The sequence below is a fragment of the Brassica napus genome, chromosome C9 (assembly GCF_020379485.1).
Source record: "Brassica napus cultivar Da-Ae chromosome C9, Da-Ae, whole genome shotgun sequence".
NCBI classification, from domain to species: Eukaryota; Viridiplantae; Streptophyta; class Magnoliopsida; order Brassicales; family Brassicaceae; genus Brassica; species Brassica napus.
Window position 1 is genome coordinate 61,952,802 of NC_063452.1, and position 227,258 is coordinate 62,180,059.

General features: G+C 35.6%; 41 protein-coding genes, 3 non-coding genes and 1 pseudogene across 65 annotated transcripts; 26 read left to right on the plus strand and 19 right to left on the minus strand.

The window, feature by feature from the left end:
- The first annotated feature begins 9,581 nt into the window (after positions 1-9,581).
- LOC106449592 (putative two-component response regulator ARR21) lies at positions 9,582-16,796 on the plus strand. The gene is made up of 9 exons (XM_013891330.3): positions 9,582-10,633; positions 11,423-11,602; positions 11,691-12,146; positions 12,254-12,330; positions 12,514-13,695; positions 13,796-13,909; positions 14,083-14,166; positions 14,274-14,321; positions 14,432-16,796. Exons 1-9 carry the CDS (start codon positions 10,510-10,512, stop codon positions 14,483-14,485), a joined length of 2,319 nt encoding a protein of 772 aa, XP_013746784.1. The 5' UTR covers positions 9,582-10,509; the 3' UTR covers positions 14,486-16,796.
- On the minus strand, positions 16,568-18,190 carry LOC106446086 (BAG family molecular chaperone regulator 3). Its single transcript, XM_013887761.3, has 3 exons — positions 17,723-18,190; positions 17,225-17,628; positions 16,568-17,133 (listed from the first exon to the last, which is right to left on the minus strand). The coding sequence occupies exons 1-3, from the start codon at positions 17,925-17,927 to the stop codon at positions 16,822-16,824; spliced, it is 921 nt and encodes a 306-aa protein (XP_013743215.1). The 5' UTR covers positions 17,928-18,190; the 3' UTR covers positions 16,568-16,821.
- A 1,744-nt stretch (positions 18,191-19,934) lies between these two features.
- On the plus strand, positions 19,935-22,324 carry LOC106419475 (protein IQ-DOMAIN 24-like). The gene is made up of 2 exons (XM_013860269.3): positions 19,935-20,954; positions 21,380-22,324. The coding sequence occupies exons 1-2, from the start codon at positions 20,568-20,570 to the stop codon at positions 22,055-22,057; spliced, it is 1,065 nt and encodes a 354-aa protein (XP_013715723.2). The 5' UTR covers positions 19,935-20,567; the 3' UTR covers positions 22,058-22,324.
- Positions 22,142-23,882, minus strand: LOC106419136 (RHOMBOID-like protein 3). Its single transcript, XM_048767189.1, is given in 6 exon segments — positions 22,142-22,527; positions 22,620-22,708; positions 22,711-22,731; positions 22,982-23,145; positions 23,257-23,420; positions 23,495-23,882. Coding segments are annotated over 6 exon segments (888 nt in total). The 5' UTR covers positions 23,830-23,882; the 3' UTR covers positions 22,142-22,412.
- A 5,230-nt stretch (positions 23,883-29,112) lies between these two features.
- On the minus strand, positions 29,113-30,908 carry LOC125575644 (RHOMBOID-like protein 3). Its single transcript, XM_048767188.1, has 5 exons — positions 30,532-30,908; positions 30,291-30,454; positions 29,857-30,020; positions 29,514-29,764; positions 29,113-29,423 (listed from the first exon to the last, which is right to left on the minus strand). Exons 1-5 carry the CDS (start codon positions 30,858-30,860, stop codon positions 29,309-29,311), a joined length of 1,023 nt encoding a protein of 340 aa, XP_048623145.1. The 5' UTR covers positions 30,861-30,908; the 3' UTR covers positions 29,113-29,308.
- Positions 30,909-31,102: 194 nt separating this feature from the next.
- On the plus strand, positions 31,103-34,008 carry LOC106446084 (E3 ubiquitin-protein ligase XBAT33). Its single transcript, XM_013887759.3, has 9 exons — positions 31,103-31,448; positions 31,534-31,593; positions 31,759-31,830; positions 32,104-32,273; positions 32,368-32,528; positions 32,647-32,705; positions 32,792-32,838; positions 32,917-33,060; positions 33,131-34,008. Exons 1-9 carry the CDS (start codon positions 31,272-31,274, stop codon positions 33,783-33,785), a joined length of 1,545 nt encoding a protein of 514 aa, XP_013743213.1. The 5' UTR covers positions 31,103-31,271; the 3' UTR covers positions 33,786-34,008.
- Positions 34,009-35,003: 995 nt separating this feature from the next.
- LOC106350451 (leucine-rich repeat receptor protein kinase EMS1-like) lies at positions 35,004-39,524 on the plus strand. Its single transcript, XM_048767187.1, has one exon. It carries the CDS (start codon positions 35,727-35,729, stop codon positions 39,420-39,422), a length of 3,696 nt encoding a protein of 1,231 aa, XP_048623144.1. The 5' UTR covers positions 35,004-35,726; the 3' UTR covers positions 39,423-39,524.
- Positions 39,525-43,519: 3,995 nt separating this feature from the next.
- LOC106448292 (glutathione S-transferase T3-like) lies at positions 43,520-44,521 on the plus strand. The gene is made up of 3 exons (XM_013890196.1): positions 43,520-43,714; positions 43,808-44,205; positions 44,485-44,521. The coding sequence occupies exons 1-3, from the start codon at positions 43,520-43,522 to the stop codon at positions 44,519-44,521; spliced, it is 630 nt and encodes a 209-aa protein (XP_013745650.1).
- Positions 44,522-45,539: 1,018 nt separating this feature from the next.
- Positions 45,540-46,755, plus strand: LOC106448291. Its single transcript, XM_048768196.1, has 3 exons — positions 45,540-46,143; positions 46,315-46,551; positions 46,721-46,755. Exons 1-3 carry the CDS (start codon positions 45,540-45,542, stop codon positions 46,753-46,755), a joined length of 876 nt encoding a protein of 291 aa, XP_048624153.1.
- A 379-nt stretch (positions 46,756-47,134) lies between these two features.
- On the plus strand, positions 47,135-56,230 carry LOC106448290 (ribonucleoside-diphosphate reductase large subunit). Of its 5 annotated transcripts, none has more exons than XM_048767192.1 (15): positions 47,135-47,307; positions 47,411-47,618; positions 47,772-47,833; positions 47,952-48,039; positions 48,147-48,410; positions 48,758-48,965; positions 49,055-49,143; positions 49,229-49,399; positions 53,620-53,712; positions 53,809-53,961; positions 54,054-54,415; positions 54,498-54,617; positions 54,682-55,094; positions 55,173-55,320; positions 55,415-56,230. In XM_048767192.1, the coding sequence occupies exons 2-11, from the start codon at positions 47,544-47,546 to the stop codon at positions 54,216-54,218; spliced, it is 1,368 nt and encodes a 455-aa protein (XP_048623149.1). In that variant the 5' UTR covers positions 47,135-47,307; positions 47,411-47,543; the 3' UTR covers positions 54,219-54,415; positions 54,498-54,617; positions 54,682-55,094; positions 55,173-55,320; positions 55,415-56,230. The 5 variants fall into 5 exon arrangements, with proteins under 5 accessions (XP_048623149.1, XP_048623147.1, XP_048623148.1 ...); XM_048767190.1 differs by having other exon boundaries at positions 54,689-55,094; XM_048767191.1 differs by having other exon boundaries at positions 54,689-55,094; positions 55,210-55,320.
- A 13,997-nt stretch (positions 56,231-70,227) lies between these two features.
- On the plus strand, positions 70,228-75,598 carry LOC106348127 (protein MEI2-like 4). 3 transcript variants are annotated; one of them, XM_022688784.2, is made up of 14 exons: positions 70,228-70,492; positions 71,039-71,113; positions 71,228-71,426; positions 71,551-71,933; positions 72,051-72,209; positions 72,324-72,440; positions 72,536-72,681; positions 72,825-72,907; positions 73,002-73,400; positions 73,677-74,319; positions 74,470-74,554; positions 74,638-74,706; positions 74,782-74,961; positions 75,093-75,598. In XM_022688784.2, exons 2-14 carry the CDS (start codon positions 71,057-71,059, stop codon positions 75,228-75,230), a joined length of 2,658 nt encoding a protein of 885 aa, XP_022544505.2. In that variant the 5' UTR covers positions 70,228-70,492; positions 71,039-71,056; the 3' UTR covers positions 75,231-75,598. The 3 variants fall into 3 exon arrangements, with proteins under 3 accessions (XP_022544505.2, XP_013643247.2, XP_048623152.1); XM_013787793.3 differs by having other exon boundaries at positions 70,249-70,492; positions 71,225-71,426; XM_048767195.1 differs by having other exon boundaries at positions 70,255-70,492; positions 71,045-71,113; positions 71,225-71,426.
- Positions 75,599-76,562: 964 nt separating this feature from the next.
- On the plus strand, positions 76,563-80,221 carry LOC106446081 (protein BONZAI 2). 2 transcript variants are annotated; one of them, XM_048767197.1, is made up of 15 exons: positions 76,563-76,858; positions 76,962-77,009; positions 77,131-77,279; positions 77,363-77,411; positions 77,492-77,548; positions 77,932-78,123; positions 78,204-78,326; positions 78,411-78,472; positions 78,554-78,656; positions 78,738-78,852; positions 78,922-78,998; positions 79,068-79,205; positions 79,286-79,450; positions 79,534-79,744; positions 79,842-80,221. In XM_048767197.1, the coding sequence occupies exons 1-15, from the start codon at positions 76,709-76,711 to the stop codon at positions 79,952-79,954; spliced, it is 1,752 nt and encodes a 583-aa protein (XP_048623154.1). In that variant the 5' UTR covers positions 76,563-76,708; the 3' UTR covers positions 79,955-80,221. The 2 variants fall into 2 exon arrangements, with proteins under 2 accessions (XP_048623154.1, XP_048623153.1); XM_048767196.1 differs by having other exon boundaries at positions 76,565-76,858; positions 78,204-78,338.
- Positions 80,222-80,538: 317 nt separating this feature from the next.
- Positions 80,539-82,870, plus strand: LOC106351924 (ethylene-responsive transcription factor ERF115-like). Its single transcript, XM_013791640.3, has 2 exons — positions 80,539-81,784; positions 82,101-82,870. Exons 1-2 carry the CDS (start codon positions 81,556-81,558, stop codon positions 82,631-82,633), a joined length of 762 nt encoding a protein of 253 aa, XP_013647094.2. The 5' UTR covers positions 80,539-81,555; the 3' UTR covers positions 82,634-82,870.
- Positions 82,871-86,546: 3,676 nt separating this feature from the next.
- TRNAY-GUA lies at positions 86,547-86,632 on the minus strand. The gene is given in 2 exon segments: positions 86,547-86,582; positions 86,596-86,632. It is a non-coding gene; the product is annotated as a tRNA-Tyr (tRNA).
- Positions 86,633-91,333: 4,701 nt separating this feature from the next.
- Positions 91,334-93,688, plus strand: LOC106350450 (annotated as a pseudogene).
- A 638-nt stretch (positions 93,689-94,326) lies between these two features.
- LOC106446080 lies at positions 94,327-95,213 on the plus strand. Its single transcript, XM_013887755.2, has 2 exons — positions 94,327-94,489; positions 94,578-95,213. Exons 1-2 carry the CDS (start codon positions 94,472-94,474, stop codon positions 95,046-95,048), a joined length of 489 nt encoding a protein of 162 aa, XP_013743209.1. The 5' UTR covers positions 94,327-94,471; the 3' UTR covers positions 95,049-95,213.
- Positions 95,214-95,396: 183 nt separating this feature from the next.
- LOC106446079 (glutamyl-tRNA(Gln) amidotransferase subunit A-like) lies at positions 95,397-98,726 on the minus strand. Of its 4 annotated transcripts, none has more exons than XM_013887752.3 (12): positions 98,409-98,726; positions 98,128-98,232; positions 97,724-97,948; positions 97,559-97,641; positions 97,376-97,476; positions 97,161-97,284; positions 96,892-97,046; positions 96,661-96,797; positions 96,418-96,588; positions 96,118-96,342; positions 95,796-96,032; positions 95,397-95,712 (listed from the first exon to the last, which is right to left on the minus strand). In XM_013887752.3, exons 1-12 carry the CDS (start codon positions 98,574-98,576, stop codon positions 95,569-95,571), a joined length of 1,875 nt encoding a protein of 624 aa, XP_013743206.1. In that variant the 5' UTR covers positions 98,577-98,726; the 3' UTR covers positions 95,397-95,568. The 4 variants fall into 4 exon arrangements, with proteins under 4 accessions (XP_013743206.1, XP_013743205.1, XP_013743207.1 ...); XM_013887751.3 differs by having other exon boundaries at positions 98,128-98,227; positions 98,329-98,724; XM_013887753.3 differs by having other exon boundaries at positions 98,329-98,559.
- Positions 98,727-108,151: 9,425 nt separating this feature from the next.
- LOC106446077 (inositol polyphosphate multikinase alpha) lies at positions 108,152-110,071 on the plus strand. Of its 3 annotated transcripts, none has more exons than XM_013887749.3 (2): positions 108,152-108,320; positions 109,028-110,071. In XM_013887749.3, the coding sequence occupies exon 2, from the start codon at positions 109,049-109,051 to the stop codon at positions 109,898-109,900; it is 852 nt and encodes a 283-aa protein (XP_013743203.1). In that variant the 5' UTR covers positions 108,152-108,320; positions 109,028-109,048; the 3' UTR covers positions 109,901-110,071. The 3 variants fall into 3 exon arrangements, with proteins under 3 accessions (XP_013743203.1, XP_013743204.1, XP_022565819.1); XM_013887750.3 differs by having other exon boundaries at positions 108,206-108,379; XM_022710098.2 differs by having other exon boundaries at positions 108,256-108,720.
- A 199-nt stretch (positions 110,072-110,270) lies between these two features.
- Positions 110,271-113,778, plus strand: LOC106446076. Of its 3 annotated transcripts, none has more exons than XM_022710097.2 (13): positions 110,271-110,397; positions 110,470-110,653; positions 110,721-110,844; positions 110,924-111,057; positions 111,138-111,282; positions 111,464-111,642; positions 111,808-112,048; positions 112,131-112,229; positions 112,307-112,452; positions 112,580-112,690; positions 112,773-112,861; positions 112,945-113,482; positions 113,568-113,778. In XM_022710097.2, the coding sequence occupies exons 3-12, from the start codon at positions 110,793-110,795 to the stop codon at positions 113,471-113,473; spliced, it is 1,725 nt and encodes a 574-aa protein (XP_022565818.1). In that variant the 5' UTR covers positions 110,271-110,397; positions 110,470-110,653; positions 110,721-110,792; the 3' UTR covers positions 113,474-113,482; positions 113,568-113,778. The 3 variants fall into 3 exon arrangements, with proteins under 3 accessions (XP_022565818.1, XP_013743202.1, XP_048623158.1); XM_013887748.3 differs by having other exon boundaries at positions 110,543-110,653; XM_048767201.1 differs by lacking the exon at positions 110,470-110,653.
- Positions 113,660-118,911, minus strand: LOC106350449 (respiratory burst oxidase homolog protein A-like). 2 transcript variants are annotated; one of them, XM_048767200.1, is made up of 12 exons: positions 117,149-118,904; positions 116,751-116,907; positions 116,575-116,623; positions 116,383-116,496; positions 115,843-116,268; positions 115,386-115,769; positions 115,209-115,304; positions 115,017-115,132; positions 114,811-114,913; positions 114,647-114,720; positions 114,013-114,566; positions 113,660-113,928 (listed from the first exon to the last, which is right to left on the minus strand). In XM_048767200.1, exons 1-12 carry the CDS (start codon positions 117,690-117,692, stop codon positions 113,819-113,821), a joined length of 2,727 nt encoding a protein of 908 aa, XP_048623157.1. In that variant the 5' UTR covers positions 117,693-118,904; the 3' UTR covers positions 113,660-113,818. The 2 variants fall into 2 exon arrangements, with proteins under 2 accessions (XP_048623157.1, XP_048623156.1); XM_048767199.1 differs by having other exon boundaries at positions 114,647-114,913; positions 117,149-118,911.
- Positions 118,912-119,600: 689 nt separating this feature from the next.
- On the plus strand, positions 119,601-121,582 carry LOC106449588 (pectinesterase PPME1). Its single transcript, XM_013891327.3, has 5 exons — positions 119,601-119,872; positions 119,965-120,240; positions 120,335-120,541; positions 120,627-120,865; positions 121,179-121,582. Exons 1-5 carry the CDS (start codon positions 119,669-119,671, stop codon positions 121,348-121,350), a joined length of 1,098 nt encoding a protein of 365 aa, XP_013746781.1. The 5' UTR covers positions 119,601-119,668; the 3' UTR covers positions 121,351-121,582.
- Positions 121,583-123,477: 1,895 nt separating this feature from the next.
- LOC106449587 (probable pectinesterase 49) lies at positions 123,478-125,760 on the plus strand. The gene is made up of 5 exons (XM_048767202.1): positions 123,478-123,788; positions 124,031-124,309; positions 124,403-124,606; positions 124,702-124,940; positions 125,570-125,760. The coding sequence occupies exons 1-5, from the start codon at positions 123,585-123,587 to the stop codon at positions 125,727-125,729; spliced, it is 1,086 nt and encodes a 361-aa protein (XP_048623159.1). The 5' UTR covers positions 123,478-123,584; the 3' UTR covers positions 125,730-125,760.
- Positions 125,761-130,294: 4,534 nt separating this feature from the next.
- On the plus strand, positions 130,295-130,858 carry LOC106441946. The gene has a single exon (XM_013883692.1). It carries the CDS (start codon positions 130,295-130,297, stop codon positions 130,856-130,858), a length of 564 nt encoding a protein of 187 aa, XP_013739146.1.
- A 2,382-nt stretch (positions 130,859-133,240) lies between these two features.
- On the plus strand, positions 133,241-134,984 carry LOC106443701 (probable pectinesterase 49). The gene is made up of 5 exons (XM_013885248.3): positions 133,241-133,514; positions 133,757-134,035; positions 134,129-134,332; positions 134,428-134,666; positions 134,794-134,984. Exons 1-5 carry the CDS (start codon positions 133,311-133,313, stop codon positions 134,951-134,953), a joined length of 1,086 nt encoding a protein of 361 aa, XP_013740702.2. The 5' UTR covers positions 133,241-133,310; the 3' UTR covers positions 134,954-134,984.
- A 3,830-nt stretch (positions 134,985-138,814) lies between these two features.
- On the plus strand, positions 138,815-140,944 carry LOC106446075 (glutamate dehydrogenase 2). Its single transcript, XM_013887747.3, has 6 exons — positions 138,815-139,253; positions 139,337-139,633; positions 139,707-139,823; positions 140,087-140,337; positions 140,419-140,494; positions 140,558-140,944. Exons 1-6 carry the CDS (start codon positions 138,861-138,863, stop codon positions 140,828-140,830), a joined length of 1,407 nt encoding a protein of 468 aa, XP_013743201.1. The 5' UTR covers positions 138,815-138,860; the 3' UTR covers positions 140,831-140,944.
- A 266-nt stretch (positions 140,945-141,210) lies between these two features.
- Positions 141,211-142,464, minus strand: LOC106449585 (cyclin-U4-2-like). The gene is made up of 2 exons (XM_013891324.3): positions 141,654-142,464; positions 141,211-141,560 (listed from the first exon to the last, which is right to left on the minus strand). The coding sequence occupies exons 1-2, from the start codon at positions 142,019-142,021 to the stop codon at positions 141,278-141,280; spliced, it is 651 nt and encodes a 216-aa protein (XP_013746778.1). The 5' UTR covers positions 142,022-142,464; the 3' UTR covers positions 141,211-141,277.
- A 2,040-nt stretch (positions 142,465-144,504) lies between these two features.
- Positions 144,505-145,489, minus strand: LOC106438378 (peptide methionine sulfoxide reductase A2). Its single transcript, XM_048767203.1, has 2 exons — positions 145,052-145,489; positions 144,505-144,967 (listed from the first exon to the last, which is right to left on the minus strand). Exons 1-2 carry the CDS (start codon positions 145,412-145,414, stop codon positions 144,716-144,718), a joined length of 615 nt encoding a protein of 204 aa, XP_048623160.1. The 5' UTR covers positions 145,415-145,489; the 3' UTR covers positions 144,505-144,715.
- A 793-nt stretch (positions 145,490-146,282) lies between these two features.
- On the minus strand, positions 146,283-147,357 carry LOC106446074 (peptide methionine sulfoxide reductase A3). The gene is made up of 2 exons (XM_013887746.3): positions 146,895-147,357; positions 146,283-146,670 (listed from the first exon to the last, which is right to left on the minus strand). The coding sequence occupies exons 1-2, from the start codon at positions 147,249-147,251 to the stop codon at positions 146,419-146,421; spliced, it is 609 nt and encodes a 202-aa protein (XP_013743200.1). The 5' UTR covers positions 147,252-147,357; the 3' UTR covers positions 146,283-146,418.
- A 1,540-nt stretch (positions 147,358-148,897) lies between these two features.
- Positions 148,898-150,236, minus strand: LOC106449584 (mavicyanin-like). The gene is made up of 2 exons (XM_013891323.3): positions 149,679-150,236; positions 148,898-149,401 (listed from the first exon to the last, which is right to left on the minus strand). The coding sequence occupies exons 1-2, from the start codon at positions 149,851-149,853 to the stop codon at positions 148,989-148,991; spliced, it is 588 nt and encodes a 195-aa protein (XP_013746777.1). The 5' UTR covers positions 149,854-150,236; the 3' UTR covers positions 148,898-148,988.
- A 1,433-nt stretch (positions 150,237-151,669) lies between these two features.
- On the plus strand, positions 151,670-155,256 carry LOC106443698 (flavanone 3-dioxygenase 3). 2 transcript variants are annotated; one of them, XM_022709837.2, is made up of 4 exons: positions 151,670-152,239; positions 152,626-152,873; positions 154,253-154,568; positions 154,741-155,256. In XM_022709837.2, exons 1-4 carry the CDS (start codon positions 151,994-151,996, stop codon positions 155,014-155,016), a joined length of 1,086 nt encoding a protein of 361 aa, XP_022565558.2. In that variant the 5' UTR covers positions 151,670-151,993; the 3' UTR covers positions 155,017-155,256. The 2 variants fall into 2 exon arrangements, with proteins under 2 accessions (XP_022565558.2, XP_013740697.1); XM_013885243.3 differs by lacking the exon at positions 151,670-152,239 and adding an exon at positions 152,395-152,533.
- Positions 155,257-156,424: 1,168 nt separating this feature from the next.
- LOC106438377 (zinc finger CCCH domain-containing protein 54) lies at positions 156,425-157,455 on the plus strand. The gene has a single exon (XM_013879507.3). It carries the CDS (start codon positions 156,534-156,536, stop codon positions 157,272-157,274), a length of 741 nt encoding a protein of 246 aa, XP_013734961.1. The 5' UTR covers positions 156,425-156,533; the 3' UTR covers positions 157,275-157,455.
- A 758-nt stretch (positions 157,456-158,213) lies between these two features.
- LOC106449582 (oleosin-B2) lies at positions 158,214-159,993 on the minus strand. Its single transcript, XM_013891320.3, has 2 exons — positions 159,004-159,993; positions 158,214-158,638 (listed from the first exon to the last, which is right to left on the minus strand). The coding sequence occupies exons 1-2, from the start codon at positions 159,258-159,260 to the stop codon at positions 158,380-158,382; spliced, it is 516 nt and encodes a 171-aa protein (XP_013746774.1). The 5' UTR covers positions 159,261-159,993; the 3' UTR covers positions 158,214-158,379.
- A 1,846-nt stretch (positions 159,994-161,839) lies between these two features.
- Positions 161,840-162,890, minus strand: LOC106448287 (oleosin-B2-like). The gene is made up of 2 exons (XM_022709591.2): positions 162,523-162,890; positions 161,840-162,364 (listed from the first exon to the last, which is right to left on the minus strand). Exons 1-2 carry the CDS (start codon positions 162,843-162,845, stop codon positions 162,127-162,129), a joined length of 561 nt encoding a protein of 186 aa, XP_022565312.2. The 5' UTR covers positions 162,846-162,890; the 3' UTR covers positions 161,840-162,126.
- A 2,815-nt stretch (positions 162,891-165,705) lies between these two features.
- Positions 165,706-167,282, minus strand: LOC106449581 (oleosin-B3). 5 transcript variants are annotated; one of them, XM_022709021.2, is made up of 2 exons: positions 166,432-167,256; positions 165,756-166,341 (listed from the first exon to the last, which is right to left on the minus strand). In XM_022709021.2, the coding sequence occupies exons 1-2, from the start codon at positions 167,219-167,221 to the stop codon at positions 165,947-165,949; spliced, it is 1,185 nt and encodes a 394-aa protein (XP_022564742.1). In that variant the 5' UTR covers positions 167,222-167,256; the 3' UTR covers positions 165,756-165,946. The 5 variants fall into 5 exon arrangements, with proteins under 5 accessions (NP_001303026.1, XP_022564742.1, XP_013746773.1 ...); XM_013891319.3 differs by having other exon boundaries at positions 166,468-167,255; XM_022709020.2 differs by having other exon boundaries at positions 166,414-167,255.
- A 474-nt stretch (positions 167,283-167,756) lies between these two features.
- Positions 167,757-172,309, minus strand: LOC106449579 (serine-rich 25 kDa antigen protein-like). Its single transcript, XM_013891317.3, has 2 exons — positions 171,971-172,309; positions 167,757-171,647 (listed from the first exon to the last, which is right to left on the minus strand). The coding sequence occupies exons 1-2, from the start codon at positions 172,225-172,227 to the stop codon at positions 170,867-170,869; spliced, it is 1,038 nt and encodes a 345-aa protein (XP_013746771.1). The 5' UTR covers positions 172,228-172,309; the 3' UTR covers positions 167,757-170,866.
- Positions 172,310-173,572: 1,263 nt separating this feature from the next.
- LOC106449578 (oleosin-B2-like) lies at positions 173,573-174,566 on the minus strand. The gene is made up of 2 exons (XM_013891316.3): positions 174,276-174,566; positions 173,573-173,902 (listed from the first exon to the last, which is right to left on the minus strand). Exons 1-2 carry the CDS (start codon positions 174,512-174,514, stop codon positions 173,815-173,817), a joined length of 327 nt encoding a protein of 108 aa, XP_013746770.2. The 5' UTR covers positions 174,515-174,566; the 3' UTR covers positions 173,573-173,814.
- Positions 174,567-177,526: 2,960 nt separating this feature from the next.
- Positions 177,527-178,147, plus strand: LOC106446070 (ethylene-responsive transcription factor ERF106-like). The gene has a single exon (NM_001316282.1). The coding sequence runs from the start codon at positions 177,527-177,529 to the stop codon at positions 178,145-178,147; it is 621 nt and encodes a 206-aa protein (NP_001303211.1).
- A 1,539-nt stretch (positions 178,148-179,686) lies between these two features.
- Positions 179,687-182,173, minus strand: LOC106446069 (WD repeat-containing protein WRAP73-like). Its single transcript, XM_013887740.3, has 6 exons — positions 181,917-182,173; positions 180,908-181,396; positions 180,595-180,816; positions 180,445-180,517; positions 180,222-180,329; positions 179,687-180,134 (listed from the first exon to the last, which is right to left on the minus strand). The coding sequence occupies exons 1-6, from the start codon at positions 182,031-182,033 to the stop codon at positions 179,767-179,769; spliced, it is 1,377 nt and encodes a 458-aa protein (XP_013743194.2). The 5' UTR covers positions 182,034-182,173; the 3' UTR covers positions 179,687-179,766.
- Positions 182,174-183,088: 915 nt separating this feature from the next.
- LOC106449577 (putative kinase-like protein TMKL1) lies at positions 183,089-185,722 on the minus strand. The gene is made up of 2 exons (XM_013891315.3): positions 184,687-185,722; positions 183,089-184,071 (listed from the first exon to the last, which is right to left on the minus strand). Exons 1-2 carry the CDS (start codon positions 185,171-185,173, stop codon positions 183,491-183,493), a joined length of 1,068 nt encoding a protein of 355 aa, XP_013746769.1. The 5' UTR covers positions 185,174-185,722; the 3' UTR covers positions 183,089-183,490.
- Positions 185,723-190,528: 4,806 nt separating this feature from the next.
- TRNAL-CAA lies at positions 190,529-190,612 on the plus strand. The gene has a single exon. It is a non-coding gene; the product is annotated as a tRNA-Leu (tRNA).
- A 7,430-nt stretch (positions 190,613-198,042) lies between these two features.
- Positions 198,043-200,676, plus strand: LOC106448285 (F-box protein At5g07670-like). Of its 2 annotated transcripts, none has more exons than XM_048767205.1 (3): positions 198,043-198,394; positions 198,502-200,126; positions 200,205-200,676. In XM_048767205.1, the coding sequence occupies exons 2-3, from the start codon at positions 199,003-199,005 to the stop codon at positions 200,215-200,217; spliced, it is 1,137 nt and encodes a 378-aa protein (XP_048623162.1). In that variant the 5' UTR covers positions 198,043-198,394; positions 198,502-199,002; the 3' UTR covers positions 200,218-200,676. The 2 variants fall into 2 exon arrangements, with proteins under 2 accessions (XP_048623162.1, XP_048623161.1); XM_048767204.1 differs by having other exon boundaries at positions 198,081-198,394; positions 200,195-200,676.
- Positions 200,677-200,891: 215 nt separating this feature from the next.
- On the minus strand, positions 200,892-200,964 carry TRNAA-AGC. Its single transcript has one exon. It is a non-coding gene; the product is annotated as a tRNA-Ala (tRNA).
- An 8,672-nt stretch (positions 200,965-209,636) lies between these two features.
- LOC106448284 lies at positions 209,637-210,882 on the plus strand. The gene is made up of 2 exons (XM_013890192.1): positions 209,637-210,416; positions 210,526-210,882. The coding sequence occupies exons 1-2, from the start codon at positions 209,637-209,639 to the stop codon at positions 210,880-210,882; spliced, it is 1,137 nt and encodes a 378-aa protein (XP_013745646.1).
- A 1,703-nt stretch (positions 210,883-212,585) lies between these two features.
- Positions 212,586-216,649, minus strand: LOC106448283. Its single transcript, XM_013890191.2, has 9 exons — positions 215,738-216,649; positions 214,533-215,085; positions 214,274-214,440; positions 214,063-214,179; positions 213,961-213,999; positions 213,417-213,700; positions 213,242-213,326; positions 212,742-213,173; positions 212,586-212,660 (listed from the first exon to the last, which is right to left on the minus strand). Exons 1-9 carry the CDS (start codon positions 216,647-216,649, stop codon positions 212,586-212,588), a joined length of 2,664 nt encoding a protein of 887 aa, XP_013745645.2.
- A 97-nt stretch (positions 216,650-216,746) lies between these two features.
- Positions 216,747-218,482, plus strand: LOC106449576 (NAC domain-containing protein 79). The gene is made up of 3 exons (XM_013891314.3): positions 216,747-217,532; positions 217,631-217,908; positions 217,989-218,482. The coding sequence occupies exons 1-3, from the start codon at positions 217,343-217,345 to the stop codon at positions 218,370-218,372; spliced, it is 852 nt and encodes a 283-aa protein (XP_013746768.1). The 5' UTR covers positions 216,747-217,342; the 3' UTR covers positions 218,373-218,482.
- The last annotated feature ends 8,776 nt before the right edge of the window (positions 218,483-227,258 follow it).

A 227,258-nucleotide genomic window follows, 5' to 3' on the forward strand; every position in this document is an offset into this window, starting at 1 on the left:
ACACAAAAATATTTTTTCTTTCCTTAAATAAAAACAACGGAACTACCTAATATGATTAACATATATATGGCAATTAATGATTATGAATAATACATATTTGATAATAAAATTATATCCTTCCCCTTTTTTGTTTAATTTTATATTACTAAAATAAATTAAACAATCACATTAAGTATATAATAAAAAAAATAGATTTTTTCTTATATGTTACATTTTGAAACTTTTAAAACGACTATAAATTGCTAAAAGTAGTAAAAGTTCCACATTAAAAATTTTGTGATCAATGATTTAATTTTTTTTTTGTTCAAGCAAAATATAAATGATCATAAATCATATGAATATGAAATTTCATTAATAGATATTCATATCATATATATAATAATATTATCTAAATTAAACTATATACTACATAAAAATATAAAAATATGCTAGTTTCAAAATTTTCCGTGAAAATTATTGAGATCTTAATATTTTAATTTTAAAATTTGTATTTTAAAAATCTCATATTAAATTTTTTGTGATTAACAATTTAAATTTTTGTTACAGCAAATATAAAAATGTTAATAAAATCATATGAGTACGAAGTGTCAATGATAAATATTTATATTAAAATATACTAACAAAATAAATAAAATGATTGTTTTGATTTATATACCAAAAAGGCAAAAACATGATTGTAAATTAACAAAATGTATTGGTTTTGATTTATGTGTTTACGTATATACATTTATGTATACAAATTATTTTTTAAATATGTGGTTTTCAATATGTTATTTGATCCTAACAATCTCAGAAGTACATTTTTTCAAATCTAAGTGATTTTTAATGTTGGAAGCACTATATATATATATATATATTATTTCATTCAGATTAAATAATTTAGTTTTGATTTTTATTCCTAAAAAGCATTTAGTGGAATATCATGACAAGATTTCAATCACCTATTTTTGAGTTTGTCTGAAGAATGAGAGACTTGATCATTCGTGTAATATTTTTTTATCTCTAATACCCTATTTGACTATTATAATTGTAAGAATGAGAGATTTAAACTATTTATTATAAGTTTTATAGTTTATCATTTAATAAACTAAACATTTCTTAGTTTATACACAGTATACAATACTAGAATGGTAAAGTATTATATTCCCTCTGTTTCTGAATAAGTGTCACTTTGACACTTTTTACACATACTAAGAAAGTAGCGGAAATATATGTAAGTTGTTATTAATTACATCTTTCTGACCAATAGTATTTGGGATAAATAAAATTATTTATAAAAATAATGCATTTTGTAATTAATTTTCACCTGAAAGTAAGTATAATTTGCATTAGAATTGTAAAGTGACGCTTTTTGTGTAACAAGAAAAAAGCTAGAATGACACTTATTATGAAACAGAGAGAGTATATTTTTACCGGTGTACTTTTAAGTAACTAAACCTCAAAAGCGTAGGTTAATAAAATAAGTAATTTGTTTTGTTGTTCTAAAATTAGATGATTTTTATACCGAACTGATGAATACATTTTTATATTTCGAGTCTGCATTTATATTCTGTAAGAGCTTGATATATTAGATTTTAATACTAACCTGTGAATAGAGTTTGCCGATGGTTTTCTTCAAAATTTTGATTCTTAGATATGTATCTGGAGTGGAACTAATTTTTACAGATGTCCATATTTTTAAATTGACAATTATGTAATTCACTGAATTTATAAAAGAAGTTAAAAAAAAATCATATCAATGAAACAGAAGCGCGAAGCGAAAGCACAATTTTATAGAGGTAGAAAATTAAATCACTTATGAAGAGTCAATAGTAAACAAATCGAGAGCATAAAACCTAATCTCCTTTCGTCATTTTACAATCGATGTTGCATGTGTGGTTTTGGTGATTTGTGCCATACGCAAAATTTAATTCCTTTTTGTGCATATTAAATATGAAGTCTTAAAAATAATTAAAATGAGTTGTAATACGTTAACTATTCAACAACGATTATACATTTAAGAGGCTAACATTTGTATTGGTCATTTTACAACGATAAAAATCGCAGTGTTGCAAAATGTTAAAACCATTTAATGAACAAACATTATTATAAAAAACTCACTCCGCGCATGCGCGCAGATTATCATATAGTGGTATAGTAAACCAGTTTAAGAAAACTAGGGTCTTCACCCTTGATTGTAGTATTTTATTAAAATTAAATGTATCTCATTTGAGAAAATTGATAGTAAATCTTCTAAGAGTATTTCCAACCTATAATACTATTATAATGTCATTATTACACTATTTTAATGTAATTTCAACATTAAAAACTTTTTCATCTCTAATCCAACTCCAAAACACTAATTTAGTATGATTTTCACACTAAACTTTTCCAATCTAACATTAAAATTACATCATTTTAGTTTAACACTATAATTTCACATCAAATTTGGTGTAAAAATATAATGTCACATTAAAATAGTGTAACTTTTAATGCTGGGTCGAAAAGGTTATGCTAAAACTAAAATAGTGTGAAAGTTACACTAAAATAGTGTTTAGGAATTAAGCTGGAGATGACCTGAGACGACTGCATCATGGGACTTTCAAAAAACAGTATCTCGCAAAACGAATAATTTTCTTATCAAAATATTTTATTTTTACATTTTTCTAGAGATTTCTAATATGATGCCCTAAATGCTGGGGGGGGGGGGGGGGGGGGGGGGGGGATTTACTGTAAAAATACGATTTATCAAAAGACTCACACCTACCGACAACAACACAAGAATCGTCCGTTACAAAGTTCATCAAGGAACGGACTGTTCGAAAAAGATTGATCTTTATATCCTAGCCGTTTCATTGTTTTAATGAAACCACCAGCAGTCATCAGGAAAAGCTATCTTGGGCTTTGTGAGGCCCATCGCAATTTAGATAACAATGCCGATTGGTGATTGATCAAAATCAGATACGTAATTTAAGTTGGCTTTTTCTTGGTTATAAAAAAAATAATAGATTCTTGGTGTTAAAGAACCGAACGTGTCATCCTTTTAATGCTGAGAAGAAGCTATGTAAAAACAAATCTAAATTGTCAACTACATAATATCAATTTTGGATGTATAGAAACAGCAGAACCAATTTAACGTAACGTTTTCTTTAGTATACAAGATTCCATCCTCGAGCATATCGATTTGGTCTTTTGTAATAGTCCGCCATGTTCTTTGTCTGCCAATTGCCAAACACCTAAAACATGCAATTCTCTATTTACCGTGTACGTGCAACAAATCCTTTTTTTTTATAAGAGATTGAGAAATTGTAATAACTTTTATAATTGACTGAAATTAAACAAAAACATCAGTAAAACTAAAATTCTTTCAAATTTTTAGTTTGGTATATCTTTCTAATTTTATAATGGTTGTATTTTTTTTTTTATTTTTTTTTTATTTGTCTTTGATATCAAATATAACATAATCGATATATGAGTCCAAATACAATAAGAAAGACAACTATTTCAGAATATTTGGAAAGATTTGGTTTTAATAAGTTTTATATGATTTTAGCTATATAATAAATTTAGTATGATTTTAATTAAAATACTATAGATTCTCATCTAAAACTATGAAATTCAGATCTTTATATTTTACCTAAAAGTTTACCAAATTTAAAATACAACAAATCTCATATATTTTATTATTAAAATATTTCTAAGAACAAGAAGTTTTAAAAATATATTTTAAAATTGACTGAAATTAAACAAAAACATCAGTAAAACTAAAATTCTTTCAAATTTTTAGTTTGGTATATCTTTCTAATTTTATAATGGTTGTATTTTTTGTTATTTGTCTTTGATATCAAATATAACATAATCGATATATGAGTCCAAATACATTAAGAAAGACAACTATTTCAGAATATTTGGAAAGATTTGGTTTTAATAAGTTTTATATGATTTTAGCTATATAATAATTTTAGTATGATTTTAATTAAAATACTATAGATTCTCATCTAAAACTATGAAATTCAAATCTTTATATTTTACCTAAAAGTTTACCAAATTTAAAATACAACAAATCTCATATATTTTACTATTAAAATATTTCTAAGAACAAGAAGTTTAAAAAATATATTTTACAATTACAAGTTTAAGAACACTAGATTTTAATTTTATACTTTTAAAAATGTTTAATAATTGTATCCTACCCATAATTATGTAGCAAAAATTTCTAATTACACCTAATTTTATAGTGTTTAAGGTTATTTGGCTCAAATTTACCTTATATTTGTCATGTTAAAATATTGTTTATATCTAAATAATGTTTGATATTTTACTATTTATCGTATTAAAGTATTGTTTATAGCTAAATAATAAATATTAGGTAATAATCTGTGCCATCCGCGGAATAAAATAATTGATTAGATTATTTATTTTACGTTGTAATAAGAGATTTTTCGTATAGTTATTTCAAAGGATGTGCATTCAAATTTTCATTCGGATTCAGTTGATCTATTCGGATTTTGATTTTTAGAATTAGAAATTTAAATATGATTCAGATATTTACAAACTTTGGTTTGAATTTGGATTGGATTTGGTTCAAATCATTGCAGGTTTGGTTCGGGTTCGAGTTCGGGTACCTATTTTAATTATGTATTTTTTTAACAAAAATTCAAAGATACTTAATCTTCAAAATTCGAAAATAAAAATAATATATAAATCTACATAAAAATAGTTCAATTTTAATATTTAGATGGAGAAAAAATATATTCAGTATTTTGAACATATTTGGTTATTTTAGATATTTTCATATTAGTGAAAATCTTATAGATATAAAGTTTAAAATAACTAATATATTTAAGTATATAATTGTGTTTTAGATATTTTTGGTATCCAAAATATTTCAGTTTGGATCGGATTCGGGTCTGGTTATCCGTATATTAAACTTTAGATCCATTTGAGTACGTAATCAGTTTTAGTTTGTGTTTAATATTACTTTCAAATCAAGTTTGGTTCGGTTCTTTGGATCCAAATATTTTACTCAGACTTACTTTTTTCTACAAATATAAAAATAAAAATAAATGTAAAACTAATATGTTAGGCTTATTTTACATACGTAATTATTGGACCATACTTTAAGAATACCAATAAAAATGGTTGGACGTCGTGTCAATATTGTTGGACTTGTTAAAAAATTTGATGTAGTCTATAACTAATAATGTGTAATTTCTTATAATTATTTTGGCAAATATGATAAAATTACGATACAATCAAGTGAAATGAGTTAGAGTTGCGTCAAAAATAATGTGCCGGTACATGAATTATGTTTTTCATTCGATTTTGCAAATTTTCTTTTCTTATAAAGCCTTTATGATTTTAGATTTTTTCTAACAATCTGATTGTGTTTCCTATTAATAGTTTGATATGAAAACTCTATAAAGAAAAAAAAAATTGGCTAAACTAAAGATCCAACTTTGTGTGTGGTATTTTTCACCCTAGTTTACTTAATTTATAACCAATCAGTATTATTTGTTGCTTTTGTATGTATAAAACTCAACTATGGCCAAGTTCAACAAGATACGAAACTATCAATTTTGAAAAACATTTTCATTCCGGTATTTTAGTTGATGTGAATCTTAATGATTTTGTAATTTATTTATTTTAACAATGATTTTATTCAATACTTGCCCGTAGAGAACTTCAATTCACTAATACAAAAGTTAAAAATACGAAAACTAAAAATGAACTGATTAAAAAAAATTAGTGTGTGAACACATTAAAATTGTCTGCGATAAAATTGAGAAAATTAGTGTGTGAACACATTAATTGCTAAATGACTGTGAGACTAATATGTAAGCATTCTAAAGTTAAAATGATTGTGAAGATGAAACTTGTCAATGTGTGTGAACACATTTTTTGCAAATGTTTTTTTTCTCCCTCCGTTTTTTAATATAAGTCGTTTTAGAATTATACGCATAGATTAAGAAAATCATTAATTTTTTTATATTTTCTAAATAAAAACATCATTAATTATTTACCTAACCACAAATCAACCAATAATAAAGTAGAAAGTATATTATCATTCGTCATATAACATTAAGTGTTAATAAATTTTACATAGAAAACCGAAAACGTCATATATAATTTGAAACATAATTTTTTTCTAAAACTACTTATATTAAAAAAAGAGAAGAAGTAATATATAAAGGATATGTATTATTGGTTTCGTCCTAAGTCAACCTCTTAACATCCGTACCTCGGTACTATACGGTACGGTTAAAAATACCCAAACATAAACCTTTCATATCTAATCCTTAAATTAAATGCATGGCAATAACTGAGATAACCCTTAACATTTAAGATCATTGTCCGCTTTGGTTATAATATAAACTGTGAAAAGAATGTTTATGGATAAAAATGTATATAATTAGAGTTTAACCTGCTGCACGTACGTGCATATTTTTTTTTTCATTTTATAAATGTATAATTTTGACATCATTATAAACATTTTTTAAAAATATATAACGAATATTTAGTGTTATATATTGTATAATTATATAGTTTTATTGATTAGGCTTCTTATTAGTCATGAGTTTGTTTTATACATTTTACTTTCTTATTAATATATTTTCGAGTTCATCATAATAAATTCAAAATCTAAAATAATCAAATACATAATCTCCTTTGATATAACTTTTTAATTTCTATAGCTTGTATACAATACATTTGAAAATTTATTTAGCTATACTATAGATGGATATTTGTTTATGATAATTTATATATTCATGTTGTGTTTAAGAAAATATACTTGAATATTTATCGTTTTTGTATTTTGCAAAATTTTATAAGTAAATACATTGTTATGTTTAAATTATATATACTCTATTAGTTTAGTAAATTGTATACATAATAGTACTTGTCATATTATTTTAGTAAATTTTATTAATATAAGATATTTTTGAATGTTATTGTATTAATTTTTCTAATCTTTATTATTAAATAATATTTCAAAATATTATACTATTTTTGATTCTTACAACCCAATTTTTTTTTTGTTACCATTCAAAAAATTATATTTTAGCATCTACGATTTTATCATTTACAAAATTTGGAATATTATCATTTTCAGTTTTTAACATTTATTTTTCAAATTGTATACTTGGTCAAGAAAATTTAGAAAATTACACAACTATTTTTGAGTTTGGAAGATTATATGATTTTTGAATTGTTTTTGTTACTAAATTAAATTATTAATTTATAAAAATATATTTAAATTTTTGGAAAGATTTTTTAATATTTTTCTCTACAGATTTTCTTGTAATTAAAATAAATATTAAATTAATAATTAAAATTAATTTCTCATTATTATCTTTAATTAATTATTAAAATTTCAAATTTGTATAGTAACATATTTGTAAATAATACATGAACTAAAAATGTTATTTATGTACTATTATATTTTGAATATAATCATTTTAGATAAAATTTGCTTTAAGTTTCAAATAAACAAAAAATACAATATATAGTTGTAAATAAAAGTTTAACATATGTTAATAATTTTAATTTTTGCATAAAATATTGCATAATTTACGAATTCAACCCGTTTTAATGATGAACGATAATTTATTTAAATAAAATCATGTTTAAAAATAGGTTAAGCTACCAATTTAATATATATTTTTATATTTAGTTCGTAGAGCACCTCCATTTTAATATACTATAGATTATAATGATAAATGTATAAAATAACATATTTTCTTTATTTTATAATAATTTTTTGATTAACATTAATTATAATAATATAATATTACTAATTACAAAATTAATTAATGTATTATTTTATAAAAAAAATATTTGGTAGGATTTTGTTAGATTTTTTCTTAACAAATTTTGTTATCACTAAAAATAAAAATCAATTTTATTGTTAAAATGATCATTATTAATATTTTTATTTATTATTAAGATTTAATATAAATTATCAAATATGTTACATTAAATAATTACTTAAATGATTTTATGACTTGTCAACGGTAGATAAAAGGTATCATCTTAAATTAATATATTAAATAAAAAGTATAAAAGGTTTAGAGCCAACCCGATAAAATTTCGATCATTCTCTTATCATTCTTGTGCAGTTGTCAACATTCGCATTGCCCAACAAAAAATGTTCAAAACTCAACACATGTTTATGCTGATTTTTCAGCGGCAGTTTAAGCTGATTGTTTTTAATTATATCAGTAATTACTTAATATGAATACTTCAATTTTCGTCTAATTACCTTTTTGATGAAAAAACATTTTCGCATTACTATTAATTATTAAACCATGTCTACTGTGTACTTTAGTTTTCCATAATATAATAACCATCAATTTCCACTTATTTCTCCTCTTAATTACAAATCACTTGTGTCTTAATTAACTACAAAGTATTGGAGCCTTAATAAATTGGAATCATTAAACAGAAAATCTAATGTCTTGCATGCAGCCTCCTAGTTGTTACATACGTGTCAATGTAATATTAGATTCTGTTTCCTTAACCGACGCTTTTTCACGTACGTACGTTCACACTAAAAGGAGGACATTTTGACGAGTAGACGTTAACAAAAACTGACTAGATTTTGACTTTTGAGAAAAGTTAAAGAGAAAAACATACATCGCTAGCAAATAAAAATTAAGAATTATATTTTATCGAACTTTTTTTTTTAGATATTTTGCTGATAAAGTGTTCCAAAGGAAGTTGACAAAAAGCTTCAAAGGAATTTTTTGAGTTTTAACAGGTAGCAGTAACTATTTTTATACACGAAAGAAAATATAATAATTATAATAAACTAATAAAATGATTCTTTAAAATAAAAAGGCTAAACAATCTATAATTATTATTAAGTTGTAAAATATAATAAAAGACATCATCATTATTTAAATATTAAATATTTAAATGGCAAATTAGGATCCATTTTTTAATTTGTTAGTCTGAATTGGCTATCAATCTTTTCTCAGACACACTAAATTAATATGTTGATGATAAAAAAAAAAGTAAAATTAGCTGATGGGTTTTCAATTATTTCACTGATGTGATTATTTGATGATAAATCTAAATTTCAGACTCAATATGTTTAATATTTTTATATAAAATGTTTAGTATTTATTTATATTTCTATATCAAATTCATTTTCTCAATCTCGAGATTCCCTGCAAGACAATTCCAACAGTTCTCCTTTTGCATGAGTTATTAAGAATCAACAAGTCGTGCATGTGATCCCGTTGAAAAAAAAAAACAAGTCGTGCATGTATAACTCTAAGTAATTCTGTTGCCCGGAGAACATTGAACAAGCGCTAAATCTATCATCTAATCGAAAAATAGAGTTCTTTTTTTTTTTTTGTGCACTCTCGAAAAATAGAGTTCTATATCCAAATAACTATTCTAGATACTTTCACCCAAACAAAAAATTTAGATACATTATTTAAATGTAAATATAACATGCTAGATCATTAAATCAAATGATTTCTTCATCTTTTGATACAGCTTATAAATTGTTACAAAACAGAACTGTGATTCACAAAGCAGGATCCCAAGTCACGCAATTTATTTGTATATATGGAAATTGTAAGATTTTTGATACTCTGTGTATGAGTCACCATGAATGGCACGAAAACCACCATGCAGCATTTTACAGTCATGGTTTCAAGATTCGCTAAGTCTATAGTTTATAGTCACCATGAATGGCACGAAAACTAAGTTTATAGTTTCATCCAACAAATAAAACCGTTTATCATTTTTTCATAGTTCAAGATAATGTAATTTTTACCGGGCCTCGTGGCCTAGTGGTAAAGGAACCTCGGCTGAGGTGCCCGCCATCACGAGTTCGAGCCCCGGCCACAGCGGATTTAACATGGTTTCCGTTTGGCTTCCAGGACCTTCCTCGCCAGTTCCAGTTGGACGCGGTGGGATAGTCGGACTAAGGTCCGGATACCTAAAAAAAAAAAAAAAAAAAGATAATGTAATTTTGATGGGATATTTTAATTACATCCAATACAAAAGATTTCTACAAATCAACGTTAATCTTATTAACATTTTTTGCATTATACATAAATATTCTAGAATTTTCCATTTATAGCACAAATCAAACAAAGATGTAAAAAATCTGCTTAAAAATCAATCTTAAAACAGAAATAAAAATCACTAGAAAATAATAACAATTACATATATTTGATAGAACTAAAATATATATATTGCTAGATTGCATTAATTGTTTCTTACTTTGGTCTAGATTTTATACATTAATTAGCACACTGTATTTCTAACCAATGGTATCTTTTGATATATCTCTTTTATAGATTTTATTTTCTTACCTTTCAATATAATGATAAAATCTTAAATTTACATTATTTTTTGTTGCTACAATAAAATTACATATGCACCACTACAACACTGCCAAATGTTACATTTGCGTGTCTACTTAATACACCTTTAAATATCGAGCTTTCTGTAGCCTAAAGAGTTGATACAAACGTGAAAACACACAAAAAAGTTACAAAGACTAGCAGAATGGCTTTTGCACAAGTTTTCTACAACCAAAGCTCTGTCTTGAGAATCAATGTTATGGTTGTGGATGATGATCCTGTTTTCCTTCAAATCATGTCACGCAGGCTTGAAAATTTAAAATACAGAGGTAAGATCTTATTATCAAATACAATATTTTATTAATTTCTCCGTAACTTCATTGATATTTGAGCAGGATAAACCAATTAGCTGATTACAAAGTTACAAACAATAGTAATTTTTTGTAGCCCTTTCAGAATTTATATTTCAGTGAAATTTTACAATTATTTTTCTAAATCATTAGGATTTGAATATCAATTACATGCACACATCTAAAAATTCGATTGAGTTATTCTTATTTTTGATGATTTTACAACTAATGGGTTTGGTGATACGAAAACTTCAGCGAATATACTATGTAATTTTGTAAGAAGAATATAAGACAAAGTTGATGTAGAAAATAATAACTTATCGTTGAATGAGAAATGATATGTCATAGTGTTAGTGTACGACATGAACTTTTCTCGAAGGTGAAAATTAATTGATGGTCTTCAAATCGGCTTTCTTATAAAGTTCATCCAGTTAGCCTTTGAAATAAATGCATAGACATTTAAATGAAAATGTTGTGATTTTAAAGAATGTGTTTGGCTCATGCTATGAGCATTCTCAAAAGTTTTAAATTATTTCACAACTAAAGTGTGGAAAATATTCAGCAAAAAAAGTTAAATTGGGGGAAAATATTTAGTAGAAATATAATAGGTTGAATTAGGGGAAACAAACAAATAAATTAAAATATATACATACCTCAATTTTGCCCACTTTATTTTCTTTTTGAAAAAGGTTAAAACAATTTAAAAGTAAACAATCTTTCGTACTTGCGATATTTTTTACAATTGTTTTTTCTTGGTAAATGCTTTAGATCCATCCACTATGGAGATCACGGTTATAGCTGTTAAAGATTCGAGAGAAGCATTGTCTACTCTTAAAATCGAAAGAAACAATATCGATCTCATAGTCACAGATTATTACATGCCTGACATGAACGGTCTACAACTCAAAAAACAGATCACTCAAGAATTTGGCAATTTACCGGTCATAGGTAAGTGTTTTTGCAACTTACATAAGATTATAATATATATAATATTTTTTTGCTATAACTTTGATCTTTACATTTTCTTATATGAAAGTTATGTCATCGGACACCAATAAAGAACACGAGAGTTTAACGTGTGGAGCGATGGGTTTCATTCAAAAACCCATCAACGCAACTGAATTAACCAAGATTTACCAACTTGCTTTAACATGTAAGCGGAATGGTAAGTCCACCTTATGGACCGAGAACAACCACAATGACACAGATGTTAGCATCTCTCAGCAAATCCAGTTGGTTCCTGAGCAAGACAATCTCATGATGACCAAGAAGAAGAAGTTCTCACCTAGACCGGATGCAAGATCCATGAACAGTTCAAATGGAACTTGTGTTAGTACTGATGCTTCACGGAAAAATAAAAAAAGAAAAGCAAACGGTGGTTCTGGTGATGATTTTGAGTCTTTGTCGCAGCCCTCCATGAAGAGTAAGATTACGTGGACGGATGATCTTCATGATCTTTTCTTACAAGCTATCCGACACATCGGTCTTGACAGTAAGTCTTTTGATTTTTTTTTAAAAAACATTTTTATATATAATTATACAGTTCATGTCTTGAAATTTTCTATGTTTGTTTACTAATTTAACTTAAATCTTCGACAGAGGCTGTGCCAAAGAAAATCTTAGAGTTCATGAACGTATCATACTTGACAAGAGAAAACGTAGCCAGTCATTTACAGGTTTGATCACATCCTTTTCAAAAATGTTATTTGGTTTTATGTTTTAAACGATTTTTATTTTTTCAAAACCAATAGTTTATGTGAGTCAAAAATAACAGTTCCATGTTTAATAAATATTAAATACCAAACCGTAGATTGTGTATCATTCCTCTTTTAACTAACTAAAAGTTGTTTACTACGCAGAAATATCGACAATTCTTGAGGAAAGTCGCGGAAAGAAGTTCTTTGTGTTCAAACATGTTGCCGAGTAATGGCATAGACTCGATATATCCATATCCTCACACCAGAGAGCCGTACTACAACAACTACACTTCTTCTTCTTCTTCTTGGTACGGCACAAGTCTCAACAATAGATCATTCTATTCCAAACCCGGACACGGTCTTGGACAGTCTAGACTCTTATCCAACACATCTGATCCCGTCTGCTTCAGTCAGATGCCTCACAGCTACATGAACCAGTCATCCACCTATGATACACACCGTATTGGATCAAACTTGACGCTGCCCATCCAGAGCAACCTCAATTACTCATCCCAAAATGAAGGAAGAAGAAGCTTTCTTGAACCAACGGCAAACAAAACTAGCCAAACATCTCAAGCTCTCGGGTTTGAACAGCATGGATTATCAGCTATTAATGGTAGTGGTTTCAACAATAACACGTTGATCAGCTATGGAAGTTTAACTCCTAATCAACTAGGAACTAACAGCTATAAAGGTTCAATTTCTACTCAACAAGGAATGACCAATGGAAGCCTGGCTCTTAATCAACCAGGAATGAGCGCCTATGGAAGTTCAACTTCTACTCAACCAGGCATGAGCAGCCATATAAGTTTGACTCCTAATCAACCAGGAAGGAACAGCTATGGAAGTTTAACTGCTCCTCAACCAAGAATGAGTACCCATGAAAGCTTATCTCCTAATCAACAAGGAATAAGCAGTTATGAAAATTTAACTTCTAATCAGCTAGGAATAAACAGCCATGGAGGCTTATCTCATGATCAACCACGTATGAGCAGCTATGAAAATTTAACTTCTAATAATCTAGGATTGAGCAGCCATGGATTTTTAACTCCTAATCAACCAGGACTTAAAAGTTATGGAAGTGCAATTCATAGCGTAGGACTAAACAGCTTTGAAGGTTTAACTACTCATCAACCAGGATCTAGCAACTTCTCGTATGGGTTGCAATCATTCTTAAACAATGAGAACACTGCATATGAGCCTCAACCTCATCCACATGCCCAAGCAGCTGCACAGAAAAATATTGAAATTCCTCAACAGGAGAATCTCAGCTTGTTTGATGAACTTGGCAATATTAATGAGCTTCTTTGCGACATAAGTAACTTTGAACTGGATCACAACAAGGTATACATCTTCACTACCCTATTTTTTTTTAACAATGTATATATACATGAAGTATATATATGTTGTGAGATTTTGTTTGTCTGAAATGTGATGCGTGCAGCAACAAGAAGCGGTTTCTACCAACCAATTTGAGCTTCCCGCAAATGTTTCGACTGAAATGAATCAATTTTTCTCTCTTGAAGATGATGACTGGACCTTTGTGAACACAAACCAGGTACTAAATATTATTAGAAAATTTTAGCAGTTACAATATTGGATTTGAAGCAACGTCTTATCAAATATTATATATATTATCAAATCTTTAAGAATCTACAGTGGGAAATTTTATAGCTAGATTTCTCCATTATAATGTCTTAGCGTACTTATTTAGTTGGCTTTGTTGTGAAGGGACATTCTAATGGAGAAACAACAAACAATGTTGCTCCGGAGACGAATTCTCAAACTTTCAACATGAGCACTAATCATAATCAGGTACCTCCAATTTGCAGCATTCTAAAATGTTTCCATGTAACTATGATACTAAATATCAACGAGATGATTTATTAAATATACTATGAAACCTGGAATCTATTTGGTAGGAACAAGATGCTCAAGATTTTGTCGACTGGTCGTTCTTGAATCCGGAGGTAAAACAATATAACCTTAGCAAAAGCTGAAAGAGATTATTTTTCAAGTTTAAATTGTAGTTTATGCGTCATGTGATATAATATTATTCGTTAACCTTTTTTATAAATAGGACTTGGCTAATGAGTACGACTTCATGGACTCTTTGTTCAATGGCATGAACTGAAAAGGGTTCGATGATCCAAGATGTTAGCGAGGGAGAAGAAATTAAACCGGCAATGCATAGTAGTTTATATGCAAATATATATAAAAAGATTAAGCGAACTATAGATGTTTATGGTTTTGGTTTTCTAGTATTTTATAAATGTTGGATATTATGTTATTTTCTTCTTCAGCAAGTGTTGGATATTATATTATGTCTGAAAACTTTTCAATATACAGTGAAACTTCTATAAATTAATAATATTGGGACTACAAAAAAACTATAATTTTTTTATTAATTTATAGAAATATTAATTTATCGGTATAGTAATTGAACCAAAAATTTAATTTGAGACTATAAAATTATATTATTTTATAAAGATTTTTAGTGTATATTAATTTATAAAGTATCAATTTAAAGAGGTTATACTAATACTATATGATTAGAGATGTCATGTGTTTGCGTTATAAGTTAATATATATACTCACAATAATATGTTCTAAATTGAACAGTACAAACAGATTTTCCCCTGCACATAGAATATTATCTTTTGAATTACTAAAAAGTTAATATATCATTTAACTAATATTTTATCCCCTCAACGCTCAAATTAATTCCACATTATTCATCTACTTCTTTTCAGTTTTATGCTCTACTTTCTACTTAACACTAATAAACTACCTTAAGCCGTAGATTGCAAAACTGAAGCAAAAACAATATAGAGTCCTTGTTTTTTACTCCAACTCTTTAAGAAAAGCGACTGGTTGTAGAAAGCAAAATCTAAAAGTAATATTTCCATTTTCATCACTCACCCAAAAATAGGTGTCGAGGAAACATTCAGAGCCATAGCAAATCTTTGTGATAGAACGCAGAAAGTTTTTAGCATTGGATGCCAATCATGTCACAATAAATTATTTGATGTATCTTATAATTTTTTTTTACGCTGATTTATTATGACATTACATTTATGAGAAAGATTACATAGACGATTCGACAACTGACAATACTACCTGCCTTATGAAGATCTACGCGGCTACGCCTAACTGTATCATCTGAGTCGTTCTATAATTAATCTACTAATTCTTATTGGTTACATAAAGGCTTAATCATATACAAAGATCTTAAAGTTTTGTAAATACTGATAACTTGGCTTTTTAAAATAGTAATATGATTAACTAAATCCTAAATCATTTCCTTAATGAACTTTATTGTACTTTGCCTTTTCTAATGTCGATAGACTATTGGATTAGGTATTTGGTAATTATAAAGATTCCCCTTTCTCTGCCCCCGAACGACTTTGTAGCCTTAACAGGAAGCAATGAATATGATTTTGGTCACCAGAAGTTACCGATTCCACAAGAAACCATATTCAATGTTATGATTAGCATGTGTTACCAACATGCCTTCTTTGTTTTCTGTTCTCTCCTACGTCTCATTGTTTTGATTTATGGGTTTGACTATATATTTGATGCATATGAAGAGGAACAAACAAACAAAACATTTATAAAATATCAAAATTATGAATTGTCAACTATCTTCAAAAATTAAAATGGTACAATTTTTTCGTAATATAAATACAATTTTTTCGTAATATAAATTGTAGAGAGAGTTGCCTAATCAAATAGTACATGTTTTTTTTGTAATTGTAGGTAGTTGAATTTGATGGTATATAATATGATTAAATTAAATATTTATAATGATGTAACTTGCGATAGTTTTTTCGATAAAAATAGTCTTTATAGGACTTGAAACATATCATTTGAGAAGATACAATGTCGATATCGTGATACAATGTTGGTGTTAACTTTTGTTTTCGTCAACGTTGGTGTTAACTAAAATAGAGAAAAATATACAACTTGAATAAGATAAATCGTTCATTGGACCTCTTTTAGCAAGAGCTGGTAGATTGAAATCACGGTTTACATGTGCAAAAGAGGCTCTCTCGAACTTTGGTGCCCGTTAACTCATGAAGAACACGATTGCAATTGTGATTAACAATGCTTTAAAGGTGGGGAAAAAAAACCTAAGTATCTAACCTGCTCTTATTCTCTGAGATGTTGGATCATAAGATCTACCTAAAAGAAACATTCATATATATAAGCAATATTTTCATAAAAACTTTTATTGTATTAGTAAAGAAAATCCAAATCTTTAGGTATTACAATGATGGGATTATGATGATGATGAAACTATATTTGTTGAAACTCCCCTTGTTATTTGTGAATTGACTTCAAGGGAAGACCAACAAAAAATATTCTAAACAAACCCAAAAAAAAAAATTTGCCAAGATCAATCACAAATCACAAGAAATCGGAGAAAAAAACACATATTTATCGTGTATGTATGATAGTGTTTATAGCTTAATCGAAGAACTCCCATTTGAATCTTGGAGGGACCGGTTTAACCGGTTCAACCGCCTTAGCCGCCGATGTGGAGTCAAACATTTTCTCCCAATCATTAGTTACAACCGCCGGAGTACCTGATGAGGACGCGCCCGAGTCCCTCCTAGGCTCCTCCTCCTCTTCATCAACAAACGATAACAAATCGCGTTGCTGATAGTGCGTTTGCGTCTGCGGTTTGTGGCGGACCGACTTGTTAATGTCGACTTTTTTGGTCGAGTTTTTGACTTTTAAGACATCAAGTGTTTCAACGTACGTCTGAACTCTTTTCACCTTTGTAATAAAAATCCAAATCGAGTCAAAATCACATATTAAATGAAACCAATAAAAAATTAGAGATTAGTAGGTTAAAAACTTCGATTACCTGCATCTTCCTCTTTAGCTTCACATCTCCATCAGCAGTTATGGCGTCAAGTCTCAGCAATTGATTCATCAACATCTCAATCAGATTCACAAGACTCTTCTCTTCAACCTTCCCTCCTTTATTAATCACCGTCTCAAACGCCGACACCTGTCCGGCGAGCCTGTCGACTTCGAGACCAATGTCGGCGATTGATTTCATAGCTTTTTCAACGACGGCGTTTCTCCTCTTCTCGAGGAGACGTTTCTCCTGAGCCATCGGATCTTCTTTAAGAACAAGCTTTGACCGATCTTTAACTCCACATAGATCAAGAAACATCTTCGAGTCTCTCTCCTTGTCTTTGTACAGAATCTTCATGTCTTCGTGGTGAAGTCCGGTCTGACCGGACAACACCTTCTTCAACTCTCCTGCAACAACATCAAAACCAAACCAAACCAATCCAATTCAATTAAAAGAACACTAAACACCTTTTTGTCTGAATCTTGATTTTTTTGGTTTTACCGAAGCTAGATTGGGAGTTGATGTTGATCTCGTGGTAAACCGACAAGTATTTGACCCGGACGCGAATGACACGTGGCGCATCGGAGGTTTGATCCGTCCGCCTTTGCACAACCATTCCTCCAGGTCGGGACTCCCACTCATTGCCGCTAACTCCGCCGCCTCCGACGCTGAGGGACGGCGTCGTTCCTGTATTCATTTTCATCATCTCTTTTTTAATATTCTTTGCTTCTAACTCGTCTCTGACCGGACAGGGATCACCACATGTTATAAAAGAATCCAACTCAGAGAGAGAGAGAGAAAGAGTTGCAATGAATATGATTTCTGAACACGATCGATGGGGAAGAAGAAGAATAAAGAAACGTCTGAACAAAGGGAAGTAAATACATTTTTTTTCCCTTGCAAGTCTTTATTTTTTAAATAAAAATCAATAAATTCATATAAATAATAGAGTGACAGCTCATGGTATTGTTGTTATGTCTCATCATCAGTTATCACACAAATTATATAATATTTACATATGATTCCCGCATTTTTTTTTTGGAATTATTAATTTATGTATGTTCTGTATCAGTTTGGTTGTCTCTATTCCAAATACAGATAATCCATCCGCGTCAATGTCAACGGTAAAATATCAAAAGATACTGTTACCTAAAATAAAAATAAAAACTGTTTTTATCACCGTATTGGGGGGGCAAGTCCAATAATGTGAGTCATGTGACTAGTGTCATCTCTTATCTTTTGTGATAAGAAAACAAACTTTGTAGCGACAAATGGCAAGTTCCAATAACCAAACCATCTGTACTGTAGTGGTTACCAACAAGCACTGTAACAAGAGTCACTGCCACATGCGTTTCTTTGTCAGATTCAGAAACAACAGCTTACGGACAAAGACACTGACCCTAAAACAGTTGCTAAACAGGCCCAGCCCAATAATTTGCTTTCCATTTGTTACTTCCATGGCCCCCGTTATTGGGGCTCTTTTTTTTTGTTTTTTAACTACTTATTAGAACTCTTTACAGGGATAAAATTTTATACCGCGTCCCTTTTACATAAATTGTTTTACTGGTATATGGTTGTTAAATTAATAAAGAGTAAAAAATATATAACAGTATTAAGTATTAACTCATACTAATCTCTTTTTTTATTGAACACCTTATAATATATGTTTGTAACTATCACAATTTTATGGTTCGTCAGTTTCCAAATTTAGGAATAACTTTTGAGGGGGTGGGGGTGGGGGTGTTGAAAAATAAGCAGGAGTTTTGTTAATGTTTTTATGGGGTTTTTCCAAAAGGATAAATGATTCACAATGTTTTAAATTTTATTTATAAATCAATAATTTATTTAATATATACATATAAAAGTAACTCACACACCGTCACACGCTTTGTTATTTCCCCATCTTTTAGTTTATATCATGCAAAACCTATGAAGTAACTACACCAAGATCATAGAAAGAATCATTCCACTTCATGATCTAGTTATTCTCAAAGCTCATAACTATATATAAATATAGAATGAATCCACCCGTCTAAAATTATAAAACATAAGAAAACGAATACTTCTACAATATCTAAACAAAATGGAATTTCTCAAATCCTTTACAACTATTATCTTTGTAATGTTTCTGGCCATGAGCGCTCTAGAGACCGTACCTATGGTTCGATCTCAACAATGCCTAGACAATTTGAGCAATATGCAGGTGTGTGCGCCGCTGGTTCTGCCTGGTGCAGTCAATCCAGCCCCGAATTCAAATTGCTGCATCGCTCTCCAAGCAACTAACAAAGATTGTATATGTAACGCCCTTCGAGCAGCCACCACATTTACCACTACTTGCAACCTCCCCTCTTTAGATTGTGGTAAGACATGATCGATAAATTCCCTTTTTGTTAAAAAGATAAAAATATTTTTAGATTATTCTATTTAAACATAATTTGAACGAAATGATAGATTTGTAGTTATGGTCAATTAATTAGCCAGTGTGGTGTTTATCTTTACCTCCCCTCTTTAGATCGTGGTAAGACATGATCAATAAATTCCCTCTTTGTTAAAAAATAAAAGATTTTTAGATTATTCTATTTAAACATAATTTGAACGAAATGATAGATTTGTAATATGGTCAATTAATTAGTCAGTGTGGTGTTTATCTTTTGTCGTTAGATTTGTGTGGACTGAGTTTATGAACTGTGCAGGTATAACCATATGAGTGGTTTCAGCAACGGTCAGTTCCGAGGATTTGGGGAGTTTGGTCTGCAAAAGACAACGAGAATAAAATAAAAGTATTAAAATAACGAGAAAGTGTGTGTGTTTTTTTTTAATTTGGTCTGTTGTTCGGTTGGTTCAATAACCCATCTATTAATATCGTTTTCATATTTATTATGGTACTATTTTAAAATAATTGCATCATCATAGACTTGCTTTTATAATAGGCGTGGGTATTGTTACATAATGCAATCAAGGCAAAACTCAATTCAAATTCTAGTTTCAAATTTCAAACCTACAAGAGATTCATAAAGTAATCATAATTGACAAAACAAAGAATGATTAAATCAAATCTCTTTGGTTTGAGCCAAACCAGAGACTTGGTCTGGCGTGGACCGGAGCCTTTGACTTCAATTGACGCTTGGTCAACATATTTGCCTTATTATGACTCGTGTAACCAACGCGCATAAAATTCTGCGCGTGAAAGCTTAATCTATATATCGCATTACACGCTCGCTGTACTTTCTCCACTCCCACTTGTCTCTGCTTCTAACTCTTTAATACTTTTGTCCGAACAAATAACTCAACCGGAGAACAAATTTAGCAAAAAACCATCGGGTGATTTTCCGGTGATGAAGTAACTATGGGTTTCTTCGGTCGACTGTTCGGTAGTAAGAAGAAGCAGGAGAAGTCATCTCTGACAAATAACAACAGAAGAAAATGGAGCTTCACCGCCAGATCCTCAAATCCCGCGACGGCTTTATCGGCGTCGTCTTCTCATCCAAGCAAGAGACGCTCCGATGAAGGAATCTTGGACGCCAACCAGCATGCAATAGCCGTCGCAGCTGCCACCGCTGCTGTAGCTGAGGCGGCACTAGCAGCTGCTCATGCGGCGGCGGAGGTCGTGAGGCTTACCGGAAGAGGTAGTGGTAGAACCTCGTCGGTAAATCAAACTAATCGGAATAACCGCCGGTGGGGTCAGGAGTATGCAGCGGCGATAAAGATTCAATCAGCTTTCCGTGGCTACTTGGTTAGTTTAACTTTCCCTTAATTAATAATCTTCAAATTAAATTCGAAACTTTTAATTTTAATTGAGTGTGGAATAGCTGTATGATATTGATATAAATAATTACTGAAAATCATAAAGGATAATCTCAATTTGTATTTTTGTAAATGGTCCCGGATATGTACTTTGAAAAAAGACAAAATGTATATGAAACTTGTTAGAAGCAGATACGATTCTCTACCGACACTAATGTTATCTAGTACGACGCGTAGTTTAAAGACACTCTAATCTATTGCTTCAAAAACGTATTAGGTGTGTAACCATCTAGAAGAAATGAAAGTAGTTGGGGAACTAAAAAGTAGATTTAATATTCCTTTGTAGTTTTGAGTTAGGTGTGTAGATTGTGTATGTAACAAAAACGTTATTTATTTTATTTTATTTTATTTTAGGCGAGGAGGGCGCTGAGAGCATTGAAAGCGTTAGTGAAGCTCCAAGCGTTAGTTAAAGGGCATATAGTGAGGAAACAAACGGCTGATATGCTGCGTCGGATGCAAACGCTGGTTAGGCTCCAAGCTCGAGCTCGAGCATCGCGTTCTTCCCACGTTTCAGAGTCACTCTCAGAGGCTGAATACATCAAGCTCATTGCAATGGACCATCACCATAACCATCGTTCTCAGATGGGTTCGAGCCGTTGGAACGCACCGTTGTACAATGAAGACAATGACAAGATCCTAGAAGTCGACACTTGGAAGCCTCACTTCCCTTCTTATCATAAGGAGTCACCAAGGAAAAGAGGATCGCTTGTGGTACCGACAAGTGTGGAGAACAGTCCACAAGTAAGGTCTAGACCAGGAAGCAGCAGCGGTGGCGGTTCAAGGAGAAGAACGCCGTTTACGCCAACGAGAAGCGAGTACGAGTACTACTCTGGGTATCACCCTAACTACATGGCTAACACTGAGTCATACAGAGCAAAAGTCCGGTCACAAAGTGCACCTAGACAGAGGCTTCGAGAGTTCTCTTCAGAGAGTGGCTACAAAAGGTCAGTTCAGGGGCAGTATTACTACTACACAGCGGCTGCTGAGCGATCGTTTGATCAGCGTTCGGATTATGGAGGGGTTTATTTCTGATCAGTTAGGTCGAAACCAAAGTGAGTTCTTCATTTCCCAATGCTGATCCTGTTTTGTTTTAATATAGTTGAAAAGATTATAAGAAAAACTGAGTGGAATGTGTGTAAAGTAGATTTTGAGATACAAGTGTAGACAGTGATCAATCACTGTTGTGTATTTTCTTTTGACTAGATGCTACGGTACAGATCTCGTACCAACAGGGGTCCACATTTGTCTGATTAAAAAAAATACTTCAATAATTTGCAGTGATGTCAAGTCACAACTTAAGAGTTATGAGTTGACTGATATAAACAATTTATTTTTCCCGGTAAAAGAAAGAATAGTCACACAAACACACACAACCTCCTGAATAGCATCAAACGCTATCACAACTCCATCGTGAAGTGGGTATACAGCTCAGGTAACGACACCAGTGGCAGTGATCATTCCCATCTTCTCCTTTGAATAGCAGCACCAGTGCCACCACGAACCTGCCAAAAAATTCCCCAAAAGACATTCGCATAATTACGTTACATTAGAGGGATTTAACATTGAAATGACCAAGTGATCGATTAAGCTGTACCCGGCGATCAATAGAGCTAGAGACAGGAGCCACAGTATGTACTGGTAAGGCTTGTACTTGGATGTGAGACGTCTGCCTTGTGGCATATGCGCTGTCTTTCTAACCACTTGATCTGGGGACGAGTCATGAGAAGGAAACCGAGGAAAAAACCAGTTAAGAATCCACCGACATGAGCAAAGTTATCAACGTAAGGTAGACTCCCAATGCCCAGGTTTATCACAATGACAACACAAAAGCGTCAAGAATGCCGCAATCTAACTTGTCCACCACACACAAAAGAAACAAAAAAAAAAAGGTCTCACTATACCTAGAGGGTCAAGAAGTATCAGTTTATAGAGAGCTCTTATGATTGAGAGATAAACCTTGTTAGAGTATATGGTCCAGTTGGTGAGAAGTTCAGAAAGCATAGAGCCAAGAAGGCCAAAAAGGGCACCAGAAGCTCCAACAGAGATATCGTTTCTGATAAACAACGAAGACAGTATGCTTCCTCCCATTCCTGACATTATGTATATGACCCCAATCCTAACTCCCAAATGTTCCAAGACCTGTAATTAAACTCGGAGAATCGGCTCCTTTGACCAAAACTTGCTCTAGTTAAATGGGTTGTTGACAAAAAAAATAAAATAACAAAGCATACCGAAACCAAACTGCTGCTCAAGGCGAGTACCCATGAATACAATGCTTAGCATATTAATAGCAAGATGAATAACACCGGCATGTAACCATATACATGTAAGGAGACGCCAAGCTTGATGCTTTTCCACAACTCTGTACCAGTCAAGTGATCCTAACTTCTCCAATCTATTATTAAAATCATACACACAATTCAAATGATTCGGTAATATATAGTAAGTGAGGATGGATGGAACGTATACGTTAGAGAAGATGGGCCGAAGAGAGGATTGTCCCGGAGATGCTCGAAGGAGAATCTCCCGAGGAACCTGGCGACACAGTGCTTAGAATGCTGAGGGCAGTTGTTGACGGACATAGTAGCGAAGAAGACTATCACGTTAGCCACAACGAACATCGGAATCAGCCACGACGTCCACTGCGGCGACAACTCGTCGTCGTCGCCAAATTCAGCGTACACCAACGGTGGTACCACCGGCCTAGGCGATGGTCCTAATCCGTCTTGCTCACCGCCTCTGCTTCCGATCCCTTGATGATGCTTCGCCGGCATTTGGTTCTCCATATCATCTACTACACTCATTACTGATCTCTCCCTAGTTGTGTTTGAGGTTTTGCTAATATAAAGCGGTAAGAAATAGTTTTTAAAACGACATTTGAGAGTCGGCGAGAAAGTGGGCTTATATTAATCAGTTACGCGTGTAGCATGCTGTGTAACATAAGTTTTAAGCTAGATCAGGCTGTAATAAAACGTGGGTTGATTGGGACAAGTGAAGTGAAAGTGGACGTCAACGAAGCATAATGGGAAAGTCATGTTATGTTTCAGCCTGCATCTTCCTTGCCTTTCGTTTTGAAATAATATGAAATATTTCTAGTTGATGCTTATTTTGTTTATATATGTTGCCTTTTATTCATGGGTTATTTCTTAGGAGAATATATCTGCATAGTAACGTACTGACTACTGCGAAAAGGTTCACATCAGGCTACACAAAGAAGTCACAAATACAATCGTTGAAACCTTTTTTTTTTTCGTTGAAACTTGTTCGATCAGCAATTTTGTTAGATCATACGGTACAGATCTCGTACCAACAGGACACGTCAATGGATAGGAGTCAACATTTGTCTGATAAATAACTTCAATTATTCATAGTGATGTCAAGTCACGACGTGGGAATCACAACTTAAGAGCTATGAGTTGATTTCTAGTTTCTCAATATAAGAACTCTTCTTATTAATCTCTCGAGGAAACTCTCTCAAAACCTCAAGCTCTCAAAACACATAAACTCACACGTTATGCAACATACTTGCATCTCCTTATATATCACTATAATTATCCTAAACTCATTAGGATAAACATAACTTAAATATTTCCTAATCTCTCTAGATAACTATAACTCAATAGTTTTAGGAAACTTGCTTCTCAAGCTATTTCAAGCTTATCCAACATTCTCCCTCCTAAGCTTGAAATCTTCTTGTGACAACTCTTGCATTCTAATGAGGTCTCTCATTTCTTTGAACTTGATTCGTCCCAACGCTTTTGTTAGTATGTCCGCCTTTTGTTCGTTACCCGGTACATGCTCAACTTCTATGAGCTCTCTCTCAACACATTCTCTTATAAAATGATACCTAGAGTGTATGTGCTTACTTCTTCCATGAAAGACTGGATTTTTTGTCAAAGCGATTGCAGACTGATTGTCTATCCTGATTGTGACCTTCTCTCGAGCTTGGCCGGTTACTTCACTCAAAAGATCACGCAGCCAGATCGCCTGTCTCGCAGCCTCTGTACCCGCCATGAACTCAGCCTCACAGCTTGATAGAGCGACAGTGTCTTGCTTTTGCGAGCACCACGTTATGGGACTCTTTCCTAAGTAAAAGATGTGTCCAGTTGTGCTTCTCCCATCATCTGGATCAACATTATAGCTGCTGTCACTATAACCAATCAGCCTTGGTACCTTCTGTGATCGCTCGAACAATAAACCGTAACTTGTGCTTCCTTGTAGATATCGTAAGCATTGTTTTAATGCAACGCCGTGTGACACTCTCGGGCTATGCATATAGCGACTCAACACTCCAACGCAGAAGGATAAGTCAGGTCTCGTGTGGAGTAGATACCTTAAGCAGCCGATGTTCCTTCTGTAGTTTGTCGCATCGATCTCCTGCTCTTCCTCCGCTTTCGAAGGTTAAGGCCGAGCTCCATGGGTGTTTGAGTCAAGTTGCACTTTTCCATTCCTGCATTCTCGAGTATCTTCTTAGCATATTGATTCTGATTAAGTGTGATCCCTCGATCATCTTGAACCACTTCTATACCAAGATAGTATGTTAATCTCCCAAGATCACTCATATCGAATTTGCTTGCCATGTTCTTCTTGAACTCGTTTATCAGCTTCTTGCTTGTTCCAGTCACGAACAAGTCATCCACATAGACAGCTACAACAAGAAGCTCGCCTTTTATAGTCTTTCGATATACTGAAGGTTCTTTAGTACACTTACTGAACTCAAGCTCCATGAGTATCTGGTTAAGTTTGTTGTTCCAAGCTCTCGGCGCTTGCCTTAATCCATACAACGCTTTGTTGAGCCTGTATACCTTCTTCTCATATCCTTTTCTTTCAAAGCCTTCTGGTTGACTCACATATACGGTCTCTTTCAGTTCTCCATGCAAGAAGGCAGTTTTAACGTCGAGATGATGGATCTCCCATCCTTTATTTGCAGCCAAACTAATGAGTAGTCTTATCGTCTCAAGTCTTGCGACTGGCGCGAATACCTCCTCGAAGTCGACTCCATATTGTTGCACATAGCCCTTTGCAACCAATCTGGCTTTGAACTTGTTGATGCTTCCATCGGCATTGCACTTGATTTTAAAAACCCATTTTAATCCTATAGCTTTTGCACCAAACGGAAGATCAACGAGCTCCCATGTTTTATTCTTCTTAATGGACTCTATCTCATCCTCACAGGCTCTTATCCATTCCGTCGAGTGCCTTGCTTCTTCGAACGTCCTTGGTTCATTGTTCACATAAAACAATACTTCGTCTGCAAGTTCTTCGGCTAGTAGGACATAGTCGTCTAGGTATTTTGGTTGATGAGTCTGTCTCTCGGATCTTCTAAGATACTGCGGTTGATCTTCAGCTTCGCTAGTGTTCTGTTTAGGAACAGAGCTACTCGGAACAGAGACCTCCTCTGTTTCTATACCATTCTCGATGGCCTTCAAAGGCGTGTTGTCTACGTCTTCCTCATCACACGACTCAAACCTTCCCCCTGCAACCACAAAGCTTTCTTTCTCTTGTTTATCTTCTTTACTCCAGCTCCACCCTTTATCTTCGTCGAATACAACGTCTCGACTCACAATAACTCTCCGTGTGTTTGGATTATATAAGCGGTATGCTTTTGATCCAGGCTCCGTACCGAGATGAACCAGCATAAGAGAACGATCATCAAGTTTCTTTAGTTGTGTTCCCTCTATCTTTGCGTAACCTACGCATCCAAAAACTCGCAGATGGCTTATATTAGGCCTTTTACTTCGTAACATCTCGTATGGAGTTTGATCATTCAATGCTCTTGGAGCCACATGGTTGATTAGGTATGTAGAGTGCCTTATCGCTTCTCCCCAAAGATAGTTAGGCATCGACATGTGCTTCAATAAGCTCCTCGCCATCTCCATCAAGGTTCGATTCCTTCGCTCGACCACACCGTTCTGTTGAGGTGTATAGGGTGCAGTGAGATGTCGCCTTATCCCCGCACCATCACAGAAGCTATCAAACTCATGATTCACAAATTCTCCTCCTCTATCTGTTCTGAAGGTTTGTATCCTCTCACCTGTTTCCTTTTCAACTAGACTTTTCAATCTCTTAAACTTGCTGAAGGCGTCACTCTTCTGTTTTAGTAGCATGGACCACATATACCTCGTATGATCGTCAATGACTACAAATATATATCGATTTCCTCCTTGTGTCATTGGCGTTATAGGGCCACAAAGATCTCCATGAAGCAACTCCAATGCTTTTGTTGCTCTGAACGAAGTGGCTTTTGGGAAAGTTTGTCTTGCGTGTTTCCCAAGTAGGCAAGATCCACATACTTTCTTCTCGATGAAGCCTTTCGGTAATCCTAGTGCGAGCTCCTTTTGCATCATGTTCCGTATAGTCTCTGAATTTACATGCCCCAGTCGTTCATGCCATTTATTTGTTTCATGTTCCATGCTTAGATAGAGACAAGACCCGTTCTTCAAACCCATATGCACCTTGTATAGCCTATTCCTCGACCTTTTGGCTGTAACCAGTAGCTTTCCATACTGATCGTGCATCGTTAGTAGCTCTCCCTTAAGCCTTATGTCGCAACCAGCCTCTGTTGCTTGCCCTAAACTTATGATGTTACTTCTTAGATCCGGGATAAAATAAACGTCACTCATCTGTCTAGGATCTCCATTCATATCGGTGAAAGAGATTGTGCCTTTGCCTTTGATATCTATTCGGGAGTCATCTCCAAAGCGTACCTTTCCGGAGATTGTTTTGTCAATCTTTGAAAAATTCCTTACATCTCCAGTCATGTGATTTGACGCTCCATTATCAAGATACCAAACGTTTGCTCCTTTCTCATTAGTCTCGTATTTCTCGGGCAACACCTTTTTCTCATTCAGAAAAACGATCTCGTGCATCCTAAGCTCGTCGGCCTCTTGTGTATCAGTGTTATCAGCTTCTTGAGCTTCTTGTAGCTTTAACAAGAGCTCTGGACATTGAGCAACAAAGTGACCAACCTTATCACATCTGAAGCAGGTTATGTGTGACGCATCTCTAACTACTTCTCTTCCTCCATTATAGTTTCTTCCTCCATTGTAACGACCACGGCCTCTGCCTCTATGATAAGAGCGTCCTCCACGACCTCTTCCCCTATATGAATCATTGTAATCACGATTTCCTTCAGAACCATATCGAGAAGTATAGTCACCTTGGGGTCTAGCTGATTGGCTTGCTTGTTGTTCATTATTCGCATACAACAATTTTCCTTTGTCGTCCTCTTCTATACTCTCTTCGCAAATACGTTCTTCATAGGCTTTTAAGCGGCCAAAGATGTCCTCAAAGCTTGTTTTATTTAAATCAAGAACCTGCTCCAAAGAGGCAACAATTTGTATATACTTCTTGCGAGGTAGGCTTGAAAGAAACTTTTTGACGATCTTGGCTTCTTCGATTGTTGTTCCTAAAGCAGCGGATTTAGATGCCAATTCTGATAGTTTTCCTCCAAAATCATCAATACTCTCTGTCTCCTTCATCCTTAGTCGATCAAACTCAGACATTAACGTTTGAAGTCTAGCTTCTTTCACACGTTCTGCTCCTACATGTCTAGTTTTAATAGCTTCCCACACTTGTTTTGCTGTGTCAAACTCGCCTACCTGCAGTACGAGGCTCTCCGGTATTGATTGGAACAACAGGGCCATCGCTAAGTTATTCTTCTCAGTGTCCGGGGTCTCTGTCTCCACAACTTCCCAAGCTTTATGCACTTTAAGTGCTATTTTCATCCTTACAGCCCACACGGTATAGTTAGATGAATTAAGCATAGGACATTGTATCGAAGTTCCTCCTTCTTTAGGTTTCCCTGTCGCCACAACTATATCTCCCATGATCGAATTGCTCTGATACCAAATCTAGTTTCTCAATATAAGAACTCTTCTTATTAATCTCTTGAGGAAACTCTCTCAAAACCTCAAGCTCTCAAAACACATAAACTCACACGTTATGCAACATACTTGCATCTCCTTATATATCACTATAATTATCCTAAACTCATTAGGATAAACATAACTTAAATATTTCCTAATCTCTCTAGATAACTATAACTCAATAGTTTTAGGAAACTTGCTTCTCAAGCTATTTCAAGCTTATCCAACATGATTGATATATATAACCTTTTTTCTACTAAACAAATTATTTTTTCTTCACGTTTTCTCGGTAAAAGATAGTCACACACACACAAGCAATCAAACAATCTCCTGAACTACTAGCAAAGGAGATAATAAAAGTACCTATATAATGTATACATGCATTTACAAAGGTAAAACACATGTTGCTTTCATATCAGACGTCATCACAACTCCATCTTGAGGTGGGAATACAACGCAGGTAGCGACACCAGCGGCAGTGATCATTCCCGTCTTCTCCTTTGAATAGCAACACCAGAGCCATCACGAACCTGCAAAAAAAAAAAAAAAAAAACCACAAAACATTCGAATAACTTTGCTACATTAGGGGAGACTTAACAATGGGGGAATGCAAACTGTACCCGAGGACCAATAGAGCCAGAGACAAGAGCCACAATAGGTATTGGTAAGGCTTGTATTTGGAAGTCAGACGTCTGCCTTGTGGCATATTCTCTCTTGCTAACCACTTGAACTGTGGACGAGCCAGGAGCACGAACCCAAGGAGAAACCCCGTTAGAAACCCACCCACGTGAGCAAAGTTATCAACGTGAGGTAGGATCCCAATGGCCAGGTTTATCGCAATGACAAACAAAAGCGTCAACAGTGCCGCAATCTTACTTGTCCACACACAAAAGAAACAAAAAAAAAGTGTCATTAACACAAAATCACAAAGTCTAGAGGCACATGTAGTACTGAGAGATAAACCTTGTTAGAGTAGATAGTCCAGTTGGTGAGAAGTTCAGAAAGCATTGAGCCAAGAAGTCCAAAAAGAGCGCCAGAAGCTCCAACAGAGATACTGTTTCTGACAAAGAGAGAAGACAATATGCTTCCTCCAATTCCTGATAATAGGTATATAACTCCAATCCTAACTGCAAAGACACAACCCCAATATTTCAAGATTTGTTTGATACCATCAATAAAATTACAGAACTTGATAAAAAAAAATTACGGGTATTTTACACGTATTTTAATTATAAATCCGAGAAGAACCAATAACCGAAAATTTATAATTACCTATTGAGTCTAAATGTATAGGACCCGGATCTCCGAACCCGACCGAAGATCCGAAGGCCCAGGCCTAAGATTGATGACTACACTTGACAATAAACTTGTGTTAAAGTAATCAAAGGATAGCATACCGAAACCGAATTGCTGCTCAAGGCGTATACCGATGAACACAAGGCTTAGCATATTAGCAGCAAGATGAATGACACCGGCGTGTAACCATATACACGTCAAGAGACGCCAACCTTGATGCTTCTCCACAACTCTGTCCCACTCGAGTGATCCCAACTTCTCCAACCTAACCAAAAACCACAAACACAATTCAAATCTCAAAATCCGATTTAGAATCAACCAAAAACGAGAGAGAGTCTCTACGTGCGAGAAGAGGGGCCGAAGAGAGGATTGCCACGGAGAGGCTCGAAGGAGAGCCTCCCGAGGAACTCGGCGACGCAGCGGCGGTTAGGACCGTGAGAATGCGCGGGGCAGTTGTTGACGAACATCGTAACGACGAAGACTGCCACGTTGGCGACGACGAACATCGGAACAAGCCACGACGTCCACTGCGGCGAAGCGTCGCCGCCTAAATCAGAATACACCAGCGGCGGGGGACCGAATCCGGTCCGGTCGCCGCCTTTGCTTCCGATCCCTCTGTGATGAGGCTTCGCCGACATTCGGTTCTCCAGATCATCATCTCCAATGGCCATCACTCTCTCTCTCTCTGTAATTTAATTATTGTTTTTGTTGTGATCGAAGGCGCGGTAAAGAAAACTTATTTGAGAGTCGGTGAGAAAGTGGGTTCCTATTAGCCAATCATATGATCACACGTGTAATCGTATTTGTTTACGGAATTAAATAAGATTAGGTTGTAAGGAAAAGCCACGTGGAGCGAGTGGGGCGAGTGAAAGGGGTAAAATAGGAAAGTCAGGTTGAGTTTCAGTTTCATCTTCCTTTGTCTTTCTTTCTTTTGTCTCATACGGACAAAAAAAACTTAGAGAGAGATCGCGTGCTGTTTCAGTATCACATCTAATCCAAGGATTAGCGTTTCCACGACGGTTGACCTAATTCATGGTTGAATTAGAGAGCGACAGAGAGAAGAGAAGATAGAGTTAGCTAAGATGGGAAACTCGTTTGGTTGTTCAGCGTCAGGAGAGAGGTTGGTATCAGCGGCGAGAGATGGTGATTACGTGGAAGCGAAGATGCTGCTCGATTGCAATCCTTGCCTCGCCAAGTACTCTACCTTCGGCGGTCTCAATTCTCCGTTGCATTTCGCCGCCGCTAAAGGCCACAACGAGGTCTCCTTTTTCCTTTTCCTTAGCAATCCTAATTAACTGTTTCACAATTTACGATCTTTTTTGTTTATATTTTGTCTATGGTTAGATCGTGGGGTTGTTGCTTGAGAAAGGAGCTGATGTGAACTCCAGAAACTATTGCGGCCAGGTATGTGTATTATTAATTTACCTCTGTATGCAACGATCCGAATTTAATTTGGGGATGTGTATTATTATAGTAGTAACTTGTTAAATCTTTTGGTTAAGTTTGAGCTAAATAAAGTAATAAAAAAACATTTCGACTTCGTTTTGTGTTAAATGAATCTTGTTTCAGACGGCACTGATGCAAGCTTGTAGATACGGACACTGGGAAGTTGTGCAAACTCTTCTTCTCTTTCGTTGCAATGTGAGTTTTGTCTCTCTCAATCATCACTACTTGAACCCAGAAACTAGTTTAAGTTTAATTGTTGTTTTAAAGTAAAAATTTTGTTTCTAAATAAGCCTAGTATATTATCTAATTTATTTTTCTATTGGTTAGAAATATTGTTAGTTGGATATGTAATGATGTTTTTATTTTGGAAATATGCAAAATTAAATGTTACAATTAAAATGAAACGGAGGGAGTATTTTTTTTCTTATTCTTTCTCTTTTTAACATGTTGTCTTTTGTGTTTGTCAAGGTTACAAGAGCTGATTATTTAGCTGGAAGAACAGCGCTTCATTTCGCTGCTGTGAACGGTCACGCCAGGTGTATTAGACTGGTTTTGGCTGACTTTGTACCTAGCGAGCAACTAAACCCTCTTCCTGAGTCTGGTGTGGTGGTCACACCTAGGAAAAAATCCGAACAAAGGTTCTTTTTTTTTTTTTGGAAAAAAAAAACATCTTCTGTTCTGTGTGTTGTAAGGGTTTGATTGAGTTCTGACCAGATTTGTCGTCTGCCGCAGTGCGTTGTCTAAATTTGTGAATAAGGCGGCTGACGGTGGAATCACAGCTCTTCACATGGCTGCCTTAAACGGATTGTTTGACTGCGTGCAGCTTTTGCTTGATCTCGAAGCTAATGTCTCCGCTGTGACTTTTCATTATGGAACATCGATGGATATGATTGGTATCAGCATCTCTCTCTCTATCCACCACTCCCCCAAGAATGACCTAAACATTATTTTTAAATTCTTCTCTCAAGATGATGATGATCTTGTGGTCTTATTACTTATATCGTTTTTCAGGAGCAGGAAGCACTCCTTTGCACTATGCCGCTTGTGGTGGGAATCTTAAATGTTGTCAGGTAAGAAACACCACTTAAGTCTATTCTTTTCTTTCCTCTGTTGTTGGATACAAACATTTGTGAGAATCTCCCTTCTTCTGTGTTAGATTCTCCTTGCAAGAGGTGCAAGAAAGATGACATTGAACTGCAATGGGTAATGTTATTCCTCCTCTACAGTCTCTTTAAACACACAGAATGTAAAACTTTCGTTTTTCAATAAAATGTTTTGTAGGTGGCTACCAATTGACATAGCAAGGATGTGGAGTCGTCATTGGTTAGAACCTTTGCTTTCACCAAACTCTGATGTCATCATTCCACTCTTCCCTCGTTCCAGCTACTTATCATTGCCTCTTCTTAGTATACTCAACATCGCAAGGTAAAACACCAAACCTTCATCAGACTTTTATAACCCCAAAGAGTATGGCCTCCTAACCATTCCCTTGCAGAGAGTTTGGGTTGCAGTCAACAAGCATCTCAGATGAAGTTGATATCTGCGCGGTTTGCCTGGAGAGAACATGCACTGTTGCTGCTGAAGGTTGTGACCATCAGCTATGTGTGAGATGCGCGTTATATCTTTGCTCATCGAGCAATGTTCCCTCGGTGACAGTTGATCCTCCCGGTTCGATTCCTTGTCCTCTTTGCAGACACGGAATAGTATCTTTCAAACGGCTCCCAAGCTCATTAACCAAAGAACTTAAGTTACCTATGTCGCTTGGCTTCTGCGCGCCGTGTATGCTCCACACGGGAGACGCAAGAGATCAGTCCTCACCGACAACAGAACAGCAGCAGCGTAGTAGCAAGTCTCGAGCAGCCTCGGTTTCGTCTGATATGTTCTGTCCGGTGACGTGTAGTCCATTCCCTTCAGTCAACATTCCTATGTGCACGTGCAGCGATGGAACGTGTCCAGACTTCGAGACGCATGGAGCAGAGAGAGATAGTGAAGAACACGACGAGTCTTCTCCTCCTCCTAGGGTGGCGACTGAGCAGGAGAAGGTGGATGAAGGGCAGAGACTTGGGAAGACAACAACTTGCTCGAGTATGTTTTGGGGAAGAAGAAGCTGTAGCAGAGAGAACCAATGCAACTCAGAGATCAATGCCTGATCACAAACATTTCTATGTACAGCGAGTGAGAAAGAGAGGATTGATGTATTATTTGTTTCTTTTTAATTGAGGTGAGCCATACAGTCTTTCTTGTATTTGTTTCTACTTTTGAGAGGGTTCAGATATAAATTATGGTGGAAGATTTGTAATTATCATCATAGTGATGGGGTCATTTGCAAAATGTTTGTACTTGCTTATTGTAATGGATCTCTTGTTTGTAGCATGTGTTGAAGCATTCAGACCTCAGTAGAAGTCAAAACAAATCTAAAGTAATAATTATTTCAAAAGATAATATCTCTCCTCTTCTCTATAGCTCTTCTGGTTCTAATGAGAAAATCTGACAACACAAGTACATGCATTTTCTTCCGCAGCTTTGCTATTAATACTGTATTGGAATTTAATTATTTAGTGGATTGAAAAGAAAAAGAAGAAGAATCAAATGAAGTTTTTTTTTTTTTTGTAACATGAATCAAATGAAGTTATCAGTCAATTAATTGGACTCAAAGTGGTTTGGTTCAGATACGCCAATTCCGAAAAACATTCCCATTTTCGGCTTTGCTACACCCAATAACCTTTCATATGCCTAGCTCGTCTGCATCAGTTAAAAATATCAATTCTTGTAAGTTTTTATCATGGCATGGAGCCCATCTATTGTATTAGCAGCTGTTTATTCCTGACCATATGATTATGACCTGTGTAAGTTTGTAACTGTAATTGATCATATTCATAATCTGTACAAAACATCATTTATTTCAAGGTTGACGTTAATCATCAAGACAACAGTTCTATAGTATGTTTTTTAGTTCCAAAATGCTAAATAACTTCTAAAATCACCTTTAAGTTTTAGGTTTGTTAAAGGTTCCTACACATTTACTATGCAGATGGCTAAATCAAGTACTCTTTTAAAATTTTTTTAAAAATATAATACTTGTGTTATATTGCAAGGTAGAAATGGATATGATATGTGTTTAGAAGATGGAAACAGATCCCTAAGACCATCCTTAAGGGTAAAGCTTGTAACATTCCCAAAAAGGAAAGAAGTCATGTGGGGGAACTCTGTTCTTCTACCCTTTCTATAATTTGTTTGGAACTTATATAGGGGACCAGACCCATGTCCTAGGTTTTTTAAAAATTTTTTTGTTAATTAACCCCTTCTTCACTGTTATTTACCTTCAAAGATCCGAAACAAAACTTATTTTAAAAATAATTTAAAAACCTGCAAAATAAGTGGGTTTATTTTGACTGTTATATGTTGACTGAACTGTTTTGTTTTGTTTTCTAACAAAAGTAACCGAAAGACCAAAAGTGCAATTTTTTCAAATTATTAACTCATTGCAACAATTCCCAAAGAAAATTATTAACTTTATATATAACTGAACTTAATGCAACAGTACTTCTCAAAGAAAAAAAAAGTTGTTAACTGCATATAGTGAACTTGAGATATTTATCACTACATAGCTGGGGTTACTTAAAAGCCTTATCAGACAGAGATCACATTAATTAAAAACCAACACCAGCTTTCGACAAAAAATACAGGAAAGCCATTAAATTTTTGAGATTTACAATTTCACCCCATGTTCGTAGACCAAACCCGTCAGCTTTATCATAGTACTACAGTTGTTATGATTTCTGAAGATTCTAGCCGTACTCTATTGACCCATCATGCCTTTCATCATCTTTTTATTCATATATATACTCACGCAAATAAACACAGAAGAAGAAGAACTATCAAAAAAATCAAAATTAAAAAGATTAATAATTACGAACTTTAAAAATAATAATGGTCTAAGGTCACGTGAGTTTCGTGCATTACTAGTCTCTTCTTTAATCTCTCTTCATCTTTCTCGCGCCTAAAAGCTTCTCTCTCTTTAATGGCGTTTTAATTAAAAACTGGATCTTTCTCTCTAAAGGTAGCTCCTTTCCTTTCCTTCTTCTTCTCTCATGGCGTTTCTCAGAGCTTTCTCCCTCCTGTTTCTGCTCTTCATCTCTGTTTCCTCTGCCGCAACCTCAGAAAGGAGCTCCCTTTTGTCCTTCAAAGCCTCCCTCGAGACCTCTCCGTCTCTTCTCACCTCATGGAACCGTTCGTCTCCCTCCCCCTGCAGCTGGGTCGGCGTCACTTGCCGTTTCGGGAAAGTGAACTCTCTCTCTCTCCCTTCAATGTCTCTAAAAGGAAACCTACCTCCTTCCCTCTTCTCCTCCCTCCCTTTCCTCACCGACCTAGACCTCTCCGACAACTCCCTCTCCGGCCTCATCCCTCCTCAGCTAGGCCGCCTGAAACACCTCCAAACCCTCTCCCTCTCCGGAAACTCCCTCACCGGCCCCCTCCCGAGTCGACTCGTCGGGAGCTTGCCTCGCCTCCTCTACCTCGACCTGAGCGACAACCGCCTCTCCGGCCCTCTCCCTCCCTCCTTCCTCCTCAGCTTCCCGTCTCTGTCCTCCCTCGACGTCTCCAACAACTCTCTCTCCGGCCTTATCCCTCCGGAGATCGGGAAGTTGAGCAACCTCTCCGACCTCTACATGGGAGAGAACAAACTCTCCGGCCTCATCCCGCCGCAGATCGGTGACCTCTCCTCCCTCAAGAACTTCATCGCTCCGTCTTGCCTCTTCAAAGGACCGTTGCCAAACGAAATCTCGAACCTCAAGAAGTTAGCAAAGCTCGACCTTTCTTACAACCCACTCAACTGTCCCATCCCCAAATCAATCGGAGAGTTACATAACCTCACAATGCTGAACCTCGTCTCAACCGAGCTCAACGGTTTGATCCCTAGGGAGATTGGTGAGTGTAAGTCTCTCAAAACGTTGATGCTTTCCTTCAACGACCTCTCTGGGGGTTTGCCTTTGGAGCTATCAGAGATTCCTTTGCTGTCGTTCTCCGCTGAGAAGAATCGCCTCTCTGGTCGGTTGCCTTCTTGGATCGGTAAATGGAAAGAAATCGAGTCGCTTCTGCTTTCTAGCAACCGGTTCTCAGGAGAGATCCCTCATGAGATTCAGTTTTGTCCAGTGCTGAAGCATCTTAGTTTAGCTAACAACTTGCTAACCGGTTTGATTCCTAGAGAGCTTTGCGGTTCAGGCGCGTTAGAGGATATTGACCTCTCTGTCAACTTCCTCTCCGGAGGCATAGAGGAAGTGTTCGTTGGATGTGCTAATCTTCAACAGCTGGCTCTTACCAACAACGAGATCAACGGTTCGATACCTGAGTATCTTTCTAACCTGATGGCGCTTGACTTGGATTCAAACAACTTCACTGGAGAGATCCCTGTGAGTCTCTGGAACTCGACGAACTTAATGGAGTTTTCAGCTTCTTACAACCGTCTAGGAGGGTATCTACCTCCAGAGATAGGCAATGCAGTGTCCTTAAAGAGGCTTGTGCTCAGTGATAACCAGCTCAGAGGTGTGATCCCAAGAGAGGTTGGGAAGCTGACTTCTTTATCGTTCTTAAACCTGAATTCAAACGAGCTTCGAGGGGAGATACCAACCGAGCTCGGAGACTGTACTTCTCTGACTACATTGGACCTCGGCAAAAACAATCTCCAAGGAGAGATTCCAGTAAAGATCACTGCTCTTGCTCAGCTTCAGTGTCTTGTCCTCTCTCACAACAACCTCTCCGGCTCCATTCCTTCGAAGCCTTCCGCTTACTTCCACCAGACGGAGATGCCTGATCTGAGCTTTCTCCAGCACCGTGGGATATTCGATCTCTCCCATAACGGACTCACCGGTCCTATACCTGAAGAGCTTGGCGGCTGTGTAGTAGTAGTTGAGATTTTACTAAGCAACAATCGTCTCTCTGGAGAGATCCCATCTTCGCTCTCACGTCTAACCAACTTGACAAATCTTGATCTCTCTGGAAACAGCCTCACCGGGTCCATTCCTCAAGAGTTAGGCCACTCTCCTAAGCTCCAGGGACTCAACTTGGCGAGTAATCACCTCAATGGGCCTATACCGAAGAGTTTCGGCCTTTTGGGTAGCTTGGTGAAGCTGAACTTGAGCAAGAACAAGCTTGATGGTTCTCTTCCCGCTTCTCTTGGGAACTTGAAAGAGCTGACGCACATGGACTTGAGCTTTAACAAGCTAAGCGGCGAGCTTCCTTCAGAACTCTCTAAAATGCTCAACTTAGTGGGAATCTATATTCAGCAGAATAGGTTCTCAGGCTCTGTAGAAACACTCTTCTGCAGCTCACTGGCGTGGAAGGTTGAGACGGTGAACTTCAGCGTTAACTTGTTAACAGGAAGCTTGCCGAGATCGTTGGGGAACTTGTCGTACTTGACTAACTTGGATCTGCACCAGAATCACTTCACAGGAGAGATACCTTCAGAGCTTGGGAGTCTCATGCAGTTAGAGCTCCTTGACGTGTCTGAGAACAACATCTCCGGAGATATACCAACGCAGATATGTGGATTGGCTATTCTACGGTTCTTGAATTTGGCTAAGAACAGGTTACAAGGAGAAGTACCGAGCGAAGGTGTTTGTAATGATCCTTCCAAGGCAATGTTCTCTGGAAACAAAGCGTTGTGTGGGAGTGTGATTGGTTTCGATTGCAAGAGTGATGAGAAGACTTTGTTAAGTGCTTGGGGACTCTCAGGGATTGTGATAGGGAGCATGATCATTGTCCTTGCAGCTGTCTTCTCTCTGCGGAGATATGTTACGAGAAGGAGAGTGAACGATCCAGAGGAAAGCTTCGTCGATGATCAGAACCTCTACTTCTTGAGCGGAAGCAGATCGAGAGAGCCGCTAAGCATCAACGTGGCTATGTTCGAGCAGCCGCTTCTCAAGGTGAGCTTAGCAGACATCGTGGAAGGAACCGACCGTTTCTGCAAGAAGAACATCATAGGAGACGGCGGGTTCGGGACGGTTTACAAAGCGTGTTTGCACGGAGGGAAGACAGTAGCGGTGAAGAAGCTGAGCGATGCCAAGACTCAGGGGAACAGAGAGTTCATGGCGGAGATGGAGACTCTAGGGAAAGTGAAGCATCCTAATCTTGTCTCTTTGATTGGTTACTGCTCCTTCAGCGAAGAGAAGCTTCTTGTGTACGAGTACATGGTGAACGGGAGCTTGGACCATTGGTTGAGGAACCAGACAGGGATCCTGGACGTGCTGGACTGGTCCAAACGGTTGAAGATCGCTGTGGGAGCTGCGAGGGGGTTAGCTTTCTTGCACCACGGTTTCATCCCTCACATCATCCACAGAGACATCAAGGCGAGCAACATTCTTCTAGACAGCGAGTTTGAGCCCAAGGTTGCGGATTTCGGGTTGGCGAGGCTGATCAGCGCGTGTGAGACTCACGTGAGTACCATCATCGCGGGCACGTTCGGGTACATTCCACCGGAGTATGGTCAGAGCGCACGAGCCACGACCAAGGGAGATGTGTACAGCTTTGGGGTGATTTTGCTTGAGCTGGTGACGGGGAAAGAGCCAACGGGTCCTGACTTTAAAGAGAGCGAAGGAGGGAACTTGGTTGGTTGGGTTGTTCAGAAGATCAACAGAGGGAGAGCTGTGGATGTTTTGGACCCTCTGGTTGTGACAGCGGGTTTCAAACAGTCTATGCTACGTGTGCTTCAGATCGCTGTGCATTGTATTGCTGCGACGCCTGCTAGTCGTCCGAGTATGCTAGATGTCCTGAAGTCTCTCAAGGAGATATAGTTAGACTTTATGTTTGCTTGTTGTATAAGTAACTACATCATGTGTGATGATGATGCTAATGTTAACCTTGTTAAGTTTATAAAATCATGGAACTGACAGAAATACCCTTTTGTTTTCACAACTATATTATATGATTGAGAGAAAGAAAATCAATGTGTAAGAGAAATGTGAAAAGAAAACAAAAGTTGGAGTGTAGCTGTTTGATGTCAAGTCAATATCACGCAAACACAGTTTGGTCAGTAAATAAACAGTAGTAATGAAAACAGAGGAGAGATCTTTTAACCCAAACTTGTAGCTTTGTAATTAAAGTCACTCACACTTGTTTTATTATCTAGCTGTGATGAGTACACATACAAGTTTACAGAACTTGCTAAAGCTCAAATACGCCAAAATGGATTCATTTTACCTCATCGTCTCTCTAGTGTAGATCTTCACCGTTGGTCGTTTCAGTCGGCTGGGTTTACGTGTTATATGGGCCAGACCCACTTAATGTGAGACATCACGGGTCTTTAAATCCACGCCATAGCTATAACAAAATCAAAGTGTAATAAATACTTAAGATTTAATTGTTTCTTGCTAGATGAATAAAATTATTGGATTAGTGTTTAAGTAGAGTCAGTATACCGACGAAAATATGTATAGAGATTACGGCACTATAGTTTAGAATACCGCATGGAGTTATGTACGATGTGAATATAACTCAATGCATTAAAAGCATAATTGTAAACACTGTTTAATGATTATTATATCATTCGTTAACACTTTAACTATGTCGGTTGCAGAGCCGGGCTTATGGGTATGATTTCGAAACATTTGGACCCCCTTTTTTAAAAAAACCTTTTGTATATATAGGTATATTTATATTATTAAATAGTGTTAAATATATTAAGTAAGCAATAGTTTATATAATAATAAAATTGTTAATGTATTCTATGTTATATAATATGTAAAATTGTAATAATATAATTAAAATAATTATATATCTATGTTAGTAAACTTCAAACTTTATATTTTAAAGAAATTTACATTAATTTTTACTAAAAATCACTAAAAATATCTTTAATTTTGAATAGGGCCCCACACCTCTAGGATCGGCTCTGGTCGGTTGGCTGTTTCCAAATTGATTTCTCTCCATATTTATAGTCTTTCAACTTCCATGGATAAGTTGATTAGTAGTAGTAAATATTCGTCGCATTGTATACATGCATGCGTATGATTTTCACCGTGTTTGATGTGTCATGTGATATGACCCATATCATAAGGCGTGCAAGGAAAATTTTGCTACTATGCTTACTTGTGTAGAAAATTACAAAATCATTAAATAATTTTGAGTTGGGTAACTTTGGCATGTGACCAACGGAAGAATATAGTACGAATTGCTACTTATGTTTACAAGATAAGATACCTACCATATGAATAGACTAGTCTTGAGTATTTTGAAAAATTAAAATATTCATATCTCATTATGTACATTAATACATGAATAAATGTTCAAAACTCGATTTATATCTGAAATATAATGACAACTATTAATTAGATATCATAGCTCTGGTAATCTTTGATTTAAAGTAGCATCAGAAGACAGCCTAGCCTAAGTATCGTTAATACACCACAAAATCGTCTGTTAGTGCTGGTTGATAGCTTGATGCTATAACTGGGACCACCGGTTTGGAATTTATAGTTCCACCCCAAAAAAAAAAAGAATTTGTATGAGGACCGGTTAGGTTAGGTTGGGTTTGATGTTAGTTTAATACCTATCGATTGATCCAACGGCTTGGGATCAAAAAGGTGCATTGAGATTAAAGAGTAGAGGATCGGAGCAGTCGAAGGTTTTGTTTTACTTAGCTTTTCTCCGGGTAATTTAATAGAATTGTCGAGACCTAAATCTAGTGTTATTGGATTGGATATTTGGTAAATAGAATTTAAATCCATCGAAAACTCCTGTTATTCAATATTGTTTAGATTTAGTTATAATTCAGTTATGGTGAATTTTAATGGAATTTAATGTATCTTTTTAACTAAAACAAATCCTACCTTTTTTATCAATATTTTGAAGGAAACGAGACTTGGATATCTTTTCCATCGAAGTACTTGCATACTTAAATTTTAATACTTATTCTAATTACTCAATTCAATAACACCCCCGAAATCGTATTTCACCTGATTTTGTTTTTTTTTTGTTTTTTTAGCAAAGATTTTATTTTATTTGTTATATTACAGATAATCATGATTCTTAAAAAGTTTTAGTTTTTTTTTAATTATTAATTAAGATAAAATCAACTGGGCCGGTCCGTTGTGGTCCATTAATAAGTTGACAAAAACATTAAGATAAGATTTTTCTCCTTTTTCCCAGTGAAATCGTATTTTACTTGATTTTTATTTATTTGTTATATATTGCAGATAATCATGATTCTTAGACCATCCGCAGCGGCGGATCTTGCGCGGTTCGTGGGCTCGGGATCATAGGCCCGTTGTATTAAAATAAAAGAGAAAATGGGTTTAAACCCGTGAACCGGCTCTTCCGCGTGAGCCCGTATGATATGGGTTCATGACACGCGTCGACGAGGGAGAGGCTACGCGAGCTCGCGTGTTGAGTGAGAAAAAAAGGTTTCGCGTTGGATATTTCATTTTCCCTTCTCTCTTCGTTACCTAGGGTTTCTCCGTCTCTGAGGCGATTCTCTGTGCGACTCGATACCCGTCGATTTTGTCGATCAAATCACCGTCGGAATCACTCGTAGAAGATCTGAGGTGAGTCTCCACCACTCCGACGGTTTGATTGATTCGATCTGGGGTCGAGAGCTTTCTAGGTTAAGGGAAATCGATTTGGGGGTTTCGTCTTAGGGTTACAAATCGAAAAGGGGGTTTTGATTTCTTGGTTAAAATCGACATGGTTGTTCGTTTTAGGGTTCATTTATCTAGGATTTTAATTCGATTTGGGGGTTTCGTATTAGGGTTCCAAATCCAGAAGGGGGATTCGATTTCTTGGTTAAAATCGACAAGCTTGTTCGTTCTAGGGTTCAATTAACTACGATTTCAGTTCGATTTTGGGATTTCTAGTTAGGGTTAGAAATCGATATTCTGCTTTTGATATTCCGAGTCTTGTGTTCTAATATTTTTTTTTTTTGATTGTAGATGGATCCCGCAACAGAGATAAGAGAGACTAAGAGAAAAAAGGAGTACATCAATATGCTCGCAAACGTGGCTGATTCAGAAACAGGGATTCCGACGAGGTGTCCCTGTGGTGGGAGAATAATTCACGAGGTTCGTGGGAAGGACGACTACGACACTCTTCCTGGGAAGAGGTTCTTCATCTGCAAGAACTACGAGGTAATACACCACTTGTTCTCCTTATATTTTTGTCATTTTGTTTCTTTGTTGATACGAGTATTAACCGAGAATGTGATTGTTTTTTTTGGTTGTTACCAAGGCTGATGGGTTGCATTATCGTCAGCCTTGGGTCATTGGCGTGGAGGAGCATATCGAACGCCTCACTAGGCGTGTGGAGGAGGTGGAGGTGCTGATCAAGTTTGTGCCGGAGGTGAATTATAAGATTCAGAGACTCGAGGTAGCATGAGTTCTGGACTTTTGCTTTTTATTTAGTTATAATTTTCTAAAAAATTTTAACACTTACTAACACTATCTGATTGTCATTTCCTTGTACATGGAGAGGTTCAAGCCCTCACTCGGGAGGTAGATAGCTTCACTGGGCAGTTTTATAACCTGTTTGTGCAGGTGGCGGACTTGGAGAAGCTCTGCTTCGACTGAGAGAAAAGGTAACGCTGAACCTCCTTAACCACACTTGAAGTAGAACTGAAGTAGGTTGAGTAATGAATGTTTTAGGTTGCTGTAGTAGGTTAGAGTAGCAGTTGCGTAATGAATGTTTTAATATGGTTGAGTTGAGTAATTAATAAATTTTAATAACTGATTTGATGTTTATTGGATGGTCTCTGTGAAGTAGTAGTTGTGCAGTTAAGTGTAATCAATTTTAGGTGTTTAATTCTTTGTACTTTCAAACCAAAAAACTAGTTTAAAAACATAGGAAATCGACATCTGAAAAACACAAACCAAAAACTTAAAACTTAAAACTTAAAACCAAAATGGATCATTTTCCCTTAAACTCTCCCGGGTTTGTGAACCTTCTTACTTCTCAGAGCTGTCCCCCAATAGATTTAGGACGTTCTGAGGTTCCAAAAGCTCTGGAAAGGCGGAAGTGGAGCACGAAAGAAGACTTGGTGCTGATCAGTGCTTGGTTGAACACCAGCAAGGATCCAATCATTAGCAATGAGCAGAAGGTGGCCCATTTTTGGAAGCGCATAGAGGAGTATGTGAACGCAAGCCCTCTGCTCGTTGGCTCCCTCCCTAGGTAGTGGAGTCAATGTAAGCAGGGGTGGGGAAGGGTAAACGAACAAGTCTGCAAGTTTGTGGGTTGTCATGAAGCTGCTTTGAAGCAGCATGCGAGTGGTGAAAATGAGAATGATGTCATGAAGGTGGCCCATGAAATCTTTTCTAATGACTACAATGCAAAGTTCTCCCTTGAACATTGTTGGAGGGAGCTCCGTTTTGATCAAAAATGGAGATCACACACTTCCTCGCGTGATGGTGCAAAGGAGAAAAGGAAGGAGCCAGGAGAGGAGGTAGCTGGCGAGGAAGAAGTCAGGCCTCTGGGTGTGAAGGCTAGCAAAGTAGCCAAACGGAAGAAGCACGTCAATGAAGCCGCCTTTGATCAGATTGAGAGCATTTTAGCGGAGAAAAAGAACATCTCCCGCCAGAAACTCCTTGATAGGTTACTAGTAAAGAATTCATATACACTTTCTGATCAAGAAATGGCTCTAAAAAACAAACTCATATCTGAAATGCTTTAACTTGGTGAGTGGAATTAATTTTATGAGTTTAATCTTCTTAAAACTTTTTTTAATTAGTTAATGAGTTTGTCTTTCTAGAATTAGTTAATGACTTTGCCTTGCTTTCTTTTGTCTTGCTTTGTATATGCTTTCTTTTGTCTTGCTTTGTATATGTTTTAATAAAGTAAACTGATAAAGTGTGTATATGCTTTTCATTGCAGGTCACGGGTTCCTGGAGGAGGATGTGTGTGGACGTAGATGGTTGTAGGTCTCGCTTGCTTTATGTATGATGGTAATGTTATTGCTTGTACTAGTAGGTTATGTCACGGGAGAGTGTAGTATTTTGTCAGTTTCTACACTCAGTTTAGGACCTTCGGATATTATGGGTGTATGTACCCTTCGGATATGTATGATAGTCACGGGTGTATGTACCCAAGACTTGTCTTTTCTACTCACGGGTGGTATGTACCCGAGCTACTTGCTTTATGTCTCTCAATATATAAAAACTATGTCTTTAAGTTGTTTCAAGCATTTTTCTTATCAGTTTCATTTGATAAAACTGTTACCAATATCCATCTTCTTTCTATTACCACTAGAATCTTATTAGGATCACCACACATCACAAGAATCACCACGAGATTCACCACAACAATCACCAATCACCACGCCAATCACCACGAGAATCACCACAACAATCAACACAGCAGGTTGATTGATCTCACCAGGATCACCACACTTGATTCATTCATCTTACCATCGAGCTCCACACTTGGTTCCATTCATCTCAACCTATACTTTTCATCAACCATAGAGGTAAGTAACAAACAAAATTATATGTTTAATAATAGATGAAAAAACTTAAGAAAAAGAGAATAATAAGTTTAAAAATACTTTAAAAATTATAAAGATGATATAGATATCATCTTAGACGGAACAAAAAAATAATCTTGTCAAATATGAAACCCTACTGCATAAAAAAAATATTGATAAGGATAAATTAGAAAAAAATTTAAGAAAAAGAGAATAATAAGTTTAAAATTATTTTAAAAATTATAAACATATCATCTTAGACGAAAAAAAATAATCTTGTCAAATATGAAACCCTAATGAAGAAAAAAAAATAAGAAAAAAAGAATTGTAAGGTTAAAAATGATAGACATACCATATAGAAGAGAAAAAAAATGAAATTATAAGTTTAATGAAAATAAAAACTGATTTATAACTCCCTCCCTATTGCTTTTTGTAGGAATAAAAAAATCAAAAAATATCATCAACAATGTCTTCATCATCAAGTGATGAAGCAGATGAAGTTTTTGATGAATTCGTCGATGAAGTTGTTGATAATTTCATCGACACAGTAATTGATGGTCACCCCAACAAGTCCAAAAGACGGGCTTATATCGAAAGAGCTCGGGAACAAGGACACAATCAGCTGGGGAACGATTATTTCAATGATAATCCTACATACCCACCGGAAATGTTTAGGAGGCGTTTTCGAATGAACAAATCATTGTTCCTTCGCATTGTGGAACGTATAAGTAATGAAGTTCCATACTTTCAGCAAAGAAGAGATGCTGCCAGAAGGAACGGGCTATCTCCACTTCAAAAGTGTACGGCAGCGATACGTATGCTCGCATATGGTCAGTCAGGAGATACATATGACGAATATCTCCGACTTGGTGATAGTACAACACGTTTATGTTTGGCAAATTTCACTGATGCAATAATGCTATTGTTTGGAGATGAATACCTACGAAGCCCTACAGCCGAGGATCTTCAACGATTAATCGATGTTGGAGAGGTACGGGGGTTTCCGGGAATGATAGGCAGCATCGACTGTATGCATTGGGAGTGGAAAAACTGCCCAACGGCTTGGAAAGGTCAGTTCACACGGGGTTCAGGAAAGCCGACAATTGTCTTAGAAGCCGTGGCATCACAAGATCTTTGGATATGACACGCATTTTTTGGCTTACCAGGTACACTCAACGATATCAATGTTCTTGATCGGTCACCTGTTTTTGATGACATCTTACATGGTCGAGCGCCTAAAGTTAAGTTCAAGGTCAACAACCACACTTATCGTATGGCCTACTATCTTACTGACGGAATTGATCCAAACTGGTCAACATTTATCCAATCCATCCCACTTTCTCAAGGTCCTAAAGTCGAGAAATTTGCACAAAAGCAAGAATCCGCCAGAAAAGATGTCGAACGGGCTTTTGGAGTATTACAGTCGAGGTTTGCAATTGTTAAAAACCCAGCTCTACAATGGGACAAGGAAAAGATAGGTAAGATAATGAGAACTTGTGTCATATTGTACAATATGATAGTAGAGAACGAACGACACAGATACGCTCAAATAAATACTTCTGAGTTCGAATCAAGAGAGTCAAGCAGAAGTTCAAAGGTGACAAGCAGAGAAAGTATTCAAGCTGGTGATATGTTAGGCATGCGCAGAGAAGTTCGAGATCAAGAGAAGCATGCTCGTTTGAAAGCTGATTTAATGGAAAATATTTGGCAAAAGTTTGGTGATGAAGATGAATAAGCTTTGTATATTTTTCAATTTTTTAATTTATGTAATCTACTCTTTTAATGTATTGAATAAATAGTTTTCACAAATTTAATAATAATTTTAATATTTTATTCATGTATTCTGAATAATTTGAATTTTAAAAAAAAAATATTATTATTTTAGTCTTATGAACTCTTTCTTCTGCTTCAGATTCACTAATGCAGAAAAAGACAAATACAGGTTCATAATTATTTATGCACCCACCAAAAAATATTAAAAAAAATCATGTGAACCCCAAAAGGGTTCATCAATGCTCATGCTCTTAAATAATGTAGGTTGTCGTAATCACATTATATATAACAAACATAACCAATAATTTTATCAGAGATAGATTCTGTAAGAAACCTGGCAGAGAAGCTCGTGAACTGAAGAGAAGAAAAGAAGTGACATTGAGTCGGTGATTCTTTCCGATCGAATTGCGATCATCTTTTTTTATATTTCTAGCAAGATGCCAGAACGTGCTAAAGCTTTGGTAAGAAAATTAAATTAATCCTTTTATATATATATATATATATATATATCATTGGTATTGTGTTTCTCTGAGCTAAAACAAGGGTTTTATCTGTCTCCAAAAGAATATGCACGTAGTGAAGCGCGATGGATGGGTGGAAACTCTTCACTTGGATAAGATTACTGCGCGACTTAAGAAACTTAGCTATGGGCTTAGCAGTTACCGCTGTGACATTCTCCTGGTAGCTCGTGAAGTTTATGCCCGTGTCTATGACGGAATCACCACGAGTCAAGTTGACGAGTTGGCTGCTGAGACTGCTGCTTCCATGGCTTGTAACCATCCTGATTATGCCTCCGTATATATATATATATATATATATATATATAAATTCTAGTCATTCCTTAAGACAGTTATAATTCTTGCCCTGATACATGCATAATAATTGTAATGTTTTTTTTCTTCTTGTTTTGTCTTTTTATTTTCAGCTGGCTGCAAGGATTGCTGTCTCAAATCTCCAGAAGAACACACAGAAATCATTTTCTGAGACGTAAGTGTCCAGCTTTTGAATTTTATTTTTATTTTATTTTTGTTTGGGTTTAGGGTGTATCATTTTTTTTGATAATGTTTAGGGTGTATCATTGATTTGAGTTTTTATGTTTTTTCAGGGTTGCGTACATGTACAATTATGTCAATGAGGGATCGGGACTGAATGCTTCTCTAATAGCTGAGAATGTATTTTCGATAGTTTCGGAGGTACACACTAATAAGCTCTCTCGTCTGTGTAAGGGGTCGGTCGATAGAATGTATTTATTTTATCTTGTATAATATTACTGAATTGTTCTTTCCTTTCAATCTCTCAGAATGCTAAACGTCTGGACAGGGAGATGGTATATGATCGTGATTTTGAATATGATTACTTTGAATTTAAGACGCTTGAGAGATTGTACCTCTTGAAAGTCCAAGGGAAAGTCGTTGAAAGGCCTCAGCACATGTTGATGAGGGTTGCTGTTGGCATCCATCTGGGAGATATTGATTCTGCAATCAAAACTTACCATTTGATGTCTAAGAGATTGTTCACTCATGCATCTCCTGCTCTCTTAAACGCAGGCTCGCCAAGGCCTCAAGTAATTAAATAACTATATAGAGCTTTATTGTATTAGACACAAAGTGTCCTACATCGGATGTTGGAAGGGATCTTTAGTAACATATAAGATAGATGGGCCACTCCACTTATCACCGATTGGTTTTAGGTTGGAAGCCCATCTAGCTTAACATGGTATAGCCCATCTAGCTTAACATGGTATCAGAGCCCGATCCACGCAGTCCAACCCGATCCACATCGATCTGGCCCAAAGTTGGCCCATCGATCCTTGCCCGAGCATTCCGAGATTGACGCTCAAAGAGCCATCATCTCGAGGGGGCGTATTAGACACAATTTTTTAGCTCATCTTCTTCTAATTGAATTGTGCAGTTGAGCAGCTGCTTTCTTACCTGCATGAAAGATGATAGCATCGAGGGCATATACGATACAGTCAAAGAGTGTGCTGTTCTACGCAAGTCTGCAGGCAGTATCGGTGTTTCTGTTCATAACATCCGTGGCACAAAGGGAATCTCTTATGGTATTGGTAAAATGCTGGATGTTTTCAAAGCTACTACTCGTTTTCTTGATCAAGGAGGAGGTAAAAGAGGAATTTGTACATCTTTAGCTTTCCTACTGTTGTAGTGAGTCATCTTAAGTCTTATCTCTCATGTATATTGTTTGCACTAGGTGAAGGAGGAGGCGTTACAGTATACCTGGAGCCATGGCATGCTGATATCTCTGAGTTTCTAGATCATCTTTGGAAGAGCCACGGAAAGGTACCAAGATATTTGTTGACCATGTTATCCTCAGATGTGGTTTGCCTGCTAACAACGTCCATATACAATTTTTTTTCAATGGCAGGAGAAGCACAGGGCTAGAGACTTGTTTTATGCTCTCTGGGTTCCTGATCTTTTCATGGAGAGAGCCCTTGGGGATGAGCAGTGGTCACTGTTTTGTCCTAATGAAGCTCCAGGTTTAGCAGATTGCTGGGGACCGGAATTTGAGAGACTGTACACAAAGTATGAAAGAGAGTTGAGTCCCCCCTGTTTCATTTGCTATCTTATGTAACATGATTTCTTATTGTTTTTTTTTTTTGAATTGAATGTTAAATTTAACTCAAAAAAAAAAAATTTTACATCAATTGTTTTCGATGGTTTTAAGAAAGACAACCAATCTACTAATAATAGCAATCTCAATTAATTCAAAAGGTTGTGAATTCCACTTATGTTGAAAGGTTATGTCTTTTCAACAATTAAAAGTTGTGTCTTTTTATTTAAAAATAATTATTTATATTTAAAGAATGTGACTATTTATATTGAAAAGTTGTGACTTTTCATATAAGTATTATTACAAAAAGACACAACCTTTTAATTCAAAAGATGTGACTCTTCAAACAAAATTTTGAAAATTTATAAATAGTCCAATGTCCATGCCTTCTCAAAGCATAATTTTCACTAATCAAATAAAATGGTGAAGAAAAACAAACAATTAATAATAGCAAACTCAAACAATGTTGAAAAATTGTGTGTTTTATAAGAATTTTATTTCTTGTTAAAAATTGTGTATTTTCATTATATATTAAGATATGTCCTTTTATTATTTGTTTGAAGAGTTGTGTATTAGTTAGTATTTAAATTAAAAATATGTAATTATTTAAATGAAAAAAATGTGACTATTCATATATGTATCATTTCAAAATAACTACCTTTAAATTGAAAAGATGCGACTATTTAAATTAAAAAATTGTGACTATTCATATAAGTATCATTTCAAAATAACCACTTTTAAACTGGAAAAATGTTACTATTCATCTATATGAAAGTTGCATCTCTTAATTTTTATATGAAAAGTTGTATTTATTAGTATTGAGATGAAAAATTATGTCTTTTCGTTTTTATTTTGCTCATATCTATTTATTAATATTTCATAAATATTTGCAATTTTTTTATTTGTAAAAATCAGTGTATTGATTAATGTGAAAATTTGAATCTCTTAAGTTTTATACGTAAAAGTTGTATCGCTTAAATGTTTTACATGAAAAACCCAAACAATGTTGAAAAGTTGTGTATTTTTATAAAATTTTATTTCTTGTTAAAGTTGTGTATTTTCGTTATTTGTTTCAAGAGTTGTGCATTAGTTAGAATTTAATTGTAAAATATGTAATTATTCAAATGAAAAGTTGTGACTATTCATACTTCTATCATTTCAAAATAATTACATTTAAAATTGAAAAGATGTGACTATTTAAATTGAAAAGTTGTGACTATTCATAAAAGTATCATTTCAAAATAACCACCTTTAAATTGAAAGATGTGACTATTCATATATATGAATAAAGTAAAAACAAAAAGACATAAATTTTCATTTCAATACTAATAAAAATAACTTTTCATAAAAAAAAAACTTAAGAGATACAATTTTCATATTAACAATGATTAAAAATGATAAATATTTACGTGGTGTCATCAACGAAGAGGTACAAATGTGTTGTGATTTAAGAGATATGAACGCATCATAATCTAAAAGGTATTGAGCGTGTTGTGATCCAAGAGGTACAAACATATCATGATCCAAGGAGTATGAATGTTTTGTGACTGAAAGGATGTGAATGTATTTTGACCGAAAATATACAAAAAGGTCGTGAACGAAAGGCTGCCAATGATCATAAACTAAAAAGTGTGAATGGATCTTGACCGGAAGGATGTGAAATTAATCTTGACTGAAAGGGTAGGAACAGATCTTGACCGTGACCAAAAGGGTGCAAATGGGTTATGACCGAAAGGGTGCAAATGATCGTAACCGAAAGGTTGCGAATGGATCGTGACCGAAAAATTGCAAACAGTTCGTGACCAAAGGGTGCAAATGGTCGTGATCGAAAGGTTGTGAATGGGTTACGACCGAAAAAGTGTAAACGGGTCATGACCAAAAAAAGGTGTGAACGAATCGTAACCAAATGGGTGTGAACGATTTGTTACCGAAAGAGTGTGAATGGATCTTGACTAAAAGAGTGTGAACGAGTCGTAACCAAAGGTGTGTCACTGTCAATGGATCATGACCAAAGAGGTAAGAATGGATCGTTACTGAAAATGTGTGAACGAAACATCACCGAGAGAATGGTAAAGGTCAACCATGATGTTGGTGATATAAGAGTATGATCTTTTTTGGCCAACATTAAAAGTCTATTTAAAACAACTACAAATATTAATGAAGTATTAATATATAGATGAGTAAAGCAAAAACAAAAAAGACATAAATTTTCATCTCAATACTAATAAATACAAAAAAAATTCATATAAGATAACTTAAAATATTAACACTGATTAAAAAATATATATATTTATATAGTGTCATCAAAAGAGATGTATAAATGTGTTGTAATCTAAGAGATATGAACGCGTCATAATCTAAAATGTACGAACATGCTATGATCCAAGAGGTACAAACGTATCATGATCCAAAGGGTGTGAAAGTGTTGAGACTGAAAGGGTGTAAATATATTATGACCAAAAATGTACAAAAGGATCGTGACCGAAAGACTGTGAACTGTCATAAACGAAAGGGTGCAAACGGTTCTTGACCGAAAGGATGTGAAGTTAATCATGACCGAAAGGATGCGAATGGATCTTGACCATGACAAAAAGGGTACAAATGAGTTATGACCGAAAGCGTGCAAATGGGTTATGATCGAAAGGGTGCAAATGGTAGTGTTTGAAAGATTGCAAATGGCCGTGACCGAAAGGTTGCAAACGGGTCGTGACCAAAAATTACAAATGGGTCGTGACCAAAGGGTGCAAATGGTCGTGACCGAAAGATTGCGAATGGGTAGTGAAAAAAAGTGCAAACATGTCGTGACTAAAAAGAGTAAACGGATCGTAACCGTATGAGTGTTAACGGATCGTAACTGAAAGAACGTGAATGGATCGTGAATGAAAGGGTGCAAACGAGTCGTATCCAAATTAAAGGAGTGCCAATGAATTATGACCGAAGAGGTAAGAATGGATCGTGACTGAAAAAGTGCGAACGAGACATCACTGAGAGAATGTTAAAGGTCAACCATGGTGCTGGTGATATAAGAGTATGACCTTTTCTCGAAAACATAAAAAGTCTATCCAAATTAGAATATACCATTTTTATTAATATTTCTTAGATTTTGCATGTTTTTACCCATCCGAAAACTTTTTTGTCTTATGGTTAACCATGGTGCAAGTGATATAAGAGTATGACCTTTTCTCGACAACATAGAAAGTCTATCCAAATTAGAATATGTCATTTTCTTAATATTTTTTAGATTTTGGCTGTTTTTACCCATCCAGAAACTTTTTTGTCTTATGGATCTCAATTTCAATTTACACCATTTCGTTCACGCCATTTACACTTTTTTGGTCATGACACATTCATATCTTCGGTCAAGTCACATTCGTCCACCCCTTGGAACAAGTTCATACCTCTTGAATGACATCATGTTTGTATCCTTTAGTTTAGGACGTGTTCGTACGTCTTAGGTTATGAGTCGTTCGTACTTTTTCGTTTATGACACAACCGTCTAACGTAAACGATACATTTTTTTTATTTAAAAAGATTTTTTGTTTAATAAGAGATTTTATTTATTTATTATAAATTGATATAATTTAAAATTTTAGAGTAAATTACCTAAAATAATAAAAAAATGTATAATTTTATTAGTATTGATGTATTTGTATTTTAGTTGTAATTTAAAATTATAGAATATATATTTTTTAATATTATGTATAAATAAATATAAACACATATATTCTACGTTTTGACATGAGATTTTTTTTTGAAACTAAAATTATTTTTTTATATAATATATAAATTATAATATGATATATTTATTTATAAAAAATGAGTTCCCACGCGATATCGCGTGGGTTCCTTACCTAGTTTAAATAAAAACTCAACTATCTTCTTCTATACTTCAAAATCTCATTTCAACCTCCAAAGCCTCCATGATTCAACTACTCTATGGTACCGAACCAAAATCTCATCCCTTCTTCATACTTCTTATCCCCTCTTCTTCGAATCACCGTGAAGATATTTCTCATGTTTTTATCCAATCTTCGTATCATTACTTGAGCTGGAGTTGGAGTCTCTCCATGTCTTCTTCTGTTCCTCTTCCTCCAGATCATATGTACCGCTGACTGTAACATATATCTCAACTGTAACATATATCTCTCACGATTTCTTATTGTTATCTCAATACCATAACAGTTATGTTTGTCCATGTCTTTTAGGGAAAGGCAAAGAAGGTCGTTAAGGCGCAGGAGCTTTGGAATGAAATCGTGACATGCCAGCTAGAAACAGGAATGCCATACATGCTTTTCAAGGTAAGTAACATATATATATATATATATATGATTCTGTACATATATATGTTATTAGCCATAAATATAGCCAACTGGTTCTTAATGTTTCTATTTTAGGACTCATGCAACAGAAAAAGCAATCAGCAAAATCTTGGTACCATAAACTCCTCCTCCGGCTTATGCAGTGGAGTTATTCAATACAGCAGTCCAACAGAAACAGCTGTGTGCAATCTTGCATCCATTGTTTTGCCCAGATTTGTTAGGGATAAAGTGAGTTATAAGAAAATTGTTTTTTTGCGGGTTCTCTAAGTTTCCTTTTTATTATTACGCTCTCTTACTAACATTCTTCTTGCTCACAACAGGATGTTCCAATGGACTCTCATCCCTCTGAGCTTGCCGGCAGCCTAGGCTCAAAGAATCGTTACTTTGATTTTCACAGCTTAGCCAAGGTCGGACAGATGCTAACACCTTCCTATTTGCTTCATTTGACCTTAAAATCAGATTCTCAACGGATCTTTCTGATGTGAATTTATCGTTGTTACTTTTGTGTGGCCAGGTAACTGCTAGTCATGTTACTAATGATCTCGATAGGATAATAGACGCAAATTACTATCCTCTAGAGAGTGCAAAAACTTCGAACATGCGTCATAGGCCTATTGGTATTGGTGTACAAGGTCTTGCAGACGTCTTTATCCTCCTTGGAATGCCATTTGATTCTCCGGAGGTAGACACTCCTCTGCCTGATGATCAACGTTTTTTGTTATATCTGTTCTGTTCCTAAGCACAGTTTTTAATTTGTTACTCAGGCCCTACAACTGAATACGGATATATTTGAAACCATATACTACCATGCTCTCAAAGCATCTTCAGAGCTTTCTGCAAGAGATGGCGCGTATGAGACATATAAAGGAAGTCCCATGAGCAAGGTATGTATGCATGTCATCCTGTAACTATTTTACTTAAACTTCATAATGATCTAATTGTGGGTAGCGTGTAGGGGATTCTTCAACCTGACATGTGGAATGTGACTCCATCAGACCGTTGGGACTGGGATTTTCTTAGGGATATGATATTAAAGAATGGAGTGAGGAACTCTCTTTTGGTATCATTGACTGGGAACAACAAAGGTTTGGAGCCTTGTGCATCAAACATCATCAATCACGGAGGGTCAAGGTTTGTATATTATTAAATCATTATGACATTGGTACATTTTTGTAACTGTTTTACTCATTTTGTCTGTGGCTTTTGTTCAGTGGTGAATTCACAATCGTGAATAGGCATCTTCTTCACGATTTAACTAATATGGGAATTTGGTCTCAGAGAATGAAAAAGGTTTTCACTAGTGAGAATGGTTCTATAGGAAATATCCCAGAGATACCTGATGATCTGAAAGCAATTTACAGGTATAATAATGCTTAATTTTTTTTGTCATATTGCTAAAGTCTGAGATTTCACTTCGTTCATCCTGAAATTCAATTCAGAACTGCTTGGGAAGTTAAAAAAAGAACTTTGGTCAAGATGGCTGCTGGTCGTGGAGGCTATGTAGATCAAAGTCAAAGCTTTAACATTCACTTGAATGAACCGAGCCGCCTCAATGTCACTGACTTGCACTTCTACACTTGGTTTCAGGTTTGATTTTTTAATTTAATTTCAAAATAGTAGTATATTGTCTTTCATTTTTTTCTTTTTATCTCACTGTGTTATTGTGAATTTGTACCAAGAGGGTTTAAAAGTCGGGATGCAGCACCTGCTATTACGTGCTACAAAGACACATGGGCTTTCGCTTACCTAGTCTGTCGGTGTTAAATATTTGGTTACATTTTCCCGAAAGTTTTTTATTATATTTTTAGGATCGGAGCGGGCTACGCCCCGTTTTTTTTTGTTTTAGTTTAAATCAAAATTATATATTTTATATGTTATCTTGATATATATAAATATTATAATTTATTGTAAAAATATAAGTAGCTACATAATTATAAAATTTTCTGTCTTCCAAATTTCAAAATTTTAATATCCAAATTTTTTGATATTTTTGTTATTGGAAATTTTGTATAAGGTGATGAGCAAAATGAAAAAAAAAATTGATTAAATTTTAGCTATATGTTTGATTGATTGGATTGTAGAAATGTTTCATTTCACTTAAATTTTTTATTGTTTTTATTTCCAATTATTCTCTTATTAATTCTTTTTATCTCACTGTGCTATTGTGAATTTGTACCAATAGGGTTTAAAAGTCGGGATGCAGCACCTGCTATTACGTGCTACAAAGACACATGGGCTTTCGCTTACCTAGTCTGTCGGTGTTAAATATTTGGTTACATTTTCCCGAAAGTTTTTTTATTATATTTTTAGGATCGGAGCGGGCTACGCCCCGTTTTTTTTGTTTTAGTTTAAATCAAAATTATATATTTTATATGTTATCTTGATATATATAAATATTATAATTTATTGTAAAAATATAAGTAGCTACATAATTATAAAATTTTATGTCTTACAAATTTCAAAATTTTAATATCCAATTTTTTTGATATTTTTGTTATTGGAAATTTTGTATAAGGTGATGAGCAAAATGAAAAAAAAAAAATTGATTAAATTTTAGCTATATGTTTGATTGATTGGATTGTAGAAATGTTTCATTTCACTTAGATTTTTTATTGTTTTCATTTCCAATTATTCTCTTAGTAATTTAATGGACCCCCCCCCCCCCCCCTCCCTTTTAAATCTACAACACTTTTAAAATATATTTTTTTCTTAAATCACTGGTTTAACATTAAAATACTTTTCAACATTAAAAAACTTTAAAATATGTCACTAAAATATAAAACTACAAACTACAAACTAAATTCTTACAACAAAAAGTTTCTGCACTTACAACTCAATTAATCAGATTCATGATTTAAATATTCGTTTATATTATTCATATAATTTTTGATGTAAATTTTTTGTTAAATGTACAACTAATTAAAGTTTTGTTTTTGTTTTAGAACCACTGTATTCACAACTTTCGCAGGTGCTTTTTCAATAATATGTTTTGATGTAGGCCATGTTCGTTTACGTGTCGCGCGACCTGCGACCTGCGACTAAGATTACGTTTGTTTACGTGTCGTGCGACTTGCGACTTGCGACTTGCGACTTGCGACCTGCGACTAAACATGCGACCTGCAACTAAAACTATGTTCGTTTACGTGTCGCGCGACCTGCGATCTGCGACCTGCGACCAGTCGCACGATCAAAATTTTCTTAATTTTTAGTCGCTGTTTTTTCGGGCGACTTAAATGGAAACCCGCGACTGGTCGCGCGATCAGTCGCGCGACATCAAAACGAACAACAACCTGCGACTTGCGACTTGCGACCTGCGACCTGCGACCTGCGACTTGCGACCTGCGACCAATCGCAGGTCGCATGTTACGCGACATCAAAACGAACAACAACCTGCGACCTGCGATCAGTCGCATGTCGCAGGTCGCAGGTCGCGCGACATGTAAACGAACACGGCCGTAATTGCACCATCTATACTTATACATATATATATATATATAGGTATATATAACCAATCTTGACAATGATCATAATCGTATTGTTATCTAAGAATTGATCGTTGATTAAAATAGTTATTACCAAATTAAACAATTTTTTTATTGTGTTATTTATTATATTATAGTTGTAACGTCACATGATAGTGCAAATTCATGATATGTAACTGAGGTTTTTTTCTTAGAACAAAACAACATAGACAACCAATATAAGCTATTTAAATATGTGTAGATTGAGGTTTCACTTAAGTTCATTGTTTTCACTTTCTTTCCCACGTCTTACCTTCGAAACAAATATGACTGACTATGTGGATGACAATCCCAGTGATCTATGGTTGTGCATAGATGGAAAGAGCTCATGCGGCTTAGACTTGTTCATGTGTATAAACCCACTTTAGAAGTTATATGATGTGATTACAGTTGTTTTAGAAGTAAGTGCAGATATAATTTTTTGCGCATCGTTAGAAGTTTGTTTACAGAAACTAAGATGCATTTGAATTTATGATCTTGGTGTTAGTTTCAGAATAATCTTTTATGTAAAAATAAACTACTACTATGCCGGAGTAAAAGCTACAACAGAGGACCTTACTGCTTTTCAATTAGTACTTATAAAAAGTTTTGTGAACTTTTCATTCTTTGGCCAACATTTATATATGTAGCATTCCCCCTTGTGTTTTCAATGCGTGCAGCTTTGCTGGTGCACAGAAACTCCATAATCTGTGAAACATTGAGGTAACGAACTGAGAATGAAATATTTTATAGATAAATACATCAGGAAAGCTAAATTTGAGTATGTTAGGACATAGGGGTTTACCTCTGGCACCGTTACATGTTTTATTTTGTGGACACCCCCATACTTTGCTGAGCTTGAGGAGCAATTGATGTCACTCCCACACAACCTGCAAATGAAAATAGTGTTTGAAAAAATGTGTGCGAGTAAAGTAATAAGGACATCTTATCATTCTAGGTTCTTATTCATGGAGGTAGCTCTGGCCCCTTTCATTGTCAAAGTAGAAAGGAGTCGCATAGGTTGGATTAAGGAATACTTAGATCCCTATGATGTTCAGATGAACAGTTTGTAGATGGGGTCTGTACCTTTGGCTTAATGCTTGTGGCAAGAATGACCTTAGGCTCCACATCCGCCTGCTCTAATTTCTAGTGGAGTAGGCTAGCTTGCCCGTCAAACACACAGAGACAAACCGTTGTATCCCTGCATAATTTTCTGCAATTGAAAGTTGTTCTTATGAGGCTAACTTTACCTATGATGGATGGCTGCAACTATAATAATGCTGTTTATTTGCTGTAATATATTCAATACGGCTTGCTAAGACCATGAGCTAACATATTTTTCTCAAATTATGAAAACAAATTTAGTCAGTTCAAGTTTAATTTGTTGGGTTTTGCAAGGTGGTGTATTGAATCTGAAATTTAAAGTGATTTGATTTTTGTGAGTTTTTAGATGATTTTAGGTGAAGATTATAATTTGGTGCGATTTTTGTTAAACAACTCTAGAATCTCATCTAAAACTATGAGATTTAGATTTTTATTTTTATACCTTATAGAAATCCCTCTCAAACACCCTTAAAAAATTTAAAGCACTCTAAAATCTCCAAGCTAATATATATATATTTATTTATTTTATTTTTAGCTCTAGATTTATTTTGAAAATGTAAAGCATGATTATTTTATAAAAAAGCTTTAGAAAAAAAATGATTGTTATAGAACCTTTACGGCTCTTTCAAATCAACCTCGGTCTATTAACTTCACTTCTCACTTCAAAGTCTAGAGAATATTATGAGCATATTCAAATACAATATTAGTTTACAACTCCCAAAATAAAAAAAATTACATAAACATAAATCTCCAATCTTTTTTTAAAAGATTATCTTGTAATTTATATTTTAGCATATACCAGTGTATCTATCTATACTATACTATTAAAACTAAAATACACTTATAAATTAATCCTTAGCTTTTCAATTTAGTTACATCTCAAAGTCACTGAAATAATAAATTTACTTATCTTTTAGGATTCTTGTCTTTTAGAGTTTAATGAATGCATTTTCTTAAAATAAAGTACAACAAATTATGTACTATTTCTTTTTAACGCTGATTTATTCTGATATTACAATTATGATATGAGAAAGATTACATAGACGATTCGATAACCGACAATACTACCTGCTTTTTGAGAACCTACACCTAACTGCATTACTTGAGCTGTCCTATGAAGATCCACGCCTCACTAGATTTACTTGCACCATGTTGAAGATCTCTTGTAAGCATTTCTTCTGTAGTCTGCATGATTGTTAAATAAATCGCTCTTTTCGGGACTTGAAACCTGAATTTCCTATAATCTGCAAGAAATTGCATAGTCTGGGATTCGAACCCCATACCTGGATGTGGAAGCCTTTAAACCTTGACCAGTAGGCAACGGTGTTTCTTCTTATTTAAAGAATAATTCCTATAATCAAGCTAAACAATAAATTACACTTAATCAATACCAAAAATGTAACAAGATGTTCAATGTTGTGGGCTGGTTATTTTTCATTTTGGTATATTAACTATGTCTAAAAAAACATGGAAAGTGTTATAAAAAAAAGATAATATAAAACACACAAAATTGTAAATAATATATATTCAATTTTTGATTGTATAACTCAAATATAACCATCGACAACAATTTTATTTTACCAAAATATTTGATCCATAAAAAATATATTTACACGAAGACACGAGTTATATTTTAAAAATATGGGTGCAACAGTGGATAGATCAAAAAATAAAATAAAATTATTCACTATGAATTATAATTTATGGGTTTAGAAATATATTAAAAAAATATTTAATACATATAAATTTTATAAGTATATATTACCATTTATATAAGATAAATATTTTTTTAAACGTAAAAAAGAATAGCCGAGCGGATGCGCAGATCAAGTTCTAGTATGCAATAAAAACTCTATAAATTAATAAATATAATAAATTAATAAATTTTGTATGACCAATTCAAATATGATGCAAAATTATAAGATCGTAATTTTTTAGAACATACTGTACAAATATATAGTTTCATTAAAATTAAAATTAATAATTTATATATAAAAAGTTTATATAAGTGTAAATAATAATTTGTATTATTTGTTTTATATTCACAGTAGATTTTATTTCTTTTTCGTAAGAGTTCACAAAAGCTTTATCTCACACCGTTGATCTTTTAAGCAAGTTTTTAATTTTAGTACATCTTTAGGCTGGTTTACATGCAGTGTTGGGCCGGACAATTGATGGCCCAGAAACAAAAAGAAAAAGGAAATTTGGCCCATTATCGTTTTGGAGTGTTTAAAAAATACAAGGACAATAATCGAACTCGGCACCTGGAAGTATGAGAAGACGGATTGTAGACAGTAGAGCGAAAGACTATTTTCTATTGGGAAACTTTTACGTATTCTTGGTAACAATATCCCTTTCGATTGGAAAAAGCACCATGTAGTATCTTGAATGTGATTGATTGTTCACCAATTATTTGAAAACTGCATTATCTTTATCAATTTTTATAGACGAGACCCTGATGAACTGTCTACTTCAATGGTCCCAGTGGGATAAACTTGTCAAAAAACACATTTTCATAACAAAAGAGAAACATAGGTGTTTGATTACAGATAAAAGTTCCAATTTCAAATATTCCTTTGAAAACTATATACAACAAAGCTCCGCACACCTAATCTCTAAGACAAATCATCCTAGTTGTAGCCGACTTCATCAGTGTTGCTGCGTACACGAGTAAAACTGCCTGGCCTGTACAGAACCTTCTGATCTCCACGCACCACGCCACTCATATCGAGAACTTGACAAGACTCCTCCTCCTCCTTTTTTGCAACTGCATCGGATTGGTTCTGGATACTGGGACTCACAGTGGGTTGCGTCGTCAAAGGAAGTAACGGGATATCCTCAGTAACGGGTTCAGGTTTCTCGATCAGAGCCAAGATGATGTCACGATTCGACCTCATGTACGTCTTGAGCAAACAAAACGAGAAACACGTAGAGTGAATGAACTTTTTATAGGGATGACCTCTTGGTGACGTAGCCGTCGCATATCGCGATGGCATCTTCCACGTCATATAGCAGGTCAACTATGACCAAGAAGAGGAAGAAAGTGATGGATGCGTACATCAGATGGCGATCGTTGTGAATCTTTACAGTCGATCCAAGCCACTCAAATGCACAATAGGAGGGCATCATACGGTATAGACTGACACCATCGGTTCTGAAATAGCTGGAGCATCTCCTTCGGCCTCAACGTTCTTGGTAGCGGTAACATAAGAGAGACTGGACAAGGATACAGCATCTCCACATCCATGCAACGCTAGTATCTAACGAGGATATATACTCTGAGCTGTTGAAGAGAAAGAACGTCGCCAGAATCATACCAGCCCCGAACAAGCGTCATAGGTCGAACCATAGAGTTGCAGAGGAGCGACACACGTAGGGCGATATTGGTGATCAAGAACCAGAGACCGTTTCGGATTCCCAAGACTAACCACGAGAGCGCGTTGAAGACGAGGGAGATGAGCCACGAGAGAGCGTTGAAGACGGCCGAGATGAACCACGAGCCATCGCCATGGCTTGAAATCGAATATTCGCGAGTGTCACATCCCGGTTCTTCCAAACCGGAATGGTTTTGTTTTTCTTGATTATTAACTTGATTTATACCAAAGCCCATTAGTTTTTATCTTTCTTTTCTGGTCCTTGTAGTAAACCTTAAGATTTCCTCTTCTTTTCCTATAAAAATGAGCCTCCTCCTTCTCTTATCTCCCATTAGAAATCAGAGTGAAGCCTTGCAGAGTTCCAGAGAGATCTGAAAACCCTAGCCGTCAAGGTTTCTCTTTTCTCCTCTCTCGTTCTCTCTCGCTTGCGTCTCTCTCTCTCTCTCTCTCTCTCTCCTTGGTGTTCGCCGTTTGCTGAAGGCTGGAGCCAAGCCGTTGGAGATCCCCGATGAACCGATCCAATTCTATGTCCAGATCTCTCCTTGTCTTCTTTCTAGATCTTATCGCTGGTGAGGTAAGGAACCCTAGTTCTCGTTTCCTCCATCTCTTTGTTCTCTTTTATCTTGGATCTCTCATCCCGGATTCTTTGGTGGTAGCACCAGTCCTTTTTGTTGTAGATCTGGTTCGTGAAAAGCCATAAGCTTCAGATCTGGTTCTACTCTCTTTTCCATTCTCAGATCTAAGGTCAAGGTGAGGGCTTGTTGCAATCTCTATCTCCTTCTATTATTATCTCATCATGGTAGAAGTGTCTAGGTTGATCATTCATCCTTATTTGTTACTTTCTATAGATCTACTAATATAAATGACTATACATATGATATATATAAATATCTTGATGCTTGATGTGTGAAAAACATAGATCTATTGCTAAGGTTGTTAAAATATGGTTGAATGATGTTTGAGGATTGAATGTGATGATTGTATTGATTGGGGTTATTATTATAAGAGGATGATATCTTTATAATTGGGAGATGTAAATGAGTAAGAGAAAGGCTTTAAGGCCTATGTGTGCCGGTGTAACGTGGTGGAATGACATATATGTATGTTTCGGGCGTTACATCGTTTCTTATTGGGTTATGTGGCAATCATTTGAGTTGGCATGATTCATCGCCGAAGCGGGCATGCGGCGTGCCTGTAAATGAAGTAACATAGAAGTGTGATGTCGTGGAGACAACGTGGAACGTATGAACATGGTGGCGGATCAAGCGAGAACCAATGTCGGTAACTTGATTGCGTGAAGGCGTGAGACAGCGTGATGTCCTGGAGACAACGCAACATGAAAGTTCTCGCGCGACAACATGAGGAACGCGGGTACTGATTTAGGTGGTGTGGTCTCATTGTTGGCACCGCCGGGGTTTATCCTCATTTCTTGTTGATTGCTTTTGCCTTATTGGATGTTTAAGTTAGATACTTATGCTATGTTGTGTGATGATTATTGGTGATTGATTTCGAAGCTCCTAGAGCTTCGCTCACTAAGCTTTTGTCGAAATGCTCACCCCTCCTTCTTCCCTTTTCATTTCAGGTTCGGCTCATATTAGTGGGTTTTTGTCAAAGACATCCTGGGATCCTAAAGACACATTGTTTCGGCCTTGTGGCTGGAGACAAGTGTCATGATATCGCTGACCATTTCCGCTATGCTGGGTCGGGGTGTCACAGCGAGAGCTCTTGAAAGGTTGAATCTTGGAGCTTGTATCTTCGAAAGAGTTAGTTAGTTAATCTTCCTGGATTATGTTAATTAATAACACTCTTATTTATAGAGTGCCAGAGTTTTTCCGCCAGTGAACTTAAGCCACGTCATCATCTCTTTCGTTTGAGAAAATTCTCAGATGCTCTTAATTTACGTGGGACTTAAAAAAGGTTTTAATAACTAAAGAGATATAATGAAACTAAAGAGATATAATGAAACAGGCCAACTGGCCTGTTTTGATCAAAAAAAAAAAACTAAAGAGATATAATGAAACAGGCCAACTGGCCCATCTTCATAGAAGCGTTCGTATCAGAGTTTCAGCTGTTTCATTTTTTTTTTCAACAGTTTCATAATCACTCACATGTCAGTTAACTTTTTCTTGTTCATTCTTTTTAAAATAATATATATATATATATATTTCATCTACCTTAAATAAAATGGACACATGGAAAAAGTACACCTCCAATGTATCGGGGATATAGAGAAATCTAGGTTATATCATTTTCGGAGTTTTACGTTGTTGTGCAACTCATTACAAAGAGAGTAGAAAAATAGGATATAAACTCTAGCTACTAAGAACAATAAACATACTAGAGGACAAAGAGTAAAGGTTGAGGGAGAGAACCCTAAACAGCTTTGGAGTGATCTTGCTTGAGCTGGTGACTGCAAAAGAGCCAACGGGTCCAGACTTTAAAGAGAGTGAAGGAGGGAACTTGGTTAGTTGGGTTGTTCAGAAGATTAACAAAGGGTAAGCTGTGGATGTTCTTGGTCCTCTTGTTCTAACAGAGTCTTTCAAACAGACTATGCTTCTTGTGCTTCAGATTGCTGTTCACTGTATTGCTGCGGCGCTTGCCAGTCGTCCGAGTATGTTAGATGTCCTGAAGTCTCTCAAGGAGATATAGGTAGACTTTATGTTTCCTTGTTGTATAAGTAACTACATCATGTGTGATGATGATGCTAATGTTAACCTTGTTAAGTTTATAAAATCATCGAACTGACAGAAATGCCTCTCTGCTTTCACAACTACAGTATAACCTTTTTAAATTAATATTCTATAAATTAATATACACTAAAAATATCTATAAAATTTTATAGTCTCAAATCGAATTTTTGGTTCAATTAGTATATCGATAAATTAATATCTCTATAAATTAATAAAAATTATAGTTTTGGTGTAGTTCCAACATTATTAATTTATAGAAGTTTCACTGTATATATCATTGAGATAAAGAAAATAACTTTGCAAGAGAAAATGAAAAGAAAACAAAAGTTGGAGTGTAGCTGTTTGATGTCAAGTCGATATCACGAAACACAGTTTGGTCAGTAAATAAACAGTAGTAATGAAAACAGAGGAGAGATCTTTTAGCCCAAACTTGTAGCTTTGTAATTAAAGTCACTCACACTTGTTTTATTATCTAGCTGTGATGAGTACACATACGAGTTTACAAAACTTGCTAAAACTCAAATACGCCAAAATGGATTCATATTACTCATTCTCTCTGGTGTAGATCTTCACCGTTGTCGTTTCAGTCGGCTGGGTTTACGTGTGTTACATGGGCCAGACCCACTTAACGTGAGACATCATGGGTCTTTAAATCCAGGCCATAGTTATAACAAAATCAAAGTGTATCTTCTATATTAAAAACAGAATTCACTACATCTATTCATTTTTTTTAAAAATTCACTACATCTATTCATTTGTGATTTTTTTTAAAAAATAGACCTAATGTACCTATTCCTACAAAGTCATGTTACATTTAATCTCTAATCTAATCATTTAAATTTTGGACCTACCAGAAATTTTTATTGGGCTATCAATAATTGAATTTAAACAATAGATAATCAATTAGATTTATAGATAATATAAATTAAATGGATATAATTTAATGTTGTAATATTATACCTCCATATGTTAAATATTTAAATATTTATCGATGTTAACTTTTAAAATTATAAAGATTTTTTAAAAATAACAAAAATCATATTATCTAAAAATGATTAATCTTTGTTACGTTAAACCAATGAAAACAAATTTTAAACTATATAGTTTATTTTAAAAATTAAACAAAAACTAAATGTTTGATTATTTACTCGATAATATAAATCTATGAAGCGAAAAGTTTAATTTTTAAAAAACTTTCTAAATTTGTAAATGTTACAATATCTTTGAATATGATAATAAAACAATATTTTACTAATTTTTATATATATAATTACGATTTTAATAATAAAATAATAATCCGAAAATATATATATAGAAGAAGATACAAATACATGTGAAGGTTTGAAACAATTTATTCAATGAAAAAATATACCGTAAACTTATTATATTTTAAAAATTGATAGACACATATATATATTATAATATATACCAATTTATAATTGAAAATAAAATATTTATATAAAAAATAAATGAAAACAAAAAATCTGCGCGGTTGCGCGGATCGAGATCTAGTTAAATACTTAAGATTTAATTGTTTCTTGCTAGATGAATAAAATTATGTAGAGATTACGGGACTATATAGTACTCCCTCTGTATCAGTTTAACTGGTGTTTAAGAATTTTGATTTTATTTCAAAATAAGTGATGTTCTCACAATTCTAGGTAAAATTTAATGTCATTTGAAAGTTTAGATCAATTATAAAATATTACATCTTTTTCTTATTGGTTGAATTAGTTTTATTTAATGATATTTTATGTAACCAAAATCAATTACATAAAAATTTGTATTTTCTTAATATTTGTGCAAAAATTTTAAACACCTTTTAAAATGATACAAAGGGAGTATACGAGACCGCATGGAGTTATGGACGATGTGATTAAATCAGTGCATTAAAAGCATTATTGTAAACACTACTTAATGATTATTATAGCATTCGTTTACACTTTAACTATGTCGGTTAGCTGTTTCCAAATTGATTTCTCTCCTCCATATTATAGTCTTTCAACTTCCACGGAAAAGTTGAATAGTAGTAGTAAATATTCGTCGCATTGTATACATGCATGCGTATGATTTTCACCGTGTTTGATGTGTCATGTGATTATGATATGACCCATATCATAAGGCGTGCAAGGAAAATTTTGCTACTATGCTTACTTGTGTAGAAAATTACAAAATCATTAAATAATTTTTGGGTAACTTTGGCATGTGACCAACGGAAGAATATAAGTACGCATTGCTACTTATGTTTGCAAGATACCCTAGTACCGTATGAATAGACTACTAGTCTTGAGTATTTTGAAAAATTAAAATTATTCATCTCATTATGTACATTAATACATGAATAAATGTTCAAAACTCGATTTATATCTGAAATATAGGGGTGTTCAATCCGGACATCAGTTCGGTTTCGGTTCGGTTTTTTCGGTTTTTCGGTATTTCGGTTAGTAAAATACAACTACCATTCTAAATCCATATTTACTTCGGTTCGGTTCGGTTTATATACTGCTGATTTTTGGTTTATTCGGTTTTATACCAAAACATAATTATTTAGTTTGAGATCGTATTATATAAATTTTAGAGTCATATTGTCATCGCAGTCATTTATTAAAAATATATTATATTTTCAAATAAAAGAACAAAAAATAAAAACGCTTATACCTTCAAATAAATAATCAAATCTAGAATTAAAATCAAAGCTCGAAATTTTGAAAATAAAAATAAAAAACAAAAGAGAAGTATGAAAGAAAATGTTTCTATTCTTCCATATTTAGTGTTCATCAAAATCATGCTTCGTCGAGTGAAACTCTGTTCGTTTATAAATAAGAAAAAAAGTGTGAAGAATTTTTTTCTAGTTATTACCTATCAAATTTATAATCTCCACTTCAATTTAATCAATGATAAAAGAAAACAAAATGATTAAAAGAAGAAGACTAAGAAAATAAAAATTCTCAGTTACGATGAATTGTTATTTAATTATTTTTAAGTGTTTTTCAAATTATGATTATTTATTACTCTAAAAATATGGTAATAATTATTAACAAAAGAATAACTTATATAACAAATATAATTTTCATGTGACGTTATAAAATATGTACATATGTATATATTTACATGTTTTTACTTTTGATCGGTTTTGTTCCGTTTATTCGGTTTAATCGGTTATAAACCAAACCATATCCAAATCCTACGGTTTTTATAAAATCATATCCATTCGGTTTATATGGTATATACCACAACCATACCATATTGTCTATTTCGGTTCGGTATGGTTCGGTTTTACCATATTGGAAATATAATGACAACTTCTAATTAAATATCATAGCTCTGGTAATCTTTGGTTTAAAGTAACATCAGATGACAGCCTAGTCTAAGTATCATTAATACACCACAAGATGGTCGGTTAGTGATGGTTGATAGCTTGATGCTATAACTGGAACCACCGGTTTGGAATTTATATGAGGACCGGTCAGGTTAGGTTGGGTTTGATATTAGTTTAATACCTACCGATTGATCCAACGGCTTGGAATCGAAAGGTGCATAGAGATTAAAGAGTAGAGGATCGGAGCAGTCGAAGGTTTTGTGTGTGATGCTATTTTCGCTGACGTCAACCATCAAATGACTGACACGTGGAGACATAGAGAATAGCGTTACGAATAAATGCTTTTCTTGATTGTTAAAACAAAACTGTAAATGCTTTTCTTGTTAGAAAAAAAATAAAAAAATGCCTTGTCTAATCCTTCACGCCGCGTCTAGCGCCATTAAACAACGTTCGCTTTATCTATCTTTCAGCTAAGCAACTTAAAAGAGCTTGGCTCATCTACTTGTGTGTTTTTGTATACACTTTTGGATTAATTTTTATTTCTATTATTAAAAAAGGGTTTTCTGCAAAAAAACCCTCAATGTGATTTTTTTTTGTAAATTACTCCGCGAACTCAAAAACCCACGGGTCAATCATCCAAGTGCCAGTCAAACCGCAATATAACCCTCGGCCATATTTATGTGTATTTGACTGTGTATAATTTTAACATTTTTTCAATACTAGGTCGTTTTGGCGCTAATTTTTTAATGAAAAAAATTTGTTGAACCCCACCTTCATTGTGCATTTACGCAAGCTCCCATGTCCGAGAAAAACAAGGTCATTTCGTTTTAGAAATCTATATAATTGCGTTTGTTAAGTAAACAAATATATTTGTTGGCCGAGATGGTTATATAGCATGCACATGGTATTTAAGGTTCAAATTTCAAACCACGAGTTCAACAAATTTTTTTCATTAAAAAATTAGCGCCAAAACGATCTAGTATTGAAAAAATGTTAAAATTATACACAGTCAAATACACATAAATATGGCCGAGGGTTATATTGCGGTTTGACTGGCACTTGGAGGGTTGACCCGTGGGTTTTTGAGTTCGCGGATTAATTTGCAAAAAAAACTACATTGAAGGTTTTTTTTGCAGAAAACCCTTAAAAAAAGTAGAACATGTATGTAACTGAATTGAGATTCTGCAACAGATTTAGGATTAGAACATTAGGTGTACTTTTTTTTTTCTGAAGAGAGATCATTAGGTGTACTTTATTTCCTTATATCCGGATTTAGAGTATATATAAAAATAGAAACGAGCAAGGAGGAGGAGGAGGAGGAGGATTAATGAGCAATAAAGATAATTACTAGGTTTGTTTGATTCGGTGTATCATACGTGTAAAACCGAAGAATGAGAAAAAGAACGTGAAGACTGTAATGTTAACATCAAGGGGTGGGCGTTCGGGTATCCGTTCGGGTTCGGTTCGGATCTAATCGGGTTTCGGGTTTTCGGGTTTATAGATTTCAGCTCCATTCGGGTATTTCTAAATTTTGGTTCGGGTTTGGTTCGGATCTTTGCGGGTTCGGTTCGGATTCGGATAACCCATTTAAATTATTTTTAAAATTTTAATATTCATTATATGATTAAAATTTCTCAAAATCTATAAATCAAAATAATATATTACATATAAATTTGTATAATATATGTCAAAATACCTAAAATTAACATATAAATTGGTTTGATTTAAATATTTGGATAGAAAATCAATAGATATTTCAAGCATTTTGGTTTTGTGAATATATTTTAGCTATTTTAGACATTTACTTTTGACTATTTATGTATATTTTCAAGTATTTTAGATAACTTTAAAGTATCTTATATATTTTGGATGTTTTTAATATATATTAAATCTAAAAATAAGTAATATATTTAGGTATATAAATCTATTTCGGTTATATTCGGGTACTCGAGATAGTTCGGTTCGGATCGGGTTCGGTTTCGGTTATTTAGATACCAAAATTTTGAACCCGTTCGGATATTTAATTGGTTCGGATTTGGTACTACTTTTTTGGATCGGGTTCGGTTCGGTTCTTTGGATCCGAGTTTTTTGCCCAGCCCTAGTTAACAAGCAAAGAAATAAAAAATAAAAAGATAACATATTTGTAACATTTGGTAGAAACCAAACAAAAACGTTATCCGCAATGCTTATCCTTTTTTTTTGAAAAAATCTGGTGTTTTTTATCGTTCCATTTGTTTTTGGGCTCACGCAAAGATGTGTACATTCAACGCTGAAGTTTATCCACAAACACTTGGTGTAAGAATCTAATTTCATGATTTTTTATTTTATTTTACCATAAACGATGACTTTAGATAAACTCAAACGAGTCAATTGAATATTTAATTTCGTTTTTTTTAGGAAGAGCCATAATTGGCCGACGCGGGATCGGTAAATGTAAATCAGTAAAAAAAATAATAATTAATTAAACATCGAAAGGAAGGGAAATAAAAAAAAAAAAAATCTAATCAAAGGGGAGAGAGAGAGAGAGAGAGAGAGATATAAGGGTGATACAGTAACGCTAGATCCATGGCAGAAACAGCGTAGCAAAATCCTTTTCTCTCTTCTTCTTCTTTTTGTCTTCTTCCTCATCCATCCATCCATTCTTCTCTTATTATTCTCCTAATAACCGAAAACTAATCTCTCTCTCTCTCTCTCTCTCTTCCCCGGAATCAAAGGCTCAGGGGATCGGAGTATCGCCGGAATTATACAATTACGGTTGCTTCCTTGTTGAGAGTAAGGAGAATTTCAACTCACCGATTCACTTTTTTTTCTTGTTGTTTTCCTTGGAATTTTATATATAATATAATTCTCTGCTGATAATGATTAGATACAAATAAACAAATCGAAACATCTCTCTCTCTCTCTCTCTATAGCTTTATCTTTCGAGAGAAGCATAATTGCGATGTTAATTGTTGGGTTAGGGTTTTTTTGTTATTGATTGCAATTTTTTTTTTGAATTTGGTATGGAGTTGGTTGCTTCTCTCTCTCTCTCTCTCTGCTTTGAATAATCATTTATTATTATCCATCTGCAAAATTGTACTCTTAATTGCGTTTTTAAATACCCAAATTTTGAGTCCTTTTGGGATTTGAGATTGTACTTGATCTCGAATGTAAAAGGTCTGGGGTCCCTTTGTGTTTTGTTCCATTCCTCTAGGTGGCAAAAAAACTATAGAGAGACATGTGCAGTTTTGTTTCTCTCTGTTTGCAAAAAAAAGTTATTTAAAAAAAAAAAAAAAGAGTCTGATCTCTCTCATTCTTTGGATATTTTGTTGTTGTCAGCTAGCTCTCTCTTGTACAATGCCATCTGATTTATCGGAACCAAGAGGTGGAGGAGACACTCGCACCATTCCCGAGGTACTAACTCTTTCGTTCTAGTGCTTTTTTCTTAAGTTTTTGTGATTTAATTTGCAATGTAAGGTCTCTCAAGTTATGTTGCAACCTCCTCTAATGCTTTTTTTTATTTAGCAGAAACAGTTTGGGTTCATGAAAACCAATCCAGTGCCTGAAGGCGGCGGCGGCGGCGGCGGGGATATAAGTTCTAATCTACCGCAACAATCAAGCTTCTCTGTTCCATCTGCTATCCCTAATGGAAGAACAGCTCCAAGTGATTCTCACTGGGAGAGCAGTCTCTTTTCCAGCTCTTTCTCTGAAATCTTCAGTAGAAAATGTAAAGCTTCTGATTCATTTCTTCTTACAAATAGTTTTAGCTGTTTTATTGGTTCCTATACTTTCACTGACTGCTTTTGATCTTTTTTTTTTTTTTTTTGTGATTTGTGTTTCTGGTTTTGCAGTAAGGCTACCAAGAAGTGATAATTTGTCCTTTATGCCTGCATACCCCGAGGAAGAACCTTCTCAGTCTTTAGAAGAGATGGAGGCCCAAACCATTGGAAACCTTCTTCCAGACGAGGACGATTTTTTTGCAGGAGTGGTCGGCCATAAGTCTCGTGCCAATGGAGGAGACGATTTGGATGATTGCGACCTATTCAGCAGTGTTGGTGGCATGGAACTAGATGGGGATGTTTTTTCTTCTGTGGGTCAAAGAGCCGGCAAGAGAGGAGGCAGCTATGTTTTCGGTGTTGGTGAGCCCCCTCGAGGAGAGGTTTCATCCAGAATGCTTTTTGTTACGAATATGGATAGCATCATTGAAGATTACGAGCTCAGGGCCCTCTTTAAGGTACGTATTTTCACCTGTCTTTCTGATTGCATAATCCTAATTTATGGCACAAGATGTTGTTTTTGAAATGTTGGAGGTGTCTTCGCTTCTCATTGATGATGATGTTTACTTGTTTAGCAATATGGAGATGTCCGGGCTCTTCATACGGCTGGCAAGAATCGTGGCTTTATCCTGGTATCATACTATGATATAAGGGCTGCTCAGAATGCGATGAGAGCACTCCACGGTAGGCTCTTAAGGGGAAGGAAGCTTGACATTCATTACCATATCCCAAAGGTTCTGTTCGTTCCAATCCCCCTTGTTTATGTGATTGTGATTTTTTTCTTTGTGTTTTCACTGTCATATCTGCAGACAAATATCTTACATATTACTCCTTTCTTTCTATATCAGGAAAATTCTGGAAAAGTGAACACCAGCGAAGGAGCTCTGTTGGTTAATAATCTGGATTCTTCTGTATCCAATGAAGAGTTTTACAGAATTGTTAGTTCATACGGAGAAATCAGAGAGGTTCTCACTGGCTCTCGACTTGTACTTGCGTTGTGATATATGACTACTATGTGACTTTGTGATTTTGATATTTATTCTATTGCTGTTGTTTGCAGGTTCGTAGAACGATGCCTGAGAACTCACAGATATACATAGAGTTCTTTGATGTTCGAGCCGCAGAGGCCGCTCTCCGAGCACTAAATGGGCTTGAGATTGCTGGGAGGCAGCTCAAACTTGCGCCATCCTTTCCAGAGGGAACAAGGTGATTATCAATAATTCTTCCTTCCTTAATTTTTCTATGTGGCTGTTAACTGCTGCAGTAACAACTTAATTTGACTCTTTTGCTGCTAAATAAGAACGCCACTTGTGTTGATGATATGTTGACTCATCATACTTTTTTTTCAGTTTCACGCCACAGTTTGCTGCAGATGATGCTGAAGAAGGTCTACATAAAATGGCTTTTAATAATCTTTCATCAGCACAGATAGGTATAATAGTGAAGACGGGCTATGGTTTTCCGTTTCTGAACGATTTGACATAGTGTCACAACTCATACCTATCCTTTAACTTTCTGTGTTTCAGGAAGACATTACCCAGGAATATTAGCTTCAACCTCCATTAATGGTGGATCTATGCGCATGATGCATAATTCTGTTGGTTCACCTGTGAACTCCTTCACTGAACGTCATCAGAGTCGAGATATTCCTATTGGAATGCCAACATCGACAAGAATCATCTCCACTAGCAAGCCTGTTGGTCCTCAGGAGTCTGGAAATCCTTTATATAGTTCGACGGGGATCCAAAGCATGCCAAACCTCCATCCTCATTCTCTTCATGAGTACCTTGACAACTTTGCAAGTGGTAGTCCATATAAATCCTCTACCACATTCTCTGAAATGGTCAGTGATGGCCAGAAAGCAAATGAAGGCTTTATGATGAACAATGTTCGTGGAGTTGGCGTAGATGGGTTTAATGGAGGTGGTAAGTACATGTTTTAATTGGTTTTCTGCCTTGATACATTTGCCTAAGGTTAGGGATTGTGGGTTGCTGACGACTGTTAATTTAAGAAAAATAGTTAACAGTAGGATAATAAAGCTCCTCATGTCAGCTAGCTTAATATATTGTTCGGTTTAATACTGGGGTGTGAAAAAACTGCATATTAAATTTTTGACGTTCTGAATTACTGAGAAGTTGGATATGGAAGATTGTGATTAAGTTTTTCTATAAGTTTCCTCTTTTTTTTTTCTTTTCTTGTAGTAATAGGATCGCCGGCAAATGGAGGATCCCATCGTGCGAATCCCAACTTGTGGAGCAGCTCTAACCCGTCAAATGGCATGATGTGGCCTAACTCACCGTCTCGCGTCAACGGCATTACTTCTCAGCGCATCCCACCTGTTACTGGATTCTCAAGAGCATCTCCTTTAATGGTGAACATGGCCTCATCCCCTGTGCACCACCACATTGGATCTGCCCCGGTTTTAAACTCGCCTTTTTGGGATAGAAGACAGACCTATGTAGCTGAACCTCCAGAGTCATCTGGATTTCACTTTGGTTCTCACGGCAGCATGGGTTATCCTGGCTCTTCTCCGTCACATGCAATGGAAATGGCTTCTCATAAGGTTTTTTCTCATGCTGGTGGGAATCGCATGGATGCCAATTCCAGCAATGCTGTGCCGCGATCATCGCGACAGGTGCCCCACTTCTTGTCTGGAAGGAACCCGATGCTCGCAGTGCCAGGCTCATTTGACTTGCCTAATGAACGATACAGAAACCTCTCTCAGAGAAGAAGCGAGTTTAGTTCTAGTAATGCTGAGAAGAAACTGTTTGAGCTTGATGTTGATCGCATATTACGCGGGGAGGACAGCAGAACTACATTGATGATCAAAAACATTCCTAACAAGTGAGTTAATTCGCTTTTTTTTATTTATTACCCAATTGCAATTCGTTTCTGGTCTGAGTTGGATTCGCAGTTAGGTCATTTTATCCTGTTTCATCTTTGATATATTGATTCACTTTTTTCTTTCCTTTTTTGGTTCTGTAATGGTTTTAGGTATACTTCTAAGATGCTTCTAGCTGCCATTGATGAGTACTGTAAAGGAACATATGACTTCCTTTATTTGCCTATTGATTTCAAGGTATACATTGCCTTTACCTTCTTCTTGTCTAATATAGCCTATTATGGTATTTTCAATATAATGAACCTGTCTTCTCTTTGCAGAACAAATGCAATGTGGGATATGCTTTCATCAACCTCACCGAACCTGAAAATATTGTCCCGTTTTACAAGGTACATAGATTGATTTGCGACCATACCAAATCTGTTTAGAATAAGGATTCGTTACAAAGTTTAAATCTCTGACAGGCATTCAACGGTAAGAAGTGGGAAAAATTCAACAGCGAGAAGGTGGCATATCTTGCATATGGTCGGATCCAGGGAAAATCAGCTCTTATTGCTCATTTCCAGAACTCAAGTTTGATGAACGAAGACAAACGTTGCAGGCCTATTCTCTTTCACACCGCCGGTCCAAATGCTGGTGATCAGGTACCAAAGATATAAGACCTATCTCTTGTTACGTAGCATAGAATGCGGTTGTCCGTGTTTCCTTTTGGACCATAAGCAGTCATATGGATTTGTTACTGAGTCATTTGTATCGATGATGTGCGACTGTGCAGGAACCATTTCCAATGGGTACGAACATCAGGTCAAGACCAGGGAAGCATCGAACAAGTAGCATCGAGAACTACAACAACAACTTTAGCAGCAGCTCAGAAAACAGAGAAGAGCCTCCAAATGGGACGGACTCGTTCTAACCGATGAGGCAGAGACAGTTTTCATGTCATAAGCCAGACTAACCTTTTAGACGTCTTCTTCTATCAGAGAAACCCCAATAGGTAAAAACACCCCATAGCTCTGTAAATCTTTGGGGGTGGTACATTTACCTGGAGAGAAAAAAATTCATTTTGAAGTGGAGAAAGTTATTGGACTTTGGTTTTATAAACTTGTTTTCGAGACAAGTTTTGTTGTATCATTAAACACCCAAAGAGAAATCTTGCTGGCTTTTTTTTTGTGGAACTTTTTGGTTTTATTGTTTTGGGTTGTGTCTACAAGGACCATTCTTTGTACTTTTGCTTAGAAAATGTAGCGACAACCTAGTACAATGTGTTCAGTTTCTTTGCCAGCGTTTTGGGAGCATATCATTTTATGTGTAAAACCCTTGAGGGCTAAGTTTCTGGCAAATGCTTTCCTATTCTTGGTTTCTAGTGTTAACTCTATTACATGGACCATCTTGACACGGTCAGTTGTGGAAGCTTATTCCTAGCCGATTTGGTATGCGAATACCAGAACCAAACTGAATTAGAAAATCGATTCAAACACCGGTTATCTAAATTGAAGGGCTTCAGAAGTTCGCACATCATCTCATTTGGGATATATCTGGCCCACTAAAACCTAAATTATACGACCCATCATCCCACATTACAGAAACAGAAACAGAAACAATTGGGTTTTGTCTGCAATCAATTAAGTTTTTTTTTTCTTCTTCTTTCTACTATACTATTTTAGTTTGAAAAAGGTACCTTAGTTTATGCTTTTGAAAAAGGTTTGTTTGCCTTTCCGGTGGCAAAAGCGTTTAATTGGTCATTACGTAAAAATCATGTCTTATTATTTGTTCACGTCCCTCTAAAAGTTGCGTTTTTATTTAACTTTTTTAAATTCCAGCCACACCGAACAATAAGTTATGACATCGTAAAATTCATATTCCTTGATAAGAAAATGCTTATTCCCCCCATAGAATAGAACTAATAACAAAATTATCTTGTAAACGTCGGCTTATATATCCGATAATTAAAAAAAAAATATAGGACCATTTTTCGAGGTGTCAAAATCCACTGTAGTAAATAAACTCACGTGACGGTTGCAATCTAACTTATATCTTACAGTCAATTTAATACGCCTAGTTTTAATTTCTGTAATTATAGAAAAAAATAATTAAAGACGTTAATAATGCTCATGTTGTCCATAATTTCGCAATAATGATAGGCTGTATTTGTCAATAATACTAATAATTAATAATAATTAAAAAAAGGAAAGAAGGGGTGGGGGCAGTAAATGAATAGAGTCAAGACTGAAGACAGATCTCTCTCTCTGTCCACTTGGAAAAACACACAAGTGGGTCCCCCACCTCTTCCCCCCTCTTTCCAGATATTTGTTCTCTTCCCTCTTCCTCCTCCTCCTCAAATCTCCTTCTGTGAACTTCGCCGTCATATTGTTGATCCAGCTTTTGAGAGTTATGGGAAGCTGCTGGTCCGATGGTGGTGGTGGAATGGTCGGCGTTGGTGGAACTACTTCCTCCGCCGCCGGCTGCTACGCTTCTCCTAACGACGCCGTTGACTACTACCTTAAATCTCGCGGCTTCAATGGCCTCTTCTCTCAGATCGAGGTCCCTTTTTTTTTTTTTTTTTTTTTTTCCTTCTTCCCTTTGAACCAAGATTTTTGAATTCTCACAAGTTCTCTCAACTTTCATCTTCTTGCTCTCGTCGCAGTTATCCTTCTCCGCTTCCGATTTGCGAGACCGCGACGTCATTTCAAAGGTGTTCGTTCTACTTTTCACAAAACGTTCTCTTAGATTGATGTTTTGTAATAAAAATGTATCAAAAAGGATCTTTCTTGAAACATTATTACATATACTTTTGTGGGTTGTGTGATATGCAGAGCGATGCAGTGGTGGTTGTTTATACAAAAGGAAGAGACGGAGCACTTGCTGAACTCTTCCGCAGTGAAGTTGTTTTGAATTCTCTGAATCCTAAATGGATCAAGAAGCTTACACTCTCTTATCAGTTCGAGGCTGTGCAGACATTGCTGTAAGTCAGCTTTAATAAACCACTTAAGGAGACGAGATAAAGTTCCCCCACTTTAATGACCTTTCTTCTTCTTCTGCGAGCAGGTTTCGTGTGTATGATATTGACACTCAGTTCCAAAACTCAAGAGAGGAGGTACATTCAGTGAATCTCGTTGTGCTCTCATGTTCTACTTGAAAAGTGTTACAATGTATGATTGAGAAGTTTCATTTCAGATGCTGAACCTCGATGAACAGCAGTTTCTCGGCGAGGCAAAGTGTGCATTGTCTGAGGTATCTATCTATCTATCTATGAACTTTATTTTATTTGTTTTAGTTTAGGTTAGGATGCCCCTTCGAGAGATATGATGGCTCTTATCGCCCATCTCTAACCGGATCCCAGTTTTTGGACCAATAATGTCAGTAGGTGGATTGGCCCAAGTCCCTTATCTATCTATCCACTGCTGAACCTTCTTTTATTTGTTTTAGTTTAGGTTAGGATGATGCCCATTGGCTCTTTCTTATCGCCCATCTAGTAGATCCCACTTTAGGACCGCAGTAATTGGATTGGCCCAAGTCCTTTATATATTAATTTAGGTGGATCTTTTCCTCGTGCTTACCTTGGTATAGATTAAATATTGATTCATTTGGTATATGTACTCTGATAAACTATGCAGGTCATCACCAAATCAAACAGGACGATTGCCTTAGAACTTATGCGTAAAGAAGGTGCCGCTGCTGCACAGACCAGACCACAAAGCCATGGAAAGCTTATCATCCATGCTGAGGAGTCTCTAGCTTCTAAGACCACAACAGAGATAGTTCTTAGGTGCTTGAATTTGGAATCAAAGGATAACTTCTCTAAAAGTGTAAGAGCCAATACTCTTTTCACCAGAACTCACTTCAGACATACAACATATAACATGTGTGTTTTTCTTCACTGTGGCAGGACCCTTTTTTGGTGATATCTAAGATGGTAGAACACGGAGCTCCAGTCCCAGTCTCTAAAACCGAAGTCTTGAAGAATGATCCCAATCCGATTTGGAAACCAGTCTTTCTTAGTGTTCAACAAGTGGGTAGTAAGGTAAGTTTTCTTATATTTTACCTTGTCTGAACATGAAGGTGTAATCAGTTCTCCTTCTGTTAATCATGGCAGGACACCCCACTGGTAATAGAGTGCTTAGACTTCAATGGCAATGGCAACCACAGTCTTATAGGGTAATCACCACAAACTATTATTGATTCTTTCTTAGTCTTAGGGATAAGAAGATAGAGATGATTCTTGTTTGGTTTTGCCAGAAAAGTTCAGAAGTCACTTGCAGACTTAGAAAAGCTTCATGTGAGTGGCCAGGGAATCAATCTGTTCTTACCTACCGGTGTTGGACATAAACATGAAGACAAGGTATGGTTCGGTTCCTTCAAGTTCAAGACAATAAACAAGAGCTTGAATATACAATCTTAGTCCCGTTTGGCATTGTTTCAGGCGTTAAAGAGTCAGATTTTCGTTGACAAGTTTACTGAAACCGTTCAGCATACGTTCCTAGAATACTTGGCTTCTGGTTTTGAGTTGAACTTCATGGTTGCAATTGATTTCACAGGTAATGAGTTTACACTGTGGCAAAAAGGATAGTTTCCCTCTTAAGACTAATCCTTTTGTCTCTCATTAGCTTCAAATGGAAACCCTCGCCTACCAGATTCCTTGCATTACATTGATCCTACAGGAAGATTAAATGCCTACCAGAGAGTAAGGACTACTCTCTCCTTAACTTATTGTGACTGTGTGTGAGTGTGATCCTTCTTTGTTTGTATTCAGGCAATAGTTGAAGTGGGAGAAGTGTTGCAGTTCTATGACAGTGACAAACGGTTTCCAGCATGGGGCTTTGGAGCTCGTCCTATAGACATTCCAGTGTCTCATTGCTTTAACCTCAACGGAAGCAGTACTTACTGCGAGGTCTGGTGGAACAGATCTGACTCAAACTCAACATTTACATGAACTAATAACTTAGTAACAAATTCAAATGTTTTTATCAGGTAGATGGGATACAAGGTATCATGAATGCATACAATGGTGCACTCTTCAACGTCTCTTTTGCGGGGCCTACTCTCTTTGGCCCCGTGATCAACGCTGCTGCGACGATAGCAAGCGAGTCACTCGCTCAGAACGCACGAAGATACTACGTCTTGTTGATAATCACTGTGAGTTTATGTTCTTTTTCTATGTTAAAAAAAAAAGACAATGGAAACTGAAGTATTGTGTTTTTTTTTTTGTATTATAATAGGATGGAGTTATAACAGATCTTCAAGAAACTAGAGATGCATTGGTCAGTGCATCAGATCTCCCGTTATCGATCCTCATCGTTGGAGTTGGAGGAGCTGACTATAAAGAAATGGAGGTACTAGATGGAGACAAAGGAGAGAGGCTAGAAAGCTCGAGCGGTCGGGTAGCGTCACGTGATATAGTCCAGTTCGTTGCATTAAGAGACATACAATGTTAGTCTTCCTTGTGTGTTCTTGATATGTGTTTGGGCTTTAGAAAGATAGGCGCAGCAGTTTTGGTTGACCAATGTCTTTGTGTATGTGAGTGCAGATGGAGAGGTGTCAGTGGTAGAAGCGCTTCTAGCGGAATTGCCTTCACAGTTTTTGGCCTACATGAAAAACCGTAATATCACTCCCACCACAAGCACTAGCTCTGCTTGTTGATTGCATTCTCAACACCTCTTCTGTACATACACAGCTCTAAACGCTGTCGTTTTCTTTTATTAATATATTTATTTGTCTGGAATTTTTTCCATTTCCAGTATGCCAAGTCAAATTTTATATACTTCTTGTTTGTTTTCTCTTTTTATTTATTTCAGAATACAGATGATTTTTTTTATTTGATATTATTTGTCAAACTACCACCAGTTGGGTTCGGGCATATTCAAATCAATTACTGTACAGCGGTCAATATATTTCAGTTGTTGACTTTGTTGTTTTGTTGTTAGGATCTAGGTGCTGACTTTTCGAAGCCGAACTAGCTTGAAACATTGATCGTTGAAATAAAAATAACTTTGGGAAATTGAATGTAACTAGGGCAAACACGTAAACACCATTTTAAGAAAATAGATATATTTTGAACAAACAAAAAAAAAATAGATATATAAATACCCATCTACTATATTTATCAAATAATTTCTATCTTAAATTAAATATTTAAAAGGCTACCTATGAATATATATATATATATATATATATATATTATGAATCGAAATTTCAAAAATTTATGGTTTAAATATATATATGCATATAAAAACTTTGTGCTGATCACTGGATTCAAACCTTTTTCCTAGCTATATATGGAGTGTACAGTACTGAATTATTTCAAGATATAGATGAAACTTGAAAGCATCTTCCGACATCTGTAAGTAGAAAGAGATCTACTCCAAAACAACATGGTCAATTCACACGTTTTCTCTTGAGTTAGTGATCAGTGTTTACACATCTCTTGGATATATAACTAATTTTGTTTTTTCGATCTCTATCCAAATATTTCCCAAGAAAGAAACAACCAGATACCACTTCACGAAAAAAAAAAATCACACGTACAATGTTCTTATTCTTATAATGAAAAGAAATATATTATCATATAATGTTCTTATTCCTTCAATTTTTCAGAGTATCGGTTTATGTTTCTTTGTATTTTAAAAAACCATCGAAAAATGTTCTGGTTGTTGTGTTTTCTTCGATTCCATACATGTGTTCCCGAAAAGAAACCAGCAACGAATATGTAACATTCATGCATTTCCCTTCTTTATTGTTTTTTAATATCATATGGGATCTTTGTATAGCGTTCAATTTCAAGTTCTTCTGTTAGATCGCTTTATTAGTAATCTTTATAATATCCATTCCATAACTTGTTCAAATTTACACATAACTTATTAGTAAAAAGGCCTTTTCACGCGTCTCTACAGTTTTAATAACAAAAACTCTCATATAAGTGAAATGATTTTTACGTGTCTCGAAAATTATCATACCTAAGAAAATAAACAAGTTAAAAAGGAAAATACAAAACTTCAATTTGACGTTTTGTTATTCGCTTATTCGTCTACGTTCACATAGACAAAAATGCTTCTATAAAACCTTCAAAATTGCTCACTCCAAAACCCTAACTATAATCTCTCTCCAACTCATCTTCGTCTTCTTTGTTTCTAACGTTCAAAGCGTACTCAATTTGAAACAATACAAAACCTGAAACCCTAAGATCTAATACAAATCCAAACCTCCTAATAAAAAAATAAGTGATTCAAGAGATTTAAAAAAAGATGATGCCCTTTGGAGCAGGTGAATCGGATGAAAGGAAAGAAGCCGATGATGAGGAGAACATATTTCCTTTCTTATCAGCCCGATCCCAATACGACACACGTGCCATGGTCTCAGCCTTGACTCAAGTCATTGGAAACCAAAGCAGCACTCATGATAGTAATCAACAACCCCCTGTAGAGTATAATCAACAAGATCCTATCCAACATGTTCCTCCTACTCAAGATCAAGGTATATAGAAAGACTATATATGTGCGCACATCTGAATTTTCTAGCATGTTTATTGCAAATAACATCTAGTATATGTTGATATATGTAAATATAATTAACATGAGCAGATGTATGGTTGACAAAAAAAATTAACATGAGGCGATCGATGGTTATATCTTTTTTTTGGAATAATTATCGATGGATATATCTTCTGGACGACGAGTGTATTCATCTTATTATCCCAATTTACTTGTAGTGTTGGTAATAAACATATATATGAGAAGTCTACCAAACTTATATATGTTAATATCTTATGTCGCTTGTTGGTTGTATGAAGGAAACTTGAGGAAGAGGCATTATAGAGGGGTAAGGCAACGGCCATGGGGAAAATGGGCTGCCGAAATTCGGGATCCACAAAAGGCAGCTCGAGTGTGGCTCGGGACATTTGAGACCGCTGAAGCTGCGGCCTTAGCTTATGATGAAGCAGCTCTTAAGTTCAAAGGAAGCAAAGCCAAGCTCAATTTCCCTGAGAGAGCTCAACTAGCAAGTAACACTAGTACCATTACCGGTCTACCAAACTATCACTCTTCTAATAATCAAATGTATTACTCAAATCCGCAGACCAATCCACAAACCATGCCATATTATAACCAATACTACTATAACCAATATCTTCAGCAAGGAGGAAACAGTAACGATGCATTAAGCTATAGTTTGGCCGGTGGGGAAACTGGAGGTTCAATGTATAATCATCAGTCAATATCTAATACAACTTCTTCATCTTCTGGTGGATCTTCAAGGCAACAACAAGAACAAGATTACGCCAGATTTTGGCATTTTGGGGATTCTTCTCCCAGTTCAGGTTTTTGAGATTCTCATAAAAGTAATAAGGGATTTCGAGCGACTTGTTGAGAAGATCATATGTTCCTTGAGTGTTTTCTATTTTCGTTATGCATGTGTGTTGTTTCTGATCATTTTGTTTATTTCTTCTTTCAAGAATTTTCTTGGGGTTCTTTGTTAACAATCCTTGGATTTGGATTTAGTTTCATACTATAATAAATTCGCTGATTCAAAAGTGACATCCTTAATTATTGGATTAGTCTCAAATAAGCACATGCATACGTACAAATTATTCATTGATTTGAATCTCAGTTCTGACGTTAATGGATATATCTATCGTGTATAAGGTAGGTGTTCAAAGCAATATAAAATCAACGATAAAAATCTTCAGTTTACAGGATGTCATATCACATGATAAATGCTAAAAAAATTGGTTCGCTGTGAAGCCCTTGTATATATCGGATCAGGTTATAAAGAATCACGCTTATTAACAATACCGTCCAGTACTGTAGTTTGAATGTTCTATCGGAACTACATCTACATTGATATCATTTTAAAATGATTGTTCGGGTCCCAAAAGTACTTGGTTTTTCTATCAAAACCAGTATAACACTTTTTAGTTACAATTTTTAAAGCAAAGATATATACTTGGATTTGAAGTAACAGGTATGAAAACTTGACCAAAACAGATTCCCTAAGGGTTTGTTCAACTCCTTGAATTTGTCAATCCAAAGAGGTTGAGGTTGATTCCTCTTGACCCATGTTTTCATATCTTTTTACTGATTTCTAAATTTTCCGTTTCAAAATAAATGATGTTTTGAAGAGTTTTTGATATTTCAAATACATAATATATTAATTCTTTTTGTTAGCAACTTAAACAAATTTGTATAGACTCTGCAAACCAAAATGATAGTTTCGCATCTATATGGACAACAAACGACAGTTGATTTCTTGCGCTGCGTGCTAGACTGCTCGCCCTTAAATTCTGTGTTCGTGGTATATGAATGAGCTATGAGTTGTTGAAACCCCTCTTCAAAATAACTTGCAAAGGCTAACCATTTTTCTAGTTCCAAAACTTTTTTTATATTAATTTTAGTTTTATTGAAAAAATTGTATGACCAACAATGTTTTAGATTTTTTTTGATGATTGCCTAAACTAATTTTGCTTATATTTTTAATGCTCATTTTTAGAAAATATGTCTAAACTTTTGTGTTTCTACTTTCTACTAAAACATCATCTATTTTAAAATAGAGAAAAAATATTTTTTTTATAACTAAAAAAGTTAAACCGGATCTATTAAAGACACATATTTAACCTTTGAGTGGGAGGTGCAGCCCACAAATGGATCTTTTCCCAGGTATTCAAATAGGCCGTAAACAATGAGTCCATATCCGCGTGGCCACATGTGAAACTAATAATTTCGCAACAGAAGAAAATCGATCTTTGACCTGGACCAATAGGACAACTCTTCTTCTGGTGAAAACCGGCGGACCACCGCGTCATTAGAGAAAAAGTATTTCTTTCATGTTTTATTAAAATTCTAACAAACATGAATATGTGTTATTTACGGTATACGATATACAAAATTTGTAATGCAGATTCATAAAAACTGATTACAAATATGATGAACATCACCACGTCATTAGAGAAAAAGTATTTCTTTCATGTTTTATTAAAATTCTAACAAACATGAATATGTGTTATTTACGGTATACGATATACAAAATTTGTAATGCAGATTATTCTTAAAAACTGATTACAAATATGATGAAAATAACTAATTTTAGAGGAATTATACCATTTCGAGTTAGATTCAACGAATATATGTTTCAGAAATTAAAGAAATCATATCGTTTTGAAATTCAGAGACTCATATTTCATATCATCATGCCAATTGAAATGATGGTTACGATGATAATGAATACTTTCCGACCAACGACGCGTTGTCTCCTCTTTCTTTTGTCCTTTTTTCATTTACCTTTCTTTAATTTGATTTATTGTGATTCTTCATTTACATATTACCGTAAATGGTTAGTGCTTAAAACCTATTGGTGTATGAATGTCGGCCGCCGACAAAAATCTGTACTTGAAGACATTCGTGGAACTTCAAACGTTATATTATTTCTTGCATTAATATATATTACCACGCGCGTTGTCACGAACGCGAAGCCGAGTCTACTCCGGCCCTAAACACGTACTACATACAACCGTTCTCTACTGTTCCACTCCGGTAGATGACTATTGACTTAATAAAATATACTCCTTATATTTCAAAATACATCAAATTTTAGGGTGGGGCGCAACTATTAAAAAACTTGTTTTTTTATCTTAAAAAATATCATTAAAATATAAATTAAAAATTATTTAACCAATCACAAAACACAATACAAAATATGATTGGTTACACAGTTTTTGATAAAGTTAAAAGTTACATTGAAATATGAAAACATCATCTATTTTGAAACATAAAAAAACTCCCTAAAACATCATTTATTTTGAAACGGAGAAAATATAAAGGTAGCAACAACATACACTAGTAAAAATATTGTAAATAGTCATAGAATGGCCACAAACCATCTCCAACTCATTTCTATTTTTATCTCTATTTTTTTTTTCTAAAATAGAAAACTTCTATTAAAGAGCTGAATTTTCTCAAATGTATACTTATATAATAGAATTCCTCTATTTATAAGGAAAATTATAGAGATATAATATTTTTACCTCTAAATATAGAGACAAAAAGTAAATTGTCTTTATATTTTCTTCTAAAATAAAAGAACTCTATTATAGAAGCATACATTAGACCAATTTCACCTCTATAATAGATCTATAATAGAGATTTCTATTTTAATATAAAATATAGAAACATATACATTGGAGATGGCTATTTTAATATAAAATATAGAAACATATACATTGGAGATGGTCTTATAAAAAAATGCTTAATTTTTCCTTAGCCAAAGAGATTTTTTGTATAACACCAAATGTTTGGTGGTTATGAGAAATTTTCTAACTAGTGGTAGTTAGTTATCTACACATAGAAACCCTATATCCTATTTTAACAAAAATATTGTAACATAATACAAAGTTCACATGGCAAGTTCTTTCTCAAAAAAAAGTTCACATGGCAAGTGATCGACAATCAAACATAATACAATATTGACAACTAATACTCAAATTCTTTGATGTGAATCTCACAGATATCGACCGTTGCTTACAAAACAATTCAAATTATTAAACATATGATACAATTAAATCTCTCCCGACAGTCAGAATATAAGAGAAGATCAATAACGTAACTAGAAATGTATGTTGACGTTAACGGAAAATGTGGGTGGCCGCGCACGCACGCCGGTCTGGCACCGCCCTTTCAACTTTTGCGGCCTTCTAAGCTCTCACGAATCTCAACCACTTTCATCCCTTTCCTTCATTTTCAAACTTATCGGCCCAAAGACGTATGCATGCATACTCGATCGACTATACCAAAATGAAAATAAAAAGAGAGGTATGTATCAGTGTATATATGTATGTTTTGCTTGTTTCTACGGTCCGGGACTCTTCAAATTGCACCGACTGACACTCTTTGTATATACATAGAAGCCCATTACAGTTTCCCACTTATTCTGGCCCATTTTAGATCAATTCAAATTCTTTTAAAAACCACAATGCTTCAATTTTTTACTCCTTGATCCATGACCATGTATTGAAAACTTAATAACGAATAAACTGATTAAATTGTTTCGACTTCACGGTGTCGGTGAGGATCTTGCGAAGCTCGTCGGTGAAACCATGCACCTTGTGTTGAAAGAGAACATGTAGAGAATAATAACTTTTGGTTTGTCTGTACTCTGTAAACGGGTTTCATTGACATATTACTATAACAGCTCATATTGACGTATAAAGTGCAATTAACTTGAAAAAAGGGAAAATTGATTAAAAAAATCCGACCTGCCGGAATCGAACCAGCGACCTAAAGATTTGCTGTCACAGACTACAGTCTTCCGCTCTACCAACTGAGCTAAGGTCGGTTGTTGTTTGAAGCGCAACATAATTATAAATAAACGAACAATACTGATTGACTTGATAACTAGTTTACAAACCGGAGAAGAAAACCAGCAAGCGAGTAGCTACCAAATAATCAACCACCTAAAATTTTAAAATATTACTAGATCTCGATCCGTGCAACCGCGCGGATTTTTGTTTTTATTTATTTTTATATAAACATTTTGTTTTCAATTCTAAATTGATATATATTATAATATATATGTGTTTATCAATTTTTAAAACATAATAAGTTTACAGCATATTTTTTCCATTAAATAAATTGTTTCAAACTTTCACATGTATTTGTATCTTCTTATATATATATATATATATATATTTTCGCATTATTATTTCATTATTAAAGACGTAACTATATCTACTAATAATAGCAATCTCAATTAATTCAAAAGGTTGTGAATTCCACTTATGTTGAAAGGTTATGTCTTTTCAACAATTAAAAGTTGTGTCTTTTTATTTAAAAATAATTATTTATATTTAAAGAATGTGACCATTTATATTGAAAAGTTGTGACTTTTCATATAAGTATTATTACAAAAAGACACAACCTTTTAATTCAAAAGATGTGACTCTTCAAACAAAATTTTGAAAATCTATAAATAGTCCAATGTCCATGCCTTCTCAAAGCATAATTTTCACTAATCAAATAAAATGGTGAAGAAAAAAAAACAATTAATAATAGCAAACTCAAACAACGTTGAAAAATTGTGTGTTTTATAAGAATTTTATTTCTTGTTAAAAATTGTGTATTTTCATTATATATTAAGATATGTCCTTTTATTATTTGTTTGAAGAGTTGTGTATTAGTTAGTATTTAAATTAAAAATATGTAATTATTTAAATGAAAAAATTGTGACTATTCATATATGTATCATTTCAAAATAACTACCTTTAAATTGAAAAGATGCGACTATTTAAATTGAAAAATTGTGACTATTCATATAAGTATCATTTCAAAATAACCACTTTTAAACTGGAAAAATGTTACTATTCATCTATATGAAAGTTGCATCTCTTAATTTTTATATGAAAAATTGTATTTATTAGTATTGAGATGAAAAATTATGTCTTTTCGTTTTTATTTTGCTCATATCTATTTATTAATATTTCATAAATATTTGCAATTTTTTTATTTGTAAAAATCAGTGTATTGATTAATGTGAAAATTTGAATCTCTTAAGTTTTATACGTAAAAGTTGTATCGCTTAAATGTTTTACATGAAAAACCCAAACAATGTTGAAAAGTTGTGTATTTTTATAAAATTTTATTTCTTGTTAAAGTTGTGTATTTTCGTTATTTGTTTCAAGAGTTGTGCATTAGTTAGAATTTAATTGTAAAATATGTAATTATTCAAATGAAAAGTTGTGACTATTCATACTTCTATCATTTCAAAATAATTACATTTAAAATTGAAAAGATGTGACTATTTAAATTGAAAAGTTGTGGCTATTCATAAAAGTATCATTTCAAAATAACCACCTTTAAATTGAAAGATGTGACTATTCATATATATGAATAAAGTAAAAACAAAAAGACATAAATTTTCATTTCAATACTAATAAAAATAACTTTTCATAAAAAAAAACTTAAGAGATACAATTTTCATATTAACAATGATTAAAAAATGATAAATATTTACGTGGTGTCATCAACGAAGAGGTACAAATGTGTTGTGATTTAAGAGATATGAACGCATCATAATCTAAAAGGTATTGAGCGTGTTGTGATCCAAGAGGTACAAACATATCATGATCCAAGGAGTATGAATGTTTTGTGACTGAAAGGATGTGAATGTATTTTGACCGAAAATATACAAAAAGGTCGTGAACGAAAGGCTGCCAATGATCATAAACTAAAAAGTGTGAATGGATCTTGACCGAAAGGATGTGAAATTAATCTTGACTGAAAGGGTAGGAACAGATCTTGACCGTGACCAAAAGGGTGCAAATGGGTTATCACCGAAAGGGTGCAAATGATCGTAACCGAAAGGTTGCGAATGGATCGTGACCGAAAAATTGCAAACAGGTCGTGACCAAAGGGTGCAAATGGTCATGATCGAAAGGTTGTGAATGGGTTACGACCGAAAAAGTGTAAACGGGTCATGACCAAAAAAGGGTGTGAACGGATCGTAACCAAATGGGTGTGAACGATTTGTTACCGAAAGAGTGTGAATGGATCTTGACTAAAAGAGTGTGAACGAGTCGTAACCAAAGGTGTGTCACTGTCAATGGATCATGACCAAAGAGGTAAGAATGGATCGTTACTGAAAATGTGTGAACGAAACATCACCGAGAGAATGGTAAAGGTTAACCATGATGTTGGTGATATAAGAGTATGATCTTTTTTGGCCAACATTAAAAGTCTATTTAAAACAACTACAAATATTAATGAAGTATTAATATATAGATGAGTAAAGCAAAAACAAAAAAGACATAAATTTTCATCTCAATACTAATAAATACAAAAAAAATTCATATAAGATAACTTAAAATATTAACACTGATTAAAAAATATATATATTTATATAGTGTCATCAACAGAGATGTATAAATGTGTTGTAATCTAAGAGATATGAACGCGTCATAATCTAAAATGTACGAACATGCTATGATCCAAGAGGTACAAACGTATCATGATCCAAAGGGTGTGAAAGTGTTGAGACTGAAAGGGTGTGAATATATTATGACCAAAAATGTACAAAAGGATCGTGGCCGAAAGGCTGTGAACTGTCATAAACGAAAGGGTGCAAACGGTTCTTGACCGAAAGGATGTGAAGTTAATCATGACCGAAAGGATGCGAATGGATCTTGACCATGACAAAAAGGGTACAAATGAGTTATGACCGAAAGCGTGCAAATGGGTTATGATCGAAAGGGTGCAAATGGTAGTGTTTGAAAGATTGCAAATGGCCGTGACCGAAAGGTTGCAAACGGGTCGTGACCAAAAATTACAAATGGGTCGTGGCCAAAGGGTGCAAATGGTCGTGACCGAAAGATTGCGAATGGGTAGTGAAAAAAAGTGCAAACATGTCGTGACTAAAAGGAGTAAACGGATCGTAACCGTATGAGTGTTAACGGATCGTAACTGAAAGAACGTGAATGGATCGTGAATGAAAGGGTGCAAACGAGTCGTATCCAAATTAAAGGAGTGCCAATGAATTATGACCGAAGAGGTAAGAATGGATCGTGACTGGAAAAGTGCGAACGAGACATCACTGAGAGAATGTTAAAGGTCAACCATGGTGCTGGTGATATAAGAGTATGACCTTTTCTCGAAAACATAAAAAGTCTATCCAAATTAGAATATACCATTTTTATTAATATTTCTTAGATTTTGCATGTTTTTACTCATCCGAAAACTTTTTTGTCTTATGGTTAACCATGGTGCAAGTGATATAAGAGTATGACCTTTTCTCGACAACATAGAAAGTCTATCCAAATTAGAATATGTCATTTTCTTAATATTTTTTGATTTTGGCTGTTTTTACCCATCCAGAAACTTTTTTGTCTTATGGATCTCAATTTCAATTTACACCATTTCGTTCACGCCATTTACACTTTTTTGGTCATGACACATTCATATCTTCGGTCAAGTCACATTCGTCCACCCCTTGGAACAAGTTCATACCTCTTGAATGACATCATGTTTGTATCCTTTAGTTTAGGACGTGTTCGTACGTCTTAGGTTATGAGTCGTTCGTACTTTTTCGTTTATGACACAACCGTCTAACGTAAACGATACATTTTTTTTATTTAAAAAGATTTTTTGTTTAATAAGAGATTTTATTTATTTATTATAAATTGATATAATTTAAAATTTTAGAGTAAATTACCTAAAATAATAAAAAAATGTATAATTTTATTAGTATTGATGTATTTGTATTTTAGTTGTAATTTAAAATTATAGAATATATATTTTTTAATATTATGTATAAATAAATATAAACACATATATTCTACGTTTTGACATGAGATTTTTTTTTTGAAACTAAAATTATTTTTTTATATAATATATAAATTATAATATGATATATTTATTTATAAAAAATGAGTTCCCACGCGATATCGCGTGGGTTCCTTACCTAGTATATATATAAAGATTACTAAAATATTATTTTATTGTCATATTCAAAGATATTGTAACATTTCACAAATTTAGAAAGTTTTTTAAAAATTAAACTTTTCGCTTTATAGATTTATAATATCGAGTAAATAATTAAACATTTAGTTTTTGTTTAATTTTTAAAATAAACTATATAGTTTAAAATTTGTTTTCATTGGTTTAAGCCGGTAAAGATTAATCATTGTTAGATAATGTGATTTTTGTTATTTAAAAAAAAATCTTTATAATTTTAAAAGTTAACATCGACAAATATTTAAATAATTAACATATGAAGGTATATTATTACAACATTAAATTATATCTATTTAATTTATACTATTTATAAATCCAATTGATAATCTATTGTTTAAATCCAATTATTGATAGTCCAATAAAAATTTCTGATGACCCAAAATTTAAATGATAAAATTAGAAATTAAATGTAACATGACTTTCTATGAATATATCCATTAGGTCCATTTTAAAAAAAATCACACATGAATCAAAGTTGTGACTTCTGTTTTAATATATAAGATGATTTTCTATGAATAGATTCATTAAGTCTATTTTAAAAAAAAATCACATATAAATCAAAGTTGTGATTTTTTTTTAATATATAAGATGACTTTTTCTATGATAAATTCATTAGGTCTTTATTTTAAAAAATCACACGTAAATCAAAGTTGTGACTTATGTTTTAATATATAAAAATTTGTCCTCTCTCTCATCCTACTGTTGTAAATTTCTAGATCCGTCTCATGCGCTACAAGTCAAAATTTACGGTCAATTGACGTATCGGTTCGACTCCAAAACTGGGACACGCACACGGTCTCAATTTGACTGAATCGCACGTGCCGTGCTAGGATTGCACGTGGAAGCAAAGAGATAGAGAGAGAGATTGGGTGGGAACTGTTAACGTCGTCACTTGCGGTCAACACATGACGCCGGATTCTCCTTCACCGGCCGTCGCTTAAAGCCACAGCCCTTTTAATCCAAAACTCACTCACCGGAGTCAAAGTGAATACCTTTTCTTCTGGGTTTCCTGATTTGAATCTGAAAATATCGTCTTAGACGGGAAGACCGTCTTAGCCTTACGAGAGAGCAACGACGAGAGAGAGGTGAGGATCCGCAGCTTATTCGATTTCTTCGACAACTCCACTCTCGGCTTCTTAGACTACGCCCAGATCGAAAAGGGCCTCGCTTCCCTCCAGATCCCTCCCGAGTACAAGTACGCCAGAGACCTCTTCAGAGTCTGCGACGCCAACAGAGACGGCCGCGTCGATTACCACGAGTTCCGCCGCTACATCGACGCCAAGGAGCTCGAGCTTTACAGAATCTTCCAAGCCATCGACGTCGCTCACCACGGCTGCATTTTGCCCGAGGAGCTCTGGGAGGCCCTCGTCAAAGCCGGTACGTAGATAAAGTTCCAACCTTTATGGTATATATGGATGACATGTCACGTAAAGTGCCAACCTTTATGGTATATATTGATGTCATGTCACGTAAAGTTCCAACCTTTATGGTATATATGGATGACATGTCACATAAAGTTCCAACCTTTATGGTATATGGATGGTCATGTCATGTAAAGTTCAAACCTTTATTGATTTTGGATTTGCTATTGGTTGGTAGGCATTGAGATGGACGACGAGGAGCTCGCGCGCTTCGTGGAGCATGTTGATAAGGACAACAACGGAACGATAACGTTCGAGGAGTGGAGGGACTTTCTTTTACTATACCCTCACGAAGCCACCATTGAGAACATATACCATCACTGGGAGAGAGTGTGCTTGATAGACATTGGGGAGGTAGCTGTTATCCCGGACGGTATAAGCCAACACGTCAAAGGAAGCAGATTACTTCTCGCAGGAGGACTAGCCGGAGCCGTTTCCAGAACCGCGACCGCGCCTCTGGACCGCCTCAAAGTCGTTCTGCAGGTCCAGAGGGGGCACGCGGGTGTCCTCCCGACCGTTAGGAAGATATGGAGGGAAGATAAGTTAACAGGTTTCTTCAGAGGCAATGGTTTAAACGTCATGAAGGTAACTCCCGAGAGCGCCATTAAGTTCTGCGCTTACGAGATGCTGAAGCCTTTGATTGGGGGAGAGGGAGGAGGTGATGTTGGGCGAGCGGGAGGCTTTTGGCCGGGGGAATGGCTGGCGCGGTGGCTCAGACCGCGATTTACCCTATGGATTTGGTGAAGACGAGGCTGCAGACTTGTGTGAAGGCGCCGGAGCTGTGGAAGCTCACTAAGGATATATGGGTGAGAGAGGGGCCTCGGGCGTTCTACAAGGGTCTCTTTCCTTCTCTTCTTGGGATTGTACCTTATGCGGGCATCGACTTAGCTGCTTATGAAACGTTAAAGGACTTGTCTAGGACGTACATTCTTCATGACACCGGTTAGATCACATCAAACCCTTATTGTTTAATGATAATTACTGAAATGGGTTCAAATTTGTGCAGAGCCGGGTCCGTTGATACAGCTGAGCTGTGGGATGACATCAGGAGCTCTTGGTGCATCGTGTGTTTACCCGTTACAGGTTGTGAGAACAAGGTAAAACAAGAGTTTTGTGTTTTCTTTTTCTTGCTTGTCTGTGATTGTAGAAACGAGTTTGATTTATTTCTGTTTGTTAGAATGCAAGCGGATAGTTCAGAGACGACGATGAAGCAAGAGTTTATAAAAACGATGAGAGGGGAAGGTGTGAGAGGATTCTACAGAGGACTTTTACCGAATCTTCTCAAAGTGGTTCCAGTGGCTAGCATTACGTATATTGTTTATGAAGCTATGAAGAAAAATATGGCTCTTGATTAAAAAGCCAAATACGAAAAAATTTCTCGGAGTTAGTCTTTCTTTTTTGTTGTTCGCAAAAGATCTTTTTGTGGACTCTTGAGGTTTACTTAGAGCATGATTATTATTGCTAAAGTTAGTCTAAGAGTTTTTTAAAATTTTTTTTGTCCGAAAAAAATGATTAAAAAAAAATTAATGACGGACCGCCACATATGAGTGGAGCTCGTGAACAATACATAAAACCAACAAAAATGGATCTTTATCTGGTTACTTTAGAAACTTTGGGATAAAGATGGGCTTGGATTATGTGAGAGATAACAGAAACAAGCCGTTACTGTGATATGTCTGCTGGTAGTTGATGTGTTCATGATCAAGACTCATGTCAGTGTCACATCTTCACAAACGGATCTTCAATTGAGTAAAATTACGGTTCTATTTAAACTTCTGGTTAGGTTCGGTTCATTTTCAAGCAAATGTTAGTTTGGGCGGCTGTAAATTTGCTCTTATCCTAACAAGCAAATGTTACTTTGGGCGGCTGTAGATTTGCTCTTATCCTAACAATCTTTATATTAATCTTATGTTTATTAAATCTCAAACACGTATTAATCTTATGATTATTAAAATATTATGAAGGGAAAATCCCAAAATGATAAAGGAGTCTGATGGGACGTGGATCTTCAAGAGACTTCCACGATTAGACTGCATGTTCTTACATGCAGACACGTGTATTTGTAACCTTCTACATTTATCTTCTCAGCTCCACTCCAGATGTCTCTATATTCCTTTATATTACACAATCTTAACACTCCAAGTATCATCCGAAACAAGTACTGAACAAGAACTAAATCAAAGACGCATCTTGGTCGTTTATTCAGCTTGATCTCACTTACTTAACAGATCCATCTCCGAGAACCAGCTATGGCGGTCCGATCAACAGTAAGTACTTAATACTTGTTGACATCAAATATTTGTAATGTACTCATCAAGATTCATTTGGCCTTACGGTTGTCATTTGATGTTGAAGGGTACTCACTTGAAAAGCATGGTGCAAAGGCTAAGGACTTACGCTACAGCGACTACACCAAAACCCAAAGCTTACTCCCCAACGGCAGAGCACGGTGGTCAGAGACCAGCAACCACGACTACGGCGACAAAAGGTGATTTCATGCCTGTATATGTCTCCATAGGGATGATTTCACTGTCGGTGTCGTTCGGCCTCTACACTGCGTATCTCCACCTCCACGAAAACCCGAGCGTTCGTGTCAACAAGAAGACGAGAGAGACTGTTCCCGAGGTTGAAGATCCGGATAGAGTTATAAATGAAGCGGACAGGTTGGCTAATAGGTCGTGGTTTAGGAAACTCGCTCACGTCCTAGACTTTGACAAACAGGATGTCATTCCTGACCCAATTAGAAAAGACCATTTCGCTCATAAGCCTCGTGCCGTGACGCTAAAGGATGTTGGCGTTGATCCAAAGATGTCTGCTGCTAACTGATGTATTGTCTTCCGGTCCATGAACTTAATAGTTAATTCACGTCTGAATAAAGCTGGTTTTTTTGTTTTGAATGGGTCTACTAATGTTTTATCCTGTTTTGCATCAATGTATTTTGTGGCACTGAACAGTATGTAAATTACCTAATAAAAGTTTCTCTAGTCAGCATCGCTGAATAAACATAACACGCAAGGAAGAAAAAAACGTTAGAACATAGCTCAAGCATCCCCTTATAGCAAGTTCCTACTTAGACCATGATAAATTTCGGGTTCTTAGATGGTCATTTCATTACCAAAGAAAAGAAACGAATACACCACTGCGTTGGCTTGGTAACCCATTGGGACAGAAAAATAATTCTCTTCCTCGAAATCGGGAAAGATGTAATTTTACCCCTTCTTCATTCTTGGACAATATGTTAACCACAACTTCGTAACATATTTTAAACTTCGTACTAACAAAACACATAAACATTGAGCTGATTATTATCCTAACATAACAAAAAGCTAGGGAAAAATAAAAACACTCATTCGTGTATGTGTAACCTTCGGGGAGGGATTATAGCTCTAGGCGGATTTGGTATGGAGTCATCCGGTCCAAGATCATCGACAGGCGGTCGTCTTTTATGGGCATCGGTAACCGATTGGTATGCCATACCCAATGCCAAAGCCTACCACACCCAAAAAGAAATATTTTTTATAAGAATTCTTAGAATTTCAATTCAGAAAACGGCATATAATAAGATTAACTTACGATGTGATCACGTTCAGGAGGAGCATAGATTCCAGCATTAATCGTTGTCCTCCTACGACAACTCTTGGTCGGTGGTGGTTCCGATATGTTCTTGAAACCTGTCGGAATCACTAGAACTGGCAAACCAACAAGGTTTCCCATGCAGACTTTCTCCCAATCCGTCACGTTTCCAATAAACGCATCTACTATAAAGCTCTTCTCCACTTCTCTAATCAACTTACCACGAGCTCTCTGCGCCTAAACCAATAAACCAGAGATATAATAAACCGGACATAACCATGCAAAGACCGACATGTAAACCAAAAATAAAAATGGGTAAAACCTGAATGTAATCAACGGCTGTAACTACACGAGCACGGCGTAACTCAACCGGCCACTGATCCTGAGCTTCGTAGAGATCCTCTTGACCTGTTCTTTGCCATTCATCAAAATGAGCTAACATGTCTACGTCCATTGTGAAGTTCAATATCCCTTGAACAGAATCCACTGTATAGTTTAGTTCAAAAGGAACCATATTGACACCTTTCGACCCAAGAACTTCCACAACCTGCATATGTCACATGTTGAATTAACACCAAAATGGTTATTCTAAATGCATACATCATTTAACTATTTTGTTTACCTTCATATCAGCATCTTTTGTATACCCAACAGTGAGTTTCGTGATATCTACTGAGAAGGGATCTACAAACGCAATCTCTCTTGATGAGAGATCATCGGGATCTTTCCCTTTTATAGCGTCAAGAACTACAGCACAATCTGCTGCTGTTCTACAGAAAGGTCCAAGCTTATCCTGTGCCAAGAGGAGTTGCATTTACTAATGTTACTCAAGAAGCGAGTTAAGGCCGATGCTAGTTTGCCATACCAGACTCTCGGATAAGCTCATCACTCCGGTTCTACCAACGCTCCCAAATGTGGGACGAAATGCTGTTACGCCACACCTAGCTGCAGGGTATGTCATTGAGCCTGCTGTCTCCGAGCCTATCGCAAACGGAACCATACCTGAACAAAATTTAAATGGGAAAGAAACTGGTTATATTCCAGTTATGGTCAAATAGAAACGTAATCTTGATTCATTTTCTATAAAAAAAATAACCAGCTGATGTGGAAGCAGCAGGTCCAGCTGATGAACCGGTAGAGAACTCCTCAATATTCCACGGGTTCCTAGTCCGTCCCCCGAACCAGATGTCATCATAAGCTAGAGAACCCGTTACAAGCTTTGCTACTAAAACTGCACCTGAAGCTTTTAATCTAAACAAACAAACAAAAAAAAAAACAAAAAAACGTCCTGACGATGTTGTCAAGTGAGCTCCATTCACACACCAAAAAAAAAAAAAAAGTGTGGACGTGGTGAATTTTTTTTACCTTCTGTAAACCCATGCTTCAATATCAAGAACTTGGTCTTTAAAAGAAGTTGAACCCCACGTAGTTTTGTACCCCGGGACCGCAACTATATCCTTCAAACCATATGGAATCCCGTGAAGAGGTCCTATAACGCACAAAGAAAATATTAATCAGAAGCTTGAAACGTTAAATATTTAACAATCCATCAAACAAATCTACCAATGAGGAAAACATACCGAGATAAGTTCCCTGAGAGAGCAAATCATCAGCTTCTTTGGCTTGTTTGTATGCTAATTCTTCAGTATAAGTAACGACCGATTCAAGAACATGATTATACCTTCAAGAATCCCCCACTTACAACATCAGAACAGATAAAACTTCCCTAAAAAACACTCAGCGCAGAACAGAAGCTCCCATACCGTTTTAACCGCTTGAGATAAATACGTACAAGTTCCTTGGAAGTAACTTGTTTGGTCTTTATAAGTTCTCCGAGTTCAAGAACCTGCCAAGAAGCATTCTCTAATCATACAGAAACTATCCATCTACTATAACAGCAACAATATAAAAAAAGGCAGATGACTTACGCTCATGAATGCAATATCTTCTTCATTTTCAGGGAGTCGTACTCCAGATAGTGAAGGATAGTTGAATCTTTTGGCTTGTGCTCGTGGAACTTCTCTGTTCCAAGACGCATTAAACACCAGAGGGGATGGATTTTCCAAACCGCCATTCTTAGTAGCCACGAGTTTCCGGTTGGTCCGGTATATAGGAAGGTTCATTTCAGTGGCCCCATTTGCAATCTCCTGAATCTGTATATAACCCCAAAACAATCAATGTTTTTACTCGGAAGTATGGTTTATACCAAAATCAAAGTGTTGAGTTTGAATCATTATTACAAAAAATTGGTCTTGGTTTCTATTAAATATTCCTAAGTGGATTTGTATAATTTATTTATTGTGAGGAAGACTAAGAAGTAACAAGGCACTACCTTAGTTTCATTGAAGAATCCAGAATCAATCAACTCAAACATGCTTTGTAAACACTTAGCTTCCATTGTCTTATCTGGTAATTCAGTTTGAGTTATGTTACTGTCCTGATCAAAAAACATTATATAAATGACATCAGCTCATTAAAAGATGCAGGACAAATTTGAAAAGTCAAAATCAGATTTTTTTTTTTTTTTTTTAACCTCGGTGAAGTTGTAATCCTACGGCGGGGAACACTCACTTTCCTGTCTAAAATTTTCCACAGTTGCTTACAGTTTCTCACCATTGAAACAGAGGACTCACATGAAGGATTTGCAACCGTGAGAGAGACCGTTAAACCTAGTAGGAGGAGGAGAAGCGGCGCACATGTACGAGTACGAGGTGGTGAGCCACGCGTCAGTAAGCAAGGTCGTATGGTTGGATCACACGTGGTGATCTGTGGTGCTACCATCGTGTCGGCTTGTGAATCGTGGTTGATAACGGTGACGGAGCCGGTGCGGAACTCACGTCCTTGAAATTTAGAACGGTGAAGCGATCATGATCAACCTGTGTGAAGCAAATAGTGGGTCTAATTAATTTCTCGGTTTGTTATAAAAGTAATGGGAAAGTCTATCTTTATTCATGAGATACAAGTTTCTTATATAGGAAATTATACCGTCATAGATAAATAGAAAGATTACAAATTATAATCTCTTGATTATGAGCCATCCACAATCTGGTTCATAACACTCTGCCTTAGATGACATAACCATTTAGAGCTTGTAATGTGCTTTAATGTTGCCTCATTAAAACCTTACCAGGAAACCCAATCGGGACAAAACCATAGTGAAGAAAAAAGAGTACAACACACATTACTCCCTCTGATTTGGACATTACTGAAGGTCTCTTGGACCTCTCCAATTTTCTGCAATCCGTGAGTGATGAAGATCTTGGGCAAAATATGCTTCGTCCTCGAACATGATAGTTGGTTTTTTTTTACCATCGGCCATGCCACAATCTGATCGAACATATTGAGTCATCGACCTCAAATACACACACGAAATCTTGGATGATGTTGCTGTGATATGCGTGTACCACCATGTGTACCATCAACAAAACCAAATAACCCTCTTTGGGCTGGTTAGTATAAAATAAACCAAAATCAAAGGTTTCTTCATCGTCCTTCTTTATGGACCAATCAGATCAGTGTCTAAAACAAGATTTCTGCATCGTCCATCTCAGGACTAAATGGACTTCTTTATCGTCCACCTTTGGACTGAATGGATCAGTGTCCAAAACAAGTTATCTCACGCCCATGTACTAGATAATGGGTAAGATTGGTCCATATTAAATCTCTTGAGTACCTTTTTCTGTATATACTATTTGATGTACAAGGATTTCATTGTTAATGTACTCAAGCTGTAATCCCAAACAAAACTTTGTTTTCCAAGATCTTTCATCTCAAACTCTTTCTTGAGATATTCAACTGTTTGAGAAATTGTATCCAGAGGTTCCTAGGATATTCAGATCATATACTTTGATGATTATCAATATTGTTCTCGAGAACTTGCTGTACTTTCAGCTCAATACCCTCTAGTACTTTCATTATCCAGTGGACCATATAAATATGCAGTCACTACATCAACTTACTGCAAGTCTAATTTTCTCTCTTATATAGCCAAACTTATGAGAAATCTAAAAGTAGTTGCAACCACCACATGGGAGTATGTCTCCTCATAATCTATTACTGGTATTTGTGAGAATCCTTGTGCAACATCAGCTTTATATCTCACGATTTCTATTCCTCACAAGACCCATTTATATCCACTGGTTTTAACATCATATGGCGTCTTAATCATATGGCCAAATACGCCTTTCTTCCTTAAACTATTTAACCCCACGTTTCCATTCAATCCAATCTGTTCTACGAGTGCACACTCTTATATTGACGTGGGTTCATGATCCTCGCTTATATTCATAAATTCAAGTGCTACCTTGTATGCAAATAAAGCATCTTATGTCGACATTCCTTATTGGTTCCATTATGTTCCAGGCATGATATAATCGATTGAGATTCATTATTATCAGGACCTTTAATAATTTGCAGCTTGGCGTCCCAAGCTACATTGTTTGGTACCTGTACCTTAGAGCCGGCCAGTCTTATCTCCATGTCTGGGATGGTTTCCTTAGTAACCTCGGATTTGGATTTTGATTATCATTCTCTGCACCATTCTTTTGTTTCCGATGATTCTTATCTTTTGGAACCTATTTGGTCTACCACGTTTCATACGTTGTCTAGACTCTGTATCAACTTGACTGTGTCTCTTCTTGGACATCAAATTCGTTGGTGCTTTACAAGCTGGTTTATATATGACTCAATCATTCTTTTTCGGATCAGCAAATGTGTCTGGCATTTGATTAGCTAGCTTTGCAAATGTATAATCTTTGGACGTCTATTTCACATTCTTTAGTCCGAGGATCTTGCCAAGACATTGATGGTTGATTCCATTCTATTTCTTTTACCATTCTTTTACCAGCTTTATTATTTTTTTCTCCTTCTGGTCTTAAAATAATCTGTGTACCTGGCCTCAAATATAATCACCCATAGTTGGTTCAAAGTACTTTATTATTGTGGGAGAATCATATCCAATATATATCATCATCCTCCTTTTGAGGTTCCATCTTAATTCTCTGTGGTGGAGCAATTAGTACATAGACATCACATCCAAATGTCTTATGATGGGGTATGTTTGGCTTTTGACCAGTTAATAATTGTGATAGGGGATATCTATACTCACTAAATGGCCTGATGTATATTAACTTAGGTGCATGTAAATTTTGTCTGGTCCAAGCTATGAATGAGAGTTTTGACCTCATAAGTTATCGTCTATCAATCAGCTATTTGCGTTTTAAAAGATTTCGGCCAAGACGTTCTTGGTATGGACATGTATCACAGAATTGTCCACACTTACCCCCATAGACATACCATAATCATTTAAACGCTTGGGACATGTATTCACCAGTATTATCTAGACATATAGTCTTTATTTATGAAAAAGGGGCTCGTATCCGTTTTACTGGTGATGTCCTAATGAGTTTCTCTTGTGTACATGCTACACACGTGAGATTCTTTGGGATAACTCTTCTTATCTTTTAATGTATGCCTTTTGAATATCAATTTTTGCATCATATTTGGACCATGATGGCCAATCCGGTCGTGCCATAAAGTGTATATTTTCACAGGCTTTTAGCCTCTATCATACTGATCTATGCATAGTCTAGGTCAGTAGAGAATGCATGTATAGTTTTTAGGACTTATTATGGCCTTGAGCGATTTTATACATATATCTGAAGGAACTCTTTGTTTCCTTCGCCCAATGTTTCAATATGGAAACCATTCATTCTTATATCTTTAAAATTCAATAGGCTCCTCTTGCTCTTAGAGCTGGGTGAATATAAGGCATCACTGATTTCTAGATGCATACCCTTAGGCAATAATATATTAGCCTAGCCATAGTCTTCTTTCAGACTGGCGACACCTACTTTAGTACTTATATTGGCATTTTTCAGTGTACTCATATAGAAAAATCATTCATTCATTTAATCTAAGCAGAAAATGTAATAGAAATAAATTCAAGGAGATAAAAATCAGAGAAAACATACAAGCAAAGCAATCACACAAGTTTGATGTCGAAATCAGATTATCAACTTGATTCTTTTAGGCAATCATAAGTCTCATATTCCATAAGATCATCTTGATCATGTTCGAAATTATTTTCACCATCTTTATAGACCAAGTGGGTTTCAGGATTCTTCCCTTTCAGACTCTCTTTGATAGAGGTCACAAAAATGTTTGGGAGTCCTTCGTATCTTAGCCCAATGGTTCCCCATTCCACATCTATGGCACACTGATTTGGTCGAGCTTTGTGATTTAAAAGATATACCATGGCCACTGCCTTGACCATGGCTCAAATTGGGTTGATACCCACGGCCTCTGCCATAGTGATTCCCGTGGCCAAATGTGTTATAGTGGCCATGGCCACGTCCTTTCCACTCTCCACGGACATAACCGTGTGGTCTATCATTCTGAACGTGGTTACCTTTTTTTTTTCTGCGGCTTTATTGGTATCAGGTAATGGGGTTAATCCAGGAGGTCTCAATTCACTGTTTCTCATCAGTAATCTATTATTTTGGCCAGCTAGCAATAAACTCATCCACAGACTTATAGTCCTGGATTCTGGGATTCCTCCAATCAAATATGTCCTTTGGTAATAACACCGTTCTTTGGTGATCATATCTCGATTTTTAACTCTTTCCAAAGGTCTAGAGGATTCTCTATAGTCAGATACTGATCTTTGAGACTCTTAATAAGATGATGGCTAATAATTAATATTGCCCTGTATCAATCTTTCTCATTGGCATTATTGCCTTCTATGATACATTCACCAAGTCTTTTTGACTTTAGGATAATCTTTGTACCCAATGCCCACCGTAAATAATTATCTTCAGAGAGATTTAGGGCAGCAAAATCCAGGTTGATTTTCGACATCTCAAATCAGATTAATATAACATATCATACAGATTATTTAGGGTTTCTATTTAAAAAGATTAGATTACAAAACTATCAATCCTAGCAGATGATATTAAACCTCAAGAATCATGCAATCAGATCATTCGTATTTTAAACAAGTAAACCTCAATCAATCTATCAACCTATCGAATTATATAAGCAAAGCAAGCTAGCAACCTATCGGATTCAATCAATATTTTAACAGGCTGGTCGGTTTAAACAATTTTAAATCAGATGAACAATTAACCAAGCTGGATGAGAAAATAAATCTATCAATTTAACGGTCAAACAATTCTAGCAACATAGCATCCTATTCAATCAGATTTAAAACCTCAATGATCAAAACCAAAAACAGTTTTGATTTCAAAATATTCGATTGGGGTTTTAACATGTGATTTGATAATTATAGTATAATTGATTCTGATACTTATATTATTTAGGGTTTATAGATATAGGGTTAGGGTTTATCGGATTTTAACTTGTAAAAATCGATTTGGGGTTTTAATCATGTAGGAAGATGATTTAGGGTTTGGGGTATTGAACTTTTAGAGCTTCGATTTACTCAATTAGGATTTTTGATCTATTACCCTATGGTTTTGATTCATAAAGATTAGGGTTTTAGGGTTTCATTCTTTATCAATCAATCCATGTTCGATTATGGGTTATTAGGTTTTGAATTACCTTTTAACCTTAGATTATTGTTGAATCAGACCACCAAAGGAGTTGAGCCGCGAGCTGGATACGAACGGGACGCGAGCTGGAATGGATCAAGTCGCTTCTATCGGGTCGCAGACGTCCTTTGTTGCTTGATCGGGAACGCCTTGATCGTCGGATGCGAGCTGTCTGATGCTGTCGCGAACGAGGAAGAGGTCGCGTGCTGGAGCTGCTCTCGGGTCGCGAACGTCTGAGCTAGGATCAGGAACGCCTTGAACTGAAGCTGATCGGGGACGCGAGCTGGAACAAATGCGGGAACAAGAGACGCGATCGGGGTTTAGGGTTCGTCGGATCGCCGGCTAGGGTTAGGGTTTTAGGGTTTTTCGATTTGGGTATTAGCTTAGGGATTTAGAGTTTCGTGCTGATAACGTGTTATAAAAATAATAGAAAAGTCTATCTTTATTCATAACATAGAGGTTCCTTATATAGGAGATTACACCGTCATAGATAAATGGAAAGATTACAAATCATAAACTCTTGGTTACGAGCTATCCACAGTAGTTTTTGTAACTAATTTCCATTACACAGTAAATGGATATTAAAATAAAATTATTAGCATATTATGCGTATATCACAGAATGTTCTTTCTAAGTTATTGTATATTGACAAGGTTAAATATCTATGGAATATCGGGAGAATGTTAGGCGTATATATGTTCTCAATACAGTGTTCCAACCCAAAAGACACCAGATAGAGTTGCATCTTTCATTTTGTATTTCCTAATGACTACTATAAGCATCTTCTTGAAAGATAAATGGAGCTGATGAGGTTTAAGATTCTTTCAGTTTTTTTTTGAAAGAATCTTAAACCTCATCAACTTCATTTATCTTTCAAGAAGACGCTTATAGTAGTCGTTTAGCTTTACAATTCTATAGTTAATGTGTGTGCTAGAACATCTGAACATATATCCATAACTTTTGATCCCAAAAAAAAGAACATATATATCTATAACGTACATAACGAATCTCATGATAATCAGGGCTTTGCTACGTAAGCATTAGTTAGTCGGTGATTAGTCTATATAGTCGGCTAAACCGGGTTGTTTATGATATTGTCCAATGTCCACACTCATAAATTTCCGATGCATGGCATGTTTTTTCTCTGTCAAATTCAATAATTTTGGCTTTATCGACATCTCCGCCACATGTGGTTTACTTTCTTTTTTTTTCTTTTGCCAATTTTGTTTCCTAAGTTTAATGATTGCTTTGATTTCTCATTAAAACACTCGATATTAAGAGATTGTGTTTCATTTACGACTTTTTTTTGGTATCTAAGAAGAGAAATAATGTAGTATAGGTGCATCAGACGTGTTGAGAAAGGTCAAAACGAGTTGATATTCCTTGAACGGGTCCAACCTAACCTTTAATTTTTGAAGTACAGTTATCTTGTTATTTATATCGTTTAAGGCAAAGTTTACTTAAGCAACGTAATATTTTCTGTCTAAACAATCCACTGCAATTTTCAAATATAATTCTGGGTATATATATATATATATATATATATTTTCTTTTTGAAATGAAATCTGTGTATATATATATGCTCTATATTTTGTAGATGCAATATATATTAACATATGCAATTAATTAAGTGCCAAGTGTAAAATTTTTAATATCTTGTTTGAATGTCACTAATCAATTTAAAATTGAAGTTATCATTCATGGCAATTCTCTCGAATGATTTTAAAATATGTTTTTCAACCAAAAGAGCATAAAAGTAGAAAATGACCAATTTTTGTATTAAAAAGGTCAAATGCCGTTTTATCTTTACTTTATAGATATACTAGATTTTAACCCGCACGTCCGTGCGGATAATTTTTTATTTTATAAATATATTTGATATTATTACAAATGTTTTAAATATACAAATTTCATTTTATTATTATATATTGTGTAACTCATAATTTATTTTATATTTCTTATTCGACATTATTAACATATAGTGATTTGTTTCATACATTTTACTTTGTTATTTACTAATATATTTTCGAGTTAGGTCCAATAAAATAACAATATAAAATAATCAAATAGATTATCTCCTTTAAAATACGTTTTTTTAATTTATACATTTTTCTATAATACATTTTAAAATTTTATTTATTTATATTATAGAAAAGAAATATGTTTAAGATAATTTATATTTACATGTTGTGTTTAAAAAATGTACTTTAACATATATTATTTTAGTATTTAGCGTGATTTATAAGGAAAAACACTATTTTGTTTAAATAATATAGCCCTATTATTTTAGTAGATTTTATATATAGTAGCATATAACACATTATTTTAGTAAATTTTTTTGATATATGATATTTTGGATGTTATGATATTGAGTTTTTCTTTTATTTTTAATTAAGATTTCAAAATATTAGATTTCTTTAATTTTTACAACATATATAGTTTTCTTTTTCTTGGTGCATTTCAAAAAGTTATTCTTTATTATCTATGATTTTATCTTTTGTAAAATTTGAAATATATCATTTTGTGTTTGAATATTTATTTTTAAAATTTTATATTTTGTCAAGAAAATTTTAAAAATTACACAACTATTTTTCAGTTTGGAAGATTACATGAATTTTGAATTTGTTTTTGTTACTACATTACTACACTATCATATAAAAAATTATTTGAATTTTGGTAATATTTTCTATTTTTTTGTCAACATATTTCTTTATAATTAAAATAAAAAATATAATTAAAATTTGATTTGTCATTAATATTTTAAATGAATTTCTAAAATTTAATAGTTTTCTAATAACATATTTTTTAAATAGTATATGAACTAAAGGTTATTATATACTATTATATTTTTATATAAAATTTTTAAACAATATATTGTTGAGAGTTTAAAAATAAATAAAAAGATAATATATAGTTGTAGATATTAAAGTTTAACATATTTTAATTTATTTATTTTTGTATAAAAATCTTATATAGTTTACAAATTTTAACCCACTTTAATGATGAGTGATAATTTATTTAGATGATTTTTTAAATTGTTTTTGTTAATTTACCTATTTAATAGAATTTTTTCATATTTAATTCATATAGCACTTCTATTTTTATATAACACAGAATATAATTATAGAATTTATAAATAATAGTATATAATTTTTATTTTCTTGTTTTATAGTAAAAGTTTAGTAACATTGATTTATAACAATATTATATTACTAATTACAAAATTAATTAATATGTTATTGTATAAAAATATTTAAAATTTTTAGTAAGTTAGAGCAAATTAACATATTGCACGAAAATAAGGTGTAAAAAGAGATCATATCTAATCTATCTACTTACGAAAAGAGGAACCAAACACATACATATTCTTTGTGTGATGATATTATGTCGATGAGAAACTTATAAATCTACTTAGAGCAAGTATCATCTTTAGTAAAAGAGGTCCAAATCAAAGTTATTGTATTGCTAATATAATTGTATATATACAGTCGGTCTATATTAACATAATACATATAACGTAATTCGTTTGTTATACTTATAATAGAGTACATCCATAATTAAATTAAATCGTGTTAATATATTGGTTTACTTTTAATAGATTTTAATGTTGGTTTAATGGAAATTGTCCGGTTCCATTTGTAATAGCAGTGTGTTATATAATAATTAGATTGTAACAATCTTGAAATAGTCCATAAATTAAGCAGCTTTCTAACAAACTTGAAACATTTCAAAACTTAAATGACAACATTAATGGTAGATAAATTTAGGACTCTATTTTAATAGAGTAGATAAATATAAATAACAAAGAATTAAAAAAATTATAATATGTTTTTAATTCAAAATTTCAAAACTTTTTTCCAAACATTTTTTTTCAATTGTTTTCAAAATTTTATTTTAAAATCCAAAAATTCTTTTAGAAACTATTATTAGAATTCTTATTTTAAATTTTGAAGTATTTTATTTATTTAAAAAATCCTAAATGTCACCCTAAAACCATCTCCATCTTTACTCCATAATTTAATAAAAAACTAGAGTGGAAAATGAAGTATGAACAAAACGTAAAAGATCACTCTCCATGGAGTGATTTTTTATTGTTTGTTCTTGCTTCATTTCCCACTCTATTTTTGGAGTAAATTATGTAGTAGGAATAAAGATATCCTAAAACCAGTGTTTTTAAAACCAGACCGGAAGCTGAACCGAAAATATTTTGGATCACGGTTCAATATGGTTCGACCGGGTCAAACCTGGTTCAATAATATGGTTTAATATTTTTTTAGTATGTAAATGTAAAAGTAATATTAGTAAACATGATGCATAGTTAAAATATAAATCAATTTTGAACATAAGATATTATAAATATAAATTAGTTTCTTGTTTATATGGATGATTTATAGATTTTTGATAGTTTTAGTGATTTTTATTGGTTTAATAACTTTGAAATATAATTCGGCTATATGGCCGGTTCATGGTCGAACCAATTACTAGACCAATCCGGCTATATAACCGGTTCATGGTCGACCCCGGTCCAACCATCGGGTCGGTCCGTTTTTAAAAACAGTGCCTAAAACTCTACTTTCAAATATAACTCTAAATCTAAATTAGTTAATCATAACAATATACATGTCTATTTAATTATTTATAAAACATTTTAGTAATTTTGACCAGTTTCATTTATAATAAAAACGTCTTAAAGGTAATCCAGATTTTATCTTTTTTTTTTTTTTTTGAATTAATGTTGTTTATTATTTTCCAATTTTAAAGTACGACACATGTCGTAGATAAACACCAACCGTGTTGAGTTTTCGACCTCCACATCCAACTTATTAAAAAAATAAAAATAAAAGAGCCAATAAGAATTAATGTAATTATTAAATTAATGTATATATATATATATTCATCCAGCTAGATCGCTTCGGTGCCTCGAAAAAGAAACAAACAGCGACGAGGCTCTCTCATCTGCGAATCGTAATCCTTGGTATCGTCTTCCTCATCATCGTTCCTCCGTCACGATTTGTTTTTTCTAAATTTTGTTCGGTAAAAATCTTTACTTGGTTTAACCACAAATGTTCTTCCCTTACTGTTTTTACTTAAATCCATAAAGTTTGTTTGCGTTTGCGTTAGGATCCTACCTTTTTGCTAAAAGTTCTTAGCTTTTTCTGCGTTTTTAGCAATAGATCCCCCGAAAAGTAACTTTTTAATTGATAGCTGGATTCGTGGAATTTTATTATTTAGGTTCTTTTTTTTTTGTTTCCTTCACTTTATTTTCTCTTGTTCTTCAAGCGTTGATGGATTTTTTTCTCGTTTTTATTATTTAATTTTTATAAAATGAGAAGAGAATTGAAGAAGCCGAATCTTATTCATCGATGGGACTTGTGGTATTGATTCAGAATCTCAGTTAGAATATTTCAGCTCTGCAATTACTATGATGTGATGGATTCTCATTTATGTGTGTGTGATGGTGTTTTTATAGCTCAATTAGTAACCTTTATTAGCTGCGATTATTGCTAATTTCGAAAGAATGTGATTGATTCGCAAAGCTGTAACCTTTCCTAAGTTTCTGAGCAAAGAATGTGAATGTTTGCCTGTGATGGACTCATTGACTCTTTCTGAACCTTTATTGTCTGATTGAAAACTGAAGTTACTGATCTCATTATGTGTTCTTGGATATTTTATAATCTTTAGGTTTCATCATACTCTGTCAAGATGCATCTGAAGGCCCCTGAACACCAGGTTGCAGGACACATTGCTAAAGATGGGAAGCCCGGTCCCCTTGTCGACGACAAGGGCAGGTTCTTCAAGCCCCTCCAGGGGGATTCTCGTGGCGAAATCGAGGTGAAGTTCTACGAATCTTTCTCCTCAAACACAGAGATTCCAGATCACATCCGTAGATACTTCCCTGTCTATCACGGCACTCAAGCTGTCGAAGGCTCTGATGGAGCAGCCATGATTGTCCTGGAGAATCTTCTCTCCCAGTACTCTAAGCCATCGGTGATGGATGTCAAGATGGGCTCAAGAACATGGTACCCTGAAGCATCCGAAGAATACATCCAAAAATGCTTAAGGAAAGACGCTAGGAGCACCACGGTCTCCTCCGGTTTCAGGATCTCTGGCTTCGAGGTGTATGACCACAAAGAGCTGAGTTTCTGGAAGCCAGACAGGAAGCTTCTGAACGGGATCAAAGTCGACGGCGTGAGGTTGGCTCTTCGGAAGTTTGTATCATCCAACACACTCTCTGACACAAGTTCGAAGCCCGACTCTGCTTTTGCGTCAAGCGTCTACGGAGGTTCCAACGGGGTCTTGACGCAGCTGCTGGAGCTCAAGACCTGGTTTGAGAACCAGACGTTTTACCATTTCAACTCGTGTTCGATTCTGATAATCTATGAGAACGAATCCATACACGATGATGGTGCTCGAGCACAAGTGAAGCTGGTGGATTTCGCTCATGTTCATGATGGTAACGGCGTCATTGACCATAACTTCTTGGGTGGGCTCTGCTCTTTCATCAACTTCGTTCGTGATATTCTTCAGAGCTCAGATGAGTCTACAGATAACTGAAGAGTGTGCATACGTGCCACTGAAGGGTATTAGATTTAAAGGTTTTTTTTTATATATATTATTACTTTTGGGTTGGCTGATTCATTTTTGGATTTGTAATACCATGTCTCCCTCGAATATTCTTGGTTATCTAAAGAGTATACATACATTAGTACTACTCTTTTATCTTCAGTTCATATATTCTAAGTTTTCAACTTCGGAGTAATACCACAGCGAGAATAAAGTTTTGGGGCCAAAAGAGAATTAGTTATGTCTAATTGGAAATAATTGTTATTTTGAAGAGTTTGTAGGGCAACCCCAAATATTCCGGGAAGTATAGGGACTGAAATGTAAAATGATCGTCTTTCTTTTAATTCACTCTGCTTTCACTTTTCAAATTCCCTTCTCGGCGCGAATCGCTCGTGGGAGGAGACGAAGATTGACTGAGAATGGTGCTAGTATGCTTCGTCTTGGATCTGCGCAACATCTCGCCGTCCCTGATCGGAGATCTAAAGCAGGTATCTCTATCGCTATGATTCTTTCCACTGTCAGTAGAATTTCTGTTCGTTGATCGCTCAAATCTATTGTAGATCGAATTCGATTCTCGTATTCGTGTATGAACCTCGAAATCGATTGTTTCTTCTCGAATTGCGAATTTTGTAGTCGTTTCTGAATCTCGCCAATCTACACGCCGTTTCGTCTCCGGTAGATTCTCTCGCTGATCGGATTGGTTTGTGTTATATCCAGAAGGATCCGATTTCTGGAAACGATCAGGTTAAACTCTCTTTCTTATCGATCGTTGATTGTGTGTGGTTTGTTTACGTTTCGATGGATCTAGCAGTTGAAAGTTGCGTACACTCCCAGTGGAAACTTCTGCCTTCGCGACTTCCATCACGCTGTTAACAGCTTGCCTATGGATGCGTTTGTACCTGAGATCGATGAATCGGGAGCCATATCTTGCAGAGGTGTCTCTTCACTTCCTCTCTTTACTTATCGATTACACTGTATAGCTTCCTGAGAGTCATAGTGATGAATTGTTCATAGATCTTAAGCTATCGAGTGTTCTGTGTGATCGAGCTATGTACTCGTGGGGAGGTAGAGACATCATGAGGAAAGTTATCGTACTGAGTTCATGCTTCCCTGAAGATATGGATTCTGAAGCGAGGAACACTCTTATGGTTAGCCGAATACTATATTTGTTAGTGCTTTATCTATAGCTTGTTTTCTCAGTTCTAAGTCTTTTTTTTTTTTGCTTCAGGATGCAGCAGATAAATGTGTGTCGGTTGAGTTTCTTTTGCTTGACAAGAGAGCAAGTCATCTGAGCTATACGCAGGAGAAGACTAATAGATTCCTCAGATGTCTCTCGGATCTTGACAATTGTTCATTTCAGACTTGCATCCCAGGTAGGTTCCAAATAACTAGCTGCTTCTCATTTACTTTTTCTGGAGTCGTTTTCCTTTGGAGCCTTGAGATTTTCACAGACTAGTTTAATCATTTAAATCTGTTATCTGTAATCATGAGGCAACACAAGGATAGTTCAAACATTTCTGGAGATAGGATGCTGATCCATTTAATGAATTTCAGATGGAAAATCACTTCGTGGCCTTGAAAATAAATGGCTCCAGGATCTAAAGGATGACAGTGGAGAATCACTGCAGGTCCAATTTATCTTCAAACGTAACCTTGTTGGCTCAGTGAACAAGATCGTCTGCAATCTAAGTGCAGCCACAAATCAGATTGTCGACGGATTTAAACCTTGTCAAGTACTGAGCCAACTGAGCTATTTCCTAAATTTGAATATTTTATCTCTCAATAAGCTTGCACTTAGCATTCTTAGGCGGATATTGGATATCTTCATATTATATATATCACTTCAGCTTAATGATTTGTCCACTACAGTTTGTCATCCTCTTTGTTGCTTTTTACAGACATGCAGGTGTCATGGAATCCCAGTACGAGATTCAGTGGAAATCACAACAGAGAAGCTGCAATGCTCTGTGACCAATCATGATCTTGGAAAGTATGATGTTATTGAAAGTTCTGTGAAAGTTGGTGAGAGAACTGTTCTGTTTTTGCCTTCAGTAGATAGCCTCCAGAAACTTCACCCAATCTCTTCCCAGATTGATTTCACAGTAATTGAGAGGACTAATCTAACTTCTATTAATGAAGGTAACGCTTTTTAGCTCTCATCTTTTGACTACGTTTCATTCCTCCACAATAGAGAACTTGATTCAACTGTACTTTGACATAGGCATAATTATTGGGAGGCCTTACATTGTAAACCCTTCAACTTGTCATGAAGCGGAAGATTCTTCAGAAGAGATGGATCAACCAGATCTGAACACTCAGAGTAAGCAGACTGTTTCCTTAAAGAAACCCACATTGCAGTATTGCCTCATAGCTTTTCCTAAGCAGCTAGAAATGCAGTTTTTCAGGGACTATGTGGTGCATTATACTCAATGGACCAAGGCTTGGTTTGTTCTTCGGACTGTAATCTGGACACCAGGCAAGTCGTGGAATTTCATTGTTATTACATTCTTCAACCGTCAGAAAACGGTCCAATGCTTCTGAGGGTAAATATTCATTACCTTGATAAAATTACAGTAGCATTCTGACTAATACTCTCCTTGTGATATAACAAATTTGTGTCATGACCTGAATTTGTTTAGTTTCTTAGTTTAACAAGAAATCTGTTTGCAGAGATTGGCAGGGTCAGAGGAAGTCCTTCCTACTTCCTCCAGTGTCAGTCAGTTTGCTGGATCCTCTATTCCTAGAGAAGTCGAGATTTCTGTCAAAGGCGCTTTGTTAGAGGTCGCTTTCATTACAATCTGTTGATAGTCATATATAGTTGTGTAATTCCTAACTTTTCTTTTCTTTTCTGCTACTTGAGCAGATTGAATCAAAAGACTACAATCCTCTGACTCACAACAGAGGCTTCCACCAAAAACTGAACCTCATTGTGAAAGAAAGTCTTCAATTTGGGTGATTGTTCTCTTCCTTTATCTCATTTTCAATGCTAACCTCCCATCTGTTACAATTCTCTTAAGTTTTGTTGTTTGTGGCAGTTCACTACATTCAAACTTGGACGACGCAACATGCGAAGTGAGCTCAGCTGTTTCAGATCCTGTAGTTTCAATGGCACAGACATTCCAATGCATAACAAATCCACACAGAGAAGAAGAAACGCGTCAGGAAATTCAGATAACTGATGAAGAAGACAAAGCAACAGCTTCCATTACTAAAGAATGGGAACAACTAGTAGTCACTGAGGTTCGCATGAAGTCTCCTTCTCCGGTTTTGACTACACCCAAACCAAATACAAACCGCCCATTTCTGTCGCCTAACAACAAGCAGGCGGATATGAAAACGTCTATGATATTGGAAAGACTTGAAGCTCCGAGAAAGATGAGAGGGAAAGTTGGATCACCAAGCGTAGTTGTCACAAGTAGTCAAACTTCACCGGATGTCTCAGTCTTGTCTCAGAAGAAGCCTCTGATTCCTTTTCAGACTAGTCAGGTTTCAAACCACCAGACTACTTCATCAAGCCAGCTCATGAAACCCAGCTTTCAGAGGCTGAAACGAAAGCATAAGTGAGCTTTCATGGTAAGACTCTGCCTCCTCTCAGTACAGATGATTGTGAAAGTTAAACAAAAGAGTTCTAATACATTTTGCGTTTGCGTTGAGACAGCGTATAGGAGAGGAGGAACAAGTCAATATCCTATCTCGAAGAGACTTGAACTTCGGAGAAAAGGTAATAATGTTCTGCATTTGCGTTGAATGATACAAACATGATTAGTTTGTACAAGAACCAAAACTGTATTAAATCACAGTATCTGTACAATTTCTATACAAAGTTCTTCAACCATGAATCCAATAACTCAATAAGCTTGTTCAAGTCTCTTAGAGCCTTATAACTATATATATCTTATAACTTTAGTTTTAGAAGTTTTCTTTATGGAAACAGAACTTGGTGGAAGTATTATGAGAAAAATCCAGTGCTAAGTGTCGTAGCTCTCTCACTAATCCAGCTGCTCCGCAGTAAAACACACCTGTCAAAACAGATCAAACAGATTCATATATTTTGGACTGACTTCATATGCATCAGTGTATGAGTGTGGTTGTATGAAACTCACCGACTCTAGTCTTGGGATGCTTCACGGCGATCCTTTTGTAAACGCTTCTCCAGTTCGGCCTAGCGAAATGGGACATGACACGTGTACCAGACACAACGTCCACTCCGTGCTTAGCGTGGTGCAGCGACTGGAGCATCGTGATCAGTGCAGACCTCGCGTCTCCTTCCTCGTAGACGCTGGTGCAGTAATTATGCAGCTCAATGACCTTGTTTCGGTCTGTTAAGGCCACTTCGTCCATCACGTTCTTGAACCAGTCAAAAGATCCTTGCTCTCTTGTGACCCAGTAGAAGTATGCTCTCTTGGTTCTAAACGTCTCACTTCTTCTCGCTGGGGAAAGAGGAGGTGTGACCATGCTGTGAATCGGTGACTGTCTTCGGTTACTGTTTCGTCCTTCTTCTATGTCTCCATTGCCTTTTATGTTATTGATAATGTCCTTGACAATACTTATCATTGGAGTAGCTCCGATTCCTAGACCCACGAGTAGAACAACTTCGAAATTCTTGTAGTCTTGTGCTGGTGCTCCATATGGGCCGTCAATTAGGATTCTTGGAAAACTAAAGAGATCACAGTTTCAGAGTTAAGTCATTTTGAGATCATCTTATGTAACTGATGGATATATATTGATAAGACTTACTCAGGGATGTTATCCAGGAGCCTCGGGTCAGCTATGTTCGGTCTGTTTTCATCAGGAAGGCGTGGATTACACACCTGAGGATCATATTCCATACGAATGAAACACATAATTAGACCCAATTGAACTCTTGTGTTTACGTTTAGTGGAGAAATGGAGTTGAGTACCTCAGAGAATAGTTGTCTTAATTGCTTTGTCCAGTCTCCTAGAACCCTGACGTGGACACTGAGGTACTCGTCACCTGGAGCCGAGGTAATTGAGAATGGATGCCTGTTTATATGCAAACCACTTTTCAGTGTGCTTCTATATATATATATATATATATATATGTCTCTCAGTCTCAGATAATAATATGACTAATTTTTATTAATACCATTCTAATGAAGAAACTTCAGAACAGTTGAGGTACATGTATTGTCCGCTTTTGTATCTGAAGTTGCTTGGTCTTGACATTTGAAGCGACAAGACATTCCCTGGTAAAACAGCAACCTGTTGAAGAACTTAAGGTAATGAATATGTATGTTCCTGTATATAACAATGGAGAAATGTTTATAATAGATTATACCTTTAGTATGGAAACAGCCTCGATGCCTGACCTGAACGCACGAATCAGCCTTTCAGACAAGTAAAGAACCACTGGCACCATCAAATACATCCATGTCTAATAGACCACATGAAAACCAAAATCAGTTTGCATCAGTTACAACTTTGTACAGAGCCTAGTAATTAATAAGTCACCAACCGTTTTCTTGGACCATTCCTTGATTAGGTAAACATAGTATCCGTGAACAATGAGCAGCGAGTAGACGATAACAAACAAGTGGTGAGAGTACCAGAAGGCGTTGAAGCCGGTTATTTTCTTCAGTGGTCCAGGAAGCTTGAGCTTATTGCGTCTGAACCATGGTGTAGCCAATGTGAAAGCTATAGTCATTAGTATAACCATTGCAATCCCTGTAACTCCTTCCACGGACTGCACAAAGTCCATATATCTCTTTGTCTGTACCCCAAAATACTTAACCATTGGCTCATACGTCTCTTCATTTGCAGCAATCAGCCGGGGGAAATCACACGCTAAGTGAGATATGGCATGGATTGCTACTCCAACTGAAATTCCTATTGCTATAACCTATGTAACATTCAATCATAAGCTTTCATATTATAATTAATCTGAAACTATTTTTTAACTATTCTAACATTACCTTGTGAAAATTGAGGCTATCATCAAAGGGAACAACAGCACTTAACATGGTTTTGGTCCGGAGCCAAGTGATGGTGTTCCTACAAACTGGTAACAAAACCAAAGCCATGTTTAGTTTAAGGGTCTCTGCAGCTCCTTTGGCTGCACAAACACAAACTCCCATAACTTGGTAAGCGGATCTCTTCTTATACTGCATGAACTTCCACGCGAACAGCCCGGACATAACACCTATCCATAGAGCCATCACCCACACTCTCTTCCAATTATCCAACACGAGATACTTCACCCCTCTATAAACACGCTCCCCGAGATTCCTACTTTGTGATACTCTGAGGTTATGACTTAGCATCTTGCTCAGGTTCTTAGTCTCCCCATCTCTTATATCCTCCATTGGAGCTTGCAGCAGTAGCACCTCGAGATTGTCTATCTGTTTGGCATTTAAGCGACTCCAAACACATCAAAAAAAACACTCACAAACTAGACATTTTTTCTAACTAAATAAGAGAAATAAAACGAACCTCATTCACAAAACTTCACATACCATGATGTACCCGTAATGATAGGGATCTAATGTCTCCATAATCAAAGCAGCATATTCATCCGCTTGTCTCCGAATATTCTCCAGTTCGTTTGCAGAGGCACTTAGACTTATAATCTGTACATGATGAGGAAAACAAAAAATACTTATGAAGATCACATAAAGCATCATCACTATAAAAAATAAAGATTCTACCTCTTTTACTTCGGCTTCATTTAACTTTCCATCGACATCTCTATCCACCCTGCAATTCATACCACATTTCAGATATGGTTTCTTATAACCCGGGTATCCGGCGGATGGATGTCCAACCGACTAATCCCCTGGAGACCTGACGGATATATAAAAGAATGGTTTCAAGAAAACATTACATAGCAAAGAAAAGTCGTAGCCTCGAGTCAAAATCCTGATCAGTAATCTGCTTCCAAAACTCTTGAAGCTGATTCTTGTTTATAGAATCTCCATTCACATTTTCCCTCCTTCTCAAAGCATCGAACAATGCCAAAGCAAAGTCCGTTGAATTAATCCCTGCATTGAAACTTCAACTTAGAAAGAGTTTTTTTTTTGATATACCACAGTGTCCGGCGACTAAGGTCAATCCACTATTCTTTGGGTTCCAAAAATGTAATGTTAAATTATCTGGTGGCCAATGGGGATCAAACTGCGGGTTCACCATATTTGGGATTATCTCTCAAGTGCATCTAGCCCAAGACCCGTTGGTTAAAAGAGTTCCATGATTAAAAAGTTTGAAACTTGGCTTCTGCTTTACCTATACATTCACCGAACTTCGAACGGTGTAGTAACCCGTAGGTGTTCTCGGTGATATCATGGAACCGTTTCTCAACTCCAGGCCAGCCCGCGACGCCATCGGTCTTGGTGATGAACTTGAGACCCTTGAGCGCTTGCTCTGCTCTAGACTTCGAGCGCCGGAACTTAGCCAAAGGCGGACGCGGAGGCTTTCTCGCCGAGGAAGAAGAGACGGAGGAGGAAGCAACTCGTTTCAGTTCGGTCGAAAACGATGACGCTACGCGTTTCAGGACAGAGTTGCTCTTCCCCGGACGGCCTTGTCTCAGAAGCGATCCGGTGCCTCCTATATGGTCAGGCGACTTCAAGCTGTACACGGAGACGTAGTCGTCGTGGATGTCTAGAGAGATCTCCACGTAAGGTTGATCTTCCTCGTGATATCTGCTCGTTGACGCCGTGTTCTTGATAGTCGCCGACGACTGTCCTCTGTACGGTGACTGGTCGCTGTAGGGCTTCTCTGTGCCTCTTGGGTAGTAGTGTCTCGCGTCTTCGAACCCTAGCTTTTGCATTTCACTTCGATCGCCTCAAATCTTTCTTCAACCTCTGGCTTTGTGCACCGGAAAGAAGATGAAATGAGAGAACAGAGAGGTTTGAATAAACGAACTTTTAAATTATTTAATATTAAATTATTTCTCATTTAATTTAATTTAATAATACGGAATACCAAAAGCATACACTAACTTTTAGCCGGTGTTATTCAATACACTAACTACTTTGAATCTTTACTAATTCATATATTTTCAAATTAGCATGAAAGTGGACTTTAATATTTTATTTATTATTTGACAACAAAATATATTTTATTTTATTATAATTTTATTTTGTTATGTTGGAGTTGGTTAGAAGCAGGCCTGGTATTTTACTCGGACCCGAAGACCCGACTCGAAACCAACCCAAAAAATTCCGACCCAATCCGAAACCAACCCGATCTTTTTATCTTATTGGGTCTTGTTGTGAAAGACCCGCATATCTTGGACCCGACCCGATCCGACTCGAATCCGAGATTCGAGTGGGGTACCCGAAAACCCGAAACTTCTAGTATATATTAGGTGTACATGGGTATTTTAGTTTATTTTTGGTATAATGCGTATTTTTTTAAGTTTCAAATCTTAGTTTTTGGGTATGGTTTTGGGTTTCAGATAAAAATTTAGATTTTCAAAAATATAATTCGGATAATCTGATAAAATTTTGGATATTTTTCATGTACTTGGATCAGATTTTAGATAAAGTTTCTCATTTTTAGAGTATTTAAATATTTTTAGATATTTTCTATATGTTTTGGGTTTGATCCGACATGACCCTAACCGAACCCGATCCGTAACCGAACCGAATCCAAATTGACAACCTCTAATTATCCTATTGGATCAAACTATCTAAGATCCGATCCGATCCGGACCCGATAAGGTCTGAACTGACCCCTAAACAAAAGTTCCAAATTATCTATGAGTTTGGTCAAAACTCCCGCCCACTACCGGGCCACGTCCAATATGAGATGAGACTTATTATAAGTTATGGTCAGCATATTCAAAATCTGATGTGCTCTATCTGTCGTCATATACTATATAACTCACGTTACATTTACCAAACATCGATATATAAACATTTTTTAAACATAATTCATCAATAGGACATTTAAATTAATGATCCAACCCACCGGTTTAATTAACATAGCATTTTCTATTCACCGACCAGCTGCAATTTATTTACACAAAAAAAAAAACCAGTTGCAATTTGTTTTAGTTGCAAGAGCATTATTATTGGGAGGTTTTTAGGGCGAGATTTTTAACGGAATATAAAAAACCGTCTCTTAACTTTTAACTAAAAAAACTAAGAACCGGCTCTTAAATAAGAGTTTTAAAAGAAAATTTTTAGTTTTTTTAGTTAAAAGTTAAAAGACGGGTTCTTATATTCCGGTAAGAACCTCGCCTTAAGAACCTCTCAATAATCATGTTCTAAGAGAATATATGTCATAGAATATTGAATTTGACTTTTAAAAATAAATTAAAAATTATTAATAAGTTACGCAGAAGATTTATCACGTAATTACTTCTTTGGTAGTATGGTAGTATGAAAGCTTTATGAAGAAGCAAATAATACAGTCCATAGGAATTATTTAAATTTCTATATTTGGGATCAATCATAAGATAAAAAAACACGTTCAAAAATAGCCTCAAACAGATGAGGAAGTAATGATTGGTTATCCTAACATAAGATAAACCAATAATACATAAAAATATTAGCCTCAGCTTTGAAGAAGTAAATATATTCCGAAAAAGGTCACAAAGAAAAAGTTAAGAGAAACTATAGGGAGAAATAAAAATGGATAACCACATATAATAATAGCAAACAGAATGAAACTCTTAACATTATCCGATTCCTGTAACACTATATATGCCCATGGCCATCTTCTCGTTAAATCATTCACAAAAAAAAAAAAAAAAATTTTCTTTTTAAATTTTTTAAAAAAAAAAAAAAAAAAAAAACAATGGGATACACAAACGTGTCCATATTATTAGCCCTGGTGGTGGTGTTTGTTACACCGATGGTGTTGGCAGATGATGCAACACCAATTCCAGAGGCCAAAGTCCAAGTGGAGCAATGGTTCGAAGCCAACGTAGCGCCTTTGCCTGCGCGTAAAGGTTTAGATCCTGCTCTCGTAGCTGCTGAGGCTGAGCCACGTACCATCACCGTATGAAACAAACCTAACATTTGCCCCTAAAAACAATAACCAAACCTTGTAAAACTATTTAATTACAAAATTTTGAAATAATGTAATCGCAGGTGGATCCAAAAGGAGGTGAATTCAAAACACTAATGGACGCAATAAAGAGCGTTCCTGCAGAGAACACAAAGCGTGTGATCATCAAGATAGCTCCTGGCGAATACAGAGAGAAGGTCACCATCGACAGAAACAAACCCTTCATTACATTGATGGGAGATCCCAAGGCCATGCCGGTTATTACTTTCGATGGTACTGCTGCCAAGTATGGCACCGTAGATAGCGCCTCACTCATTATCTTATCCGATTATTTCATGGCTGTCAACATCATCGTTAAGGTATATATTTATACTACAACTTATGCTAATGGTACTAGTCAAAATGTAGATACCAATCAACAAACGCTTACATATTTTTTTTTTGCATACTTAGAATACAGCGCCGGCACCGGATGGTAAAGCGAAGGGAGCACAAGCCTTATCTATGAGAATCTCCGGGAACAAGGCTGCTTTCTACAACTGTAAATTCTACGGATTCCAAGACACAATCTGTGACGATACCGGAAACCATTTCTTCAAGGATTGTTACGTCGAAGGGACATTCGATTTCATCTTCGGAAGTGGGACCTCTCTTTACTTGGTACGTACAATAATACATTTTATGATGTCGTCTTTGTCATTCGTAATATATGAAGTCTGACATCTCTTATACGTACCTAATTAAGGGTACGCAATTGCACGTGGTGGGAGATGGCATTAGAGTGATAACAGCGCATGCGGGAAAGAGCAAAGAAGAGAAGAGCGGATACTCTTTCGTGCATTGCAAGGTGACTGGAGTTGGTGAAGGAATCTATTTGGGTAGGGCATGGATGAGCCACCCTAAGGTTGTCTACGCCTACACCGAGATGACCAGCGTCGTCAACCCAGCCGGATGGCAAGAAAACAAGATAGCCGCACATGACAAGTAAGTCCAATATGCTCATGTCACATTAAAAAATTGTGATGAGACCCAAACAGTCCGAACACATGGCCGGTTTTGGGAATAACTAAGTGAAACATATACTTTGGGTTCCAAATTTTTTTGAGTTAATATATATATATATATATATATATATATATATATATATATATATAAACATAGGTTCATAAATTACCTTTTTACAAAATCTTTACTGAATTGCTTAAGGTCTTCAGAGTCGGCTCTTACTTGGGCCATTATGGTTTTTATACATGCCGCACCGGATCGATATCTAAGATGGATTTATTTTTGTTGACAGGACCGTGTTCTATGGAGAGTACAAGTGCCAAGGAGAAGGATCACAGACAGAGAAGAGAGTTCCATTCACACAAAAGATTGACCCTATTGTAGCTAACCGTTTCCTTACCCTCGGCTACATTGAAGGATCCAAGTGGCTTCTCCCACCTCCCGCTGTTTCGGCTTCGATATGAATCTAGTTTAAAACTAAAAACTATACGTATATACTTATTCACCGAGAGTATGTAAATCGGTGTACTTTTCCTATTTGAGTTGATAATCTTTTTCCAAGAGTCCTCTCTTCTTAGATGAGACTTGCGTAATTTTGGTTTCGCTACGATAATTCATAACCCTTGTATCTTGTCCTAGGGGTCCCAATGCCCCTTAATTTATATAATTATTATATATATTATTACTGTGATTGAAGATCGCCTATTATTTCGTGTTGGGAATTTAAAGTTTGATTTTATACTTTATATATATTCGTAAGACATTAATCTTATTTCACGTTCGTAGAATTGTATGCATACACCATCGTTATTACGAACGTGCGGTCTTACAGAGACCAAAAATCATATACTCAAACTCGCACAAATCTCCAAACAAATCGGGTATTCTTATTTCGTACCACATGACTACATGAGACGTCTATAGTAAACAATATATTTATGTTACACTCCATCAAAGAGGATTTGATAAACTCATATATATATATATATATATATATATAATGTATTAATATAGTATATAGAATAAAAAAATATTGTATTTTAAGAGAAAATCATTTTCATGAAATATATGTTTAATCTGGGATATTATGGATCTATAGAAAGGTTAGACTAATCCATAAAAAATGTGAAATTAAAGATAAACTCTCTTCAGATATGTAAATAAGCTGAAAACAGAGACATATTTGTATAGATATCCAAAAAGAATGGACTGACTTAATTTTGCGCAGAATCTGAAATAGCATATCAAACCGTTTCTTTACGTACCACTAGCAAAATATCTATTGATTAAATATACAATAAACAATAAGGCACTTTTGATAACGGGTAAAAACTTTTTTGGGTTCTTGATTTATTTTATTTTATTTTATTTTTAAAATAAACCAATCGCAAACCGTCACGTGTCTGTAGAATCCGCAAACAGTACAACAAATCCCTGCAAACAGTACAACAAACCCCTGTGAAACGTTTTTTATTTAGTGACATTAAAACACGATTTTTACAAAAAAAATAGTGGAGTCTACGCGTAAAAACTCTCCTCCCACCACCAATAATCATACTATTGATTAAATAGAAACCTCTATATGACATCCTCCATAAATTGATTTACACGTACAGATATACATTTCAAATTCCTCGTAAGTCGTAACAATGAACGTATATATATATATATATATGTAATTGACTAACCGGTAATTTCTACTCATGTTTAAAAACTTAAACAATTAACCACTACAACGACAAACACATGATATTATTATTTATGATGAAAGAGTTGTCGGAGTTCTGATGGCACGATGCTAGCAAAATCTAGTTTATAAACCCTTTTGTAAACTCCTTTCATATATATGATATTCACTCAAAAAAAAAAAAAGTTCTGATGGCATGGTATATACCAATGATTTTCTGACATATTTACTTTTTCATTTTTACCTTTTTGATGATAAAATAACTTTGTGTTTTCTTTTATTTGGGTTTCGCCAACAAATTAATGCATCTTTAATTTGTAAGGGTTTTATCTGATTTGTCATTTGGATTTGTGTTTTTAACCAATCTAATATGAGATATCGACCCGACCCAGATTCTAAACTGGAATCTAAACCAATAACCGAAGCCTAGATTTATTTAGACCGGCTGTAGGAAAGACTCCATGAAGTCAGATGCTTTCATGAACGTAAGGCTTGAGGTTTCTTAAACAATGCAGTTTCAGCAGTTATACAGAATTCATTTATTTTTTTGACAACATACATAATTCATTTAAATGAAATAATTTATTAATTGTATAACATGATTTTTTTCTTCTTATCATTGACCTTTAAATCTTGATTAGTTATAACCGAAACTATATACACGTTAATTATGTGAAGAATATACAAATAAATATATATTTTTTTTACAAAAGGCTACTTGATTTCCACATGAATCGCATACCAAGTGCGGTGAGAAAATACTATTTATGAAAATCAAATGTTAAAAATACTAAATGAGTACAAACCACAAGCGAGAATAGTAAAAAAGAGAGATATTACCGGTCATAGACGATCCCAAAGGCATATAAAAGTCCTTCCAAGGCTTCTTCATCTCTTCCATTTTCAATAAAACTAGTTTTATAAAACTAGTAATAACACTTTTTCTTTTTACTTATATATATTATATATTTTCCTTTTATCTTAAAAATAAATAAAAAATAAAAATAAGAGATGGGTTACATTTTTCTGACCATGATTGCATTTCTCGTTATTTTTGCCTTACCGGCGGTTGTAGCCGACGATACAACTCCGATTCCAGAAGACAAAGCCCAAGTCGAGGCATGGTTCAAGGCCAACGTTCAACCCTATTCAGCGAGACGAGGCACACTTGACCCCGTGCTGGATGCAGCTGAAGCATCGCCACAGATCATCAACGTAAGATTTTATTCCTCTTGAATAGGTTTACGGCTTTTCAGTTCTTTTGTTTTTGAAATATAAAACCTGACCAAAATAGGATATCATTTGGTTCGGTTTGACACGCTGTCTTAGGTCGGTTTTGTGTCGTCTCTTTTGGTACGGTTTTAGCATGTTCATATCAATTCAACTGAATTAATTAGACACACAACACCATGCATATTATAAATTTCAACGGAGGATAATATAAAAATTCAATGCAGGTGAATCAAGAAGGAGGCGGCGATTTTAAGACAATTAATGAAGCGATCAAGAGCATTCCGATAGGGAACACAAAGCGTGTGATCATCAAGTTGGCTCCTGGTGTATACCATGAGAAAGTCACAGTCGACGTAGGTCGACCATTCGTTACATTGATGGGTAAACCTGGTGCAGAAACGAACTTGACTTTCGACGGGACGGCCTCTAAATTCGGAACCATGGAGAGTGCGACGCTTATCATCTGGGCCAAATATTTTGTGGCAGCCAACTTACACGTTAAAGTACGAATATTTAGGTTCATTAGTAAATTATATTATATATATATATTAATATTAATCTAATGCATATATATGAGTTTTTTTCTATGTATATAGAATACTGCTCCAATGCCGAAAGCAGGAACACAAGGACAAGCGCTCGCTATGAGGATTAACGGCGATAAAGCGGCTTTCTACAACTGCAGATTCTATGGTTTTCAAGACACTCTTTGTGATGATATAGGCAACCATTTCTTCAAGGACTGTTACATCGAGGGAACCTATGATTTTATCTTCGGAAGAGGAGCTTCCTTGTACTTGGTACAAACACGCCTTTACTTATTAGTTTGATCTTATTTAACTCATATATACTATGATTAACATTTACACTAACAGATTTTTCTTAATATTTATAGAACACGCAATTGCACGCTGTTGGAGATGGATTAAGAGTGATCACAGCACACAATCGACAGAGTGAAAACCAGCAGAATGGCTATTCATTCGTGCATTGCAAGATTACTGGAGTTGGAACGGGGATCTATTTGGGTAGGGCATGGATGAGCCACCCTAAGGTCGTTTATGCCTACACTGAGATGTCCAGTGTCGTCAACCCAACCGGATGGCAAGAGAACAGGAACCGTGAGAATGACAAGTAAGTTCATTTTGTATTATCTATAGGATTATATTTAGAGAAAAAGACAATAGTACTAAATCAAGTTTTTGTTCCCAAACTACCACTCAAGGTCAAAAGTCACAAAAATACCACTTAATGTTTTATCAAAAGTCACAAACTTAGGGTTTAGAGTTAAAGAATGGGGTTTAGGATTTAGGGTTTAGGGTTTAGAGTTTAGGGTTTAGGGTTTAGAGTTTCGGGTTTAGGGTTTAGGGTTTAGAGTTTAGGGTTTAGAGTTTAGAGTTTAAGGTTTAGGGTTTAGGGTTTAGGGTTTAGAGTTTAGGGTTTAGGGTTTAGAGTTTAGGTTTAGGGTTTAGGGTTTAGAGTTTAGGGTTTAGGGTTTAGAGTTGAGAAATGAGGTTTTGGGGATAAGATTTCAAATTTTGAAAAATTAAAAATTTAAAATTTTCAAAGGATAAACTTAGAAATGTGCTATTTTGGTCATTTTAGTTTTTGAGTGCTATTTTTGTGATATAAACTTAGAAATGTGCTATTTCGGAAATTTGTCTTTATATTTATTGTGCAGTGTTAGAAATTTAATAGAAAGCTATAAAGGACCAACTTTAGTGATGAGACAAGATAAAACTTTTTGGTATTATGAATGATAGGACGGTGTTCTATGGAGAATACATGTGCACGGGACCAGGATCACACAAAGAGAAAAGAGTGGCCCACACACAAGACATCGACAAAAACGAAGCTAACGGTTTCCTTACCCTCGGCTACATCAAAGGCTCCTTGTGGCTCCTCCCTCCTCCCGCTTACTAAACCACACCCATCTCATAACTATTATTCTTTACTTTTTGGCTGAAAATACATGTGTATAAATGAATGTCTTACGTTATTTCTTCTTGAATTTATTTTGAAAAGTCCTCTCTTTCTGTATGTAAAGGAAGAGTAGAGACTTGTGTAATTTTTGTTACATTATAATAAAATACGTCAAGCTTCATAACTGAGAGCGCTGAACAATTTAACACATACTCCTTATGTTTTATATTTGTTTGATTAGGGCACCGGCAATGGTGGACCTGGAGAGCTCGATTTCCAATGTTAAATTTTAATTATTTTATTAGTTTTTTTTTCGTTTAATTAAAAAAAAAATTAAAAACGGATCAATCGTGGGCCGCCACGTATCGTGGGGCCCACGACACAGTAACGAAAAGCACCTAGGATCAATTCTTATGTTAGGATTTTTCGGATTGATCCTTACAAAATTTGTACCCCACACCAATATTTAAATATTTCTTTTTTTATGGATTCGAGCTAAGGATTTTTTGTTGCACATGCTCTTATAAGTGTCGTTTTACTATTCTAATGCAAATATTAAATAAAATTTTCAGTTTTTACCCTTAGTTTTAAATCATTAATTAAAAATCAAACAAAACAATGTATTAAATATGGACAAAACAGAAAATTACTAATTTTCTTAACCAGTGTGAAATAAACGATTCTTATTATGAAATTGAGAGAGTATTGATTAACAAATCAATTTTTTAAAAATAGAGTTCATCGGACTGTAACCTATCTATATTACATGTCTGAATGGTAATGTGATCTACATGCGATATTGATTCGAGAGTTTTTTTATTCGAGAGATATAAATATGATAATTTTGGTGTGATCCCAAAAGCTTTCTAGGCCCAATGACTAATCACTAAGATGCCGATAGAAATCTGGACGGCTAAGAGGAATCGAACCTAGGGCGGAAACTCCACCTGAACATAGATTAGTGATCGTAGTGCCGTTTGATTATGTTTTATCTCATTGTTTACCAGAAAAAAAAATATAAGTTAGTGTGAATGACTAATGATTACTACAAATTAAAATTTCTTATTTGTATAAATATGACGGACATGAGTCGCAAATATATATGTATCATCCAAAAAAAAGAATATAGTTGTGATTGTATGTCGCCTATAGCGACTAGTGAGAAACATAGTTACGCTGGGTTCAGTTCAGGTGGAATTTTTTTAAATCATTTTTTATTATTTCCCTCTCATCACTGTTTATCAAAGGTAAAACCTTTTTGTTTTTTTTTTTGTTTCTGTTTCCTGCATTTCTAGTGATGAAAGACTTGTAGATTTGCATATTGAATATCAATGTTTTCAGTTTTATTTGTCCTGTGTTTATGGTCATCCTATACCTAAGCATAGACATTTATTATGGGAAAAATTACAAAGGATTGCTACTTCTCGTTTGGGTCCATGGATGTTGTGTGGTGATTGTAATGAGATTACTAAACCTGAAGAAAAGAAGGGAGGTCGTATAAATGCATTATCAAGCTTCCAGAGTTTTAACATTATGCTACATATTTGTGATATGAAGGATTTGAAGCACATAGGGAATCAGTTCAGTTGGGTTGGCCGTAGAAGACATGATATTATTGAATGTTGTTTGGACAGAGTAATGGTAAATTCCTCTTGGTTGAATCAGTATCCTCATTCATTTAATGAGTACTTAGAGATTGCTGAATCAGATCATAGACCCATGATTGTTACAATCGACTACAAACAGAGAAGAAAGAAGGGTTTCTTTTGTTATGATAAAAGATTGTTTGATGATCCGAATTTTATTGACACAGTTTCTAATGCCTGAGATCAAACAGAATTTATTAGAGGATGGAATCAAAAGCTTGGTCACTGTCGTGGAGAGATAGTTAGGTGGAAAAGGAGGCATCAAACTAATTCAGCCATTCGCATTAAGGAGATCAGAGGTGTACTGGATCAAGCAATGACAGATAGCTCTGTTTCTATTGAATACATTCATGAACTCCGAGGAAATCTTAATAAAGCATATCGAGAAGAAGAAGAATATTGGAAGCTGAAAAGTAGGAATAGATGGTTAAATCTGGGAGATCGTAACACACCATTCTATCATGGTCTTACAAAGATGAAGAAAAGCAAAAATAAAATCTGTAAAATACGAGATATGAATGGGGTTGTTCATACTCAGGAGGAGACCATTGCAAAGGTTGCTGAGGATTATTTTCAGAATATGTTTTCCTCTAATCCTACAACTTCTTTGGATGATGTTTTGCCTAATATTCAGCCTAAGGTAACAATGGAAATGAATGATAGACTGATTGCTCCAGTTACTGATAAAGAAATAAAAGAGGCATTGGATTTAATTGGTTTGGACAGAGCACCTGGTCCTGATGGATTTACTGCTGCGTTTTATCATCAATTTTGGGACTCAATAGGGATGGATGTTTGCAAAATGATAAAGAGTTTCTTTGAGACAGGAGTCATGGAGACAGGGATTAATCACACTAACATTTGTTTAATCCCGAAATTCTCAGAGGCTGCTACAGTGGGAGATTACCGTCCTATAAGTCTTTGTACGGTGGCTTATAAGTTAATATCAAAAGTGTTGGGCTTGCGTCTACAGAAGTGCTTGGAAGTGGTTATCTCTGAATCACAAGCTGCATTTGTTCCTGGTAGGCAGATATCAGATAATATCTTGGTGGCTCACGAATTAATTAGTGCTTTGAAATAAAAAAAAGGATTGCTCTGAGCAGTATATGGCTATTAAGACAGATATTAGCAAAACTTATGATCGTGTTGAATGGAAATTTCTTGAGAATATTTTGAGAAAACTTGGGTTTCATCCGATTTGTATTTCATGGATTATGACGTGTGTAACATCTGTAAGCTATTCTGTCTTGATAAATGGAGCTCCGTTTGGTGAGATAAAGCCTACTAGAGGTATCAGACAAGGTGATACGTTATCCCCATACTTATTTCTACTCTGTGCTGAAGCTCTAAGCCAAATGATTGATCAAGCTCAGGAAGGTGATAAATTTCAAGGAATGAAGTTAGCTCGACGTTGTCCAAAGGTTTCTCACTTGTTATTTGCTGATGATTCACTCTTTTTTTGTCGAGCTAATCAGAACAACGCAACATGCATGGCATAAATTTTAGATTCATATGAAAGAGTATCTGGCCAAAAGGTAAATTTGGAGAAATCTTCGATAATATTTGGTATGAGAGTGGATCAGCAGAGGAGGTCACAAATTCAACAGATTCTGAATATTAATGTTGTGGGTGGAGGAGGAAAATATCTAGGTCTTCCGGAACAATTTGGAAAAAGTAAAGTAAAAGATTTTGAAGGCATTGTTTCTCATATCAAATCTGTGACATCTCAATGGTATAATCAATCACTTTCGCAGGCAGGTAAGGAAGTGTTGATTAAATCGGTTTTGCAGGCTAAACCAGTATACCCTATGAGCTGTTTTCTTCTTCCTAAGACTACTTGTGATGAAATCAATGCAATTCTATCAGAATTTTGGTGGGGAAAGGGTGAGGAACGAAGGAAGATCTCTTGGATTTCTTGGAAAAGGCTATGTTTACCCAAAAAAAGAAGGAGGTATGGGTTTTCGAGATTTATATAGTTTTAACAAGGCTTTACTTGCAAAGCAAGCATGGCGGATTTGGCATAATCCAAATTCCCTTTTGAGTAGAATTTATAAGGGAAGATATCATCATTCGTCGACTTTCATTCAGTCGTCGAATACTACGCAAGCCTCTTATGGCTGGAAATCAATTCAAGTAGGAAAGGAACTACTTCGAAAAGGACTTCGCACTATGATTGGTGATGGAAGCAAGACCAATGTTTGGATGGATCACTGGATACCGGTTATCCCGCCTAGACGTGCAGTACAAGTTTCATACAATCGAAACATGAAAGTGGAAGAGTTTATTGATCGGGACACATCAACATGGAATCTTCAGAAACTGCAACTCTATCTACAGCCCATTGATGTGGAACAAGTGGTAAAGATCAAGCTATCACGATTTGCTCCAGAAGACCAGTTAATATGGCCTTTTACAAAAGATATGAAGTATACGGTAAAGTCGGGTTATTGGGCTGCTACTCATTATTATTATGAGGGTGAAGAGATCTTAAGACCTGCAGGCTCTTTAGAAATAAAAAGGAAAATTTGGAAGTTGAACATTTTGCCAAAGATAAAACAGTTTCTATGGAGAGTGATATCAGGTGCTTTAGCTACTTATACAAATCTGTGTACTCGTGGGATTAATATTGATCCTACATGTCAGAGATGTTGTATAGAAGAGGAATCCATTAATCATGTTCTTTTCCTTTGTCCTCATGCCACAGCTATATGGAGATGTTCAGGTATAATCCCAGTTCAACTTTTTTCAAATAACTTGGAAGATAATGTTCGACTTTTGTTTAGTATAATGGAGTCTTTACCGGATGTGGAGCAAAATAAATTATTGGTCTTCTGGATTCTGTGGATGATTTGGAAGTCAAGAAATGAATTCATTTTCAACAAAAGAAATGTTCATCCCACTGAAGATATTAGAAGAGCAATGGATTCGAATATTGAATGGTATAGAAATGTCACTCAAACTGGTCAGCAAAGGAGAGGTAATGGTATTAGATCAGCGAAATGGGAACCGCCCCCGGCTAACTGGGTAAAATGCAATTTCGATTATAGCTCACGATCTGACAGTATGGAGGAAGGTATTGGATGGATAGTAAGAGATCATAATGGAGTGTTCTTGGGAGCCGGAAATGCTAAAATTGGGAAAGTTCAATCATCTCTTATAGGTGAGGCCATGAGCTTTATTTTTGCTTTACAACAAATATGGGCTCGTGGCTGGAGAAGAGTGTGGTTTGAAGGTGATAATCAGGAACTTTGTCTTATCATTAATCAAGTTAAAGAACATATTGATCTGGGGAATTACTTGTGCGACATAAGGCATTGGATGACTTTGTTACCTGAATGTTCATTGGAGTATGTAAACCGAGAGAAGAATCAAGCTGCAGATGCTATGTCAAGACATAGTAGGGATCATAGTAGTTTATATCAATTCTTTGATTTTCCTCCTGTTTGGTTGATTCAGTACTTGTACTCACCTTTTACAGTTTAGTTAATAAAGTTATTGTGGTTAAAAAAAAAAAAAAGAATCGCACACCAAGTGCGGTGAGAAAATACTATTTATGAAAATTAAATGTTAAAAATACTAAACGAGTACAAACCACAAGCGAGAATAGTAAAAAAGAGAGATATTACCGGTCATAGACGATATCCCAAAGGCATATAAAAGTCCTTCCAAGGCTTCATCTCTTCCAATTTCAATAAAAACTAGTTTTATAAAACTAGTAACTAGATTTTGACCCGCGCTTCAAAAGCGCGGGTTTTTTTTCCAAGTAATAATAATGTTTGATATGAATTATTATTTTAGTTTTGATGTTTCGAAGTATATTATTAAGTTACAAAATTATAAAATTTATAAAATATTTTATTTTAGAATTTATACGTACATTCTTATGTTACAACGTCATCATTGCATTTTGTGTGTTTTTTGTAAGAGTTATATGTTACAACGTCATCATTACATTTTGTGTGTTTTTTGTAAGAGTTATATTTGTTGAGTTGATGAGACAAAAATTTTACTTGGCAGATTTTGAGCTAATCTAATAGTATATAATTGTAGAATTTTTAATAGTTTTAGCAATGTTTTCATACGTGACCCAAACCTACAGTCTCAGAAGTAAATCATGTGATTCATATATAATCTGGTATGAATTTTGTTAAAACCTTATATATAAAAATCTGATAAAACTCGGTGAAAACGTAAAAATCTATCATTGACCCACTATCCAATATTGGTTGATCCGATAAAATCCCATATAAATTGACTCGTATTATGAGTCTCTTTGTTTAACCTATTTTAGCTAACTGTTAACAATTTATTTTTATCAAACAAAATACATTAATTTTATTTATAAATATTCTGACTTACAATATTTTTAAACTATAAATCAAAATTTATTATTTCATCTTTAATATTTTGAAATTTTATATTTTAAAAGTAAAGTATATTATAAATATATGAATATGTGTTATGATGTATGTATAATTATTTTAAAATAGATCACAAATGATATATATATATATCATGTACAACCGTTTACACACGTTGAAAACCAGAATATAGAACTTACATTAATTCTTACAAAACTGTAATAAATTATATTCATATTTTAGATTATAAGATACTGTATAACAATATAAGTATGTGTTGTCAAGAAAAAAACTTATATAATCAGCGATATGGACAACAGTTTAACCATGTATATAATTTTAAGGGAATATATATATATATATATATATATATATATAATTTTAGTAAATTTAATTACGTAAGAAATGAATGTATGAGTATCAATAAGGTGATACAATTCAGAATATTTTTCTTAGCTAAAATATCTTCAAAATCTATTCTAATATATAGCATTTATGATCGATATAAATTTGAATATTTATATTCTTAATGTTGGTAGGATATATTTATTAACAGTAAATAGGTACGTTTGGTAAGTTGCTAGACAGAAGAATAAATGTGTACATCTCGTCTAAATTTTAAAATGTTTTGCGAGAACCATATCAACATGATACAAAATTAATTTGGTAGATTAATTGTAAAAAACCTAATAGTCACGAAAATATATGTTTTTGTATTTATTTATATACTTTATTTTAAATTAAAATTCATTTGGAAGAATTTAATAATTTGTGAGAACCATTAATTATATCATATAATATTTCATGAATCTGACAATATATAGATTTATTAAGTTAAAAAAATTATAGTTTTGAGATTACATATAATCTATATAGGGTTTAGGTGTTTTTGGTATTGGATTTAGTTTTTATTTAAAACTTAAGAAGATGGTGAGATAAAAATAATAATGAAAACAGTGTTCAGTTATCTATTCATGTAGCCTACAAAAATACAAAGTGGACAAAAATATTGATTTAATTCTTATAGTCCAAAATGAATCTTGAGTTAGTTGTGGACCTTGTGGCATGTATCAAAAGTAATAATAGTCTATGTGCTCTATAACACTAATGGTTTTTATGTGAATAAGTCAAATTTGAATAAGAGTATTGACGTCATATATGTTGCATTCTCCATTGTCCATTGTCCATAGTTAAAGAGAATCATTAAAAACACGTTAGGCAAACATTTGACATTGCAGGAGCATTTCCATATTTTCGTGTATTATAAGGTCTACCAAATAAAATATAGATGTGGTTAGGATCTGATATCAACCTGTATTAAAAATGTGGGCCTAATAAATAATAAGTTGTGATTAAATTATTGTTAGAGAAATATATGGTAATATATTGTTAGTATAAATTTAAGGTAAGACCAAAATATTAGTAATCTAATGAAAGAGTCCAAACAACTTGTATAAGTAGATTTTTTCAGAATGATTCTCTTTTAATAGAATAGATAACACTTTTTCTTTTTACTTATATATATTATATATTTTCCTTTTATCTTAAAAATAAATAAAAAATAAAAATAAGAGATGGGTTACATTTTTCTGACCATGATTGCATTTCTCGTTATTTTTGCCTTACCGGCGGTTGTAGCCGACGATACAACTCCGATTCCAGAAGACAAAGCCCAAGTCGAGGCATGGTTCAAGGCCAACGTTCAACCCTATTCAGCGAGACGAGGCACACTTGACCCCGTGCTGGATGCAGCTGAAGCATCGCCACAGATCATCAACGTAAGATTTTATTCCTCTTGAATAGGTTTACGGCTTTTCAGTTCTTTTGTTTTTGAAATATAAAACCTGACCAAAATAGGATATCATTTGGTTCGGTTTGACACGCTGTCTTAGGTCGGTTTTGTGTCGTCTCTTTTGGTACGGTTTTAGCATGTTCATATCAATTCAACTGAATTAATTAGACACACAACACCATGCATATTATAAATTTCAACGGAGGATAATATAAAAATTCAATGCAGGTGAATCAAGAAGGAGGCGGCGATTTTAAGACAATTAATGAAGCGATCAAGAGCATTCCGATAGGGAACACAAAGCGTGTGATCATCAAGTTGGCTCCTGGTGTATACCATGAGAAAGTCACAGTCGACGTAGGTCGACCATTCGTTACATTGATGGGTAAACCTGGTGCAGAAACGAACTTGACTTTCGACGGGACGGCCTCTAAATTCGGAACCATGGAGAGTGCGACGCTTATCATCTGGGCCAAATATTTTGTGGCAGCCAACTTACACGTTAAAGTACGAATATTTAGGTTCATTAGTAAATTATATTATATATATATATTAATATTAATCTAATGCATATATATGAGTTTTTTTCTATGTATATAGAATACTGCTCCAATGCCGAAAGCAGGAACACAAGGACAAGCGCTCGCTATGAGGATTAACGGCGATAAAGCGGCTTTCTACAACTGCAGATTCTATGGTTTTCAAGACACTCTTTGTGATGATATAGGCAACCATTTCTTCAAGGACTGTTACATCGAGGGAACCTATGATTTTATCTTCGGAAGAGGAGCTTCCTTGTACTTGGTACAAACACGCCTTTACTTATTAGTTTGATCTTATTTAACTCATATATACTATGATTAACATTTACACTAACAGATTTTTCTTAATACTTATAGAACACGCAATTGCACGCTGTTGGAGATGGATTAAGAGTGATCACAGCACACAATCGACAGAGTGAAAACCAGCAGAATGGCTATTCATTCGTGCATTGCAAGATTACTGGAGTTGGAACGGGGATCTATTTGGGTAGGGCATGGATGAGCCACCCTAAGGTCGTTTATGCCTACACTGAGATGTCCAGTGTCGTCAACCCAACCGGATGGCAAGAGAACAGGAACCGTGAGAATGACAAGTAAGTTCATTTTGTATTATCTATAGGATTATATTTATTGTGCAGTGTTAGAAATTTAATAGAAAGCTATAAAGGACCAACTTTAGTGATAAGACAAGATAAAACTTTTTGGTATTATGAATGATAGGACGGTGTTCTATGGAGAATACATGTGCACGGGACCAGGATCACACAAAGAGAAAAGAGTGGCCCACACACAAGACATCGACAAAAACGAAGCTAACGGTTTCCTTACCCTCGGCTACATCAAAGGCTCCTTGTGGCTCCTCCCTCCTCCCGCTTACTAAACCACACCCATCTCATAACTATTATTCTTTACTTTTTGGCTGAAAATACATGTGTATAAATGAATGTCTTACGCTATTTCTTCTTGAATTTATTTTGAAAAGTCCTCTCTTTCTGTATGTAAAGGAAGAGTAGAGACTTGTGTAATTTTTGTTACATTATAATAAAATACGTCAAGCTTCATAACTGAGAGCGCTGAACAATTTAACACATACTCCTTATGTTTTATATTAGTGTCATTTTAGGTTTTCCAATTTGTTTCATAGTGTCGTTTTACTATTCGAATGCAAATATTAAATAAAATTTTCAGTTTTTACCCTTAGTGTTAAATCATTAATTAAAAATCAAACAAAACAATGTATTAAATATGAACAAAACAGAAAATTACTAATTTTCTTGACCAGTGTGAAATAAACGATTCTTATTATGAAATTGAGAGAATATTGATTAACAAATCAATTTTTTTAAAAATAGGGTTCGTCGAACCGTAACCTATCTATATTACATGTCTGAATGGTAATGTGATCTACATGCGATATTGATTCAGAGAGTTTTTTTATTCGAGAGATACAAGGATGATAATTTTGGTGTGATCCCAAAAGCTTTTTATGCCCAATGACTAATCACTAAAATGCCGATAAAAATCTGGATGACCAAGAGGAATCGAACCTAGGACGGAAGCTCCAGCTGAACATAGATTAGTGATCGTAGTGCCGTTTGATTATGTTTTATCTCATTGTTTACCAGAAAAAAATATAAGTTAGTGTGAATGAATAATGATTACTACAAATTAAAATTATAATTATAATTTTTTATTTGTATAAATATGACGGACATGAGTCGCAGATATATATGTATCATCCAAAAAAAAGAATATGGTTGTGATTGTATGTCGCCTATAGCGAGTAGCGAGAAACATAGTTACGCTGGGTTCAGTTCAGGTGGAATTTTTTTTAATCATTTTTTATTATTTCCTTCTCATCACTGTTTATCAAAGGTAAAACCCTTTTGTTTTTATTTCTCATGATTATTGTTGAGAAAATGAGTTGCGCTCATTTCAACTTTTTATTTTGTTTTACTGTTTATCACTAACTTTTCCGTAGGCAATAATGCATAGAAGAAATCACTTGGTAGAAGAGAAATCCAAAAATACTAATCAAACAAATAAAATTAGGAAAATTTGGACTCATAACTATAACGGGCCATGATATTAAGCTTCTACCCACATCAACACTTAGGCTACAATACAATGTATATATTTGTGTATAATAGCCAAAATACCCCACCATGCGCGTGGAAAACTGTAGGCCCCACCGGATCTTTCGTTTTGCCTAACCCCTGAAAACTGAAATGTTTAGAAGTTTTATAAAAACAACACCCCGACAAAAACGAAATCTTTAGAGAGTGTCCAAGTTTGTGTGGCTTTTAGAGGAAAAGGGGTTCTCTATCGTGAGTCGGTGTGGTATAGAGCGAGTAAAAGGATATCAGAAGCTAGGGTTTGCGAGGCGGTTGTAATTGGTGTTGGGAGGCGCGATTGAAGAGGGTTAACGGAAGGAATCGAGGTACGAACTTAAATCGGCAATTTGCAATCTATCATAATCATTAATTTAGCCTATCTTTTTCCGCCAAACCAATCGTGTTAACGGTATTTAAATCGACCATTTCCACTATATTGCAGATCTGTGAAGAAGTTCTGAACGGCGGCTGAGTAGAAAGGTAAATTTACAGCATTGTTGTATGCGATTAAGTTTTTAAAGGCAATCTGTTATATGTCGTGTTTCGCGTGTTTGTTTATGTGCTTTGGTGTCTGCAAATCATTTCTAGGTTTGGTTGGGGTGTTGGAAGACAATTACAAAAAACTATACTATGTTAGACAAAGAATAGTATGATGTGGTAAGGTGACATGTATGTATGGTTAAGCGATTGTGTCGCATGCGATTTAGTTTAGCGATTCTGTTGCATGCGATTATGTTTTTAAACGATATCTGTTATATGTCGAGGTTCGCATGTTGGGATATGTCGTTGGTGTCTGCAAATCGTTTCTGCGTTTGGTAGTGGTATTGAAAGACAATTACTATAACTATACTATGTTAGATAAATAATAGTATGATGAGGTATGGTGTCATGTATGGCTGGTTAAGCGTTTTCTGTGTTATTGACTTCAATATGTGTCTATTTGGTTTGCAACAACACTATAACTACCTGCATGTATGTCGAAGTTGGGCTTGTTATTATCTTAGGGCGCCAGAATAATTAATATATTTTGTTCTGTTCGTATAGTAGGTCTGATGTTGTGTATTTGCATGGAAAGAATGGAAGAGTTAGGTTTGCCAGAGCGCTTGTTTCTGACCGGATATGAACCTACGGGGCGAAAAAGAATTAATAATTATTTCAATTTGTGGTGGATTGAGGTCGTAAAAGCAGCACTTTCAGATTCTCAACAGAAGATGTTGGCGGAATCTCAGTTTAGACAACTCATGCTAATGGGGTCGCATACATTTTCAGTTATGTTTGCACACCAGATGTTGTCCCGTCAGTTGGTTACCCGGAAGTTGTATAAGCTGTGGTGGTTGTTCTGCTTATACATATATCATCGATCCATTTCATTACCTAGAAACCTCAGAATGGAAGTGGAGGTGTCTCCACTTTCTACCTGTTATCACAATTTCCCTGACTATACTATATAGCGTATAGTCTGGTAAACTTGTAATCCGAAAACGTTAAATGTTTTACATACTCTATATCCCGCAACAATACACTGACCCATTCCCTTGTGATAGTTAGACTTCACTTCTTATCATTTGTTCTTTTTTTCCATATATCCTTCTTCGATGTTATCACCTACAAACCTCAGCCGGTGAAATACAGGTGTGTTCCCTTGTATGCATGTTCCCAAAATGTTCCAGACTATTCTGCACATCGTATGGTCTAGTCATATTGTAAACTACAATTGGGTCGGTAAGACAACGTATTTTGTGTCCGCGTTTCTCAAATACATCACCCTCTTCCAAGGAACAGGCTTTACCATGTTATATGTATAAGCAGAACCTAAGCAGTTTGTTGCGAAATCGGGAGCACTAGTCGCGTATTTAAAATGCAGTATCGTTAGTTGCCGGCTTGCAACTCATTAGTGATGTTTTGAATAATTAAGTGCGTGGTTAGGATATAAAAGTGACAGACAATTCTATTATAGGTTTGGTACAACTCATTTACGCACATGCTCTTTTTCCTTTCCTCTCCGTGGACACGCACACACGCTTGAAAGGTCAAGTCCATCACTTTTTGCCCAAACATGTCCCTTCCTTGAGCCGTTACTGTAGCATGGCTATATTATCTAATTGTTTCCCAATTATGAATATACACCAAATTTTCCCATAAAATTATGTCTCAGCCTCAACTTTTCTAGAAGTCCCATGTACGCAACAAGTTTTAGATGTTTTTCTTTTCAATGTAAAGAAAATATTTTTCACTTCTTGGTTGAAAACCCAAACATTATAAATAGTTTTTCGCAGTGTAAATTGAATTCTTATGGCAAAAATTAAAGCCGCAATCTTTTTATTGTTGACTCGTTTTTGGTCACATGTTTTAGATGTTATATTAAACTTCCTTTTATGTTTATGTGGATTCTTAACATAGATATATATATTTTGCCTTTAAAACATATCTAAATTTTGTCATTTTCTTTAATTAGTTATTTTCAAATATATTTTTTTTGGGAAAATTTGACTGAGATCTTGGATATATGTTTGACTTAGAAAAGACAAAAAGAAAATAGGCAAGAAAGAAAAGGCTAAAAAAAGAAAAAAAGAAAGCCAAATAAGATAGATAAGGGACAAAAAAGTCATTTTCAAGGATAAGAGAGTTTCTCTCTGGTTCGTCGTCGTCTCCGTCTGACGTCAAAAATATCCAATGCCTCAGATTCAAAATCATCACGCTCTCTCTCTCTCTCTCTTCCCCTACAAATACACTTCCTTGCCTTCTCCTTCCTCCTCCCATCAACTATCAAATCAAAGTGATTCCAATCCCCTTTTCGATCACTTTGATTCGATAAGTTGCGTTATCTTCTCCATTTCAGCAGCCATGAACGCTCTAGCCGCGACGAACAGGAACTTCCGCCACGCGTCGCGGATCCTCGGCTTGGATTCGAAGATCGAGAGGAGTCTCATGATCCCCTTCAGAGAAATCAAGGTCGAGTGCACCATCCCCAAAGACGACGGCACCCTCGTCTCCTTCATCGGATTCAGGGTCCAGCACGACAATGCTCGTGGGCCCATGAAAGGAGGCATCAGATACCATCCCGAGGTTGATCTCTTTTTTACGATCTAGGGATTGGGAATTTTCTAAAGTTTTGATTTTTTACTTTTTTTTTTTTTTTTGTTTGGAAGGTTGATCCGGATGAAGTGAACGCGTTAGCTCAGCTGATGACGTGGAAGACAGCTGTCGCTGACATTCCGTACGGTGGAGCTAAAGGCGGGATCGGGTGCAACCCTCGTGACTTGAGCTTGAGCGAGCTCGAGCGTCTGACACGTGTCTTTACGCAGAAGATCCATGATCTTATTGGGATTCACACCGATGTTCCTGCTCCTGATATGGGAACCAACGCTCAGACCATGGCTTGGATTCTTGATGAGTACTCCAAGTTTCATGGGCATTCCCCTGCTGTTGTCACCGGAAAGCCCATTGTAAGAAGGAAAGGCTCTTTGAATTATGATTGTGATTGCCAGCTTTTGATTGTTTGATTCACTTTGGTGTTAGGATCTTGGTGGTTCTCTTGGTAGGGAAGCTGCTACAGGACGTGGTGTGGTCTACGCTACTGAAGCTCTTCTTGCTGAGTACGGCAAATCCATTCAGGGATTGACATTTGTTGTTCAGGTAAACTCTAATCTCACGTCTAAAAGAGTAGGGCCGGGGTCCTGAAGGCAAAACCTGATGAAACATTCGTCTATGCTCCCCCAAATTTTTGTAAAATAAATTACATTGACATTGCTCCTCGAATTTATTTATAAAAATCCCAAATTTGTTTTTTAAATTTTTTTAATTGAAATCTTTACTAAATCGTCTCCTATGTCCCGGTAGGAGAGCCTTAGTGTTGTATTAGAGAGTTGAGAGGTTTGGTTTGGTGTGTGTGATGACAGGGTTTTGGGAACGTTGGAACATGGGCAGCTAAGCTGATCCACGAGAAAGGTGGGAAAGTGGTTGCGGTGAGCGACATTACAGGTGCGGTGAGAAACCCTGAAGGCATCGACATCAACGCTCTTCTGAAACACAAGGACGCAACCGGAAGTCTCAAGGATTTCAGCGGTGGAGACGCTATGGACTCGGAGGAGCTGCTGCTCCATGAGTGTGATGTTCTCATTCCTTGTGCTCTCGGTGGTGTCCTCAACAAGTATGAACAACAACTCTCTCTCTCTCAGTAAATCCATAAGAGATACAACTCTTTCTGATTCTTTTATTTTTTTTTGGTTAGGGAGAATGCTGGAGATGTCAAGGCAAAGTTCATTATAGAGGCAGCAAACCATCCAACTGATCCAGATGCTGATGAGGTTAGCATGATAACAACACTGTCATCTATTGAAATCTAATCTGTGTGTTTGATTATTTGGCAGATTCTGTCGAAGAAAGGAGTGATTATACTTCCAGATATATACGCAAACGCAGGAGGAGTGACGGTGAGTTACTTTGAGTGGGTGCAGAACATTCAAGGGTTCATGTGGGAAGAGGAGAAAGTGAACCTGGAGCTGCAAAAGTACATGACTCGAGCCTTTCACAACATCAAGTCTATGTGCCATACTCATTCTTGCAACCTCCGTATGGGAGCTTTCACCCTTGGAGTTAACCGAGTCGCTCGAGCCACCCAGTTGCGTGGTTGGGAAGCTTAATTCTATGGGATTTCCCCATATATACTCTGAAAAAGCATCGAGGTTCCGAAATGGAAAAAAAAACAAATCAATTGAATTTAACAGGTTGAATAAAAAATATTATTTTGATTTTTCCTTTCCTGTGCACAATATATAAACTATTAACTAAATATTTAAAACTGCAAAAATACATTCACTTTTTGTGTATTTATACTGTATACTCTTCCAAAAACAAAAAAAACACACCCAAATTTTCTTGCTCTTGAAACTTAAATTTCAAGTTTCTGAAATGTGAAAAATCAGTAAATATAAGGGTCAAGGAATTTCAAAAATCGGTTACACCTTGTATTTCCATGAAATTTTGTAACAGCCAAAAGAGTTTTAAGGAAATCAATTTAAAGTTGTCAAAAATGTTGTAAAATATCCTTCAACACAAGGTTACATAATATCACAAAATGATCTAATGTATCAAACAGCTGTTGTGAGTTGGTTATTCTGATGAATAGATAGTGAATCTTCGTCATACAAACTGATCTGAAGACTCTTGAGAGTCAAGAAAGAAGGCTCTAAAAGCGGAGAGTACATGTTCCTCATATCCATCTCTCTCTGTAGTGAAGAACAATAGTTGTTGTAAGTAGACAACGTCACATTTAACTGGAATCCAATTCCAAATAAGAAATCCAGCTCTAACAAGTTCATCTCCTCTGTGGTTATTCCTCCAATTTTTGCATAATATGCGTTATTGTAGCACCTAAAGTTTATCAAATTCAAATAATGCTTTAGAAAAGTGATTACCGTAGACCATAGTCACCATACAAAGATAGTATACACTGAGAAAACTTACAAGTCATCCATGAATTTGGCAGAGACCAAGACGCTCGTAATGATGAGCCTATGGACATTAAAGGAGTCAATAGGCACAAAAGGCTGCTTTTGTATGAACCGGTCCAAATATATATACGCGACTATGTAACACGAGTCGCTACAGTTTGCGTACTTGAAGATCCTCTCCATATAGCTTCTGACCGATATAGAAGGTTTGGTCAATGCACTGAAAGCTGAGATCCTCTGGTGCTCCCATAACGGACGGCTCAGATCATCGTTCATCTCTGAAACCCTTTGTAGGAGAGATGACATCGCCGTTATAACATTTGGCATGGTCTCAGCCATTGGTTCTTGTTCTTGAATCATCTTCTCAATGTGATCATCCATTGGGGAGAGACGTGTATACTTTTATTTATTTATATGGATTGTTTTTTTTTGTTGGGTATCCTCTTTTGCCTGTCGGTTTGGGTGTTTATATAGAATAAATTAAATTACGATGTATATATATAGACATGTGTATCTATGTATAAATGCTTGGTTTTACATTAGTCATGCTAATTGGGTTCTCACTCACTACAAAACAAACCAAAATTATTTCTTTTGGCCAATGGTTTTGTTGTTAATTTTGCAAATCTATCTTAGTGCCAACCATTAAATTTGGACTATTTTGGCTGGCACATTGGAGACACAATGTTTGATTTAGATTAATAGTCATTTGGTAAGTAATATACAACTAATTTAAGCTCATAAGGAGGAATATATACTTTTATATAAAACTGAAAACAGAAGATTGAAAGAAAGCAAAGGCATGTTAGGTTGGATTTCAACGCTTATGAGTTTCGTCGGTGACTTGGTGAGAACTGCAATGAGAACTTCAATAAGTTCTAAGAAAAAGGGAATAAATAGTATTATCATAACGAATGATCAAACATAATTTCTTTATCTAAAGTTATTGACCATGGGTTATAACCACTAATTTTTGTTTTTGTTTTAGTCAACGTAAGCATTATTTTTAATAAAAATGGGAAGATATTGCTAACTTGAGAGATGTGGTTTTCATTAGGATAAAATTGGTTAACCACCAACTAATGCTCCCTTAACTTTGTTCTGACTTTCCCTTTTCTTGTAAACTCTACCAATGCGTATCTTTAAACTAAAATTATCATCCAGCTTTCAGATAAGATAGTGATGTCATTAAACTTATAAGGTTCAGGTTGATGTATGTAGCCGAAAACTAAGGCTACTTGAGACAGATAAACCTTAACCAACTACTAGCAGGGATAATACTCGAAACTTTAGTTTATGTTGTCAAAAGTCACAAACACATCAACATGCAGATATCCAAGTGTACATTAAAAAGACTTGCCCAATATAAAGGTGTTAATATTACCAAATATCATGCTGTTATATTTAGAGCCAATGAAGCAACATCATGCATGTGGCGACTGAGTGTCGAGTCTGGATCAAGGTGCGAAACACGTTAAAGAGGTAATGAGCAACACGTTGTGAATATTCACTGTATCTTGTGTCTTATATCAATTCCTTCCTGTTTTTTTTTTGTTCTTTTTATAAATTAATTGAATATCTTATAATTTGGATCCGATGCTTATACTGCTTTGTTTATTTTTCTCATTAATATTATAATTTTATGATTATATATCACGTCTAATGTTAATTACATTAAAACATGGAACGGTTTCTCATTGTTTTTCCCATCAGTTGTAAATTCATATCAATTTAGCAAATCATTATTTCTCAATATTAGGTGAACACGCGTTACCCGTTACTGGTTTTCGTATACGTGTTTCTATTGTTTCGGTAAGAAAAAAGTAGCATGTCTTCATGATGAATATAAATTTTCATAACAGCTGTCAAGAAAAAAAAAACAAAATCTTAAATTGACTTTCCAGTAATTTGGTTGACAATATGTATCTAAATTGGAAATTTTATAAATTTAAAAAGGAGAAAACATTAACATAAATCACGTTCAACTTCTCAAAAAAATACATTGAAGACAATAATATATTCATCGAAAATATAGCCAAAATAACTTGATGAGTTTTGGTTAGAAGTTGACAAAAAAAATGGAAAAGTGATTTAATTTAGAAGATTTGGAAATTAAACCAAGTGACAGTAGTTATCTTTTAATATTTATCTTGTTAGTCAGATATCAAATATCCTTTTGAGTTTTGAAAATATCTGAATATATGATGTCATATGGTTACTTATAAACGTCATAAGTGGTAAGTACATCTAGATTGTTAAGAACTTTGTATTAAAATTCGAAAATTTTATTTAAATAACTATATAAGAAAAAAAGTTTGAAAATGATTTATTCTTGTGAAAATTAAAGAAGTACAATGATTCAATGAAAACATAACATTAACTACGAAATTAACTCTCTGGCTTCTCATAACAGATGATAGTGGTAACAGCAGGCTCTGGCACCAGACTATCAGAGAGTTTGAACTATTTACGTTACAATTCAAGTAGTGTGAATAGAATATCCGTTTTTCATTCTTTTGCAGCCTTTTCTTCTTCCAACCCATATCTCAAAAAGCGTTACATACAGCTGATAGAACAGAGGCCGGCCAATGGATGGCTGTGTCCTATGAAAATTACCACAGATTAAAGCCAGTTTACAAGAAATAAAAAAATTACCTCAGAAACATCGTAAAACTTTATAAATTTGGACATGTTGGTTATAACACATCATGAATGGAAAAGTGGTATGTATGATGTTGCAACAATCTTTCCATAGTGTTTAATTAGGGGCAGATCCATGCACAGCTTCAAGGTTTCGAGGCCATCCATCCGTTCAAGAAAATTAGAGAATCGTAACACACAAATATAACTACATAAGCAAGAGGTTTAGGTTCTAATGATGGTACTTACTAATTATTCAAACATACATCAGTTCAAAGTTGAGAAACTAAGACAAGTTACACAGTTGAGATGATCCCACACATGCATCTTTACTACTAACTGAGACTTACAAATTAACACACACACACACATACAAACAGATACATATTCTCTGAGAGTCCTCTGTTTTGGGGGAAGAGGGACAAAGGCTTTTCCTCAGCCAAAGCAGCTGATAGGGTCTTTGCAGCTCTTTGCAGGGGACTGTGCATGGCCACTCTTCTCACCTTTGGAGAGGTAATGCTGATGGTATTCTTCAGCTTTGTAGAATTTCTTTGCCGGTAATATCTCACTCACAATCTTCTTCTCCAGTTTCTTCTGTTGGTTCTCAAGAGACTCGCGTGCTAGTTTCTCTTGCTCGGGCGTGTAGAAGTATATACCTGAACGATATTGAGCTCCCACAAGTTTTCCCTAAGACAAGAACGCAAAGTTGCATTACCGTACAAGCCAAAACATTCAGAATAGCAAAAAAAAAAACAAGAAAAGTTTGGTTACCTGACGATTCAAGGTGGTGGGATCATGCCTAGACCAGAACAAATCAAGAAGAGTCTCATAGGTGCACTCATTAGGATCATACTGAACCCTTACAACCTCTGCATGGTTCGTTGTGTTGGTGCAGACATCCTTGTAAGAAGGATTGTGAGAGATACCCTGAGTGTACCCAACCTCAGTCTCTGTCACGCCAGGGATCCTCTGGTAAGCAAGCTCCACCCCCCAGAAGCAACCGGCGGCGAACTCAGCAAACTGGTTTCCCGGCGCCGGTACATCGTTGTCAGGTTCCTGAGCTAACGGAGAAGGAACAATGGCAGGTGTATCTACTAGTTGAGGCTCTTCTTGAGCTGTAGAAGAAGAACCCATTTTGATAGATAGGTGTGAGAGAGACCTGTTCGGTGATGTGTTTAAAAGTGTTAAAGTGCGTGTGATGGTGAAGCATCTAAGATGGTTTATATATAAAGAAAGCAGTAAAGAGATGACCCACCTACCAAAACGCTAAATAGCGTAACAAATCAGCGGCACACAATAAAAATACATTCAATATGGGAATAGGTTGGTGAATTTTGTTACTTACAAGATGCATACAGCCATGATTCTTAGCAAGGTTAATTTTGTTGTTTAAAAGATGTATACAACCATGATTCTTTACAAGGTGAGTTTTGTTATTTAGAACTATTCTCCAACTTGAGCAGGCCTCGTGGTCCCGTGGTAGTGGATGGGTCTTGGATGCAAACACATTCTGGGTTCGATCTTTCTGCTGCGGAAATTAAGTCACATTGTTTTGTTCACTACGGCTGCAAATATGTCCGTATGAACACCTGGGAGAGGCTTGTCGTGGTATGCAGCTCTCACCCGGAGGTTAGGTCTATGTATTTAATAGATTCGAGTTTAACTATTTTTTTGGTTACGGAAAAAAAAACTATTCTCCAACTCATTTTAGTTTTTACATCTATAATAGCATCTAGAATCAAACGCTAATTCAACTCATCTATATGATAACTATTAGAAAAAATAGCAATTTCTATTTTCTTTTACCCTTAACAGCAATCTCTGTTTTTTAACTCAATATTTGGAAAATGTTACTTTTAAAAAAAAATATTGGAGTATTTTAGAGAAAAATAGCTAATACATTACAAATGGTCTTGCAAGATGTATACAACCATGCACAAATTGACAATAAGAAACCAAGTGTCCTACCATTAGCCCGTGGCTATATCCATTGGAATTTTTCTTTTGTCCATAAGATTCTCTTATTCATTCAATAATTTGAGAAACATCAACAAATAATCGTACAAACGGTAAATTATGCGTTACATAGCTTTTACACAAAAGTTCATAACATCCTCAGAAGCAGAGGAGCTCAGGTTTTAGCCGTAACAGCGGATTGGGTCGGTGCAGCCTTTGGCACAGGACTGCCCCATGCCGTACCTTCCACCCTTGGACAGATACTGCTGCTGCTGCTCCTCGGCTCTGTAGAATTTCTTAGCAGGCAAGATCTCAGTCATGATCTTCGTCTCCATTCGCTGCTGGTGACGTTCTAGTGACTCCCGGGCTAGTTTCTCCTGCTCTGGTGTGTAGAAGTAGATCCCGGATCGGTATCTGGTTCCCACATCATTTCCCTGACTCACACAGTTTAAGCCATAAGCCAAAGTAATTGACTGTAGCATAACAATAAGCTATCTATAAAACAGAGTACTTAAACATTCCTAATGCAAACCATCTCAATTTCAGAACACAAGAACCAAAAAGTCTGAACCTTTACAACTTCAACCAATCTCCAACAGGTCAAAGTTTGACTTTTGGGACCAAGTTAAGAGAAACCCACCAAGAGCGTACAACGTACCTGGCGATTCAAGGTGGTGGGATCATGCCTGGACCAGAACAAGTCAAGGAGAGACTCAAAGGTGCAGCCTTTGGGATCGTACTGAACCCTGACGACCTCGGCGTGTCTCGTGGTTTCGGAACAGACGTCCTCGTACGAAGGATTGTGGGTGATCCCTTGTGTGTATCCAACCTCTGTCTGAGTCACCCCCGGGAGCCTCTGAAACGCCAGCTCCACGCCCCAGAAGCATCCGGCGGCGAATTGGGCAAAGTGATTTCCCGGCGCCGGAGAGTCATCGTCAGATCCTTGAGCGATCGGAGACGGATCCGTACTCGTTTGCCCGCCTGATCCTAAACCGAACCTGTTGAGTATGTTCATGGAGAATTTTCTAGAGAGAGAGGAGGAAGATGAGACGCGAGAAAGAATATAGACAGCGAAACGGAACACGAGTCTTCTTGTGTGAGGCGCGTTTGCGTTTTAGTGGTGGTCACGATTAGAATTGGCGAGTTGCTCGTTAAACCGAACCAAATAAAGTTGAACCAAAAAAATTTAAGTCGAAATCAAACCAATTTTTCTATTGTATTTATCCAAATAGAAAATAAGGTGGGGGTATTGGATTTAGAAATTTGATAGAATTTGAAGGAATTATGGTTTCCATTAAATTCTAGTGTTATTCAATTGTGTATTTTATCAATTCTTTTAAATTCTTGTGTTATTCAATTGCATATTTTATCAATTCATTTAAATTCTAGTGTTATTCAATATTTGTTAGATTTAATAGGAATGTCATTTGAAAAGAATTTAATGGAAAATGTAATGTAAAATGCAAATGATCAATTCTTTGCTTTTATGAAGGGATTTGTTATTTTTAGAACCAATTTGACCCCACGGTAACCCACTACGTCTTTAGAAGACATATCACCTACACCAGCCCAATTTCATGTCTCTCCTCTTCCAAAACTGGAACCGAAAAACTGAAATAGAATCAAACCAAATTATTCGAAACCAAAATCGGACCGCCTCAAATATCTGAATGGTTTCTATATTTCTATATCTGAATAACCGAATCGGAAACGTAACCGAACCGAAAACCGAACGGTACCCGAATATCCGGAAAAACAAGTTTCAACACTTTGATATAAAATAAAATGTCATCAGTTTCACTCAACCCGAATGTCCATGGCTAGTTCACCCAAAAAGATTCCTTTAGTAAAAAAAATCTATCTACAAAAAGTAAAATTTTCCAAAGTGTTTTATTTTGGTAAAAAAATATCTAAGAGTTAACTACTAGTTGTGTATTTTTTTGTTATCATTCATAGCGTTAGTATTACCAATTGAATTCCATCAAATTAATTTACATTCACTTAAATTCTATGGCAAAAGGTAAACATAAGAATTAGACAATTGCATTAAAATCTCATAAAATCATTTAAAATACTGCAAAAGTTATTACATGTGAATTCTTTCAAATTCTTGAATTCAATACCACCCCCTAAGTATTTAAAAATGAAAATAAAATTGTGGAAGGTTTAAAAGATTCTACACCGAAGTCTGAGTTTCAATTCTGGCGCAAAGAGTACAGTGAGAAATGAATTTCACATGACGGTTCAGGGTAATGAAGTTAGACGTGAATCCTCGTAAGGCAGGTAAAATTGTTGGTTGTAATATCGTCTATCGTCTATGTAATGTTGTCACAAAAATAAACCTCAAGAAAGAAAACGACCAAAATAGTTCTTTTTTATATTTTGAAAATTTTAATTTTTAGTTTTAATTTTTTTAAATTTGAAACCCTAAACCCAAAACCACACCATTAACTTTAAACCCTATGTCTAGATTAATTAACCCTAGGATAAAAATGTATTTTTATTCTTTAACAAAAGTTATTTTGGTCATTTTCTTCATTGAGTGCTATTTTGTGACAAAAACTTAAAAAAAAATGTAATCCAATTAGTATTAAAATAAAATGAAAATAAAATTAATGTGTAAAGTATATGTAATCCAATTAGTATTTTTTTAATCCAAAATTACACCAAACCAAAGTAACTAAACCAAAGTTTCACATAATCGAACCAATACATATATGCGTGCATGCATTGTATACTGAAAACTCTTATTTTAGTTGTTACTCGATATATAAGTCCATAACAATGGAAAAGCAAAAACCATCAGATATACAAAAGTCCCTATACTAACCCTCCCACCGTAGCCACCAACGCGGGCAGCCGAGCTAGCAACGCCGGTCGCAGGGTTATTCTTCTTAGAAGACGGTTGAAGAATTCCTACGGGAGCAGCTCCGGGAGCTCCCACAGGGGCCAGAGATGGGCCATTGCCTTCGACATTGACTTGTAGCCTCATACCAGCGAAGCAATGAAGCCGGTTACCGCAGAGAAAGAACCTGTCTCCCGGTTTGGACAGAGCTACGGTCGTGTTCCCATTTGTGAAAGTACGGATCGGGTCTGTAGAGTTGCATCTTTGGAAGTTGTCTTTTGCCACTTCGTAGACACTATGCGTCGATGAGTATTGGAACACTTGCAGTGATAGATAGATTCAAGCAATTATAATTAGACTTAATGCATTTTCATAAGTGTAAATCAATTACGTAGCAATCATGAAATGTGAAAAAAAAACAAATTATAAAGTATAATGTGAAAAACAGATTGGTGAAAAATATTAATAACTAAAGTAATTAATTAGGGGATTTGTGAAACAAAATCATAGTTAATTTTGAATCTTGATAATGTGAAATGGTTAACTAATGACTACGTGTTTTGAGACGGTCGATGGATGCGAGTATTTGATACTTACTTAGAACATCACCAACAGAGAATCTCTTGCCTAAAGTCCAGGATTCAAGATCGGAGCTTATGTCCCAACCAGAGGTGTCTCCCACAAAGTATGTCGTTGCATTGCATCTTGTTATCACTGAAATCCCAATTATACAGAGATAGAAAAGAAATAGCATCGTCGACGTCTTCCCCATAACTCACGCAACCTTATGTTTTTCAATAAGTTGAGTTTTTGTTTTCCTGTATTGTTATTCTTTTATAGATGCATATATGTGTGACTGTAAATATATGTGTGTATAGGGGTATAAGTAATACTATAAGGCTGCTCATAGGTGGATAACCTAATATCACAACCACCATAACATATCTATGATCTGCTTTGTTACCTGGCCTTTGCATTTTATTTTCTTAACGATGTTTTCGTGTTTCATAATTCATAGGATGTCTGTGTTGTTAGGTAAATTCCACAACCCTAAATTGCTAAATCTAGATCTTTATGATGGCATCGGACAAGTAGTTCAAATTGAACATGCCAAAAACAGCTATGCTAAATATAATACAATTAAAAACGAAAAAAAATTCAACTAGTGGTCTTAAACAAAAAGAGTAAAATACATTATTATCACAGGTTAAGTATAATATATGTATGTTTATTAATTATTATGCACCATTGCTCATCTTCTGGAAACACTCTCTTGGGATTGGAATTTGTATTGAATTGGGGTGTTGAACTTCTCGACTAATCGGGAGTGTTTCTCTTAACCAAACACACCTAACATGCATCCAGAGAATTTCCAAGTAACTCCTTTTTAATGCATAAAATGAAAACAAAACTATTGATTTTTAGTATAAAAATTATAAGGAAATTGCCAAAAATACTATATTCATAATACCACTTTTTATGTTTAATTTAACTAGTTTTATCATCACTTTTAAAGAGGAAAAAATACATTATAATTCTAGGGTCAACTCATCTAAATAAATTATTTTAAAATATTTAGGATTTTAATAAATATTTTAAAATAAGATGTTGTATGATTTTTGGAATGTGAAGTTTAGCATTCTAATAAATATATAAATAATTATTTTAAATTTTTAAAAAAAAAAAATAAAATAGCTTCCAAAATAATTTTCGAATTTCAAAAGAAAATTTGAAAAAAGAATTCAAATTTTTATTTTAATTATAAAAGGTTTGAATTGAAAAAGTATAATTTTTATTATTTATTTAAATAATTATTTTTTATATATAAAGAGAGCAAGGATATAAAAATATTTTGTATGAACAAAATATTTCTAAAAATGTCTGTTTAATAATGGTAAACATTAATAATGATATTAACAAAATGGTAAACATAAAAATTCTCCAAAATTATAATACAGTCAAGGTTTTTACAACAGCTACGAGAAAGCAATTGTTTTGTCCTAAAATATAATTTCTAAATTTATAATATGATAACCAACTTTTTGTATTTGCAAGTTTTATCTACCGATTGTGAAGTTATAGAAGTTGATGAGTATACAAACTTCTAAACTTCCTAAAATAATATTTTACTAGAATCACTCTATAAAGTTTATTTTCTTTTGATACTAGCGAGTTGTCTTTTTTTTTTTGTAACACTACTAGCTAGGTGACTAACGTGTTATTATGTAACGTTAGCTAATTGTTCTAAGTAACTGTTTTAAATTACTTTTCTATCATGGTCTTTTGATGTCAGTGACATCAGACATACTTTTTGTCCTAAACTTTATAGATAAGGTTAATTAACTAGAAAAGGTGAAATTTCCCACTGCATGAAGGAACCGGTGCAATACAATACATTTCACCTAGACCTCGCACAAGGCCATATAACTATGATAAAATCATGTTTTGCACCCACAGTTTCTCACGTTCATTCCCTTTTATATTATTATTTTTTTATTAATCTGGGCTATCCCAGATCTACGAAAGGGCCCAGACTAATCTCTAAGAGAAAGTGCAGCCCATGAAAAAACTTTTTTTCTTTCCGGGTATTTAAATGGACCGAAAGCAATATAGCCAATATCCATCTTAGGTGTCAAGGAATAATGTAACTTAGTTTCGCATAGCAGGTGGATCGAACTTGAAACGTGTTGGTGTCCCAAACGCTTCTCCTTACCACTTGACCACAAGCTCCCGGACCCCTTTTATATTTTACTTATTAATAATGCACATATAGAATCAAAATTCTACCTTACCATTACTCATCTGACGGCTACCAAACCATATATATATAGAGGAGTCATTCGTACTTCCATTTATAGTTTTCCATATCATATTAACAAACTGTTTCCCAACACTGAATTTAAAACTCAACAATGGAGAATGAGAAAGGTGAGAGTTCAAGTATATTCAAAATGGGTAATTCTGCACAGGAGAGGAGTTTACCGTATGTGCCAGATTGTTACGCTGTCCCACCTTCCTACGAGCCACGTGATGCGCTCGATTCAAATTTTGAAATCGTACCAACGATCGATATTTCTCGCTTGAAAGGCAGCGATGATGAGCGTCGTGGGGTTATTCAAGAGCTAAGTTCAGCATGTCAGCTTTTCGGGTTTTTTCAAGTACGCTATATATTTTCATATAATATATGCAAAGTCGTAGAATTTTGAGTTTTTTGTCCCGAAACAAATTGTCATAAACAAATTATTATTCTGTGGAAATATCTTGGTCAGATATTTTCGTGTTGTTTTATAAGATATATTCCATCCAGTGGATGCTGGCTAACTAAGATTTTAAAACCACGTCATATTGTCAGCTCTCTTATAGTCGGTCGAAATATCTACTCTCTTAGTCATTGCAAAAATAAATATCAGCTGTCATATGCCGGGGCAAATCCGGTTTAAACGGATTTTTTGGTAAATTTTCTCTGAAATCAAGATTTCTCTGTTCTCCTCCCAAACTGATTCATTTTTTTCCGTCTTATTCTTTGTTCGTTTAATATACTTAGATAGTGAACCATGGAATCAACCAGAACATACTAGACGATGCATTGGAGGTTGCGCACGGCTTCTTCGAGCTGCCGGCGAAGGAGAAAAAGAAGTTTATGTCGAACGATGTGTATGCACCGGTTCGGTACACTACGAGTATCAAGGACGGTTTGGACAAGATTCAGTTCTGGAGGATATTTCTGAAGCACTATGCACATCCACTTCACCGTTGGATTCACCTCTGGCCTCAAAACCCACCCGAATACAGGTTTTATTTAATACTACATCATTTTGATAATTTTCCATCATTTTCGTATAAATATCCGTCATAGTAATCACACTTCCCCTCATTTTTGGAACTATTTTGCTATGTTTTTCTTCTTTTCGGTAGTGTATTAGACTATTGATTGAGAAATTGTATAAACGTACATAATTCTACAAATCCATTTTTACCAAAAAAGACATTTCTTATTACCGTTTTGTTTTACGTTATTTTTCTTTCTCAGACCGACCGTGACTATCACATAGGTAGCATATGAATTTCTTTTGTTGATTAGACTAATATTATTAGACTATTGATTGAGAAATTGTATAAACGTGCATAATTATACAAATTCATCTTTGCCAAAAAAAAAGACATTTCTTATTTACCGTTTTGTTTTACGTTTTTTCTTTTCAGAGCGACCTTGTCTATTACATAGGTGTTGGAACTCGTTTTGACAAAGTGGTGTGGACCAATTTTCCGATGGGTTTTTCGACGGAGACGTCTGTCGAAAGAACCGGAACTTGGGCACAATGCAATCGTCACTGTGAACACTATGAGTTAGTGTATTTGGTTGTCAAAATCAGAGTTGTGTTGAATGAGAAATGGAAATCCAAAGTGAGTGACTTGCAAAACTTATAAAGTTTTAAATTTGGTTAAATATAAAATATTTAGCAAATTAGATCACTTTGGATATATGGGTTGGAATTTGAATTTAAATTTGTTAATTGGACATTATGTCAATCAACTTATTTAGTTATTCTTATTCATGATAATTTGTATATTTATATATAAAATTATAAACCCAAGCAAAGTACAATAAAGGTTGTTGAATTGGTCAAAATCAAGACATTACTTTGCAAAGCTAACTTACAAGAATCTTGGAAATCAATGCCATTACTACAATTGATTCGTACGTTGGCTGACTCCTTAGATTGCATAACGTGCACTTCCTTTTGATTATAAAAGGAGAGCACTTGTGTAGAAAGCAACACACCCGAGACAATTATTATTATTTTTTCTTCTTTCTCTTTGATATTTTTTTTGAGTATGAGATTATACACAAAACTAGTTTCGCCAGACTTCTGATAGAGTGACGCAAATCAGAAGATTTTTTGCATTTGTATCTTGGGACTCATTACGTTATCGAACCGTCGCACTACGGGACGTATTTTGAGTTAAGGAAAGAGATAATATTTCGCCTCTGCAGTTGTATCATCATTTTCTTAATATTTGGTATAATTTTTATCAAATTTATTCTTTACAATATTCAGTTCTCCGTCGTTTATATAATACGGTCTGATCAATAGGTACCTTATGTTTTCTTTTTAGTTGATTGGCCATCGTATCTAGCATATGTGTGTATTTACGATTTCGTATTTTAGGGAAAAAATGGGAAAGTTTTGCGAAGAAGTGAGGAGTCTATCTCTCGAGATAATGGGAGCGATAACGGAGAGCCTAGGACTAGGAAGAGACTACCTGTCGTCCCGGATGGACAAAAACGGCATGCAAGTCATGGCCGTCAACTGTTATCCACCGTGTCCGGACCCTACGACGGCTCTAGGCCTGCCGCCGCATTCAGACTACAGTTGCATTACCATCCTTCTACAAAACTTAACCGGTCTCGAGATCTTTCATCTGTCGGCTCACGGTGGCTCTGGCCGCTGGGTTCTTGTACCAGAAGTCAAAGGTGTACTCAAGGTACGTTCCAACGACATCGGTTAATATCTAAACCGATGGACACTACGTTAATTATACCGACAACCGGGCTCATGTGTTTCAATTATTTCGGTTTAGACCGAAAGCTATTTATTTATTTTTGATTGTTTTTGTTAATAAACAGGACTCTGTTTTTGTATTGCTTTATTATTAGGTCCATATCGGTGACCATGTGGAAGTGCTAAGCAATGGATTATACAAGAGCGTCATTCACAAAGCTACTTTAAATGAAGAGAAGACGAGAATCTCCCTCGCGAGCTTGCATAGTTTGGGTATGGACGATAAAATGAGTGTACCGTACCAGTTGGTTAACAATGAAAACCCGGCTCGGTACAGAGAGAGCAGCTTTAACGATTTTCTTGCTTTTCTTGTCAAGAATGACATCTCTCAAGGGGAAAGGTTCATTGACACTCTTAGAATCAAGGACTGATCGAGTTAAAAAAAAAAAAGGACTGATCGAGTTATAGCACGTTGGTCAAGTGTAACAGGAAGAAAGACTAGTTTGGTTTGCTACGCGATCTATATAACACAGTTCATGTCCTCGTTCCTTTAGCCTGTGTGATAACGTGGACATTATAGAGATCAGAGGCATGCAATATATATATATGTGTGTGTTAAATTGTAATGCCATAAATGCTGTTTTAATGAAATCGAAGCATTTCCTTCCCTATTCCCAAACTCACTGATACCGAAATATATACAAGCATCTAATTGTATCTCTCTGTCGAACATATTTAAAGATTAGAGAATCAATTGATTTTGAACAGAATGATTTTACATGAAAATTTGATTTTCATACTTTTGTGATAGTTTGGAATCAATAAAAAAAAGAAAATTAATAATGTAAAATCATGAAACGATTGCAAGAGTTTAAAAACTGACGACGCTGCATGTATTTGACCTTTTTCGAAAATACAAATAGTACATCTTACCAAACAAAAGAGGCTAGCTGACATATACTAGTTTTAATTGCTTAGAACAAACCGTCGGTTTATAGAATCTACAGTTTAAAACAATTAAAGTGAATATTCAGAAGAAGAAAAAAACAATTAATTAAAGTGACTTTATTAATTAGGAAAAATAAATTAAGCTACATTTTGGTGGAACAAGCTAATTTATGTGGTATTATCTCCTACTTAAATGTGATTTCTTTGACAAACGACTGTAAAATATAAATATTGGAAAACCTCTAACAAATTATTTCTCAACCTACCAAGTTTACAAAACAGAAACGGCTGTCGAGGATATAAAGGATGTCTCTCAACACCTGTGCCAGATGGTGCTCCTCTCCTCTTTATTATCATAAGCTCATCTGATTATCATTTACACGTGTGCCTTCACATGCAATTTTAACCACTCGTGTGTTTTCTAATGTTTTTCACTCTTTACCATGTATACTGATTACTTATTAGTATTACTCACGGTTCAACAACACCAAAATCAAAACACCATTGCCAAATATTTTAAATTATATTCGATGTCATCTTAACGTTGATCAGCGTTTCTCAAAAAGAAAGAAAAACGTTGATCGAGAGTAGTATATGACGGCATAATTTTTAGACGTATTTGAAAAGATTATCGAAATCGTTTCTTTAACCCTCTTCCGTTGCCGACTGGGCGTTAAGAAATTCTTCCACAGTATATATGTTCATGTCACAAAAATTAACTGTAACGTTAATATATGGGTTTGGCGTTTTTCATATCAAAAACTTTACAGAGGGTTAAGTTCAAAAAAAAAAAAAAAACTTTACAGAGGGTAAAACCATTAAAAATATTCTCATTATTTCGGTTTTCCATCTATAAAATCCCGTTTCAGTTTCCTAAATTTTAAATGTTATTCCTAAGATGAAATCTCTATAGTTCTTTTTCTTCATTTCGAAATTAATATGTATTAGTCCCCCCCCCCCCCCCCCCAAAAAAAAATTCTTCGATCACTGTAAAGAGAAAATGTTGAAGAGTGTAAATCCGATGACATTCTACGGCATCGGGGAGCAGCAGTTTCCTACTTTAGGGTACATCGTAAGCAAACCTGGCAATGCAGGAGCCTACGAGATCGACCCTCCTCTCCCGACCGTGAACGATGTCATCTACAGTTCAGATGAGTTCCGCATGTACGCTTACAAGATCAAACGTTGTCCTCGGACTCGTAGCCACGACTGGACGGAGTGTCCATACGCTCATCGTGGCGAGAAAGCCACACGCCGTGACCCTCGCCGTTACAGTTACTGCGCCGTTGCATGTCCGGCTTTCCGAAACGGTGCATGTCACCGTGGCGACACCTGCGAGTTCGCACACGGTGTGTTTGAGTACTGGCTCCACCCGGCGCGTTACCGGACGCGCGCATGCAACGCCGGAAACATGTGCCAGAGGAAAGTGTGTTTCTTTGCCCATGCGCCGGAGCAGCTCCGGCAATCTGAGGGAAAACATAGGTGCAGGTATGCGTATAGACCGGTAAGGACGACGGTGGCCAGAGGCAGAAACGGCGATGGTGTGGGGATAAGAGAAGACGGTGAAGACTTTGACACGTGGCAGTCTCCGGTGAAAAGCGGGGAAAGTGAGTTAGATATAAACGAGGAGAGGCTGTTGAAGTGTTGGAGTGGGATGAGCATTGTGGATGATCATTATGATCCGTCCGATTTGGATTTGAATTTGTCACATATTGATTGGATCTCAGCGTTGGTCGATTAAATGTATAAAAGACCAATGAATAAAGTCGATTTTATAATCTAGACGAAGACCAAAACGAGGGATGAGAGATCTTGACATCATGACATGACATGAATATGGTATAAATCCAGTTGTAATGATTACTTGTAATGTCGCAAAAAGAGTTATTTCTCCAAGCATGTAAACTGATTCTTGATCTTCTTTACTTTGTGTCTTATTAGAGCTCAAGAAATTATCCATATATATATAGGACAAGACTTGCGGTGAATTCTCTAATTCACTTTAACCTTCTAAACCAATTAAAATGCCATGGAGGATTAAGTAAAAAAAAATTAGAAAAAAAAAGAAAAACAGTTGAAAAAATAAAAGGCGTCGGCTTCTTCTTCTTCTTCATCCCCACATAAAAGATACAAAGATTTGTCAAGCTTTGAGTCTCTTATTATGTGCTTTCAAATACATTCTACACCCTAAATCCAAATCATATACCCTAAACCCAAACTGTAAACCCTAAACCCAAACCCAAACCCAAACTGTAAACCCTAAACCCAAACTCAATTGTAAACTCTAAACCCAAACCTAATACATCTAAATAAAGTTTAGAGTTTACGATTTGAGTTTAGGATTTAGGGTTTAGAAATTGATGTATATTATTGTTTATCTATCTCATAAGAGAACATGATTTGATTGGATTTCGAGAAGATAAAGTCGAAATTAGATTTGAAAGCACATAATTGGAGATTTAAACTTGACAAATAAAGCTTCATATCTTCTCTGTGAGGATGAAGAAGAAAGAAGCAGGGGCAATAGAGATCACTTTCTCTTCTTTGACAGCGAAGTCTTTTTATATTTTTTTCACATATTTTTCTTGTTTTTTTTTAATTTTATTTCATTTTTAACTAATCCTACGTGACACTTTAATTGGTGTAAAAAGTTGAAGTGAATTTAAGAATTCACTGCAGGGAGAGAACTCAAGTTTTGTTCATATATATATATGTAGCCACATATTTTTCATCATTACATAGAACGTATTAATAAGAAGACTTTTTCCTTTTAATTTGATAAAATCTATAATTGATACACAATTAGTATATATGCTATATGTTTGGACAAGCTCGGCTAATTTCCCTTATCCTGGGGGTGCCGCGGGTGCAGGCGCCGCGGGTGCAGGTGCAGCTCCTCCTGCCGCAGGTGCCGCTCCACCCCCTGGTATACCATTGAGTAGATTTTTTAACCATCCTGGGATATTTCCGGACGATTGAGATCCTTTATTTCCAAATGTTCCAGAAAATGGTTTTCCTCCCCATGATCCTCCAAATCCACCTGAAAACTTAAACAGTTTCAATGGTGTTTGGGCTAACCGTGCCAACGAACTTCCTTCCGCTGTCCTATAAATCACACACAGAGGTTGCCAGTGAAAAGACAGCTAATCATTTAACTTTAATAAAAAAAAAGTGTCGTAGCAACAATAAGGTTCAATTAATTCAAAAAGTAAATTTGTGGTAGTATGTAAAAAGGAACCTTAGACGCAAGAAGAAAGATAATTGAACAAAATTTTAAATTTCGATTTGTTTTAGATGTGGGCAGCTAGTCGAACCCTGAGAAATCAAAATCATCACGAGCTACAATCACATTCAAAGGTGTGGTTTCTAATTATTTGTTTAATCTGATACCGAAAGCCTTGGCCAAAGGCTACTACGTCACGAATAAGCAAAATCTCGAGTTAATTTCAAAAGAATTTTCTTAATATTACTTGATGAGTCCCATGATGAGACTAATGGCGGTGATTCCGAGGGTGGCACCGGCCGTGACCCCAGAGGCTAGGAGAGTAGTGGCTATAGTGGCGGGAACAAGAATTGGACTGAATATGAGGAAAAACGGTGTGGATACAACTAATGCCACGGCTGAACCGGAGAGTGTTAGACCCGCAAAGACAAATAAGACTACGGAAGTCACGGAAGCAACAACAACCTTGATAACATCCAACAATGGGCTGAGAAAAGAGAACATTTTGTGAAAAATGTTGGATTTGGATGACTGGTGGTGGTGGAGGGAAGAAACGGATTTTATGGAGTTGTGTAGTCTACATGTACAACGACGTGAGTAAGTAAGAGATCTACGTTACATTACGTCACGTCACATTCTCTTCTTTTGTGTGTGTGCGCGCGCGCGTAGGCGTAGGTTGTCATGTTTTTAGCCTTCTTTTCTTTCTTGTCAAAGCTCAAACGTTACTTGTCATGTTTACGGTTAGAACACCCTAAAGGGCCTAAACCAAGTCCTTCGGAAGATAGATTCGAGGATGCAGTTTCTTGCAATAGTTCGAGATAATTGCGATCTAACCACGGATTTTAATTCAGCCATATTGAGTGTTTACCGAAAACACGAGACAAACAGTTTCGTTTTAGAAATTTTCTGATGTCCAAACACTTTACTAAGAATACTTTTAGGTGCTGTAGCTTTATATTTTTTGCTGTAAAATTTAATCCGTAGATTTATTTGCTGTAGCTTTCCTTGCTGTAGATTTCTAAAGCACTATTTTTTTACTCTGGAAATAAAGTTTTCTACAGCCATATTTTGATTTTGTAGAGATTTTTTTGATAACATTTCTAAACTAAGAAAGATTCTAACTTTATTGAAATGAAAGATAGCTCATTGAGCTTTATTGTGAAACTAGAAAAAGGGAAAAACTTTAGTTTTGTCACCAAAAACACAAGAAGTTAAATAGATATTTCATTAAGTGAAGGAGAGGCTGCTACAATGGCAACCAAGGTTCCATTCATCAAAACACATAACAACATATATATATAAATCTAGAAACCCTAGTTACATGGATTACAAAAGCCTCTAATGATTCATAAACTTGGACTTTAGTTTGGGCTTCAATATTTTTTTTAGTGAGTTTTTTTAAGGAAAGCAAAGCTCGATTGATTAACATATATAGCTGTAGATTAAATTTTGGCTGTACAGAGCATCTACAGCCCCAACCAATCATTAATAAGATATTCTCTCCAAAAAATTGTCAGATTTGGAAACGATTCATGTAAAACTTACAGATGATCCTTAAAAAGCAAAATAGCTAATTTGCCGCCTCAAAAGATTACATGAAACCGTCATAAACTTACCCATATACACCCTTTTTTTTCAATCTTCCCTCACTCTCAGCCAACAAGACCAACCGATTTTTAGATGAACGAATTTTCTACCCAAAGAAACCTATTAGAAGTTTGCAATATAGAAATCCACCAACAAAGCTTTATTCTTCTTCTTTTTCGTCTCCTCAACGCAGGGGCGCCCTAAACAAAAAAAAAGTTGGAGGCCTATTTAATTGTAAATCCATTTTTTTTTGCACTGACATATTAATAATGGACTGACTAATTTATTTTGATGTTGGTATATTCTTTTTTACTTTACAAAACAATGAAATCCAAAATTAATTATAAAAATTTATAATAAAAAATTTTAAAAGTAGGAGCCTCTAAAAATGGGGGTCCAAAGCCCATGCTTTAGTTAGTTGTGCCAAGGGGCACCCTTTCCTCGACGGCCTCAAGTAAACTGTAATACAAATCGTAAAGTCTTTTCAAAACGAATGCAATTAAATGTTACCAAATCATATATATATACTCCATAAAGTAAAGTTTACTTTAAACACAGATTATAAAAATGTGTTATAAATTTTTTTTAAAAAATTAAATTTATAAAATTATTTTTTACATTGTTCCTGTAAGTAGGTCTGGGACGGATCGGGTATCCGGACAATTTTAAGATATCCGGATCCGGATCCTTGTCCGGCGGATTCATAATTTTACTATCCTTATCCGGATCCGGAGTTCTCGGATATCTGGGTGTCGGATATCTTTCTAAAAATTGTAATATCCGGCGGATATCCGGATCCGGATTTGGATCCTTAAAATAAATAAAAATTAATATTAATATATATAAAATATTAACAATAATTTAAAATAAAAATATATATAATGTTTTAATTATTTCTATGTATAGTATTACAAAATTTACATAATATTTATATATACTATTATAAAAATGAAAATATATTAAATAAAATTAGTTTTTATATATAGATATTACTATTTTTGAAATAGTTTTTAATAAAACTTACGGATTCGGATATCCGGACTGAAAAATCAAGATATCCGGATCAGGATCCGACTTTGACAGATCCAACATTTTACTATCCGGATCCGAATTCGGCCCCTCCGAATATCCAGATTTTCGGATCGGATCCCGGATCGAATCCGGATCTCGGATTAAAGTCCCAGGTCTACCTGTAAGGCCTTATTTTGTAAAAGATATCCCTATTGGGGAAGAGAGTGAATAAAAAAAATATGTTATGTACCATTTTACCTTTTGACATCTATTTTTCTCAAGACAATTTTTTTTTTCTTAATTGGGATGAAATGCTAATGAATATATTCTTCAAACATTTGTGTATAATCTTATATAATTCAGTATAAGATAGTAATGTTTTTTTAAATTTAGATTATGAGAATTTTTCACATGTCTCACTGTACGTTTTTGAACGAGTGTTACTTTACCTTTTTATATATTTCTTTTAATTTTGAAAAATAAACTGATGAATTTGCATCTTTAAGTATAAATTATTACAAACTTTATTATACTAGTTTAAAATCTATGTAGCGCAGGGACAATGCATAGTTAACATTATTTTCCTAATCAACTATGCATGAGTCTTTTATAGTTATAAGCAAATTAAACATTATTACATAGAAAACTATATTGTATAAAAGATAGTAAAAAGGCTATTTTCTTTTTAGTTTCCGAATCATAAATTCTTAAGTTAATTATTACACAATTTTTATGTGCTACATATTGGAACAGCATGAACCAACGTTCTTTGTTAGGTCGGTGCAGGTGCAGCTGCGGGTGCAGCTCCATCCGCGGGCGCAGCTGCTGGTGCTGCTTCAGCCGCAGGTGCTGCTCCACCTGAAGACATACCACGCAACTTTTTAATGAGTCCCAGAATTTTTTTGAGCATTGCCAGACGTGAACCGCCGCCACCCCCAAGTCTTGCTTTAATTCTATTTATTATAATTCTTCTTATCGGTGATTCGGCCAATGTAACTCCTCCTGCCGTCCTATCACACATCACATAAATGTATATATGTCAGATGCTAATTATATACTTGAAACTTTGTACCATATTCTTATTAGTTACGTTGACATGTTTTCAAATAATATATAAGCAAAAAGCTCTAGTGATCTCAAATTCTCAATAGAATATGTCTAATATTACCTAACGAGCCCCGTGATGAGACCTATGCCGGTCAGTCCGAGGGTGGTACCCGCCATGAGCCCACTGGCTAGGAGGGTAGTGGCAATAGTGGCAGGTACGAGAATTGGACTAAATATGATGAAAAGTGGTGTGGATACGATTAATGCCACGGCTGAACCACCGAGTGTCACACAAGAAAACGCTAAGCAGACTAAGGAGGTCACGGAAGCTATAATAAGCTTTATAACGTTCAGCAATGGGAAGATAAAAGAGAACATTCTGAAAAAACGGCTAAATATCGATGCCTGAGAATGAGATTCGTGTTGAACGAGTTCTTCGCTCATATTCTCAGATTGGATGGTTGTTCATTGGTAGAGGTGGGAAGAGATGGATTTTATATATGAAGCTGTACATGCAAAACAGTGGGTGCAATTGCAAATAGAGATCTACGTTACATAACGTCACGTCATGTTCCATTTTTATGTGTGTAGTAGTCGTCACGTTTTTTGAGCCTCCATTTGTTTCTGGTACGAGCTCAAACACGACAAACTGACATTTTGAGATTTTTTTTTTTTTTGAAACACAAACTTTCATTAACTTCAAATTCAAGGACTACAAAGCCAAGAGGGAATTAAACATCCTCTTGAAGAAAATTCATAAACTACACTAGTAAATAGAACCAAGCAAGATAAATCTTCATATGAAGTTGACAGCGAATTCAATACTAAGCTTGAATGCGTCGATAAAGCTTTCACGACAAAGTCGGACCGCTGAGAATTAGTCACAAGTGACGTTGAGAGACAGCCCTCACCAACGAGTAAAACCGAAGTAGTCTCGATTGCACCTTCAGGCCCCGTACAGACCGCTCCACAAGGTAACAAACCGGTGAGTAAACTGAAACTAAAGCTCGGAAAAGAATCCGAGAAATTTTCTCCATTCATAGAAAGGAGACATGGTAATAAATTACTCTCCACGACAGAGGAGGAAAGTGAGAGTTGTGCGCCGACAACATGACCTCACTAGCTTTCGATGGCTCAGAGCTGGACGCCGGAGTGGATTCCCACCTACATCGGACGCCAAATTTACAAATAGATGGCTCAAAGCTGGACGCCGGAGTGGATTCCCACCTACATCGGACGCCAGATTTAACAACAGTTGTGAGATAAGGTATGTTTGCGGTGGTTGATGGCATGGATCTTCAGGCGGAGGCCAGACATGGGGGATGGAAAGGATGGAGCGGGGGAGAGAGATGTTGCTAGAGGATGATTGTCTTCTCGACCTTTTAAGGAACAGATTTGGTCGCCGGAGTGGAGTTCCACCTACATCGGTCGCCGTATTCGCCGGATTGACATAAATTGTCGAGAGAGGAACATGTGCAGTGACTCTAGACCCAACTCTGGTGAAATTCAAACCATCCAACAAGACAACAAAAACTTCAAGAGTCCTCAGCTTGAGTAAAGTTGAAACGAGGAGGTTGACGAAATCACACGCATAAGCCAACAAGGAGTGAGACACCGAGAGAACCAGAAGGTTCTTCAGATCTACCAAAACGAGCTCAAACACGACAAACTGGCATTTTGAGATTTACAATTAAAAATGTTCTTAAAGAATCTCTAACTATTAAAGAAAATGAGAAAGAATAAAAATCAACTTTTTAAACAATCTTTAGAAACTTATGAAAAGTTATGGTAACGACTCACCTCATCTCTAAACTAATATCTAATTATATAATTAAATTATTTTTGACCAAAATATAAATTTATTATTATTATTGTTATTATTATTATTATAAGGTGGTATACCCAATAGAATTTATTTTAGATTAGATCCCAAACTTTTTTTTTGAATAAAATAGACCATAAACTTTGTGGAAATCATTGAATACTCAATAAACATATATCTTACTCTCTTATTTTTGATCAACAAACTTCAAACATATATCTTACTAAAATATGTATTTTGGAAAGAACCTCAAAAAATTGAGTATAGACATATTCCAATACATAATAAATAGAATGCAAACAAAAAATTGATCGGTTATTCATTTCCAAACAAACATATTATTTTCATAGCAAATTATGTGTTCCCTTTGTTTAATTTTAATAGGTGTTTAAGATTAATGCACATAGATTAAGAACTTGTAAAGTTCCATACAATTTATCTTAATTACACAAAAGATAGAACTAAATTACCCAATAAAAAATGTAGTATTATCAATTATGTAATTGGTCACAAATCTCAAACAACATTAAATTTTTATCTAGATTAATAAGAACATCACTTATTTTACAAAAAAAAATCATTAAACATCAAATAAATTAAAATAGAGGGAGTATTATATATAAATGCATGTTTCATTGTAAAACTCATATATATCTTAGCTATATATGTGTGTATTTTGTATTGGGTCCGTATATCGGCCACTCATGATTAGTATGTGTGATATTTAATATTGTGTTAGATACACGAGACAAATTTAACCTAAGATGAATGTGATGTTAAAAATAAAAGTTCTAAAATATGCTCTATATATAAATTTGCGTAAAATGATCCCCTAAAGCCAATGCTTTAAATTTTCTTAAACAAGCACGGCTCGGGTTCATGTTGCTAAAGTTTCACCAAACCAGTCGAGGGTTAGAGAACCATCATCAGTCATTCCCATCATGGTTTTATATGTTGAAATCCTAAATATATAGTAGCTCTAGTTTTGTTTTAAGAGTGTTATCTTATCAAATTCAAACTAGAATAATTTGATTAGACGATAATGTTCTTACAATCTCCGAATTCGTTATTTGTACCTTCCAACCAGGGCTAGTTCTTGGCTAAAACCCATGAATTTTGATGTTTTAGACGCCAAAACGTATTAATTTAGAGGACATTAATTTTCAATATTAATTATGGTGTCGTTGTTAATTATGTTTCAATTGTTCAATACGTGCCCGGTTCTAACTATGTTAAGGGTACATAAATATTTTTGATCTAAGCACCATATATGATGGGTGGGGCCTGATTCAAACTATAGCACAAGACGTAAACGATTATCATCCATATGACTCCTCTTGTTGGGGCTTTATCTCCCTAGATTGGATATCTGCCGGCTTTGTATCCTTTGATTGTATCCCACCTTTGTATTAGACCTTGATGTTTTATCAATGAAAGTTCAGTGTGAAAAAAAAATTAAACCGGGTCCTTTCAAGAAGAATTGAAATAACTGTTACCACATTATACTATTTTTATATCTTCACTATACATTGTATCATAATAGTCTTTTTGTCTTATCATATAATCAGTTTTAACCATTACATGCATATTATAAACATAAAAGTTTTTTAAAGTTTTTTTTTTCTTATAATGCCATACAATTCATAACTATAATAGACATCATATGCTAAACATTGGAATAGGTCCACCAATGTCTTTTATTCTTCCATGAATTTACTTTTACTCATATGTGTTTACCACCACTCCCATGTGAACTTCCATCTGAACTGCTGCCATCTGAACTGCTGCCATCTGAACTGCTGCCATCTGAACTTTCACTTGTACTACTTGCATCCATAGCTTGACCTCTATAATGGAATTCTTTTTTATTCTTGGATAGACTATTTTTACCCATAGAAGAGCCCTCACCCCCGTGTTTACCTTCACTTCCGTGTTTGCCTCCACTTCCGTGCTTACCTCCACCCATAGCCGAACCTCCACCTTCATGTCTACCTCCGCTTCCGTGTTTACCTCCACCCATAGACGCACCTCCACTTTCATGTTTACCTCCGCTTCCGTGTTTACCTCCACCCATAGGCGAACCTCCACTTTCATGTTTACCTCCGCTTCCGTGTTTACCTACACTTTCATGTTTACCTCCACCCATAGACGCACCTCCACTTTCATGTTTACCTCCGCTTCCGTGTTTACCTCCACCCATAGGCGAACCTCCACTTTCATGTTTACCTCCGCTTCCGTGTTTACCTCCACCCATAGGCGAACCTCCGCTTCCATGCTTACCTCCGTGTTTACCTTCATCCATTGACGAACCTTCACTTCCATGTTTACCTCCCTTTCCGTGTGTACTCTCACCCTTTCCGTGTTTACTCTCGCCCTTTCCGTGTTTACTCTCGCCCTTTCCGTGTTTATCTTCATCCGTAGTCGTATCTTCACCCTTTGATTTACCTTTACCCTTGGAAGAATCTTCACTTTTACCTTTAGATTTTTCTTCCTGTTTAGCTTTGATCTTATTCTTAACTTTGCCTATCGTATCCTTAATTTTGTCCTTAATATTACTTGGTTTAATACTCACCGGTATAATATTACTTGGTTTAATACTCTCTGGTATAATATTACTTGGTTTAATACTCTCCGGTATAACATTACTTGGTTTAATACTCTCTGGTATGCCCAACAGAGATAGGGATGGCGAAGCTGCCGGAGCCGCCGCAACTTTTTTACTGCCGAGCCCTGCGGCTAGGACAGTAGTGGCTGCAATAGCAGGTAAGAGAATCGGACTGAATATGATGAAAAGAGGGGTAGATACGGCTAATGCCACGGCTGAACCACTGAGTGTTACACCGGCGAAGCCTAAATAGACTACGGACGCAACGGAAGCAACAACCATCTTGATAACCTCAAACATTGGGAGGAGGAAAGGGAACAAATTGAAAAAAGAAAACATACTTCCCTGTGTCTGATCAGTCTGAGCTGTTTCGTTTTGAATTTCGTTTCTCATATTTTCTGATGGTTTGGTGATGGGAAGAGAGAGGGCTTTTTATGAAGGAGTTGTGTGGTCTACGACGTGCACGGTACACATGCATGCTCCATGCAAAACGATGGGAGTATATATGGAGATCTACGTTACGTCAAGTCACATTTGCTTCTTCATCTATTTGTCATGTTTTTGGGACCTTCTTTTCTTTCTTGTAGAATCTTAACTGTTTTCTTTCATTCCATTGTTTTATGAAATATCAACGCGTGAAGAAAGATCTTTCTTTCACTTCATTTCATATATTTGCTTCTTTCTTTTTTTGTCACGAACTGTGAGTAAATTGATTACTTGATTAAAAATTTAAAATACAGTTGGTGAAGCCGATGAAATCGTTGATATTACGCTTACCTTAGAATAGTATCAGTAACTATATATGCTACCTCACAATAGTAATTAGTAACATTTGTTTACTAATTTATAAATTCTAAAGTTTTTGTTAATTGTTAGTTATATTATAGACCTTGTGTTTGACTGCAAGGCTAACTACAATATATAAAAGGGGTTGTAAAGCGGATTTTTAGAGTGATTAGAGCATGTTTATTGCAAGTTTCTTAGGTTTGGATTTTTAGAATAATATAAGATACATTTTCTTATTTTTTAACTAAAAAAGTTAAGAGACTTTTCTTAAATAAGATATATAAGAGACGTTTCTTAGTTTTTTTAGTTAAAGGCTAAGAGACCGTATCTTATATAACGCTAAGAACTCCAACCTAAGAGAACTGCAATAAACATGCTCATAAAAGAATTGTGCATAGCAACGGATTTTCTCGGGTTCTCTGCTACTACTAACAACCGAATAGAATTAGATGAATATATCAAATTCCTCATGAAATATTTCACACTCTTAGACAATGATTCTTTAGAACGTCGTCATTAGTGGAGGAGTTTCTCCCAAGAGTCTCTATTCTCTAACCATTATTTTAGTATTATTGATATATAACATAATTAAAATTTAAAGAAGAAAGGTTATTAGACTATTCTTTGAACAAATATCATAAAAGTCGCTCAACTTTTGTTGACAATCTCTCATATGAAATACGCTTTTCATTTTTTCTCTTTCCTTCTCATTATCTCTCTCTATCTTTTTCTCTTAATTATGAAAGGCTATATAAAATACTTTCCCTAATGGCGCTTTTAAAAGATCCTGAAAATCTCCAAAGAGGTTTGGTCACCAAGTCGTTGCAATCCGAAATAAACATCTCTCTTATAAGTTATAAGGTTCAAACGCAAGCGTAAAATTGCGGCCCATAAATACGCTTCAGTTTCGGTGGCAAGAGCCGAAGTTTTTTTTTTCTTTTTTTGATAACCAGGAATAGTGGTGGCATTTGGGCTCTCCCGCAACCAAATGACCCGCCCCGTCGCGGGTTTCAGTTTCATTCGAGTCTCTGCGGGTCGTACCGCGGCGGGCTGCGGTCTCTAAAACCTATGACCAATCCCGACCAGCCCTATAGCAGCGGGTATGCGGGTCGGCCCGCGGGCCAGCAATCTTCATCAAGGCTTGGGACATGTAACCTGCAAGAAAGAGGGACGAGAGTTAAGACCGGGAAAACGTAAATCTATCCCCAACAGTCAATTTTTTACATTATCAAGTTTTTCAGAACCATCAAGTTATAAACATAGGTTACGTTTGTTATAAGGACTTATAATTCAGCATATATTAATCAAAATAGATAGTGTCACCTGTAAGAAGAAGAGTTAAGCATTAGTGATATATTATCAAGTTGGTGAAAATCATCAAGCTACAAGCATTACACGTTTGTTACAAGCAATCAAGCATTGGTTACTAAAGGGAATTCAAACCACATTACTACCTATTAAACGTTGGAACAAAGTCTTACCTCAAGTCCTGAAGCAACCAGAAGGCAGAAGGGAATAATGTCAGTCTCCCTCTGCTTCTACAACATCACTCCATCAAACAAGTATCGACTCATGAATTCATGATCATGCATGAAAAATAAAACAAGTGTAAGCGATATTTAATAAAAAAGAAGAGCAGTCTGTTATCAAACAAGATAACAAGAGTGCTTGAACCGTGTTATCAACAAGAATCAAAACAGAACAATACTTAAGAAACAACAAAGCCATCTAATACAGAAACAAAAGAAGAACGACACAATATATATCAATACCGAAACAAAAACAGAACAATACAGAAACAACCAAGAGTAAAGTTGTGTTGAATTTTTTAATTAATAACTAGCAACCGAGAGTAAGCAGAACAAAAAGAGAACAACGCTTATACAACCAAGCCATCTAATACATAAACAAAACAGAACAACACAATATATATATATATATATCATTACACTGTTAGGAAAAAATACTTTCGCAGAGAGACATAATCCAACTAAGAAGATTCACAGAACACATTCGCAGGGAGAGAGACAGAACAAGGAAGAAGATTACTTACCTTCATTATGAAGGGACGAGCTAAATACCTATGAAGAAGATTACTTACCTTTGAAAGGACGAACAGAAATCTAAAATCGTGTAAACAGAGAGGCACGAGCTACATACCTCAGGACATGCAAGTCGATCTACTGTATAGAGGAGAAGAAGAAGATGCTCTGTCGTTGTCGATCACTCGATCGAAGAAGAAGAAACAAAGAGAGCAAGAATCGCTATCGTCATCACCTGTTCACCGTTTATCTCTGTTATCTCGGCTAATCACCAAAGAGACAAACGAGAAAAGTGTAGCGGGCCTCAATGTTTTCCCGCATCCCGCTTTGGGCCCGTCCCGCTTCGGCCCAGTACCATCGCGGTCCTGTCCCGCGAGACTCGCAACTAAACGGGCCACAATATCTTTACCCAATCCCGCCCCGCAATGGGCATTTCCGGGCCAGGCCTGCGGGCATGCCCCTGAATTGCCATCTCTAACCAGGAAACGTTTGGACCTTCCGCCTAAATAATCTCTCCAGACCCGAAATCCGACCGGTGCTAATACCATTTATGGCGTACAGCATCCCTTTCACGGTGGATCAAATTCAGGAATGCAACATCAGTGGCGAATAGTGGGGTTTGAACCTGGGTTTAGAGGTGTCACTAAGAGTATTTTACCAGCAGAGCTAGATGAATTCCATTGTTCATTCATACAAAACACATATTTATTCAGATTTAAGGGGTGTCATGTGACACCCCATCTCTTAACGTGGGTCCGTTACTGTGTAACAGCACCAACGCTTGCGCTTAAACCAGCTGTGTTGCCACATTCGTGGTTAAAGAGCCGAATTTTTCCATGGTTTCATTGTGACAAGAGCGCAATGTTAATGTCTCATACTAGAAAGAGAGGCGTTCAAGATAAATGGCAATGAAAAATGCAAGAAGATTGGTTATTGGAAGTCGTACATTAAATTAGTATCAGATTCATTTTTAAAAAGGAAGTCTTAGGTATATACCGATGATTTGGTTATCGCATTGGTCGATATACTTTAACGTCAGTTATAATGATATCCACATCAATTTAATAAATTTACAAAGAAAATTATGTACACTGTTTATCATTTCTTTGTAACAAGTCGTACATTCATAGAAATGATTATGAAACATGTAGTGTAGGATAAATTAGGAATAATTTATGGAACCCAATACTTTAATTTCAAACTACTCCATTCAGCTATACCATGCCGGTGGTTTATTCTCTCCGGCCGGTTTATTTTTTGGTTTTCCAATCGGTTTGTTTGCTGCCTCTTCAGCCGGTTTATTTTCAGTCCCTCCGGTCGGTTTATCTGCTGGTTTATCTGTTGGTCCTCCAGCAGGGTTATCTTTTGGTTTATCTGCTGGTCCTCCAGCTGGTTTATTTCCTGGCTTATCTGTTGGTCCACCAACGGGTTTATCTTTTGGTTTATTTGATACCTCTCCAGCTGGTTTACTTTCTGGCTTAGTTGTTGGTCCACCAGCAGGTTTATCTTTTGGTTTATTTGATGCCTCTCCAGCCGGTTTACTTTCTCGCTTATCTGTTGGTCCTCCAGCGGGTTTATCTTTTCGTTTATTTGATGCCTCTCTAGATGGTTTACTTTCTGGCTTATCTGTTGGTTCACCAGCGGGTTTATCTTTTGGTTTATTTGATGCCTCTTCAGCCGGTTTATTTTCTGGCTTATCTGTTGGTCCTCCAGCGGGTTTATCTGCTGGCTTACTTCCTGGCTTATCCGTCGGTCCTCCAGCGGGTTTATCTTTTGGTTTATTTACTGGTCCTCCAGCTGGTTTACTTTCTGGCTTATCTGTTTCTCCTCCATCCGATTTACCTCCTGGGTTATCGGCTGCTCCTCCAGTCGGATTATCTTTTGGTTTATCTGTTGCTCCTTCAGCTGGTTTATCTGTCGGTTTAGCTGCTTCTGTGGGTGGAGCTCCTGCTGGAGGTGGATTATTCTTCGGGTGTACTCCCATTCTATGCCTGCATAACACTCACACAAATGTATATATGTCAAGCTATTTTAAAACTTTTTTGTATACATTCACAGTTTTTAAAGTACGCTTGATAAAAAAAACTGAACATATTGACTGACTGAAATTTAAAACTTTACGTAGGAATTGAGTTTAGGTTCTTGGTTTTTGATTTATATTACAGCTAGTTTTTGTAACGAGTATGACCATCCATAAATAACTAATAAACAGAACCGAATCAATCATAAACCTAGATGTGCTGATGTATGATGGGGGAAAAGATATGTTGATGAGCATATTAAAAAGGAAAAAAGTGTTTTGTTAAGATTTTACTTAAGGAGCCAGACTATAAGAGCAGCCGCCGTCACTCCAAATAATGCACCGGCCGAGAGATTGGTGGCTAAGAGAGTGGAAGCTATAGTTGCTGGTACGAGAACCGGACTGAATATTACGAAAAGAGGTGTGGCTACGATTAATCCCACGACTGAGCCGGCTAGGGTTATGCCCGCCAAAGCGAACAAGACTGCTGTTACAACGACAGCACTAGTAACTTGGAAAACCTGAAAAATTTGGATGAGAGAAGAGAGCATTTTTGGATATAGAATTAAATCTGAAATTTGGTTTGAATGGGTACTATTTATTTGTTTTGATGTGTTTTGGTGATGGCCAGGAGAAAGAAGGTTTTATGAAGGACTTGTGAGATGTTTGTGTACACGTACACATTCATGCTTCCATGCAAAATTATGCGAGTAAATGGAGATCTATGTTTCGTCACGCCACATCTGCTTCGTCATATATTGTGTGGGTTGTCATGATCTTGGTATTTTATCTTTCTTGTAAGAGCTTACCGTTCGCGAGATTATACGAGCAAGGCTTCTTATTATGTCGAACTCGAGACCCGAGAGCTGCCTCCGCTACAAATTCTCACTTCAACCATTTGGCTTAAGGACTTTGAAACAAATTGTTCATAAAATTTACAGATTACGTATCATTCTTCTTAAAACTTCTCTTTGGTTAGTTCTTGCATAAATTTTGTAACTATATAGATTAAAAAGTCTTTTTTTTTTTTGTCAACTGAAATGCATTAATATATCTAAACCAAGAGTCTAAAACACTCGTATGTAAAGTCTGATTTGAATCCTCTTGGTTTAGATATATTAAAAAGTCTAAAACACTCGTATGTAAAGTCTGATTTGGCAATAGAATTGGCGCTTAAACAAACAAACAAAATTATGAAATAATAAAGCGAGGAGGAAGGCTTTCTCATTAACTAGACACACGCAATTACGTACCAAGCTACTACATGATTAAGTTTTCCTTAATTCTGATTACTTTTTATTTATTTTACATGATGAAAAGATTAACGTTGTTGGTGGAGCCGATCTGCCGATTAAATCACTATGCAGGCGTCCGAACAACTACATCTATGCTTGTCACGATGTAGCCAGTAAGGTGTAAAAAGCATTTCATCTCCGATGTCGTATTTTTGTAACATAACAGCTACAAATTAAACGTGATGGAGCTAGATTCCAAGAGGCAAATACATGTCAAATTTTAGTTTTGAAACCAAAAAAAAAAATTGGAGCATCTCATGATGAAGATGATTTTTCAAATATTTATCCATATAATATTGGTATTTTAGTATAGTTTTATCATGATATTTTATTTTACATTATAAATGAAGATAAACAGTGACAAGAATCAGCTTATGTTACTTCAAATAAATGGAGAAGCTCTTAACATCAAATAAAAACTCAATTTTTGTTTATGGTACGATTATCGTCAGGTTATATAGCATGCAGAAAACAAAATCAGAAATCGATAGTTGCAAATGATGAACTTTAAGGTTTATCTTTTAAAACAAAATGGTAGAAATAACATTAGTTTCAAAGTCGAATAATTCATTGAATCAATAATGTAACTTGAATATAATCATCTATGGTAATCTCAGTGATATCACTTAATTCTTTAATATATACAACATGATCGAGTACATTTATTATAATTTCGTAACACGATATACATTTGAAAAATGGTATATGAAACATTAGTTTCATCCGCGCGTAATCAGTATTACGTTAAAGACACTGGATAATTTTAGGTTTTATTTAAGGAACCCCAGCAATTCTCATTAAATTCCTCCATAGATTATCTCATACTACGAAAGCCTACTCCGTTTATCCTCCAGACACTGGATCAGAATCTGGAGCCCCCGGGGCCAATCCCGGAATTTTTGGCGTTCCTTTCCCCTTCTTCCTAAGACGCCTGCACACACGATTATATATTTAAAATTAGAAATAAATTATTTTATGTTCAGAAACTAATATAGCGAAATCAGCCTCCTGAACACTCGACACTAATCGTCTAATGTGTTTTAGAATAGTTAATCTTAAGTGTGTCATCAACGCAGGTTTGTTAATTACTTGGTAAGCCGGAAGATGGTGACGCATTATATATTTGTAGCTACGAAACTATGTACCTGAATCTTCGTTGATGTAAATAATTATATTTATAGCCAAGCATATGTATTAAATTTACATATTTCCATGTAGATTCATATGCATAATGCCTCAGTCATTATAAATAGACCACATTTTTCGAGTGGCTTTCAATTAACGGTTTTGTTTAATTTAATTACTTGAAGAGTTTCCAGAAGATGCGGAGAGCCACCATTCCTAAGCCCCCGGAGGTCGTGAAACCCGTAGTTAACAAAGTGGTGGCTATAGTTGCTGGCACGAGAATCGGACTGAATAGGATAAAAAGCGGCGTGCTTAAAGCTAGTCCCACTGCTGAGCCGCCAAGGGTTATACCAGCGAATGCCAATAGAGCTAATGCCTCAACGCCGGTGAAAACCCCCTGAATAATCTGAAAGAACATTTTTAGGATGAAATGCTAAAATCTCAATAGCTGAGAATTTGTGACTGGGGTTTGTTGGGGGAAAGAGGGTTTTATGAAGAAGTCTACGTGCACGGTACGGTACACATTCATGCTTCCATGCGAAAACGAAGTCAGTACTAAAGGGACATCTACGTTATGTCACGCTAAGTTTGTTTTAATCTGTTTGTGTCATCATGTTTATTTGGCCCTTAAATATCCGTAATTAAATAAAAATATATATACAATAAATTAATATACTAATTCATACATATATTGTGGTTTCATGTTTCAGTGATTCATTTTATGGAAGACTAGAATTGGAGTCTTCTAGTTGATAGGTCCTAAAAATTACCATGAATTTTGGTCCAAATCTACAGTTGTTCAAAACAATATTTCATTCCGATGTCGAATTCCTAACATAGCATCTAAAAAACGTGAAGGAACCAGTTAACAAGGGGAAAGAGATACATGCCAAACAATAAAGTAGTGTTAGACTTCATTTACATAGTTGTAAGCATTTCAGAGATCGGTAGTTGCAGATAAACTTGTAGGGTTTTTTTTTTTGACATCACTTATAGGTTTATCACTTGACTGTCTACGGCATTGACCACGTATGCCCCCATCGTCTTATCTTTAAGAGATCATAGAAACAAGATTAGTTTCAAATTCGCATGGTTAAATTATATAACTTGCAAATAATATCATCTATGGTAATCATCTATTAGCAAAAAAAAAAAAAATGAGTACTTGCAAATATCTCTTTTATTAGCAAAAAATATACTCCCCTATGTTCCTAAAAGATCCATATTCTAGTTTTTTCACACATTTTAATAAAACACATTAAATTTGCATAATTTTTTGTGTTTATCTTCTTTCCACAATTTTAAGCCAATAAAAAATCAATTAGTGCAATTAAGATTTTTGAAGTTTACAATTAGTTAATAAAACATGCATTAAAAATGTAAAAAATGAATTTTTTAGAAACAAAATTTTTCTCTAGAATATTTATCTTTAAGGAACGGAGGGAGTATATAGTAATCTATGATAATCTCAGTGATATCACTTCATTCATTAAAACAAACCAACACAAATGAGTACATTTATAATGATTCCGTAATAGCATGAATGTGATGGTATTTGAAACGTTTAGTTGCATCTGCGCGAAATTTGTATTATTGTCATTTTTTTAAATCTTATTGTCATGTTATATATGCAAACTATTAACTAACTTACTGATTGTGGTATATATCTCTCTCAAAAAAAAAAAAGATTAAGAATACACTATGCTAGGAACCACCACACAAAACAACTTAAAAAGTATTAGGAACGCGATAACCATATTCATTTTGAAGATACAATTAATTAACATGCCAATGACAACCAAACAAAAACTTATCAATAATCAGCAATAATGGATGGTGGCGCCAATATATATATAAATTATCAAAATACGCACATAGGGCATCCAAATTAATCATACTATATGCTATTTATAATAAATAAGAAAAAGAGGGTGGATTAGGTTTAATTATGTGGAGCCTCCGAAATTAATAAAAATATCTAAAAATCAAGTTGCTTCAAATCATTCCCCACCAGGAGAGGCCTACCAGGAAAACAACTTGATTGAGCTGTCTTTCCTCTTTGAAAATGTATCCATTATGAAGCTTTTAAGCACTGTTTTCTTTATATGTTTGATTCATTTTCATTCAGGTAACAGTGCAATCTCAAATACTTCATGATCGCGAAAATATCAGTATTTTTAGAATTTCATATTTCTAGAAAAAACACATTTATAGTAATTTTTGTGTGTGATTCGGGTCTCATTTACAGAAAACTAATTTACATATATTCATTGATCAAATTTTTTTGTACATATATTGAAAAGTTATTTGATGCAAGGAAAGAATCTTTCTGATGCATTGTCCTAGTCACTAACAGAGTTTGAAGATAGATTAGTAAATGTAATCCTTATAATTTGGCCAAACCGTAGAATCATATTAAAAAATCAATATTAAACTAAGGAAATGTTTTGATCAAATAAAATAAATAATTAAATGTTTATTTGTTGCAATCAAATGTAGATTTTTAGTGGATTGTTCCTTTACGAAGAATTCTGAAATAAATTGGTTTATTAGTCTATTATTGTCATTACTTACAAACAATGTCAGGATGACTTATAAAATATACTCCCTCCATTCCTTAATGATAGATTTTTTAGAAAAAAAAATTATTTCAAAAATATGTATTTTGTGTTTTCTATGAAAAAATTGTAAACTTCAAGAAAATTAATTGACTTTATTGAATTATTATTGGTTAAAAATTATTGAAAATTGAAAATTACAGAAAACGATACATTTAATATGGTAGTTTAATGTGTGTTCTTAATATGTGTGAAAATACTAAAAAGTCTATTTTTGTGAAACCGGAGGGAGTATATGACATCATAGATATATTGGTCATTATGCACAATACCAATAATTTCTAAACTTCTAATAGAAACAAATAAGATAATGTGATGTTAACAAACAATAAACCAAAAAATAATAATAATGCAATGCCGTTGAGAATCAAATGTTTTTTTAGTAGTCACCATCAGGGACGTAGAAGACAAATTGAACATAGTTACAGAAATGAGAAGATTCATCCTTAGAACCAGGATGTAAAAACTATAGGTTAATTACAGTTTTCCATGTGAAGTGTCACGTCATGCAACAAGTTGATGAAGGTCCTTACAAAAAGTTCTACGTTGTCTTCATAAATTGTATTGATAGATAAGAATTATTACACATCTATAAAACCCACTAAGAGAGCGACAAAACCATAAGAGTTTGTGTCCCTACACCATCCCTGGCTGCTGAAACTTTGTGATTACCTTCTTGTCTCCTCTTCTTTACCTTTTATATATAGAAAGCAAAATATCAAAGCTTTTGTTCAAACATCATTTGCAGACTCTGTCTCTCTCTCTCTCTCTCGTTTTTTCCTCTCTCACCTGCCTTGTCTAGAAGAAAAAAAATGGCTGCGTTTGAGGAAAGCTCTGATTTGGATGCTATACAGGAGCATCTCTTGGAAGACTTTTTGGTTGCTGATGGTTTCATGGGAGATTTTGACTTTAATGCTTCTTTTGTCTCAGGACTCTGGTGTATAGAGCCTGTGATGAATCAAGTTCCTAAACAAGAACCTGATTCACCAGTTCTTGATCCGGATTCGTTCGTCAGAGAGTTTTTACAAGTGGAAGCTGAATCATCTTCAGAGCAGAATTCATCACCACATGAGACTGATCAGAGTGTCTCACCCAGGAAAGAAGCAAAGAGGTTGGAAGAAGAAGAAGAACCGAGGCATTACCGAGGAGTGAGAAGAAGGCCGTGGGGAAAATTTGCAGCAGAGATTCGGGATCCTGCAAAGAAAGGATCTCGGATCTGGCTAGGAACATTTGAAAGTAATGTTGATGCTGCAAGAGCATATGACTGTGCAGCTTTCAAGCTCCGGGGAAGAAAAGCCGTGCTCAACTTTCCTCTAGACGCTGGCAAGTATGAAGCTCCCGTGAATTTAGGACGGAAAAGGAAGAGAAGTGATGTGCAGGAGGAGCTCCAAAGAAGTCAGAGCAATTCATCTTCATCGTCAAGTGATCTGTGAATGATGCATTTAACATTCAAAAAGTGTGATCAGTTTCATTGTATAAGTTAATTGTACAGAGGAAGTGAAGTATAGGTTAGTGTGTGCTAAGAACTCTTGCAACAAATTTGTATGAATGTTCTGTTCCTTAAGTTATTGTTTCCAAGAAAGTTCTCTCCAAGGATTTAGTTTCCATCTCTAAAAACTTAACTAGATGTTAGATACTGCAATCCACGATGAGTCAGTGGTTTAGAACCAAGACAAAGTAAAGCAATAACATGTTTTTTAGTAGCTGAAACTAAGAAATCAACACAATTATCCGGAATAATAATAAAAAGAAATTATTATTCATTGCAAACGCACACGTCAAACACAAACTGAAGGCTCTCCAACCATTTCACGTGTAAACGCAAACGCAAAACACACAATCAAGGTTTCAAATAGAAATACAAATTTGTTTTGTTTTTTCTACTTAAAAATTTAGTTATATGAGTTGTTATTACATGTTACTTGTTTAGAGAAAAATTTCTTGTTATCGTGAAAATTATACAATGTTTATATATATCGAAATATGCATATATATATTTTTATTTGTCTTCTTTACGTAATGCTTGACTAGACGACAACGACTATTTAAAAATCAAGATGGATACGAAACAAGTAACAAGTATAAAAAAAATAATGAATATTTGTGTCCAATCCAAAATGTAAGTAAAAGAAAAGACAAATATTAACAAATAAATAATAGATCATGTAACAAATAGCAAGTCATGGGACAAATAACGGGGCGTAACGAGTCAAATACTAAAAATAATAATGATACTTGATACTTGACTTGGTCTTGCAAATAATGAAAATTGTCTACTTGTTACTTGCTTTGACAACACTGAGTACTTGAATTTTCACGGCGGATACGAGTCAAGTAACGAGTTTAAGGCGAGTAACGAGTAATGATGCCTAGCCCTAGTTTCAACCTCCTAACATAAATACTTAACAGTAACAGCTTGAATAAGTGAGTGTACCTAAATGTTTATACAAGAGGAGAAGGGGGAGTGAATCAAGATGAACAAGTTGCAAGAGGGACCAGTATTAAGAATCTAGCAGCAAATGTTTTGTCTCATAGGTTAGGTAAAAGTCAGCACTCATCGATAAAGATAATGGACCACAAGCTACAGAGTACATACACTTGAAAGAGAGATGCACAACTTGCATATGAATATTAAACGGAAATATCCTATTCTCCTTGTCGACATTGACAACGAGGTTTCGAGGATATTCCAGAGTATTTATTAAAGGATCATGTAACATTATGATTAAAAAGCCAAAGTAATCATGACCCTATACTGAATGTTCATTAACACACACAGAAACCTATTTCACAGACACCAGATAGTTTTGGTGAATACCTTTTTATCTGTTGAGTCCATACACCAGCATCAAGCAGGAGCCTAATCCCTGAAATAAAAACTTTCTTTTGTTGTATGAAGAACTTAAACGGTATTTTTTGTTAAAACCTTTTTATACATTGAAAATAGTTAACAATCACTAATAAAAGTCGAGGGGAAGGAAACACTCCTAAAATTGAGAGACACACAAGGCTGCAACTTTTACAAAGAAATAGATAACTAGATAAGGAATCCTCAGTCATCAGAGCTGTAGTCGCTGGACTCAGGAAGAGGCGGGACAGTGGCACAGCAGAACGCATCTTTGTCTTTGAGAAGGAGACAGCTTCCATCAATGTTCCATTTGAGGTCAGTAATGGAGAATCCCGGGAGAGGATTGCATACACAGAACGCACCCGAGGGAGTCCACATGTAGAGGTGAGAGCTTCCAGTGCATAGGAGAAGGCGAGTGCAGGTTGGATCCCAGACAGCGGCTCGGATAGGTTCCTTCTGGACCAGGATGGCTGCAACTTCGAGGCGTTGCATGTCCCATATCCATAGGGCGGTTGGCATGCTGTCGTTTCGTGTGCATATGTACTGGCTGTCTTTGCTCCAAGCCAAAAGCCCTAAGAACAGTTTGAAAGAGTTTAGCAATTTTCCACATCGGCCTGCAGTTTCCTAGATTGCGTTTGGATGCAGAAGAGAAAGCTTACCAACTCCTTGTTTTGGGTTAGGCTTGTCCACGAGAGGTTTCTGAAAAGGAAGTGCTACTGGTAAATCCATCACTTCATACCTGACACTAATATAGCCTTCCGAAGCATCTGAACATATAACCACATGAAAAACAAGCAATCAATGAAGATGTTTATAACGACTACACACAAAAGAGTGTTCTGAAAGATGTCCCTGTCAGAAGACAAAGAACAGGTTTGTTACCATAATTGCTTGGCATAAAGTTGTCATCCAACGATAACTCAGACATGTCGAGCTGCAAGGGTTCATCAACTTCCTAGAAAAAAAAACAACGACCAATAGGTTACTACTACACGCCTGCATTGACAACCAGCATTATGGAAAGACCTTTACCTTGAAAATAGCAGCACGACAGGGGGCACGAACAGTTGATAGGTGTAAGAACTCAGCGAATGTTTTCCAAGTAAGGTGATTCAGGACCCGTAGCATCTGGTCATAGCTACCAATGGCAAGAAACTGACCACACGGAGACCAGGAAACAGTCTTCACACCAAGTCCACATTCATATGCCTGATACTTAAACAGACACCTACCATCTGGAGAATAGATTAGAACCTGCCCAAAGGTTACACAAACTTAAGAGATATCCACGACAAAACCAAACATAACCATTGGTAGCTATGACCACGACCAAAACAACACATACCTTATATTCAAGAGGCGAATCCCACACCACAATAGAACTATCATCAGGCGACCACTCAAGATCAGCCAAATCCAAGGTATCAACAGCAAAACTACCCATGATCTCCCACGACTGACAAGACAAAAGGTTAACATAGTCCTTGCAGTCACGCCGCGTGCAGATTGCAGCAAACTTCCCATCTTTATTAAACGAAACTCCCTTGGAGCCATGCTTTGGCCACTGCACATGAACACACGCTGTGTTCAAAAGGGACCAAACTGTCAACCGCAGCTGAAACTCAGAGGTTGTGAGTATATGACGGCTGTCTGGACTCCACCTAGCGTATGAAACACCAGCGGGACCTTCATCGATCTTGCAAGTCCACTCTGGCTGTGTCAGTGACCAGGCTTGAATCATTGGTTTTTTGTAGAGGCCACAAAGAATGTACTCAGAGTCAAGCGCCCATTCTATGTAGCTTATTCTATCTAAGCAAGAAAACAATTGCACAACCTGCAGCATTTACATAAACACTTTACATTCATTAACATAGGAGTTTTCTTGATCCATGCGCAGATATAACAATTTTAAATATAATTTTATTTTAATTTAAAATTTGGTTTTAAATATTAACATTATAATTTTTATATTTTCATTTTATCTTTTTGGAAAAAATAAAATCATAAATGTAATTAAATTTAATCTTATTTATTTTGATTTAGTTTAATTATTTCAATTTTTTTTATTTAAAAATTCGATAGAACTAAATTTATATTGGCTAAAAATAACATTTTATTTTTCAATATGTATATTATCTCCTAGTTTTAAAATTCTATATTTACAGATAAATTTTGAATATTCATAAAGATCCAGAAGAAAAAATAAACTTCAACGATATCATCAGGTAGCAAGATCTACTAGCATTTTGACACATGGTAAGATCCAAAATTGACATTCTACATCAGATTCATCGGTGAAATCTAGGGTTTAGGTGAGAAAGCTACCGAACCGAATTAGTTTTTTTTTTTCAAACCTGAAACGAGAATGTGTCGCGGATCACGAGGCGATAGTCATTGGCGACGGCGACGTAGCGAGAGTTTGGGGAGAAGCAGCAAGGACCTGTCTGCTTGTAAGCCTCTGTGAACTCCATGATTTGGGGAAGATGCGGAGAGATTGTGCGGTGAATTCTCAGAGGAGATGAATCAATGCCGATGATCTTCGTTAAACTAAGCTCGGAGAGGCATGGATACTCCTGACGACGAGTTTCAAAATTGAAACGAGAAGCGAGAAGATTACGAGGCGTTTCGGGTCGGGTTCTTATTGGGTTGGGTAGATTCTGGGTATGGCTTTCAGGTTTAAACGGGCCTATTTGGCCCATTTTTCTTTACTCGTTGAACGACAGCAATACCCTTCTTTTACAAACACCGTGCCGTTTTTATTTTATAAAGAGAAGAAGGTCGTTCGGTAAATTCTGTTTTGGTGGTTTTTACCCGGGAAAACCACAGAAAGCATAAAACAGAACATCAACATCAACTTTGAAAAGACAAAAGTTAATGAATAGTCAGTTTTTTTTTTTGGATCAACTAACAAATAGACACTATATCTCCTATCGGAACACTATCTCCCACACATCTCTCACAAGAGGGTTGACTATTGTCTCACGAGAACTATCATAGTGCTATTTGTCTCCGAAACTATTGTCTCTATATATATCTCTTCGAGAATAAAGTTTCATTTCTTTTTTCCCCGAATATATAGATCTCAACATATTTTTCCTCAACCATTGAATTAGACGGTTTAATGATGAAATCCGACCTATGATCTAAACCTGAGCCGAAATAAACCAAAACACAGTAAAATTAAGTAGACCAAAATGCTTGATTTCAAATTTGTCTCTCTCCATAGCTTCTTCGTCAAATTCATCTTCCATGTTTTGAACAGCTTCAGAGACTAGCCCCATTGATCTCTTGTCGACTTAACTTCCAAATCCAAGGATATTTCCTTCGACGGCTCTACAATTTGGGATTTTAGGTTTCTATAGATTAAACTTAGGTCTGATTTTTTTTTAAACGTGGATGGGTCTTTAATCGAGTTATAATTAGGTTTAAATGGATCTTAATCGGGTCTTATTTGGTTAACTATTAACTTTAAGAGGTTTACAGTTCAACTAAATACAGTAAACCGGTATTAAACCGTCTAATTCGATGGCTGAGGAAAAATAGGTTTCGATTTATATATTTGGGGGGAAATAGGAATGAAACTTTATTCTCAGTGGAATATAAATAGAGGCAATAGTTTCGGAGACATATAGCACTATACCATAGTTCTCGTGAAGAAATAGATAGTCGACCCCTCAAGATGCGTAAACTTCTAAGTACAATCCTCTCCTCTTTACAATTGTGTTACTCTCGTAATAACTTTGTTCCATGTTATCTTCATTAACATCAATGTTCTACATCTCCTCAGGCCACTGATCATATCAGAAGTCTTTTACCTCGGAAGCAACTCCTATTTTTCCTTTGACTATGACCTTTTAATCATGAACCTTTGTAAAGAGTTGTATTGGTTCCTTCTTTCGTTCTTACTCTCAATCATTCCAAAATTCTTCTAACATTTCTTGATGTCTTCGAGTTTCCTCAAGACCTGCTTGATGTTTGGCCTAAGGGAAGGCGAAGGAGAGCAGCAAGACAATGCAAGCTGAAAATACTTGAGGACACGTTCTTCACTCATATCACCGCTACTCTTGAGAATCTCAGGACGGTATAGATCAGACAGCTTATGATCAATAACAGCATTCCTCACAAAATCAGGAAGATAGAACTCATCATCTCCTGTTGGATCCTTATTTATCGGTTCTTTACCAGTGACTAGCTCAAGCATGATCACACCGAGACTATACACATCACTCTCTTTGCTCACTTCCTTCACCTTTATCAACTCAGGAGCTTTGTACCCCCCGGCTGCAGAAACGTCAAGAATCTCTTGTCCTGCCGTGAGGTTTAAGAGGAGATGCAAACCGTAATCAGAGACTCGAGGTTCGAAACTCGAGTTCAGAAGAACGTTCTTGGATTTTAAATTGCCGTGGACTATCGGTTTCTGCATCCTATTGTGAAGATAATCAAGAGCTTCGGTTAATCCAATAGTGATGCGTAAAATGTTGATCCATTTTACTGATTCATCATCTCCACCTACCAACCAAAAAGAATATAATGTTCTTTAGATCAACATGTTTCATGTGTTTGTCCTAATGAAATGGAAAAGTGAAAGAAAAAAACTAAACAAAAACAGTACCGACAAAACACAAAGCTATATGAGTTATATACTTTTAAATAGCTTAAATAAATAATGAAAAAAAAAACAAAAATTAAATGATCCAGCTAATGTTGTATAATTCCAGCTATGTAGTATAAACACACATTCTTGTATGTATATGTTTCTACATGTATGAGGCACTGAGGTACACATGATCTGTCCTCGACAAAACCAAATGAAACATTAGTCTAAAACCCTCAAAAATTTTGAAGAAAATTATATAGTTGTAGTTTTCAAAATTTCTAAAAAAAATATTTTATTAAAATCTTTAGTAAACCGCCTACAGCCACAAAATCTAAAGGCAAAGCCATGCAGTCACAATGTAAAAGTGATATCAACATCATGGAAACGGCAAAGGTTTCCAACCATTTTACCAGCAAAGTAGAACATGATTCTGTTTGTTTCCCGTAAAAGTTAAAGTTCTTTACTTTCTGTCGGAAAAAAAGAAAAAAAAGTTTAATCATTTAGAAGAAAAAAAACAGAGTGCTTACTTGCGGTGAAGTCGGAAAGATTCCCGGAAGAGAAGAAAGGATGAACCATAAGCTTCTCTCCTCTGTTTCCACCATAGAAACCCAACAGAGGAACCAAGTTCTCATGTCGAACAAGCCCAAGCGTCTCGATGACGCCGCTAAACTCCTTAGCATCCGATCTCACAGTGCAAACCGGTCGGAGAAACCTGAGAACTCTAACTTTACCGCTGCGTTGCAAGGAAGCCTTGTACAGAGTGCCGTAGCTTGATTTTCCGATGACTTCTCCGGGAGCATCGAGGATATCGCAGATAGTGAGATCTTCGCCGCCGCGAAACGTCACGAGCTTCTCTGCCTCTGAGGAGAATCCATGGGACTCGACGTCGTGTTGTTCAGATTCAGTAGATGAATGTTTTCTTCTTGTGCAGAAGATGAACAAGAGTAGGATGGCTAATGCTGATATAGAGACTCCGAGTAACAATGTTAAGAAGTGGCTTCTTGTCATCTCCATGGGATCTTTTTTTTTCTCTTCTTCTCTAGATTTCTGGAAAATAAAATTGTGAATATATATTTGTGTTTATGATATGAAAGACTTTAGGGGAAATGGGTATGCGTTAATAAATGACAAGTGGATGATTCAGAATTTAGAATTTATTGCAGTGAATATTTTGTGGGAAAGGAAATGGAAATGGAAACTGCATCAGAAGGAAACGGAAAGTCTGGCACTGTGGAGTTTTATTGTTCACAAATGAGAAAGAGAGGATGATGGTGATAGGGGGGGAGATGAAGTTGATATTTAAGTTCAGAGGACAGATCTATAATAGTATCTTTTGTACCAACAGTGTTGAATTTATGTTTATGGTTTCTTAATTCTTTGGCCTGCAAGGGTATATGTATATGAGAAATTTTTGGTTCACCCTTAAGATGAACTTCTAGTTTCACCATCCAATAGTATCTGATATTTGATACCTTTTAAAAAAAGAAATAGAATTGAATATCCAAATTAGATTATATTTTTAAAATAAAATAATAAAAATACATAAAAATAGTTACAAAAAATAAATTAATTAATATTGTTACGTCTTTGGTAAAATACTAAACCCTATACCCTAAATCCTAAATCCTAAACGTTAAACCTTAAACTTTAGATAAACTCTAAACCGTTGAAAAATCTTAAACCCTAAATCATACATTAAAAATTAAATTTTAATAACACTAAACCCTAAATCCTAATCACTAAACCCTAAACCGTTGGGTAAACTCTGAACCCTTGGATAAATCATAAACTCTAGGGTTTTATTTTAAATATTTTTGATTTAGAGTTTATGATTTATTCGAGGGTTTAGGGTTTATCCAAGGGTTTAGGGTTTAGTGATTAGGGTTTAGGGTTTAGTGTTATTAAGATTTAGTTTTTAATGTATGATTTAGAATTTAAAATTTTCCAATAGTTTACGGTTTATCCAAGATTTAAGGTTTATAATTTAGGGTTTGGAGTTTAGGATTTAGGGTATAAGATTTAGTATTTTGCTAACGGTTTAACAATATTTATTCATTTATTTTTTGTAACTATTTTTTATGTATTTTTATTGTTTTAATTAAAAAATATAATCTTATTTGAAAATTCAATTTTGTTTCATTTTTTAAAAGATATCAAATATCAAATACTCAAACACTATTGGTTGATGAATCTAAAAGTTCACCCTAGGGGGTGAATCTAAAAGTTCACCCTAGGGGGTGAACCCAAAAATTTCTCTATGTATATTGTATATATACGCAAATACAGTAGTATCATGTTTTATATAAACATAAGCTTTTTATTCTACATTTGAAAATTTTATCATGGTTATCTACTTAACTAAGAGCATTTCCATTTTTTTTACAATAAAATAAAACAAAATATGAAGTAAATAGAATGAAAAATAAAATAAGATTAGAGCTTTTTTTGTTTCATATTCTATTTTAATCTATTTTAAAATAAAAAAATAGAATGAGATTAGAAATGTTCTAACCCGATAGTCATATAATTAAAACACACAGACAGAAACAGAAATAATGTGTCGATTGGAAATTAAGATGTATATTGACAGTGTTGAACAAAAAAAAAAGATGTATATTGACAGTACATACTAAGATTATCTTTAAATGATGTCTCATGTAGCACGTTAGTTTCTTTGACTTCTCCAAAGATAAATAGTCGCGACCATGGTAATTAATTCTCATCATCTCAAGAAAAACGTTGAAAGTGGTGATGATAAATGTTGGGTTTGACTAGTGATGGTGGTTGAAGTGCGTTGGCTACATCGCAGATCTTTGATTGGGAGTTTTGTCCGGCAAGTTCATTATTACTAATGATTCCAAATTTATGTATCCATACGTTTTTTCAATATTGACGACTATGCTATTGAGAAAATATTGTACTTCCTACTCTACTATGTAGGGATTCGCATGGCTAAGTAACTGGTCAGTGTATAGTATCCAGTATTTGGTTTCTCGGGTGGTATTCTATTCGGATTCACACGGCTGATTCAACATAGATTTTGTTTCATATTTGTTAATTATTATGATGTTGCGTAAGTAAAAGTACTAGGGGTGGGCATATCGGTTTAATTTCGGATTCGGTTTGGGTTTGGTTTGGTTTGGTTAATTTGAGTTTTATAAAACTCAACCCAATTAAAACTAAAGTAGCTTTGGTTTGGGTTCGGTTTAGTTCGGTTTGGTTTAGATTTAGTTTGGTTTTCTTTAAAAATCTATGAAACAAAAAACAAGCTCGATGACAAAACTCTTAACCACGTCAAAGGAATAAATACATAATAAGCAAAGAATAGACTATTTGTAATCTAATTAGCGTAACAAAGACTTGTAAGCATTCCAAAACCTATTAATTAAAAGACTATTTGCATCAACCTTTTTGTTTTTATTGATTCTATAATAACTGTTACATAATTTAGAAAATGAAAATTGAAGAAGATGAACGAAACGAGATGGCTACGATTTAGATGCTTATAGTTTTTAGATTTTGTTTTCAGTACAATCTTTAGGTATTAGGATTATTTGAATCATATTTGGATTTTTTAAAAAAATATATGGAAGTTAAAAAAAATGGAAAACAAAACTTTAACTAAAATTTACAATATGTTTACATATATATATATATATTTATATTTATATTTATTTATAGATAAAAATATATTGGATTATTGGTTTGGTTCGGTTTGGTTCGGTTTGAATCTAAACCAAACCAAACCATTCGGATTGAGTAAAACATGAACCAATTGGGTTATGTAGAGAGCACGGTTTGGTTTGGATCGGTTTAACTTCTGTTGGATTGGTTTGGATCGGTTATGTTTGGGTTTTTTGCCCACCCCTACGTAAAACCCACCGATATATACATGTAGTTTTGAGCCGGTATGATTGTGTTAGCGTAAAGAGTGAAAATGAAAGGTTTGTTGAGATTCGTCACTCTACATTACGACTAATCTTTTGTTAGCTGTAAGGTTGTCTCTAAATTCCTTTTATTAGACTGTTGACATCGATAATGATTAATGAACTTCACTTTATTTAACGGCTCATACTCACCTAGTATATGTTTAGGTCCCACTATCTAACATCAACATGGCCATGGTTTAAGAAGCCCACGTCAATGTTTTAAATCGTTCACCACCATTGACCTAGTCTTCAGAACTAGGGGTTTGCACGTTTTAAAAGATTTGCTGACCTCATGATAAGAAATCTGTTTATATACTAGTTGTAAATATGTTATGTATGATAAACCGAACTAAATATTACCAATAACCATCAGTATGATACTACTTCCGTTCCCAAAAGTAAAATTTTATAGAGATTTCACGCTTATTAAAAATATACTTCTTCCGTTTCTAAATGTAAGTAGTTTTAGCAAAAAAAGTTTGTTTCACAATATAAATAATTTACATATTTCAATACTTCTTTTTCATTTATTGTATATTGTGTGACCAATGAAATAATGTTAGATTTTTAATAATTGGTTGAATTAATTGGTTAAATGATATATTCTTTTAAATAACAATTTTCTAAATATTCGTGCTTTTAAGCAAAACTACTTACAATTAGAAACAGAGAGAGTAATAAATGTTTACAGTTTAATTTACAATTTATTTTTCTATATACTTTCCAATTACTCTCCACCAATTAAATCTAATTAATTCAAATATTTGTAATTAATGTTTTTCAAAAGTATACAAAAGTACTTTAAAAATATAGAAAATCTATCTTTATGAAACAAAAAAAAAATCTAGAAAATCTTACTCGGGAGGATGGAGGGAGTATAATTTTTTTACCAAAAAAAGAGTCAGTGATACTTGTCAATACAACACTAATATTAAGTGCATGGGCCAAAAACAAAAAACGATTGAAGACTGAGGACGGCACTTAATACTTATTTGATACGTGGGTCGGCAGTTTCATTTCGATGGTCACAATGTGATCTATATATAAGTGGCTCATGATCCTAGTAAAAAGATTTTTTAAAAGTACTGGCATAGTATAGAATACAGTCCCGTGGACGGATGGCCTTCATATGACAAAGCAGTTATAACAATTTGAAAGTTCTTTTTTTTTTTTATAATTCAGGACTATCCGGTGGGATGAGATCCAATTGACTAATTTTACGAAATTTATTTATCAATATCAGACGGATCGAGTTGTTCGTAATGAAAATTAGATACTTATGTAACTTGACCATACAAACAAACAATCATATCATAATTTGAAAGTTGTTAAAGAAAATCGAAAAAACTAGACTTGGTTGTTTTCTTTTCAAGTTATTTTCCAATTTCTTTTGTGACCTTCATATATTTTCAATGTTATTAACCGCATGTGGAAAAAGAAAGTTCTCTCTCTCTTATCTCTCTTAAATCTTTTAGAGAGAGAGAGCTTCATCAGGTGTCGTCCCTCGGAATCAACGGGATGGTTGATGAGATCTCTTCATCGACTCTCCGGATTCTCCTTTAACGGCGCTTGATTCCCGATGCTCGGGCTACGAAAGCACCGTCTTGGTCGGCCTTCGTCTCCGGTAAACGATGGCTCACAAAGCATCGTCTTAGCCGGCTATCACCTTGAAATTCATCTTCATCTCCGATGGATTTCATATGTTTATATCCAGTTTTATCTGGGTTTGTAAAGTTTTTTCTTTTATCTATCCATCGTTTCTTAGATTTTCATTCGATTCCACTTTGCTAAGAATGATTTTTGAAAACTGAGAACTATTCCCGTTCTGGGTGGTTCCATCTTCGAGCTTATTTTGATTTTTAAAGATGGCTTTTCAATAAAATTTTCAGTTTTCTTTGGTTTATTGGATCTTGGTTGGTCGGAATCGATTCTTTCGGAAACGATGTTACGGATTGGCAACTGATTTCCTGTTTCTATGGCGTCTGACTTCTTTTTTCCTGAGTCTCCTGTTCCCGGTGTGTCCGGCGATTCTCCGGTTAGACTTTCCGGCGACGTTTTCGAAATCGGTGAAGAAAGGGTTGTCTCTGCTCTACCGCCACGCGTCCATCTGCCGCATGCGTGACGCGTTAGGCCATGAGCTGTCGAGCCTCTTTTTTCCTTTGGGCTTTTATGTTGTTGGGCTTTGCGGTTTGCCCTAGTTTTCTTGTAAGATTGGGCCTTGTTCTTTGGGTATTTTCTTTGTTTCTTTATATCTTGCTAGTTTTTTGGCTTTTAATAAATCGAGATGACAAAAAAAAAAAACCGCATGTGCATATAGATTTATCGATAGTTTCAAAATTGAATTTTAAGATACATAATTACAGATGTTTTATGGGTTTAGTTTGGTAATTAGACAAACCATATTCATTACTTAGTTTAATAGTCAGGTAGAAATCGAACAGTCAGGATGGCCGAGTGGTCTAAGGCGCCAGACTCAAGTTCTGGTCTTCGAGAGAGGGCGTGGGTTCAAATCCCACTTCTGACATATTATCATTTTTGGTCTAATAACTCTTTATTCGATTCGGTTCAGAACCGAATCAAACCGGAAAACTTGTTCCTTAGCCGGGAGGGGTTCAGGCGCGCTTGCTTGCGTGCTGACATCAACAGGTATTACATAAAGCAGTTCCCGCTGATCTAGTTTTACATAATTGGGGCAGTGACCTTAACTTTGTTATGCAGTGATGGTCTTGTGTCAGAGAAGGACATGACCAGATTATTGAAAGTGGCATGGGTGACGTTGCCACTCGGAATAGCCGTTACCATTGCAGCATGCGTCTTTGTGTTATGGTGGCAGAGCCTTAGCTACTCCGACACATATGCACAGTCTATCTTGATTCACGGTACATTTGTTGTAGTTTTCTATGCCTTTTTTTATCTTTATACTTCTTTTTATGTTTTGTGGTGATATATCTGGCAGGATTTGCGGTGATATATCTGGCAGAATCAAGCAAATAAGATTCTCCTTATTTACTCTATCTCTCTCTACTTTCTAGATTAAACATCTCTCTCTCTCTCTCTCTTGTTCTTCACTATGTTCTTCAATTTCTAACATGGTATCAGAGCATCCAAGCTCTTGAACACCAAACTGCTTCCGCAAATTTACTCTATTCACCTTACTCTTTCACTTGTTTGGTTTACTTTCTTCATTTCTAGAGAACATATCTTGGCTTCCCTTGTTTTCTCTCTTGCCTAGCCTCAGAAATTCAAATTTCTCCTTGACAAATTTTTTATTTTTTACCCGCTAGACAATAGCAAGCAAAGATGGAGCAGCACAAGCTAGTTAGGATTCCAGTCATCCTGAAAGGTCCTAACTACATTACCTGGTCGAGATTGACCAGGACAGCTCTTGGAGGAAGAGGTCTATGGGAGCACATCACCACAAGTGAGGCCCCAAGACAAATCACCCAAGGAGAAGATGGCAAGGAGGTTGTAGTGGTAGATGAAGGCAAATGGGGTCAGGAGGATCTCATGGTGCTGTCTATCTTGCAAGGCTCACTTGATACTCCTATCATGGAGTCTTACTCACATTGTGAGACTGCAAAGAAGCTATGGGATACCTTACACAAGGTATATGGCAACACTTCAAACCTCACCAGAATTTTTGAGGTTAAGAGGGCAATCAACAACTTACAGCAAGAGGAGATGGACTTCACCAAGCACCTTGGGAAGTACAGCCAGCTGTGGTCTGAACTTGAGATGCTGAGACCAAGTACCACTGATCCTAGTACACTAGAAGAGAGGCGTGAGCAAGACAAGGTCTTTGGATTGCTTCTCACACTCAACCCAAGCTTCAATGATGTACTTAAACACATATTGAGAGCTAAAGAGCTTCCAAGCTATGATGATGTGTGTGCTCAACTTCGGAAGGAGCTAGGCTCAGATGGTCTCTTTGGTGGAAAAGGGGAACTGTCTATGGCAAACAAAGCTGAGAAGATGGAGAGTGCTTCAGTCAACAAAGCACACTTCAAACCAAGAAGAGGAGGAGACAAGTCTGTGACTTGTGAGCACTGCAAGAATCTAGGCCACTCCAAAACCAATTGTTGGATCCTCCATCCTCACCTCAGACCTGCTTCAACCAACAGATACAACCAGGCCAAAGCACATGAAGCAAGAGCTCATGAAACCACAGTACCAGGCTCCATGCGCATAGGAGAAGATGGAAGAGCTATGATCTCAACCACCCACACTGGTGGATCCACATCCCATGCCATGTCCCAGCCATCCCCTGATGATGCCTTCATCCGCAAGTCAGACATTGAAGCCCTTATCAAAGCTATCAATGCAAACTCTGGTAACATCAGTGTCAATGCTTTAAATTCTATTCACAGTGCTTCACATACTACTAGACCTTTGATCATCGATTCGGGAGCTTCTCATCATATGATTAGGGATGCTAGACTGATTAGTGATGTTAAACCTGCTCTAGGGAGTGTAGTGATTGCTAATGGTGATAGAATTCCAATTGAAGGAGTAGGAAACTTGAAACTGTTTGATAAGGAGTCTCAAGCTTTTTATATGCCTACTTTCACATCCAACTTATTATCTGTTAAGAGAGCAACCAATGATCTAAATTGCAATGTTATTTTCAGTCCTAATGATGTGTGCTTTCAGGATATTAAGACCAGGAAGATGCTGGGAAAGGGTGTGAGCAAGGGAGAGCTTTACTTGCTTGAAAACACCAAGCTTTCAAATTTATCTTGTGCTTTCAATTCTGCTTCTGTGTTAGCTAGTGATGTTTTATGGCATGCTAGATTAGGTCATCCTCATTATCGTGCCTTAGGACTGATGTTACCTAATCTATCTTTAAAGAGTGGAAGTTGTGAGGCTTGTATTCTTGGTAAACATCAGAGATCTGTTTTCCCTAATTCTAAGACTATTTATGAAAATTGCTTTGATCTTGTGCACTCTGATGTTTGGACAGCACCTTGTATGTCTAGGGAGAACCATAAATATTTTGTTACATTCATAGATGAAAAATCAAAATATACATGGCTCACCTTGATTCAAACTAAAGATAGAGTTTTAGAAGCTTTTATTAACTTCCAAAACTATGTATCTAACCATTTCAATTCCAAGATCAAAATTTTTAGGTCTGATAATGGCGGAGAATATACAAGCACTGCTTTCAAACATCACTTAGCAAAACATGGCATAATCCATCAAACAAGTTGCCCATACACACCACAACAAAATGGAGTTGCTGAAAGGAAGAATCGCCATCTTATGGAGGTTGCAAGGAGCATGATGTTCCATACCAATGTTCCAAAGAGGTTCTGGGGAGATGCTGTGGTCTCAGCATGTTATTTGATCAACAGGATCCCCACCAAAGTCCTCCAAGATAACTCTCCCTTTCAGGTATTAAACAAAATAAAACCTCCAATTGATCACTTGCGTGTTTTTGGGTGTGTGTGCTATGTCTTGATACCAGGGGAACAGAGAAACAAGCTTGAAGCCAAGAGTGTCAAAGGCATGTTCATAGGATATACTCATGCGCAGAAGGGGTACAAGTGCTACATACCTGAATCAAGAAGAGTTATGGTCTCAAGGGATGTTAAGTTTGTGGAATCAAAGGGATACTATGATGAGAAGAGTTGGGAAAGCCTTCAGGATCTCTCACAAGGATCTTCAGATAGGGCAAACAACTTGAGAATCATTCTGGAAAACCTAGGCATCAGCCAGCCTCAAACAAGTGGCGTACCGAGCACTTCACATATACCTCCAGTTGTGGATGAAGCTACATCAATTGAAGAAGCAGTCCATCCTGATCATGAGGGGGGAAACCAACCTAATTTGCAAGTTATCCATGAGGAAGCTATCCCTGAAGAAGATATCCATGACGAAGCTATCCACGAGGAAGCTATCCAAGAAGAAGCTATCCAAGAAGAAGTTGTTAATGATCAAGATGGAATGCAACAAGAAGTTCAACCATTAAGGAGGAGTACAAGGGTGAAGAAACCATCTCAGTGGATGGACACCAAAGTATACTTCAACAACAATGCAGTAGCTCATCCTATCCAAGCAACATGTTCTTTTGCGAGACTATCTGAAGAGCATGTAGTCTTCATCAGCAACCTAGATCAAGAGTATGTACCAAAGACTTATGAAGAAGCCATGAAGCATGAAGAGTGGAGAGCGTCAGTTGGGGATGAAGTTGGTGCCATGATCAAGAATGATACTTGGTATGAAACTGAGCTCCCCAAAGGAAAGAAAGCTGTTACAAGCCGTCTACTCTTCACCATCAAGTACCTTGCCAATGGGAAACCAGAAAGAAAGAAAACAAGGCTAGTTGCAAGAGGATACACCCAAGTCTATGGAGAAGACTATCTGGATACATTTGCACCAGTAGCTAAACTCCACACCATAAGAATTCTACTCTCATTGGCAGTGAACTTGGAATGGGATTTATGGCAGATGGATGTCAAAAATGCTTTTCTTCAAGGAGAGCTGGAGGATGAGGTTTACATGAGGCCACCTCCGGGTATGGAAGACATGGTCAAGCCAGGGAATGTCCTAAGGTTGAAGAAAGCAATATATGGGTTAAAACAGTCACCAAGGGCTTGGTACCACAAACTGAGTACAACTCTCAATGGAAGAGGGTTTGTAAAGTCAGAAGCTGATCATACACTCTTCACACTCACAAGCAAGCAAGGAATTGTGGTGATTCTTATTTATGTAGATGATATTATCATCACAGGAAGTGACAAGGAAGGTATTATCTCAACCAAAGTCTTTCTTAAGTCTACTTTTGATATTAAAGATTTGGGTGAGCTAAAGTACTTTCTAGGGATAGAAATATGCCGCTCTAAAGAGGGGCTTTTCTTATCTCAAAGGAAGTACACACTTGATCTTTTGAATGAGGCAGGAAATCTTGGAGCGAAAGTAGCCAAGACTCCACTAGAAGATGGGTATAAGGTGCTGCGTGAGGGGGAGATTGAAGACAAGCCCTATACTGACGTTAAACACTATAGAAGAATTGTAGGAAAGCTGATATACCTCACCATCACCAGGCCTGATGTATGCTTTGCAGTTAACCAAGTAAGCCAGAATATGCAAGCTCCCAAGATACACCATTGGAACATGGTTGAAAGGATCCTAAGATACCTAAGAGAGGCGCCAGGGCAAGGAGTGTGGATGGGATGCAACAAAAATACAGAGATAGTTGGGTATTGTGATGCTGATTGGGCAGGAGACAGAGTGGATAGGAGATCCACTACCGGCTATTGTACATTTATTGGAGGCAATCTTGTCACTTGGAAGAGCAAGAAACAGAAGATAGTGTCATGCTCAAGTGCTGAAGCTGAATATAGGGCAATGAGGAAGCTCACTAGTGAGTTGATTTGGATCAGAAACCTACTTCGAGACTTGGGTATAGAGACATCAACTCCAATCACCATGCATTGTGATAATCAAGCAGCAATACACATAGCTTCCAACAGTGTGTTCCATGAGAGGACTAAACACATTGAGGTGGATTGTCATAAAGTTAGGCAAGCAGTGGAACAAAGGATCATCTTACCCTGCTACACAAGAAGTGAGGATCAACTAGCTGACATCTTTACCAAGGCTGCAAGCACCAAGGTTTGCGAGTTCATACATTCCAAGTTAGGACTCGTAGATTTTTCATCACACTAATCCTCTTAGCCATGAAGTGTTCTACTCTTTTTCCTTGGCTTGGTTTTTATCCCATGAGGTTTTTCCAAGCTAAAGGTTTTAATGAGGGAATGCTTCATGGTTTCCAAGTTTGACCAGTCCCTATGGTCAAGCTTGAGGGGGAGTGTGAAGATGAAGCAATAAGAAACAAGATGGTTGGTTAAGGTCTCAAGACAATGGAGATACCACTACAAGGGACAAGCATGCATGGTTGGTTAAGGTCTCAAGACAATGGAGATGCTACTACAAGGGACAAGCATGCATGGTGGGTTAAGGTCTCAAGACAATGGAGATGCCACTACAAGGGACAAGCATGTATGGTGGATTAAAGTCTCAAGACAATGGATTATTAGTTTATCATATCTCATCTACCATTTGCCATACTTGTAACCTCTATATATATGGGATGTTCCCATAAGCAAATTAATCAAGCAAATAAGATTCTTCTTATTTACTCTATCTCTCTCTACTTTCTAGATTAAACATCTCTCTCTCTTGTTCTTCACTATGTTCTTCAATTTCTAACAATATGCACAGTCTATCTTGATTCACGGTACATTTGTTGTAGTTTTCTATGCCTTTTTTTATCTTTATACTTCTTTTTATGTTTTGTGGTGATATATCTGGCAGGATTTGCGTGTGTACTGGAGCTTATGGCTGAGCCTCTGTATATCCTCTCTCAGACGTTGATGCTTCTGAAACTGCGTCTGGTTGTTGAGACTGTTGCTACGTTTTCACGCTGTGTGACTTTGTGCTTTCTCATAGTCAAGCAAACCAACATGGTAACGTTGTGTAGACAAAGTTATTAGTTCTTATACCATTCCATTTTGTTTCTGGCACTAAAATCTAATTATCTTTCAACATGTGTAGGAGAAAGGTATAATCTTTGCACTTCCACAAGTTGCATACGGAGGTTCCTTATTTCTTGGGTACTGGGCTTATTTTTCTCATGCGTGGCGTTTTCAAAACCTTGAACCTCTTTCCTTTCAGGTAAGGAGTTCTCTACTGTTGATATGATCTAATCAGCTCATTCATTTCCAACAAAGTTCATCGAATTTTGTGATGTTCACAGACCTTGGAGCTTCATGGATTTCGATAAGCAGCTCTCAAGCATGTGTATGCTGTTTACTTTGCAGTCCTTCCGAAAGCTGATCCTTCAAGAAGGCGAAAAGTTGGTCCTTGTATGGTTAGATACGCCTTATAACCAGGCTGTTTATGGGATAGTCGACAAACTAGGCAAGTCGCTTTGACAAAGTGTATTATATATCTTCAAGAAAGGTTGTTTATAAATATCTCTTACACAATTTCTAAAACCTCCAGGGAGTTTAGTAGTACGCAGGGAGTTTAGTAGTACGCATGGTGTTTCTCCCTTTTGAAGAAAGTTCATACACTACATTTGCCAGGTTCGCATCAGGTTTATTTCTCTACTGAGTTTAGTTTAGTATGTAAATGAATCTTACTTGTAATGTTTCATGATATTGGCTTATAACCTCAGCTTCTTGGCAGGTGATGATAACCAGCAAAAGAAGAAGAAACTTGGAACTTGTTTGACTGAGGCCTTGAAGCTTGTAATGCTAATAGGTATACTCCTATGTAAACTACAGTTTAAACATCCCAATGTGTATAACTCTGATCCTCATTAACTTCCTGGGAATTTCATAGGTCTTATATTTATGGCATTTGGTCCAAGCTATTCATACTCTCTCATCAGATTGTTGTATGGTGAAAAATGGAGCGATGGAGAAGCTTCCTTTGCGCTACAGTTTTATTGTCTCTACATCATCGTCCTGGCCATGAATGGGTTAGTTAATCATTTCTAGATCTACCTAATGCTTATTGACATTGTTGGTTTGCTACAAAATCGAGCTTCTTCACTCTTGGTTACTTTTGTAAATTACTTTTTTGGCAGGAACCTCTGAAGCATTTTTACATGCAGTTGGAACAGAGGATCAACTGAAGCGGTCAAACAACATGTTGCTTGTATTTTCACTGGTTTACATCGTATTGAACATTCTGCCGATAAGATCTGCAGGAGCAATAGGTTTAATCTTGGCGAATTCATTGAGTATCCTTCACCCTTTTATGGATTATCAAACTACAATAAACTTTTGTTTATCTTGTTTTGTCTCCTTGACTTTTCCTTTATTAAAAAAAAAGATATGATTGGAAGGATTATCTATCTATCATGTTTTTTTTTTTTTTTTTTTTAAATTTGATTACATTTAGTTTAGAGGGGGATTCGAACCCGTGTTCCCCACATCTACTTAATTTTACTATGTTTTGGTTTATTTCGGCTCAGGTTTAGATCATAGGTCGGATTTCATCATTAAACCGTCTAATTCAATGGTTGAGGGGAAATATGTTAATATCTATATATTCGGGAAAAAAAAGGAATGAAACTTTATGTTGTTGAACTCCACTATTCTCTACAGGGCGATGCTTATTCACCATTCTCGTTCAGAAAGAGTCTCCCTTCAGGTTGGCAAATTCTCATACTCTCTGGCATAATCACTATCATCTCAGAGAAAACCATTCTCGACCATAAGAACTTCTGGGCAACGTTTCCTCTCCATTTCGCCATCGGTTTCCTCTGCTTTTGTCTCTCAGCCATTGTCATGTAAGCCCTCTCTCCTCCTATGACAACCACAAACTCCAGTTCTGTCAAAAGTATTGGTTTCTGCAAACTATATACTGAAATCTTGTGGTGTGTATATTCTCTGGTAGATACCGGCGTGAGAGAGTGTTTATCAATAGAATCATACGTTTCAGGAATCATGATGACTGACATCATCAACCAAGAAACTGGTGGTTTAAATACTGCAAAGTGAAAGCTTTTGAATTACTGAATAGGCGTTTTGCTATCATCATCCACTTCTAATTATAAACCTTTTTTGCTTTCTAATCCTGTTTATAGAAACTTTCCTCTTTGTCAGTATCTATATAGTGAGAGAGTGACAGTTTTTTTCACTGTGCATTTGAGACCGTTAAGTAAATTAAATCTAAACAGTTTTCAAAAGAATGCTATCCAAAAAAAAGACCCAATCTTTATTGTAGAGAGAGAGAGAGACAAAAGAAAATAATAATAATAAACCAAAAATCACAAATTTTCTCAGTTATTGCAAGTTTCTCAGACCTTCAAAGTTTCCATTTTTATTGCATAAATCCGTTAAACCGTTTCAGAAACAAGAGAAAAGAGAAAAACTTTTCTCGCGAAAATCAAATGTGATGTCGTCTACAGGGAAGAAGAAGAAGGAGAGTAGTCCAGTTACGCCATTGAAGAAGCGGCGAGCTAGCTGGTCTGAGCTTTGGCTCAACCACCACCACTCACTCGATTACCCTTCAAAGCTCCAACCTTTGACCCCTCCAATCCCCAAATCCAAAACCCTATTCCTCTTACCCGACCTCACCCTCCTCTTACCCGACCTCACTCTCCTCTCCATCATCACCAAAGTCCCTTCACCCCACCGAAAGACTCTCTCTTTGGTCTGCAAACGATGGTCCAGACTCCACGGCTGCCTCGTGCGGTCCCTTAACGTCTCCGATTGGGAGTTCCTCGCGTCTGGTCGGCTTGTCTGGAGGTTTCCTAATCTAGACAGCGTTGATTTAGTTAGCGCGTGTTTTGTCTCCTCAGGTGTTTTAGTTAGAGGGTCTTACCAGAGTCTGAGCTTCTTTGAGGAGAGTCTCTTGTCCGTTGAAACGGTTGATAGAGGGCTGAGAACGCTCGCATCCGCCTGCTCCAGTCTCCGGAAGCTCGCGGTGGCGAACGCTAGCGAGCTGGGTTTGTTCAGTGTAGCCGAAGCGTGTTCCACGTTGCAAGAGCTGGAGCTGCACAAGTGTTCAGACACTGTTCTGCTTGGAGTTGGTGCGTTTGAGAATCTCCAGATCTTGAGATTGGTGGTTGGGGACGTGGACGGTTTGATGTTGGTTTCGGATATTGGTCTTATGATTCTTGCTCAAGGGTGCAAGAGGCTGGTGAGGCTTGAGCTCGTGGGGTGCGGAGGAGGGTTCAACGGGGTTAAAGAGATAGGCGAGTGTTGTCAGATGCTCGAGGAGCTTACTGTTTGTGATCATAAGATGGAGCCGGGCTGGCTAGGGGGGATTGGGTATTGTGAGAATCTCAAGACGCTGAGACTCGTGTCTTGTAAAAAGATTGATCTTGGTCTTGGTTTAGGTGAGTGCTTGAGTAGGTCTTGTCCTGCGTTAGAGCGGTTGCACTTGGAGAAGTGTCAGTTAAGAGATAAGGATACGGTCAAGGCTTTGTTTAAGGTGTGTGAAGCGGCGAGAGAGATTGTTTTCAAAGACTGCTGGGGGTTGGATAATGATGTCTTCAGCTTAGGAATCGCTTTTGGGTACTTAAAAGACTCACTTTTGTCCATTATATGTTTAGAAAAGTTTGAACCTTTATGTATTTTTACAGGAGAGTGAAGCTTTTGTATGTAGAAGGATGCTCGCTGCTAACAACATCAGGTCTAGAGTCGGTGATTCTACAGTGGCACGAGCTCGAGCATCTGAAAGTGGTTTCTTGCAAGAACGTAAAAGATTCAGAGATCTCTCCGTTGATGTCAGCTTTGTTCTCGGACTTGGTAGAGTTGCAGTGGAGACCAGACACCAGATCGCATCTCTTTTCAAGCCTTGCAGGTGCTGGTATTGGGGGAAAAGGCGCAAAGTTTTTCAAGAAAACATAGAGAAAGAAGTAGTTATTGTTGTTGTATTACGAATAGCTGAAACTAGCTAGTTAGTTCACTACAGTTCTTTTTGAAACTTTATTTTAGGTTCTTGTTTCTTTCTTTCTTCCTTCCTTGTTGAACAAAGTTGTAGCAGTTTATAATCAGAGATTCATGAACTCGTATTTTACCTTCCTTTCCAGTTTCCAGATGAAAAGAGTTTCCCTTTGTTTGATATTGGGTGCGCTTAAAACTATCAAACCTGACCAATGGCTACTTAGTTTGTGTATATGAAGTTAAAGGTACATGAATGACAAAAAAGGGTATATGAAGTGCTTGTGGATGTTAACACAGTAAAGGAGAAAAGGGTTTATGAGTGACAAAAAAAAGGTATATGAAGAAGTGTTTGTAGATAATTAACACAGAAAGGAGAACAGGATAAAAAAATTATGGAGATGCGGGGTATCGATCCCCGTACCTCTCGCATGCTAAGCGAGCGCTCTACCATCTGAGCTACATCCCCATTTGCATATCCATATTTTGATTATCTATTTATCCCTTGAATATTAGCTTCAGTTCTTGTATTAAATTTTAAACGACTCAGGCATATATAACTAACCCTGACATCTTACAGATATATTTAGAGCGAAACGATAAAAAAATCAGAAATAGAACTTAGATATTTATGTATTCCCTGAGAAGAGTGTACATGCGAGGTTCAGTTATATGCGATATAGCTTAATTAGGCCAGCAAAACAATATAAAAGTGTTAAACTTGAATTAGGTTCTCTTAAGTGGTTTAGGTTCATCCAAATATGCATGTATCATTATTTTTCATTTTGTACCAAGAATATCACATGGGTCGGCTTTGTTCCGAGCCAGACAACATTGTTCTTTAATTTCTTCTTTATATGGTGTAATAATAGGTTACAAATTCCCGTTTAAGAAAAAAAGTTCCCAACTACTTTTTTCTTGTGTTCTAATATTTAGATGAAAGACATCAATACGCAATAGGTCAATCATATTTCAGAGTCTCAGAGATCTATACAGATGGCAAGCCCAAGTTCTATTTACTTTAGTTGAAACCAACTGCGGATCCAGAAATTTCTTTTAGGGGTTCATAAAATAACAAAAGCTCTCAATGGAGGTTTGAACCTTGGTTCTGGGGGTGTCATGACAGAGAATATTGCTATTTTGCTACTTGTTCTTTAGTAAATCTTATACAATTTTGTTTATTTATTAGTTTAAGGGGTGTAATGTGACCCCCCTAAACGCTTAATGGATCCGCCTCTGTTGAAATTCCTCTTTCCTTTTATGCTGCAATCTCTTTATGGCTCCGAATCGTAAAAGCGGGTTGGACGGTGCAGGACAAGCGGATTGGTTAGTGCGGTGCAGTTTAAGAGCGGTTTGTGTTATAAAACCGTATACTGCGGGACAAGTGCGGTTCATCTAGTAGAAACGGTTTAAGAAATTTGTGAGTGGTGACCAAAATAATAAAAAATGCGGGACAAATACTTGAATGATATTAATAAAACTAAATAATGCTGAAAATATAAAATAATATTCTACTTGATATTATAAATATTTTATAAATATTTTTATAAAGTACAAATAAAATATAATCAGAAAATAACTTTATTTTATTGATATTTCCATAGCATATTTGCAATATTATCTCTTATTTTCCCTACCCCATCTAAGGGCATGACTGGTTCAAACGCAGCGGTTGCGGGAGTTCGCGGATGCGGGTGGTTGCGGTTTCTAACGGTTTTAAGAGATTTGTACGACTGGTTCTGCGGTTAGAAATTAGTATATTTGCGGGATACTTATGACTGGTTAACTACCAAATGCAGCAGTTGTTAAATAATAAATTAACAATATTTACATTTTATATAATTATAAAAATAATAAAATTATAAAAAATATAAAACATATATTTAGAAATTTATAGTTCTAATTTTTTTTTTAAATTATAGAAAATATTTTTATTTTAAAAATTTATAATATTAATTAAAATAGAATTGATATATTTTAGTATTTTTGTAATTTTAATTTAAATTTTTTATTGAATATTTTTATTTTTGTATTTATATTGTTTTTAAAAAAAGAAAAAAAAATATCGTTCCGCAACCGCAACCGCAAACGCTAGCTGGAACCAGCTTTTGAATTTATGAGGTTTAGAACGATTTGAAGGAGTTTGAGTGATTGTTGCAAAACGCCAGTCATACCCTAAGTCTATATCTCAGCTGTCGCTTGTTGATATATTTTACCAAAAATAATCATATTACCCTATTCAATCCAGATCTTTTGAATATAATTAGTTATACTACAATACATATAAAATATATAACACTAATCGTGAAAAACGAATATGAAAATGTAAAAAATGTAAAAATTAAAACAACAAAAATAACTGATACACCTAACCAAACCACATCGTATTACATGCTTTCCATATCTAGGTGCGGTACAAGACTCAACCCGTCCCGCACTATTCTCATTTTAAAATTTATTATTTTTTTATTTGTAAAATTCAGTAGTAAAAGAAAAATGAATGGGTGACCTATATACTGTCCCGCAGTCAGAGTCGTGCGAGCATTTATGGTTGTCCTAAACGAATCATAAAAATCTCAACAATAAAAAATAAAAATAAATATTTTAATAGAAAAGAACATATAAATAATTAAACTAATAAAAAAATTGTAATTATACAACAAGATTTTTTATATTTATTAAAAATATTAATCAAGTATTCATCATTAAATATTCTAGTTAATTTTAAGATAAAATAATTAAATTACTCAATGTTTTATGCCATAATCAAACAAAGATAAAATTTGACTAACTTTAGCTTTAATATTTCAAAAATGCATTCAGACCTATAATCACTAATATCTAATTATTTTAGTTATTTAACAGTTGTTTACATTATTTCTTACTTAGGAAACTCATGTATTTGTTAATTATAGGCTCATGTTTTTAATCAAAATTATTATCTTGCTTTCGTTGTATATACTTCAATTCTAATGGTTATATTATGAATGGTAATAGTCAACAGATGATGCCCTTGGATCTTTATTTATTTTTTGCTGCCATAAGCGAATGTTTCTTTTTTCAACACTGTGGCACGACACTGCCCGCAGTGCGTTCCCCTCGTCCCGCTGTCAACACTCAAGGCCTATATATATATTTATGTACAACATACGCATAGATGACTTGGTCTATCTTACATCGTTGCTTATTGTTTCTTTTTCCATCTCGTTCGAAGAGATATGCTCCAAAGAAAGGCAACGCTCTTAAATTGATTCTTGTAGCCACTAAGGAACCACCACGTAAGTCCAGAGCAGTACTTCCTATTTTTTCTTCTTTTTTTTTGATCAAATCCAGAGCAGTACTTCCTAACTAGGTCAACTATCGCTGCAATGATAATTACTTGATTAGCTTTCACTTAGTACATGTGTCGGTTTGCAGTTGGTTGATAGCTGGCACTTAAAATTGTTTATGTGATTAGATCGGTATGACGCTGCATATGTGGACAAGTTGACTATGCTAATGACTCTTTGGGATTACTCGAGAAACAGCCAGACACTTGACCTTGTCTTATTAGATTTATTTCCTTAGATAGAATTATTAGTTGCTTTCGTACCAACCTAATCTGCGACATTTTTTTTTTTTAAAATTGAATGTTAAAATTACTTCGAAAACAAAAAAAAAAACGTTTTTTACAAGGTGTTTGAGTTCTGCTTTGCTAAGATTGAATCAAAGCCTAATTTAAAAAAAAAAAAAAAGAGAATAACCACCAACTCGCTTTCTTGTTGCTCATGTTGTTTGCCGTGTGGCAAACCATAGCCGAAGATCATCTTCATAGTTTTTATGCTCTTTCTCGCGGAGAGAAAAGATTATGTTCCTGAAATTCTTGTCGATGATGCGAGCTTGCCTTGTCTATGGAGTTGCTGCTTCGCCATGGCGACGGTTGTTCCTCTCTCGCCTGAAAGGTGTAACGAAAGAGAAATTGTTGCAGTCCATTAAAGTCTTTGTGGTGAAGCAGAGCCATGATGCCATCCCAATCCCACGTGAACTTCTGGCCTTAGAAGTTAGACATGATCGATTTCCAAATGTTCTTTGCGTAGTTGCATTCAAAGAAAAGGTGATTGCGAGTTTCTCGTGGTAAACCGCATAGCACACAATCTGTGTTCTGTCTCTGACTCCAACTTTAATATCATCTGCAACATATTCTATAAATAGAAGTTTAATTTATTAGACGACCAAATCTTATTGGATCCGTTCTTTCCTCACCCCACGATTTATTCTATTTATACAGTATTCACTAAAATATCGACTAATTTGACAAACAAGTTTATCACTACTGAATGATTTAAAATTATAAGAAGACTATCTAAAGATTTCTTCATAAGATCATATGGAATATCACGTTTCTGGAAAAGAAGAAGTCTATTACAATTGGTACTTACTTTAACTGGGTAAAGTATATTTTAGCAAAATAGCTTTAAAAGTTCATCCTAAACGTACATTTTATTATTTACTACGTCTAGATATACTAAGTTGGATAGGTATTTGTTTTTTTTTTAACGCTGATTTATTATGGCATTACAATTATGAAAAAGATTACATAATACCTGTCTTATGAGGATCTACGCCTAACTGTATCACCTAAGCCGTCCTATGAAGATCCACGCCTGATTGGATTTAAAACATGAATTTCTTGTATTCTGCAATAAACTGCATAGTCGGAGATTCGAACCCCATACCTGGATATAGAAACCTTTAAACCTTAATCATTAGACTACGGTGCTTCCACATGATACGTATTTGTTATTTCGTCAAAACTGCATTCTCATTGTCACCCCAATTATTAACTGCACAAGAATGACTTAAGTATTGAATTACGTTAATCAACGATATGATTAGTAGAAAACAATATTGCTTATATAAATCAACAAACCTTTAAATGGATGAGTACGTTTAAACACTACCACATTTCGTTTTTTTTTTGAGGCAGTAGAGGTTGTTAATAAAAAATACCATAATGTCATTGTATTATCCTTTGCATAGTTATTTTTTTTCGTTGAATATCTTTTTTTTTAATTGATTTTTTTTTTCGTTGAATATCATTTGCATAGTTTTTTTTTTGGTAAAATCATTTGCATAGTTGAGTTTACCAAACTATAAGATTGGCTTAATTTCGTTCATTAATATACGTACCATCCCACATGGTTTTCGAAACGAGAAAAAAGGATGGGAGTATTGAAAGTAATAAACATACAATAAAGTCCATGGCAAAGTAAAAGTTTGTTCAAAAAAAGTCCATGGCAAAGTACGATGTTTTAAATTGGTTTAGTAACCTAATATCTACTCTCTATTTTCAATATTGACTTTTTACCTCGTTAGGCACCGCTTGTCAATAGTAAATATTTGACAAATAAGGAAACATGATTAAATTAAGAACCAATAAGAGTAATATATTAATGCATTCCTGGCGAGTTGTTTTTTAAAAGGATTAATATTATAGGTAACTTTAATAAATGAATTGGTGTCGAGTCATCAAAATTTCAACAATTAATTACTTGTAATGACATGCACCGACCTCTTTATCAAAGTCTTAAAAAATACTGTAAATGAATTGATTAATACCGAAAATGGCTATAGCCTATAATCAATAACTCTCGAATCAAACAAATATAACTTCATAATTTAACTTTTACTCGGTGACAGTCTGCCATCATAATTTAACGATTTTTTTTTGTTATTCTCTAAATTTTCATTATAACGTTAGTAATTATTCCACAACGCCAGATTCAATGAATCAAGTTAACCAACACTAAGGGACGACTACTATTTAGAGAAATTAAGTTCCATATACACCAAAAAAATCAATATTTGCAAAATACCCTAGGACTAATTTTGACACTGTTGATATCTTTATAATACAGAATTACCCCTGCCCCAACTATCAAAACCATTCTCTCTCTTGTGTCTTTTTATTATCTTCTGTCCAGAATAATCTTCTTACTTTTCTCTCTCTTGTTTATTTTTAAAATCACCAAACATAATTTTTTTCCTATTAATCTACAAATGTTTTTTTCCTTATCTTTTCTGTTTCCAACGATGTGAATCAGCAACGGGTACGTATATTTCAATTAATACAGAGTATGAATCTAATGAGTACTATCCTCACATGAGTTTTGTATCTGTCATCTCTATTCTTTTACTCAATCTGACCGTGATATGAATGTCTAAGAAATTTTGTTTAATATACATGTGAGATCTCTTCGATTCATTCGCCTGTAAAAGCTCATGGTTGTATTGATGGTTTGTATAATCAAGAAATAAAGAAATTTTCCGACATTGATGAAAACTGAATCTAACATTTAAGTTATTGTGCTTGTAGTCGATATTTATTAAGTTAACGGATAATTGTTTGATTACATGCTACAAATCAAATATTGTGAGTATATGCATGTTTGGTTAGTTGTTACTAAACCGGTGGATGCCGATTTTTTCACAAAATATATTATCATTAGCTGATAAATGTTTACTTAGGTGTTATAAAACATGTTAACAACCTTTTAAAATGGTTTGTAATTATTTTTAAAAATAGCTTGTCCTGGCTGATAAATAGTTTGTTAGATGCTATGAAATAAGTTAGTAGGTTAAAACAAGTCACATAATAGTTTACGTTGAAACTTTGTATTCATATTATATATAACATATTATGATTAGCTGATACATATTTGGTTAACTGTTACAAAATATGTTATCGCTTTTTACATTGTTTGGTAAAATGGTTAAAGTAGCAATCGTTAACTAATATATATATATATATTCTGTTAGAAGTTATAAATTATGTTAACATGTTAACTTAATCATTATCTATTCAACTAATATTATCCTAGCGGTTAACAATTATTGTAGTATATATAATCAAAATTTAGGGCAAGAAAGAGAAACATATAAAAAATTAGGACAGAGGTAAAACGGGAAAATATGACAAAAATATCTACAGTGGACATGAATTTTTCTTGCTTTAGGGTAGTTTTTTAATTTTTTGGTGATTTGGGTATATTCAGCCAATTGTCTCTACTATTTATAAGATTTCCATATTGAAATCTATTTTTTTATATTGCTTGAAATACAATTACGTTTTAAAAGAGAAAAAACCCAAAAAAAGAGAAAAATGTTTTTCTTTTTAAGAGGAAATATGCTAAACAACCAGCCAAGATGCGTTACAAATTTCTCCTCTCACAGAATAAGGACACATAATTATTTTGGGTTACTCATAAATAAAAGAGTTAATGGGCGACATATACCCAGAAGAGGCCCAAATTGGGTTAATGCTCTTACGTTTGGATAAGGCCGAAAGTAATGACATTTTGGCGACGTTCAAACGAAAATGCCCCTCCTTTCTACCTCGTGGGTTCGCCGATAGAACGCGTGTCTGTGTCAGAAAGCAGAGAAACTGGGATTTGGTTGAGGCGTGTACAGAGGAGCGTGACTGACACAAGGAGGCGCCGGAGGCGAGGATCTGCTGGGTAATAAGGAGCTCCTTACTCGTTATGATGACAATTGCTTCGGTAAGTGGAACGGTGGTTGCGTCTTGGGTTGTGGGTTTGGTACAAGGGTTCATAGAATATAATATATATACTTAGCAGATGGTTGAGAGATTGGTGTGAGAGACAAAGTGAAAACGAAAACTGTGATTGAGAGTTTAGAGGTTAGGAACTCGTTTGACAGTGTTCGTTATCTCTTAGAGGAGAGGTATGTATATTCTTGTCATATATTCATCTATCTAGACTTGTTATGTCTTTGTGTTCAGTAAACAACTCTTTGATGATTAATAAACGGTTGCATTCACTGTTACAAAGTAGAGATTAAGAATATGTGTTCTGTCTTTTTGTTCAGGAAACAACTTGCTTGTTCAAGTACAAGCAATGTGGCATCTGGTGAGAGTTGTTGTTGGTGAATAGCAGAGACTTGCCCATGGGACCTGGAGGTTTGACATGGATCACACACAAGTGAAATACGATATTGTGTTGAGAGAGAATGAGACTTACGGCGACATGGTGGCTATGGTGAGGGGTAAATACCGAGTACTCCCTTCTGAACCTGTTGCATTGACCTATGACTTCCCTGAGTGGATGAAAGTGCATGGCGACTACACCACACCGCCTGTTGACATACTAGAAGACAAAGATGTGGATCTCTTCATGGCGACCAGGATGGACTATGTTAACTTGACTTTGTGTGTGGCCTTTGGAAACGTGGAAGTTGGCCGCTACCACACCATGAGGAGGGAGGAGTTCGGGGTGACGGAAGACGGGACAGATGTTGTTCCACCTAAGCCAATACCGTGGAGAGGTTTGCATTTTAGAACATTAAAGATGTTGGTTGCTAAGTTGTATATGTCTATGCAAACATTGTTGTTACCGTTTTAAGGTTTCCGTTCTGGTGGATATCTGCAAGTTAGCGAGGAGAAGATGATGACCATCTGCAGCAGTGAGCAGATGGTGGAAATCCGTAGGAACGCCGTGCGGGTGACAAGGGATGAGATTTTCCAGCCCCTAATGGTGATTGATGAAAACTCATCTCAGACCGATTCATCAGATGAAATGGAAACGTTCACACCTAATGCTGAAGGGATGATCCGGCTTGAGGAAATACCTACAGAACCTCCAGGTGGAGCGAACCTGACATTGGCGATAGATATGTAGAAGTTTATTTGAGTGTTTTGTGGGAAATTATTTGGTTACTGATGTAAATATATTTAGCGGATACCTGATGTGTTTGACTGGTAACTGTTTTCTTAGCTACTACGGGCGACGTTGATGGAGGCCGTGTGGGCTCATATGGGAAAGGCAAGGGGGTAATGACGGGTCCAGACATTACAGGTGTTCAGCTCTTCGGGCTGCAGATGGGTTCTGGTTCCGGTTATGCAAACACAGAGGAGGCTGATGTGGCAATTGAGGAGGATGTAGGTTATGCTGGTGAGCAAAAAGTTAGCTTTCCCCGTAATGGTTAAGTTTATTTGTACCGAGTAATGGAATAGTTAGTCGGTAAATGATATTGTATGTTCTAACATTATATGAATTGCTGATTTCAGGCGAAGAGGAAATGGAGAGCAATAATCAGCTATATGTGGGGCAAGTATTTGTCGACTGAGATGCTTTCAAGGTTCACATGTCCCTACATGCATTGGCTAACAAGTACAGATACTTCGTGAGGAATGCTGAGCCCGATAAAGTGGTTCTGGAGTGCAGTGGAGTTAACTGTCAATGGCGTGTGTACGCAACTAAAATCAAGGGGTGCCCGCGGTTTGAAATCAAGACATTGGATAGTAACCACTGTTGCACTGTTAGCGAGCGAGGTGAGTTTAGGAGACATGCAACGTCATCAATTGTTGGGGGAATGATGAGGAGCAAGTATGTTGGTACCGGGAGTGGCCCAAGGCTAGGAGCATTGAGAGAGATGATGAGGACGGACCACAGTGTACCGATATCCTACTGGACTGCTTGGAAGTCCTGGGAGATTGCTATAGAGAATGGGCGTGGAAATGCTGAGGCAGCATATAGTACTTTACCTTCCTACCTCCAGCAATTGGCCGTTGCGAATCCTGGAACTCTGGTCGCATTGGAGACAAGCAAGGGACCAGGCAGTGTCCAGTGTTTCAAGTACCTCTTCCTGTCATTTGGAGCAAGCCAAAAAGGATTTGATTTCATGAGAAAGGTAGTCATCATTGATGGAACGCACTTGAAGGGGAAGTTTGCAGGGTGTTTGCTCACAGCTAGTGCACAAGATGGGAACTATCAGATATTCCCGATTGCGTTTGGGATAGTAGATAGCGAGAATGACCAATCATGGACATGGTTCTTCAACAAGCTCCTTGTTGTCGTACCTGATTCTGCTAAATTAGTCTTTGTCTCTGACAGACACACCGCAATATACTCTGGAATCCGCAGAGTAAGCACCTACTTCAACCTCTATTTTTAAATATAATGGGTAACTCCCAAAAATGTTTAACAGTTAAATACATTCTTAGTTTGCTAACTGGTGTATTTTCATTTAAAAGGTGTATCCGATGGCTAAGCATTGTGCTTGCCTGCTACATCTCCAGAGGAACGTCCAGACCATCTTCAAGGAGAAGCATTTGGGGTACCTTCTGGGTAGAGCAGCAAGAGCTTACAAAGTGGAGGATTTTTACTTGCACTTCAACGAGCTCAAGGTGGTTGACGGCGCTTGTGCCGATTATCTGATCCGGGTTGGACTTGAGCACTGGGCTAGATCGGATTTTGATGGGGCAAGGTACAACATTATGACAAGTAACCTTGCTGAGTCTCTGAACGCAGCTCTGTCTGAGGCTAGAGAATACCCCATTGTCCCATTCCTGGAGTATATTAGGTCAATGACGATGGGATGGTTCTCTTAGAGACGTGATGCAGCAGCAAACAATGTGGGGGCGCTAACTCCGAAAGTTACTGGTATCGTGATGCGCCACTTCACTGACTCCACAGGATATGCCGTGAAACACATCATAAATAATGAGTACGAAGTTGTTGATCGGAATGCGATGTTTCACGGATCTTGATAACACAACTTATTCTTGCAAGGAGTTCGACGCGCTGGTCATCCCTTGTGTGCATGCAGTGTCTGCGGCCATATATGCACGGGAGTCAGTGGAGAGTAAGGTGGCTGTGTATTACAACAACACGTACTGGGGATTAGCGTACAGTGGGAGCATCAACCCGAAGGAAGAAGCAAACATTGATGTGTACAAGTTTGGTGTGGACAGAGAGGATGGCCACCTTCTCCCTCCAGCAACTCACCGCCCACCTGGTAGACCGAGAAAGGCCAGAATTCCATCGCGTGGGGAATTCAAGGTAAGTATCTTTGGTGTGATTTTTTTACTTTACCTGTTAAGATGTATACTAACGACTAAATAATCTGTTAACATGTAATAACCTCTAAACATGCAGATGAGTGGTTCTTTAAAGCACCGCTGCACCTGCAGCAGATGTGGAGGAACTGACCATAACAAGGTCACTTGTAAGATGCCTATCTGAAGATCGAGATGAAGACTAAGTATGTAGGGGTGAGTGGAGTTGTTGTGTTTCTTTTCTAATGGTCAGATCTGGGGCGATCTTTTTTTTGTTATCATGTACTAAAACAAAGTTTCCCTAAGCTCCTCACATTGACGCATGTATATGTGCAATGTAGAGTATGAATAAAGACTCATCCATTTTATGTTATAAAATATATGTCTTTGTTAAGGTAACCGCTAACTTCTAGAACTTTTCCGTTAACGTCAGCATTATCCGTTAACGTCAGTGTTAGCTGTTAACATGAAATGCATTAATTAATCTTGTAAACGTTATGTTATCCATTAACATGAAATGAATGATTTGTTAAAATGCTAAGTAGTGCTGGTCATGGTTGTAAACTACTTATGTTGCATAAAGAAAAAGTGGGAGGCGTGTAAGGAATCAATATATAGCGGGGGCAGTAAATTATGAAGTGATTTAACATCGTTATAACATAGGTAATTATAGGTTACCGTGTAAATTTGAGGTTATCCGTTAACTTCGGGGTGTGGTGATAGATGATATTAAAGAGCTTTAATTTGAATGCGAGCAGAGAATAAGGGTTTTATGTGGTAAGAGTCCATTGTAGAACGGGGTGAAATTAGTTCTACATGAGTATTATGTGTAAAAAACAGTTAGAAAAATGCATCAACATATTTAAGGGTAATGCGTGTTAGCAAGGTAAAATATATGTTGGTCGCTAACTTCGAGAACTTGTCCGTTAACTTTAGTGTTATCCGTTAAATTCCATGTATACGTGATATTATCTGTTACCTTCAGTGTTATCTGTTAACATGGAATGCATTAATTTATCTTGTAGACGTTATGTTATCCATTAACATGAAATGAATGATTTGTTAAAATGCTACAATGGTTGTTAACAAATAACAGGCACTATAAAGGTGAATACATCTAATATTTCGAATTAACGTCGGGCGATGAAATTCCAAACTTGGCAGATAGTAGGTCGTGTTCGAAAAGAAAGATTTTAAAACAACAACATAAGCCGGGCACATAGGCCTGAGTTTGTAGAAAGAGGGAAACGAGACTTTTAGATAGAGATGTCATCGAAGAATTTGACCGCCAATTGCTTGGCTGCGTCTGGAAGCAGACGCGGAGTGATTGCCTTGCAAGCACCAAGACCATCCCCAGCGTGAGCTTCGATCAAAAGTACTGTCATGACTCCGGAATCGGTTTAAGTAGTTACCTGCGGTATTCCCTTGCATCTGGACACGGTAAAGGCCTTGACACCGGCGTTGGTTCCTAAAAAGCCAAACTGTTTAAGAACGTATGGGAGGAAGGTAGCAATAGGGTTTAACTCTTTCCTCAGCGAGCTGTCACTTCGAAACGAGGTGTTGCAATCCAGGACATGGAGAGTGGACGCTTTGGTATCGATACAAACTCCAACCCAGTGTTGTTTGTCCATGTTAAATGGGAAATATATCCTCTCATGCGACCTCTCCAAGTGTTTCTCCAGTGGGACATGAGCGAACTTAAGCTTGGAACGGTCTTTGTCTGCGGACTTCACAAACCGATTGTTGTGGTTCATCAGAGCAACTGGAAGGGTCGTGTCGTAAATGGCAACATTTGGACCAACCATGGGGCCACGAGACACGAATCCGATAAGGGCGTCAACGACCTGAATTGAACGTAAGCAGTTTAGCATGCATGTCCAAAAATGCTAAACATCTTAGTAGTGTTGCTTACCCCCGTAGGTAATATGGTGTTACGATAGGCAATATCTAAGAACTCAGTCGATGACAGGGAGTATCCGTTAGGAAGATTGATATCCCTGTAACGTAATAGTTAACGGGTTAAAAAAGTTTGAAGTTGGAACTAAAAATTTTGTTAGTGCCTAATCAAACGGTTGGGGGTTACTTACGATTCCTTCATAACCTTCTGCTCCATTAGCGTAAAACGGTGGTCAACATCAGGGATAATGCAATGCTCTGCATTGACCTTTGGATCACACTTGTAGTCTTGAAGTCCAGCAGGGATTATCCTAGACCTTTTGCTCTTGCGCGGCTCCGGTGCCTCTTTTTCATGTGCCATGGGTGGTGAAACGTAGTTAATCGAGTTGGGCATCTCCTCCACAACGGGGGCATCTTCCTGCGAGAGCCCGAGTGAGAAAGACGGCATATCGTCTAGATAAAAAGGTATATGCATCTGAGTGTGTGTGAATTACATTAAACATCAGCGAGATGGAAAGGTCGGTGATAGAGATATACATGTATACTGAAATGATACGATTACAGATAAAAAATTACGTCCTCCTTCTCAAACTCTTCTGAGTCAGGATTCTCAACAACAAAAAATGAAACTCCCAGTGATTGATTGTTCTCTTACGTGCAGGGGGAGGGAGTGTTAGCATTCATATACAGAAGATGGTTATCAGACCTAAACGTAATGGTTAATAGTTAATTTACCAGGTCCAGAGTTTTGTTATCATCTAAGTTGTTTACGGTCTGCATAGAACGACAAATTGTTAGCTACAAAGTTTGGGTGTAATTGCTAGCTCATCATCTTACATGTTCAGTGATGTCGTTGGCTGTTACTAGATCCTCCACTTGCACATCTCTCTGCTCAGCCTGGAGCTGTGAGTCAGCCACAATTGAGGTATGCAACGATGATCCGTTGGCGGTGTCCTAATAGGGTTATGTCAAATAAATAGTGGAAATAAATGAGTTTTGGAATGCAAGTTAACAAAGGGCTGAGTTAACTAGAAATATAATATCTCACTAGCTCAGCATCGAGATTATCAACTGTGTTTGCAGGGAGAGAATGGTCAGGTACTATGTTCAGATCACGCAGCACCTCGCTGATGCGAAAATCAGCAGCTTCAGATGGGGTACTAGTGTCAGGCACGACTGGAGGGTTGCCGTTGACAGGGGGGGAATGGAGTCTTGCTGTGGAAGAAACTCAGGAAATTTGCCGGAAACTGTATGCTCAACAGAAACACCGCGGGAGGTAATCGTTTGGTAAATGAGTTCAGGTACACCGTTGAGTATCGAAGCTTGCATGATCTTCATTTGACCAACCAGGGCAGCGCCAATCTTCTTATCAATGTCCTGGAGGAATCCGACGATGGTGGCCTGAAGGCTAGCTAACTGCTGTGATTGAATAGTTGATGAAGCAATTTTCTCTATCTTGGCGTCCAGTGCTTGATAAATACGCTTCTCCAGTGAGCTGATTTCATCACGTAGCTCAGAGGCGGGAGATCTGGACTTGTCAAGTAGCTGCGACGCAACCAAATTAGCTATTAAAATGTGGGTTTGAGAGTCGGGACCCTCGCCATCTGTCACCTCCGCGGCGTGATCCTTGTCGTTTTTTTCCTTCGGTTCTTTCTCCTTGAGTTTTTTCACTCCCCTCAAACGCAAAAGATCACTTGCGTTTAGACCACCTTTGAACATTTCCTTACAAAATGAAAAACCCTCACCAATCAGTCGAACCAGGTTCTCTACAGCAAAATCCTCGGACTCATCGACCCACGAGAAATCTAGCCCAGCAGACCATTCTTCGTACGGCTCATCTATAATAGACTTGCCAGTGACCTGCACAAACATGAACCAGATGCGTGTTAGATATGATTAACCCGCTAACTAAAAAGTGGACGATAACGTTATATTTAACAGTCAACTATACCTTTAACGAGGTAACATCAACAAGGTAACGTAAAAAGTTAACGGTCAACTATACATCTAAGGATGTAACATCAACGCGATAACAAACAGGTTTGCGACACCGTAATAGGTTAACAGTCAACAATACATATGCCAATCTAACATCAACAACATGGATGGAATTATCCAATTCGCAGACACATAGAAAAACACACATACGTTTGCGTAAAAAAAAAAGATGAATCCACTAACAAAACGATTTACGGAAACAAGTGATCTTACCAGTCAAGTATAACAGAGGAGATATAAAAAGCCTTAAGTCGATTTACAAGTGTTGTTTCGTGTAAAGAGATAATGATAGGGAGCTACCTCACCCGTTCAAGTTAACAGCTAATCTCTATGTTAGTAGTTACTAACGGTTTTAGTGCAATACAACAATCTATATCGAGTTAACCCATAATTAAAGCGCCATGACATCATGTTACGTTAGTAGTTACTAACGATTTTATAACACTACCACAATCTACATCGAGTTAACACATAATTTAAGCGCCAACATCTAAGGTTAGGGATTATTTGTTACCTGACACTCAATGTCTATACTCTTAGCATGCCCGGGGATAAGACAATACTTGGTCGCCTCTGAAGGTTCTGCTAGCGGCACCGCGTTGTCACCCTCTAACGCTAAATCTTCATTCGGGTTCTCGCTCTCGCTTTCGGAATCCACAATAACAGTGCGCTCAGACTGTGTGATTTCTTCCTTCAACTGAGGGATGGCGACAAGAAGAACTAGTTGAATAGCATCAACGTAACCGCGAATCGCAACAGACGCCTGCGATAATGCTATTTCATCTTTTGAAATAAGAGATGTAGCAAGCGTGTGGTATGAGGCTCTGCCCCAAGGGAATGCGAGGAAGTCGTCTAGATCTCGAATCAGTTCGACATGCTCCGGGATGATGCGAGGTGTGTGTGAGGACGGGAATAGAATCGACGACGTGATTGCAAGGCAAGCAAACTTAATCCGCGCCTCTTTGCTCTTCACAACCTTTTTCTTCAGCATGTCGATGGCTGTGTCAACAGTGCAGAACTTCAACGAGCCAAGGAGTTCGTTCCAGTACAGCTTCTCTTTCAGAGGGGTTTTCCTCTTCTTAGTTGGTTCTGGAATCTTCCGACAGTTTAATCCGGTGACGATAGCAAACTCCCGGAGTGACATTCTGACTGGGCTTCCCGCGAAGATGAACCAAACCTCGTATTTTTTGTTCACTTTCTGAAGCCTAACAACGACATATTGGCCAAAAGCACCTGAAAACGGAGGGTTCTCCTCGATCGCGAGAATCTTTCCAAAAGTAGAATTTCTCAGAAATTCTAACTCATCCGGTTCTAGAGCCTCGATTAGCAACTCGGTCCTCTTTAACTTGTGATACGAGTTGACGCGCTCTCCAAGTGGTTCTTCGCCGGCGGCGAACATTCTAGGAGGAAGCAAAAAATCCTCCATCGCAACGATTTGGGGGAAGAAGTGGGTGGATTGGGTAATTTAGGGTTTAATTGAGGATGCTGAGAATGTATTATGAACAAAATTATGTATATAGGAGGCGAATGAGTGGTTGGGGATGTGGGAATAAATGCAACTGTTCGATGTTTGAAAAAAACAGAGTAGCCTCACGCTCTTTCATCTGCAGAATCTGAACAGTCAGGAAACCTTTCTTTGACCAATGGGTTGAAGGGAGTGCTCAGACATTCAGCCACACGCGACCCAGACCTATGGAGTGTAGATCGGCGTATCTGGCAGGGGCAAAACCGTCCAATAAAAATATATTTCTTAACAAATGTTATATGACACAATACATTAGTAACTTGGGGCATTCTCACCAATTTCTGTAAATAAAATGTGTATATTGAAAATCGATTATTTTCACCAGAAAATTATATTTCTCTAGTGCCATTTAGTTTCTCTCAGTCTCCTTAATCTCTCTCCTTAACTTCTCTTTTTACTAATTACCCTCCCTCTTTCTCTCAATGCATGTGTATATATATATTCTCTGAACTCATCTCTTGAAAACATTCAAGATCGATCAAATCTTTCTCGATCAAAATAAGAAAAAATCATTTGAGAAACACATGTTTACGATTATTTGATATTTTATTCCAGGATCAGATATTTGCTTTTCTTTTGGGGGACAAAAAAAAGATGGAAACTATTGGTGGGTTTCACAAGGAAGATGATGAGCAGATGGATTTGCCTCCTGGTTTTAGGTTTCATCCAACAGACGAAGAAATTATAACCCACTATCTACACAAGAAGGTTCTCGACAAAGATTTCTCGGCTAAAGCTATTGGCGAGGTGGACTTGAACAAAGCTGAACCATGGGAGTTGCCGTGTAGGTTAAAAAAAGAATAAAAAAAAATCAGATACTAAATCTTTCTCATATCATTGTTCTTGAGATCTAATATGTTCGGTCTTGTTTTTGGTTAATAGATAAAGCAAAAACGGGTGAGAAAGAATGGTACTTCTTCTGTGCGAGGGATAGAAAGTATCCAACCGGTCTGAGGACTAACCGGGCAACTCAAGCCGGTTATTGGAAGGCAACCGGGAAGGATAAGGAGATTTTCCGAGGAAAATCGCTTGTTGGTATGAAGAAAACACTTGTTTTCTACAAAGGAAGAGCTCCAAAAGGCTTGAAAACAAACTGGGTGATGCATGAGTATAGGCTTGATGGGAAACTCTCTGCACACAACTTGCCCAATACCGCTAAGGTAAACATTTTTAAAAAATTGCTCTGTTTCTTGCTCTGTTTTCAACTCTGCCTTTGCTTTAATTTGATTTCATTTGGCAGAATGAGTGGGTGATATGCAGAGTGTTTCATAAAACCGATGGAGGCAAGAAGATCCCACTTTCGGCTTTAATCCAAATTGGTTCGTATGGAGGGTCCAATTTACCACCTTTAACCGATTCTTTACCATACAATGATGTAACCAAGACCGAACCGGTTTACGTGCCCTGCTTCTCCAACCAAACTGAGACCAGAGGAACACTACTCAGTTACTTCAGCAACTCCGCACTTTGCTCGATTCCACTCTACCAACCTCAATCTCTCCAGGTTTTCGAGAATCTACAGACTACTCATCAGATTCTTACTCAAGAACACTCCGTTTCTCATCAAGAAGTTCCTTCTTCCTCCGCCGGTCCGGTTGATCTTGAATCTTTCTGGAGTTACTGAAGATACATAATTTATAGCGTGGTGTTGCTAAGTTTGTATAGATTGTTTATATCAATACTTCCACTCCTAATGTTTTTTCTATTATTATACTCAACTGAAATTTACTACTAGAGATTGGATAGAAAGGAGGAGAAGCATCAAATATTCGTTAAAATTTTGTCTTATTAAAAAAAAAAGATTTCATGCATTATGGTCAATATGTTATATCATCAAAATCAGCGAATGTGCGTGCGGGTCAATACTTGATCGATGCATTTGAATACGCTTTTCCTGAAGAAATTATTCATTTGTTATCTTAAACTATTAGGATTGTATGACAAAGAATCCATTTACAGAGGGACCACTGTGTTAATACCAAAAAAAAATGTATTACTCGTGTAGATATACCACATGCATGCTTTGATGACATAACGTATGAATGATACAAGAACGAAATGTATACGCCCTAATTATCACATTTTAATCGCTCATAGGCTCATAGTCATAACATAACGTTCTAAAAACTAGCTTAGTATATACTCCTATGTTCCTTGAACTTATTGTTGACGTGCTTCTTTTTTATATTAACTCAACGCATGAAGTTTGGATAATAACAATCTCTATGTGTTGACCAAAAAAAAAAAAAATCTCTATGTAAAATGCAATCTTGATGTTTGGATAATAACAAAACAAAAGTTGATTACATTAGTTACTATTCTTAACCAGATTCCCAAACTCCTAAAACACTCGAATTAAGTTTTGTATTTTTCTTATTTCCGAATTTTATATACTTTAGATATGAATTTGAAATCTCACCCTTCAGTTAATTACGGATTTAACCTGTATACGTATATCCACTCTCGTATTCGATGTTTATTTTCTATTTTTGGGGTTAAAATAGGTGATTATTATATTTTAGTCATTCGTCAACAACTTTTTTTGGGTTAAAAAATAGGTGATTTTTTTTTCACGAACTTAAATTGATATTAATGATCAAAGTAATCTTCTGCCAAAGCAGAGTTTAAAAAAGTTGGGACATAGTTATAAAAATGAAAACTTGTATTTAAAAACTTGTGCAGATTTACTTGCGAAATATGTGATTATTATATCTCATGTATATTAATTGAGAATTTTTTAAATAATTATAACCTGAATTTTGTACTAATTAGAAAAAAACCCATCTATTGTGGCAGAAGTTTAAACCTTCTAAAAGTTGACGTGGCAGAAGGAGAAAGCAATTAGGAATAGCATAGTCTAAATATAAATTCTTTAGCAAAATATCATTTCGGCATTCGTTAGACAGTCGCATATCATATGGTATATCCCAACGTATTTTGCTAGAAACTGCTACATATTACAGTTTTGACCCACGGATCTTCGAGCCAAATCCATGTTTATAAGAATATATATATTTGAAAACGTTCCATTTATTGATCCCACCGTCGCCGAGACCATTGATTTTTATCATATAAACATGTCATCTATTTTGAAGTCGTTTATAAAACCATTTTGCATATTTTTACACATGAATAAAAACACTAATGCAGCTAGACGTACAAGTTTGAAACATGAAAATGAAAAACAGAGTAAAAGATCTTTGGGAAAACTGTTTTTTTAGAGCAAAAAAATAGTAACTATGTCCTTTTAGATTAATCTATATTTTGTGTTATATTTTCCTATAATACCCTTTAATATTTATGAAAATAATTTTAATAAATAGTTTTACAAACAAAAAAAATTTGAAAAAATAGTAACATTTGTTAAAATAACTATATGAACTTAATGGTATATTTTCCAGTTATAAAAAAAGTTAAAATTATAAATTTCAGATTATGTTCTAAAAAAAGTAGAAATGACATTCTACGAAGTAGAAAACGAAATCTACTTTTTTCATTGAATCTACAATGTTTAGAATACGTGATCTACGTAAATAGGAGTATTCTACAAATATGTAGAATACACATTCCGCGCTTAACCTACCATTCTAAAATTCTTAGAAATCAAAATCTACACATTAATCTAATTCTAAAACATGTAGAAACCGACTTCTACAGATTTACTATAAATCTAAAACATGTAGAAATCAAATTCTAAACATTACTATAATTCTAAAAAACTGTAAAAACTGATTTCTACATATTAGTTGTATTATACGGATAAGAAATCAGTTCCTAAAAATATGGAAACAAAATATTTGAGAATATTCACTTTTATATTTTTTAAAAAAAATCGATTTAAAAAAAAAAACCGAAAAAGGAACAAAAAAAAGCGACAAATCGATTTGAGAATATTCACTTTCATCCCAGAGAAAAATATCCTATTTTTAGAAATTCAAATTCAAAGGGGTGCTACTGGCGTGTCCTATTTTTAGAAATTCAAATTCCTATTTTTAGAAATTCAAATTCCTATTTTTAGAAATTCAAATATTTGAGAATATTCACTTTCATCCCAGAGAAATCGAGTTTAAAGAGTTGAAATCATGCTTGGTCGGTTCAAATCAAGTGGGAATCAATCAAGATATAATCATACAAAACCAAAAAAATCGATTTGGGATTCTTTCCTCGGCACGGGATCGATCGATCTATTCTTACAGATCGGTCGATCTGTGTAAATCGACCTTCGCCGATCGAGTGAAATGGACCAGGTCGATCAGTATATATTTCGCATTTTTTTTTGTTCTGAATAATGATCGGGATCGATCGATCCACTATAACTTGTAAAGTGGGATCGATCGATCCCCCTTGTCGAACTCAATATATATCTTTTTAAAAAAATTACAATTTTAAAGGTATTACTGCCATTTTGGACAAAAATAGTCTAATAAGACATAAAGTAGTATAATTTAGTCTAAAGGGACATAGTTACCATTTTTTTGCTCTAAAAAAACAGATTTCCCAAGATCTTTTAAACAAATGGTATCTCTATTATATGTTCCTGTAACAATGGTTGTGGCCTATTTAATATCACGTATGGTGTCAAATGTCTAATGCAGGTAGATAAACATACACTTTATATAATCACAGTGGCTGAACATGTTAATGTGTATAAGTGATTGTTAAACGCAAGAACAGGAATCAATTGTCATTTTGTGTTCGTTTAGTTAAATTGAGCAACCAAATTAGGGCTCAACGTTTTGCAATGTCAATGTTAGTTTACTATGGCATATATTTTAATTGAACCGAAGCAAAATCAAATAATAATTCTGTTAGTCAATGCAAATTAATGGTGGCCGGTAAGTATGTACATTGAATAACAGGAAATTTGTTAAATTTAATGTTGATTTCCTCATCAAAATAACAATTAAGAATGGCTGTTCGTTTTTGAGGGATGAAATATTTTCAAAATTAATTGCCTTGATAAGCAATTGTGTATCTGTTAAAGGAGTTAATTTTGTATTTAATACACGAAAATTTTGCCACCAAGGCTTCAATCGAAGACAATGTTGCGTTAGACAAGGTAAAAATATAATTTGCACCAAATAAGCTAAGGAAATTACACGAAAACTTTGGCACCAAGGCTTCCGTATTAGTTTATTGTCAATTTGTGGCCAAAGGTTAACCTAAACATATTATAGGATCATTTAAAAAGTTGTAACCTTAAGTTTGTACTAATTAAAAACAGACCATGCTTAGGTGTCAATTAATTAGGATGACAATTTATCTTACGTGACAACTTAAAAATCAATTAAAAAAATATTGGTCCAAATCCAATTACTATGAAACATTATATTAACTCAAAATATAAAAACCGTGTATTCTTTCCTTAAATAAAAGCTACAGAATTACATAATATGATTAATGTATATATGGCAATTACTAACTATCAATAATAAAGATTTGATAACAAATTTTTGCATCCTTCTTAATTTTTGTTAATTTTATATTATTAAAAAAATTAAACAATCATATTAACCATATAATAAAAAAAATCGATTTTTCTTATATTTTATATTTTGATTTTTTTTAAATGATTTTAAATTACAAAAATGAGAAAACCTTATATGATACTTTTCTTATATGTTATATTTTGAATTTTTTAAAACGACTTTAAACTACAAAAATGTAAGTTTTCCTTAAACATATGATTAAAAGCATTAAAATGACATGTATCAATTCGATGGTTGATCTGAAACTTTTCAAAACCGTATGAAAGATAAAAGTCAAAATAATTTAACTGTGGAAACAATACCGTTTACTTTTTTCAAGAATGTGTTTGGTGGTAAAAAAATAAGGTTTTTATGTCATAATTTGTTTAATGTACAATCTGATCAACCATGTTATATTAATTATAGTTTAGTTCCACAATTTTTAATAAAAATTGATCCGGCATATCGGAAATAAATTATATAATAACAACAAAAAATATTGTATATGTATAAATACAATGATCAAATATATAAAAAAAATTAGGGGTGGGCAAAAAACTCAAACCGAACCGATCCAAACCAAACCAACCGAAGTTAAACCGATCTAAACCAAACCGTGCTCTTTACATAACCCAATTGGTTCATGTTTTACTCAACCCGAATGGTTTGGTTTGGTTTGGGTTCAAACCGAACCAAACCAAACCAAACCAATAATCTAATATATTTTTATCTATAAATATATATATATATATATATATATATATATATATATGTTAACATATTGTAAATTTTAGTTGAAGTTTTGTTTTCCATTTTTTCTTAACTTCCATATATTTAAAAAAAAAATCCAAATACGATTCAAATAATCCTAATACCTAAAGATTGTACTGAAAACAAAACCTAAAAACTATAAGCATCTAAATCGTAGCCATGTCGTTTCGTTCATCTTCTCTAATTTTTATTCTTTAAATTATGTAACAAAGTTATTATAGGATCAATAAAAACAAAAAGGTAGATGCAAATAGTCTTTTAGTTAATAGGTTTTGGAATGCTTACAAGTCTTTGTTACGCTAATTAGATTACAAATAGTCTGCTCTTTGCTTATTATGTATTTCTTCCTTTGACGTGGTTAAAAGTTTTGTCATCGAGATTTAAATTGTTTTTTGTTTCATAGATTTTGAAAAAAACCCAAACTAAATCTAAACCAAACCGAACTAAGCCGAACCAAATTAAACCCAATCTAATTAGATTACAAATAGTGTGCTCTTTGCTTATTATGTATTTCTTCCTTTAACGTGGTTAAAAGTTTTGTCATCGAGATTTAAATTGTTTTTTGTTTCATAGATTTTGAAAAAAAAACCCAAACTAAATCTAAACCAAACCGAACTAAGCCGAACCAAATTAAACCCAAATCGAACCTAAACCAAAGTTACTTTGGTTTTAATTGGATTGAGTTTTACCCAAATTAACCAAACCAAATCGAACCCAAACCGAATCCGAAACTAAACCGATATGCCCACCCCTAAAAAAATTATCAATAATATATACAAATAAACTTACCCTGCGCAAAACGGAGATCTTATCCTAGTTCTATTATTATATTCTAGTCATTCGTCAACAACTCCAAATTATGTTTCTTTTCATCCTCTTGCTTATAAGGCCTCCAACGGATTTTTTTCAATGGGCTTTCATTTCTTTTGCTATGGTTTGGGCTTATCTTTGCAAGACCCAAGATGCCTCATCATCGATCAAGTCAATTCCGGTTGACCTACTTAACCAGAAGTCTGAACCCAGGGCAGAAATGGGGGGGGGGGGGGGGGGGGGGGGGGGGGGGGGTACCAATGGGTCAGCTATTTGTTTCATGAACGAACCTTTACTCTATAAAATACGTGCAAATGTCATGGCCAAGTGGCATCAAAAGAATATTGCAACAAAGCTTTACAATAATTTACATACTTGAAAGAGGAGAAAAGTGAAGTTTAGCATTGGACAATGAAGGTTACAATATAAAATTGGTATTCGTGATCGAGTGAGGATACCCAACTCAAATTATGAGAAAAAACCTAAAATAAATTATGTTTCCAGTTTTTGTTTTCATTAAAAGTTCTTAATGGGTTAAATGATTTGATTTTTTGGGTGTGATTTCTTCTACCATTTTAGGTCACTATAATTGTTTAAGCATTTTCAGCCATTTTATGTAAATGTTACATCAAGCTGTATTATGTCAATTGTGTTGATCAGAACCACCTGTATATCAACCATGCCGACCATTCTATTTTGACGAATATTAACAGCCAAAACCTAAAAGAGAAATAAAAACAACGGGTCCCCCACGAGAGCGAATCAGATTGTCTACACTATTTTTATTATACATTTTCTGTTCGAGAAAATGAAACTGTGTAATCAAACAGTGGATTTACAATCAAATTATTGGAACGTGTTGGTAAAGAAGAAAGGAGGATAAGGAATCATGATAACAAGTTATGGCCACAGAAGAGGCGACGGCATATTCAAAAGTGAAAGTAGGTATTGTATATATTTAGGCTGACGAACATTGTAAGAGTTTTTTTTTCTTTTCTTTTCAAAAGGTAAATTATGTTTATGAAAAAGAGTCTAGTTGTGTTCACGCTGTTAGTTTTCGTCTTCAAAATCGGGCTTAATTAGTCCATAAACGTACATGGTGCTCCGATACAAATTATTTATGTTATTTAGCAGATATATGTAACGTCTGGACTCTTCACAGTTAGGGTTCTCACCCCATTATTAGTCATGTGGTTTGCATTTTCGCGTGAAATTCGATTGATCAATCATTTTTGGGAAGTTTATCATAAGAAGTACTGTCCTTATAAACAATTACTAAACTTTACAATACAAAAATATTATTCACTAAAAGTGGAGGATCAAAGTTTTAAATTAAAAAATAGAGAGACGGAGAACCACATGAACATTGCTAAAGTGTCAATGGGCATGTCATAGTTGTCTTTCTCATTTGGCTCCACGTTCCATCATTTCTTTGCTTTGTTTTTAGTTAAAAGTTACTATTTCCATTAAAATTATTCTTTTCATTCATGTAGGATTCCAGCGGTGTACGTTCGGGTTCGGTTCGGATTTATTCGGGTTTTAGATTTTCGGGGTTAAAGATTTTAACTCCATTCGGGTATTTCTAAATTTCGGTTCGGGTTCGGTTCGGATCTTTGCGGGTTCAGTTCGGGTTCGGATAACCCATTTAAATGATTTTAAAATTCAATATATAGTTTCAATTTCTCAAAATCTATAAATAAAATACTATATCACATATAAATTTGAATAACATATGTCAGAGTATCTAAATTTAACATATAAATTGGTTTGGTTTGAATATTTTGATAGAGAATCAGTAGACATTTCAACTATTTTTGGTGTTTTGAGTATATTTTAGCTATTTTAGAAATTTACTTTTGAATATTTGTATATATTTTCAAATATTTTAGACAACTTAAAAGTATCTTAGATATTTTGAATGTTTTTAATATACATTGAATCTAAAAATAATTAATATATTTAGATATATAAATCTATTTCGAATACATTCGGGTACCCGAAATACTTCGGTTCGGATCGGGTTCGGTTTCGGTTATCTGGATACCAAAATTTTGAACCCGTTCGGATATTTAATCAATTTCGGTTCGGATTCGGTACAACTTTTTCGGATCGGGTTCGGTTCGGTTTTTCGGATTCGGGTTTTTTTGTCAGGTCCTATAGGATTCCCTAGTGCTAATGCGGCTTTTGTCTATGGGACTCGATGTTTATTTATCTAGGTCCACATAATCTATTAGCTCCTTAGTTAATTAAAAAAAAGTTGAAGATCTTTGGACTGATCGATCTTAAATACTTTACAAATCACGTTTCATAACATGTTCTTATCCACGCGGTACTAAAGTTTTTTCTTAATCATTCATTCTTGCATAATTATGGATTATATATGTTTTAACTGTGAATTTTACTTTAGAGAGATACTTGAAAATTTAATTGCACTTTCAGAATATATGCTGTTGAATTAAATATTTATTGAATAAAACTGTCAATGCTTTATGATAATTTCAAGAAAATATTTCAACGGAGCCCAAAAACTTGAAGTTAAAAAAAACAAAGAAAATCAGATTCGTTTTTAATTTTTAGCCTTAAAATCGCGCTCAAGTACATTATGATGGATCAGTGCAAGTACATTATGATGGATCAGTGTCAACATACTCGTTTCCATTTGTCCTGTTTTTTTTTCTTTTTGCTAAAAACTCGTTTCCATTTGTCTCGGAATCTATTAATCACACTAAAACTCCTGCAAACATACTCTTGTTTTCAACCTTATGACATTTAGATCGTAAAAATGACACATTCGTAAGAGTAATTACAACGCCATGCTAACACCTTATCACTTATTCTTTGTGCATAGACACACCATTTACGTACGAGTTAAGCTAATTACAACCATCTACGAGTTAAGCTAATTACACCCAACGAATTACATCAAAAATTCCAACTAATATTGACCTAATCGATACATGCAAAGATCAAATCAGGCGCCCCCTCGATCGTCTTTTCACTGAGTTCATGTTTTATCTGTATCAGTCATGACACATAATTTTGCATTCAAGTTAACCGAAAAAGTATATTCAAGTTGCACATTATTAGAGTATGATTAACCCGGGGTTCTTAGGATAGATTTCCTAGCCGAAGTTAAGAAATTGTTTCTTAACTTTTAACTAAAAAAACTAAGAACTGATTCTTAAATAAGGATTTTAAGAACCGTTCTTAGTTTTTTTAGTTAAAAGTTAAGAAACAGTTTTTTAACTTCCGATAAGAAATCCACTCTAAGAACCCCGGGTTAATCATGGTCTTACGAAAGTGACTGCCAAAGCAACAAACACGCCATATTTAATTAATAATATATTTATATGCTTTAATATAAGTGTATTTCCATTTACTTTTATCGACCAATTAGGGATGGTTGTGTGGATCTTTTTTTTCTTTTATTAAAAATTTACAGAAAAAAAGTTATTTTCTAA

Bases quoted from the DNA above. Each gene is read 5' to 3' on its own strand.
- LOC106446084 (XM_013887759.3), top strand. From the start codon at position 31,272: ATGGGAAACTCGTTTGGTTGTTCAGCGTCAGGAGAGAGGTTGGTATCA. The intron at 31,449-31,533 runs GTCTCCTTTTTC...GTCTATGGTTAG, and splicing joins CCGCTAAAGGCCACAACGAG to ATCGTGGGGTTGTTGCTTGA. The intron at 31,831-32,103 runs GTGAGTTTTGTC...GTGTTTGTCAAG, and splicing joins TTCTTCTCTTTCGTTGCAAT to GTTACAAGAGCTGATTATTT.
- LOC106443698 (XM_022709837.2), top strand. From the start codon at position 151,994: ATGGAGAATGAGAAAGGTGAGAGTTCAAGTATATTCAAAATGGGTAAT. The intron at 152,240-152,625 runs GTACGCTATATA...TAATATACTTAG, and splicing joins AGCTTTTCGGGTTTTTTCAA to ATAGTGAACCATGGAATCAA. The intron at 154,569-154,740 runs GTACGTTCCAAC...CTTTATTATTAG, and splicing joins AAGTCAAAGGTGTACTCAAG to GTCCATATCGGTGACCATGT.
- LOC106419475 (XM_013860269.3), top strand. From the start codon at position 20,568: ATGGGTTTCTTCGGTCGACTGTTCGGTAGTAAGAAGAAGCAGGAGAAG. The intron at 20,955-21,379 runs GTTAGTTTAACT...ATTTTATTTTAG, and splicing joins CAGCTTTCCGTGGCTACTTG to GCGAGGAGGGCGCTGAGAGC.
- LOC106446069 (XM_013887740.3), bottom strand. From the start codon at position 182,033: ATGGAGTTCACAGAGGCTTACAAGCAGACAGGTCCTTGCTGCTTCTCC. The intron at 180,817-180,907 runs GTATGTGTTGTT...ACCTTTGGGCAG, and splicing joins ATTCGCCTCTTGAATATAAG to GTTCTAATCTATTCTCCAGA. The intron at 180,330-180,444 runs GTAACAAACCTG...TTATATGTTCAG, and splicing joins CTTTATGCCAAGCAATTATG to ATGCTTCGGAAGGCTATATT.
- LOC106449577 (XM_013891315.3), bottom strand. From the start codon at position 185,173: ATGGAGATGACAAGAAGCCACTTCTTAACATTGTTACTCGGAGTCTCT. The intron at 184,072-184,686 runs GTAAGCACTCTG...TTTGGTTGGTAG, and splicing joins TCTTTCCGACTTCACCGCAA to GTGGAGATGATGAATCAGTA.
- LOC106449582 (XM_013891320.3), bottom strand. From the start codon at position 159,260: ATGTTCTCTTTTCTCAGCCCATTGTTGGATGTTATCAAGGTTGTTGTT. The intron at 158,639-159,003 runs GTAATATTAAGA...TGTGATTTATAG, and splicing joins CTCATCATGGGACTCATCAA to GACAGCGGAAGGAAGTTCGT.
- LOC106446079 (XM_013887751.3), bottom strand. From the start codon at position 98,576: ATGGTAGCACCACAGATCACCACGTGTGATCCAACCATACGACCTTGC. The intron at 96,798-96,891 runs GTTATTTTTTTT...AATTTTGTTCAG, and splicing joins TGCTGCTTCCACATCAGCTG to GTATGGTTCCGTTTGCGATA. The intron at 95,713-95,795 runs GTAAGTTAATCT...TGGGTGTGGTAG, and splicing joins CTCCTGAACGTGATCACATC to GCTTTGGCATTGGGTATGGC.
- LOC106449584 (XM_013891323.3), bottom strand. From the start codon at position 149,853: ATGGGGAAGACGTCGACGATGCTATTTCTTTTCTATCTCTGTATAATT. The intron at 149,402-149,678 runs GTAAGTATCAAA...TATCACTGCAAG, and splicing joins CTCTGTTGGTGATGTTCTAA to TGTTCCAATACTCATCGACG.
- LOC106348127 (XM_013787793.3), top strand. From the start codon at position 71,057: ATGCCATCTGATTTATCGGAACCAAGAGGTGGAGGAGACACTCGCACC. The intron at 72,210-72,323 runs GTTCTGTTCGTT...TTTCTATATCAG, and splicing joins TTCATTACCATATCCCAAAG to GAAAATTCTGGAAAAGTGAA. The intron at 72,908-73,001 runs GTATAATAGTGA...TCTGTGTTTCAG, and splicing joins TCTTTCATCAGCACAGATAG to GAAGACATTACCCAGGAATA.
- LOC106446081 (XM_048767196.1), top strand. From the start codon at position 76,709: ATGGGAAGCTGCTGGTCCGATGGTGGTGGTGGAATGGTCGGCGTTGGT. The intron at 76,859-76,961 runs GTCCCTTTTTTT...CTCTCGTCGCAG, and splicing joins GCCTCTTCTCTCAGATCGAG to TTATCCTTCTCCGCTTCCGA. The intron at 78,657-78,737 runs GTATGGTTCGGT...GCATTGTTTCAG, and splicing joins GACATAAACATGAAGACAAG to GCGTTAAAGAGTCAGATTTT.
- LOC106446070 (NM_001316282.1), top strand. From the start codon at position 177,527: ATGGCTGCGTTTGAGGAAAGCTCTGATTTGGATGCTATACAGGAGCAT.
- LOC106443701 (XM_013885248.3), top strand. From the start codon at position 133,311: ATGGGTTACATTTTTCTGACCATGATTGCATTTCTCGTTATTTTTGCC. The intron at 133,515-133,756 runs GTAAGATTTTAT...AATTCAATGCAG, and splicing joins CATCGCCACAGATCATCAAC to GTGAATCAAGAAGGAGGCGG. The intron at 134,333-134,427 runs GTACAAACACGC...TAATACTTATAG, and splicing joins GAGGAGCTTCCTTGTACTTG to AACACGCAATTGCACGCTGT.
- LOC106448291 (XM_048768196.1), top strand. From the start codon at position 45,540: ATGTCTTCATCATCAAGTGATGAAGCAGATGAAGTTTTTGATGAATTC. The intron at 46,144-46,314 runs GTCAGTTCACAC...GAGCGCCTAAAG, and splicing joins CTGCCCAACGGCTTGGAAAG to TTAAGTTCAAGGTCAACAAC. The intron at 46,552-46,720 runs GTAAGATAATGA...AGGCATGCGCAG, and splicing joins ATGGGACAAGGAAAAGATAG to AGAAGTTCGAGATCAAGAGA.
- LOC106448285 (XM_048767204.1), top strand. From the start codon at position 199,003: ATGTCGTCTACAGGGAAGAAGAAGAAGGAGAGTAGTCCAGTTACGCCA. The intron at 200,127-200,194 runs GTACTTAAAAGA...GTATTTTTACAG, and splicing joins AGCTTAGGAATCGCTTTTGG to GAGAGTGAAGCTTTTGTATG.
- LOC106449576 (XM_013891314.3), top strand. From the start codon at position 217,343: ATGGAAACTATTGGTGGGTTTCACAAGGAAGATGATGAGCAGATGGAT. The intron at 217,533-217,630 runs GTAGGTTAAAAA...TTTGGTTAATAG, and splicing joins TGAACCATGGGAGTTGCCGT to ATAAAGCAAAAACGGGTGAG. The intron at 217,909-217,988 runs GTAAACATTTTT...TTCATTTGGCAG, and splicing joins ACTTGCCCAATACCGCTAAG to AATGAGTGGGTGATATGCAG.
- LOC106446075 (XM_013887747.3), top strand. From the start codon at position 138,861: ATGCCTCAGATTCAAAATCATCACGCTCTCTCTCTCTCTCTCTTCCCC. The intron at 139,254-139,336 runs GTTGATCTCTTT...TTTGTTTGGAAG, and splicing joins GCATCAGATACCATCCCGAG to GTTGATCCGGATGAAGTGAA. The intron at 139,824-140,086 runs GTAAACTCTAAT...GTGTGATGACAG, and splicing joins GATTGACATTTGTTGTTCAG to GGTTTTGGGAACGTTGGAAC.
- LOC106449579 (XM_013891317.3), bottom strand. From the start codon at position 172,227: ATGCTCTCTTCTCTCATCCAAATTTTTCAGGTTTTCCAAGTTACTAGT. The intron at 171,648-171,970 runs GTAAAATCTTAA...AGTGTTATGCAG, and splicing joins CTTATAGTCTGGCTCCTTAA to GCATAGAATGGGAGTACACC.
- LOC106438377 (XM_013879507.3), top strand. From the start codon at position 156,534: ATGTTGAAGAGTGTAAATCCGATGACATTCTACGGCATCGGGGAGCAG.
- LOC106449585 (XM_013891324.3), bottom strand. From the start codon at position 142,021: ATGGATGATCACATTGAGAAGATGATTCAAGAACAAGAACCAATGGCT. The intron at 141,561-141,653 runs GTAAGTTTTCTC...GATAAACTTTAG, and splicing joins GCCAAATTCATGGATGACTT to GTGCTACAATAACGCATATT.
- LOC106351924 (XM_013791640.3), top strand. From the start codon at position 81,556: ATGATGCCCTTTGGAGCAGGTGAATCGGATGAAAGGAAAGAAGCCGAT. The intron at 81,785-82,100 runs GTATATAGAAAG...GGTTGTATGAAG, and splicing joins TCCTCCTACTCAAGATCAAG to GAAACTTGAGGAAGAGGCAT.
- LOC106448292 (XM_013890196.1), top strand. From the start codon at position 43,520: ATGGATCATTTTCCCTTAAACTCTCCCGGGTTTGTGAACCTTCTTACT. The intron at 43,715-43,807 runs GTGGCCCATTTT...CAATGTAAGCAG, and splicing joins TCATTAGCAATGAGCAGAAG to GGGTGGGGAAGGGTAAACGA. The intron at 44,206-44,484 runs GTTACTAGTAAA...TTTTCATTGCAG, and splicing joins CGCCAGAAACTCCTTGATAG to GTCACGGGTTCCTGGAGGAG.
- LOC106446076 (XM_013887748.3), top strand. From the start codon at position 110,329: ATGGTGCTAGTATGCTTCGTCTTGGATCTGCGCAACATCTCGCCGTCC. The intron at 111,283-111,463 runs GTAGGTTCCAAA...AATGAATTTCAG, and splicing joins ATTTCAGACTTGCATCCCAG to ATGGAAAATCACTTCGTGGC. The intron at 111,643-111,807 runs GTACTGAGCCAA...TGCTTTTTACAG, and splicing joins ACGGATTTAAACCTTGTCAA to ACATGCAGGTGTCATGGAAT.
- LOC106446086 (XM_013887761.3), bottom strand. From the start codon at position 17,927: ATGATGAAAATGAATACAGGAACGACGCCGTCCCTCAGCGTCGGAGGC. The intron at 17,629-17,722 runs GTAAAACCAAAA...ATGTTGTTGCAG, and splicing joins CAACTCCCAATCTAGCTTCG to GAGAGTTGAAGAAGGTGTTG. The intron at 17,134-17,224 runs GTAATCGAAGTT...TTTATTACAAAG, and splicing joins AGCTAAAGAGGAAGATGCAG to GTGAAAAGAGTTCAGACGTA.
- LOC106350449 (XM_048767199.1), bottom strand. From the start codon at position 117,692: ATGCAAAAGCTAGGGTTCGAAGACGCGAGACACTACTACCCAAGAGGC. The intron at 116,497-116,574 runs GTAGAATCTTTA...CATCATGTACAG, and splicing joins ATGAAGCCGAAGTAAAAGAG to ATTATAAGTCTAAGTGCCTC. The intron at 116,269-116,382 runs GTATGTGAAGTT...AATGCCAAACAG, and splicing joins ATCATTACGGGTACATCATG to ATAGACAATCTCGAGGTGCT.
- LOC106449587 (XM_048767202.1), top strand. From the start codon at position 123,585: ATGGGTTACATTTTTCTGACCATGATTGCATTTCTCGTTATTTTTGCC. The intron at 124,310-124,402 runs GTACGAATATTT...CTATGTATATAG, and splicing joins CAGCCAACTTACACGTTAAA to AATACTGCTCCAATGCCGAA. The intron at 124,941-125,569 runs GTAAGTTCATTT...TATGAATGATAG, and splicing joins AGGAACCGTGAGAATGACAA to GACGGTGTTCTATGGAGAAT.
- LOC125575644 (XM_048767188.1), bottom strand. From the start codon at position 30,860: ATGGCCATTGGAGATGATGATCTGGAGAACCGAATGTCGGCGAAGCCT. The intron at 30,455-30,531 runs GTAGAGACTCTC...GTTTTTGGTTAG, and splicing joins TTCGGCCCCTCTTCTCGCAC to GTTGGAGAAGTTGGGATCAC. The intron at 29,765-29,856 runs GTTTATCTCTCA...TGGACAAGTAAG, and splicing joins GGACTATCTACTCTAACAAG to ATTGCGGCACTGTTGACGCT.
- LOC106449588 (XM_013891327.3), top strand. From the start codon at position 119,669: ATGGGATACACAAACGTGTCCATATTATTAGCCCTGGTGGTGGTGTTT. The intron at 119,873-119,964 runs GTATGAAACAAA...ATGTAATCGCAG, and splicing joins CTGAGCCACGTACCATCACC to GTGGATCCAAAAGGAGGTGA. The intron at 120,542-120,626 runs GTACGTACAATA...TACCTAATTAAG, and splicing joins GTGGGACCTCTCTTTACTTG to GGTACGCAATTGCACGTGGT.
- LOC106449578 (XM_013891316.3), bottom strand. From the start codon at position 174,514: ATGTTCTTTCAGATTATTCAGGGGGTTTTCACCGGCGTTGAGGCATTA. The intron at 173,903-174,275 runs GTAATTAAATTA...TCGTGTGTGCAG, and splicing joins ATCTTCTGGAAACTCTTCAA to GCGTCTTAGGAAGAAGGGGA.
- LOC106449592 (XM_013891330.3), top strand. From the start codon at position 10,510: ATGGCTTTTGCACAAGTTTTCTACAACCAAAGCTCTGTCTTGAGAATC. The intron at 12,147-12,253 runs GTAAGTCTTTTG...AATCTTCGACAG, and splicing joins CCGACACATCGGTCTTGACA to AGGCTGTGCCAAAGAAAATC. The intron at 14,167-14,273 runs GTACCTCCAATT...TCTATTTGGTAG, and splicing joins TGAGCACTAATCATAATCAG to GAACAAGATGCTCAAGATTT.
- LOC106448287 (XM_022709591.2), bottom strand. From the start codon at position 162,845: ATGAGCGAAGAACTCGTTCAACACGAATCTCATTCTCAGGCATCGATA. The intron at 162,365-162,522 runs GTAATATTAGAC...GATGTGTGATAG, and splicing joins CTCATCACGGGGCTCGTTAG to GACGGCAGGAGGAGTTACAT.
- LOC106448284 (XM_013890192.1), top strand. From the start codon at position 209,637: ATGTCCCTACATGCATTGGCTAACAAGTACAGATACTTCGTGAGGAAT. The intron at 210,417-210,525 runs GTAAGCACCTAC...TTCATTTAAAAG, and splicing joins TATACTCTGGAATCCGCAGA to GTGTATCCGATGGCTAAGCA.
- LOC106448290 (XM_048767192.1), top strand. From the start codon at position 47,544: ATGCCCGTGTCTATGACGGAATCACCACGAGTCAAGTTGACGAGTTGG. The intron at 47,834-47,951 runs GTAAGTGTCCAG...ATGTTTTTTCAG, and splicing joins CAGAAATCATTTTCTGAGAC to GGTTGCGTACATGTACAATT. The intron at 49,400-53,619 runs TTGAGTCCCCCC...CATGTCTTTTAG, and splicing joins ACACAAAGTATGAAAGAGAG to GGAAAGGCAAAGAAGGTCGT.
- LOC106448283 (XM_013890191.2), bottom strand. From the start codon at position 216,649: ATGGAGGATTTTTTGCTTCCTCCTAGAATGTTCGCCGCCGGCGAAGAA. The intron at 215,086-215,737 runs GTAACAAATAAT...ATGTTTGTGCAG, and splicing joins GTATAGACATTGAGTGTCAG to GTCACTGGCAAGTCTATTAT. The intron at 213,327-213,416 runs GTAAGTAACCCC...ATTACGTTACAG, and splicing joins CAGAAGGTTATGAAGGAATC to GGATATCAATCTTCCTAACG.
- LOC106438378 (XM_048767203.1), bottom strand. From the start codon at position 145,414: ATGGGTTCTTCTTCTACAGCTCAAGAAGAGCCTCAACTAGTAGATACA. The intron at 144,968-145,051 runs GTAACCAAACTT...TTCTTGTCTTAG, and splicing joins CCACCACCTTGAATCGTCAG to GGAAAACTTGTGGGAGCTCA.
- LOC106446074 (XM_013887746.3), bottom strand. From the start codon at position 147,251: ATGAACATACTCAACAGGTTCGGTTTAGGATCAGGCGGGCAAACGAGT. The intron at 146,671-146,894 runs GTACGTTGTACG...TGTGTGAGTCAG, and splicing joins CCACCACCTTGAATCGCCAG to GGAAATGATGTGGGAACCAG.
- LOC106449581 (NM_001316097.1), bottom strand. From the start codon at position 167,221: ATGAGAAACGAAATTCAAAACGAAACAGCTCAGACTGATCAGACACAG.
- LOC106350451 (XM_048767187.1), top strand. From the start codon at position 35,727: ATGGCGTTTCTCAGAGCTTTCTCCCTCCTGTTTCTGCTCTTCATCTCT.
- LOC106441946 (XM_013883692.1), top strand. From the start codon at position 130,295: ATGGATTCGAATATTGAATGGTATAGAAATGTCACTCAAACTGGTCAG.